Below are 288,358 nucleotides of genomic sequence, written 5' to 3'. Positions count from 1 at the left end.
TACTTCCATGTTTTTTTTTTTCAAATATTAATTGTTGCATAGCCAACCAACAACTAATATACTTAATGTTGTCTCTAACACTTAATCTTTGTTTTCTTTCTTTTATTCAAGGCTGGTTTCAAACCACCAAAACCAATCCGAGGTGGTATACAAATATGTTTTCCTCAAGTAAGCTTTTAGTTCTTATAATTTGCACTCCTCACTCTCTCTCTCTCTCTCACACACACACACATGCACGCGCGCACACACGTGTGCACGTGCAAACATTTACATAGAGGTACATGTGCACACACACAAAACTTATAAATAGCCCATTTTTCTGGAAAATCTAGGTTGGAATTCATGGCATGTCAGAGCAACAGGGATTTGCAAGGACCCATTTGTGGGTAATTGAGGAAAACGCCCCTGCTTTTCCAACCAAAACTGCAATCAAGAGTTTTGTTGACCTAATTTTGAAGCCTTCTGAAGAAGAACTGAAGAATTGGCCTCACAGGTTTTCTTCTTCTTATTTTCTTTCCTATTGCTATAGCAAGGGACAACTTGCCTTTATTATTTTCTTTGCTTGTTGTCCTGTACTATGAGGTCCATGTTGACTGGTTGATCATCGCTAGCATTTAAAAAAGCTGGTAAAAGCCCCTCCTTGGTATAAGCACTAGTATCTCCTTCTGTTTAGTGATTATCATTGTCTTACTGTTTTATTATTATTATTTTTTTGGTTATTTTTAGTCTTATAGTGTCATATTTGATTCTCTGTGTCTACAGGTGTGAATTTAGGTTAAGGATAGCTCTCTCACCTGGAGGTGAGTTGATCCTCACTTCTCGCGTAAGAAATACGAGCACTGATGGGAAAGCACTATCATTTTCTTTTGCATATCTTACTTACTTTCGAGTATCCGACATCAGGTCTGTGATTTCTTTTCCTTTGAATACTATTTTTTTTTTGTTATATTAAGTTTCATAAGAAAGAAATACCACGCTGCTGTACGGTGAGGCGTCCCCCCCCCCCCCCCCCCGGACTTCATCCCTAGTAAATTCAATTTGTTCTTTTCAGACACTTCTTTGGCTTTTAAATAAAAAATGAGCATTTTCCTTTGTAAAACCAAGCTGGAAACATTAGATTAAAATGGGAATAAAAATAAATGGCCTATAAATTATTCACTGTTGCTAGGAGAATTATTAGAATTATTAAGTTGATGTCTTTATCTCATTAGAGTTTGGCACATATATATATGAGAAGGGATCCACTTGCATCTTTTTTTTTATGACACCGGATTACACTCTACATTTCCAAAGTCCAAACAGTTGATCTAAACCGTTCAACATGATAGATATATTAAAATGTGCTTGCTAATCAAATTTTACATTTTTTTGAATATTTTTACTATTGATTAAGATGGGTAAAAAAATTCAATGGTCTGAAAACGACATTTTTGTAAAATACTTAATAAATAGTAAAAAAATTAAAAAAAATGTAAAATTTGATCTGCAAGTACATTTTAATATTTCCATCATGTTGAACATATTGGATCGACTATTTGGACTTTGAAAACTTTGAAAATATAAGGTGTAATTCAGTGTCACCCTTTTTAAAAGGGTGTAAGTGGATCCCTCCTCTCTCTCTCTCTCTCTCTCTATATATATATATATAAAGAAAATTTACCTTGTAGTGTTACTCATAACAAGAATGGCAGGTTTGTTTTGGAGAAGCAATAACTACACCCTTATCTACACTTCTTACATGCATCCCATATATGTTGATACTCCTTTCTGAAAAAGTGTTTAACTTGACTTCCTAATGATCATAAAAAAAAGACAAGTGATAAACACTTTGCATATTAGTATCAAGCACATGTGAATTGAGATATGAACAATTTGCATGTTAAGTGTAAATACTTTGGGGTGCAGATAAAGGGTGTAGAACATGAAATGGCAGAACTGTATTTCTCATCTTTATTTTTAAGGGGAACTTGATATGTATAATCTTTACATAAACCTTTATCATTTTCTCCAAGAAATGTCTTGCAACAAAAACAATAAGGGAAAAATAATTTAGGTGCCTATAATGTATGTATATGTAAATGTGTGTGTGGTGCTTGAGCAGCTTTAATTTCACTAATATTTGTCTCTCCCCTGTCTGTGTGATTTTACAGAACTAAAGGGCTTGTTGGAAGTTTTTTTTTCATTTTTGTCCCTTTTTTCTACCTTTGAAGTTTGTGTGATTTTATTTTCTCTAATACGATATTGCCAAGGAACACTTTCTTGAGCTTGTTTAATGTTTGAATGTGGTTGTATGGGCGGGTCATAATTTTCTGAAACCAAAGCTAAAGATACAATTTTGTGAAACCAAATTCGGACTATTTTAGTATTTTTTTTATATTATTTACATTCAGTGAAGGTTGCGAAGGAAACATAAAATTATCTTGTACCAAAAGGAGATATTTATTTCATAATTTGATTGAGAAAAATGGGGACAAGTTTTGAGGATTCATTGGAGATTTAAATTTGCAGTGAAGTGCGAGTAGAAGGACTTGAGACATTAGATTTCCTAGACTTTCTGAAGGGAAGAGATAATCGCTTTACTGAGCAAGGGGATGCCATTGTGTTTGAATCTGAGGTATGTTAAGGTTTTAAGTCAACGGTTTACATCATCTAGTTTCATAATAATAGAATGTACTACTATTTGAACCGGTAACAGTATTTTCTCTCTTTTTTTGGTTGATTAAGGTGGATAAGGTATATCTGGGTGCACCTCCAAAGATAGCAATCATTGACCATGAAAAGAAAAGAACATTTGTGTTAGCCAAAGATGGACTTCCAGATATTGGTACCTCTCACTTTCTCTCTAGCACACTAACACCCACAGAAACATTTGCGTTAGCCAAAGATGGACTTTCAGATATTTTTTGGCCTGACTTGTTTATGCAAGTTATTTTGTTTGTTTACATACACATACACATACACATCTAATATAGTTTTTTTAATTAACCCTTGATCACACTAATGCCTAACGACCCTGAAAATAAGTACATAAACAATAGATCCACCAAAACTGAATATTCATAGATCTGGCTCAGTAATCGCTCCTTCCCTCTTTCTATTTTTTTGGAAATTCTTGGCAGCTGTTCCCAACCCCTCCCTCCTCTCTCCTTGCTCACTTGCTCAAAAGAGATTAGAGAACTAAATGTGTCCAAACAGGATAAATTTCAAATAATAAGATTTCCTTAAATTAAATAATAAAAACCCAAGATTGTTATTGTAAGAAAATCTTGAGGCAACAATCGTGAAATTGACAATACTTGTCATGGTTTCACTCTACAAAAAAGTAAATCGACAAGAACAATGAGTAATTTCACTTTATATTGAAATTGCAGTGGTGTGGAACCCATGGGACAAGAAGGCAAAGGCAATACCAGACTTGGGAGATGAAGAATACAAGCACATGCTGTGCGTGGGGGCTGCAGCAGTGGAGAAACCAATTACTCTGAAGTCGGGAGAAGAATGGACAGGTCGACAAGAGATGTCTGCTGTCCCATCCAGTTACTGCAGCGGCCAGCTCGACCCAGCAAAGGTTATCCAAATGTCAATTGAAGCCACCAGTAGCAACAGTTGACCTTTCCCCCCCTTTTGGCAATTCTGCCATCCTGTACAGGTATAATGCAACCTCTCTCTCTCTCTCTCTCTCTCTGAAAAAATTGGCAGAGGCTCCAATGTTCTCTCTCATTGTACCTTGGCAATGGCTGCCAAGTAATGAATTTGTATTAAAACTAAAACATTAATTACATCAATCGCCATTCATAACAAACATCACATACAACATCTCATACATCCTATCTAAACATCCAACAACAACACACATCTAAATAACAACATGAACTACAAACAGCAACAATAATGATCAATATATCTATCTAGAGACACATGGTGAGCATGAAGTAACCTATCAGAAATTTCAAATCCATAATTGCCAACTAATTGCAGCTTTAAATCCCGCATAGCCTTTACTAGCAGTTTCCATGACCTGCAATAACAACAATCACAACACAACATAAGTGGCAGCACAAACCATCTTATCCACATCCACATCAACATCATCTCTTTTTTTTTAATACTTTTCTTGACTGGCAAAAACCTCTCCCGCCTATGATTTTGGTGTGGTGTGCCTAGAGGTGGAGCTGTAGCTCAAGAGCGTGGAGGGGCATAAGAAGAGGAGTGGAGAGGGGCAAATGGATGTGGTGGCGGGTTGGGGTCACTCACTCTTGCTCTCTCCCAATGAGATAACCCCCCCCCCCCCCCCCCCCCCCCCTCCCCGCCGTCTCCTCGAAGGGCACCTGGTAGTTTACAGATGTTATATGCAGGAGCAGTTTTGTATGTGCCCTTAGGAAGCCTCAAATAGGATATACCCTAGAAACCTAAAAAAATTATTGGGTGTGCTACCACATTTTAGTAATTATCGAATATATCAGCATAGGACAACAAAACTTGTGTCAATAACCCTCCAGTATATATTTTGCACAGATGTGATTCCAAAGTGCTGCCTCGTGTTCCTTGCATATGCCTTATTTTGCAGGGGTATTCATGATCTGGTCAGCCAACATATTGTCACAACTGACCCACACTTACTCGACCAACTGTTGAAATAAGGTTTAAATAAAGAAAAAGGAAACTAATTTGATTGTAACCGAGTGTTTTTTATATATTGGTTGTATGAAATGATGTGCTTAGGGGGTTAGCTGGGGTCAAGATAGGGACGTGAGAGGTATAATCTGATATTATAGGAGTAGGACAGGTACTGAGTTAAAAAAAAAAAAAATTTGTCTGTGGACTGGTACCAGCTGTTTGGTACCAAGTTTCCACATAACTCTGATTTCTAATAGAAATCGGCGGGTATACCCAATTTAAAAAAAAAATGATCACAACTGCTTAGTTGAACAAAACTGAATCGTTCCATAACTTTCTGGGTTCATAAAAACTCGGAGCCCGAGTTCTTTTCTGTCTGTTTGGCTTGACTTTGTTTCAGCTTTAGCTTAACTGGGAATAATACTAGGGTTTTAGACAAAAAGTTGTCAATATTTAGAAGACTTTTGTTTCCATCACACTAAAGTGAATTGCTTCCTGGAGAATGATTTCTGCCCTCTTTATTACGCTTCAAAATGCCTTGTTTGCTTCAGTATACCTCTAATAGAGTATTGAACTTTCTGATTAACCCTTCACCTTTCTTAGGTAAATATTTTCCTAAGTGGCTTGCTATTTCTGGCTATGATTCAGTTACAGTCATAATGAGACCAGTTTAACGAAAAAAAGAAAATTATATAATCAAAATGTGCATCAGTTTGAAGTCGCTTCCATTACAAATTTGCACCAATCCAAATTATATTAAAAGATCTGTGGCAAAGTAGTGTTTTTTTAAATTAATTAGGGTCTAGAGGGAAACTGACTTATCTGAAGTAATGCAAGATTGTTAGGCATTTAATGGATTATACAGCTTTCCATCACAACCTTATTTAACTTTTGGTTGGAATTTCAAAGACAAGTTCGCTGTTAGTTTTAAGTACGAGACATGTTGGGATATTTATCTGCAACAAACCCAAAATAGTTGCTTTAATTTTGAAAATGCCCTGGGAGTTATGGCCTATGGGGCAAATCGGTTTTTATTTTCAGAAGTTGTACCAGCTAGATATATTGTATTGGTGAAGTTGCTTTATCCCTGGATACCAGTTTTAGTTTAGTCAACTCTGGAAAATAAAATTGTTGATGTTAGCTCTTGCACATCTCTTTTGTTTGCAGGTATGGTTGAACCCAAGTGAACTCCATTAATTTGGAAATGCGGTTCTCTCCATCTTCTCTTGGCGCTATTTTTCTTCTTTTTTGAAACTTTATCCTGCTGGTTTTTTCAGAAGCAGAGCTAAACACTTGAACTTGGTAATAAGGGCACCTTGTTTTTTTGAATGGTGTAATACCAAATATGTTTTTCACCTGTGAATGTTGCTGTGTTTATGTTTCCTACTCGTAAACTTAGTACTTGAATTGGAATTGTCATACCATCTTTTTTTTTTATTTTGATTCTTGAATTTTGAAATTTCCATAACGGACTAGAGAGAGAGAGACCACTTCGATATTTTCCATTCTCTTCTCAAATTCTATTATCATGAATTCTTTTGTAATGGCCACTTCATGTCTAATCTTAAGACATTTGTTTCTTACAAGTGCTGCATTGGAATAGTTTTTTTTTTTTTTTTTAAATTTAAATTTTGTTATCACGTAGGGGAATTTGATGTACGACCAGCAGAAACCTCAAAATTACGTATATTCTAAAATTCATAAAAAAATGTCCACTTTTAATTGGTCAATTTTTGAGGGCAGATGGTTTATTTCTCTACTTATGACTTATGCATAACGGTATTAGGCACTCGTTTGTGATGCACAAACAAGCGTATATCTAAATAAACTGTGTCTTTGCAAGCTGATCAATTAGAAGATTGAATATTTTGCTCATACTATATTTTTCTTTTAATAAAGGATAAATGAGAACTTTATAAATCAAATGCGAGTTTTAATAGAAAAAAGTGATAGATCAGGTAAATTTGGGACTTTCTAAAATTTAGATGAATATAAAATATGATATTATGAATTTGAACATGAGAAATACATAATTTCGAAAACTTTGAAGGATATACATGAATTTTTTCCTAAACTTTCATTAAGAGTAAGGCATTAATTTAGATAGATTATAAGAAAATATTTGATAGAGATGTTTAAGAACAGGAAGCCGAAAAATGGTATACCAAATATTTGGGACCGGACCTATTCTGGACCCCGCGTAGTATCCGATTTTATACATACAAGTTATGGTATTTATTTGTGTATTTCAAACTATTACATCCAAAGAGTTCATCACGTAGTATACGATTCAGACCCAATTCCACTTTGAGAATAAAAAGCATACGGATCAAAATTTGAAACCGGACATTTTTAAGAGTAAAAACCTAATATAGCAGTTTTGAATTCTATCTGTTAGGATAGCACCTCTAATTAATTTAAGCATAAATTATATTTTGGATTTACCGATTTTGAATTTCACTTGTGTTCAAATGGGCGTAATTTGGCGTATAATCAACTCTGATGATGAATCTTCTTCTTCTTCAAAAAAAAAAAAAATCACATTAAAATGACAAGTGTAACAATGATTGTACACTGCCGGTTGTGAATTTATGCAAGGAGCTATTCTCCCTTTAGAGGGATTTGTAAAGTCCGAGACCAATAAATCACAAAAGGGTCGTTTGCATGAACAAACCTTAATTATGCTTCTTTATTGTGATTTGTGAAGAAATTCAGAGAATAGTTGGATTATTTCAATATAGTCTCCTCTCCTAGTCCATTTCATAAATGATAGAAATACATAACTGTTTTAAGCATTAAATCATAAAGCGACTTCATAACACTTGCACAATTAATTAGAGGTAGCACCAAAGACCTGATACCCAATGATAATCCGATCCTTCTGATTATCATCTTTGTAGTTGCAAAACCTGTTTCAGTGGGACAATAAATTCTAAGTTTCATGAAAGTGCATGTGAACATATTTGTTATGAAAATGAACAAGATCAACAATTTTGATTCGTTATTTGAGTTTCAAATTTCAAAACATAGATTGGTACTTATGCATTATGTCGTACCCACTAATATTGATCTCTAATTTCTCCTTTTCAAGTATAATTCAGATGCCGACTATATTACAAAAGAAAATATTGTGGTATTTTATTGTATAAAATAATTGAGACATTGAAACATTCTTCATGGTAGGTACGTATTTATAGTATGTGTGTGCGTTGTGTGTAAAGAAGTGGGCTTTACGCCACTTATATTCAGCAAACCAGCATCCCTTCCTAATAAAACAACATCTAAATCCACAGATCTAGTCTTAGAACTAACTATATATTCACAAATCTCAGTAATCTATACAATTCATATTAGTATCAAAATCAGCCAAACAATATCAACAATCAAAGCATCACTAACAACTCAAAATATAATCTGACGAGAACCATTTTGATCTAGTGGCAAAGACAATATATTTTCTGTATGCATACTTGAAATCTAAATGAGGAGCTACAATAGTAATTAAATAGTTGGGTGAATTGAGCCGCGAGCTTAGTGTAGTGGCAGGATTTCTCGTCTCTCTACTGGGAGACACATGTTAAATTCTTGGGAATAACGTCTAAAAGATGTTGAACTGACTAGGGCTCTTTAATTAAAAAAAATAGTTGGGTAACTTAACTACTAACATTTACTATTGTTAAAAGTCTAGTGATGTATTTAAGTAGAATGGAGGAAGGTCAATTGACCCTTGATTTTTTTTTTTTTTTATCAGTGTATGATTTTCTATATAATTTAGTGTAAAATATTATGGTACTATAAATTAACCATTATTCTCCACAAAAGAAAAAAAATTATATGATCAACCTCTAATATGTGTTTATCTCCCATTGTTTGAAAATCTAACTTTGCCCCTGAGTAAGCCACCATAAATTGTTATTTCCGAGTATATCGCTTAAGATGGTTTGCAAATTGAATTGCAAAATCCTAGGTAGCACTTTCAAATCATTGTTGGCAATTTCAATTTCACTTTCATGGAGACAGTGCAATTGCAAAATTTGAAAGCTTTCACTAAATGAAAACCTTCATCTCCACTTTCATTCTCCTGCAATCAATCAAATTTATTGTTATGATATTAAAAACAATTGCTAATCAATTGCATGAATGTAGTGTTGGTCCCAAAGGCACCTAAAGGAAAGGGGGGGGGGGGGGGGGGGGGGGGGGTTGTATAGGTCTTTTTAAATTTTAATCTAAGTTATAAAGTTCGAGTGTGTCGTAAAGTTATTCTTGGCGGAAACTTAGAATAACTTTATCCTAAACTAAAATATAAAATAAATAAAGTAAATAGTAGAGTTTAGAGACACTTGACACGAGAGTTGTTTACGGAGTTCGGCACTAACACTTACGTCTCTGGGGGCCCGTAACCTTTGAGACGGCGCGTCTTTCTTTACCTAATGAGAAAGTAATACAAGGTGGAACCGGTGAGCTCTTACAAACTTATGGGAAGTCACACGGCCCGAACAATGAGCACTAAAGGCTCAAAGACAATCCGATTTGCAAGGACTCAAGGATTGCAAGGTGACCGTGAGGCTCAATATAACATGGGTGAGCACAAAGGCTTGAAGGGTTATAAGGTGTTTGTAGTAAATAAAGATCTCTCACAAATTACTCGGATTATTGAAGTTGATTGAGTATGGTGCAGGAAATTTTCGGTTGTTGAATGAGTATTGAAGTTTAAGGTCTAGCAACCATGGTGGCTCTCTTGTGAATAGAGGAGATGAAGTTTGACGGCTGGACCGCCTATAGAAACCTAGCATTGGCTTCTATATAAAGGGAGAGAAGCAAATATAGATTTATTCTTGTTCTAAATTTGACGTCTGTCTTCCACGGCTTATACTGATTCATTAGTTCATATTCTGAATAAGATTAATACATAGAAGTTGTAGATCTCAGTCTCCTGAGAATTTCAAGCTTTGATTCACTCAAATAGGAGTTTGTATGACCAAACGGTGACCAAAATACAAAAGGTGCGCAGGCTGACAGAATTCTAGCATTGCAACAGTCCGGGTAGAGTTATAATGGTCCGTCTCTAGAAGTCTTTGTCTCATCTTGCAGCTGGAGCCACTTAACATCGATTTAATGCAGTGCGGTTGGTGTTTTTACCGTTATAATGGTCATCCACTGTCCTAGAACTTCAGCACTCTTCAAACAGGCATATCTTGGTGCTCGAGTGTCCAATTTCGGCATATGACTACTTTTCGGAAAACTTGTGAAGAGTAAATGTTGATTCTGAAGTCTTAGCCTTGATTGGAATATTTTTACATCTTATAAACCTGCACACATCTCAACTCAAGAAAACTGTTAAATATAATTTATGTATGTTTTGCAAATCTAGTCAAACAGATAAGTCGATGACTCCCAAAGCCAACATGTAAGATTTTTGAAATGAAAGAACAAAATTGATTTCAATTACTCCATGATAATTGTATTAATTTCAAAATTTATTTTATGGATGGAGATGCCCTTATTGACGAGAATATTCACAAAGATACTGACACTATTAAATATTTTTTATCATCACAAATATTCACATATCCTTGTAGTTAAGATTTAAGGAATGAAATCTCTCATAGATCTCACCTTTCCAACAAAAATAACATAAAAATAAAGATAATTAAAGAATAACTAGTATTGTGCCCGTACGTTGCAACGAAAATATATCATAAGAGGACATGAAAATATTCATACAAAATAACATTTTCATAAAATAAAAACTAAAGACTGAATAAAAAATAACATTCTTTAAATGACATCTACGTGTAAATAACATTCCTTAAATGATATATATGTTTTTTTTTTCATGTTGACATATTTTCATTAAAAAATCTCATGCAAAATGACATATTAAATGACAAATAATATTCTTTACATAATATAAACAAAATAGAAAGAAATTGAGACATGATCAATCAATTATTAATCAATTTCAAAAATTCATTAAATGATTTTAAAATAAATGGAAAGAAATCAGGACCAATCAGAAAGATAATACAATTTGCATGCGGCAAGTACATGTCTAATTAAATTTGAACTTCCACACGTAAATTATTTTTTTTGATAAAAAGCCCTTAGGCATTGAATATTATACCAGAATAAAATCCTACATAGTCTGTTACAAAACATTCAATGAATAATAAAAATAAAAATAAAAATTTTAAAAACAGTCCTAGCACTATTACAAATAAAGACTCCATTGATTTCATCATCATGTGAGAAATAATGCCGCTCTTCTCCTATTGCCTTTAACCAAACTCACCTGTGTCTCCAAATTGAAACACCTCTGGATCCAGTTCTTGTGCAATTTGGTTGTGCCATTCAGTACCCGTGGTAGCAGTGTTGGCATATGCTTCTTGCCTCCTTCTGGCTATATTTGCTAGGCCATGCGGTCCCTGTACCATCTCTCTTCCCATGTGGACTAAAGAAATCCTATCCTCCATTGAACTGTATAGCCTGATACACATGGACACTGTCTCAGTTCCATGCCATGATTGGATCCCAGTTAGACTTTTTTGCTTTGACCATTGCTATCAGGTTTTTACAATAAGAGATGACATAGAACTTCTCCCCCCCCCCCCCCCCCCCCCCCCCCCCCCCCCCCCCCCTCCCCCTCATATCTGCATGGCAACTGGCAATTCATTAGTGTGTTCTGTAATGAAATTGCTTCTGCAGTTAGAGGGTCATGTGCCCGCATTGGTTCCATTATCACATAGGTCAATCTACCAAAAGCATTATATGCCACCATACTCCATCCCGCCTTCTTGTTAGTATCCCATGATGTATCAATTAGGATTATTGAGTGCCGTGGCGGTATGATGTGTGTTGTATGTTCCTGCCTTGTCATCTGCACCATAGAATTTGGTGGGTTTATAACTAGCATTGCCATTTGGTTAACTTGCCTCATGATTTCAGGTGGTTGAGCCCTCTTTACAACAAAGATTTTCGCATTTCTCGCTTTCCAAATACACCACAGAGTGTTGCCAATTTGTGTGATGTATTGTTCTTCTAAATTCTCAATAAGATTTATTAGTGCTTGCGCGAAATCTAGGTGCACATTATCCACCCTCAAAGCCAATTGTGACAGAAACCACGTAACCCGTGAACTAGGACAGAAAAACAGTAAATGGACAAAGAACTCATTTTCCAAACCACATATGGGGGATCTTGGATTCATAGTTCTGAGTCACCTTTGCAATTCAGTCATCGTGGCTAAGCCCCCATGTACAGTTTTTCACAGGAAAAACTAAACCCGAGGTGTCAGATTTTTGAACCTGTTTCACTCTTCTTTATTGAACCCTGCAAAATGAGTATTTTTGTTAGAAACTCCATCCTTGGCGAAGGCCTCGAGTTGGTGATATAAATCCTTGGCCATTCCCATTAATCAACACTGTAACTTTGCTTGCCTTCATGCATTCCCTTATCAATGTGATAAGCTGCCTTGAGAATTGAAATGCCTCTAGTGCTCGGAATAAAAATGGCCACTTAACCGTATCAAAGGCCTTGCCAATGTCCGCCTTGAGCAAGAATGCTTTTTCCACACGTAAATAAACATAAACAAGATGCATAGAATTAGAAAAAGACATATTATTTGATTGGAGGACTCATATTAAATTTGAAATTTCATCTTTTAATCACAGTCATTGGTGGATCAGGACATCTACGTGCTTAATATAAGAATGGAGATATATTGGACAATTGGTAGAGTGGAATATTGGTCCCAAAGGCACTTAGGGGGGTGAATAGGTTTTTTTTATTTTTAATTTAAGTTATAAAGTTTTAGTGTGTCGTAAAGTTATTCTTGGCAGAAATTTAGAATAACTTTGTTCTAAACTAAAATTTAAAATAAATAAAGTAAATAGTAGAGTTTAGAGACACTTGACACAAGAGTTGTTTACGGAGTTCGGCATTAACGCCTACGTCTCCGGGGCCCGCGACCTTCGAGATGTTGTGCCTTTCTTTAGCCAATGAGAAAGAATTACAAGGTGGAATCGGTGAGCTCTTACAATCTTCTAGAAAGTCACACGGCCCAAACACGAGCACTAAAGGCTCAAAGGAAGACAATCTGATTCGTGAGGACTCAAGGATTGCTAGGTGAGCACAAGGCTCGAAGTAGTAATTGATTTGATCACACGAGATCACTCTAGGAGTTGTTGAATTGATTGAATAAGTTTGAGATTAATTGTAGGCATTCAAGTTTAAGCACACAAGCAACAATGACTTTCTCTAGATGAAAATACGAAATATTGAAGTTGAGGGCGGCTACAGTGTCAATCCAAACCTTGATATAGCTTCTATTTATAGAGAGTTGATAAAAAGGAAGTATCTGGTGCTGACCGTTGCAACGGTACAGGGACCGTCACAACGGTAGGGTAATTCGAACTGGTTTGGATTTCAATGGTAGGGATCGTGATGACGGTCACCATCACGGAAGTCTCTGTCTTTTCTACCGTTTTGTACCGGCTATTATCGATTTATTCCGGCACAGAAATTTTGCGAATTTATTTATTCAGTTGCAACAGTTCCTGTACCGTTGCAACGGTAGGCCTCACTTAGGTCAGTCTCAAGTTTATTTTACATATTAATTGTCCTTTATCTTGAGTAATGATTTTGCTATCCAATGTCTTGTGCTTCGTGACCACATCCTCATGTTATATTGCAGTTTATTAATTCATCCTCGATGTGTATTTATTGAACCTTCAGTTATCATGAACCTGCACAATGTCTCAAGAAGAAAAACTGTAAAATGCAATTATGTATGTTTTGCAAATCTACTCAAATGGACAAGTTGAGTGCTCCAAAAGCCAACATGGGAAAGACGTGCCATAACTAACATGATATGATTTTGATCCTGTGACTTGTCGTGTCGTGACCAAGTTATTTTTTCACATACTGTACCGTCACCAAAATATTGAATATGATCATGGTACATGAATGGTCATGCCACGTAAGTCACGCCATGCTCAAACATATTGTGTCCAAACACCATTGGTCACGTTTGTCACGTTTTGTCGCGTTTAACTATATTTTTCATAATTTAGGTCAGTATTTCAAGATTAACCATTTGATCAAGATCTAACATTCCTAATTACATGTGATTCTCGTGGCCACGTGTCGTGCTATATCGTGATCAATTTTTTTGTGTGTCGTGCTAAATGGTAAGAGCATTTGTATTGGAATTTTTTCTTTTAAAAGCACATGTGCTAATTCCTATTTAATTTCTAGGATGTAACATAATTTAATTTAGAAAGTTGTCTTTTAAAGAAATAATTTTCTAATTTATTTTATTAACTTTCGTTCTCTCTTCTATAATAATAATAATGGCTGACGTAACTATTAAAAGAAACTAAAAGTTAATATATTGCACAAGTGTAAATGGATACCATAAGAGCCATTTTGAATCCAATACACAAAAATACCTAAAATTTAAAATGAACTAAACTAATTATTTACCTACTGGAAAGTAAACAAAAAAAATAAAAAAAGAGAAAAAAAAACTTACAGTTCAGAAGCTAGTCGAGGATAGAGAATGAAGAGTGTGTGAAATAAAATTTTGTCTCTGAATGAGTTTATATAGGTGAATTATGGGTCGCAGACTGGCTCTGCAGTCCAGAATTGGGGCCGTAGATTGACTTCGTGGATCTATATCTGGGGTCGCAAATTGGCTATGCGGATTACTTTTATATATTTTCTAAAGAATCAGATTTCTTTTTACTATTTCACTTGATTTTAGAGAATTGCATAATATTAGCATTATTGGAGCTAAAAAGAGAAGAAAACGCATCAAGTTGGACACAAAGTCAGAGACCAGCCCAGGACGTGCGGATGCCCTTATTCGCATGCGACCCTGAGATCGACCGCATTCGATTTATGCCAGCTGTGCGACCAAAAGGTGAACCGCATACGACTCAGGCATCCGCACATAATAACTGTCAGAACAACGGTTACAGCTCTAGGTCAGGGTTAAAGGCCTTTATGCACCCAATCGAATACCATTCGGAATCTGGAAGCACAACCCACTATTTCAGATCAGAAACACCACTTTCCATGAATATTATGATAGATTAGATCTAGGATTTCTCGAAAGGAAGGCTATGTAATTTACAAATGATAGACTAGTAAAATAGCAAAGTCTTCACTAGAAGAGAAGGAAGAGGCAGGAACCGAATACGACATATATGAGAAGATAGATAGTATAGGTGTTAACATTCCATCTTTCTTCTTTATTCTCTTTCTTCGTGTCTTTTGTCTCTTTTGTTGTTGAACCCGCCATGAGCGGCTAAGTAACCATTTTCTAGGGTGAAGGCATATAATCTTGAATTCTTATGAGTTAATCTAATAGTTTTATTTATATTTATCATTTGCGCTTGATCTTAATTTTACTTGAGTTATATTCTTTATATCACTACCTATTTTGGTGCGTTTTAACCTCGACATCATGGAGATATACACTCCATGGTTGGCGTATAGAGTTGACCAATAGGAATATGGTATAATTATCATAGATCTAATAAAAGAAATAGACGTAACAGTTGATCTCTTGCGGTCTGAACTTCAAGTAGAGACCCATTGGAATATTGATCTACAGATGAATGTCGCGTTCGATAAACCAGTAGTGGGGTAATCTTAGTTAGTGCAACTACGGAAGAAATATAGGAAGGACGTAACTGTGAACTTAAAATCTTCTAGTCTTGATAATTGAGACTTATCATATATCATTTATGTTATTGTTTAGGGTGAGGCTAGGGTACCATCCCCTTACCAATCCTACTCAATTAGGATGTTGTAACGTAACAGTGATTAACACTAGGACATGATTAGCAGCCTTCAGATTGCATTTGATACCAGTATCGTGCATGTACGATTCTGGCCAAACCGTGTGCGACTATGACTGGAAGTGATAACCAACATCGTACGGTTTACACAGTAGGATGCGGATGGTGATATAACCGCATGCGATTGACTAACTTTACTTTTACAGATTTATGCAGTAGTATGCGGATGGTGACAGAATCGCATGCAATTGTACACTTAATCATAATTATATTAAACTCATTAGAATGATAGAATGTCTGATTCCTAGAAGCCCCGTCTCTTATCTACTAATCAATCAACCTTTAATCTGTTGTAACTAAACATTACAACACAACACAACTCAATCAATCAAACAAACAACCAAACCAAACCTAAAAAGACCATTAACCTAGACTTGGCTTTGCAATTAGATCTCTTAATACACCATCCATGTGGATCAACACCCTGATCTATACTATACGATAGATTTATGTGTTTGTAAATCGATTATAAAGTAGACAATTAGGGTTATAAATATTATTAGCTCTAATTTTGACCTATCATTATGCTATTAATAAAAATTCCGGTGGAGATCATGTTGAACGGTCCAGATCGATTACTTGGACATTAAAAATGAAGATATTGTATTCATAATATGGACCAATCTACACTATGCATAGAACCATATCCTCACTCTGTGTAATTAAATAAAGAGTGAGACTATAATATTGTGCATATTACGGATCAACTTGTGCTATGGATCTATATCTCTATGATCAAGACATATTTGTGTCGAAATTATGTAGGATTTTGCCTTGTTTTCTCACATTTATATTTAATTTACTATTGAATTCACTTACTATTGCTCAAATTTATGTTTTGACCCAGGAACCATGTTTTGGGGCTATTTTACATCATATGGAGCAAGAATCAGGTCGATCGAAAAAACACAGCATCTGTTCTAGGGTTCTGTTACGGACTGTATCAACAATTACAGGGTCAAGCCCATTACGGACCAAGAGAAAGCCAAATCCAACAGTAATACTATATGGATACTGTTGGTCTCAAAGTCACTTAGAGGGGGGTGAATAGGGTCTTTTTATATTTTAATCTAAGTTAAATTAATAAATGTGTCTATAAGTTATTCTTGGCGGAAACTCGAATAACTTTAATCTAAACAAATAAATATGAAAGAAAATAGTAGAGTTTAGATACACTTGATACGAGAATTGTTTACGGAGTTTGGCACTAACGCCTACGTCTCTGAGCCTGCGACCTTTGAGATGGCTTGCCTTTCTTTACCTAATGAGAAAGGAGTACAAGGTGGAACCAATGAGCCCTTACAAAGCTTCTGGGAAATCACACGGCCTGAGCACGGAATGGTTCACGAGCACTAAAGGCTCAAGGTCGAATAAGGTGAGCAACAAATGCTCTAGTGAAAAAGTGAGAATGTTGATCATGCATGATCACTCTAATAGATTGAGTATTGGTTGAATAAGCTTGAGATTGTATATAAATATTGAAGTTGGAGTGCACAAGCAACAATGGCTTTTTTTAGATCTGAAAATTTATCTTTTGAAGTTAGAGGCGGCTAGAGTGATAATCCAAACCTAGATTTTGCTTCTATTTATAGAGAGATGATCAGAATGAAGTAATTTGGTCTTAACCGTTATAACGGTTGGCCAACTTACGGCGGGTTTGGTCTGCCGTTAACCCTAACGGTAGTTAACCATTGCCACGGATGCATAGCGGTGGTTAACTGTGGTAAGGGGTCCATAACGGTTGGCCTCTAGATATTTGGGGGTGTCAACCGATTATAGCTGTTGCGCCACCATTTTCAAGGAATTATTTTGTGGAACCACGGATAAATTATCCGTTGCAACGGTTCCTGAACCATTGCAGCGATTGACCTCACTGAGGTCAATCTCAAGCTTATTTTACCAATTTTACTGATTAATATTCCTAATTTTGAGATGATGTTTTTGTTGTCCAATTCCTAGTGCTTCTTGACTTCATCCTTGATAAATATAACAATTGTTCATCTATCCTTAATGTGTATATTGCAATCTCTATAGTCATGAACCTGCACAATATCTCAAGACAAGAAAACTATAAAATTCAAGAAATATATATTTTGAAAATCTAGTCAAACATACAAGTAGATTATGGCACAATCCAACAGATACGAACCGTATCAACTAATACGGTCCATAACCAGAGGCATCCTTTGGAGAATAACTGCTCTAGCTGTATCCAGATCAAATCCATTAAACTCCAACTCATTGTCAATGCCTCTACCTCCTATAAATAGACTTCTAGACCGCCACTGTGATGGCCACACATGGAAGTTAGTCACTATTGGATTAACCTGATCGGGAAAGAGAGAATAAAAATACTAGACTATTGGGGGAGATTTTAACCGAAGAAACCAATAGTCGGATCCACAAAAGTATACATGGGAGTCTCGGCATTCGCAGACGAATGTCGCATTGTCTTGCCTTACCATGGGGACATCCTATAGCATCAATTGAGGGACCTAGTGAAGTGAATGTTGTTGGATTGGACCACACTCCACTGTCTGTTTGACTAGATTTGCAAAATATATATGAATTGAATTTTACAGTTTTCTTGTCTTGAAAAATTGTGCAGGTTCATGACTATAGATAATATGATACATGCATCAATGATGAATGAATGATAGGGTGGAAATCAATGCTAATAATATTTATAACCCTAATGTTTACTCTACTGTCAATTCACAAGCGTATGAATCTATCGTATAGTATAGATCGGGGTGTTGATCCGCAGAGTGGTGTATTAAGAGATCTAAGATGTAAACTAAGTCTAGGTTATTGGTTCCTTTAGGTTGATTGATTGTTGGTTGTTTGGTTGTAATGTTGAGTTACAACAGTGAGGTAATTAAGTGTTTAGAAGATGGGCTTCTAGGAAATCAGATATTTTATCATTCAAACTTGTTTAATCTAGGTTCTGGTTAACATAACAATTATGCACGGTCTGTCACCAACCGGATGCTACTGCTAATACCTATCAATGTAAAGTCACTCAATAGCATGCTGCTCTGTCACCATCCTCACGCGACTGGGTAAACCGTACAAAGTCTGGTTTCTACTCTAGGCAAAATCGTATACGGTTTGATCAGAACCGCACATGCCACGCACTGGTATCAATTGCAATATGAGAGCTGCTAATCCTATTCTAGTGTCGATCTCCGATCAGTCTCACAACACCCTAATTGAGTAAGTGCTGGTCAGGTACCTAGTACAATTGCATGAAGATTAATGATAAGTCCTAATTACTAATATTTCACAATACCAATAATCAAGATTACTCCACTATTAGTCATAGAATACGACGTTCGTCTGCTAAACCATATCCTAATAGGTTCTTTAATGTTGTTCGAATATAAGCAGTCAACTGGTCAGTCATATTCTACTTGTATCTAAGATACTTATACTCTTAGATTATTGGTTAACCCCACAATGGTATGGGTGGAGTGTACATCTTTATGCATACGATGTCACTTTAAGCACACAATAAGTAAGACCATAAGGCATAAATCTCAGTAAGAATTCAGATCATAGTGCAATGATAATATAAATAAGCAACTAGATTAAACTCATAATAATTCAAGATTACATGTCTTCACCCTAGAAAATGGTTGCTTAGCCGCTCATGGCGGGTTCAACAACAAAAGAGACAAAAGACATAAAGAAAGAGAACAAAAGAGAAAGATGGAAGGAGTACACATATACTATCTCTTCTCTCATGTGCACCGTCTTCAATTCCTGCCTCTTCCTCCTCTTCTAATGGAGACTTTGTTGTTTTATAGATTTATCATTTGCATAGCCTCTATAGTGAAACCCTAACTTTGTATATATTGATAGATGAGAGATTGATACAAAGGGATTGGTATTTATAGGCTTCCTGGATGTATTAGGGCAGAGAGGGGTGCATCATGCAGTTATTGGTATTTGAGAGAGCAAGTAACTTGGAGTCCAAGTTGTTCTATAACCGTCATTCCTTCTAGAAATTGCAGTATGTGCGGATCTGGCTGAACCACATGCGATTGCATGCTAAAACGCATGCTACCGAATACTGGTACGCACACTGATGTGCTGAGCCTCACAGACTCGTCGACCTTTAGTATTTTGGTTGCATAATCGTCATCCGAGCTCCGATTGAGCTAATTCAAGTTGAGTTGGAAACTAGACAACGAGATCTACAACTTTCATGAAGGCTTGGAGGTCAGATTCGGAATGTACAGGTCTCGAGAAGCGATCCAAAATAAATGTACTATGTGCATTTCTGTGCAGATGACTTCTTTAGTAGCGTGCGATTGGGCATGTGGTTTGGCTCATCCATGTGCTACCAAGAATCTTTAGATTCTTGCTCCAGTTCCTTGCTTCACTTGCATGCGGTTTGCATCCAAACCGTACAGCAAATACTTATTGTCCATAATACTTCGTTTTACCCCTGTTTTAGACCTAAAAGTAATAGAAATATGCAATTCTCCATAATTAGGGTAAAATGGCAAAAGTAATCTAATTATATAGAAAATAAGTAATTGTGATATGATAAGTAGCAATATTTTATGTTAAGTGATAGAGAAAATAACGACTTATTTCACCCCTATCAATGAACAACTTTAATACTTATCAATGATGTAGTCATGAAGCACTTGGCATTGGACAGCAGAAGCATCATCTCAAGATTAGGAATAAATATCTGTAAAATTGGTAAAATAACCTTGAGATTGACCTAAGTGAGACTTACTGTTGTAACTGTCCAGTGACCGTTACAACAGTCAATTAATCCATCGCACAACGGATAAAATAATCCCGTAACAATAAAAGTCAGTTGGCACCCCAAAAACTTCAATGGCTGACCATGATGGGACCGTTACAACTGTCTATCTATCCTTAGGGTTAACAACATCCAAACCCACCGTAAGTTGGTCAGCCATTATAACGGTCTAGACCAAATTACTTCATTATGATCAGCTCACTATAAATAGAAGTAATTTTGTAGTTTGGATTATCACTCTAGCCGCCATTAACTTCAATACACGAATTCAAAGATCTAGAAAAAGCCGTTATAGCTTATGCACTTGAACTTCAATATTTTATTCAATCTTAAGCTTATTCAATCAATACACCAATCTCAAGCTTATTCAATCAATACACCAATCTCAAGCTTATTCAACCAATACACAAACTCTTAGAATGATCCTGCGAGATCAACCATTTATACTTATTCCTTGAGCCTTTGTTACTCACCCTTTGAGCCTTTGTTGCTCGCTTTGTTATCTATAGTTTTTAGTGCTCCTTAAGCCATTTTGTGTGCTCGGGCCGTGTGACTTTTCAAAAGATTACAAAGGCTCACCAGTTCCACCTTGTACTCATTTCTCATTGGGTAAAGAAAGACGCGTCATCTCGAAGGTCGCGGGCCCCGAAGACGTAGGCGTTAGTGCTGAACTTCGTAAACAACTCTTGTGTCAAATGTCTCTAAACTCTACTATTTACATTATCATTTATTAGTTTAGATTCAAGTTATTCTAGTTTCCGACATGCTAGATAATTTAACTTAGAATAAAAGTTTAAAAAAGTCCTATTCACCCCCACCCCCCCCCCCCCCCCCTCCCCTCTTTAAGTGCCTTTGGAACAAACAAAAGTTGTTACTTTGGGCTTATCACAGATCTCCTTGCACTTTTCAAGTCAAGCCTTAACGAGAAGACTTGATTTGTAGTGTGGTTGTAACAGCAAAAGTGTTAGGATTAGAAACCCTCTTACAATAACTGAAAACCAACACCAAACCAAAATAAGAATCAAAGCGGATTGAAGTAACAATGGTGTGTCGAACCCTAGGAATCAACATCTCATGTTATATTACTCTATTTATCTTTCGAATTGAAAATACACAGTTTGCATCTTTTAATCACTCTCAAGATATGATTTTGTCTAGCCCTTCAACTGGTCGTGATTTGATTGCTCAAGACCAATAACCTTATTCCATGCGGATCGATACTCGATTATACTACTCGATAGAATCATATGCTTGTGATCTGATCAGAAGTACAAACGGATCGATCATATGCTTGTGTAAAAATATATTTGGTGATCAAATTTTATATTTGTTTATATTTTTTTAACTATTTTGTAGATAAGTAGAAGGTCACTAAAAAATAGCAATTTCTTTTAAAATGTAAAATTTAATTTCAAATATATTTTAATATGGAAATTACGTCTAACGGTTCGATCAGCTATTTGAATTGTAAAAATAGATATATGAATTTATAACACAAGTAGATCTGTAATATGTATATGCCTGTAATTATTTGAAAATTGTTCCTTTGTTTTTAAACGACTTTTACATTATATCAAAATGTATACATAATTTATTTTTAATTATAAAAAGTATATCCGCAATTTTGTTTTCTTAATTTTAATAACTCTATATTATCATTATCAGTTGTCCTAGTTATTGAACAAAAATAATAAATATACCATTTCCCATTAAAAAGGAGTTCCTAAATAGTTGTAGACGGGGTTAGAGCAAAAAAAAGGGAATAGTTAACAAGAAAACCGAAAAGAGGAAAATTAAGAGGGAAAATAAGAAAAGAAAAGAAAAGAAAAAACTTCCTCCCTCCTTGCTCTTGCTCCACCGTGATCGAGAAGAGAGAGAAGCAGCAGCAGCTCAATTCCAATCCCAATTCCCAATTCTAATTCGGTGCAAACAGAGAAGTAACAGAAAGAGAGATAAAGAGAGGAGGGAAAAGCTAGCTGAAGCAAGGAGGCAAATCGCGCGGCATCACGTGAACCAGACGGAGAAAGAGAAAGAAGAGAGAAAGAGAGAAAGAGAGAGAGTTGAGACTGATCCTCGTTTCTCTCTGGTATTCATTCGCACTGTTTCGAGCTTCTAGAAGGTTTGCATCTCTATTCCCCATCCCGACTTCTCTCCCTCTCTCCTTCCGAGCGAAATCTAGTTCGTTTTAAATTAGAAGTCAATCTGTTTGTTCTTAAAACGAATTTAACTGCTCGACCAGCAATCTCCTCTCTCCAGCAACTCAAATCTAGCGAAAATTTGAAATTTTGCGCTAGGGTTTTGATCGCTTACTTAGCCACTACTATTACAGCTTATTATCCCTTTTCTCGTACATTACTTTTTATTTTTCAACCTAATTTTTACGATTTTACCCCCAAAGAAGTGACCTTTGACATTGTATTTTTGAATTTTTTTGTGATTGTACAGCCGTGAAGAATTGTTTGGATCTCTCCCAATTGGGAATTTCAGCCCAGTTTTAATCTTGTCTGGTGAAATTACATGAATTTCACCAATTGAAAGATGCCTTCATCGTCAGCTGCACAACGCCAGCATGTCAGAATCAACCTCACTGAGATCAAGGGACGGATCTCAAAGAGGCTGGGTCCCGACCGGTCAAACCGGTACTTCACCTGGTTGAACCAGTTTTTGTCAAAAAAACTAACTAAACAAGAGTTCAATAAGCAATGCTTGTCTCTTTTTGGGCACGAGAACATCCAATTGCACAACTATTTTATTAAATCCATTTTGAAGAATTCCTTTCTCTGCAAGACCCCTCCAGTGCAAAATTATCATGACAAACCCCCAGTAAAGAATTCAGGTGTTAATATACCCACAAATTGGTGCAATGGTGGGATTTTACCGCCTTCCCCTCGAAAAGTTAGAACTGGTGGTAGAAGGGTCAGAGACTCAGGTCTTGGTGGGCCTAATGGGCTTGTGGGTTTTGATGCGAACCCAAATTTGGTCTCAGTTGATGGTTCAATAAAGGAAAATGGAGTTTTGCATAACAAAGAAGAATCTGAGAATATTCAAAATGAAACTTTCTTCTCTAAGAGGCAACCTATTGAGGCTCCACTTGGCATCCCCTTCTGCCGGGCGAGTGTTGGTGGGGCCTGCTTACCGTCCTATGCCGGTTTCAGTTCCAGTGCCAGTACAGGCGTTCCTTCATGTAGTAGTTTGGGTGAATTGTTTAACATTGATTCAATTAGAAATCGAATTGAAAGTATTGCAAAAAGAGAAGGGCTAGCAGCAGTTGGTACCAATTGTGCCGAATTGTTGCAAAAGAGTCTTGATGTATACCTTACACGGCTAATCAGCTCGGTTGCCAACATAACCGGGTCAGTCAGACGTTCCAACATGGACCAGAGAACAATAACGCTCGAGGACTTTACACTTGCCATGCAACTCAATCCACAGCAACTTGGTGAAAATGCACCTGAGCTGATTGAGAGAATGAACATGAGATTGTTTGAAAAAAGAGACGAATATGACAAGAGGATATCATGAGTGTAAGAGGAAGGGCTTTTTGTAATCTTGGAAATGTTCTTGGGGTAGAGAGAAAAGTTTATTCTTGTTGTATGTGGAGTAGATGCCTCTGAAGGGGAAAGCAGTTTTGCAGGGAGTAAACTAATGTGTAACTTGGTATAAATAGATAATTGATAGGGTTATATTTGTCATTCGTAGGTTTCAGAAGGTTCTTCTTGTAAATTTGGTGTTTTTGATAGATTATTTTTTGTTCCTTTTTGTGGTTGAGTCATTCTGTGTTATGTTGAGAGACTATAACTAATTTCTGTAATTCATTATGGGTTTTATTTGAAAGAATTGTCATTTCTGTCTTGCAACTCTAGTTTTCTTGTTTGTTTCTGTGACTTTAATTCTGTTGATATGTAACCAAGAACTTGATCATTCTACCTTCTTAACCAAAGAGAAGTCAACCCAAGTACAGTCCTTGAAGGAAGTTGCTACCGCTGTTATGGATGCTATCTTACTTGTCAAACTGTCAATGCATATTTTCAAAGGGCTTATAAGGTAGATTCCTTTTTCTTTTTTCTTTTTTTTTTTGTAATTTGTTATTGTGGAAGAAAAAGTTGTGTTTTTGTTATTTATTGCAGGTGATATTTGTGCTAGATACCAATTTATTTAATACAGGCCCAGCTGCAGAGGCACTGGAGTTAAGGTATGGAATTTAATAATTGCCATGGATTTTGCAAAGTGTCCATATAATTATAAAAAAAAAAAAAGATACAAAACACTCCTCATTGTGTGCAAAATAGTCCCTACTTTATTGGGAGATAGAAACTAAGATTCTACCACTGGTCCTTTAATACTGGCTCTTTAATTAATTAATGCAATTGCAATGAAGGCATGAAAAAACAATGCTTAAATATTGAAGAAAGAACAGAAACCTAATAATTAGGAAATTCATTTGATTTCGACATTGAATATTTTACTGAAATTAACAGTCAAACTGTTGGTTTGAGTCAATTATTGAAGAAAGAACAGAGACCTAATAATTAGGGAATTCAACATCAAGTTTATGACTTATTACATTATATCAGGTATCATCCCCTTTAACAGACTAATTTGTGGACTTAATTTGGAATATTGTTATAAAACAGGGTCTCTCTTTGTTTCTTTTCATCATACGTAAAACAATGGAAAGAGTGGGCCTTTCTGCACTTCCTAGATATGATGTGGATTTCTTCTGTGAGTTATCCTTTTCCTTTCATTACTTCTGTTTACTAGATTGTACTGATACAGACAGATCATAGTCGGCAAGATTCAGTGTGTGTGTGTGGGTTGGGGGGGGGGGGGGGGGGGGGGGGGGGGGGGGTGACGAGTATTTAGGGATAAACAGGTTGGTTTGAGAGTCCTTTGCACTGGTATGCACTCTGATCAATACAGCAAAATGGAAAACCTAGTTGTGTGATAGTCTGATGTGGCTGACCAAATAGCAACCAGAAAAACTAATGATGTCGTGTAAATTCACAATTCAATTGATTTCAAATAACTGAAATCTGATTCCAATAATTCCTGTAGTTTTGAGTACAGCAGAAAAAAGAAAATTTTCTATTATTTGACCATCATCTGTACCTGAGGGAGGAGAGAGAAAGCCACTTATAATCGGATCAGAAGTATTAAGCTTGTAAACTCTGACTGGAGGGCATGTACCAGGAACATAAAGGAAAATAAGCCAACACAAATCTCTCTGTGCATGCATTCGACTCCGTCTCTCAAATTTTGGTAGTGGTTGCCAAGGTTGCGACTCTCTCTCTATTTGGGGATAAGAGACTTTGTGTGTGTGTGTGTTGACTGTGCTGGCATGCAATTATGCCTGACTATATTTGTGCGCATGCATGACAGTGAGGGTGAGAGAGAAAGGTAGAGATCCTTGGCAGCCTCTGCCAAGTATCTCAAAACAAAATAAAAAACAAATAAAAAACAGAGAGAGAGAGAGGGAGGGAGAAGGAGATGGAGTGAGGGAACGGAAGGGAGGCACAAAGACACATACACGCCGCACAGATAATGTCACAATCTTCATAACCGAAAAATGACAAATTTGTTAAATTCTATAATAAATTTGGAATTCACCAACATTTATCTACTTATCTTAATATTAAAGCAAATCTTTGTGAATGTTATCTAATATCTTCTGGCGGTAACGCCCTATTTTCAGTTATTGTAAGAGAGTTTTGGTTATCATTGCCATTGTGTGTACCATCGTGAGGTGTGCCTTCTCAAAAAATAAACTTGAATTAAATTTTTTCCTTCTTTTATATTTTGGAAAAATAAAAAAAGTGCAAACATAGAGACATGAAGACTCTAAAGGGATAATATACTTCATATAAACTTTGTAATACAGATGAATGAATCTTCTTATAAAATAAAATTGCTAGATGACATTACTTTACCAGTAATTATTTACTTTGTCAAAAGACAATAATATTCTAGAATAGAAACATGGACATCTTGTAATACAGTTTTTATAGCAAGTTATAACTTATTATGTAAAAGGAAACATATTTTGTCTGAAAGAAAAAAATATTCACTTCTTTATAGAAAAGTTTAACTTTCTTGTGCCAGACACAAAAAAAAAAAAAAAAAAAATGAAAAATATACACTTCTTAAACCCAAATAAAAAAACTATAAAATATTAGAAAGATTCTAGCATGCAAGTACAAACTTCATGGGGTTGATTTTTGATGGTATAATCATATAGTAATGGTAGATGCATATCATTTTCCTTGCAGATTATGTTAACAACTCCGGGCCTGTGGGTTTCTGTCTTCTATAATTTTTTTGGAAGAACCATCCTGACAACGCAAAGCAAGAATTCATCTTTAGTGCCATCTGGCATAAACTTTACCAATGTATGGAGTAGCACATCAGCCCCCCACATTATACAATATAAATACACCCAGTGGTAATCAAAACCTCCTTGAGCATTTTTCATTCCCCGTAAGCTTCTTGTCCCACCATTCTTGAACCATGGAACACAAGCCCAATATGGTAAGTAATCTATGTCGTTCGTGAACTTTGAGTGTTAATTTTTTTCCTCTTTCTGCTTATTTCCATCTATTAGACACAAGCACGGTAGCATTAGACTGTTGTTTTCATTTTTTTTTTTTTTTTCTTTTTTTTGCACTGAAGTTTCGCTGACATCTGGCCTGTTTATAGCATGTCCTGCAATCAGGTACAGATAGATGGTACCCCAATAGTTATCTATTGTGGCTTTTCATTTATTTAATTGGTGCTATCTGTTTTTCCCTTTTTTTCTTTTGGTTACTAACAGATCAGGTTGATCTGTTGTCATGGCTTAAATTATGCATTGCTGGATGTATACCAGCAAGTACCAATTCGTATGAGTTGTTTTGTTGGAAGAGATCCCTTCTCCTTTTATCCTTTTTTTTAGTTCTTTATATTAGAGCTTTGAATTTTCTTGGGTTTATGAGAAGCCTCAGGTAGAACCGCGGGCTTAGTGCAGTGGCAGGCAGGTTTAATTCTCGAGAATATCATCTAAAAGACGCTGGGGTGTTCCGGGGCCCTTTAATCTAAAAGAAGCCTAGGATTGTATTTTAAAACCAATTTGTGTCAACTTCAGTTGCTGGTAGATCTGATTGATCTGTTATAACAGTTGGTATGAGATCATGCAGTCATCGCGATAACAAAAGTACATTCTCTAATTTATTTGGATTTTTTGAGTTCCTGATTCTATTTTATTAGATGAATTAGTGTCAATTTATGACTCAGTTGATAAAGAAAATTAATCTCATAAAAAAAAAGATAAAGAAAATTAACAATACTGTCAGGGTATATAAAGTTAAAGAAGATGGACCAAATTGCAAAACTGCCCTTCAGCCTCTCTTGTCATTTATTTTTCCAATTTTGATATTTTGCTCCCAGTTGTTTCTTAGAAACCAGTTTTAGCTGAAAAATATGTGAAGATAAGTTTCATACCTTTTTTTTAATAACAGAAAGTTAATGCAGTGACCGTTTTTTCCAATTATAACATAGAATAAGAGATTTTTTTATAAACCATAAATAGAAAAACAATTTTTAGGGAACCAGCATGATTGTTTTTTTTTGTGAAAAACCACAAAGACCGAGTGGAGCATTCGGTCTCCACTTTTTTTTTTCTCCAGACTGAATGCTCCACTCGGTCTCACTCTTTTTTCAACTTTTTTCAACTTTTTCATGCGGCAAACGGTGTGGCATATGTTTTATGTATATGTATAGAGAGTGACTTGAAATTTCAAAATTCAAAAAGTCGATCCGAACTGTTCATCTTGTTTTCCATATTAATATGTGCTTGGAGATCAAATTTTACATTTTTCTGAATTTTTGTAATATTTATTAAGCCACTTTGAAAATTGTTGATCCAATGGTGGCTGCTAATTTTACTGTTTTGTTAAGCCACCGTTGGATCAACAATTTTCGAAGTGACTTAATAAATAGTAAAAAAATTTAGAAAAATGTAAAATTTGGTCTCCAAGCACATATTAATATGGAAAACAAGATGAACGATTCGGATCGACTTTTTGGATTTTAAAATTTCAAGTCACTCTCTATACATATACATAAAAGGATTATTCGGATCTTATGTGGCCGAATCTGTGAAAAATTGAAAAAAATGGTGAGGAGAAAAAAAAAAAGTGGAGACCGAATGCTCCACTCGGTCTTTGTGGTTTTTAAAAAAAAAAAAACAATCATGCTTGTTCCCTAAAAATTGTTTTTCTATTTATGGTTTATAAAAAAAATTCCATAGAATAAAGTCAACACTATTACTTAACCAAATGAACAAAATAATAACTCTTTTACATGAGAGGCATGTGTTGAGGTATCTAATAATAATAAACTTTGTGATTATAGTGCAAAATTCCCTTGTTCTTGTATCTTTTACATTCTTTTATTGCAGTTAACATTTTGCTTCAGAGAATCTACATATTAGTACAAGTCTTTATTTTCAATTCAATTTAATAACTCACAGAATTAAACTATGTTGCATTCATGTATACTTATTTAATTTTCATTTTTTTTTAAAATGAAATAACATCAATTTGATGACCATAAATATTTTTCTCTTAAATGCAGGATAAAGGAAAGAAAATTGATGAGGAAATTAATGAAGAATATGAAACTTCTTTGAAGAGAGATCGGCTTGAGGTATCTAATAATGAAAAAATCTCTCTCCCTCCCTCCCTCGTTCTTTTTTCATTCTTTAATTTTTGCTTCAAAATAAGTAATTTTTTTTATTATTATTAGCAAAAAGATCATCGTTTATAATATTATATAATAACATTCTTGAATAAAAGAAAATTACAGCAATGACCCTGGGGTTCTCTTGCAATGTAGAATGATGACATTGCCGAGCCTTGTGAAGAAGAAAACGTCCTTATGAAAAAGGCACGAGTCGAGGCGCCTCTTGGCATTCCCTCCTACCATGCTAGCATGGATGGGCTTGGCATCCAGACTTGTAGTAGCCGTGGTTGGGGTTCTCATATTGATAAGGGTTCTTGTAGCAGTAGTGGCGAGTTGCCCGATACAGAAAGTTTGATGAAACAAATTGACTCTATTGCAAAATCACAAGGATTGGATGGGGTTTCTCCAGGAGTTGCCGAGGTTTTAAACAGCGGGTTAGACGAGTATATAAAACGGATTATCCGCCCATGCATAAATTTAAAACAGTCAGGTTCTTACCAGGTCACAATGCGAGATTCTGAAAGTTGCATGCAAATGAACAAACAATGGGTAGAACAATTGGGCTCTATGAGCAACCTGACCGAGGACCCCTTAAGCAAACCATTATTTCCCAGCCCGGCCATTGTCGGTACTGGTATTGATTTGAACCAGGATCCTATAAGTAGGCCATACTGTCGGAGCACGTCTTCTGGTGGTACTAATGGCAGGGGGACAAGTACTCAAACTGATATGGATATTGATTTGAACCTAAGCCCGGATGCTAGTGCAAGTGGGTTCCCCATAATGAGTTCAGCTGGAGTCTCTGTTGGTACTGGAACCCGTACAAATTTGACTCAGGGCCCAGTACCCTCATCGATTCCTCCTTGGGCCCAGAACCTGACATCTTCTGGAAGTGCTGCTAATACCAGTTTTGGCATGGATAGGGCCCGTAACCTGACATTAATTGGAAGCCGTGCTGCTGCCAGTATGAGTAGGAATATACCATGCAATCTGGCATGCACTGGAAGCGGTGCTGCTACCAGTACTGGTAAGGATGTGTCTGGGAATTTGGCATGTGCTGGACGTGATGCCGGTACTGATATCAGTACTGGTTCCATTTTCTTCATTGGTAGCCCTGAGCAAGGCAATACTGGGTCTATGGAATATCAAAAGGAGAGGGCTGAGAATGTGAATGGACTACAGCATATTGGTGTCAGCTCTGTTGATGCAGTTAGTGGGAGTGATAACCTTAACGGGTCAGATTGCATGCATCGCACAGTAACCCTTCAGGATCTTCAGATAGCCATGCTAATGGATCCCCAGTTACTTGGTGAAAATTGGCCAATGAAGATGGAGAAGCTATTGAGCCGTTCATTCGAGTGAGGAGTTCGTCTTTATCATTAGCTTATGCAATAAGGTTCTTGGTAGATTTGTTTTTTCAGTTTTTTTAAGAAAATAATAGAAGTAACTTCTGTGGTAAGTTGGAATTGATTTTGTTGTATATTGGAGAAGTCAAGAGAGGAACAGTGAACTTGTGTGTAATGCAACTGACGTAGGTTGTAATAGGATCATGCTTTGGTAGTGATATGGATATATATTCCCCCTCTAGCTATCATAAGAGATCTATTTTTATGATCTTAGCCAAGCCTTTATTTCTCTTTGTGGGCTTAGTTTAAGTACAACATGACCCATGTTTGGGCTTGAAATGCTAACTGGCCCAATTTGTGCCCCAGCTGAATTATGATACAGCGAAGGTATATATGTTGATATATTTTATTTGTTTTTGACAATAAAGGACTTTGAAGAGCTTGACTAGCAATCATTTGTTCCAATTTATGTGAAATAATGGGGTTCAAATTGGTATTGGAAGGGACTGGAAGGGCTTAATTTACAGATTTGAAGAATTATAGCTGCGCTGCAGGTTCTTAATTTAGCCGGTTTTTTTATTAATAGAAAAATAAATAAATAAATAAATATCGACAATGGGAAAGAAAATGGTGGAATTTTGACATCTAGGAAATACGTGATAGTTTATAACATCCAAAGAACTTCATAGACCATCACAGTCAAAGAATACCTAAACTTCATAGTCCATCACAGTCAGAGGATACCTGGACTTATTAATGTATTCTATGGACTTTGAAACCAGAAAGGTATGAGGTATTCTCTGGCCATGATGGACTATGAAGTCCAAATTTTTTTTTTTTTCGCTGTTTAGTTAGAGAAGATTTCGCTAAGCAGACTATAATTGTTTATAACATCTAAACTATCATGTTTTTCCTAGATATCAAATTTACGCCATTTTCTTCTACATTATCGATATTTATTTATTTTTCTATTAATAAAAATTTCGGTCAATTCAACCTACTTATGGTGCTTAATTAATATTTGAATCAAGAGGATACCTGGACTTACTAATGTATTCTATGAACTTCGAAGCCACGAAGGTATGAGGTATTCTCTGGTTATGATGGACTATGAAGTCTAGATTTTTTTTTTTTTTCGCTGTTTAGTTAGAGAGTAATTAGATTTCGCTAAGCAAGCCATGATTGTTTATAACATCTAAACTATCATGTTTTTTTCTAGATATCAAATTTACGCCATTTTCTTCTACATTATCAATATTTTTTTTTTCTATTAATAAAAATTTCGGTCAATTCAGTTGGTGCTTAATTAATATTTTGAAGAACCCAAACGGAAATTGGAACCCCTATGCTTACAAGTTGTACAATATTACGAAGTTTCTGACCACGTTAGCGATCACCATTATATAGACAGTTATTTTTGTGCGGATTTTCTATGATCGTCGATTTTACCGAACAAGGATAAATGGGTTGAAAATTTTAATCCGACCCGTGTTTCTCCTATTTCAGCCGAACTCTGCACTTTTTTTTATATATTAAAAAAAACAAATTATGAGAAACAAGATGGATAGCTTTTTTATATAAATGGATGAAACTGAAACAATAGTTTGGTCTCACTGATTTTGTCACTAAACATCACACCTCTGTAGAAAATCAACGGAATTGAACTATTGGTTTTAGTTAATTAATTTCTAACTTTCAAAAATCATTGATATAGTCCCAGTAGTAGGGCTGCAAACGAATCAAACCGAATCGAATTTATCTCACTTTGAGTTTGAATAAGATTCAAACTGAATTGGTTTGATTTGTTTCAGAATGAACTAATTTTGAATCAAATTAATTGCGAATTACAAATTTTTTGAATCGAAGTCAATCGAATTACGAACTACAATTCACACGGTTTTCTTTTACTTTTCACGAATTCACACTGATGGATTATAGGCCAGCTCAAGATTCTCTTACTTTTTACTACTGGATTGATTAAAATCACGGCATCGACCTAGTCAAATGAAACTTATTCTATTATTAATTTGTTACGTTGCTGAAATATTTTTCTATTAGAAGTTGCCATTATATTAACAATTTTGAGCTTTGATATAAGTTTGGTTCCTGCATTATTAAATCTTCATGGTTGAATCCATTCGTTGCATTATTTGAGATTCGAATTTAAATAGTTTGCGAATTAATTTCAAACGAATTATATCCAGTTTGATTTGAATAAGATTCGAACCAAACTGATTTAATTTATTTCAGAATAAATTAATTTTGAATCAAATTAATTGCAAATTTTTTTCGAATCAAGCTCAAATCGAATCACGAACTACAAACTTTTTGTGCTGTCCTACCCAGTGGATACTGATGGGACCGAACAATCATTTTGATGGAAAAGAAAAAAGCAATCCGTTCCTTTTGGAGATAATTTTATTTTTTAATTTCTAAATATAAAAAATGTTGAACTCTGCAACCCAACGCTACAAAAGACAAGCCACAGTGGCAGTGCGTTTAATTTAGTTGGGAGAATATGTGTGACTTGTGACTTGTAGGCTGTAGCTGACCTAATTCAAACTACCTTTACTATGTCTATTCAATATTCTTCAAAGATTAAGAGATACATGTATTCTACAGTTGAATTAGGCTGTTCTTAAGTTCATCAAGGGGCTCGGTGAACTCAATTCTAAAATCCATTAAATTAACGAATTCGAACTGTTGAAATCAGCTTACCTCATAAGTTATGCGTCTACATGTAAAAAAAAATTAATTTTTTATAGTCAAAAGGTCAAAAAAAACGTTCAAAAAATAAATGCATTAAAATTAATTTATTAACCTTCTAATTTTGACCGCTTAACTTTATACTAAATTCATTTGAATGTTTAAAAATTTCACATATAGACATCACTCGCAAGATAGGTGGATTTCAACAGTTCAAATTCGTCATTTGAAATTGATTTGATGGGTTTTAAACTTGAGTTCACCAAAGCCTTTGATGAACTTAAAACACCCTAGTTCTACTCCATGTATTCTTCAAAGATAATCACCAATCAACTTTTCATTGCTTTAATGAAATTGGAACTTGGCCTTTTTAATCAAAAAATCACCAATCAACCTTCTATGGGATATCCATTTGTAATACTGAATTCTATGTTTCGCTGCTTTAATAAAATTGGGCGTTTACCTTTTTTATTTTTTTTACATTGTTTGACAGTGGATGTCAAGGCGTTGGCCTTTTTAACCAAAAAATAAAAAAAATAAAAAAATCACCAATCAACTTTTCCTTTTTATTTATTTTTCTGGTGGTATATCCAATTTCAAGAGGACAATCAGCATAATAAACCGTAAAATAAGAGGCTTAAAAGATTTTTTGATGGCCTATAAAGGCACTAGTAAGATGCTGTCTTTGTGTGGATATCTTTTTCTCATTCAATGAATTTGTTAATGCATTTCCTTCGGCTATTTTTAACAAAACCCTAATGCAGGTCTTGCTTTTTGTGACTTCATTAAATTTTTTTAGTACAGAAAGAGAAAGAGAGACCGCGACATGTTTGTCCTGATCATATCACTTTATTTTGTGACCATATGTGGATTCCATGATAAATAAATTAGGTCTACACTGAAATTGCGCATAAAACCCTCATATTTGTTCAATTCGAGTGTTCTTTCATCTTTAGCTATTTTGTCTGCTGGTATGTAGGGGTGTTCATTGGGTCCGGTTTAATTGATCGGTTTGATTCAATTTTTAAAACCGGTTTAATTATTTTGAAAACCTGTTAGATCAATTAATCATGAGTATTTTCTTTCTTCTTGAATATGAAAATCACTAAAACATACTTCAATTTTGTGTTGAAATAAATAATTATTTTAAGAATATTAAAAAAATTAACAAAAAAAACTATTTATTTTTTAATTAATCTTCTTATTTAGGTTCATCTGAACAAACTACAATTTAGTTCAGTTTGTTTGGTTCGATTGACAATTTTATTTTAATCGGTTTGGTTGAATTTTTGAAATCCAAATAAAATTATAATTTACTATTTTTTTTGTTTTAACCAAACCGAACTAATGAACACCCCTACTGACAAGAGCGTTCCTAGAGTGTTCCGGGGGCAGCTATTTTGAGTTTTAGTAGAGATCGGGATGTTCCTATCGACTTTGTCCCCCTCTGCAAATTTTTTTACCCTCCTCTGAATGTTTGAATTATAATTGGGGTTTATTTTTAGAGTTAAAACTAAAATATTTTTTTTTTTGAATTATGATTGATAATTAGAACTATAGGTTAGAGAATCAGAAATTACAAGTCAGAGTATTGAAAAGTATGAGTTAAAGCAATATTTTTTTATCAAGTACCTAATTAGTTAATGAATTTAAACCCGGTTCGATATTTTTTTGCCCCCCTGACGAAAATCCTGAGTCCGCTCCAGCCTAGAGTGTGTGCTGCCTTTTTACCATTGATATTTAGTAAATACCAAAAGGTAAATCGGATCTTAATGTAATTTTGTTGGTACTGGATAACCTGTTTTATATATGTACTAGCAAAATCCATACCGACCAAGATGTAAATGCATAATTTAATTTGAGCCCTGTGAGAAACTGCACTTCAACTTCTACGATAGAATATGTCGGTCTGAAATGATGGGATATGTCTATCTTCTGAGACTAGAATAAAGGAAAGGTGTCTATTTCAAATTGTCCCTTTTCTTCATTTATCCCTCTCTTTAATTTGGTTTTAATAAATTTTGAGATATTGACTCGAGGAGCAATAGGATCCCTAGGAATTGTATCCGTTTCTGAATTTAATCCAAACCTGTAAAAACTGATACGTCTCTTACCAGAACTTTACCTGTTTAGTTCGGTCTGTACCAACCAAAACTTCACCTGTATAAATAAAAAATAAAAAATAAACATTGTGTGTCCTTTTCTTGTTGCCTCGTGCATGTTAATACTTAGTAGTGACGCTTGCTGAAATTGGGATTAGTAAATATAGATTTAGCAAATTGCATGCTAGATCTTTAAAACATACTAAACAAAAAAAAAAAAAAAAATGTTTAGTTTCTTTTTTGGGCAAGAGATGTGAAACATAACACAAAAGCATCACATTAAAGAAGTGGAGAAAAAAGTAACAGCAAATACATTGTCCCGGTTTTATTTTTGTTTCTTCTATATGCCAGAGCCACTAAGTCCATACAGCATCCATGTTCATTACATGATGAATTTTGCAAATTATGCAAATCTACAATATGTACAACTGGATTTGCATAACATTGCATAAATCACATATCATTTTTTTATAGTGAATAGTAAGTTCAGTAATTACTTATTACATCTAAAAGAAGAAAAACAGTGTCTCAGTCTCTCAGATGCCATGCCAGTCACCACCACTGTAGAGGGTGCCTACTATACTCTTCGTTGTGACTTCAGGCACTGAGAGCCACTGCTTCTCTTTTGTATCAGATACTTCACTGGTCTGTATTAGACTGACGGTGGGGCCACGCTGGCATCCTCCAAAAGGTGTGCTTTTGTTGTTGTCTGGCAACACTATTGGACACCTCCATTTCGCTTCGCAAAATCTCCCACATCACTTGCACGTCTTGGTACTCACAAGTTTGCACATCGCCATGCAGCTTCAGTATTCCGCCATCTGCACTTTGAGTAATACAACAATTTCAAATGTATTAATTCTTTTATCCCTCCAATACACCATTTATTAAATATTCAAGGTTTTCTTAAAATTTAATTATTCCCAAAAGTATCGAAATCATTCTAAACAACCTTCTTCGCAAAATCATTCTAAAATAATTTCAATATAATTCCTTAAGATTTCAAATTCCAATACGAAAATCCGTACTCTGTTTCCACATTTGAAATTACCTTCTTCAAACTTGAAAAATTTCCAGATGACCTCTAAAGATGTATATTGAAATTTTTTCTTGTAAAATGTCAAAAGTATTAGAACCACTACTTTGAACAAACTCTCTCGTGCTTTTCCAAATATTACACAGTAACTAAGAAAGCCAATTTTGATGTTGAGGTCACTGTTTCAAATCAGACAAAACCAGATCCAGTCAAAATCATAAGCTGCCAAAATGCCTGGTTTTAGTAGAAAGTAAACAACAGGTGCAATCTGAACAGTTCAATGTACCTCAATATTTAGTCTAGATCTAAATAGAACCTTCAATTGCAACAACACAGCTTGTAAGAAGCTAAACACCAAGGATATGAGAAAATATAATAAATATATGACATATTTTTTCTTATCCCAAATTAGCACCCATATAAATTGTAGATCAGTGGACCCACATCGAGAATTGACGAGGCTACATACCAGCCATGAAATTTGTTTATTTCTACAAGCTCAAGGACCACAGGTTGTGAGGATCTGCTTTTCCATAAGTATTCCTTTTTCTTTAGGGAAAGCAATAAAAAAATGATGATGTATAATTAATTCTGATGTTGATGCCAAATAAATAACTAAGAAAGCATCATAACAGATAATTAATAACAATAATAATTCAATTAATTTTATATAAATGGATGGATTCTGTTGGAACATAGGCTTTTCAAGAAAGAAATAAAGATAAGGAACATATTCTGTGTTTTTGGATGTTTCTACTAATGCTCTATGTTTACTAAAAAAAAATGATTTATTCAGGTATGATGACTACTAATAATTTGCTATGGTCCACACCAAGTCAAAACGTTTTTCATTAAATATTAAATATGAAAATTCCATCAGAATATTCTGTTTTGAGCAAACATAAGACCAATTGTCTCTTCTCTAGAAAGAAAAAGAACAACTGACCCCTTGCATGCACCATTCATGAACTATCCTTCTATGTTTGATTTCAAATTGTATAAAGCCAACTAAATTACACTTCAAAGCAAATCCAAATTTGTTGTAAAATTTCATGGACTTTAAGCAGCTTGTTTACTTAGAAATTAACTATGGCTTGAAATTGAGACAATTTCTGGCATCGTAATTTCTTATTTGCTGCCGACAAACCAATTAGAAAAGTATTACCCCGTGGAAAAGGAACATGGAAAAATTTAAGATAAATTCTAGCATATCAATTTCCACTTTTTGAAGGACCACAAACGTGACAAAAGGAATAACATGAAAAGTATAAACAACAAGAAAAAAGATAAACATGGGAATAATAATTGCTATTATTGCCAAAGTACTACCCATATGTATAGAAAACTTATTTAGCGAGGTGATTTTTATCAAAAATATAATAGGAAAAAACATGCAAGTTAAAAACATGATTGCAGAACAGAAAAGAATTCTAGCTATTTCACAAGTACGAATTTTTTTTTTTTTTGAATTACAGAAACCTACTTTTACTCATCTAACCGTTTATATTTTTTCATACACAAATCTCAATGGGCTTGTTCGGCACAAAGGAATTGTGGTGGAATAGGAAAAGAGCGAGGAATTGTGAAGGAATAGTAGCCGAACGTTAAGTAGAATTAAATGGAATAGAGAAAACGTGAAATTGGAATGGAAATATGCAGTCAAACCCTTATCTTTTACGCTTTAGCTCCTCTCTATTCCATCCCACTATTCCATAATAGAGGTGGAATTGAGGAATAGTGACTTTTTTACATGTGAAAATTACCTCAATTCCACTATTCCAAATGTACCGAACATGATTGGAATTGTATGGAATGAAGAAAATTAAGCAGGTTCATGTAATTCCAAAAGAACAATATCTGATTTCTAAGTCAAGATGGCGTGTAACCGAAAGTCAAAGTTGAAAACAAAAACAAGCAACGCTCAAAATCTTCCTCGCACTGACACGGTAGTTGTATTTATTTTATCTTGATTAAATAACTAAACCGACAAAAGGTATAATTGTGCGCAAAACGCAAAGGAAACTATCAGTATTTATCTAGAAATAAGAGAGCTAGGTTGCATTTGAGAAATTAGAACTATCAAAAAGTGTTAAACAAATTGAAGCGAATGAAAGAGAGAGAAGAAGAAGATACCATTAGCGTCGGTACGCGGCCTGACTCTAGAGGAGAGATGTAACCATGCGCGTTTAACTGGAAAGAGAATTCTCTTTTGCCACCATGCCATCACCTTCCTCTTCCACCTCTCGCTCTCTGCTCTCCTCGCCAGCTCTCCGAATAAATAAATTTTCTCAATAGCCTCTCTCTCTCTCTCAGATATCTGAGACTTTGAGATATATATCTCGGACCTCGGTCGCTCTCGCTCTCTTCTTTTATGCGGGGTTTTCTTTTCTCTTTCGGTCCGCTGGTTTTTCAGTGGGGTTACTTTTCTTTTCTTTTCTTTTCTTGCGGAGAGGGAGGTTGGATGCGATTCACCGTGCATTTTCTTTTTTTTTTCTACACCTGGCCTACCGTCAAATACTTATCATGTATCGGAAGGAACTTTTTTAACACTAGAAGTCAATCAGAACAATACCGGTGTGTGTTGAACATTATGCTCCGAGCACAGTCAAATCTATGCAACAATGCGGAATCTGTGTTGACCAATGTCTGACACGTGGCTGCGATTCCGGAGAGAGCCGTTGCGAGGTGTGTTTGCCTACTGCCTAGTGCCTTTCCTTTCTTGGGCCCACGTTGGACTCTGACCTTGTGGGGCCATGTTCCCATCGTTCAAATTTGACCTCACATCGTGCCTTTCAAACTCCGCACTGATAAGTGATAACACCATCTCCATTTCATGAAACCCAGAGAGACCTCGAAGATAGCACACGTTTTTCACGTTTTTCCCTGTGGTAATAAACAGGAAGCTCGACGGTTTTTATGAAATGGAGAGGATTTAAACCTTCGGGAACGTCGATATCAGCGCGATGCTCTGAATCCAATAAATGTTTGTCACGCGTAACGGTTAAAATGAAAAATCCTTCTTTGGCTAGTTACGATTGGAAGCTCCGATAGATATCCCAGATTCGGTTACTGTTGTACGGAGACATTTTCTTTACACGTGTCTGAATTTCCAGGTCAGATGGATGATTTAGATCGTCCCTAAAATTTGAATAAAGTTAGTTGTCATGGGTATCATTCGAGCATTAGTAAAGCTAAGTTGTGATGTATTAACTAAAGATGCGTTTGATTGCGGTGAGAATAAAGTTATTTTCAGAATAGTGGAGCTATTTCTAGAACTCTGTCATTCAAACAACATATAGGAAATAAGAATAGCAGAGAAAAAACTCTATTATGTTATTCCGTCAAAACCATAGGTTAGCGAAAAATAGAAGAAACGGGGTTAGTCATATCAATTAAAAATTAGTGCTACTCCTAATATACAATCCAAACAATATTTCTACTAATCCGAAATAGCCAAAGTTAGTGTTATTCTTGAATCCCTTGGGTTAGCACTATTCTCAATCACTAACCCAAAAATTGTTATTCTTGCACTAATCCTTGCACCATCCAAACGTTCCCTAAGAGGATTTGGTGAGCATAACTTTAAAAATATATCGGATCGATTTTTAATATCAAATTCAAATTGTTAAAATTCATGTACTTCATGAGTGATGCATGCACATTCAAAATTTTAAATGTTTCGAGTTTATTTGCTAAAAGGTCAAGAGGTCAAAGGAATTATAAAAATTGAATATATAAAACAACTTACAAATTAACTTATAAAAAACTTATTTCTTTGACCACTTGACCTTGTAGCAAATAAATTCGAAATTTTTAAATTTTGTATGTGCGTGCATCACTCATGAAATACATGGATTTTAACAGTTTGAATTTGACATTTGAAGTCGATCCAATATATTTTTAGAATTGTACTTATCAAACCCTCTTTATGAACACATCACATCCTAGCTTTGCTCTTCGAGCCTTGCATTACTTGGATTTCACGCCCTATCTCAAAATTTAAGTTGATTTGGAAAAAAAATCAAACCGTTCAGATTATAAAAGCACAAATTCTGAAAATATATTTTCTATTAATATTGTCCCGTGCATTTAAATAGGCTACATATAAATTGTTAGCCAGCTTTTATTTTATTTTTTTGCTTAGAGTTAGCCCAGTTTTGTGGTGAACTAAAAAGCTATCTCATAAAATATACACTCGTTGAAGGCATAGAATGAGAATGGGGAGGAAGCTTTATTTATAGGTCCTTTGGAGCTTATCATGTCTCTTGAGGCATTAAGATTTAAGAATAGTTTTAATTTGATCATATTAATCAGTTATTTAACTACAATGGATTATCACTATAAAAATACAGATAAATAATATTAAGTCCCCAACCTTTTTGGATATATCATTTTATTTATATTTTAATTAAGAGACCTACTAATTGTCGGATCCGTATCTTCTCAGATATCTAACTCAACACAATTGAAACGGACGACCTAGATTTACTCTCAGCTGGTACCTATTCGAGATGGGGTAGGGGACCAATATTATTTGTGCTTTGAGATTCGTGCCAAGTTTAAAGACAGATTCTGAAGGCAAATCTCCCAAACTATCAACCTTTTAGATCTTACGCTAACTATTGTATTCAATTATTTTAATTCAAGCTTTAAAATCTGTAAATCTTGTTACACATTTATGTAAAGTGTTGATTTTAAGTCTGTAAATCTAACACGTAATATATGAATTTTAATTATCTTTTTAGATCTGACGCTAGTTGGTGCATTTAATTATTTAAATCCAAGCTCTCAAGTGTATAAACCTTGTCACAAAACTTGTAAAGTGCTGATTTTCAAATCTGTAAACCTAACAAGCAATTTAGCTCCTGCATCCAACTAATAAATCAAAATTTTGAAGTCTATAAATTTTACTATACAACTATGTAAAATATTCATTTCAAGTCTAATTATGAAAAAGTATTTCAATATGAATCTCATTTGAAAAAAAAAAAAATCGAGTATAAGATGCTTGTAGTTTTAAATTTGTAAGATTATTCATATATCGTTGAAAATATTAGCGATATTGAACGGAGAAAAAGAAAAAAAAAAGTATAAAGTGAGAGATGAGTGCTAAGGAAAAGAAAATACAAACAATTCAAAAAATAAAGGTACCAAAAATCTAAAAATAAAAAGTGAGTTTGAGACACAAATTGAGGGATGGAGAACCGGAGAGCATACATTTTCTCTTTAATTAATATGTCCAATTTAATTTCTCTATTATTTTTTTAATTGAATGATTCTTATATTATGTTCCTCTTTTAATTTAAAAATTATGTGTTTGATTTAACTAATAAATCATATAATTCTTAAGATAATATAATTTTGTATTTTTGTTAAATTATCACGCAATTATCGTAATGTTATATCTTGAATTACTCCTTAATTGTTATTTTGAGATTTTTTTTTTCACTCATGACAAGAAAATGTTTCATAAACAAGGAAACGATAAAGATCCTCCGGTACGGAGACATTCCAATTCGATTATTGAGCTTCACTATAATCAGACATTGTTGTTCTAGCAATAATTTTTTTCGTTTATTTGACTAATTTGCAAAACATACAATTATTGAATTTTACGATTTCTTATATTTTAGAATTATGTAGGTTCAAACCGAATTGGAATTGCAATGTAGAATGCTTGAACTGAAGAAATCATGAAGATATTTATCAAAAATTTAATTTATAATATTTTAAAGTTGATAAAGTGTTTTTGATGTTGTTTCAACAGGATAAAAGCGTTGGTAACGTTTGTAAAACATTTTAACGATTATACCTTAAGAAAACGCTGTGAAACAACTCGATCAAAGTCAAAGAAATCGAAAACGTTGTTGTAACGTTTTAAAAAGTTATGGCTGTAACGTTTTAAAAAGTTATAACGTTTGTGGAAAAGGCTGTAATGTTTTAAAACGTTTGTAACGTTTTAAAAAGTTGGTAACGTTTTAATTAATTTCTAAACTTTAGAAATTTCTGATTTTGATCAAGATTTTTACAGTGCAAAACGTTATAGAAATGTTATACAATCGTTATAACGTTTTTGATCAATTAGCTGAGCTGTCAGAAAATTGAAACCCTAAATCGCATTTTGAACTAAAATGTTGTAACATTTTGAACTAAAATGTTGTAACATTTTAGCTCATTTAGCTCATTTTTTAGCTGTTTCTATAAATAGGACTTTGGGCTTTCTTCCCAAACCAACCCAAGCCGTCCCTAATTGCAAAAGATGTGATTTTCTGTGAGCTTGGTTCCACCATTGTTGATTGAGCTTAAAACTTCAATATCTCTCAAACAAACTCAAACCTACTTCACTAATCTCAAGTTAGATTAGGTTAGAGTGATCTATTGAGTGTTTCTCTTATTCATCTAGAATTTGAGACTTCGTTCTCATCTCAAGTAGCTCGTGCGACTTTCCTTGGTTGTAAGGGCTCGCCGGCGCTCATCTTTTGTTGGCCGTGTGACTTTTCTTGGTTGTAAGGGCTCACCAGTTCACAAGTTGTAAACATTTTTTATTGGATAATAGAAAGACGCACCAAGAAAGAGGTTGCGATGCCCCGGAGACGTAGGTCTTTGTTTTGCCGAACTCTATTATCATCTCGCGTGTCAATTTTCTCTAAACTCATATATTTACTTTCAATCACATTTATTTTCAGTTTTTGAGCTAATTAGCGGTTCCCCTTAGTAATAACAGACATAACCGAAGAAACATCATTGGAAACGTCGGAGAAGGTAAGGTCTATGCATAATTTTGGTGAAAAACTCTGAAAATGAAACAAAGTTTGTTGTCGTTAACAGGGACGAAACTAAAAAATAGAGATTGGGGGGCTAAAATTTTAAATACAGTGCAATTTCATTTTATAATGGGAGCTTCTTCTTCTTCTTTTTTGAGTGAAAATTTGGAAGTCTAGCCTCTAAGTTTTATTTATTAGACAACAGAAGTGTCATGTTTTACATTTAAACCCTTGGACTTATTGTACAGTTGGAATGTAAATTGCAGTAAAAGAAATTCAGAAACTAATGTAAAGGAAAAGGTAATAAACCTCGGTACTTTGTGATATGATTGAACCATGCCTGCAATTTCACTTTATAAGGGGAGCTAAAAGATATTAATACATATGAAAATTACAAAATTTAATGAATTAAAGTTTAAAATGTCAATTTATAAGGGATGCTTAGTCCTCTTTGTTCTCCACAGTGTCCCGCCACTTGTCATTAAAAGGATTCTTAGTGAGAGTATATATTAATTGGAACCAAAAATTTGAAGAGAAATTATATTCGGAGGTGTAAGACAGTAGGTATTGTGAAACGTCTATGTTGCAATTTAGGAACACACAATTAGAAGCTTCTTGTGCATGAATTACACGGAAAATGGGAGCTTGAAGTTGTTGCAAAAGAAACAGACGCTTCGATTCAAGAGACTTTTGTTGTAAGGTATAACATTACCTTCTATTTTTTATTCAAACAACCTACATGAGTAATAAATTAAAATTTTAAATAGTAACATTGACAACAAACTTACATATATTAATTAATTTTATAGAAAAAAATAAATGTATAAAATATGAGGCGATAACGGACGGATAAGTATGAGTTCGATTGACACTCATGTAACACAAGAAAAAGGTGTCGAGCAGAAAATTAACCTTTTGGAAATTGGAATGGTGAAGTAGGCTTTGTGCCATTAATTATTGATCACAAGGATATATAGTGCATCATGATGTCGAGTCAAATAACATTTTGATGGATTCTAATGTTAGTGCTCATTTTACAGATTTTAAATTATAATATCATCATCATTCATTATTTTACTTTTGATATTCAGATGATATATTTTAATATTACTATTTAATTTGTCAAATGAGTTTGATAAATTTATTTGTTGAAGCAACATATATAATTGTGTTACAGCAGTTAGCTAAATTAGCATGATTGTGTTAGTGCGTTTTGGTTTCACAACCACACTTGATTTGTTCTAACACAAGTCCAACTAAACTTCTCTAGTAGCCCTTTGGTTTCACATTTTTATATATGTTTTTTTTCAAAGTCTAACAGTCGATTCAAACAGCTTAACATGATCTCCATATTAAATTGTGGTTGAAGATCAAATTTTATATTTTAAAAAAAAATTTAAATAGGTACAAAATCATTATTTTGGATGGTGTAGAATCTTGTGAAAAATAGTGACTTTGTACCAATTCAAAATAATAGTAAACAATTTTTTTAAAAAAAAAAAAATTTTGGTTTCCCAACACATTTTAATATGAAGATCATATATATTGAATAGTTTAAATCGACCGTTTGAACTTTAAAAATATTGTATTAAGCCGTCCACTGTTATTTGAACTTTTATGTTTTTTAAATATGAAATGAGAGTTAAAAGATTTAAAGTCCTCAAACTAATTAATTTCAGCAACAAATAATGTGTTTCAAACCAATTTTCTGCAAAGGATTATATATAACTTAGCTGCTTGGCACCAGCTGAAATGATCAGTATGGGTGGAACTAGAAATTCATAATAGCTAATAGGAGATGCTAAAATTAAAATTAAAATGAACAATATACATGTTGTTCATGGAAATTGAATTCAAGCTCTCAACAACCACAAAGTAACCCCTCCAAAGGTCAAAGTATTTACATTTCTGCACCTCAAAAACAGATTACTGACACACGACATTATGGTGAGAAGACGAATGCACTGTCAACCGAGATGTGTAATGTGTGTAGCTTGCAGTCTAGAGACTGCACATCACCTATTTTTCAGGTGTAGATATGCAACAGCAGTGTGGCGAGAAATAGCAAGGAATAAGGGAAGAGAAGTACTCTTAGTGGGAATCTCGGTACAGCAAACATGGGAAAAATCTTTGGAAAATAACAGTGGGGCGATGCAAAGAAAAGAATGGGCAACCTTGTTCATGTGCACATTATGGAATCTGTGGAAGCAAAGGAACGACAAGGTTTTTTCGGACAAGATGAAGCACCCAAAGATACTGGTACAACTGATTTTGCAAGAAGAGAAGCTGTGGATGAGATATTGTGCAGGATCAGTTAGTCGAGAAGGAATTGGATAGATGGCATCCACATGCCTCTATGGATTGTAATTTCTATTTGAGATATTGAGTTGTTACTTAATGCTTAATGATGAATGATGTAACCAATTGGTAGCCTCTACCAATATTTTCAAAAAAAAAACAACCACAAAGTATGTTCTAACCACTAGACTACAAATTAATAAACATGTGATAGTTTATGAGACAGGCTAGGCTATATAAAAAGTCCTAAAAAAATATAATTCAATTAAATTTCGATATACATAACTAAATTTTTAATATTATAGAGTGGCTTAATTAGCACCCATATGGGTGAATGTAGATCTGCCTCCTGTCAACTTTGTTACTCATAATTAATTAATTCACCATTAAGGTAGGAATTTGATTTTCCTTTTTGTCAATTGAACATGATGCAATATTAATTATAGTTCCTGTCTGGATTAGATTGTGTTCACTGTCACAGTATAATTCAATATTCTACGCGCGGTTATATATGACTGAATATTAATTGTATATGTTTTTGTGACCGTTGTTCCTTGAACAGTTAGTGAATTTAAATTTCTTTATTAAGGCCATGCCCCTATCTAGCTACTTGACGTTATCAAGAAACTATTGCTTGACTAGAGTTAATTAATGGCGGATTGATCAGTTAGTTGGCCTAGTTGAGGCTTTAATTGACCAATTCAAGTTATTGAGTCATGATCACTTGGCTTTATTAGAGGCTTAATTTATTGAGGTGTGCATCCGTATATATACAGTTGGATAATTTATTTTATTCAGCTTCAGATATGTTTTTGTTATGGGCTTAATTAATTTCCTAGAGTAGAAAAATTAAGATTTAATTAATTTGTAAAAATATACCCTTACAGAATTTGATTACGAGGCTATACTTGAATTTGCCTCTTATAGATTGGTTGATGCTGTCTTGCTTATTTTTGGATTGACCCAATTTAATTAAGACTTGATTTGGTTGATCTAGGCAAGAAATTTAATTAAGGACCAGAATAATATAAATATAGATTTTTATTGTACATGTTTTCTTTTTCTTGCCTAACAAGCTTTTTGCCCAATTGTTGTCAAATTGATGTTATGGTTCGTATGCACTATGACATGATACTGGTATTATATAGTGGTAAGGTCATAGGTTGAGTATGTGGGGATACTTATCAATGAAGCCATGAATGTTTAATTTAATTTGATAATGACTAGATGTGCCTCTCCAAGTGTTGAATGTTTTCCATACTGAGCTGGGACCGATACAGATGTGCTTAATTAGCTTTGGATTGAGATTTGAGAGAGGAACCTTCCTTAGTTGGATATATATTTACTATTTTGAAGATAGTAATAAGATGAGTAAAGCTAGCGTGTGACATGCTCACCAAGAAAGTTTGGTGAGCATAACTCCAAAAGTATATCGGATCGACGTTAAATGCCAAATCCAAACCGTTGAAATCCATGTACTTCATGAGTGATACATATACATGCAAAATTTTGAAAGTTTCGAGTTTATTTGCTACACGGTCAAGTGGTCAAAGAAATAATAAAAATTGAATATATAAAATAACTTATAATAAAATGTTCATTTCTTTGACCACTTGACCGTGTAGCAAATAAAATCGAAACTTTCAAAATTTTGCATATATATGCATCACTCATGAAGTACATGGATTTCAACGGTTTGGATTTGACATTTGACGTCGATCCGATATGCTTTTGGAGTTATGCTCACCAAACTTTCTTGGTGAGCATGTCACACGCTAGCTTTACTCTAATAAGATTATGTATTGATAGTTTGATAACATTTTCTGTAAGGGCTTGTTTGGTTGCTATTGTGTTCTTGAGGGAAAAAAAATTCATTCAGAGTGATTTTTTTTCCCCCACACGCACAGTGTTTCAGCCATTCAAATTGTACCCGAACCCAAGTCCATTTCCGTTTTTGCCTGGTAGCCGAACATGTCCTAAGAGATAGATGTGATGATCATTTTCATTTTCTTTTTTATTTTCTTTAAAATTTCAATCTGATTATTGCTTTGCTAAAAGTTTCTTGACAAGGGTTTAAAAATAGAATTGTCATTAGTTTTGGTGTGAACTGGTTTTGCCAGCAGAAAATGAAAAAAGAGAAAGGAGAAAGGAAAACAAGGTCAGAAACTCAGGATGCATATTTTGGTCTTTTCATACCCCTCAGATAGATAATGCTATTCTTTAATAATGTTATACCTGATTCTCATTTGAAAGTTGAAACTTTATTTTACAACAAATATATAAGAAACAAGAGCAGGCATTTGGGAAATGCTACTTTCGTTCTCAACTTGTGGCGCGAATTCGGGGTGAAAAATATTTTACTTTTTCAGGCATATTAATTTAAACTATAACTTAAACTGTCAAATAAATTGTAAAAATGAAAAAGCAACTTAATCATCTTTAAATTTAAGTACCAATCAAATATGACCTTCAGACATTGATAAATTGTGACATGAAAAAATAGAGTAGGGTTCAAATGCCTTCATTTTTTGTGCCTCTATCATGCCTCCATTTTTAAAAACGTAAATAACTCAAAGTTTAAAACTTAAACGTCAAAATAAAACCGTTAGATGTTATCTATGTTATTTTCTCTATGTGTCCATAAAAAATTATCACATTTTAATTTTGTTTTTATATGAATCAATAAGTTGAAAAATCAACGTCTAGAAATTATGCACATTAGTATAAATTTTTACAAGCTCAAGATGACAACCAAAACAAAGTTGAAATGCCATAATTTTTTACATATGCATAGATAAAATGATGTAGTTCATATCCAACGGTTTTATTTTGAATTTTAAGATTTAAATTTTGAGTTATTAAAGTTTTTTAAAATGGAGGCATGATGGAGGCACAAAAAATGGAGGCATTGAACCCTCCTCTTACATATTTTGTACTCTATATATATATAGAAGTAAAAATAAGTTTGGTTAAAACAAGTTCATATTTTCGAACCATATTTTTCACATAGATTAATTGTAAACATATATTTAAAATAATTTAGAGGATAACAATATTTGATTTAGTGATGTCATTTTTGAAAAAAAAATCTCATCTTTCAAATATTATCAATGTTTTTTTATCAACTTTACAAAATTAGTCAAATATGTATTGTGTAATAGCTAAATATATGCATTTTAAGTAAAGGTAAAGCACATACATAGGTAAAGTCAAATTATCTATTTTTTTTAAGCTTTGAACTTCATTATATGAGAGAACAATTTGATTTTTTTTGTGGTTAAGAATTACTTTTTTATAATTAATCCATTTTTACGAAAACCCAATACTTAATGATTTATTATATATTTTTCTTTAAAAAAAAAATTAGATATTAGTTTAAAAAAATATTTAAAAACATCAGTATATATTTTTTTTTTCTTTTGAAAAAGCAGTGAGAAGAGGAGGATAAGACTAAAACTGGCAGTTGAGATTGGCAACTGGTGGCAAAAAGGTTGAATTGAGAGAATTGGAGTGAATAATAACCGATTTTTTTATTTATATCCAAAAATTAAATTAAATTTCAAAAAATAACCGAACCGGATGTCAAATTTGAAATCTACCCAAACCGGTTAACCGTTAACCGGACCAAATTTCCGGTTAACGGTTAACCGGACCTTTTCAAAATGGTTCGGTTAACCATTAAACCGGACCCAAACCATGGGTCCGGTTAACGGTTAACCGGATTCGTTGGTTCGCTGAACCGTTAACCGAACCCAATTTTTTTTTTTTTTTTTTTTTTTTTTAAAACAGAAAATTTTAAATGCATATGTATATGTATTTTTTTATTTTATATGTATATGTGTATGTATATTTTTCTATAATTTTAAATTTCAGATTTGATTTACAAATTTTTTTTGTGTAAATTTGATAAATCTAAATACGAATTTTATTTTATATGTATATGTAGATTATATAGAATATATAGTGTTTAGGGTTTAGGGTTAGTGTATATAGATTATATAGAATATTAATAAAATAAATATTCCGACAGAATATATATAGTTTCTGCAACATCCAATTATTAAGGTCTAAAATAATAATAATAATAATAATAATAAGGTCTAAAATTATTTATATGAAAATATATATAATAAATTTCTGCAACAGAAAATTAATTAGGCCGAAAATTATATATGAATTCATATAAAATCATAGAAAATACCAACATAATACAATTTGTGCAACATATACACACATATAGTTTTCTGTACATGCAATCCCATCTTATCCTATCATATAACATATAGTCAAGATCCAATACAACACATATAACACATAGTTCGGTCCTTCCCCTTTATTAGCCATGCAATCAACTTTTGGCCAAAATTCAGCAAGTTCGGCCCATTTTGTCAAAACGCATGGCTGTCATTGAGGTTGGACCGAATTTTTGTTCATCTTAAGTTGTATTAGATCCAATATAGCAAAAATAGAGATGCGCATGTGAGGCCTCTTGGGAGGTTAAAGGTCTCCAACTTTTGCATCTCCCATAAATTTTAATAATAGAGAATAATTATGAATTGATTCAAGAATAATAATTCTCAAAATTTATACGAACCAAAGAATTAAATAAAATTAATAATTCTCCGATTAAAATTAGTAATTAATCCCAAAAAAAAATTTACTCTCGGATTAATCCAAAATTCGTCCAAAATGAATTTCTCAGTTTAAATTCGTCGTATAAGATCCGTAATCATGAACCATCAAAATGAATTTCTCAGTTTAAATTAGTAACTGTATATTTCAAAAAAAGTAAAAAAAAAGTAAAAAAAATTGGTAACTGTATATTATTTATGTATATGTATATGTATATGTGTATGTGTATGTGTATGTGTATTTTTCTATAATTTTAAATTTCATATTTGATTTACAAAAATTTTTGGTGTAAATTTGATAAATCTAAATACGAATTTTCATGTATATTTTCAATAGAAAAAAAAATTTCAATTTTTTTTTCTATTGAAAATATACATGAAAATTCGTATTTAAAAAAGTAAAAAAAAAAAAAAAAATGGGTTCGGTTAACGGTTCAGCGAACCAACGAATCCGGTTAACCGTTAACCGAACCCAAACCCTTGGTCCGCTAAACGGTTAACCGAACCAAGGGTTCGCTAAACCCTTGGTCCGCTAAACCGTTAACCGAACCTAGGGTCCGGTTAACCGTTTAGCGGTTTGGGTACTTTTAAAATTTGAAATGCGGTTCGGTTGATTTTTGAAATTCAATTTAATTTTTGGATAAAAATAAAAAAATCGGGAATAATAATATCATTTGGATTGTATTTGAAAATGAAAGGATTTTCTTTCTTGATGTAGCCGTGCCGTGCGCCTAATGGTTCCACTGCAATTCTCTTTATGTCACATCTCATATGGATATGGATAATAAACTAAAACCTAGCTAGTCCGCTCTATTAACTTTTTTCCCTCTGAAAATTTTCAAAGGAATTTTATTACAAAAACCAAATATCAAATGGATGTCATTTAATTAATTACTTATATATCTAATTAAGCAACAAAAATTATTAATTTATATCGATTTATTAAAAGGTAAAATGTGATTGTTAACATTAAATAGTGTGCCATATATATATATATATATAGAGTTGAGCTATTATACATTGCAATGTATTGGTCAATCTGTGCATTATAATCTGTACCACACGATCCGATAAAAGATTTGCGCGGATCAAAGTCGCTGATCAGCGAAAATATTCAAAAAAATTCGCGTCCATTGGCCTGTCAATGGAGGCCTCCAGTCTCTCTTTCTCTCATGGAACCCCCTCTCTCTCTGTCAGCGCAAATTCCCCTCCCGACACCTATACGAAAGGAAAAAACCTAAACCCTCTCTCGCACCACCACTCGCCCTCTCTCGACCCCCTCCGACTAAAAAATCTCCCTTCCGAAAGAAAAACCTCAAATCCCCGTTCTCCCTTCGGACCCCTCTCCTCTTACGCCGCTAAACCGCAGTGACCCCTTTCCACCGCTCTCTCCTCTTTAGTACTGGGTTTCTCGGTCTCGTTGCACAGGATTTCTGGACTTCGCAAATGGCGCTTTCAGGCTATAATTACTGGTTTGTTCAAATTACACATCGTTTTGTCAGATTTTGTTCAATTTAGATTCAAAAAATTGAGTGATTGTTATTTGTTGTTATAAGCTTATGTGAAGTAATTAGTATAGTTATGTATACTAAATTTGGTTTCAGAAAGTTAATTGTTGGTAGTAAATTTGCATACTTGTTGACTTGTTGTTATGTATAATCAATTCACCAACTTGATACTTATTACGAAAGGAGTTTTGACATTCCAAGCTTACTTGCACCTGAAATGGTTACTATTATGTCAATCTTAATAATGGGCAAGATTCATTAATTAGCTCGTTGCAATGAAATCTATGATTTTAATTGTGCTTAGATGGAATTTAAAATCTAGGTTATTGAAAGATATATTCATCATGGCGTTGAGTGTTGTTAACTTGGAGCCAAGATGAAGCACAACTCATCAAGCACATTTTGACAAGAGGAGCCTCTGTTTCAAGTACCAATCTGCATGGTATGGTCATAAATAGCAAGAAAGAAAGAACTGTTGAGATGGTTATGCAAATATAAATTGCATTGTCTTAGGATTGTACATATTTGTAATGCACAACAAGCTATAGCAAGGGAAAATTAATTTTTTTTTGGTAAACAATGTTTGACATTTTTGCTTAGTGCAGTCGGCAATATAGTTTTTTTTTTCATCTTTACACAAAAGATGCAATAATTGAAGGATGCAATATTTTTTTTTCACATTTATGATGAAATGTTTAGTTGTTTGCTTAAGATTGTGATATTTGCTCATAATTGTTCTACTATGTATTTGCTTATGTTGTTTGTTGTTATACAATTAGAGCAGTGAGTTGTTTATGGGATCCTTATATGAGAATGTCTCTATTGGAGTAAAGTTAAATTTTATGCTTTCATTAGCTGTGTTTAGCCTATGCTTTACATTTTAAGATATGAACTCTTATGCTTACATAAGTAAAAATAAAAAAAAATTAAAAATTAAAAGAAACCATGCCAAAACTGATTTCAACAAATCAGTTCTTTCATTAGCTGTCTGTACTTAGCCTGCGCTTACATAACTAGCAAAAAATTACAATTAAATGAAACTAAAAACCTAAAACTCTATTCAACTAGCTGTACTTAAGCGGTTAAGCCTATGCGATCCATTTCTAAGCCTTCCTATGTTTTTCACTTCTATGTTCTAACCAGCCAAAGCATGGTAAAACAACCCCAAATTAGTCTCTGACGGGTAAAACAACCCCATCTTATCTTCACAAATATTATACTTATTTTGATACAACTAAACAAAAAAAATAAAAATAAACATAACCACAAAACATCCATCTTATATTCACAAGAAAATATCAGACTAAAATCTGAATTGCAACTACAGTGATTTTCTGCCCATGCTCATCCTCCTTGTGGCTGGCTATATCTTCATAACTCTACAAATCTGATGAACTTGTGCCAGAATTAATGTCTTCTCTTAGCTATTTCAAAAGAGTAACACAAATTAGAATTCATAGGTATGTTAGTCAGTACATGTCAAAATTACCAAATAGATATGCTAATTTGTCAAATATAAAATGCATTGCAGTATGTAAAAAAATATATGTAAATACTTTTTAGAAACTGAGATTTTAAGTCTCTCTAATTTAACTAACAAATTTGATTAGAAAAATACACAATAGAATTGCGCAACAGATCCTGAATTTCTAGGATTTCATGCATTTCTCAACATAAATTCTTTCAACAGACCCATATATGCCCCAGTTACACTTCTGAGTTCAAATCAAAATCAAGGAGAAGCGAAAGTGTACCAGTATAAAAATCTGACAAATTTGTGACCCAGTGCAAAATCCAGAGACCCAGTAAAGAAAGGAGCGAGTGGAAAGGGATCAGCGATAGGGAAATCGGAAGCAAAGGGTTCGGAAGGGAAGTTGAGCGGCACGAGGAGAGGACGGACGGAGAGTGGAGAGGGGAGAGGTCGGAGGAGAGAGCGGCACAGGGAGAGGACAGACAAAGAGCGGTACGGTTAAAGGTAGGTGCAGTGAGGGGCCGGCCGCCGGCGACAAGGGCGGCTTAGTTATTTTTTCCCTCAAAGAGTCGTGCAGGGGAGGAGAAAGATGTTGGGACTGGATTTCTCCAGTTAATGGAAGCGAATTTTAACAAAAAAATGTCGCTGATCAGAAAATTAATCCGCACAAATCTGAACCAAATCCGACGGTGAAAAATTACAATGCACCAACAGGTCAATACATTGCAATGTATCATAGCCCATCTCTATATATATATATATAGAGAGAGATGGGCTATGGTGCATTGCAATGCATGAACCCCCTTATGCATTGCACTATAATCATGGATTTGAAGTCCAAACGACCGATCCGAACCGTTAGATGTTTAATCCATATTGAAATGTGCTTGGAGACCAAATTTTACATTTTTTGGAATTTTTTTACTATTTATTAAGCATTTTTGAAAATTGCTGTTTTGCTGTGAACAGTAAAAAACAGTAAAATTGTCTGGACCATCAGATCAGCGACTTTCAAAATTGCTTAATAAATAGTAATAAAATTCCAAAAAATGTAAAATTTAGTCTCCAAGCACATATTAATATGAAGAACAAGATGAACGGTTCGGATTGGTCGTTTGGACTTTAAATCCATGATTTAGAGTGCAATGCATAAAAGGGTCCATGCATTGCAATGCACCATAGCCCATCTCATATATATATATATATATATATATATATAGGAGTTAGGCTGGGTGCTATGGATAGCATAGTGGCCTCTATGCTACGGCTCAATATTCGAGTTTTCAAAATCCAAACGGTCGATCCGAACCGTTCATCTTATTCTCCATATTAATATCTGCTTGGAGACCAAATTTTACATTTTTCTGAATTTTTTTACTATTTATTAAGTATTTTACAAAATTGTTGATCCAACGGTGGCTGCACAAAACAGTAAAACCGTTGGATTAGCGATTTTCAAAGTGGCTTAATAAATAGTAAAAAAATTCAGAAAATTATAAAATTTGGTCTCCAAGCAGATATTAATATGGAGAATAAGATGAACGGTTCGGATCGACCGTTTGGATTTTGAAAACTCGAATATTGAGCCGTAGCATAGAGGCCACTATGCTATCCATAGCACCCAGCCTAACTCTATATATATATATACATAACAAATTTTAATTAAAATATATTTCAGTGTCTATATATAGTTTTCATTTAAAATAAACAATAAATTGACCTCTGAAATAAATTATTAGGTCAATGAGTAGAGTTTTGAACGACCCAAATATAGCTATGCGGTTGTCACTCGTCAACAGTACAGGAGCAGGACCCATTTGTTATTCTCCTCGTTAAATAATTGAAGCACGGATGGTTACATGTGAAAGACGCATGCATTATGTAATTCATATCCTCTGAGATATCTCAAACTTTGCGTGACTTTATGGAAAATCACAACCGTTTAACTACGTTCTGCACGAATCTCAAAGCACAGATAATACTGACCCCCTACATCATCCCCGAATAGGCACCGGACACGTCGGTCACGCAAAAGTTGAGATATCTCAGAGGATACGCACTCTGCATTATGTAATGTTTATGGGAGGATTTCAAGACCATCTCCATTTCAGGGGGTGTGCGTTTCCTCTCAGCCTGAGGTATCTCAACTTTTGCGGGACCGACGTCTACTCTACGGTATCCGTTCGGGAATAACGCGCGCAGGGGCTAATGTATTTTAATGGTTGAGCTTTTTTAGAAAAACACTCAAAAGTTTGAGATATTTCAGAGGATGCGAGTTCTTTCGGGGGAGAGGGTCACCGATGCAATTCATGAATCTGTATCACTCCAGGGACCAGGGCCAGGCCATTCTCTTAACATGGCACGAATCTCAAAGCATGCACCCTACAATTTCAATGGGCACCGAATTAAATTTGATCTGATTTGTATTAATCCGGGCCGTTCATTTTTTAAAATTGTACCTCACATATCTGAAGGGACACGGACTGTGCAATTCATATCCTCTGCATTAACGCATCATTTGAGTTTAAATCCCATCTGTTCATTTCAAACTAGCACAAGTCATAATTAAAAAATCCTTGTATTACAAATGTGGATTTAATTAATTCGGATTCTGATTGAACTGTCCATAACTAAACTCAAACGGTGCGTTAATGCAGAGGATGCAGATTCGTGTTCGATGTCCATTGATCCATCGGACTATAATCTTTTTGACATAGGAGGCAGAGAACACATATATAGATAACATTTTTTTTTTAATAACGACAACTTAAACAAATAAAATGTGCTACTTACTAATTTTAAAATATAAACATATGATGTTCAGCTCATCAAACTTCGTGGAAAATCATATAAATCATTGGTTTAAAATTCAGAGAAAGATCTTTTAATTTACGAAATCATCTTTGGTATAAACGTAGACATTTCTTTCTCTAAAAAAAAGACTAATGTTGGACAACTGCCATAATTATTTGGCGAGTTGCAGTTTAAGTCAATCATAAATCCTCTTTATCCATAACGAACCTATATATATTTGATTTAAACTGCACCTCGCCAAATAATTATACTATATGTCCTATATGACATTTCCTAGAGAAATGCCGACTTTCATACCAAAAGATGATTTCATAAAATATGAACAAATATGATGCTACCTCTTTTTATTTCTCTTACTATGTGATATTTGCTTTTGAGGGTCTCTATTTATTTCAAAAGGAAGTGTGTTATACATCCGTTAAAGTACTTTCTATAATTAATATTTGTAGGCTTGTAGAGGATTAATTAGGTAAATAAAAACAAGATATTGCGCTAACGTCTTTTAAAGTATGTTATACGTCCGTTAAAATATTTTTCTATTTATATTTGTAGGATTGTAGATAATTAGTTAAATAAAAACAACAAATTCCGCTAACGTCTATTTACTTCTTAATATCTTAAGTTTCCTTTTTTTTTTGCCTTTTGAACGTCTTTTATTATACCATACAAAAGCGACTAGAACGACTTCCCATGCTTTAATTTGTGGCTTTTAAAATTTGAATTGTTTGAAGGATACAAAAGTTAGACTGAATAAATGTTCTATTAGAGCAATCCAATTAATATATATCACTTGTCATCTTCAAGTATTGCATAAAAAGTATGAACTTGTAGGTTAATTTTATTGAAACTGTTGATGAGAAGAAATAATAAAATTTATAATATCAGAAATTTAGATGGTGCAAGAGATGTGAATTCACATTTCCTCAGGTTACCTGACTGAGTACAATCAAATTAGACGGTCTAAGATTGGAATTTTAACTTGGCACGAATATCAAAGCACAAATAATAATGCCCCTCTGTTATCCCGAACAGTCACCAGCTGATATTAAATCTGGACCGTCCGTTTCAATAGAATTTGGGGCCTACTTAAGAATAACAATCAAAATAAATCGAGCACGAAAATTGAATATCTTGTTGGGCCGTAAATAGGCCTAGGGTTTCAAAAGAAAATCTAAATTGAGCAACAAACGTTTGCTTATATAAATCTAGCGATCTATTTTATCTATCCGAATGGAGCCGCCTCTCCGTTATACTACGTAAATTAGTCTCTTGCAAACATTTTTAAGATTTTTCTTTTTCGTTGTAGATTTGTTTGATTTTTATGTTTCAATTTTGAATCGTTTCGGAGGTTAATTTATAATCTCGTGGCAAATTATCTAGTTTTGATGGAATTGGACTGTTATTAATTATTTCTCTATTATATATTTCTACTTTGTTGTAAATTAAAACTATTGGGCTCTAAATAAGAGTCAACAGCGATTGCCACATTAATGGCGATTTGTCTGCCGCATAGAGCCTAAATTAATCTTTGACCAGACGAAGATTGCTTGAATATTCATCTTCGTTATTCCAATGCCACAATATCTGGTCACATTTTCTAATTTCTGACAAAAGTCTGTCTGCATTGTATAATTGCGATCTTCATTTTTTATTTTTTTTTCTGATTTTGCAAATTGAAATTTATGTTGTATTTTAACAGACAATTTTTAACTCATTTAATTTTTATTTAATTTAATGATCACAGATTCATTAATTTGGCGCTCCGAACGGGTATTTTGTTAATTATAGTAACTCTGATACCTTTTGCATTGTGCCTAAAGATTTGTTGCAGCTAACACGATTGTTAGGTGCCTTCTTTTTGTTGCGCCTTCCAAATTTATGCTGCCAAATTTTTAATCAAGCGCACCAAGCTTAAATACCAACTGAAGAAAGTTTATGGGTAAATTTGAATCTATTGATCGTATATGTTGCAAGTTGTATTAATCATAATTCTGGATGAATATGTTCAAGGAGAGAATGGAGTAGGTCCGATACCCATCGGATCGGACCTACTTTTGGGTCCACTGAGCTCCAAGACTGTTTGATCCGCTTTCAGATCTGTGCGCATGAAAATTGAAGCAGACCTGTACAAATTTTAAAGTGGAATGTATGCATCTTAAAGCAGATCGGACAATGATTGAACCCATGGAACCGGAGTAGGTCCGATTTTGACAAAGGTTTGTGGAAAGATTCTAAGAAAATTCGAGTAACTTGGCTGAGAGGATAGTGTCAGTATTATCTGTAGTATCCCACAGCGTAGAATAACTCCTGCTGTGCCAAAATAATTTCAGTGTCTGAATTATAGTATTTGGATTATAGGAATTTTGTTTTAAGATTCGTGTTAGATTTCATTCTGTATGGTAAGGTACTATAAAGATATGTAGCATTTTGACATATAAAGAATTCTCACATCTGGATGTCGCTTGATTCATGTGCATGGCATATTGGCATGGCATGGGCCATATGGAGGAGCAGAAATGATGCTGTAATGGGAAGAAAGTGGCAGAGCATGCTGATGTCTCAAATACTATGAAGAAGTGTTACTGGTATGTCATACTGGTTTTGACTGTGGTTATGTGATTCCACTGATCCTAGGGATAAAAAAAGACTCCACTGAGAGGCAAAAAACTATTTTTTCCATTGATCTCTAGAATCGGTGGAGCAAAAAACTTCACATTTATCTAAAATTAACACCATCATGGTCTGAAAATAGCTCCACCGATTCTAAGGATATTTTATAACTTTACCGCAAACATTATTTGTTTCGTTAAAAAGATTAAAACAGTTCTATTTTAAAAAAAAAAAAATTCAGGAGCCTGCTATACAAACAACACACTTACTGGCAAATTTTGGGAAAACTCAAGGGTGAGACAGGAATAGTCAGGAAAGGATTTCAAGCGGTGAAGAAATGTTTAGATTCGTTAGTGAAGGAATGTTGCAAGGCCTATGGGTCATGAAAGATACCAAAACAAAAACTGATACTGAAGTTTGAAAAATTAACATTTTGATATATTACATCAGTAGATTTTTGTTATTTTGTTTATTTTTGTCTTTCAAAATTTATTTCGTTATCCTTCAAATTTTTAGGCCAGATTTTTTTTAAAAAAAAAGCAATAAAAGAGACAATACTGCATTTCAGGATGATTTCAATAATTGTTATGAATGTTCAAAAAGATGAAGATAATAATGGTAGAGTGAGTCTATGGTACTACGCATATTACGATTTGGCGCAATGCTACGGCTTTATATTCGAGTTTTCAAATCCTAACGGTCGATCCGAAACGTTCATCTTGTTCTCTATATTAATGTGTTTGGAGACCAAATTTTACATTTTTTAAAAGAAAATTACTATTTTTTTAGATATTTAGAAAATCACTTGATCTGACAATTCTGGACCATCCAAAAACAGTGCTTTTCAATAAATTTAAAAAAATAGTAAAAACTTACAAAAATATTGATACGTACAAAATTTATTAGTTTTAAATTTAATGAATAAAATTACAAATTTTTCAATTTATAAGGAGACTCGACCCTTTTTTCCTCCACTGAGATCCAACCTGGTTATGAATTTAAAAAAAGAAAAAAAACAGAGAGATCCAGCATCGTTATAGTTGCACTGCGTTTATTCTAGCAAGTTCCATTAAGTTTCTTGTAAACTTGTTCAAAATTGAAAGCAAATGTATTACAGCGTTGACCCACAATAAAAAACTTCTGAAAGCTTCAACTATCAACACAAGTAATGCAAAATCCAAAAAAAATGAGCAGAAGCCACGCTCTTATATACAAGCTTTTTCTTTGCTTCGACTAAATACAAGCATTTCCAAACTAAATTACAATGCATGCATTATTTTATACAAAAATACTCACAATCAATTAAGCAAACAAAGAAAAAAGGTAACCTCACAAGCAAACCTCCTCTAACCTTGAGGAAGAAGGGCTGTATGAACAAACCAATCACATCTGTCGACGTTGTTGAAAGGAAAAAAAAAAAAGAGTGGGGGGGATTTTTTTTTTTTTCAAAAAAACGTAGAAAGCACGAAATTGGGAGCAGAAGCAGCTAAAAAGGCACTGATGCTGTCCCCCTTGGACTTGCACATCAACTACCAAGTAGGTCCCAGAACCAGACTCCTCCAATCCTGCCAGGACTATACCACTATTCTCTAGATTTCAAGGGGCAAAATTAAATTAAAATAGCAGAAGGGCCATCTTTAGCCTGTTTTGCTTCCATTTTGGTAGTTTTGTAAAAGCCTCCTTTGCCATCCCAAACTTCTCCCGGAACTCAGCTGAAGAGAGGTATGTCTGTATCGTACCAGGAAAAGAAATGTTATGCACCAATAAAGATCCGAATGGAAAAGAGGAGGGGGTGGGAAAGAGAGAGAGATTTGTACCTCTCGCTTGGTGGCATCAATTCCAGGTGCCGGATCAGTAGATCCTGTTATGAGGCGATGATATGGGTATAGAGTGAGCCCTTCCTCATCCTCTGGCTCTCCTTCTTTGACATCTTCTTGTATTGTAAATGCTCCTAACCTCTTGCTCATTATTGCGAGGCTATCCTTCCCATTGCTGTTGTTTTTGGATTCCGTTTGTGTTTTGTTATTTGCAACTACACTGGTTGGTTGGCTCTTGGGGCTCACTTCATAACCCATAAAATTGAAAGTCAAACAAATCAAATAAATGAACAACCTACTAAATATTGAGCTTGTTTAATAATTAATTAGATCATGAAATAACATATCCTTTGCAGGTTAATCTGAATGTTTTACCAAATTATATACGTGTCTCATGTTTGCAATTAACATCAGATATATTTTGGCTATTTAGAAATAATAGACAGCTTCAAAACCTAAATTAAATTAAAAAAGAGAGCATGCAATCCTTTTTTCTATAAACCCAATAATTCTCTATATACAATTCATCTTATAGTTGGACGCAACATTGGAATCCATTCGCTTACCACAACAGAATTTCAATTTGGCGAAAATATTGTGGGTGATTTTGAAAATAACAAATATGTATGGGAGTATTTGCAGTTTGATTTGGTTGATTTTGTCATTTGATTGCCATTTCAGTATGTAAATGTCCCATTATAAAGAATTATTCTCATACTAATAGAAAAATATCCTATTACAATCAAGACATGGATATTTACCGTTCAAAAAAGGTGACGTAATGTCCCTTAATAAAGTGTAAGCATATGTACCTTTAACCACCCTTGGGATGAGGTTTTGAGTTGGAGGCTTCTCAAAAGATGACGACAGAGCTGCAATTGCTGCTGCCTTGGGAGGCGGTTGTATTTTTGAGGGGTCAGGTGAGAGGGATCTTGGTTGCAATTTTCTGACCACTGGGGGTGGGGTTGAGAGGTTGCGGTCAGGTTTCTCAAAATTTGCAGCTAGGGCATTAAATGCTGGGGATCGGCCTCTGACACGTACCCGGTCTGGGCTGAAAGACATGCTCCTACTAGACCTGCCTTGTGCATTGTCAGGTACGCTTGAGCGGCCAGTATGTGATGTAATCTGTGTACGTCTCTTCGGCTTCTGATGAAAAAAAGTGGGAAACATTAATTTGCCAAAGTGTAATTGCTAGTTAGATCCATCCATTAGGTTAATTCTGAATACAAGAGCTAAAATACTAGCACATGCATTTTATTGAACACTTGAATATTCTGCATTAAAATAATGATGATGAAAATGAAAAGATCATTGCAGTGAAATTGGTATATCCACTTGTGAAGTACTTGAGAGAGGAAATATAAAATTTAGATTGATCTGTGTCAAACTGGCAATTCTCCATGCGTCCCTGGAAGTTTACAAGATTGCAGATAATTTTTTATTTGTATTAAAAAAACTCAAAAAAATCTCTTTTTATTTTGTGAAAGACCATGGCAAATGGGAATGCGTATCCTCTGAGATATCTCAACTTGCATGACCACCATGTACGGTTCCTATTCGGGGATAGCGCAGGGGGGCAGTATTATTTGTGCTTTGAGATTCGTGCAGAATGTATTTGAAAGGTTGAGATTTTCCAAAAAATCACTCAAAGTCTAGGATATCTTAGAGCATGCGAATTCGGGAGATGGAGGTTATAAAAAAAAAAAACCTAAATTCAGTGCACAAAAATCTTCCACATCATCCAACTTTTATGAGCCATTTCAAAAGGTGCGGTTGATATGGAAGCACAATGGAGGTTATCAAGACAATTAATTCCTTTACCAAGCATAACACAAACTAAAGATACGCAGGTACCCTATGCACGGAACCTCGTCTGTTTAAAGGCATGAATAGGTTTTAACTACTAGCATACTGGGTATAATGGCTCTTATCATTTTAGAGAAGCATATTTCTTTTTATTGTTTTTCTTCTTCTTTTCTTTAAACTATACCTATCAATTACCAAATCCAGAAATAAAATCCGTTATTAGTTTCAGAATTTTCACTGAACGGTTGTTTCCTTTGATTTTACATTGCTGACAACGTCTATTGGACCTCATTTATCTATTTAATAATGTCATGAAGGTTATCTTAGTATTTACTATTAAGATACATAAACTTACATCTAATGTTGCTGTTACACCATTTTTCAGGATAGCCAACTTCCGCTGAAACGAGTTACCGTGCATCTGCCAGGAAAGAAATAATAATTCATTTAATCTGTATTCTGTAAAATAACTCTAGATAAATACAACAGATAGTTGCATTAGTGGCAAAATATGGTAACAAGTAAATAATCTAAAAAAGCACAAGTGACATTTGAAAGGGCATGGACATGTTTGATAGTTGCCCGTCTACATACCGTGAATTTTGCAGGGTTCCATGTGAAAAACCGAGTGAAGAATGGAGGTTCACACCCTTCGTTGATAACATAAATCGGTGTTTCCCGTGAGAAATCTTCCATTAGTACATCATTTTCAACAAATTTCTGGTAAACACAAAAAGGATTAAAAGGTTAGGGACGGGGGAGGAGTGGCAGTTGAGAAATTATTATATTCACAACTTTTGGTTTTACAATTCACAAAACACTGACTGGTTACTATGGGATTCTGCACCTTACAACCAACATTAAGGAAAAGCATAAGACCAAGCTGGAACTAATATTTCGATCTTGTTTACAAATCTAGCATTCAAACAAAAGTTGTTCGCATTAATTTAAAGGTCAGTATTATTAGCTAAATCTAGAAGATTTTGGACAATCAGTAGCAAATATAAGAAAAGTAAGAACAACCTGCACATTAAAAAAAATCACGAAATAATTGGTGCAACTGCAAAAAACCCTTACCATGAATCATATCCTTGCCATATCTTTCAGTGAAAGTTTTAACATTGCAGGATGCAAAAATTTCCAATCATAGATAGTAAAAAGCAAAAAAAAATAAAGCAAAAATGAAAGAAACAAACAAAGCAAAAGCAAGAGATGATATAGAGTAGTACCTCCCCGATTCTTAAAACTTGTGAGCGGCTTTCTGGATGGACTTGTTGGCCAACCCAAACACATACATAAGTGTGGCAATCCAAAATAAATATATCTTCTGTCATTAAATCATCTTGCGTGAAGTTAAATATTTCATTGACCTGCAATTATGTGAATTGTAACAATTCCTGAATATGTTACATAAAGAAACAATAGAGACGCAACTCAGTGATTCATACCTTCAATTTGTCTTCATGTTGATCATATTATTTTGAGCAAGAAGAGAGAGAAAAATATGTCAGACAATGAAAATATAAATAAATTCATAATGTTTTTAACTTCTGAGTTTACAGAAGATTTATTTCAAGTGTAGATGCCAAACATGGAATGAACAAAGAGAAAATAAAACATATCTGATATTTACCTTGAGAGAAAGAAGAAGAGAAAAGATGGGGATCAGTTTCAGTTTCTCTGACGAGCTTTTGGCTCGGATATTCTGATTTGCCACCCAACGAGTACCAAAATTGTTCCGTTTCTGATCCTTCTCTCTGCACTCTTGATTGCATATTGGGCTGTATATACGCAAATATTCGATATCACTATACAACTAAAGTCAATCCAAACTTCACAGTTGAATTCTGGTAGTTACGATAGCTTTAGCATTAGTTACTAACACAAGTTCCACTAAATTTGTACTCGTTAACTCTCTCTCTCCCTCCCTCCCTCCCTCCCTATATAAATCCATTGTTATATTATGTACAGATATTATTAAAGGAAGCGAACAGACTTGTAGTGAAAATGATTAAATATTCCAGAACTACCAAAACCGAAATTCTAGGAAGTTTATTGCTATTAACAAAAATGGTATTTTCTCTTTTTATGACCTTAATAAGATCTAGCATCCTTTCTGCCAGCTCTTGGTCCACGGTTGTCGTGAGACTTCCAGTCCATGTAAAAACTGTGTTGCCATTATGTAATATGTAACAATAAGACGAATTAAGAGACGATGCCACCTGATAAAATAAACACATCAACATGTAAAAAGAAAAGTAGACAGTTGAGGGTCAGTTGAAGCAGAGTTAGATTCCTTTGAGATTGCTAGCAATAACCACTGTTTATTAAGAAGAAACTGGGTTATGAGCTTATGTAATGAATTTTACACTTTTATTTCTTTTGGCATTTTTTGTCTTTTCTTAGTCTTTTGGTGCTAATTGCAAGATTGATAAAATGCAACAGTTGTGATTTATTCAATGCAAGGCAAGAATTATTTTCATCATCTTCAAACTTGCTACAGGAAAATAGAAAATAACAAAAAAGAACAGAAAAGAGTTGACATAATACCGGATCAACTTGAATAGCTTGCATATTCTCTGGTCCTGTGCCTTGAACCCGAAATAGTCCTAGTCCATTTTCTGAATATATCTCATCGCGAGAGGCATTTTCAGAAATAAAACTCTTGTATCCAGAACTAAGACCTCCCTATATAAAACATACCAGACTTATTAATTGCTAGTTGGTGATTAAAAATAAATAAAAATAGAATTGAAACAAATATGTACCTTGTAAACTATAAAAGTTTGGAAGATGACAAAGAATTGAATGGGCTCCTTCCCATCATAAAGACGTGCCTGAAAATGAAACATATGTTATTGGACAAAGGGACCACAATATAGTTGTCACATTTAACATTTAACATTTTTTTACTGACCTGGGTAGCCTGAAATTTAACAGATTCCACCATCTTGTTAGCAAGTGATATTACTGCATTTCTCTCTTCCTGCAAGTTGTCAATTCTTGTTGTGTAAGATAAATTTACCAGTCTCTCAAGCCTGTTATCCCACGTTCTCTTCCTTTTTTATCTCCCGGAAAATAGTTTCAATTTGTAATTAGGAGGTTTATAATCATCCAAAGAATAAGATAGCAAAAATAACACAGAAAACAAGTTGAGGGTATAATAGGAAAAATTTAAACAAAAACAGAAATAGGTATACCTCAGTACTTCTCTTGCCAATCCATGTTCCAATGATATACTCATCTTTTTCATCACCAGAATATGTATATTGAAATATATAGCAATCACCTCTGTAAAATTTAAATTGGTCATTTGCTGATAGAAGTGACTTCTCTTTTCCATTCACTCTCCATACCTGCAATTAAATTTCAGAAAGTTTCCATTCAAGGAAGTTTTAGGTACAAATTATAACCAAGCAGAGGGAATAGGGACTAAAATGAATATCATATGGAAAAGCACCTGTAAGTTGCCAGTACAATCAATATAAGGTTGAGGTTCTTCTTTCACTGGTGTAGCCTTCAAGAGGCCTTTCACATTTAACCCTTGCCTCCTTAAAAGTGCTATCAAAGAGAAATAATCAAAGAAGTGTTAAACCATGTGAACAAAGAAACTCAATGTTAATAAATTTGCCAGATACTGCACTGATTAGGTATAGATATAGATATAATACAAAAAGAACCAATATAAGTTGACTACTATGACATAGCAACATATTTGCCTTTTTCTCTCTTTATTTATGCTCTACTAGCAATATTGAGGCATAGTTGCAGAAGTAAGACTTAATTGAGGTTGAATTAGGTCAATTGAGGCTTGATTCAGGCATGGTTGCAGAATTAAAGGTAAATGAGGTTTACCAGAGTTAAATTGACACTTGATTAGGTTAAGGCTTAATGCACCAACAGGATTAACTGGCTAAACACAAAGTTGGATAACTGGTACTGTATAGTACCAGCATTATAATGGAAGAGATGGATTGAGTACAAACCAGCAACTTTTCCTCTGCCCTCCTCGGAGACTGCCACAGTAGCAGCTTGGGGCCATCTATCGAACTTTGACTTGAAAACAGCTGTCTCAAATCCCTCTATAATTCGTATCACATTGGCTTTATGCCGGCCTGGTTCACGAAGCAATTCCTACATATATAAAATGACATATACAAATATCTTGAAAAGTTATTTTATCTGAGTCCTTTGGAGACAAAGGAGAACTAATCCTGAAAGAATGCACTAACATGTTATCAGGGTTTAATTACGTGCGGTATCATTAGGAGAGAAAATTGAGACTAATATGGATTAAACACAATTCAAAATATAAAGTTATTTAAAGTTAAACTAATGCTTAATAGCGCAACTAGAGATTAATGGGTTGAGTCAGGCTTATGACTGCGGTTGCCTAAGGGGATTCAGTTGAGGCTATTAAATTATTGGGTTATGTCCGGGAGAGGGATGAAGTTGGAGAGCTCTTATACCAAGCAAGAGCAATAATAAAGCTATTCATTAATCCTCCACTTAATCCCGCTACCCTTGAGGGATTGGGTTAAGTTGGGAATGAATTGCAACTTCTCTAGATGATATGGATTAAAAAAACAATGAATTAAAAGCTAAGAAAAAATATAAAATTACCTCAGCAGCTGCACTAGCACTCTTCCTAGCTTCCAGTGAGGTATCCCGTCCCATCCAAACATAAATTTCAGAGCCACAATCTAACAAATAACACTTGTTTGTTTCTAGCATCTCTCTTATCAAGTTTTCACCACCCAGAGGAATTGTTTGTCCTTTACTTACACTACAAGAGTAAAGGAACAATTAGAAAGAATTCAAGCTAAGAAGAAAATTATTTCTGATATCCTTATTTTGACTAGAATTCCTACTTTGGGAACACTAGCACAAGTGCACAAGCGAATAGGTTACATATCAAGAGATGGAAAAAGGAAGGAGTGTAGATTTGTTATACCGAAGCAATTTGGTGGACAAAACATTGTCAATTTTGCCATTATCGTCAGATGAGGCAGCTTTTCTGGGAAGAGGCGCGAAGCCACCAAAAAAAACCCAAAACTCACCAGCATCTGCATCTGCCATCAGTCTCCCATCCTCTTTTTTTTTCAGAACAAAAGAAACAATTAGTTAATGATTCACAGATGGAGTTGTGCAAATTGTATCAGATATCACACCACCTAACCTTTCTCTTATTTGGAACCAACAACCATTAGAGAAATATTTATAAAAAATCATTGCTCGGATGATTAATTTTTCATCGTAAGTTTACCTTTCTTATGCAGGAACCCCAACATTTACTTCAGAGTTCAGAGTTTTGATGTGTGCATGCATATGTACAGGCATTATTGCAAGAAGCATTGACTGAACAAACTTCAAAGATAATGCCAGTGCTTGTATAACTAAGTTTGGTTTATTTATGGATTAGATTTTCCAATGCCAACTTTTGATCAATTTACAATGTGGATAGGAGAAAATAACTTACCTACAGCGGCCACTCCGCACTTGCCATCATGGTATGTGTCTTTGATGTACTGAACCACCTCAAGAGCTTTAGCCCGCTCTTGAATAGATGTGTTCGACCCGTTAAACTGAAATATCTTGGACTTGGTGTCTAGAATGAATATATCATCATGATTCAAGGATGACCGTGCAAAAGGGACCTACTCCAAAAGGAAAAACTTATTTTTTGATGCACAAATGAAAATGAGAGTTATTCAGGATGAAGTCCGAGTTTGCCTAAAACCTCAAAACAATTATAACCCCCCCCCCCCCCCCCCCAAACCCTCCAAGCCAAAAAAAAACGGCGATTATAAAAATAAAGAAGTAATAAAAAGAGAAGGATAAATTTCATGCACGCCCCTAAAACTCTTTAAAGTATCTTTTCACATAATACGTTTCTATAAAAGGGGAACATCCCCCGTAAAATTTGTCGTATTTTTCCATCTTGTTTGGCAGTACTACTATGTTGCAGTAGCAGATATCCTTGTTTTGCGGGTTACAAAAGTAATTTTCACGAAAAAAAAAGGGAATTTACCTCTTTAACATGAACTACATGTTTCCCTCTGCAAACGAACAATCGTGTAACATGGTCTCGCTCACTCATCTCGCTATGCTTAGATCCAGATGTTGCACCGCCTTTCTGGGGAATAATACATGGCTTGAAATAAGAAAGAAATTTCTCCGTCTCATTTCCTTGCACTTCCCTGTACTGTACTGCTCGGCCCCCTAGTGCTGCATCTAGCTCTACAGTTATAACTGCTGCAGTCCCTGCAACTTCCTATATTAAAATTAAGAAGGAATCAGTTTCAATGGTTTTAACTCAAAGACCCTATTATGAATCAAGATCCAGTTAGATTTATTATCTTAGATCAATCCTACAGTATTCAAAAGCTGTACTTTGGCAAGTAACCATCAGTTTTCTACTTAGCCCCATTTTAGTCTTGTACTTCGATGCTATGGTTAGTGGCATCTAACTCCAATATGATCGCTTCTGTTGTCATTAGAAAAAACTAAATTGTGGGATGTTCTGTGAGTTGTGACGGGAAATTTTCAATTTCTGACATTATTACACAAGTGATTATCATACAAGTGACATGGACAAGGAAGAACATTACCTATTGTGTGAGGAACAAAACTAAACATTGTTTTGTAAAATTGTGGAATTAAGCCCAAACTTATTATAAATTAGAAGTAACTATTACCAAAACATGCAATTGGCTTGTAATTCTTTTTTTATATTGTGCTCAAGTTATCCAAAATTAGCTACACATCCAATTGTGTGAAGAACAAAACTAAACAAGTTAAACAGTTTTGATATGCACCAATTATGGTACAATAGAAGTCAGTGCATACCAATTCTTAACCTTTTGGTTTGAGATCTGACCTGAGTAGTATCTTTACCAAGCCAATAGTGAATTTCATGCCGCAAAGATCCATTTTTCAACGCGGTAGTCTATTTGACATAATAAAAATTTCAGTAAATAAAAGTTTTGTGAAGATTAAAGAATTTAACTGAAATTCAATTTCTTGAACTTTGTAGGAAGTACAGGGTTTACCTTTAGAATGATATATGCATCGCTCATGAAAAATTTTCCATGAGAAGATTTCGGCACAAGTACTGGTCGGGAATTTTCAATTCGCCAAATTTCTAACCCACTACCAGATATTAAGGATCACATGGTAATTATAGAAATTAAAATTAGATCACCTTTACTATGGGAAACTCAATAAAATGAAGATTAAAATTTTATTGTATAATGATGAAAATCTAAAGAATAGAAATAAACGGATACGCTTTTTGGCCAGCTCCCTGAAAAGCTGGGTCCAGGTCCCGCATGGAAACAGCCATATTTGCCTTTGTCTGCTTCGAATATACACCTGTTGTATTTTTTTGTAATTTTTGTTTTACGAGGGAGGAGTACGTGTGCTGAAAAAAAAAAATATATATCAATCTAGTGTCTGCTGTTACAACAATAATGAAGATGAACAAAGTTCATCAATGCCATGGAACTTGAATAGAACGGTATGCCAGATGGTACCACAGACATACCATGTTCAGGATTTCTACTCGGTATGGTAGCAGTATGCACTGCATGGTAAGGCTATAGTTGATGTGTTTTTGTTCTTCATTTTATTTTTGGGTACAATGGCAAGGCCATGGCACTAGGAGGTCTGGTACCAGTCCCAAATCTTTCATCGGTACCATAACATTATAACAAGACTCCTAATAGTTACTTTATTACAAAAGAACTTATTGAAAACCTTACAAACCACCTTCAGAAATAACCTCACAATGTGTGAAATTCAGATATAAAATGTCATATGCTAAAATATAATAAGTTACAGACACATAATTATTAGCACTCACCAATTCTAATATAATTCACATTCAATCCATTTGCATTGCGGATTTGAAAGCACATTTAACCAGCACTAGCTCTAATGTCTCAAAAAGTTTACATGGACTACCCACTTTCCCAAGCCTCTCCCTCTCTCCCTCTCTCCCTCTCTCCCTCTCTCCCTCTCTCCGGGCACAAAAAATAAATAAACAAAGAGAGAATGAAAGCATGGATTTCCCTATGGCAAGCCATAAAAACAAGCTATGCAAAAAGTACAGTATAACATTTGCATACAAAAATGTCACATTCATACCTAAAACAACAGTATCAAGAGAGGGTGTCATGTTTATACAAACAACTACCAACGTAAATAAACTCAAATTAATCTAAAAAAACCTTTCCAGAAAAGCTCAAATTCAAAAGAGCAACCAAACTAAATAGATCAAAAATTCGATGGAAGAGAAAAACATCCAACATCAGAAAAAATTTCAATTGTTTCGGAAATTCTTGTTTTGGCGTACCTTAATGGTGGCCATCTCGATCTGAGCACTTCAGATCAGGTCTCTGTCTCTCTCTCTCTCTCTCTTTCTCGAACTAAGGGACGACCAACGTATTAACTAAACTGATCTCGATTTGGTCAAATTACTAATGTATATTAATAAATTATCATTTTACCGATTAAAGAATTGCACGTCTCCATGACCAAAGCACCGTAAGAGATCACTGTAAACCATGATTTAAATTTAAATAAGAAACAGTAAGATACATTCAGTTGGTCTAACCTCAGTACTTGAAATGATGGAATCGGTGGTTAGATAAAAGTTGGAGAAGTGGTGGAGTAGATGTAATGGTAAGTTGGTAACTAGCTAGCTTCCTCATGGTTTTGGAGGACAGAGAGAGAGAGAGAGAGAGCAACCTTTCAGAGAATGTCAGGCGCTGGGATCCGTATCCTCCCAGGTACCTGACTCAACACAATTGTAACAGACGGATCAGATTTACTCTCATTTGGTCGGGATTCGGAATGACAGAGGGGTAGGATTATTTTTTGCTTTGAGATTCGTGCCAAGTTAAATAGAACAATTTGAACCGTCTGATTCAATTGTACTCAGTCCGGTTACCTGAGGGGATGTGAATTCCAGGTGCTGGTCTACTGGACTGGGAGTTGAAAAAAACTGGTTGCTCTTGGACTTGGAGTACCATTTAATGAAAAGTTCAATGGACTTTATGAGATTGTCAACACTCAACAACTATATTTTTCACATGTGATTCTAACGGAATATGCTAGCATCTTATGCATAGCATAGAGCCCCTCCGTACAACAGTTCGAATTTTGAGTTTTTAAAATTCTAACGGTCGATTCGAACCGTTCATCTTGTTCTCCATATTAATATATGTTTGGAGACCAAATTTTATATTCTTTGAAAATTTTTTACTATTTCTTTAGATTTATTGAAAATCCCTGTTTTCAGCAAATCTGAACCATAAAAAAACAGCGATTTTCAATAAATCTAAAGAAATAGTAAACAAATTCCAAAAAATATAAAATTTGGTCTCTAAACACATATTAATATGGAGAACAAGATGAACGGTTCGGATCAACCGATGGGATTTTGAAAACTCAAAATCCGAGCCGTTGCACGGAGGAGCCCTATGCTATGCATAGCATGCTAGCATATTCCTAATTCTAACTATCCAACTATGTTCGATTCAACTCCAGTTTTAACTACATTACAATAAAATATAAATATAAATAATAGATGAAAGTTAAAATTTAGTGATTGGAGTTAGATAATTAAAAGTTGAGTGACATCATGATAATAGTTTTTTATTTGAGTGAGTAATGCGCATATCAATCTGTGTATTGAATTTTTATGTTCGATGTTAAAATTTAAATAATTATTTTGAATTATTGAACATTATTATCATATGAAAATATATTTAAAAATTAAATCTTATATTTTTTTTAAATAATTACTATTTTTTAGGTAGTCGATTCTTTTCAGTAGACCCGTCCAAACCCAAACCGAACTAATCCATAAACCGTATAGACCCGAACCGAATCGTGAAGAACCCTCCTAAACCCGAACCAAACCCCCTAAACGCAAATCAAATCCCCCGGATCTAGACCAAACCCAACTGTTTTAATGAAAATAGCCAATATTTACATGAAATAACAATAATATACAAGTTTTTAAGTAGATAAAATTATAAATGAATTTTAATTTCATGTGTTTTGAATGTATATATTAAAATTTTTATTTTTATTTTCAAAATTTGTTATCTAAACAAACGTGTTCACCAAATTATTCCGGATCATGCTATTAGATAAAATAGAGATATTTTTGTATTATTTATGAAGAAGATAGACATAATATTTCTATTCCGCGGGCCCCAAAACTACATAATATTTGTACAGTGAATTTGGTGGTCACAAGCAAAAGCATATAATAACAATTCTTAGAACTAAATTGATCACGAGGAGGGTTTAAATGTTTTTATTTTTGTACCTTCATATATATATTATATTTCTATTTTTTATTTTTTTAATAGCAAAAACTTTAAATTTATATATTAAAATAAAAATATTAGGTGTGATATATATTATTTTTTTCTATACTCACATATAAAAATATCAATTTTCAATTTTATTTTTATATGAATTAATAAGTTAGAAAAATCAATGTCTATAATTTATTCATATCAATATATTTTTGTAAATTCTTGACACCAATCGAACAAATTAAAAAATGATGTAATTTTTTTTATGTACATTAAGAAAATTATATTATTCAAATATAACAATTCTACTTGAACATTAAAATTAAAAGTTATTAATATTATAACAATGAAATAACTTTGTTTAGAGAAAGTCAAATACAAGAATTTCAAAGTCAACCTATTGAATAAGAAAATATGTAACACCGTGAAAATTTTAAATGCAATTTGAATTAAAAGCCTAATTGTTAAATTAAATTGTATATAAATATGTATATGTATATGTAGAGGGGGAGATAAATGTATAATTTCCTTAATTATTGAATATTGAACTATTGGAGGGGTTTATTTGCAAAATTCCCAAAACATGACATTTGGGCCCCCTTTCCTTTTCTTTTCCTCTCCTTCCTTCTCTTTTCTCTTCTTCCTGCGCCATCCCCCCCCTCCCTTTCGTTTGTGAGCCGCCCCAAAGAAGAAAGAAAAAGAGAGAGTGAGAGAGAGAGCGCTTCCTCCTTGAACCACCCGAAAATTTGAGAAATCGAAGAGGAGGTTGATTCTCGCCCCCTCATCTGCTCCATTGGTACTTCCCTCTTCTCATTCTCTCTACATTTCCTTCTCTTGATTTTCTAGGGTTTCGGTGAAACCCGAAAGATTTGAACAAATCTCGAGTAATCCCTTTCTATTTTGCTTCTCGAGTGTTAAATTGTTGATTTCTTGTTTCAATTGCAACCAAATCCCGATTCGTGGATTGTTTCCAAAAGTTGATTAGGGTTAGAATACATTTCTTGCAAATTGACTCGAATTTAACCTTGACAGTGAGTTTGGGTAAACTGAGACTTCCGTGTTGTTCCTATTTGGTATAAAACCCTAATTGCGAGAAAGTATGCCTTAAACCCTAAAATGGTATTTTACAAGGTTAAAAGGGTAAACTTGCAAGATTTTCGAATTTAGTGAATTGACCATTTACGGGGTATTAAAATGCGATTGGATATATGAAACTATGACTTTTATTGCAAATGACTTATTATGCCCTATAATCTAGGAATAGATCCTATCGAGCACGGCTTAGCTGGATAGACAGAATTACCGAATCTAGCGAAAACGGATCCGCTCTGCGCACCCTACGTGATCAGGTGCGGGGGTTCACGGGATCTGTTTTGATTTGTATTTCTTTGAACTAAATAACTGTGCATATATATATATATATATACCTATTGGATTTCTAATTGAACCATTGTGCATACTAACATGTTGAATCTCTGCTTGAAAGCATTATTCGCCGCATTGCATGAGGAAAAGTAATAGTATAATTGAATTGATATGATTGTGATGATCTAGCATGTTGGTATGGTTTTATCGATTTCCGTTCTATCGTTTCTGATAATTGAATGGAACCACAGTACTTAATTGAATTGAATTGAATGAATGAATTGTAATTGCAAAGTCTAGAGTCGACGCTAGACTTTGATTCAGGACCCATATGCGTGTTGGGGTTTCGCGCGGTGCTAACCAAAAACCCGTTTAGGCTTAAGTTGCGGAATGACCGTAGAACAAAAATTTCTACGGCCAACTTAAGCTCAGGATTAAACGGGGTATGTCAGGAAACTTTCCAAGGAGGTCCACCTTCAGTATTCCTTTGGCATCAAAACCCAATTTAATCCTTTTACAGATCTACTCCATGATTGATTTCTAAAACTTTAATCTACTTACAAATTAAATAGATTAATATAACATATTTATACCTTGTTTCCAAATCACAGTTGGAATGCAGACCGAGCGAGTAGAGCCTCACCAGGAAAGGAATCGACTCGGAACGGAGCATCAGACGTCTGATGCCTCTATCGGTTATCAACCAAGACTAACCGGAGAGCGGTTTATTTCTTCTGCCAGAAATACCGTAAACCGCGAAATTCTGCAAAAACACTATTCACGGGGAAAAGACGAAAACCCGTAAACACGAATTTTCGGTTGCTCAGTTTCATCAATATGCAAAACTGACATACCGCTAAATTCAATAAAACACTATTCATCGATCCCGTAAATATACTCCACAACAACCCGCAAGATTATACGTCAACTACGTATAACTTTCTTTTCTCAACCGAAACACTATTTGGGAGAGAAACCGAGAAAGAGAGAAAATACCGATCCGTTTTGACACGAAACCGGTACGAATGAATTAGTTAATTTCTCTCTACCCCTCCACCCCTATTTATAGTGTTTAGGGTTGGTTGCAAAAGACCAAAATGCCCTCCAAGTTCGGCCTATTTACAAGGTATGCCATTGACACCTCATCCTTTTATATGTGAAATGACCAAAATACCCCTTCCACACCCTTCCACACTCTTCTCCATGTTTCTACACATGCAAGGTGGCATAGGTGTGAAATGACCATTTTGCCCTTGTGGATAGGATTGATGACATGTCATCTGGATAGGATCAATGACATGTCATGCGGATAAGGACGAATCTGAAAAGACCCGAATGCCCTCGGCCCGAACACAAATAATATTCGTATAATTATTCTGAACAATTATATATATATTTTTCTTGCGGTTTGTTGTTTCGGTAATTTATACAACGTGTCCTGCACATTTATAAATTAACCGGTTAACTTTTATACAACGTGTCACACACGTTTATAAATTAACCAATGTTTTTGCTTGTTATTTTTACATAACATTTATAATTTAATTATAACACGTATAATTAATTATAACCATCTTACTATTGATCATAACCAATTTATAATCAATCACAATAAGATTCTCCGATTAACTCCTATATGGTGTGACCCAATAGGATCTGTGTTATGTTGGTAAATAGAGTTAAAACTGTTTTAACTTCTATAATCATGGGTGGCATCTGGCAACACATCATGACCATCCAATTACACAGATGATGATGTACTGTACAATATCACGATCCAGTAAACAATTTACTTGTGTCTGTTCTTCTGTCTCATAGCTATCATATCAGTTTCAAGGTAGATGTGTGTCATCCTTGCTAACTGAATCTTTTCTTGATCTTGAGCAGATTATCAAATATAATTACTCTTGTAATTATACCGCTAGCAGATAATCTAACTCTACCAAGGGGCCCAGTGATGCTATAGCTCGTATAGAGATACGAGGGACAAATAGTATTCTTGGTAAACTATCACTTCCTCAGCTAAGCTATACATATGGAAAAGCTACCGTTATGACTGCTTTTTACGGACAGCGGTGGATAACAATCACACATACATATTTCTCAGTGGGAACGATAAATACCTCATACTGTAGAACGTGACACTGAATGAAAACATAAATGACACGAACACAATTCTATTTAATATTTCATTCGGGGTCTGTCAAATACTATGTTTCTAGAACATGTATCTATGTGATTAAAATGACATCTCGTGTCAGGTGGTTTGTAAAACTTAATCATCTTTTAATCCACATACTAACCTTATCGCGGTAATTAGTGTTCCTACTAATTACCTTGGTCAGTGACTATTTAAGAGTATATATCATCTATATTATGGAGTTTCACAATTTCAGTCATGAACTCGAAATGATCCATAAATTCAATAATACTCAAGGCAACAAAATGATATATAAATAAACATTCAATTCATGAACAAAGCTTTATGATAATTTATCGTATTATTGACTTCTAGATTATTACAAACTAACAATGCGCATACGGAGAATGACCCTAATTGACCCAGTACCGGTTGGGTGAGGGAATTGAATTGTGACTGTAGGAGTAGTGAAACTGTGGTAAATTGAATGTTTATTGGTCACTCTTTGATAAGAGTGATGATCCGTTGCATAATCACGAGATATGCGACCATAAATCGAAATTGATGAATTGATATGAATGTACGACTATAAACCAGAGAATAGGAATGGTTAAGCCCGATATGATAGATAGTTGATATCTATCATTTATAACCGGACTTGGTAAGTTTATCAGTTAAGCCCAGAAAATTCTAAGAATTTCTCGATTGCTTTTGAATGTGATATGTGTTGGATTTCATTTGATTCTATTCTTGGTGCATGTGCATTCATTATTATTGCATAATTGAATTGATACTCAGATGCGGTGTGTGTTTAGTTCTGGTAATGGATTTCTTACAAATCCAATAGCCCTAATTAAATTCCGCACTGAGAAAACGGATGACAAGTTTTCTCACCCCCCATCCCCCTCGGGGAATTTTATTTGATTGAATGTGTTTCAGGTAAACGCGAGTAAAAGGGACTCGAGCTCGATAAGTGAGGCATAGTCCGGATAGTTTTAGGGTATGCCAACTCAATGTGTCCATTTTGGTATTTGATTAAACCATCGCATGGTATTTTGTTGTATAGCCTCTTATCGGACCATGTCAGGTTGATTGTAACCCTAATTACGACCTAAATATACATACTTTATGATAATATAGATTATTATGTTTTAAATGTGTTTGAAATGGTATTGGAAATGGGTATTATATGTTTAATTATGCGGGAATTGATTGAATCGAAAAATGGGAATGGTATTATACATATGGAGCTAAGTACTGAAAACTGGGGATACATTGCGGGCCGCAGAGAATAGGTTGCGGGCCGCAATCAATGAATAAAAATCAAAGTACTGCGCAAATTGAAACCTGAATGGGCCTTGCGGGCCGCAACCATTTTATTGCGAGCCGCAAGATTCAAGTCAGAGACTTTGAAAGAAAGATAGACAGATTGCGGGCCGTAGCCCAACCCATTCCGGGCTGTAACCAACTCTTGCGGGCCGCAATATGGACCTTTACGGGCCGCAAGAAGAAGGAGAAATTGCTGTTTTATTTGGCTGATTTGAGTGCCGATTGCGGGCCGCAATAAACCTCATTACGGGCCGCAATAGGTCATGCAGAAATGTTTATTTAATGGTAATAGAGTCAAATTGAATTGGAATCGAATCGGATTTGTTTTAAACCTAAATTAAATAGTAATTGTATGATTTAAATTTATTTGTGAGTATATTTCAAAATTATATAAATCATATTTGTATAAATATGATTTTTGACTAATTAAATGGTAAGTTAGATTGGTTGTAAACCGTTATTATGTTAGGTTTACATCGTACTTGCCTTGTGAGTATATAGGAGACTATATATTCATGGCGGGACTGCACGACCCCATGTTTCGGGGTGTGACAAAATATATCAATAAAAACAAAACATATAACATCACGGAAATAAATATGCTGTTGTTTCAGATGAATAACACGAATCTGTTATTTCGATCTCAACCATTCAATTTTGTTTTTTATGCATATGCACGAATTTCAACAAATAATATTTTTATACGCGAATCACAAGAAAAAACAACTGTTGGAATCATAGTAACAGATTCTTCCTTTGAAATAACAGCAAATTTATTTAGACAAATTAAACATTTAACATCACGGAGATAAATCTGCTGTTATTTCAAACATTTAATTGGAAGAGTAATTTTTGGTGGTGATGACGACAAAAAGGAAAAGAATTTGAGAAGTAGGTGCGAGGGAAAGACAACAACTCAACAAGGAAGAAGAATTGGTGAGCGAGACAACAAAATAAAGGAGCTGGTCGGCCACCGTCCTTTCTATCTATCTATCCTACTCAACCATTAAAGGCGCCGTTGTTAGGCCACTTAGCAAAACAAAAATACAAAATAATAATTAATATATATACACCTAATTCTATTTTAGGAAGTTTATTTATACATCAACCTTTGATGTATACTTCTGTTGTACCATGATTTTAATAAAATCGGTACAACTTTCACTTTATTTAAACAAAACAATAAAAAAAAAAAACTAATTCGATTTTTTGCAGAGTAAAAAGTTCATGATTCAGAAAAGATTTTGCAGAGTAAAAAGTTCATGATTCGGATATAATTCGGAATTATACATTAAATTGGATATTAATATATATATATATATATATATATATATATATATATATATATATATATATATATATATATATTTTAAAATCTGAAATAATTCGCAAATAATTCGTAAAGTTCGTGAATTATTCGTGATTGATTTGGGGGGAAATCGGGAAACCGACTAGTACGTGGATTGCTTTGGAGAGAGTTCAAATCTGAATTATTTGCCAATTTTGTCACTATGATACGAGGAACGTTGAAGCTGTTTAAATAACATAAATTAAGTGTTTAATTAAAAATACCGAACTTGTTTGTCTACTCTAATTTCGTTAATTGAGTGACTTAGATCAAATCCTCTCCGGTCTTTTTTTCATCAAATAGACCGGATTTTTATTTTATACGATCTTTCAAAAAAATAATAAATTCTACAGCCTTTTTAAGAATAAACTCAACAATCACTTTCTTTAAAAAATTCAGAATTATCAGATTCGCATGCAGGTGTAGATGAGAGGCAAATTGGCGCAGCCAATAACTGCGCAACCAGCGCAAAAAAAATCCGGCCTGATCCAAGGTGCGCAAGTACGCAACCTATTTTTTAAAAATTAAAGAAATTTTTAGATTAAAAAATTATTATTAAATAATGTAATAAAATAGATGGATAATCTTTTAATTTGTATGTACTAGAAAGAGTTTGACAAATAATTCGAATTTAAAGTTTGGACCGGAATCAATAGGACATCGTAAAATACTTCATTTATTTTTGTAAAAATAAAAAATAAATGAAAACACTTTAAAATTTGAATGTATTAGAAAAACTACAACAAATGATATGGATCTAAAGTTTAGACCGAAGAATCAATAACTCGGATCTGAGCATTTTTTATCATCAAACACATCAAGCAATAATATGATGAAATTGTTGGCCACAAAAATTCAGTGAAAAAATGTTTGAATCCGGGACATTGATTTCGGTTCAAACTTTGAATCCGGATAATTTTTCACAGTTTTTTTAGTACTCATTCTAAATTCTAAGAGACTCCAATTATTTTCATATATTATTTTATAATTTCTAAAAAAGTGGATCCCAATTTTTTTTTTTTTTTTTGGGTTCTTGATCCCACACCATTTTTATTTTCATCGGCTACACAGCTACCAGCTCTACTAGCTGCGCAATTTGTTTGTTGGTTCTGCAGCTGCGGATTGATGGGAGAAATCGTATTATTGTTTTTAAATTTATAAACTCGTTTGTACTTCTAATCAGATCACAAGTGTATGATCCTATCGAGTAGTATAATTTAGTGTCAATCCGCAGGGTTTGTAGTCTTGAATTATCAAATCACGACTCGTTGAAGGGCTAGACAAAATCAGATTTTGAGAGTTGTCAGTGATTAAAGATGCAAACTTTGTATTTTCAAGTCGAAAGATAAATAGAATAGTAGAACATGAGATGTTAATTCTTAGGATTTCAGTACACTATCGTTAGTTCAATCCGCTTTGATTTTTTTTTTTTTTAAATAGTAAGGTAAAAAGAAAAATGTCAAAATAGATCGCTATTATATGATTTATCTTTACCTTATTGTGGAAAAAGAGTACTTGATATTCTCCTCAAACCAATGACTTGGACTCGGTCCATCTGCACCTTTGACTGGCAGTTAAATTTGGCTCAAAAAATGAAGAGATTTGTTCTCTTCAATGCTATAGAGAATTCAACAACGGAAGGAGCTTATTCAATTTATGTTAGTTGAATTGTTAAAATCTAGTTCAGAGTAGAAAACGATATGATAAATCACGCCATGGATTGAACATGTAAGCAAAAATAACACGGCACGATATAATTAGGGATGGACCCAGTATGTAACAGAGGAGGGGCGGCTGTCTCTCACGTGAAATTTTTTTTGTCTCACTCTGAATGTTTAATTTATAATTCGAGTTAAATTTAGTATTAAAATTAAAATAAATTTCTTTAATTATGATTGGTAATTATAATTATAAGTTAAAGTATCATAAATTACAAGTTAGAGTATTGAAAAATATAAGTAAAACTATTGTTTTTGATCGAGTATCCAATTAGTTAATGGGTTTAAATTCAATTAGCTATTAACCCGATTCGATATTTTTTTGCCCCCCACCCCCACAAAAATTCTGCATCCGCCCCTGGTATCTCCATTCTTATATTATGCACGTAGTTGTTTTGATCCTCCAACAGCTGAGATTGAAAGATTCATTTTCAAATTGAATATCAACCCTCCATCACATAATCTGTCCTCTTTTGATTAAATACATCTATTTTATGTGTAGAAGTCTAAATTTAGTTGAAAATGTACTCGCTACACAGACTGCTACATGGTTTATCACATTACAATTGAATAAATCCCTAGTGATCTGTTTCATTATTTCTCCTTAGAGCTGTCTTTGATTCTTGCAATTACAGCTATTTATAGTTTCGACAATGAAAAATAGAAACAATCATATATTTTTTGGATTTTGTTTAGGGCTACTGTATCTTTGTAAATAGATAAATATCAGATCTTGTGCTAATGTAAACAATCATATCTTTCTGATCTGGAGAAAAAATGAAGAATATCTAAAACTTTCATGTAGAGAAATGATATGTAGAGATATTTCCATGAATAATATATATGTAGAGAAAATCTTTATTTAAATCATTTAATCACATCTTTTTCAATTTTGTTTCTTTACAAATTATTTATCCTCTAAATCGTTTAATGATCTATCTTGGTTTTAGAGAAAATTAGATATTAAATCATAATGATACTTTTAAGTATTTTTTTTTATGTTACATTTGATCCGGTTTTTTTTTCATTTGTTGTTGTTTCTTTTATTGTTATTTATTATTTGAATTTTTTTTTCATTTGTCTTTTATTTTCATTTAAATATTTTTTATTTTATGCGAATATCAAACAAAAAAATATTTTCATATTCTATTAAATCTTATAATATGTCTCTGTTGGTTAACATGGGCATAATACTAGTGATATTTATGTGCATTTAGATGTTTTTTGAATAAAGAAGCAAGGTTCACTGCTATCTGTATTATGTACTAATTATGCGGTTCAAATGATAAATATTACTAAAATTAAATAATTTATTTAATGTGTCATGCAGATCATATATTTAATGTGTCATGCAGATCATATATTAACTTTCGCCAACAAAATCGTTTCGGTTATCCGATCATATATTAACATCAAAAGGTACAATCTGCGCATTTTTGGTTGTTATCGCATTTAAGGTAGTGTAGAACGTAGATGAAAATTAATGGCGGTGCTCCACGTGCATTGGAAGTATATGGACATGATGCTGGCTTTGTTTGAATAATATTAGCCACGTTGGAATGCATGCTCCAAAAATTAATTTCCTTCTTGAAGTCCTCATGATGTGCTGTCATTTATATGGGTACTTTATATATAATCTATGGACTAGATTTTTTTTAAAAAAACCATAAATTAAAAAAATAATATATTTTTTTTAAAAAATAATATTTTTTTAAAAAAAAATCATAAGAACCAAAATGTCATTTCGGTCTGAATTTTTTTTTTGGAGATCAAAATATCATTTCAGTCTGAGCCATTTTCACATATTTCGAAAACCGAAATGAGTACCCATAATCTATGGACTAGATTTTTTTTTTTAAACCATAAACAAAAAGTATTTTGTTTTTATAAAAATTATAAGAACCGAAATGTCATTTCGGTATGAACTTTTTTTTTCGGACCGAAATGTCATTTCGTTTCGAGCCATTTTCACAAATTTTGAGGACCAAAATGACATTTTGGTTCTTATGATTTCTGTAAAACAATCAAGTTAATTTGGTAAACTATTGTTTTTTATTCATGGTTTAAAAAAAAAAAAAAAAATCTATGGACTATGGTAGTAGTGTGATTATAATATTGCAAACATTAGTTATTCAGATTCACTGGCCAATGATAAATTTATAAGAGGAAGTCCATCCAAACCTGTCATATTATAGGAATTATTGCGTCACGAGAGAGCTGTGATGTTTCAATTTAATTCTTCATCGTTGTTTTTCTTCAAAAATGTTTTGTTATGTAATACATATACACATTTGTTATCTGATCTACATGACCTCACTACTACAAAAAAAGAGATTGCATACGGACATAAACAGAGGAGCTACGTGGATTTTTTACCGTGTAGAATGTGATGGTGTAGAAATTCCTAAATAATTAAATTACACACGGATATTTAACCGTGTACGATTATTGAGAGCTACACGGATTATTACATAAACAACCATGTACAAACACTTGCCAGTGTCGCTCTCAAAATAACCGAGCTACACGGATTATTACATAAACAGCCGTGTACAGTTACTCTTTCTACACAGACATTTAACTAAATGTCTGTATACGATTACTCTTTCTGCACGGATATTTAGCTAAATATCCGTGTAGCTCTCTTATTTTTTTTTTATTTTTTTATGTTTAAATACCTTTCTACACGGACTTTAGTTAAATGTCCGTGTAAAATTGTCTTTTTTTTTTTTCTTTTTTTGTGGCTAGTCTCCAGTTTTACTAGCCATTTAAAATCAGAATTCCAAAACAGAAAAACATCAAATAGAGGCCTTTTAAACTCAGAATTCCAAAACTATACAACAGTATAAATAATTCATGTATACTACATTATACAAAATTATATAAATCCATATTTAGCATTACGAAATTCTTCTTGAAACCATCGTGCCCACATACATCTGAGATCGTCGATCTGCTCCTTGGAGTAACACTTTTGCTTTGGTCCATACTACAATTATAATTTGGTATTAGTTAGTAATAAGAAAATGTAGATGCAAGACACTCGCAAATATCAATTGCTATTAATAAAATGAAAAGTATAAGTAAGATAATATGAAAACCATAGAAAATATTAACATATTACAATTCATGCAACATATATATACACACAAAGCCTTTTGTATATGCAATCCCATGTGATCAAACTTTGGCACAAAATTCGTAAAGTTGGACTCATGTTGTCAAAATGCTTGGTTATGATCTAGTTTAGACTAGAATTTTATACAAACTAAGGCGTATTAGATCCAACATATCAAAAAAGGAGCTCTCATGTGATCCATGACATGATGCCTCTTGGTTAAAGATCTCCAACATATTGCATCTCCAATAAGAATCCATTGATCAACATATATATGTGCATACATAATAGGGAATAAAAATTCTCCTTTAAAATTTTCATCCAAAATTATAAGAAAATATTTATATATAAAATTAGTTGAATTTGTATAGCTTTTATACGAACTATTGAAAATCAATTTCGTAAAAAAAAAATTATTGCATCTTATATGAATTTACAATGGCTCTGATACCAAATGATAGTCTTAATAATTCATGACGTGTTTTGCAATTTAAAAACACAAGCAATCCAGAATCCGTAAATCCAAAATAAAATAGCAAAGTAATATAAATCTTACAGTTCTGAAGTGCAGACATCTTTAGGCGGAAGCGTTAGGACTGATCTTCAACGATTTTCCTCAGATTTGATGATGGAGACTTTAGGCGTTTTCTTTACTTCTCACTTTCAAAAAATGGTCCACAATACACTAATTATTTACATTATCTTAACAAATCAAGCATGCATGCATTAATTAATAATTGGCCTAAATAAACAATAATAAGTAACATAAAATTAGAGGAAGAAAAGAGAAATATATATATACATGACTAACCTAAACAATAATAAGTAACATAAAATTAGAGGAAGAAAAGAGAAATATATATATACATGACTAACCTTAGCAAGATAGAGAGGAGAAATACAAATTAACTTCAAAGATCTCAGATCCGGCCTCCTTGTGCGCATAAATCAGACCAACATTCAATACAGAGAGAGGGAGTATTAATTGATCAAAACGGCGCTGGAAGGAGAAGTCATTTTATATAACCAAAACTCTACAATAGCCTTTCTACATGGATTTTTAAGTATAAATCCGTGTAGCTCTCTCAAGGCTTTCTACACTGTTATTTAAACAAACATCCGTGTACAATGCCTACCTTTCTACATGGTTCTTTAATAAATACCCGTATAGCTCTCTCAGGACTTTCTACGCTGTTATTTAATTAAATATCAGTGTACAATTCTAAATAAACGTCCATGTAGCTCTCTCAAGGCTTTCTACACTGATTTTTTTAATAAATATCCGTGTAGAGATCCCACAGATATTTCAGGCTTCCAAAAAAATTACAATTTCTACTTGGTTTTTATATAAAATTATCAAATCCGTGTACAATGACCATTTCTGTAGTAGTGCCTGCTGAGACGCAATTTTTTTTGTTGCCGATTTGTACACTTCGATCCCTTCGTTTTGCTAATTTTCGCTTCTGTTTTGTCTTAGTCCATTATTAGCAACTTCGCATGATCACATCAAATTTGACCACTAATTTTCAAATTAAACCACAAGCCTCGTACATTTAAAAAAAAAAATCATGGATTGGAGATCAAGTCACCCGGCCAACACGGATTTTTTTTAAATATATTGTGTATAGCAGATCATTTCAATTGAAATTTCTTAAAACCGGAAATGATAAAAGTTTTGATGTAACACTACTTAGTTTATAATGCATGAAAAAAAATTATGTATCGTAATGACATGAAAAATATCATGCATTATTCGATCGCGGTACGTAAAGTGTGACTTACGAATTAAAAAAAATTCCCTCCTGTTTATAATATCCAATTGATATTATTTTAATTAATTTTGAACATGCAATCTTATTATATTGCACAAACATAATTAATAGTGATTTTTAATGGAATTTATCATTATTTATTGTAACTAGCCATTATACTTTATTTGAGAAAACTTTAGCGAATCTTCGATATTACATTCAATTTTACTGTCTGATTTAAAATAAAATGACTTGTGATATGAATTACCATATGGTAATAATAGCTTTTGATCTTCAATCATACAAGAACAATGTAAATTGTTTTCTCGTAACACTTATTGTGTGAGTGAACTTCTTTTAAACATGAAAATAGTGTGCGATTTTAAACATGGATAATTTATGTTATATATATACATGAAGATCTAACGAGTTTTTTACCAAAAAAAAAAAATAATAGTAAATAAAGAGAAAGATTTATACTGGCGCAACATAGCCAGATAATAAAGGTAGATGGCAAATATTTATTGAACTGCTATCTTAAATTATGTCAAGAATAAGATATTGGATGAGATCAAAAAAATTCATATAAAATTTCATATATTGAAACCAAAGAAATATAATATTGTATTATATTGAGATTTGTATGTTTACGCTTTTATAGTTTGTCGGGGATCTTTTTGTAAGAAAAAGATTATAGAGAATTGTAGGGACTCGAATGTAAGATGTAACGCCTATATAGATCCAAAGAGAACAAGGAATAATACACAATTCATTTTGAACCATTTTCTATTTGGTATGAGAGCTTAGAAAACTGCAACAGTTTTTTTTTCTCTCTTTCCCACACTGTAGCAAAGATCTGCCCCCCCCCCTCCGCCAGCACTGCCTGAGCTCCTCCTGGCTACTGCTCGGGCCTGCTGAGCTCCGTCGCCACTTCTTGGGTCTGCTCAGCCCAGCCACTGCTCGGTTCCGCTGGGATGATCTGACCTAGATCCGCCACTTGATCGGACCACCGCCTAGCACAGCCGCCTGATCTAACCTAGCTTCGCCTGATCTTCCATCTCTCTCTATTGCTCTCTTTCTTTATGTCTTTTGTCTTTTTTGTTGTCGAACCCGCCATGAGTGGCTAAGTAACCATTTTCTAGGGTGAAGACATGTAATCTTGAATTCTTATGAGTTTAATATAAGGTTTATTTATATTTGTCATTTGTTTTATGATATGAATTCTTTCTAAGATTTACTCTTTGTATTCTTACTTGGTTCTTAACAAACTTCGTACACATTGAGATGCGCACTCCATGGTATGCATGAGAGGTTGACTAATAGGAAAATGATGCAATTATCATAGATCCAAGTAGAATAGACGTAACGAATGACCACTTGTGATCTGAACTTCAGTTAGAAATCTATTACGATATAGTTTAATAGATAAACATTACACTCTATAACTAATAGTGAAGTAATCTTAATTATTGTTATTATGAAAGACATATAAGAAGGATATAACTGTGAACTTGATCCTTTCTAATTTATGTTATTACGAAGAATTCAAGAACGGAAAAGGCTTATTCAATTTATGTTAGTTGAATTGTTAAAATCTAGTTAAGATTAGTGAATTTTTTTATCTAATGATAAATATTATTAAAATTAAATAACTTATTTAATGTGTCATGCAGATCATGATAATTCGTAATTGTACTGTATAAATTATTCAAATATAGTTAACTTTTGCCAACAAAATCGTTTCGGTTATCCGATCATATATATATATATATATATATAGGACTTGGCTACGGTGCTATGGGTAGCTAAGAGGCCTCCCGTGCTACGGCTCAATATTTGACTTTTCAAAATCCTAACGGTCGATTCGAACCGTTCATCTTGTTTTCCATATTAATATGTGCTTGGAGACCAAATTTTACATTTTTTGTAAATTTTTTACTATTTTTTTAGATTTATTGAATATCGCTGTTTTTTATGGTCCAGATTTGTCTGAAAAATTCAGTCAAAAATTATTCGTATTTAATTCGGTCAAAATTCAGTCAACCGAATAATTTGACGTTCTGTTAGACATTACAAAAAAAAAAAATTATTCGGATTTAATTTGCAAATCTTGTGAGTATGCGTTGGCATGCATGCTCCAAAAATTAATTTCCTTCATGAAGTGCTGATGATGTGCTGTCATCTATATTTGTACTTTATATAATCTATGGAGTATGGTAGTACTGTGATAATAATATTGCAAACATTAGTTGTTCAGATTCATTGGCCAATGATAAATTTATAAGAGGAAGCCCATCCAAACCTGTCATGTCTCCTTATTATAATCGCGCAGGAATTCTTGCGTCACGAGAGTGCTGTGACGTTCCAATTTAATTCTTCATAGTTGTTTTTCTTCAAAAATGTTTTGTTATGTAATATATATACATTTGTTATCTGATCTATATGACCTGCTGAGACGCAATTTTTTTTTTTTTTTTTTGTTGCCGATTTATACACTTCGATAGTTCGATTCCTACCCTTCGTTTTGTTAATTTTCGCTTCTTTTTTGTCTTAATCCATTGTTAGCAACTTCGCATGATCACATCAAATCTGACAACTAATTTTCAAATTAAACCACAAGCCTCATGCCTTAAATCATGTTTCCGCATCATCCCCACACTCAATTAAATTACGCCTTACAATAATTTTGAGAGAATACGACTTCCAATAATTAGTTAGAAAAATAGTATTTACATGAACCATAGTCCGCATGTTGTGACGGATTTTTTTAAAAAATATATTGTGTACAGCAGATCATTTCAATTGAAATTGCTTAAAACCCTGTAGTTTGAAGGAAATGATAAAAGTATCTTTATTTTGATGTAACACTACTTGGTTTGGGTTAGTGTTTCGAAAAAAAACCGGCCAGTTCAGGACCGGACCGAACCACTCGTGGAACCGATCCGGACTGTGGTCAAAATCCGGACTGGTTTGAACCGAGGATAAAAAAGGTCTTAGAACGGTTTTTGGTGGGTTTTCTCCATTAGACCCGGACTGACCCGAGCAATTCTAAACCTGTGGACTGGACCAGACCTTAACTGGAACGTGCCTAAATCGCGTGATAAACCAGACTAAACCCGTGATAACCTGTGCCTAAACCGTGATAGCTTAGACCAAACCGTGATAACCCTTGATAACCCGGACCGGACCGTGCCTAAACCTTGATAAACCGAACCCGGACTAGGCCGGACCCAAACTGCCAGTTTTTTAAACAATTAATAATAAAAAAATGGACCGGCCAAACCCGGACGGATCGGACAATGGACCGGACCAACCCGTGTGGGTCTGAACCATGGTCCTCGGCACGGGTTTGGGCCAATCATTCCAAATTAGACCTGCCGAACCTGGATCGTGCCAACCCATGGACTGGACCGAACCATTTGGTCAACACTAGTTTGGGTCAGTATTGTAAATAACGGTATGCATTCGTCGGACGGACGGGTATTGCTAAGCAATTAATCGGTATGCAGTCAATTTATCAGAATTATGCGGCCGATTAATCATTTTTATTAAAATTATTTGTATATATTTATAATTTATAAAAATATTTTATTTAACTCATCAAACTTACCAAATAAACATAATTTAACTTAGTTCTATTATTATAACATGACACTACGTTTATTTCTTCTTAACAACACATACACACTTCACATGTGTAAGTAATACATTTATTTAATGCAAAAATAAATTCTAAAATTAAGCCTTTTCAAATATTAATAACATATTATTTGAAAAAAAATCAGACATTCCAAAAAAAAATCACTAAATTTCATTTATAAACATGTCGTATTAATTGAAAAAAATATATTAGTAAGTAAGAAAAACATATGCTATATAAATAATAGAATAATTAATCAATTTCAAAGTAAGAAGAAAAAATATATATATAAAATATTACAATATCCAAGTACAAAAAAACTACAATAAAAAATTTATGAAACTTATTATCACCGAGTCACAGAAAAAAGGTGCAAAATAAAGATTCACTGGAATAAATAAAAATAAACGAAAATAAATGGACGATTAAACAGGAATAAATGGAATAATTAAAAATAATTGACTGATTAATTGAAAAAATCCGTTAACAGACCTTTAATTAGTGTATTCATAACAGTTTAACTGCCATTAACAATTAAACGGACGTTTAGTCGGCCGCTAAAACTGTTTTTTTTACAACACTGGTTTGGATACTTATTCAAGGTTTAACTGATTTCAATGGAAATCAGTAGATTTATCCACTACCTTCCAAAAAAATAATATATATTTATATTTTGATGCAACATTAAGTATCTGAATGTGCCCAATATTTTCATTTTCATTTTTTATTTTTGTAGCAGGAAAAGTTTTTTTTTTCTTATTATAAGTATAAGAAGAACAATACAATTAAAACAAATTTCTTTGAAAAAAACGAGGGAGGTTAAGAAAAAAAAAATATGTATCGTAATTACATGAAAAATATCATGCATTATTCGATCGTGGTACGCGAATTTTGACTTACGAATTAAAAAAAAAACTATGCCCTCCTGTTTATAATATCCAATTAATATTATTTTAATTAATTTTGAACATGCAATCTTATGAAAAGAATAACAACAGTAAAGTATTAATCCAGAGATCTTGCATTAATGCATGTAAACAATATACCTTAAAAAAATAGAGGATTCAAATGTCTCTAATTTTTGTGCCTCCACCATATCTCTATTTTTGAAAACATTGATAAATCAAAATTTAAATTATAAACGTCAAAATAAAACCATTAGATGTGATCTATGTGCTTATAAAAAAAGTTATCACATTTCAATTTTATGATTTATTTTCATGTGAATCAATTATTTGAAAAATCAATATCTAGAAATTATTCACATAAGTACGTTTTTACAAGCTCTTGATGACAATTAAAATAAAGTTGAAATGTTATAATTTTTTACACGTGCATAAATAAAATAACATAGATTATATCTAATGGTTTTATTTTGACGTTTAACATTTATGTTTAAATTTTGATTTGTTAACATTTTAAAAAATGAAGGCATGGTGGAAACACAAAAAATGAAGACATTTGAACTCTCTAAAAAAATAATTATTTTTTATGTAGAGTGAAGATATAATAACACAATATATCTTAAAATTAATTACTTTTCATGTAGAGTTAAGACTATAATAATATGCGTGTTAACTCTTACTTTTTATATTAAGCTCAAATAATTGATCCAAACCATTAAACATAATTTTGAACTTTTTTAAATAGGTAAAAAATCACTGCTAATTCAAATTTTCCCATTATAATACATGATAAGAATTTTATGATTCGATTTGATTTGATTCATTATGAGAGCAATTTATTTTCACAAATTGTGATTCACAATATCGATCGTCGGATAGACAATGTACCGTCAAACGATTAATCGGGAATAATCAATCATAATAGGAAATAATCGGTAGATTAGTCAAAAAAATCTATAATGATCTGGTTACCGCCAACGACTAATCGGCCGATTATTCGATCTAAACGGACGTTTTTTACAACACTTGTTTCATACAAGTAATTAACTAATGATTTTGTGACATGAATTATGAATGATTTGAGCTCAAATTGCATGAGTCTTACTATTATATTGCACAAACATAATTAATAGAGATTTTTTATGGAATTTATCATTATTTATTGTAGCTAGCCATTATACTTTATTTGAGAAAACTTTAGCGAATCTTCGATATTACATTCAATTTTACTGTCCGATTTAATATAAAATGACTCGTGATATGTAATAATAGCTTTTGTTCTTTAATCATACAAGAATAATGTAAATTGTTTCTCTCGTAACACTTATTGTGTGAGTGAACTTCTTTTAAACATGAAAATAGTGTGCGATTTTAAACGTTGATAATTTATGTTATATATATACATGAAGATCTAACGAGTTTTTTACCAAAAAAAATAAATAATAGTAAATAAAGAGAAAGATTTATACTGGCGCAACATAGCCAGATAATAAAGGTAGATGGCAAATATTTATTGAACTGCTATCCTAAATTATGTCAAGAATAAGATATTGGATGAGATCAAAAAAATTCATATAAAATTTCATATATTGAAACCAAAGAAATATAGTATTTAACTCTCATGCATATACAAATTTAATTATAAACTAAAACATAAATTAAAAATTTGAACACATATAATAATGATATATCAAACAATTAATTACATAAGTGCAAAAATCAATGTAAACATAATTTAAATTTAAGAAAAACTAACTTTAGTAATAAAACATAAATTCCTTACTTGTGGTTTTCAAGGGAGAAATAATTCTTTTTGTTTTTTTTTAAGATAATGTTAATTGGTCTATTTGAGAGTTTCGAAAAAGAAATACAAACTGATTGCTTTCTGAGTAACATATATTTAAAGACGATCTGTTGTAATTATCTATTCTTACATCTTTTTTAGAAAGTTGTGTTTTTTACTTTTTTGACATTTAATGTTGTGTAAATATCACTTCATTTTTTTCAATCAAGAAAATGTTTTTGTGAAATGTGAGTGTAGCTAATATTTACAAGAAATAACAATAATATATAAGTTTTTTAAGTAAATAAAAATTATATATGAGCAATATAGGAGGAACTATATGTCATTGTGAACACAGTTTTCTTAAAATTAGTGATTTTTAATGTAGAGTGAGCCCATACTAATATGCATATTACATATTAGTCCATACTATTGATTTTGATTTTTATTTTTGAAACTCAAATAGTTTATTCGAACCATTAAACACAATTTTAATATTAAATTGTATCTGCAAACCAAATTTTATATTTTTTTCACTTTTTTTAGATAGGTAAAAAATCACTGTTTTTGAATGGTTCGAAATTTTCAAATCAATTAATTTTCAATCTATTTAAAAAACCAGTAAAAGGAATATAATAATATAAAATTTGATATGCAAATACATTTTAATATAAAAATCGTGTTTAATCCTTCGAAAATATAAATCCATAATGCAAGTCGATTTGTAATATGTATATTACTATAACCTCACTCTTTCATGTAACTGCTAAGATATATATATATATATAGTTAGGCTGGGGTGCTATGGATAGCATAGAGGCCTCTATGCTACGGCTCAATATTCGAGTTTTCAAAATCCAAACGGTCGATCCGAACCGTTCATCTTATTCTCCATATTAATATCTGCTTGGAGACCAAATTTTACATTTTTCTGAATTTTTTTACTATTTATTAAGTATTTTACAAAATTGTTGATCCAACGGTGGCTGCACAAAACAGTAAAACCGTTGGATTAGCGATTTTCAAAGTGGCTTAATAAATAGTAAAAAAAATTCAGAAAATTATAAAATTTGGTCTCCAAGCAGATAATAATATGGAGAATAAGATGAACGGTTCGGATCGACCGTTTGGATTTTGAAAACTCGAATATTGAGCCGTAGCATAGAGGCCACTATGCTATCCATAGCACCCCAGCCTAACTCTATATATATATATATATATATATATATATATGTGATTTGGCTCATATGCTATGGGTTGCATAGAAGCCTCCCGTGCTACGGCTCAATATTCAAGTTTTCAAAATCCTAACGGTCGATCCAAACTGTTCATCTTGTTCTCCATATTAATATGTGTTTGGAGACCAAATTTTACATTTTTTGGAAAAATTTTACTATTTTTTTAGATTTATTGAATATCGTTGTTTTTTATGGTCCAGATTTGTCTGAAAAACAACGATTTTCAATAAATCTAAAAAAATAGTAAACAATTTCCAAAAAATGTAAAATTTGGTCTCCAAACACATATTAATATGGAGAACAAGATGAACGGTTTGGATCGACCGTTAGGATTTTGAAAAGTCGAATATTGAGCCATAGCACGGGAGGCCTCTATGCAACCCATAACACCGTAGCCAAGTCCTAATATATATATATAGGAATATGTTAATATGTTATGCATAGCATAGAGGGCCTCCGAGCAACGGCTCAATATTCGACTTTTCAAAATCCTAACGGTCGATCCGAACCGTTCATCTTGTTCTCCATATTAATATGTATTTGGAGACCAAATTTTATATTTTTTGGAATTTTTTTACTATTTTTTAGATTTATTAAAAATCGTTGTTTTCAGCAAATCTGGACCATAAAAAACAGCAGTTTTCAATAAATCTAAAAAAATTCCAAAAAATATAAAATTTGGTCTCCAAATACATATTAATATGGAGAACAAGATGAACGATTCGGATCGACCGTTAGGATTTTGAAAAGTCGAATATTGAGCCGTTGCTCGAAGGCCCTCTATGCTACGCGTAGCATGCTAGCAGGTTCCTATATATATATATATATATATAGAGGTTGGCTAAGATTAAAGTGGTAGTTCCTGAGCTTTGGTGCTACCAATTCGGTTTTCAATTTTCAAAGTTCAAAACGTCGATCCGAACCGTTCAAGTCAATCTCTATATTAAAATATGCTTGGAGACCAAATTGTACATTTTTCTGATTTTTTTTACTATTTATTAAGCCAGTTTGAAAATCGTTGATCGAACGATAGCTTAACAAAACAGTAAAATCAGAAGCCACCGTTGGATCAGCGATTTTCAAAGTGGCTTAATAAATAGTAAAAAAATTCAGAAAAATGTAAAACTTGGTCTCCAAGCACAATTTAATATGGAGAACAACTTGAACTGTTCGGATCGACGTATTGAACTTTAAAAATGAAAAATGAATTGGTAGCACCAAAGCTCAGGAACTACCACTTTGATCTTAGCCAACCTCTATATATATAGAGAGAGATGGGCTACGGTGAGTTGCGAAGTAAAACGACTATTTTACTTCACGCTCATATTTGCTATTTTAAAGTTCAAAACGTCGATCCTAACCGTTCATCTTGTTCTCCATATTGAAATGTGCTTGGAGACCAAATTTTACATTTTTTTGGAAATTTTTTACTATTTATTAAGCAATTTTGAAAGTCGCTGATCTGATGGTCCAGAAAATTTTACTGTTCACAGCAAAACAGCAATTTAAAAAAATACTTAATAAATAGTAAAAAATTTCCAAAAAATGTAAAATTTGGTCTCCAAGCACATTTCAATATGGATTAAACATCTAACGTTTGGATCGGTCGTTTGGACTTTCAAAATAAAAATACGGCATGAAGTAGAAACGTGTTTTACTTCGCAACTCACCGTAGCCCATCTTTCTCTCTCTCTCTCTCTCTCTCTATATATATATATATATATATATATATATAGAGGTTGGCTATTCTACTTCCATAAGCATATGGCCACATATGCTTATAACTCATTTTTGCGTTTTCAATGTCCAAACGACCGATCCGAACCGTTAGATGTTTAATCCATATTGAAATGTGCTTGGAGACCAAATTTTACATATTTTGGAATTTTTTTACTATTTATTAAGTATTTTTGAAAATTGCTGTTTTGCTGTGAACAGTAAAAAACAGTAAAATTTTCTGGACCATCAGATCTACGATTTTCAAAGTGGTTTAATAAATAGTAAAAAAATTCCAAAAAATGTAAAATTCGGATCGGTCGTTTGGACATTGAAAATGCAAAAATGAGTTATAAGCATATGTGGCCATATGCTTATGAAAGTAGAATAGCCAAGCAATATATATATATATATATATATATTTGTCTAGTAGTCGCCCTTTCAAATTTAATAGAGGGACCAGAGTACTCCTAACCCCGTCCCTATATGTAAAGTTGTATTTAATTCCTTTAAGCTAATCTTGCCTAGTTATTATATTCGAGTACAATTATCTTTGGATTTTGCTTGAAGAAAAAGTTTTCTATGAATATTTTTTTTTAAGTAAGACAATTTCCATAAGAAAATTCCTCGAGTTGACAATGACATTGAATAAATTTGCACGATTAAACTAATAAACACAAATCTTGATTTATTCAAAGTACAATCAGATAATCCATCCCTAAGGAATTTAATTAAAAAAATACAAATAGATAATCTCAAAAGAGTTTTGATAGACTTTGAAGCTATTTTTAAGTATGATAAGTATCAAAACCGTCTGATGCACTTTAAAATTTGTGCGTATAAATTTCAAAGTAGAGGGCACAAATTTTAAAGTTCATATAACTTTGATGACCATCGAATTCAAAGTAGATCTGACTCTCATCAAACTTACACTTTTAGGGCGTGTTCAGCGAAGCTTTTGGAAAAGGAAAAGAGAATGGGTTGTCAAAAATTTGAACTGACTTTTACTGTTTATGTGGAAAAAAAAAAATTCAATCAGATTGATTTTTTTTTTCCCACGTGAACAGTAAAATACTGAATATTTTTTCCCCCACGTGAACAGTAAAAGTTAGTTCTACTGCCGAACAGGCCCTTAGGTCATATTTAGTTGTGAAGCAATTAGTGAATTAAACCCTCTACTATACTTTTAATGAGTAAAACGATAAGTAAATTTTAAAAAATAACATGGAGTAACATTTGAGTTAATCCGAAGTAAGTTATTTCATCTCTTTAGGTGGAGTATCTTACTTCATTTGTGGATCCTGCCGTGTAACATCATATTAGAATTTTCTTTCTATTCATAAGCTTATTTCACAAAATTTCAACCAAACATAATTATTTTAATATATTTTAACTCGGAATAAACAATTTAATTCGAGATAATTTTGCTCCACAACTAACTAAACATGACTTTAGTGGCATGCCAAGGAATAAATGGACAGCTAACAATAGGCCGTGATTGGCGATGCTGATTTGATTGTCATTATGGCCTCGCCAGTTATGGCTGCAGGCTTTATATCACAGAAGAGCTGAAATGTCATAATTTATGTCTCATCCAAGTTATAGAAGAAGCATAATTGTGGGCCTATTTGCACCTAATTAAAAAGGGATTAAATGAACATTATTGACATGCATTAAATATAATCTATCTGCACCTCAACATTCATACAAGAAAACCGATTTTGTTCTAAGAACTAATTAAAAACAACATTAATAAAAGGATGGATAACGTTTGCAACTAATTTTTTTTTAATAAAAATATTAACAAAACTATTTTGACTTTACGCAACGCATTATTAATAGAGAAAATACAAAATAATATGACCAGTGAGCTGCTTAAAGTGAAAATAATTATGTCAATATCTTTACCCAAAATTTCTTCAATATTGCTTGTGTGAATTCAATTTGTGGAAAGCGTAGACATGAATTCTTTCGAAGGGTCCGTTCGGTAAATCATTGGAATAGAGGATAAGTGAGGAAAAGGGGAATTTGAAATTGACTTTAATTCCTCACTATTTTGGTTGTGTTCGGTTATTGTTGGAAGCAATGTTATCAGAACCGGACCGGATATCGATCCAGTAAACTTTCGGTTCAACGGTTTACTGGTCAGACCGATGGATCAACCGGTTCAATTGCTGGTTTTTTAAATAATTATATATGTATGAAATGTAAAAATATTGTTATAAAATAATAATATTTTTATATAGGATTCATAAAAGTTTGCACATATATATTTTTAACATCTAACTAAAATGAATATAGTGATTTTATTAAAAATAACTAAATGTTTTTTGTAATAATAATATATGATGTCTTTAATAAAAGACATAGTGCTTCAACAAAAATAACAACAAATAAAGAATAATAACATATGTTATTTTGAAATGAAACAGATATATACAAAAAAAATATAGTTTTACTTTTTATACCATGCATAATTAAGTAGTTTAACATATCTAAAACCTTAACACCATGTTTGGTTGTGGCCTAAATGGTGGAATAAGGAGTTTAGGCCTCGTTATTCCACCAAATGTGCCTTAAATGAGTCGGCCTAAGATGGCATAAGCCGATCTTTAGGCCGGCCTAAATTAAGCCACCTCACATGGTGGTTTAATTTTTATTCCACCTCGTGGCCTAACTTGAATGATTATAATAATATTTTATTTGTATATAATTAGTATATTATTGTTAATAATTATTATTAGTATATAATTATATAATTAATATCTTATATTGTTAATATATTAAATAATTATTATAATAATATTATATAATTAATATCCTTTTATTAATAATTATTATGTTATATTGTTAATATATTAATATTGTGTAATTAGTATCTTATTAACGATATATAACTATATAATTAATATGTTATATTGTTAATATATTAAATAATTATTATAATAATATTATAATATATTAATATTATATAATTAGTATCTTATTATTAATAATAATTATTAATATATAATATATTAAATAATTATTATAATAATATAATAATATAATAAGAGGTGGGCTACGGTGAGTTGCGAAGTAAAACGCGTTTCTACTTCACGCCGTATTTTTATTTTGAAAGTCCAAACGACCGATCCGAACCGTTAGATGTTTAATCCATATTGAAATGTGCTTGGAGACCAAATTTTACATTTTTTGGAATTGTTTTACTATTTATTAAGCATTTTTGAAAATTGTTGTTTTGCTGTGAACAGTAAAAAACAGTAAAATTTTATGGACCATTAGATCAGCGATTTTCAAAGTGGCTTAATAAATAGTAAAAAAATTCCAAAAAATGTAAAATTTGGTCTCCAAGCACATTTCAATATGGAGAACAAGATGAACGGTTCGGATCGACGTTTTGAACTTAAAAATCACAAAATATGAGCGTGAAGTAAAATAGTCGCTTTACTTCGCAACTCACCGTAGCCCATCTCATATAATAATATATTAATATTATATAATTAATATTTTCTTATTCATAATAATTATTAATATGTAATTATATAATTAATATGTTATACTGTTAATATATTAAATAATTATTATAATAATATTACAATGTATTATAGTTGTTATTAATATATTAATATCATATAATTAGTATCTTATTATTAATAATTATTAATAATTAATATTCTTAATATAGTAAATCATTATTATAATAATATTATAATATATTACAGTTGTTATTGATATATTAATATTATATAATTAGTATCTTATTATTAATAATTATTATTAATATATAATTATAATATTTTATATTGTTAATATATTAAATTATTATTTTAATAAGATTATATAATTAGTAATTATTATTAATTTATAATTATACAATTAATTTTTTATTATTAATAATTATTATTAATATATAATTAATATTTATATTGTTAATATATTAAATAAATTTTATAATAATATATAATATATTACAATTATTATTAATATATTAATATTATATAATTAGTATCTTATTAGAAATAATTAACCATTTTAGGCTTTTAAAACTTTAGTCCTCCATCAACTCTAACCAAATAAGGAATAGTTTAAGCTATGATTTAACTTTAGGCCTCAACCAAACATGAATAATTTAGACCGGCATAAGTTGGAATAACCAATTTAGACCTCCTTAGCTTTAGGCAACAATCAAACGTGGGGTAAGGTCTTTTGTGTAAATCCCATCTTAGTACCTACATTTGTAACTTTACATGGTGTGTGTACGGTACGGATGAGTCTAGTGCAATAGCGGTGCATTTTTTGTCTCTCACTTAATTAATGCCGAAAAGGTGTATCAAAAGTTGAGCCCGTTTAAAACCCGGTTTTTCTCAAGAACAAGTTACTGATTTTTACTAAAAACCGGTCAATTAAACCGATATTTGGCGGTTCAGTTGCAGATCCGATCATCTAAACAAATCAAACCGTAAATAGGTCCGGTTCTGGTTTTTTCCGGTCCGTCCGTCCGGTCCGGTCCGGTTTTAATAACAGTGGTTGGATGAGTGGAATAATATTAGGAAATGAGTTTAATCCATCTCTTAGAAAAATTAATTCCTTTATTCCACTTTTTCTATAATAGAGAATTGACTCATAAAAAAATAGATGAGTGACCAAAATGTAAAAAATAGAGATTTGACTATAAAAGTTCTAATCCAATTCTGCTTTTTCTAATTTCTCAATTCCTCAATTCCACTCACTTCTTTTGTTATTCGACAGAAATATAACATATTGTCTACTGTATTCTAGTCTTGCCAAACAGATTCTTTGTTATTTTCTCAAATCCTGCGATAATTACTGAAAAGTGAGAAACACCCCTTTATATTGTATGAATTTACTCTCCGTCAATGAGATGAGTCATTTTGGGTTATATAGGATAGGATCATTACATTTGACGAATTAGATTAATCTTCAATAAATTAGGCCTACTTCTGGCCTGCGTCTAGCAGATCCGACCCATTATCTCTGCTGTTTCCCGCCTTTTTCATCTGTTCGTTACTTCGTTTGGTCCAGGTGCAAGCATTTAACAAATTAAGCTGATAAGCTGAATTCCGTGGCGACTGGCAAATGAGTACAAATATAAAAATAAATACGTATTAACAAATGCATAATATGCATTGGATTTATAAAGTTTTTGCCAGCAAGTATACTACATTGAAAAAAAATGAAGAAATCTATGCAGACCGCTAGTCAGTAATGCACCACACTATGTGCATCATATTCATCGGCCACATAGAATCTGGATTTCTGCTCTCCTCGTACGGAATAGCTAGCCAAGCCAAGCCAGCCCAGCATTCATTTCCTCCTGTGATTCATTCCATCACCTTCCTCTCCTTCTTTCCAAATAATGACAATGGCCATGGCCATGGCTTCCTTTCCTTCCCCTCCCTTCGTCTCCCTTCGCTGCTCCCTCTCCCTCCTCCTTTTACTCTCACTCCCCCTCATCTTCCTCTTCTTCTTTCGTTACATTCCTTCTGAGCTCTCTCCTGTGCAAACCTCCTCCCGCTCCTCCATTTCCATCACCGCACCCAATCTCTCCATTCCGGTCCCCTCCCCTCCGCCTCCGTTTTCCTCTCCCTCTCCCTCTCCGTCTCCATCTCCATCTCTTTCTTCTCCCCCTCTCTTCACCACGAACAAAAAGTGCAACATATACGAAGGAAGATGGATCAGAGACGAGACCAATCGGACGCCTCTGTACCCGCCCAAATCCTGTCCGTACGTCGACGAGGCCTTTGCGTGCATGGAAAATGGACGGCCCGATGACGACTTCTTGAAATGGCGATGGGAGCCTTTCGATTGTGCCTTACCCAGGTAACCACGCATACAAAGATCTCAACTTTATCACTTTTATTACTCGCATATATAACTCTTAACAAATGTATTGAAAAGAAAAAATGAAAATGTCTCAACTAATTTTGCTGTGCGTGTACCATCAAAAAGAGAAAGATAAATTGTACAATGTCATTTGAACGTGGGGAAGATGGAGTAGCAGACAATCTATTATAATACTACGAAAAGAAATTGACGATTTAAATTTTTTGGGATTCTCAGTTTGCCCAAGGCATATTTAATTTGAACTCTCTTATGTCAATTTTTGGATGTAGTACTTAGATATATTCTACCGGAATGCATGAACAATTGTTTAATGTTAGAGTATTCCAAACATGGTTTAGGGAATTGAGAATTGTTTAAACTAATAAAATAATCTAGACGATAATGCACATACCCTGTGATATACATTTCTTCTCCTCCCAATATAGACATGTTTTGTTTGTGTTGGCTCTCAAGTTGGGGCAACTTGGGTGTACCTATCATTGTCATTAAAGAATTTGTTCTTGACGTAGCAAGGCAAACCTGGATTAGGGACATGACCATTTTGAAGAATAACCACACAATTCTCTTGTCTTGCATTCTTTGATAAATATTTGACTTGTCAATATATCATGCTTTAGTAGTTGATATTGCACTAGTAAAGTCAATAACTGATATGGTGATTGGTGGACGAGGGACCCTCAATACTTTAGTACGAAAGGGACAGAATTATTTCGGGTTCTTTTTAAAAAGAATTCAATGTGAGCATTAGCTTTTCTCATTCTTAAGTCTTAATTATTATTCATGAACACAGTCTCTGTCATTTAATATGGGGAATAAACTTGATGTTGTGTCCAATTGCAATTCTGTTATAATGCAGCACGAATAGTTTCATTTATAGCCCTGCAAATTGTCAAAATATAATTATAACTCACTAAATAGGTAGGTGATGCAGGAAATGTCACAAAAGATTACAAGACACAAAAGATATCCTTGCAGCCTCTCTTCCTTTATTTTAGAATGCACAATGTACCTTTATCATCACTTCTTTATCTCTGTACATGCGAGAAAAAAGAAAAAAGAAAAAAGAAAAAAGAAGAAGAAGATAATTTAAGAACTTTAACATGATTCGGAAAAGGACTTCAGTATGTGATACTTTCCATGTAGAGGAGTATATGAGATGTCTCTTGTCTAACAGCTTTGTGCATAGTATAATTGTTTCTTAGAGGCTAACATGAGTACAATCCCATATTATGATTATGTGGCACGAGCATGACTTGATTGATAGGTTGAATGCAACAGATTTTTTGGTAAGGTTAAGAGGCAAGAGATTGTTGCTGGTAGGAGATTCTATGAACAGAAATCAGTTCGAGTCGTTGCTTTGTGTTTTACGTGAGGCTTTGCCTGACAAGTCTAAGATGTATGAGACAAGAGGCTATAGGATCACAAAAGGCCGAGGATACTTCATTTTCAAGTTTGTGGTAACTTACCCAAGTTCTAATTTTGAGACATTTTCTTTTTGTATGTACCTACCTGACAAGCTTCACAATATCATCTAATATTATTTTCGCTGCATATACATTGCAAACCACCAATAGCTGACATATTATGTCTTTTCTGATGTAGTACACATTTTTGAGAGTATAGATTTTTGTGGTCACATGTCGTTACTTAATATACCTCTCTGTCACTATTTCATACCCTAAACCTTAACAAAGGAAAGTCTAAAATACTACCGCCTCTCTCTCTCTCTGAAAAGATGTTATTAGAACAGATAGTTTGGTTATTTGTTTTCTAAGACAATAGAAGGCCAGAGTTGATATTTTACAAGCATTTGCAAACTCAATGTGATAGTTTGACTCTTTGTAGGAAAACACATAAAATTTCTCATATTTTTTCATCTTTTAGTTTTATCTGTTATTTTATTATTTCTTTTGTGGATTTGAGCAGGATTATGACTGCACGGTGGAGTTTGTGCGCTCCCATTATCTCGTCAGGGAAGGAACACGAATCAATCGGCTTGGTAACTCAAATCCAACCCTCTCAATAGACCAAATTGACAAGTCAGCTAAGAGATGGAAAAGGGCTGATTTTTTAATATTTAATACTGGCCATTGGTGGACCCATGGAAAGACTGCAAAGGGGTAATTGCAATTAGATAACACCTTTTTTTTTCTAAAGAAACTTGAATTTTTGTTTTTCCAAATGCACCTTTTCAATCCTTGAACTTGTAAAGTGACATTTAGTTAAAGCACAACAAATGTCACTAAACTGTAATAGGACCAGAGATGTAGAGTACCAATTCTTCATGTTAGATCAAATACTATATTGAATATGGTTTGTCTGACCAATATTCTATTCAATTTCTCCTAAATTGAATATGGTTTGAGCATAATAACTAACAAGTAATTTATCAGGAAGAACTATTATCAGGAGGGAGGTGTGTTATATCCGAAATTTGATGCAGTGGAAGCTTATAGAAGAGCTATCAGAACTTGGGGACAGTGGATTGACAGAAACTTGGACCCCACCAAAACCACTGTCTTTTACCGTGGTTACTCTACCGCTCATTTCAGGTTTTCCTAACTTTTTTTCTATTTGTTTTTGTTTATTTTTTAAGAAAGACAAAATCTGTCTACTGCGAAATGAAAAGCCTGAAGAAAGGCTTGATACACACTGAACCTGTTACTCTTGTGTTCTTTTGTTTTCTCCTTTTTTTTTTTTGTGAATAATTATCTTTCAAATAGTTGTAATTTGCAATAGTGTTAAATTAAGCCCAGAAAAGAGTATATTTGGATGTCTTTTTGAAAATCATTATCTAGAGAAAACACTGAACTCTTCATTTGAAAACCATCAATCAAATTCCAAGTTTTTTACAGACTCTTAATTTATTTACTCAGGGGTGGTGACTGGGATTCAGGCGGCTCATGCAATGGTGAGCAAAGCCCAATTCTCTCAGGACCAATAATCAACAGTTATCCCATAAAAATGAGAATAGTTCAAGAAGCCATTCATAAAATGCGCTTTCCTGTAATCTTATTAAACGTCACTAAACTAACAAATTATAGAAAAGATGGCCATCCTTCTATTTATGGAAAGCTTCTGAAAAATGCGCAAAAGAAGGTTTCTAGGAAAAAACAGGATTGTAGTCATTGGTGCTTACCTGGCGTGCCTGATACCTGGAATGAGCTTATTTACGCGACTCTTGTTTTGCAAGGTAGAGATAAAGCAGGCGCATCATATTAGTTCAATATTACAGTTTGTTTGTAATTTGATCTTTGTTTCCACGGGGAGGGTGAAGGTTTTTTTTTCTCTCAATGGCAATTTTGGGAGCTGAATGGAACTACACCATACTAATTTTGATTTAGTTAGATTTCATGCGACATTTCGCTTCTTTTATACTAAGAAGCAAGCACTTATTTATAACATGTGAATATGCTTAGGATTTAGAGCATCTAAGTTTTTTTTATTAAGAAACTGTTTATAAACTCCATGTTGATCAAATAATTGACTCAAATTATTTCTCCTTTTAAATTTGTTGCTGATGTGGTTTAATAGAAACTCTAAAATAAGTTTCAGAAATATGAGAGTTAGAAACTTTAGAGACCTTAATTTTTAAAAAGTGATTAACAATTAAACTCAGTTGAATTTCAAGGATACAAATGCTCTTAGGGTTGTTAACATGTGATCCGACTTGGCGTGCATGCTTCATACACGTTAGAGCTTTCAATGAATATGATTTGGATCAAATTCTAACATAATAATACATTTCAAAATTATAAGATATATATATAGAGAGAGTAAGGCTACGCTACTTCGCGAATTAAATGGGCTGTTTTAATTCGCGCTCATATCTCTAATTTCGAAGTCTAAATAACCGATCCAAACCGTTAGATGTTTAATATATATTAAAATGTGCTTGGAGACCAAATTTTACATTTTTTGAAATTTTTTTACTATTTATTAAGATGGTTTGAAAATCGTTGTTTTTTAATGGTGCATAATTTCAATAAAAACAGTGATTTTCAAACCATCTTAATAAATAGTAAAAAAATTACAAAAAATGTAAAATTTGGTCTCCAAGCACATTTTAATATAGATTAAACATCTAACGGTTTTGATCGGCTATTTGGACTTCGAAACTAGAGATATGAGCGCGAATTAAAACAACCCGTTTAATTCACGAAGTAGCGTAGCCTTACTATATATATATATCTCCATTCTTATATTATGCACGTAGTTGTCCTGATCTGCCAACGGCTCAGATTGAAAGATAGATTTTCAAATTAAATATCAACCCTCCAATTACATAAGTTGTCATCTTTTGATTAAATACATCTATTTTATGTATAGAAGCCTAAATTTAATTAAAAACATAGTCGCCACACAGACTGCTACATGATTTGTCACATTAGGATTGAATGAATCCCAAGCAATATGTTTCCTTATTTCACCTTACAGCTATCTTTGATTAATGCAATCAAATTATTTCTTTATTTCTCCATTTTCTCCGTTTCATTTCTCCTCTTCCTCTGTAGTTTTGAAAATGAAAATGGAAACAATCATATATTTTTGGATTTTGTTTAGAGGTACTGTATCTTTGTGAATATATGAATAGCAATTCTTATGCTGATGGAAACAATCATACATTTTTGATTTGGAGAGAAAATAAAAAATATCTAAAACTTTCGAGTATATTATTTCCATCCTATGGTGAGCAAGTATTTTATTAAAAATTTTATGTCAGTGTCATCCTTAGAATAAAACAACTTTTACAAAAAAAATTGAGGAGAAATTAATTGCGCCTTGGTATAAATTATAGGCTATTACAACTAAAAGCACAAATTCATACACATATATTTAAGTTTAGCTTACCTCCCCGAAAGTTTCTCCTAGAACCTACCTTGCTAGTATATATATACATATCTAAGTCCTTATCACTCTATATAAGTTGGTTAAATGTACCTCCTTTTATTTATAAATTATATTTTTTTACAGATGCCTAGATATGCAAAAGCTTTTGTTTTGAGTTATAAAATATTTTTTTTAAGAAAAAGAAAAGAGAAATATCAGTGAATTGTTTGCAAAATGTTCTTCTTGTCATAGAAATCTGACAAAATGCTTTTATTTTTTTAGACCTATATATCGGAATAATGGATTTCGATATTTGGTGAAGCAATATGCAAATTCATGTATGTACTTCATGGAAAGGTTGAGATGGATATACACTTTTTGCTGCATGAGAGTATTAATAGGGTTCGTCAAAAGTTTTTGCTGCACTGAAAGGTTTGATTCCATAAAATTAAATGAATCCCTATACTCCTACATGGTTTGTCATATTAAATTGAATGAAATTCTAGCGATCTGTTTTCTCCTTACAACTATCTTTGATTGTTGCAATCAAATTAGTTTCTTATTTCTCTATTTTTTCCGTTTCATTTCTCCTCTTCCTCTATAGTTTCGAAAATGAAAATATAAACAATTATATCTTTCCAAATTTTATTTAGAGCTACTGTATCTTTGTGAATAGATGAATAACAGATCTTGTGCTGATGGAAACAATCACACCTTTCTAATTTGGAGAGAAAATGAAGAGTATCTAGAACTTTTGTGTAGAGAAATGTTATGTTGAAAAATTTCCATGTTAAAATAACTTCCATCAATAATATACATGTAGAAAAAATTCTTATTTGAATTGTTTAATTAAATCTTTTCCAATTTTGTTTCTTTACAGATCATTTATCCTCTAAATTGTTTAATGACATGTCTTGATTGTGAAAAAAATTAGATATTAAATCGCAATAATACTTCATTTTTTTTTTCATGTTATATTTTATCCTTTTTTTTCATTTGTTGTTGTTTCTTTTATTGTTATTTATTATTTGAATTTTCATTTTCTTCATTTGTGTCTTTTATTTTTATTTAAATATATATTTTATATTTTGTGTGAATGTCAAACAAAAAGATCTATTCGTATTCTATTCAATCATATAATATATCCTCGTTGCAACGCACGGACATGATACTAGTATATATATATAGAGAGGAGGGATCAAGTTACAACAAGTTACCACAACCATTTTTTACACTTTCAAAGTCCAAATCGTTGATCCAAACCATTCAACATTATCTCCACAATAAAATGTGCTTCCAAATCAAATTTTACTTTTTTTGAATTTTTTTTACTATTTATTAAGATGGGTACAAAATTCAATGGTCTGAATTTGACTAGTTTTTGTACCCATCTTAATAAATAGTAAAAAAAATTTAAAAAATGTAAAATTTGGTCTCCAAGCACATTTTATTGTGGAGATCACATCTAACGGTTTGGATCGACGATTTGGACTTTGAAAATATAAAAAATAGTTGTGGTAACTTGTTGTAACTCAAAAATTGTTGTAACTTGATCCCTCCTCATATATATATATATATATATATATATATATATATATATATATATAGGGTCCGGCTAATTTGCTGCCGGCAGCATTTCTGTCCAAGGTGTTGCCGCCCCCTTTTTTATTTTGTGATGTCCAAACAACAAATCCAAACCGTTAGATGTTTAATCTATATTATAATCTATTTGGAGACCAAATTTTATATTTTTTGGAATTTTTTTACTATTTATTAAGCTAGTTTGAAAACCGCTGTTTTCAGTAAATTTCTGCAGCATTGAAATCAGCGGTTTTCAAACCAGCTTAATAAATAGTACAAAAATTCCAAAAAATGTAAAATTTTGTATCCAAGTAGATTATAATATAGATTAAACATCTAACGGTTTGAATTTATTGTTTGGATATCACAAAATAAAAAAGGGGCGGCAGCACCTCCGGCAGAAATGCTGCCGACAACAAATTAGCCGGACCCTATATATATATATATATATATATATAAATTTATATTCAATTTATAATTTAAATATTTAAATATGAATTCGTATTTATTGTTATTTTGGTGGATTTTAAATTAGTTTCGGATTATATTTCGGAATTTATACGTAAGAGTAGTAAAATATTTGCATAAAAAAAAACTTGTTATTTTATTTTATAAAAGTACTGATTGAGGAGTTAGGCTAATATGACACTAGTGTTATATCAAACTAAATAACACCACATCTTAAACCCTTAAATCTGCTTTAAGATTCGTACAAAATGAAGTGCTTGAACAGTAAAAACGGATAGTACGAATCTTAAAGCAGATCTAAGGGTTTAAGATGTGGTGTTATTTAGTTTGATATAACACTAGTGTCATATTAGCCTCAGGAGAACACGACTTAAATTTAATTCATTGTAAGTTGCAACAATTTCTTACTATTAACTTAACTATAGACAATTTACAATTTCTTACTATTATACATGCTAGCGAATTATGATCGGTTAATTAGATTATGAATATCCATTGGCACCTTACGTATGAAGAAAAAAGGTATTCTTATTAAAACATGACGGACCCAGTTGGATAATATATATTTTATATTTGACCCGCCTCGATTAATTATGTACTTACTATGTAATCGCTGCCAAAATTATAATGGCAAAACAACTATATATATCACACGATTCTGGGGTCAATCTATCGCATGATACAGTACACCCTGCCAATGCCATGACCCCTAACAAAGAATAATTGTAAAAATGAGCTTCTGCAATTATACTTCAACTACAAAATAATTATAAGATTATTCTTTTTCTTTATTTTCAAAATAGTTAGAAAATTATATTTCATTCTGAAGTAGCAGCAGCACAAGCGGCCCAAATGAGGATTCATGAGATAACACGAGAGAGAGAGAAGGCCTAAGAAGCCCAGCCCAAATTGAATTAAGCTGTTTTAGTTCTCTTCAGTTCTTATCAGAGAAGTAGAACTTAAAAATAATAATTAATTAATAATTGGAGATCACAAACAGATGCCAATTGAATTATAAATGGCTGACAAAGGTCATCTATAATTTGAACAATATTGTCTCCTAGGACATCTCCACTTTCATAATCCCACATAAAACGTAATTTACAGAGACTTTTTTTGAATAGTTCGCAAAATCAGAATTAGAGTCGGACTCCATCACTTGACCGTGAAATCATAATTGGATTAATCAGACTGAATTGGTTCAAAAACTCGGATTTTTTTTATAGAAGCATGTGTTGTATTAAAAACATAGAAAAAATTTGGTAAATAAAAATACTTTTGATTCCAAAAAGAAACTAATTATATACAATAAAAATAAAGGAATAAAAGAAAAAAAAAATAGAAAATATGAAAAACTAATTCATTTTTAAATATGTTTTCTATATGAGGTCCTTTAGATGCTTGAATTGGGACAACCTGGAAGTATAAGCTAGTATCAAAATTAAAATGCAAATAATTAATGAAACTGAGTTGGGTCTACAGCAAATTAACTTTAATTTTTGTAGACAAGGCCGGAAAACGAAGCTCAGGGTCACATGCACTAAAACGAAAGCCCATGCTCTTTGGATTTACATTTTTACTTTATATATTCATAGCCGAGCCCAAAGTCAAAGAGTTCTTTGATTTACATTTTTCAAAGTCGAAGAGTTCAAAATTAAAATCCAAGTAGATGTGATCAATTCGTAAGGGTAAGGCCAACTCAAATTATCGCTTCTCTCAGGAATCAAATCTGCTGCTATTTTCTTTCCTTTCCGTAAACAGTAATTCTGCTATTTTTGTTTTTTTGAATCCAACCATTCAATTTTTTTTCGGGAATGAATCTCAAAGCGACTTTTTTTACATAACTTTTATGTGCACGCATCTCGAAATAATTCAATGGTTGGATTTGAAAAGGCAGGAATGTTCATGCACAAGAATAATAGTAGATGCGTATCCCTCATTTAGACCTAACCTAACCAAAATCATAGCCGTCTCTTCTCCAAATTCGATCGATCGTCTCTCCTCCGGTGCCTCTCAAGTGGCTCCTCTCCACTGTCCGAAGTCGTCTCTCTCCTTCCAGCACATCACCGTCTCTTCTTCTCCAGGTATTTCACTGAATTGAACTGGTTTAGTGATTCTGTCACTAGATTTGGATTGTTTGGTTTAGCTATTCGGTAACTGAGGCTTAATAGTTCATCTTTTTTTCCTTTTAATTTGCATTCTCGTCTGTCTGACCTTTATATGGCCGAATAGGCATTCTAAAAAGTTACCCGGCCCAATAAATAAAATTTGGGCTTGGGCCCAAATATTTTCTAAACCCTGAAAAGCTAATAAGAGGTTTGCGGCGGCTTGAAACGTTTCCGACGAAAAAAGAAAATGTCGTTGATGAGAGGAGATTTGCTGACAAGGGTGAGGAAGCTGGTGAAGGGATATGCCATGGCGACGCCACCCTGGCTCAAAGCCATGGAAAAGTAATGCCCTGCTCTGCCCTGCCCCAACTTCTCTTCTCTTCTCTTCTCTTCTCTTGTGACTTTTAATTAATTTAGGGTTTTGATCCAAATTTGGTAACAGAGCACCACCAGTGACATTTCCTAGACCTGATGCAAAGATAAAGAAGATAGAATTGGAAGAGGATGATTATGTCAGATTATTTCTCAAGCACTACAAATCTTCTGGGTATCATGATGCTATTAGGTAATTAATTTCCTCTACTCTTCCTTTCTCCTTTCTCCTTTTGTTTCATGCAACTAACTGCTAGTTAGTTTACAATTTTCAATTTTGCAATGCTCTTATCATTTCTATATTTTAACAGATTAAGTGAATTTGACCCGCCTGCTGCACGTATATTTGCATGGCGTGTATTACAACTGACAAAACAAGGTGTTGGTGAACAAGAAGCTGTGGCAGTTGCTGAGGTAATTGATCCAATTATGATTTTGCCAGATTATTCCCAACATTTTACTGTAATTGTGATGATTAGGTCATTATTTTGATTCCCAAATAATAAATACATAGATCAGTATATTAATGCAGTACTGCACACACATCATGTCTTTTGTTGCTGTATGATATTTGGTGAGAAGTTAACAAATAAAAATGGTTCAAATGAGTCTTCTGTTACCACTTACCAGTGATAGAAAAAGAGATTTTGAAGAAGACTTATTCATCTTCATTGTTCTTGCTCGACCTCTAAATTTTAGGTGTAGTTTGCCAAGATAAGAAAAGAAACATATTAATCTGTATGCAGATGGAATTCGTAGCTGAAAAGAAGGCGAAGATGAAGGCATACAAAGAGTTAAAGGCAATATGCAAATTGCGGGGCAAGAGGCCTCCTGAGAACCCGTACCCATGTCCCATCGATGAGATACAACGTGAGGAGAAGAAGTTTGTCAATGAGCGCTTCTCCAACCCAAAGATACTGCAGATTGTTCAGAAGATGAAGGAGGAGAAGAATGAACAAATATGGGAGCGCCAGGAGGCTGCCGGCATTGCTGGAGGTGGTGGCGGCGGTTTTAGTCGTGGTGGAGGTGGATATGGTGGCGGCGGTGGCTTTGGTCGTGGTGGAGGAGGATATGGTGGTGGTGGAGGAGGTGGATATGGTGGTGGTGGTGGTGGCGGCTTTGGTCGTGGTGGAGGTGGATATGGTGGTGGTGGGGCTCCTGGTGGATATCAGGGTGGTCGTGGAGGTGGATATGGTGGCATGAGTGGTGGTGGAAATGGTGGATTTGGTCAGTTTCGGTGAATTTGTTGTCAGGTATGTAAACTAAAGTGTTTTTTGTGTATTTAGTGAAATAACGATTTCAGTGTCATTCTTATTCATTTTTTGGAACGTCATTTGTGCCCTTGCAAAGAAATTCTCTTCCTAATTATTACAGTCAGAGAGGAGGAAGTAAGGATAATTGTATTTTACTAGCACATTTGTGTTGCTTCTTTTTTTAAGAAGGAAAATATATGATTTGTTGAAATTTTAGAGTACACTCAGAAATTATTATTTTAATGGAGATTTGATTTGATTTTTTTTTTTTTGTGGAACTATTTTTGTTGTTAAATGGATCCCCGTGATGAACGATTTAGTAATCTTAAGTATTAAAATTATGAATTCTCAGCGGCTCCCTCATAATATTATACTTCTGAGGTCGAGGAAGTAAGATTTCACACATGTGGAAACTAGGCTTTTCTGAGGGATCCTTGATTCTCTATCTAAATGTTATTCTTTGGCAATTTCTCATGTACAGAACAACTAAAAATCTTAAATTTCATAAGATTAGGTATACCTTTGTTTTGAGATTTTACAGCGGGATGTCAAATAGGCATACACAAATTTTGAGGTTTTGTTGGATCATTCAGAAACTGTTAAACAAAAGATTTTTTTTTTTAAGAAAATATATAATTCATGTTGTTTTGCAGCTTTTTGGTCTCTTGTGGGTGTTATAATCTCTGATACGGTGTTGTTCCTATTGTTTTTTCAGGATTTTGCCTTTAGAGACATTTGATGACTGTTGCTGTCCAATCTGATATGATCTGATCGGCTGATCGTACAAGATATTTTTACCAGCATCAGTCCTTTTCTTTTCTTTTGTTCTTCCTTTGGACAAACCGTTCCTGGTTCCTGGTAACAAGTTCCTTGGACCATATTGCAGTTTTGCTCTAATGCCTACCTCACTTTGCCGCTCCTCACCGTTACCATGTTTTCCTCAAACCCGATTTATCTTCCTGCCACAAACTCGAGTGTCAAAACAACAATTTAGAAGGTTGGAATGCGAATCTTTTTTTTTCATTAAACTGTTGAAGCTTCTATAAAGAAGCAATAAAGATTGATGACATGTATGAAGCTAAGTTTCTCATTCACAAACCAACCCTTCATGACATAAGAAAACCCTTTTTTTTTTCTTTACATAAAATTTGTTGACATTTTGAGAAGGTTTAAACATTTAGAAGGCAATAACATTATATTTGGGACCATTTGAAATTCTCTGATTCAAATAAAAGGTATATGAAACCAATATATTCCCTAAATCATGGGATCCATTGTGAATTGCAATTAGACATTCTTTTTTTCTCTATGTTGTTGGATTTGATAAATTTAAGGAACAGAAACTTGGTCAAAATCATGTCTTTTCGTAAATTTGAAGTCCAATTCACGAACATGCAATCTATTAATAATAGAGATTAAACCGCTAAGCATATATTGTTAAATACTAGTCAAGTGTCCGTGCGTTGCAACGGAATTGAAATATTATTTTAATTATTTTTTAAAATGTAATTAATTTAAAAATTGATTGCATAATCATGTAGAGTTAATAATGAAAGCAAACAAGAATGTTAGTATTTTATCCTAAAAATATTCAAGAAAAATTGAAAGTAGAGACATTGAAATTTAATATAATTAATAAAAGACAATTGAATAATATTATAATCTACATGAATAATATAATAAAACAATCTATATTAATAACAAAGAACTCAGAACATATAATAAAATGAAATAATACTAAAGCATGACATTTTTTTTAAAAAAGACCCGTAGGTATATTGCATTAAACGATATAGTTCAAACAATTACAGTGCATAAAAGAGAAACTTAGAAATTGAAAATAAGCCTCTAAATTAAAAGGAAAGATAAACTGAAATCTATAATTACATCTAACTGCCACTATCCATCATTTCGCAAATAAGAAGAAAAACAAGGAGCTCCTTGTAAGTTTGTCATTTCCCATCTGACAACATATTCATTTGCTAGAAATAAATCTGCTGTGATTCTAAAGAATCGCAGGGTCCCTGCAATTCCAGATCTTACCATTCATTTTTTGGAATCTACGAACCTTGAGAGAAGTTTACACGAATCTCAAAGCAAATGAAAGGGTAGATGTAGAATCTCAGGATCCCTGTGATTCTTTGAAATCGCAGCAGATTTGGTTCCTTGCTATTCGTTTGCTACCAGCATCCTGAATTGGCGCGTGGAAAAAGGAGAAAACGCGTGGAAAATAAAGAGAGAAAATGAGATTCAGTGATACAATTTCTGTGTGGCATTGTATGTAGCATGGATATAACTCACTAAATTTAGATTTTTACACGTTTGACAACATGAAACAGATGTATAAAATCAAAATCATTTATTAAAGGCTGAGATTGAGATCTGTTTTGATAAGTGAGTGAGATTTATAAAATGAATGGCTGAGATCTCCTCTTGACAAATAGAGGATTGGATCCAAAAAAATATGCGTAATATTTAGTAGTCCTGATATTTCATCGGCTAAGTAACTTCAGAACAGACTGTCTTTAAAAAGCAAACTGCTTATTTGAGGTATCAAAAGAAGAACTCTTTCAACGGAATTGAGGGCAGTCTGATGAACATCAGATCAAATTCAGTTCGATATTAGTTCAGAGATGTTCAATCCATTTCAAAATTCAGACAAATTAAGTACGTACGAATATTGATGCGAATAAAAAAGATGTAACCTTAAAATTTAGTCTAATATCCATTTCCACTTCCTCATGAATTGAAATATGCTATTATTATGAGAAAATTTATAATGGCAAAACGCACCCATTTCCTATGTGAACAATTCCAGCGGTTTGTATTATAAATACCAGATACTGCGAGTAAACTTTTCTTTGCAAAACATACCCATTTCCTACTATACTGGTGAATCTATCAAATTAAAATTTATTAATTTAATGTTATTTGATGTTCAATCTACAATTATTATTGTAAACTAGAAAATTATTTTAGTAAAATTTTATTTATACATTTTATCTTATTGTAAATTACAATACGAATGTGTTTTTTCTTCAATCAAAACAAGTAGTAGCAGTAAAATCAATATCGATTTTCATGAAAAAAAGGAATAAAAATAAATAAATCAATAACAACATTAATATAATATTTGGTGAAAGTAATTCTTATTTTTATAACCACTCTTTTATTTGATAGTTATGATATCTCACAATAATAGAAAAATAAAAATAAATAACATTATTGCTATTGTTGAATCAATCAATAGTTTTCGCAACATGCATTCTATATTCGATCCCTCTAATATCCCAAAGTGATAATAAAAAAATGAGATTATTGCTATCATTGAACCAATCAATAAATTTGGTATATGTTCTAATTTAATGTTTACAATATAATTTGAAAGAATATTCATCAATAAAATATATAGAAAGAATGTCACACATGTTGTGTCTACAATGACCATTAACATGTGATCTAACCCAAGAAGAAAGAGAGTCCAATGGGCATGGGCATGGGGTTACTTTACTCGATCTGAAATAACCCTTAAGTAACCCAACTTATGGATTTCAAATCGAGACCGTCCAATTCGAATTCGTCGCTCGAGATTACTTTGAGATTCAGATTCGTTGCTCGGATATGTGCGCTTCACTTTGGATGAATTATCACGGATTCAAATTGGATAGTCCCGATTTAAAACCCAACAATTGAGTTTCTTTACTGGATCTGAACTCAATGGGCATTGGAGTAAAATCGGTCCGAAACTCAATAAAAGTTGTCCGATTTACATTAATGATCCTAAATATAAGTGTAAGTAAACTGTAATATTCAATTTATTGATCATTCAAAGATACAATGCTCTCTATTCAATTTATTGATCACTAACTCCGTGTTTCATCCAAACTACAGAAGATAATATTACGTACAGCGCTGAAAAAATAATTATTATCTCCATTGCCCTTCAAAATATGGATATAGGAAATGAGGGAAGCGTGGCCACAAATATTTACCATTATTTCTAGCTTTCAGGGTGCACTTGATAATTTGAGACTTTTGTTGGGTGTACATGAAATTTTTACTTAGATCTAATCCAAATTCAGGGCAGATAACTGCAATCAAGCATTTAAGCAACCAAAGAAGGGAATGTGTACTCTTCACAGATGGTCTACAGTTCAGTTCGCTGATTGCTTGATTGCAATTAGCAACCACTAACCGAATTTGTACCAGATGGTAACCAACATAAATTAATGAACATCCAGAGAAGATATCCAAACATTTCATATATAAAATGCTAACAGAACTCAACCTTTTGAAATGCAAAAGTCACACAAAATTAATTGTTTATTTTTTTTTTCATAAATATTGTTGAAAATTGAAACTAAATGTTGATGTTCGACCATGCAAAGTCACTGATAGAAGAGCCCTAACATTCAGAGATCATCTTTCGGGTCGAGCAGTTCCTTTAGCTTGCCGCTTTCATAAGCTTCAACTGTGGCTGAAGTACATGGCAAAAACATTATTGCTTAGATTATTGTAAATAATGAAGAGAAGTTAAGCAAATATTTTATTGTCTACCTACAAAACTTCCAATTATTAATTTAATTATCCAGCCAACTGATACAAAAATAATCTCATCCATCTATCATTTTCCATCACATATACCCAAATCAGAAATGAGAAAAATCAGGGGCACACTTAAAATTTCCCACATCTCTAATTTAATTATTGGACAATCAACAAAAATGAGGAAAGAAAGAGTAATCGATTACCATCAGAGCCACCCAAGTGCTTTCCTTTAATAAATACTTGAGGTACAGTTCGCTTGCCAACAATTTCAAGGAGAGCATCTTGAATTTCACTACCATCCTCTGAATAATAATAATTTCAAACTCATTCATTGCAATAAAATAAGATATCCGTCTTAGAATGAGTTAAGTTATGCAATTGTAACCCTTCTACCATTTATCTCATGTCCTGTTTTGTGTTTAGCTCAACAAAATTTTAGGCTAATATTTTATTCAGTTGGTTGTAGTTGGAATAGCTGCAAATAGGTAAGGCAAGTTTTGGGCAGATTGAAGCTCAATCAAAGTTGATTTCAAATTTCGTAAAAAAAAGAATTCATCATACCCCTTTGATCAAGCTCAACAACAAAAGGCTCCTCATTTAAATCCTTGAAGACACCCTTTGCTCTCTTGCAATACCTACAAATATAATATGTGACAGAAGAGCATTTGCCTTAGGGGTGTAAATGGATCGGATATTATCCGATTTCATCCGGATCCGAATCCGGAAAATTATCTAAATTATCCAATCCGTATCCGTATTCGTATCCAAAAAATTATAACGGATAAGGATACAGTAAGACTTTTAACTATCCGTATCCGACCGTTTACACTTTTAAACCACAACAAATGTGTTATATGTTCTTAAATTGATTTATTAAATTGCATATTGTACCAATAGTTTATTAAATTGCATATAAATATATATTTTGATAAACAATATAACACTATGATATCCTTAGTGACTAATATTTTAATAATATAATAAATGTTTTGCAACCAACAAGTTAATTGTGAAAAATATCCGTATCCGTCCGATATCCGTATCCGTCCGATATCCGATCCGTATCCGTAACATTTAATATCCGACCCATATCCATATTTGAGACTATCCATATCCATATCCGTATCCAAAAAAATATAACGGATACCGATACAGTAAGACCACTATCTGATCCATATCCGACCGTTTACATCCCTAATTTGCCTTCAGTTTTGATCTATCTCTAAAAGTTAAATTTTAAATGACATGGACTATTAGGTAGTAAACTATGATCACATTGACGAGATTAAACATTTAATAAACCTAAATCACAAACTTAATCTATGATAAAAACGAAGATCCCTAATTTATATCGCTCAGCAGTGTGTGTGTGAGAAAGAGAGACGTACGGACAGTACGACTTGGAGAAGATAACAATGTCGTGCCCTTTGACAGTGCTTCTGATGAAGGCTCTCTTCTCCTTGGCCGCGTCGGCGGGAGCTGCGACGAAGGCGGCCGTGGCGAAGGCGATCAGAGCCACCGTGGCCATCCCTATTCGCCGTGTCAAAGCCATCTCGACGGGGGTGATCGGAGGAGTCTGGATCGGATTCAACGAGGCGAGACAAAGAGATGGATATCTGAGCTTGAATGGACGCGCGATCGAGATGGAGATCGAGGGTTTTATGGTTTGATCTGGAATTAGATCTGTGGTTTTGATTGGGATTTGGGGTTTCAGATGAAGTTTCAGTTGGTTACCGATCATTGTATTCGTTTGGGTTCGGTTAGATTAGTCCACCATAATTCGACTTGCTTTTATACAAGTCTGGATCTTCTTAACGGTATGATTGGATTGGATGAAACAAAGAATAAAATAAGAATAGAGTTAATTTTAAGTTTAAAAACAGTAGTTAATTTAATTTTTAGTTGAATTAGTAGAATAGTGAGCTAATCTACAAATAAATAATAACGAGTTAGTATTATTTTTTCTCCATTTAAAAATTAAATAACTCAAAAGAATAGTGTTATTATCGAATTAGTGCTATTTTCACTTGTTTAAGAAAAATAGGTGGAATACTAGAAATATTTTTTTATTTAATTAGAATTTATTATAATTTTATTATTCGATTCTATTAAATATTAGAAATATTTTATATATTTTTTCGAAAATAGATGAAATACTATATAATTTGATTTATTAGAAAGACTGCAATAAATAATCCGGATCAATAATTTTCAGGTCGAATTTTTTACTGCTGAAGAAAGATTAAAATATTTCTTTGTGTTATTGGAAAAAATAAAAATATTTTAAATCTGAGTTATTGATTCTAATTCAAAAGTCACTTCTAAGTAAATACAAAAAAATATTGTAATTCTTTTATTTTCGAAAAAACAAAAGAAATCTCTGACTTCTGTTATAAAACTGATTTAGTTTCAATTTTTTTTTTCAAAATAGATATAACTAGTGGGGCCCATAGGAATAATTTTTCATAGCCACTACCTCAGTAAAAAAAATAGCAAAAAAAGTGATGACAAGCCAACTCAACAAAAGTGATGCATTTTAGTATAATATTTTTCCCAAGTTTGATTTTACCTGGGATGAATTTTTTTTTGGCCTGTTCCTATTTAAAAAAGAATGATAAAAATACTTTATTTCCAAGTTTTCATCAACTAGCCAGTCAAAGAAAAATAGAGAGTTGATCAGTCAAAGAAAGTACGACTTCGTGAGAGAGAAAGAGAATAGAGGTTTATTGCTCAATTTGTCATAACATCAGTCACATCAATCACATGTAATAATGACAGTATACTTTTAATTAATTAGAAGTATGACTTCGTGTGAGAGAGAGAAAAAAATAGAGATTTATTGCTCCAACTCCTCGTAACATCAGTCACATTTAATACATTTTTTTTTTATGAGAACATGTAATAATTAATAACTATGACATCTTACAAGTTGGAAACGTCTCTGCTGCTTTTCTCTAAGATTGCATTTAGATGAAGTAAGAATAGAGCTAACTTTGGATTAGCTCCACTATTCTTAACCTTGGGTGATCCAAACAACAATTAGAAAATTGGGTTAGCTCAAGAATAGCTCTATTCTATTAACTCATAGAAATAGTGGGTTAGTAAGAATAGAGCTAGTGGAGTTAGTGATATTAATAAAAAAATAGTTTTCATTCCTCTCAATTAGATTAGTTTAAATATTAAATTAGTATTAAATAAAATATTTGATTAGTATTAAATAAATATAATATTAAATTAGCTTAGTGTTAAATAAAATATTAGTTTAAATATTAAATTTAATATAATATTAATTAAAATATTAGATTAGTATTAAATAAATATAATATCAAATTAGATTAATATTAAATAAATATTAGATTAAATATGATAAATATCTTAGAATGATCACAATATTTTCTTTATTTACTCTGAAGTGATTTTTGAACTGGGATCAATAACTCAGATCAAAATTTTTATTTCTATTTTTATTTAATAACACACAAATAAATATTTTAATTTTTCTTATAACCGCAAAAAATCCAACATGAAAAATATCGATTCAGATTATTTGTTGCAGTTCTTCTAATAAATCAAATTATATAGTATTCTATCTATTTTCAAAGAAATATATATAATATTTCTAGTATCTTAGAAAAAAAATCATAAAAATTTTCAATTAAATAAATAAATCATAAATATACAAGTTAAGTTTCGGACAGAAACCGAAGAAATCACAAAAAAATTATGTATACTGCCGCTGAAAATTTCGACAGCCCAATTTTTTTTCAGCCGCCAAAATTTTCAGCAGCCTAAGCATTTTTATATTTAATTTTGAATATTAAAAAAAAAGTGGCTATTAACTTCTCCGTTAATATTTTGAAAAAAATAATTATATTTCATTAATATTTTGAACAGAAAAATTAAGAAAAACTATAGAATGATTGAGATAAATAAAACGGTTAATAACTACAAAAGAACAAATAAAATTTGAGTAAAAAATCGTCACAAAAAACAGAAAAGTTTAGTAACCTCCAACAAAATTTCCCTTTTGTTTAATACCTAAATTATGTTCGTATTTATATTCATATTTATATAATATTCATTCGTTTACACCAGGTTGATTGCAAGTTCAAGAAAACGAATGCAAAAAGATTACCAATTATTCAGCACGCTTTTTCAAGCAATGTTAATAATTTCTTATAACTGTACAAAATCAATAAAAAAAGAAAAAAATCACACTTCTCCAACTAGACCTCCCTCAAGGAGGTACATCGACTAAAAAAATATGAAAAACATAAACTAGTTAGTTTAGCTAAATCTAGGATCCTGAAATTTATGTTGCTTCTCCAAATAATGCAAAAATCTAGAGAAACAAAGCCAGAATGTCTCTGGCAGTCTCATTCGGGATTGATTAACCATAGCCGAAGAAATATCAAAAAGAAATCGGTGCATCTCAGGCTTCACAGAGGTGCGGATGAGCATAGCAATCCACGCCTCTGGTGCCAGCCTAACCGCATCCCTCAATGATTTTATGCCATTTATTACTCTTGAAATCATTGCATTTCTCTGAAAAACAGAAATATTTTTTTTTACTAATAATTGCAAGTATACACCGGAGAGGCTTGTATAGAGATGAAAATTTTAATTCTACTCTTTTTGCTCCTGCACTTGTTTGTTTGTTTGATTGTTTACTATTGCCGACAGTTTTTGGTCTAGAAAATTTCAGCCCTAATCCAATTTGATACTAGTTTTTTTACCTAAATATAATGCTACACTTTTTGAACCCAACCATTTTATTTGTTAGTGCAAGTGGCATGTTCTTTCTCAAAGTACAAAAAAAAAAAAATAAATAACAGAGAGAAATTTAACAGATCAACAAACCTCAAGATCAGACTCTTGTAAATGTTCTTTCTCAAAGAAACAAGGAGAGGCTGCTTCTTGCAAGAAAGCATCAGAGGCCTTGATTATATCTTGTATGAGAAAAACCCTAACCCTCCAACCTTTTTCTGACAAGATAAACCGAAAAAACTCTTCAGTAGATGCGACTACTGACCTCATGTCAAACGATTTCCACCCTTGAGTTTTCCCAGAGTGTGAATTTTTCCCTTCATTGTTTTCATTTTCTTTTTCTCCTTCATCTGTTCTTGACTGTGATGATTGCTCGGAAATAGCAGCTATCTGTTATAAACAAACCACGGGAAAGTAGTAACTAAGCCAAGATTAACTTAAAAACTTCAAAAAGGTCCTTTCCTCATCAATAAGTTGAAAGGAGTCCCTAAATTCATTGCATTTTCAAAAAAGCCCCTAGTTTGTTATAAAGTTTCTAAAAATGATACATGTGCCAAATTAGTTAATAGTACTAGTAGAGTTTAGTAATAGTGATGAGCTGCTTTTTTTTTTTCCAGTGTAGATCAAATAGATTTATTTCAGAATATTGATGTCAAATGAAACCTTACAAAGCAGGAAAAACTATTTACACCAAACCTCTAGTCCAAGATACCAAATCTTTGTACTCAAGCAAATTAAATATTAAATAAATAGAGAAAAAAAGTAAAAGAAATTTATCATACCAATCTCTCCAGCCGGTTCCACCGAATGGAGCCGTCGTTACGAATAAGAAGTTCCCTCAGAATCCTTCTCATATCAGGGTTTTGGTCGGCCAAGAGCCGCCCGATAACATATGGGTATGCACTCTCCACCACCTTGAAACTCGGGTCAAGAGCCTTGGCGGTTCCTTCTAAGGAACCTAAAGCCCGTATCACCAGTGCGTAGTCCGGGGGTAGAGTGAAGTTGAATTCATACATTACATCATATAGCTCACTCATTATTCCCTGCATTAGATATACACAAAACTTATTGGCACAGCCTCTAATGAGCCTATTTTATCCTAATCCTGAATGAACCTAAAAATAAATCACAAGGATTTGAATTTCAGTCTCCGAGTACAACTAAATTAGTTCCAATGCAACTTAGAAAAAGCCAATAGCAATTCTGCCATTTTTTATCAATTGGCTTTAAAGGCTGGTCAACATTACTGTTATCAAAATTATGGGTATAGAAAGGTGTACATTGGCATTGATTCTCACAAAAGAAGTAGACCTGTGAGTTTAGATCTAAAAAGTTCTTTTTGCCAGCTGGTGGTGGTTAAGAAGCATAAATCAGGCTCTGAAGTTACCTCAGTTTTAAAACAAATTAGGAATAAGTAACAAAAAGGTCTAAAAGAAGATGCTATGAACAATACAGAATACCAGTTCCAATATTATTGGGAAAAGTGGGAACCTGGAAGTCGTTAGACTCACGGGTGGCTGCAAACGAAGCACGCAAGGCATCAGCAACTTGGTGCAAGTCAGTTCCCTCGGGTATGAATCCAAGTGAATGAAAATCATTAGCCAATCCAAAGGAGTCTCGGTTCACATAGTGTACCAGCTGAGGAAAAGGTAAACAAGCAGCTGGTAAAAATTAAACAAGCACCCAAGTAGACCAAGGAATAATAAAATGAAGCCTCAGTTCCTTAAATCTGGAATGTTAATACACAAAAAACTATTAATTAGAGCACTCCATTTAAAATTAAGGGGAAAGGCTCCAGTACTACTATCTTTTGCTCCATTAATAAGTTTAATAAGGAGGTTAGTACTGGCACAGGCTATGATTAAGTGACACTTTTCAAAACAAACATAACAGAAAGAGGGAAACGATTAGAAGGAGATAACGGATTTGAAATAAAATGCGAGCTTAACTATCTGAATGAGTCCAATGCGATAGTGGCGAGGTATATCTCCCATCATACCAAAATCAAAGTAAGCTAGACAGCCCTGCTCTGCGACCACAAGATTTCCTGGATGTGGGTCTGCATGGAAAAACCCCTCTTCTAGAAGTTGCCTCAACGAACAATATACCCCCTGCAAAATTCCACGCAAAGTAAACCAGTGTACTTGCCACATTTAGACCACATAATATGCAACATAGAGTACCTCAATTAACCCTTAATGATGCAATGAAGTCACCAAACAGGAAACACATATGCACAGATAATGGGTTAGAATCTGTTAAATCCTCAATGATGAAATGAAGCCACCAAAAAGCCAATCCACATACAAACATGAAGGGACAAGATGGACTGTTTTTGGTCAGTGTTTTTTTTTAAATCATTCAAACAGCCAGAGTGTCAAACATTGGTCCAGATTCTACAAGCTAACTTATCAGGTCGAATTAAATTGTCGAGTCAACATTGCTTAATCAACAAATGTCATCCCCATAAACTTCTCACAAGGGTCAACGATGTGTTTAGGGGCCAAGCCAGTGGCAGTATCATAAAAGAAAGCAAGTAATCTGCCCCTGAAAGCACAGCTATTTTACCTCATCAATCAACTCCTTGCGGTTGAGATGTGCTTTGCTGATTCGATCAGCATCAGTAAGCTTGATTCCATCTATCCACTCCATTGTAAGTACAGCTTTTCGGGTATAATTCCAGTATATTTTTGGCACTTTTATAAGTGGCTCCTGCTTCTCAACCGAGCCTATCAATATACACCAAACCAATTTATCACATAAGCCACTGACAAGGACTACAACTTAATTTTGTCAATTATTATGGAGCAATTGTGTACCAAATCACAACAGTTGAAAAGAAACGAAACGAAGTTTAGGGGACTTAATTCAACCAAGCGTGTTAGATTAGAACCATGTGCAGCCAATTTTTACAAAAGGAAAATATAACCCGAGACAAATGCAAAGCCAGTGTTCCTTTGCCATATTTGACATTTGGGTTATTAACTCAATCCAGTTTAGATGAACCATTGAACTAAAGACTCCATCTAGGTTCAGATTTCTCAACATATTAGTGTGCCAGCCCATGACGGGCTGTCTCAAATTATGTTATTGTTTAGAAGAGAAAAGAGAGTTGCTGACTGGAACAAAACTTGAACCAGAACTGGACCATTTCATCCTAATGGGTTGCAATGCTAGATTTAGATACAGTCAAATGTCTAGCACTTTTCTGACGTCCACTCTTATAGATATTACGGGGTATCTATATCTATCAATATGTGCTTGAAGGGTTACTGCATATAAGCAGAACTCAGTGATTTACCAGAAGAATAGAGAGAAGAAAATCTTTCACAATTTTGAGCCTCTAGAATATAATCAATCTCGTTAAACATGTGCCTGACCTGTTGAGTTCCACAAGAGTAGATAAAAAAAATACATATATTCAGAACAAAGCAGCCAATAATCAGGGATTAAAACCATTTTCACCTTTCCCATGAAAGGAGCAAAATTTATCAATTCACCTAAGATGGGAAACACAATCATCATAACACAGTTCATTGGTACATTTTTCTACTTACAAAATGAGTGTAATAACAAATATAGTTTGTTTGAGATATTCCAATTAACTAAGACATCAGATCCTTTCAGAGATTATAACCTATTTAAATCAATTTCCTCCAAATAAGTACAACAGCAGTTAGGAAGAAGGGGGTAATTTGGGCATCTTCCAGAGAAAACAAAAGGTAAAATTTTCAGATTTCTATATGGCTGGTGGCTAGAAGTAGAAAAAGAAAATGGTGCATCACCATTTCATTGACGGCAACCAACAGGTCTTTTCGGGCTTTGGCAAAACGCTTCAGCTGGCCACCAATCAATTGAAATAAGAGAGCATCTAGTGTGAGAGAAGGCATCATACCAGGCCGCTGCACCTTCACTGCCACCAGTTCTCCACTGTGCAGATGAGCTGCATCACTTCATTTATCAAAGAGAGTTGAAAGGAAAATGATAGAGCATTTACCTTTACAAAAAAAGAAGATCTGCTATTTGTAACCCTAACAATTTGAATAAAAGGAGAAGATGACCATCTATTATCTTGTTGGAAAAGGATGATAATGGTCTAATTGACTTTTCATCTCAGTAACATTTTTGTTATTTGTGCACACAATCTCGAAGGGAAGCAGCATAAGTTATCATACACTTCAGGCAATCATAACAGAACCACAATGTCAAACACCTGGATAACTCGTGGAAAACTAATATAAGCCAATGGTTTCAGCGAACAGAGCAAAGAGTCCACATAAAAATGACAAAAAGAATTCAAAAGTGATTAATCATACAAAATAGCTGAGTAAAATGTTTTAAGAATTTTAAGTTTATTTATGTGATTCATATGTAGGTAGGAATGACCGAGTTCTAATTTATCAAAAATGTTCTCCTCTATCCAGAATCCAAGATGACTCCATCCGAAGATGACCGTTTATCCTTAATAAGAACTAAATGAGTACACAAACCTTGTGAACCTTTTGTATTTTGTAATCACTTTTCCAAGTACAGCACACAATAATGATACCTTTGTAAACTTGTCCTAATGAAGCAGCTGCAACAGGCTGTGCGCTGATATCAGCAAATACATCAGAAACTCGAGACCCCAGTTGAGACTCAATAGATTTCATAGCCACATGTGTAGAAAAGGGGGGTATTTGATCCTGATTTAGAAAAAAACAACACCATAAATTAGCAAACTAGCATTTCTGATACACAGCTGTCTGGCCAAGTTAACCCACAGCTTGTACTGGTTAGAACGGTACTGTTCTAACCAATAATAATTCTGTTTTGTTTGGCCTCCTTTTTTCATGTTATCCTTGTATTTAGTTGCACAACTGAATTTAAAATCAGTATAAGTTGACTCAAGGTTGGTCAAGGAACTGGTTTAAGTTGCGGCTTAATTTGGCTCCTAACTTCCATGTATAGATATACCAGTCAAAATTTGGTCTATCAGTTGGAATAGCAATTCTCCAGTACAGTAGGAAGCTGTGACAAACCTGTAGCTTAGAAAGTTCTTTGCAATAGGCACCGGGTAAAATATCTGGCCTAGTGCTAAGTGCCTGTCCAAGCTGCAAGCAGCCAAGTGAAAAATTGTAAGAATGAGAAAAAGAAAAAAAAAAGGAAAAAGAAAAAAGAAAAAAGAAAAAAGGAAAAAAATTAAGATTCTTTGATTTAAATGGAAATCAATCAATTAGGGTTACCTTGATATAGAAAGGGCCCAATCTAATGAGTGTCTCTCGAAACTGGAACATATTAAACAACAGCAAGACTTCAATTAGAAATTGAAACGAACAATAATAACAATCATAAGAAGAAATTAGTGCAGTGCTACAAGCAACAACACACATCACAAAGATATAGCCTCCTTGATATCAAATAAAAAAATGATTTGATTTGCATCTCAATGGTCCATTTCAACTAAGCCTTCTTAAATTTTATTTTTACCTTTCCATAGGACTAGACCAAATGTTTTACCATTTTGCAAAGAACATGCATCAATTTAACACACAAACTTTTGACTTAGTTACAGTGCCTACAAATATTAAAACTAGTATAAAAATCCAATATTTGGAGACAGAGTATACTATTTTTGTATAAGACAGCTGAAAAAAATTACCTTCTCTGCACGCTTGTGTATATCCTTGAGCATAAAATGCCAGAAGGTCAACTTAGCAACCTCAAAGGAAATAATGGAGGCCCGATAGAGAGCCAAAAGGGGGCCGAACCGGGCATACACAAATAGGGCTCGAGACCGTGCACCCAAAATGTGCCTAAACTCCGTCTCTAGCGACTCTTTCCTCCGTTTTGCATACTCTGACGATGACCCCACGCCATGCACACTGGTAAACCTACCAGGCGAAGTATAATAGTACCTGAAACAAAATTCAAACTTACTACAGATATACTTCATGGAAATAATTACAGCCCATTCCACCTTACGTACTCGAAATATGTCATCAATATCTTTAGTGTGTGTTTTTTCTACATATGAGGATTCAGTTTGTGTAATTGCTATTAGGGACTATCATATCATATCCCACAACATAAACCAAACACCAAAATAAAATGCAGAAAAAGTAAAAATAAAAAGAATCACCATCGGGATTCGGGATACTGAACCTTGAACTAATTAGTTATTTTCATCAATGTACATTTTCTGAATTAAGCATGCTAATGTTTTGTTGAGACCAGGGTAAAAACATGAAGTACAAAGAGAGAATGCGCATAACAAATGGACCAAGCTAACACCGAAGATTTCAGAGAAAGAGAGAGGCGAAGAGATAAATGCACCGATGTGTAAATGGAGAGGAGAGACGATCAAAAGGAACGGAACGGAGATGGATTGAAGAGGTGAAACCAACGGAGACGCGAGAGGATCTACGGAGGAACCGAGGCAGCAGGCTCGCCATGTCTTCTCCAGTCAGCACTCATGAATGGAGGGGGGAGATAGATGCCTTTCTTTGTATGGAAGTGAGGAAAGGAAAGGGGCACCGTCTGAAGCGGTGGAGGCGACAGAGGAGCGGCGCGAGAGACGGTGCCACGGAATTCACATCCTCCCCGGTACTGTTATAGGGGATCTTTTACAATTAGTAGATCTAGACCGTTATTTTTAACTTGGCACGAATCTCAAAGCCCAATAATATTGCCCCCTGAGCTAACCCGAATCTCAATGTGGTTGGAAGTTAATCTCAAACCGTAAAGTGAGGAGAATCTTTCACATTCCCGGTGCCACATTTCCTTCTCCGCGCAGCTTAGTTTATAAAACCCGAACCCGACCCGAACCGATAAGAGAGGGACGTGGCATGACCTGACAATGTATTGTATTAAGAAACTCATGTTTAACCAATTTTATTGCAATATGACATTTATGTTAATTTCTTTTTAGAATTTAAGTTGTTCATTAAAAAGATGTAAAAAAATTTGAATTTCTTTTGTCAAAATTTCATTCAAAAATTTATAGAAACCTTTTTATTGAGCCGAAAAATTGAATTAAATTGTTTACAAAATTATGAGTTTCTGTTTTACTGAAATCTGAAATTTTGTTTTACATTATGATTTATAATATGCAATTAATCGTGAGTTTTTCTTTTCCTATTCAGAAACATTTCCGTGAAAAGCAAAATGGGCCGAAGCCCATTTCCTTTTGGGCTTCCCAGTATAACACGAACAAGAAATAAGCATTTTTATTTTTTGGAAGTAAGAAATAAGGCAACTGACATTAAGTAGAATGCGAAGAAATAGTTCTCCCTCGCGCGGAAACATTATTGTCGATAACGTTCTGCATTTTATTTTGTTAATTATCTTCGATAATATGGACCTTAACGATTTTTTTGGATTTTGAATTTTCACAGAAGCGTTCACTGTTGTCAATATATATATATCTTTTTTATTAATAAAAAAAATCGGATGGTGGCATGGTGCCAATGACTAGACTAAATATAGCCTAATTCAATTCCCCTTTTAAAAAATGGAGAAAAATGACTATCTTTTTCTTTTTCTTTTTTTAAGGAAAGTCATTGACTAATTGACTGACGAGTGGATGATTGGATGGTGTCCATGGAAGGACTTGTAATAACCAAGATTCGAGCTGTCTATATGTATTTTATAGGAAGATAAAATATAAAGATGTATATCAGTGTAATTTTAAGGATCACTCTTATAAACAGAGGTGGATCTAAGGCTTAGTTAAAGACGGCTAAGTTACCTCTATGATTTTAAAGTTTTAATTATATGTATAGAAATTTAATTGAATTTTATCTCTGTTTTTTTTTAACTTTTTATATAGTCTAGCCACTCTCAATAAATGACATATGTTTAGTTGTAGCCTAGTGGTTAAAACTTTACTTTGAGAGGTCTTGGATTCAAATTCCACTCACTACAATTATACATTTTAATTTTCAATCACTCTATCAAAAAATTTCTAGTTCAGCCCCTACTAACAAATTATATAGGGCAAAAGGATAAAGCAAATTGATAGTAAGATAATAATTTTTTCACATTTAAAGGAGTGTTAAAAACATTTCTTTCACTTTCTTCTTTTTCTAGACATCACTACAAAAATATAAGGAAAATTCTTAAGAATTAAATAAAAATATTTCTTTCACTTTCTTCTTTTTCTAGACATCACCACAGAAATATAAGGAAACTTCTTAAGAATTAAATAAAAATATTTCTTTCACTTTCTTCTTTTTCTAGATATGACCCCAAAAATATAAGGAAACTTCTTACGAGAATTCATGATGACATGACTCCACTAAAATGAAATTATTGTGCAAACACGCTTCAAATTCACTGCAGCATTGACTAGTTGATTGATGAGTGGATTTTTTTAGATTTTTTTTTTTAATTTTTCTTTTTTTTTATGGAAAGCCATTGACTAGTTGACTGATGAGTGGATGGTGTCCATGGAAGGACTCGTAATAACCAATATTCGAGCTGTATATATGTATTTTATAGGGGATCATTCTTACAAATTATATAAGGCAAAAGGATAAAGCAAATTGATAGTAAGATAATTATTTTTTCAGTAGTGATAAAAATATTTCTTTCACTTTCTTCTTTTTCTAGACATGACCACAAAAATATATATAAGGAAACTTTCGAATGGAATCTGCTCCTTTTCTTGAGAAAAGGAAGACCCTCCTATTCTCTAATCCGAACCGTTTAAAATCGATCAAACGGCTTCAATTACTTTTTTCTTTTATATCAAAATGAATCATATGTAATTGAAGCCGTTTGATCGATTTTGAACGGTTAGGATTGGAGAATAAGAGGGTTTCTACAAAGTAATAATTGCATTTTTCTCCATTTTTGAAAAAGGGAAATTGAATTAGGTTATGTTCTAGTCTAGTCTAGTGTTGTAAATAACGGTATGCGGTCGTCGGATGGATAGAGTACCGCCAATCGATTAATCGGTATGCGGCCAATTATTTGAAATTATGCAGATAATTTAACATTTTTATTAAATATATATATGAGTAAGGCTACCATTATTTGCAAATTAAAGTGAGTGTTTTAATTTACGCTCATATCTCTAGTTTCAAAGTTCAAAACGTCAATCCAAACTGTTAAATTAATATCTATATTAAATTGTGCTTGAAGACCGGTAAATTTTATATTTTTGGAAATTTTTTACTATATTTTTAGAATTTTTGAAAATCACTGTTTTTTACGGTCTAGAATTTTCTAAAAAATACTGATTTTGAAAAATTCTAAAAAAATAGTAAAACATTTCCAAAAAATATAAAATTTGGTCCCCGAGCACATTTCAATATGAATAACATGTTGAGAAGTTCAGATTGACTATTTGAACTTTGAAATTAGAGATATAAGCCCAAATTAAAACACTCACTTTAATTTGCAAAACATAAGCAGCAATTGATGTACATAACTGGGTGGTATTTAGTTAAATATAACAGGGAAAATAGAGAGCTAGACTCTATTGGGGCTTTTTTTATTTTATTGGCACAACTCTTTACCATGTGATAGTGGGGAAGGGGAGGAGGGCTTTTTACTTTACTGTTTTTTTCATTTGGTTCATGTAGTTCCATTGTACATACTTTTTTATATATCAACATATCTTAGTGGACTTTTTCACTAACCTTCAAAAAAAAAAATTTGCAAAACATGGTAGCATTTCTCTCTCTCTCTCTATATATATATATATCATAATTTATTTAACTCATTAAACTTATCAAATAAACTTAATTTAAGTTAGTTCCATTATTATAGCATGACACTACGTTTATTTTTTCTTAACGCATAAGCACTTTACATGTATAAGTAACATATTTATTTTAAATGAAAAAATAAATTCAAAAATTGAATTTTTTTAAATACTAATAATATATTATTTGAAAAAAATGGAACATTCCGACATAAAATTACTAAATTTAGTTTATGATAACAACTTAGTTTTATAAATGATATATCGTACTTATTAAAAAAATACATCATACATTAGTAAGAAAAATATAGTGTATATAAATAATAGAAGAATTAATCAAATTAAAAAAAAATTAAAAAAAAATTCATTCATCAGTCAACTATAGAGGTTGGCAAAAACCTGGGTCGGGTATACCCGCCCGTACCTGCCCGTACACGCCGCCCAGGGTACCCGTGCCCGAGCCCGGGTATGGGTCGGGTACTCGGGTACGCGGGTACGGGCAAAAACCGGACTGGACCCGTTATTTTGGACCAATACCCGACCATACCCTACCCGAGTTTACCCGTACCCGACTAAACCCGTACCCGACTACCCGAGTACCCGTACCCGTATACCCGAGTACTATTCATCCATTTCAAAATTCAAAAAATCTGAATTTTTCCCCCCAAACCAACAAAAAAAACCAGAAAAAATAGGAAAAAACCAGAAAAAAAACAAAAAAAAACCAAAAAAAACCAAAAAAACCAACAAAAAAACAAAAACAAAAAAACCAGCAAAAAAAAAATCAACAAAAAAACCAAAAAAAAAATACCCGTACCCGCCCTACCCGTACCCGTACCCGCCTTACCCGTCAAGGGTACACGGGTAAGGGTATAGGACGGGTAGGGTATGATTTTTGAAAATTATACCCGCCATACCCATACCCGTATACCCTTGAACCCGAGTATACCCGTACCCGAGATGTACCCGAACCCGTCCCGGGTATACCCGAGGTACCCGTACCCGCCCGAGTATAAATACACTAGTCAACTAGTCAATGGCTTTCCTTAAAAAAAGAAAAAAAGATAGTCACTGGCAGCGTGGCAGCTGATAAAGGAGTAGAGTTTTTTTTTTTTTTTTTTTTTTTTTTTTTTATACACAAAAGGAGTAGAGTTGCTTCCAGGAAACTTCTTAGAAAATTCATGATGACATGACTCCACTAAAATAAAGTTTCCGTCTAAACACACTTCAAAGTAGAAACTATTGTATTTAACACCTTTTGTACGACTCGTCATTATCCCACATAAGGCCATTAATTTATTTGTTATAATTTAAAATCATTTTTTGCAACTTCTGCGAAGGAGACCATTCTAGCTCCTATAAAGCACGCACTTGAGGCCTTATATATTCCTCCAATCCTAAAATCACGCATTTCTCATCATAAACCAACATTTTTGGTTTCTCACCAGTTGCCACTGCTCGTAGAATACAGAAATTAAGGGAGATGGCTGAGTGGATTGTAAATCTTGTTCTCGGCAAGTTTGCTGATGTCGCGGTCCAAGAGGTTCTCCGCTTGCACGGTGTCGATAATCAAGTGGAGACAATGAGCTGTGAACTCGGCCGGATTCAAGCTTTTCTAAAAGATTCCGACAAAAAACAAATAACAAATGAAAGGCAGAAGTATTGGATAAAGGAGGTGAGAGATCTTGCCTACTCCATAGAAGATGCTATTGACATCTTTCTCACGGAAATCCCACAAGAACCACAGAACTCCACAGGCATGATGCAGGACATTATAAGGATGATAAAGAAAGCCAAAAAATACACTCCTGTACACAAACTCGTTGATGAGATAAGTCTAATTCAGACCAAGATGAAAGAGATTCAGATGAGCAGACTTAGGTATGTAAATTTCGATTTAAACTTAAGGGTACTTGGTCATTTCTATGATTTAATTTTTTTTTAATTATGTATATTTAAATATAATTATTTTGCTTTACAGTTTTTAGAAAGTCCAATTTTTTTTATAATGCTAAATGTGTGTTAATTTGTAGCTTAGTAGTTATAATTCTACTTTGTAGTGGTGACTTGGGTTCAAGTTTCAATGCTCAAAATATTTTGCAATTTACATTTTAGCCCTCTTAATTTTTTTTTAAATTCTATTTCTGTAGCTATGGAATTAATAATCTAGGCGATGACAGTGGAGAGATCCAACTGCCCATTAGGCCACTCGTGTTGCCAGATATAGATCCTGAAATTATTGGTTTCGATAAGGATCGAGACCATATTGTCAAAGAGTTGCTTGATGAGACCAATAAAAGGCGTTCTGTGGTTTCAATTTGGGGTGCTGGTGGACTTGGAAAAATGACTCTCGCACAGAAAGTATACAATAGGTATGCACCATATGTTTTTTTTTTTTTTTAATTTTTAATTGTGGTTTACTTTTAATTTAAAATTTGATTATTTGATTCAAATTGATTGCACTCTTAGTTTACAACAATAGAAAGTAATATATATTTTTGGTCGAGAAGTGTTAATTTTCCAATTTGGTTGTAACTTCTAACTTGACCAGCATTTGTATCCAACTACAAGCCTTACAAAAATTATATATCAAATCATGTTTTATAAATTCACATAAATTATTAATCGATTTGCCAAATTATCAAACCCATTCAACTACATTATCTAACAAATTGTCTTGGGATAATCGATGATTTACGAAACAACTACCTCATGTAATTTAAAAAAAAAAGTAAATCAAGGCCATATTATTTGAAATTAATTAAGACGTTTCATTATTGTAAGACTGACAAAGATTGACTGAACAAATGGGTTAAACTAAACTTGCATAATTAGAATCCAACGGTTGGTTACAACTACCTCATGTAATGTCAAAATGAAATGGTTGTGACATATTGTTGAATATGGTACATTTTAGACGTCTCCGGCCTAGCTATTAATGGCCAAACCATAATCCTTAGATTGATAATAAAAAACCCAATTTATATTTATACATTAATTTGTCCATCAATTTACATGTATTTCTTTTTTCAGTCTATCATCTATAAATTATGGTTATACTATAATCTAATACATGTTTTATTTTATAGTAATGATGTCAAGAATCGCTTTGGACTTCGTATATGGATTGTTATTTCTCAAAAGTTCAAACTAATTGATATTTTGGGAAAATTACTGCAACAACTCGATCCTCATATCGATCCCAGCAAGCTACCAAAAGATAAAGTAGCTTTACTTTTCAAGCTTCATGAGTCTCTTAGAGGCAAAAACTATCTCGTAGTCTTTGATGATGTTTGGACAGATGACCTATGGTATGAAATTAAATCAGCGTTTCCAGATGAAAATAATGGAAGTCGAGTACTTCTAACCTCTAGGTCGTTTGATGTTGTTAAGAGTGCAGATTCCACATATGAACCATACAAACTTGAATACTTAACAGATGATTTAAGCTTAGAGCTTTTATTAAAAAAGGCTCTTCCTAATCAGGATCCAAATAATAGTGCCTTTCGTGATCTTTCTGAAATCATGAATGAATTTGTCAAAAAATGTAATGGGTTGCCTCTTGCATTGGTGGTTGTAGGAGGTTTATTATCAAAAAAACCACGCAACTATAATGCTTGGAGTAAGGTGTTAAAAACAATGAGTTGGGATAATGATGGAAAGAAATGTAGTGAGATTATAGGCACTAGTTATGAGGACCTACCATTTGCTCTTAAATCCTGTTTCATGTACTTTGCTGCATTTCCCGAAGACTATGAAGTATATGCCAAAGATTTAATTCGACTATGGGTTGCGGAGGGCTTCATACCACATGAAAATAACAGAACATTAGAAGAAACTGCAGAAAGTTTTTTGGAGGATCTTGTGCATAGGTATTACTTCTTTATCTAATGCTTTACACATTTTAGGAAATTAGCATGCTAATTTCATTGTGCAAGTGGTGGTTCCAATTTATTTATTTATTTCATGAATGCCCTTAGGAATATATTAACCCATTTGGATTCAATAAAAGTCCAATATCAGTACTACAGGAGAATCAAAGAGAAAAAAAAATACCGAAAAAAGCAAAAATCCAATCAGCCATATTAGTTATGTATATAACATGCAATTGAATTGTTTTGAAGCATACTGTTTTTCCCTCATCAAATATTTATTGCATAGAAAATTTATGAATGTTAATATTATAATACGCAATTAGTACTTTCTTTTAACTGTTTTCCTTAGAAAATGTGACCTTTAATAATTTAGTTATGGTATTTGTGAGAAATCCTAATCGGATGTGGTTGTTTACTTAAATATAATTTTGTTATTGTATAACAGGAGCATGATTCATGTCAAATCTAGATATCTTGATGGGTCTATTTGGTATTGCCGCATACACGATCTCCTACGGGATCTCGCTGTCCGAAAAGCCAAGGAAGACAATTTTCTCATGGTGTATTCAGATCCAAAGGATCAGTTGAGCATGGGTGGGGCGCGTCGTGTGGCAGTTCACCATTTAGATTGTGACGAACTAGAGATGAACCAAAACCTGCGCACTTTGTTGTACTTCGATGACAAGTACATGCCAAATTGTTCAAAGCAGAGGCTACTAAAAGTGGTAAGAACAGATAAACGGTGGGGAACCAAAATAAAATTGGAAATGTTTGAGGGATTGAGTCAGTTAAGATACCTAAAACTTTCTGGGCAGTCAACGGATGACAAGTGTGAGGAATGCTTAGAGAAAGCAATAAGTGCTATGAAGTTTCTACAAACTCTTAATTTTCGGGTTGCTTATGAGAACGGTGATGACGTAAAGGTTCCTGGTTGTGTATGGCGCATCAACACATTGAGGCATGTCGATGCAATGTCACATTCTGAAGTGACACCGTCAACAAAACTAACAAATTTGCAAACGCTTCCAAAATTTCCAGGGGTGGTTATTAATGAATCATGGGAAACAGATAAGTTTCCTCATCTACCCAATTTACGTGAGTTACGTTTATCCAATAAATCACCTTCATGGGGGACAGCTGACGCTTTCCTAGGCACTTTAGAACACCTGATCTATCTCGAGATTTCCAATTGTATTCAGTTAGACACATTTAACATGAGGAGGTTCCCATTTTATCAGGATCTACAATCTCTCGTATTATATCCACCATATGAAATCTCTCATAATGAAATGGTCGATGTTAGCATGTTCCCTCCTCACCTCACTTTTCTTTACATTAGTAATTACAAGTTCCGTCAAGATGTAATGTTAGTACTGGAGAAGCTACCATGCCTCAAGAAGCTCAGACTAAGGAAAACATCCACCCCTAATCGAAAAATTAGTTGTTCGGCTCAAGGCTTCAGCAAGCTAGAAGTCTTGGTACTCGAAAAATCTTTCTTGGAAGAGGATTGGAAGATAGAGGAGGGTGCTATGCCCATTCTTAGAGAACTCACAATTGATGGGTGTAGTCAATTGCGTGGTCTTGAGGGGCTACGACACCTAACCAACCTCAAACATTGACATGGAGGAAGTCGAGCAGTGGGGGTGATCAGGAAGATGAGATCTTGAACTTACTCAAAGATGGTGTTCCTTCAAATGTTCAATGCAGGCATTCTTAATTTCACTCCAGTTTGATATATGTAATCGTTCTCTCTTAAATTTCTTGTATGTGTGCTTTGTATTTACTTTTTAATTTAGTGACTGACATTTATATATATATTTTTTATTTGAAATAAAGAACATATATAATTCAAGATTGCAACTTGAGCTAGCTTCATAAATAGGTTGCAAACGTGGCCAATAAATCCGTGTTCAGAGTGCACTAATTAAATGATAAAGCATACATAACAGAGAAAAAATAATAATATACAAAGCACGAAATTTTTAATTCCAAAAAATTGGTCAATTTTTCTTCCCTATTTGCTAGCGGGTCCATGAATGAACCGAAATATATTTATTCAATTGCGCCCCAAATTGATTTTGACATTGATGCTATGATCAGGGACTTCTGGAGTTCAGAAAAAAAAAATTCGGAAATTTATTTGATTTTGGAGAAGTACCTCAAGCGTCTAAAATGTTTTATGATGTTTAAATTTTATTTTAGATAATTATTGTGGTTATTTATTTTTCAGTCCCAATAATCCAAATTAACAAATTGATTTTGCTAAGTTGTCTGTGGTTTTAAGAAATGTTAAAGATTCATCTTTAGATATTCTGGAAGCTTCAGAATTACGCAATGAAACCCATAAGTTTTTGTGAATTCCATAAAAAAAATTCTATGTCATGAAAAGAATGTTTGTTAATGAGGTTAAAACGTAGAATTATAAACCTCTTCTTTTTACTGAGTTTTAATTTAGCTTTAAAAATAACGGGTCGATTTCTGGGCCATAATTTTACTGGTTTCCTTTTATCGGCTACAGAACAATTTTGGGCCTGATAATGAAAGTAAGACTGACGGTTGCTATATCGGTTATTGCATCACTGTGATTTTTAGTAACTGTTTGATGCAAATTTCTTAATTTCATCTATAGATTCATTTTTGGATGAAATATTTATATATTCTTGGAAGAAATACTATATATATATATATATATATAAAGAGGAGGGATCCAATTATATCTTTTTTAGTGACACCGAATTATACTTTCAATTTTTAAAGTTTTTAAAGTTCAAATAGTCAATCCAAACTGTTCAACACAATTGATATATTAAAATGTGCTTGCAGATCAATTTTTTTTATTTTTTTAGAATTTTTTTTTACTATTTATTAAGTATTTAACAAAATTATTATATTCTGATCATTGAATTTTTGTATTCATCTTAATAAATAGTAAAAAAATTAAAAAAATATATAAAATTTGATCTGCAAACAAATTTTAACATACCCATCATATTGAATGGTTTGGATCGATTGTTTGAACTTCGAAAATATAAAGTGTAATCCGGTGTCACCAAAAAAAGATGTAATTACTTCAGATATCACTAATTTATTACTTTATTTATCCTTAAAGTTTCAAAAAATACCATTTTAATCCTTAAATTTTTCAGTTTGAACCAAATCAACCCTACATTAATTTCACATCCATTAAAAATAATTCTCATTTATCGTGCTGATTTAGTGATCAACAATACAAATATTGTGAAAACTAATATAAAAATTCACGTCATCGAATATAACCTAAATCAATACTAGCACCGATATCTGTGCCACCAAAAATTAAACTAATATATATTGACATTCATCTTTCCTTATTTCATAAATATAATTATGATATGTGAATACGGACGACGGACGTGGACCTTTATTCGTCGCAAAAAGAAAAAAGCTGAACAATGAGAGTAATCCGTCGCAAAAAGTCGTTTTTTTATCCTCGCGAAAAGTGTTTCATTCTTGTTGTGTTACAACATTTAAAAGTTATAACAATTTGTTTTTGTGAATTTTAAAATTTAAATAGTCTATCCAAATCATTAAATATGATCTCTATATTAAAATGTCCTTGAAGGTCAACTTTTATATATATTTTTTGAATTTTTTTTACTGTTTATTAAGTATTTTACAAAATTTATGTTTTTAGTAAATTTTGGACCACTGACGAACAACAGTTTTGTATAATAAATAGTAAACAAATTCAAAAAAAATATAAAATTTGATCTCCAAGTATATTTTAATATAGATATCATGTTGAACAGCTTGGATCGACTGTTTACACTTTGAAAATTATAAATCAAATTATTGTAAGATGTTATAAAAAACTTTCAAATATTGTAAGTGGATCCCTCCTCATTATAGAATTCATTTAGTTTATTTCTCCTCATTGAAAAGCAGAGCAAAGGAAAACACCCAGGTACAAGTAAACAGTAAACTCAACACTGCTTAATATACCATAAACAAAAAAAAACAACAAACTCAAATCAACAACACACTGGTAGAGGCAAACAATGAAGATCAAACATTTCTTTCATACAAAATAATTATTAAACATTTCTTTCATAGAAAATATTGAAGACCAGAAATCATAAGGCAGAGATATTTAGCAAAGCAACAATTTTTTATTGAACTTTATTTAATCACCAAATCAACCATTGACTCAATCAATTGAAGTAAGAAGGGAGAAGTGCAGACTTATCTGATTGTGCCTTAAACTAACGTCCGGAGAGAAGAGAGCTTAAAAGACTTGAGAAAAATCAAGCAATTAAAGTGTCAATGGAGTGAGAATCTCGTTGCGAACTTAATAGAACTGTTGGATTAGAGTGTTAGGCGGTTGATCGCCGTTAATCTTTGTCGAAGAGAATGGTCTCTTCTTTCCCACACCTAGGGAATTGTTCCACGCAAGAGAGAAAAAAAAATTGAAAAGAAGGAGAAAGCTTCAACTTTTGATGGCAAATTTATTTGAAATTTCATAATTTTTTGGTTCTAGAAGTGCAAAGGAGACCGATTTGTTTTTTTTTTTTTTCAAATTAAGTTGGAAGCATTACGTTCCAATGATTTGATTAACCATAAAAAAAAAAAGGTTTTACAAATTTCTAATTTTGAGCCTGCACACTCTATATATACATAAGATTTATAGAACTACAAATATTTACAAGGTGCACCTGTTCTCATGCACTGTCAAATTCTTGCTCCATTAACATTCAAATATCTTCCAATTACCGAATTTTTTATTAATATCCAAATTTAATATTAAATTTCAAAAACTAACCGCATCAGCAGTGTAATTCGAAATATACTCTTTCCGGAATTTTTTTTTCCGGAAACAGAGGTTACTTCCGGAAATTTTTTTTTCCGGAAATAGGCTATTTCCGGGAAAATTGTTTACGGAAACAGCCCCTGTTTCCGGAAATTTTTTTTCTGGAAATAGCCTGGTTCCGGAAATTTTTTTTACGGAAACAGAGCCTCACTACAAATGCGCTGGTCCTCCCCGTCCCCATCACAACCCATCCAATTTCAGCATTTTCTCCGTTTTTTAAGGTATTTTTTTAATTTAATTTATTTAATTTATTTAATTTATTTAATTTATTTAATTTATTTAATTTATTTAATTTTGAATGGTTTAAAATAATATCCAAATAATTTAGGAAATACCGAATGGTATAGAATAATTTAGAAAATACCAAAATGGTTTAGAATAATTTAGAAAATACCGAAAAAGTGTAGAATAACTTAGAAAAATACCCAAATAGTGTAGAATAATTTAGAAAATACCAAAATAGTGTAGAATAATTTAGAAAATACTGAAATAGTCTAGAATTGTTTAGAAATTACCGAAATGGTGTAGAATAATTTAAAAAATACCAACATAGTCTAGAATAATTTAGAAAATACCAAATGGTGTAGAAAATTACCTTAGTAATATAGAAAATTGTTCGATTAATTTAAATTTTTTTTAGGAATCTCTTTTCCTTTCGAGTCCCTTTCGGAGCTCTGATTGTCTGATCGATCGGATCTGCGATTCAGGTTTTTATATTTATATTTTTTGTAATTTTAATTTAAAATATAATTAATTAGTTCATTTTAATGGTTAAGAATATTGTCTGATTAATTTAGAAAATGCCAAAATGATGTACAATAATTTAGAAAAATAACAAAATGATGTAGAATAATTTGAAAAAATTTAAGGTGATTTACAATATTGTTCGAATTTTGTAGTATGGCAGACCCAGTACTTAAGCATAGATTTAGCCCCCTGTTGTGGATAGTTCACGGTAATCACAGGATATCTGAGGCGTCTAAGGAGGTAAACATTTACTTATTTCTTTTTTCATAACTCTGTAAGTAATCAAATAAATATTGTAATTAATTTTTTTCTTATTTTAGAGTAAAGAGATTTTATCCGTGAGACATTATCGGCACAAATGAGAGTATAATGAGAGGTACGCACCGTTTTTAATTCGAATGGGCTTATATCAGCTCGCGACATTGCCCGATATCGCACTCGATGCGGCCCTCATTCATGGACTTGTCGAGCGGTGGCGTCCGGAGACGCACACTTTTCATCTTCCATTCGGAGAGATGACAGGTATTAACTAATTTAAATAAATTTTTTTTTATTCGTTACTGACAAGTCAAATATATTACAGTTGGGAAAGGCCCACACAGTTGGGAAAGGCCCACACATTTGCTGACATGTGGAAAGGCCCACAAAATTGGGAAAACTCGTCCCATGGTGCAACCTCCGGTCCAGGTATCCCTCGTGACCAGATTCAGAAACTGACGGATAACATGGTCAATTGGCAGCCATATGCATCTGTTTACCACAACCTTTCGAGAACAACCCGGGCGGACCAGGTACATTGTAATAAAGTCATATTCTTTCTTTCATTTATGTCATCACATTTATAATTTGTACCTAACATTGCAACTCTAAATTTGTCAGCCGTTCTACTTGTACCGCGGTCCTCTTATTTTTTATTGGATTGTTGAGCATCACAATCCTGATCGCTGCATGCGACAGTTCGGAAGATGGCAACAGATAGAGCCACCGCTTCCCCAGGATCCAGTCGAGCACCAAGAGTTGCACAAGTAATATTCGCAAATCATATGTGGTTTACTTATTTTAAAGTACTTATTTACTTATTTACTTATTTATTCTACTAACCTTGTAAACAGGTTGAAATCGGGCTCAAAGAAAAATGCCAACTGGGCGCAAGTGCACCGTCGGCATGTAAACGATGCAACACATTATGCAGATCATGTGTACGAAGTAGGTCGTCCGTGGGATATAAATGACCTCCTAAGATATCGTAAATGGTACCAGGAGACCTGCATGGCATCCGTCTACCTGTTTGGCCAGCACGTGGTGGGGATGGATCGTAATGTTCCAGTTCCAAGAGACGAGCACTCCAAGTCTGGATACATTCCCAGCGGATCGACATTTGTTCGAAATGTAAACATTTCTAACTCTGAATTTTATGATTGGTTTATTATATATGATCTATTATACTCTGAATATACGTGCAGGCTTTGCGTGGGATAGGAGAGTTAGCACATGGCACACGGGCATTTTTCACGAAGGGTCTCCGTGCAATTGGCAAGGGCAAAATGAGACTAGGTTGGTGCCTCTGCAGAGATAATGGTTATGGAGACCGTGCTATTGCCATGCTGGAGGATGCGGGGGTTCCACGTAATTGGGAGGAAATTCCATCTGACGATTCTTATCCTTTGGGAACGAAGCCGATGCCACCAGGCCCTGTATTTGAAGGCCCAGATCCAGTGACGGGCTGGTTATATGATGACTCACAATGGAGGGATTACATCCGTCCGGGAGAGTTCGCAGGGCATACTCTATCATCACGTGCCAATGCGCGCCAGGTATGAATTCAACTTACAAGCTGATTTAAAATTTAATTTGTAGCTAAGAAAAACTATGTATGAATTGCAGGAGCAGACTCATGAGCATACTCAGGAGCAGACTGATGAGCATACTCAGGAGCAGAGTCATGAGCAGGCGTATGAGCAGACGCATGAGCAGGGGCAGGAGCAGGATATGAGTCATGTTGAATGGATGAATGTACTATTCGGCGATGAAGGAGGCCCGGTGTGTAATACTTTAATTGAGGTAATTTTGTTTTTTAATTTACAATCAACAAGTAATAAAAATTTTCTTATGAAATGCAGATGTCTCAGGATCAAGCGGGTTATTATTACTATCAAGGACTGTCTCAGGAGCAGGCGAACGAGATGGAGCAAATACAATTTGACCAGGCAAGGCACGAATCAATGATGGCTCATATGGAGGCGCCTCCGACTCCATTCTTCGACCACGCATTCGGTGATCCCGGGGTGTCGTCTTCTTATGATGCAGGTGATCCTGGGGCGTCGTCTTCTTATCCACCTCCTGCAGAGGATCCATCTCAGACACCACATGCAGTGGATCCCACTGACGCACCGCGACGTTCACAGCGTGCTAGGGTTGACGCTTCTCGCTTCTCACATTCGCAGTATCCGGACCATCATGTACATGCACAGTGTCGCCAGTAGGATTTATGGATTTTATCTTGTTATTTGCGTTATATGTTGTTATTTTTATTATCTTGTAGGACTCCTCGTATATTTTTTATTTATAGATTTGTGTTATATTTTGTTATTTTTGATTTATCTTGTCTTGTGTGTTGCATCGAAACCATATCCTATAACCTAACAAAATAAAATAGTTCTCAACACATACAAATAAAATAATTGTCGACACGTACTTAATTAAATAGTTCTCAGCACATACATAATAAAATAGTTCTCAACACATACAAATAAAATAAGTCTCAACACATACAAATGCTAGCCAGACTTTTTTATCTCCCCCAGACGACGTGCTAGCCAGGCTTTTTTATCTACAAAATCATCATTAGATATTTCAACTCGTAAATATTCCTTTATCTGCACACATCTCGGACAGTCCTTTTCATCTCTTCCACAGAATTGACAAATTTTTTTTATTTTCCTCGGTCTTTTCTCGATTGTTACTGTCCATCTTGGTGGTCTACAATTTCATAATCAGCAACATTATTACATAATAAAATAGTTCTCACCACATACAGAAAAAAAAACACACATGTTAATTTCTACGACGCAGACTGAAATGTTGTCCGAGGGTGTGCCAAACGGTTGTACTTGTTCTTGCTGGTTGCTCTGCCGCTGCTTGCGCCTGTCTTGCTGCCTCCTCTACATGTAGTGTAGAGCATGCATTAGATTGTGAATTTAGTTAAAAAAATTAACAACAGTTGGTTTCTCAGTTATACCTGCAGCATTTCGATCAATTGTCTCACGATGAGCCTGGTGTCCGAGTCTCCGACCACGCATTCTGTCCATCTCCATCGGTATGCGGTCGTGCCGTCTCCTTCCTTTTTTTATCAGTCTCGACTCAGGTTTAATTTTCGGGCCCTCATACACTGGCCATTCACATTGGTTGCCTTTCGGTTCCCAATGTCCACTCCATGTCTGTGCCACTATTGACATACGGTACAAGGGGTTGACGTATAAATTTTCATTATATCTCATTTCACGGACAACGGCCATGAAATGAGAACAAGGTATGCCGGTCAATTGAGGCTTCTGACATTCACATTCAACCTTGTTGTTGTCCTTAACAACAACCCTATACCCGAAATCTCTACGAGTATACTCAAGTCTCGGCTGATTACGCCTTGCTGGGATTTTTTCACCCTTAACTAGGACCTCAAAAAGCCCATGACTTCCACGATAAGGAATCACAGTCATGTCCCTTCCTTTTCCAATACGCTTTTGCAATAACTTAGTTACCCTGTCGGACCACACTTGACCATGCTGACATGCCATTTGAGCTTTGTTCGATCGTTCAAAAAACCATTTATTTAATTTATATAACGTATCCTCCACGACCGCTGCAACCGGTAATCGCCGACTAATTTTGAACACGGCGTTCAGTGACTCTGACCCATTTGTTGTCATTATCCCCCATCGGTGGCCTCCGTCCAAAGCTTTATACAACTTCTCTGGACATGGAAGCTCATCTTCATCGTTAGGGTCCCTCTTACTCACCTTGTTAAGGTAGTCGATAGCCTTCGGACAACTAATTTCAAAGTCTTGTAACATCTCCTGCAACCTCCTAGGTTTGCATTTGTTCACTCCAGCTATGAACCTGTCGCTGACCTCTCTCTTACGACCCACGTGCTTGTAGAGATTTTCGGCAACATGTTGGGAGCAATACCGATGCACACATTGATCGGTAGACTCATCCCATCCGAGATTTGGATCCTGAAACACGGCTTTAATTCCCAAATGTCTATCTGATATGACACAAAAGAATCGATTATCTCCAATTACTTCCAACCTTAACCATCTCATAAAAAAACCCCAGTTGTCAGCGCTTTCTTTCTCCACAATTGCAAAAGCCACTGGAAGCAATTGGTTTTCAGCATCGTACATACATGCCATTAGCAGCCTACCCTGGTACCGTCCCGACATGAAACATGCATCGATACTAATCACTGGTCTGAGGAACGGTATCGCTGCAATACACGCTCCAAATGCCCATGCCGCTCTGTGGAAGTGCCTATCAGTTTCTTTCTCAATCGGTTTCGAGATCACACAATACTTAGTTCCTGGATTGTTTCTCTTGATGGCTTCCAATAGTGGAATAAGCAAGTTGTACGAGTTCTCCCAACTCCCAAATAGATTTGCAATAGCAAGCTCACGGCCTCTCCATAATTTGTTGTACTTGGGGGTTACCTTATCATATTTCATCATGACGATATCTCGAATATGATTTATAGAAGAGCACACGTCCCTTCTAATGGTCTTATCAATCGCAAGGGCAACCATCTCTGATGTAAGCTGACAATGATCAGTACGTGTTGCCGATACTGTGCACGTATGGGGAAGTGCTTGTTTGGTAATAATCCAAGATTCTGAAAGACCGTTCTGCTTTGCGGACACCTTAAATTTACAAAAAACATCTCTGCACCCCACCTCGTAACGTCTAGGTTCGCTCCTAATAACCCTGCACTCACAATTATTTTCAAGATGAAACTCATTGATTGCTATCTTTAGAGCCGTTTTCGACTCATAAAATACACCTTTAGCCAATGGATTATCTTTCATTTTTTTTGAGCTGCCGAAAAAATCGACATCCGCAGGCCGAAAACCGGATATGTCATTGAAACTGTCAACCGGATGTGTCATATTTTCCCGACCAGTAATCGGATACTGTGATTGACGGGACTGTGGTTGTGACTGATTGGGCTGTCCGATATCATCATCGGAACCCGACGGTTCACCGGAGAGCATCTCATCTCCACTCGCCAAACTATCAGAATCAATTGCATCCACAGGTACGTGCGAATAATCGCGTACATGTCTGCGGACCGCACTGGAACTGGGTCAGGATCTCATTGGTATATCCACAGAGTGCCGACCGGTACTAGGTCGGGATCTAACTGGTATTGGGTCTTGATCCACATGATTCTGACTGCTACTGGGTCGGGATATAACTGGTTGATCCACAGAGTTGCTACCGGTACTGGGTCCGGGTCTCATTCTTACATCCACAGAGTACCGACCGGTGCTAGGTCGGGATCTAACTGGTATTGGGTCGGGTTCCACAGGATTCTGACTGGTACTGGGTCGGGATCGAGGTTCAGGAATCTGACTAGTACAGTTCGGTTCCAATTCTACATATAACTCCATAATCTTGAACCTTTGTGAAAAAGAGGACACAATTCCTAAAATCATTTCGAATGATTGTTGGTCCATTACCGGTACAAATTGATAGTCACGTTGTCCATCAGTGGACATATTAAACCTGGCTTGAATTTCCAGATTTGCTTGACTAGCATTGTACCCAACAAATTTATAAATCTCATTCTGAAGATAATCAAAATTGTGGTTCACGGTTAGCGGTAATGAGTATTTAGCTCGGGTACTGTAATAGACCCCGTCATCATTATATTGGATTTCCCCTCCAGTATAAATTTTCGCACAAATAGTTGTCATTTTTAATTTCGATTGGTCTGGCAATTTCAAAAATAACAACATATAATTAATTAAAAATTGTGTTGCCATTGGTAAAAATATTCTAGACAATTTTCAATAATTATTCTACACTATTTTGGAATTTCATAAATTAATAGGGCAACATTCTAAACTATATTGGAATTTTTTAAATTATTATAAACCATTTTGGAAGGTTGTAAACAATTCTAAATTTTCTGGACAATATTATGAAAAATAAAAAACAAATTTGGAATGAAGTAATTAATTATAAATTAAATTAAAAATAACATAAAGAAAATAAAATTACCTCAATCGAAAACCGGTCGATCTGACTGTCAGAGCTCCGTAAGGAATCCGAAAAGCAAAAAGTTCCTAAAACAATTCTAAATCATTTCAGAATTAATCAAAATTATTTCAGAATTAATAAAATTATTTTAGAATTAAAAAAACTTTCAAATTTATTCTGCACCATTTTTTATTTAAACAATTACAAATTAAATACTTCTAAATTTAAATTACAAAAAAAATAAAATTTAAAATATAAATAAATGAAATTAAAATTATAAATTAATGAAATTAAAATTATAAATTACTTAAATTTAAAATATAAATAAATGAAATTAAAATTATAAATTAATGAAATTAAAATTATAAATTACTTAAATTTAAAATATAAATAAATGAAATTAAAATTATAAATTAATGAAATTAAAATTATAAATATCTTAAATTTAAAATATAAATAAATGAAATTATAAATAATAAATTAATTAAATTAAAACTTACTGTGAGAGAGCGGATGATATGAAAGCGACGACACTCTGCGAATTTATAAACTAAATTTGATGCATTTCCGGAAAAAAAATTTCCGGAAATTCCGTCTATTTCCGAAAAAAATTTCTTCGGATTTCGCCTGTTTCCGTAAAATTTTTTTCCGGAAATGGGGCCTGTTTCCGGAAAAAAAATTTCCGGAAAGGGTATATATCGAATTACACTGCTGATGCGGTTAGTTTCTGAAATTTAATATTAAATTTGGATATTAATAAAAAATTCGGTTCCAATTATGTGTGTTGATTGTCGCTTCACCAATTAGTATGTGCACATACAGCCTTAATTAGTTAAGGAAATAAATAATCTCAACTAAAGCAAATTTGTTGGGAGATATCAAGTCTTTAAGGAGCGTTAAGAAAAACTAAATTTCACTGCCGAACAGGTACTAAGTGTTTCTTACTTTCTTTTTATAGTTAATAGCTATTTTTATATGGTACTCTTGTGACTTTAAATCCTCAAATTGCACAGCTTGATAAAAATCTTGTATATCACCTTTTTTTGGCCATATATATAAATTTTTCTATTTTTTTTATTGGTCTACGACTCTGCAATATTCCATGACATGAAAGTGGGTTAGACAATTTATATATCATATCTACCGTACTAATTCAAATCTGATTTGATTTGGTAATTGTATATTGAAATCATCAATAATTTTAGCATGAGGAATATTAGAATCTGCTACTCATTATCAAAACATTTCAGTAAAATTCTGAAGAAAATTTAGCAGAGAATAATTGCAAAATGTTGTCAGGATATTCATGATAAAATGAAGGTTCTTCTTTGGAGCCCAAAAATAAGAAAAAAATATAATAAAAAATTCAGGCATTTCCATACCAATGCTTAATTATAATCTGAACATAGAGATTTTTAAAATCATCAAAGCACATATCCGACCAATACTCTAATCATGTAGCTCAATTCAGCCAAATAAGTCTTTGTTAATTAAGCAGTTGAGTTGATTTACTTTAGAGTTCGACTAGTATGATATCGGTGTCTGACATTAATTTTTAAATTTATTAGATAGACTTCAAATAACAAATTTAAGTTGATTTATTATACGAATGATGTGTTTAAATGCAAAATTTGTATTTTTTTTCGAGTTATATGTAGCATGAGTTGTTGCTCAAATTAAAACGGCTCCCTATGATGTTTTGCTAAATACAAATCTGTTGTGATTCTTTGGAATCACAGAATTCTGTTATTTCAAATCCATTTATTTATCTATTTAGATATTTGTGCGTAAAAGATAAGTGCTGTTGAGATTCGTATATTCTAAAAAATGAAGAGGTAGATTTGAAATTACAGGGTTGCGCAATTTTTTTAGAATCACAGCAGATTTATTTCCGTTTTTGCTTTGTGCGTGTTCAGTGCTAGATCGCTAAATTAATTAATCACAAAAACCACAAGCAGAAGCAAATAGTATGTGCTCTGGTATTATGATGACTTGGGTTGCAAGTGATTAAAATTTTGCCAATTTTTGTTTTTTTGTTACCCACTTTAAAAAAAATAAAAATAAACCGAACGACTATGATTTTTAAATGAATTTCAGAATTAACCTTCTTTGACAAATTAATTGTGTATTCCGTCAAATTGGCTCATTTTGAGGCGTCCGAATATACTGAAATTTTAAACAGTATTTCAAGCCCTGCAATTCCATCCTCTATCTCTCTCCTCTCTCTTATTTCTCTCTTTGAAATCCTGTTTGGAATTTCAGTATTTCAATAAAACTTTGACTCATTTGGCTCATGTGGGATCCACCTCTGGTTTTCTCATTTGCTTTTGAACGGAAAAAAAAAATTAAAGAGAGGTGCGCAGCTGATAATACTGAAATACATTCCAAAACTATGGCCGTCCGGGTTTTTTCCAAAAAAAAAAGGGTAAATTTTGGATGCACTAGAGAATAGCTAAAATAGCTACTGTTGAGAATAGTAGGTTAAGAATAGTTAGAATAGCTAATATTTAAGAATAGCGCTAACTCAAAGCTATTCAGAATGTTGTTTGGATTGAACATTTAAAATAGCGAGAACAACGATTGAACATTTGAGAGAGTAGTTTGCTATTCCATATTTTTGTAGGAATAGCGAGAACAGCGCTATTCTCAATGTTCCTGAGTATGTTTGGATGGATCGGAATAGCATTGTTCTCGCTGTTCCCGCTATTCTTGCTATTCTCGCTGCATCTAAACATATCCTAAATCTCTAGAATAAAATATATAAAACTCACGTACAAAGAATTAAAACCTCAACAATAATATTTCAAAGCATATAAACCTCAACAATAACACTGCATTTACAAAGCATATCTCCATTCTATTATTAAGCACGTTGGGTGTCCGATCCGCCAACAGGTACGATTGAGAGATGAAACTTCGGATTTGATCTCAGCTCTCCAATTATATAATTTGTCTTCTTTTGATTAAATGCATCTCTTTTATGTATAGAAGTCTAAATTTAGTTAAAAACATACCCACCACATCTACTGCCACACGATACGTTACAATTTAAAATGAACAAATTCTGAAATTTAGCGATATATTTATTTGTTTCCTTATTCCTTTATTTCCATATTTCTCCTCTTCAATTGAGAAGACTCAACCTTCCATTTTCTTATTTATTGTTTCCTTCTTCGATTCTAAACGAATCACAATGAAAATCATATATTTTTTTAATTTCCTTATTTTTCTTTCTTTGTTTCTATACATATTGGTGTGGGCAATTTAGAATATATTTCCAATATATAATATATCAAGAGGAGGGATCAGATGACACCGTTTTTTGGTGACATCGGATGACAATGTCCATTTTCGAAGTTTCAAAGTCCAAATAGTCGATCCAAACCATTCAATATGATGGATATATTAAAATCTACTTGCAGATCAAATTTTACATTTTTTTGAATTTTTTTACTATTTATTAAGTATTTAACAAAATCGCTATATTCGGACCATTGAATTTTTGTACCCATCTGAATAAACCCAAAAAAAATTCAGAAAAATGTAAAATTTGATCTGCAAGCACATTTTAACATATCCATCAAGTTGAACGGTTTGGATTGACTGTTTGGACTTTGAAAATGGACGGTGTCATCCGATGTCACCAAAAAACGGTGTCATCCGATCCCTCCTCATATATCAATGTGTGTATGTGTGTGTGCGTGTGTGTATTCTAAATTGGAAACAAAGAAGAATATAAATTGGAACGTGTGTGTGAATATATATTTTTCTTATAATATGTGTGTGTGTGTGTGTGTATATATCTTATACATACAAACGATAACACTTTTTATTTATGTTTTTTTTATATCATATTATATGTTGATATTGAATTGTTGTATGATATTTGATATTAGATTCGAATCGAGCTATTATTTGATATCATAGATACTTAAAAATAAAGAATCATCACATCATCAAATTGTTATCAGAGATCACGATTAAAGTTAATTAAAAATACATAATCATATAAATTTTCTATTAACATGTGTTTTAATTTTTAAATAATTATTATTTTCATTGATATATTTGTTTCTTATAATATGTCCCCGTTGCAACGCACGGGTATGATACTAGTAAACCTCATGTACAAAGAATTAAAATCTCAACAATAACATTTCAAAACATATAAATCTCATATACAAAACCTTGAAAATTTTAATGGTTGAAGACTGAGATTTAAAAACTTGAAAATTTAAAGTGCTCGTGAGTTTTACTTTAAAAAAAAACAAATGATTTTAAAATTACTCAAAAGTATTTCTTCACAGGTCTTATTTGAAAGATAAAATTGAATAGAAAACGTTCGTATTTTTATATTCGTAAAATTCATCACGGATCATCAGAAAAATAAATTATAATGATCAGAGAAAAAATAAAAAAAAAAGTGGGTAAAATGAATCTTCTCGTTTTTGGCTTGAAGACAAAAATAGTTAGAAGTTAAACTATGCAGATTTAAAATTTTAATGCTTTCAGACAGATGTTTATATGCTTACGAGTAGCATTGTAAAATGTTATAAATATAGTTTCAAATGTTTTGATATCAGTGCTGGAAATGAAAGTTAGACAACATTAGAAGTTTTTTCTGTTAAAGTACTTGGGGGACGCGCTCGGGTATGATGGCTCGGGGTACCAGAACATTTCTCTGGGTAGGCATATCGACACCACACACGTTTATATTAACACAATATTTTTACAAAAATTTAATGTATGGACAATTTTGACCCTCATTAAATATTTTTCTAACTATCATATATTTTTATAATGTAATTAATATAGTGATCATTAAATTATTTGGTTTCCATAATTGATAGATTTGTTTTCCTTTTTTATATTTTGCATTCATGTTAAATCAAAAGTTACATAATTTCGTTGATCTTTCTTTTTTTTCCATGAAAATATAGTTGTATAATTTACACAAGAAAACATTCAATTCAATTAAGGTTTTAAGCCGTGAAGCCAAAATATGTATTAACTATTTTTTTTGTAAATTTAATTTTTTTAATATTAAGATACACTCGCTTTAATATGTGATATATTCCAACTCAAAAATATTTTAAATTTGTAAATATTTTTCTTGTTTTGATACTTATAATCTATTAGTCTATTTTAATTAAAATTGTTAGAAATTTTTTATTGATGTTTTCTAATTAATTTATTTTTGTTAATCGAATAGATGGATCAATTCCCTAACCTGCCAGAAGAAAACCTTGAAAATCAAGTTTTGAATTATGCAAATGAAAGCAATCAACTTCTTAATTTGAAGTTTGAATATTCTGATGATATGCTTCTTGTTATTCGTGGTTTATATAGTGCTAAAGGCTACGAATGCTAACAACTCGCAACTTGCGACCAAATAAATTTGTTATTTTGTACTGTTTTGATGTACTTTTAATTTATTATTTTAATCACAAGTTAAATGCGAAATTATTCATGATAATTTGTATTGAATATGTTTTTTTTTAATGTAAGTAATCATGTCGTTTTATTAGTGTTATTGCGTTAAAAAAATAATAGACAAAATATTTTTTTTTATAGTAGATTCTTAAAAATAATTGTGAAGTTTTACAAAATAAATCGATATATACAACGTTGATAGATTTTAATAATATAATAAAATTAATTTACTGTTGTAATCCCTTAAAAAACTTAAAGATTTGATTAAAATAAATAATGAATTCTTATTGTATGATAATATAAAGTGTATAAATAGATTTTATAGTAACTTTTAAGTAACAGATTTTAAAATAATATATGACAAAAAAATATATTTTACACAAAATAACATACTTTATAAAACGTAACTTTTAAGGAAAAACAATTAGGTGCTAATATATGATAGAAATAGTTTTTAAAGGAAACACTTAATGAAGGGTAAAATTGTCTATATAGTAAAATATTTTGATGATGTTGTGTTAATATAAAATTGAGTTGTTTTAATATCATCACCCCATTTCTCTTTACTTATTATTTCTCGTTTTGTGTAGGTGGTGCAATATGGCAGTTTTATTTCCGGACCAGCTAACTATTTTGGTGCCATGACCAAAACAACAAACAAAGAGCCTGGAACGCTGTCAATCCGAACCCAAGCATTGTCCAGTAAGAGCCTCTCTTCATTAATAACCCCTGAAATAGCGAACATCAATTTCTTCAACCGAATTATCCTTGCTTGGAAAATATTATTCCCCAAAACTATCCTTGTCCGGGGGGACTCGAATGCAAAAATTGCGAGGCAGAGGCTAAAAATGGTATTGTTCTCTGACCGGTGTTCTGTCTCTGATCTAGCAAAAAAGAAGATTCTAGAAAATGTTGTCAAAACCCTATCTGAGTTTGTGGATATCGAGTCTAAGGATAAGGTGGAATTGAATGTGAGTACTGACTCCGACATTGGTACACTTTATTCAGTCACAATACCGGTACGGAGGGTTAAGCCAGCATACCAAGAGTCAGATGAGAACTACAAAGGTCAGATTGTTGGTATTGAATATAAAGATGCTGGGGAGAAGACTGGCGCAGTTGATGCGACTTTTGATTTCTATGTACCAAATGACAAGTAATTTTTATTTCTTTGTTTTTTTATGTGCCTGTTTTCTGTGGTTTTATATATGCATGTACATAGTTGATGTCTGTAGCTTAAAGAACTTAATAGGTTAGCTGCAGAAGTAATGATCTAGGGAAGTTCTTTAATATTTCATTCAGTTCAAATAATATTTTCATAGGATTTTATATTAGGAGTTTATATAGCTCCTTTCTTTTATAACTTTCTATGAAGTCATAATGAGATCTTCATGTTTCTCTTGTGTTCGAGACATCTATTAAATTTATGATACATCAAGAAGTCTAAGCTTTCAAGTTTCTTAGACAAGTCATTTTATCTAATTTCTCATATATTCAATTTTTTTTTTAAAGTTGATCGGATGTCTCATATGTCATTCTATTATCTTTTTAGTTAAAAGGAATATGTAATTGATATAATTAAGATATCATATAATTGTTAAAATATTTAACTATTTTTGTATTTTTTTTCTGCATAAATTGTTGTGCAGTACGATTGAACATAATCTGCTTTAGCTTATCTCCTTCTAAAAATTAAACAGTTAATAATTGTTTTTTTCGGAATGAAGTTCGGAAGATAACTGTAGTTTATATATAAACTTGAAAGAAGTTTAATCTGGATCTGATACTCTGTAATTGCCGAAATTTTTATTAATACCATATTAAAAAAAAAACCATTTTTTCTCCAGAATTCGAAAAATACCAAAACCGCAGGGCTGATGGGCGGCCCATTTCTTGGGAGCCGCCATGTGACCATGCTGCCCCACCTTTTTTTTTTTGTAAACAGAAATTATAAAAACTATAAAAAAAAAAAGTAAAAAGTTTCCAAAAAAATGTTAAATGCACACAAATATAATCCGAAAAGTCCTAAACAACTTAAGAAAAGAAAATACTCCAAAAAATCAAGAAGATGAAACGAAATCAGACATTAAAATGCACACATATATATACATATGTTAAATGCACACCGGCTGATTTATCTATATAATAATGATGTATTGTTTTGATTTGTAAATGAGAAATAATAGTAATACATTTAATTGTAGCATATCTTTTTTCTAGAGGTAAATTGTAGTATATCTTTTGACATTAATGAGTTCCTAACTTTTTCGTGGCATTAATGCAACAGAAGTCCAACTAAAAATCTTTTGTCCAAAGATTGTCCAAAGAGTTGGGATAAATTCATATGTACATTGTGATATAAAAAAAAATACATACAAGCATGTTTAACAAGGACATACACGAGATTGATTATTTTATAAGTAACAGATAATATATATATTCTTGGTTTCTCGGAATTTAGGACTTTGAACTAACTCTTAGGGTCTGTTCGGCTGCCACTATGTTCGTGGGAAAAAAGATTCACTCAAACATTCTGGTTTCTGATATAGTCGAATGACTTGCATCACAAAATGAGTCAAATGAGTTAAAGTTTTATTAGCTATTAGCTGTCAAAGGCTCAAAATGAGCTAATTTGATGGAATGCACAACCAATTTGTCAACGAAGGTTAATTCTGAAATTCATTTCAAAATCATAGTCGTTTGGTTTATTTTATTTTTTTTAAGTGGGTAACAAAAAAAAATTGGCAAAATTTTAATCACTTGCAACCCAAGTCATCATAGTACCAGAGCAAAGACTATTTGCTTCTGCTTATGATTCTTGTGATTAATTAATTTAGATCTAGTACTGAACATGCACAAAGCAAAAACAGAAATAAATCTGCTGTGATTCTAAATCTACCTATTTATCTCTATTATTATATTATGCACGTAGATGTTCTGATCCGCCAACGGTTATAATTGAAAAATGAAATTTCGGATTTAATATCATTCATCTAGTGAAATAATCTTTCTTTTGATTAAATACATCTTTTTACTTGTAGAAGTCTAAATTTAGTTAGAAACATATTCGTCACACATACTGTCATATGATATGTTACAATTAAAATTGGAAAGAAAATCAATTTATTCATTTCTTTATTTCTTCTCTCCAACTATTTCTCATTCCTTATTTTCTTATTTAAGAATCATGATGGATTTTAAGAATATCAAATGCTGACATCTATTAAAAATATTTTATTAGCATTTGATATCTTATCAAATTATTTGATATCTTCAAATTTAATATATTACTCAAGTTAAGCTACAGTTAATTTTTTGACAATTTTACTTCTTTAATTTTGATAAGATAATTTTTTTTTGTTAGTATGTTCACGTTCATTCTTAGTTTCAATTATTAATTATATGGAGAACATGTATTGAGAAGGGATTTTAGTAACATCAACTATAATTAGTGCTACAAAATGAAGCAACTAATTTATTATTACGAATTTACTTTCACTAAATATTTTTTGTCCTTCTAGCTTTTGTCTATGGGGTGTATATTTTTCTACAAGTCACTTGCATCAAAATTTGAAATTCAAATTGTAAATCAAACTCTTTATCTTCTTCATTTTATAATATGTTTCCGTTGCAACGCACGGGTACGATACTAGTTTTTTGAAATACACGAATCTCAACAACACTTATTTTTTAAGCGAATCTCTAAACAGATAAATAGATAGATTTAGAATAACAGAATTATGTGATATCAAAAAATCACAGCAGATTTGTATCCAACAAAAACATAGTAGGGAGCCGTTTTAATTTGAGTAACAGCTCGATCATGCTACATATAACTCAAAAAAATATAAATTTTATATTTAAACACATCACTCTAATAAATCAGCTTAAATTTATCATTTGAAGTCTATATAATAAATTTTGAAATTAATGTCAGACACCGATATCATATCATACTAGTCGAACTCTAAAGTAAATTAATCAACTCAAACTGCTTAATTAACAAAGACTTATTTGGCTGAATTGAGCTGCATAATTAGAGTATTGGTCGGATATATGTGCTTTGATGATTTTAAAAATCTCTATGTTCAGATTATAATTAAGCATTGGTATGGAAATGCCTGAATTTTTTATTATATTTTTTTGTTATTTTTGGTTTCCAAAGAAGAACCTTCATATTATCATGAATATCCTGACAACATTTTGCAATTATTCTCTGCTAAATTTACTTCAGAATTTTACTGAAATGTTTTGATAATGAGTAGCAGATTCTAATATATATTCCTCTTGCTAAAATAATATATTGATGATTTCAATATACAATTACCAAATCAAATCAGATTTGAATTAGTACGGTAGATATGATATATAAATTGTCTAACCCATTTCAAATCAGATTTGAAAGAAGAGATCCTTCTCTTCGACAAAGATTAACGGCAATCAACCGCCTGACACTCTAATCCAACAGTTCTATTAAGTTCGCAATGAGATTCTCTCTCCATTGACACTTTAATTGTTCAGTTTTTCTCAATCCTTTTAAGCTCTCTTCTCTCCGGATGTTAGTTTAAGGCACAATCAGATAAGTCTTTTAAGCTCTCTTCTCTCTAATGATTAAATAAAGTTTAATGAAGAATTGTTGCTTTGCTAAATCTCTGCCTTATGATTTCTAGTTGTTCAATATTTTGTATGAAAGGAATGTTTAATAATGATTTTGTATGAAAGAAATGTTTGATCTTCATTGTTTGCCTCTACCAGTGCGTTGTTGATTTGAATTTGTTGTTTATTTTTTCTGTTTATGGTATATTAAGCAGTGTTGAGTTTACTGTTTACTTATACCAGGGCGTTTTTCTTTGCTCTGCGTTTTCAATGAGGAGAAATAAACTAAATGAATTCTATAATGAGGAGAGATCTACTTATAACATTTAAATTTTTTTTCCAACATATTATAACAATTCGATTTTATATTTTTTAAAGTCTAAACAATCGATCAAAGCCGTTCAACATGATATCTATATTAAAATATGCTTTGGACATCAAATTTTACCTTTTTTTTTTTGAATTTTTTTACTATTTATTAATTATTTTACAAAATTGTTGTTCCTTAGTGGTCCAAAATTGACTAAAAACAGAAGTTTTGTGAAGTACTTGATAAATAGTAAAAAAAATAAAAAAAATGTAAAATTTGATTTTTCAAGTATATTTTTATATAGAGATCATATTTAATGGTTTGATAGACTATTTAAATTTTAAAAATTGCAAAAACCAAATTATTGTAAGATGTTATAAGTTTCAAATGTTGTAAATTGATCCCTCCTCTTCTATAATAAAAGGTCCACGTCCGGTCCGTCGTCCGTATTCACATTATCACATATCATAATTATATTTCTGAAATAAGGAAAGATGAATGTCAATATTAGTTTAATTTATGGTGGCACAGATATCGGTGCTAGTATTGATTTAGATGATATTCGATGACGTGAATTTTTATATTAGTTTTCACATTATTTGTATTGTTGATCACTTAATCAGCACGATAAATGAGAATTATTTTTAATGGATGTGAAATGTTGGGTTGATTTGGTTCAAACTGAAAAATTTAAGGATTAAAATGGTACGTTTTGAAACTTTACGGATAAATAAAGTAATAAATGAGTGATACTTGAATTAAAGTATCATTTGTGTAATTCTTTTATGAGAAGGGTTCAAATGCCTCCATTTTTTGTGTCTTCACCATGCCTTCATTTTTTAAAACTTTAATAATTCAAAATTAAAAACTTAAAAGTCAAAATAAAACCGTTGGATGTGATCTACATCATTTTATTTATGCACGTGCAAAAAATTATAGCATGTCAATTTTATTTTGATTGTCATCAAGAGCTTGTAAAAAACACACTAATGTGGATGATTTCTAGACGTTGATTTTTGAGCTTATTGATTCACATAAAAACAAAATTGGAATGTAATGATTTTTTATAAGCACATAGAGAAAATAATATAGATCACATCTAATGGTTTTATTTTGACTTCTAAGTTTTAAATTTTGAGTTATTAAAGTTTTAAAAAATGGAGGCATGGTGGATGCACAAAAAATGGAGGCATTTGAACCCTCCTCTTCTTTTATATATATATGTGTGTTGGCTAATATCAAATCGATTGTTTCTGAGGTCACGTGTAATTAAGTCGTTTTTCAATTTTCAAAGTTCAAAACGTTAATCCAAACTGTTAGATGTGATCTCTATATAAAAATGTGCTTGGAGATCAAATTTTATATTTTTTTTGAATTTTTTTACTATTTATTAAACCACTTTGAAAATCGTTGATCCAACGGTGGCTTAACAAAACAGTAAAACCAGAAGTCACCGTTGGATCAGCGATTTTCAAAGTGATTTAATAAATAGTAAAAAGATCCAAAAAATGTAAAATTTGACCTCCAAACACATTTTTATATAAAGATCAAATCTAATGATTTGGATTGACATTCTAAACTTTGAAAATTGAAAAACAACTTAGTTGTACGGGACCTCTAGAACAATCGATTTGATATTAGCCAACCCCACCTTCTCATTCTCTATATCAAGGTTCTAAATAGTGTTTATAGCGGCATAGCGAGGAGACCAAAAAAAAAAAATCTTTAGCGAATAGCGTAGCTATAGCGAAAGCTATCATAAATAGCGTTTTTTTATCAAAATTTTTATTTTATATTTCTAATAATAGTAAACATGTCTCAAGAAAAAAAACACCAAATTAATTAAGAAGTTCTAATATTCATATTGAACCAATAGAAAGTTGAAATTATCATTCAAAATATCCCTAATTTGAAAAACTATTGATGTATTTTATATTCAAAATATACTACTACCATATATTAATGCATGATACAAAATTTAATTGATATAGTGGTATAGTCCGCACATGTTCCATTGTATTGATATAGCTTGATAAAGTAAAAAAAAACCTATCTGGACATTAATGACCATTAAAATTGCAAAATCATAAGCCCATGTAGCATAGTGGACCGCTATTGCTGCTACGCGCTATAGCGGTTGTAGCTCAATTAGCGCAGTTTTACCCTGTAGCTTAGCTTTCTAGGTCCAAAACCACTATAATTAACTATTTAGAACACTGCTATATATATAGCATTTCTTTCAAGAATATATAAATATTTTATGCAAAGATGAATCTATAGATGAAATTAAGAAATTTGCATCAAACAGTTACTAAAAATCACAGTGATGCAATAACCAATATTAGCAACCGTCACTCTTACTTTCATTATCAGGCCCAACATTGTTTTCTAGCCCATAAAAGCAAAGCAGTAAAATTATGGCCCTGAAATCGACCGTTTATTTTTGGGCCCGTCAAAGATTAAGGACAAGAGGTTAACTTTAAAGCTTTTTTTTTTTTTTTTTTGCTTTGCGGAATGACCCGTAGGTTTTGGCAGAGGTTTGCTAAAATCCGTTTGGGTTCAACCCGACCCGCAAAATCCGTACCCGTTACTCGAAGTATTCGTACCTGTGCCAGGGTATAGGCGGGTAAATGGGTAGATGGGTACGGGTTTGAGACGGACCGAACCCCCTTATTTGAAAAAAAAATCTGCCCAACTCGTACCCGCCTTACCCATGCCTGAAACCCACCTACCCGGACTTGTTGTACCCGTGCCTGCACCCATGTACCCGAACCCGCATCCCTTTACCCATTGTACCCGCACCCTTTACCCGGTTAACCTGTACCCATTAACCCATTTAAATTTGAAATTCAAATTTTTTTCAAAAAAAATAGAAAAAAAACAGAAAAAAAAAAAACCCGAACCCTACCCAAGGTACCCATTACCCGTACCCGAGGTACCCGTTACCAGTGGCGGAGCCACCTATATCCAGGGGTAGGCAGTCGCCTACCCCTGGATTTTGAAATACGGTACCAAGTTTGTATATAGTTGGTTTGGATTTGAGTTTTGTCTACTCCTGATTGAGTCAAAGCTCTCGATTAGTGAAATTGGCCGAGTCGTTACAATTTTGGTAGTCTTTCATCAATCTATTTTGAAATATTTCGACAAGAAGAAGGTTAATAAGAATTGTACGATGGTGGGACGATAATAAATGTTTTATAAAGTAATGTACTGAAATTTAATGTAATGCATTAAATTATTTTTATTATGTTTAACTATTCAAAATGAGCTGAATTTTAATAGAAGAGTCCTGTAAACTATGCTTCAAAGTAAACTTTAAAAAAAATCGAGTTTTCGATCTAATTCGGTGGATTTCTATCGATTTTCTCGATTTTAATTCATGGCTAATAACTGATTCCACTTCCAATAAAAATTATTTAATAATATTTTATAATTTAATAATTTAAATAAAATAAAATAATAATAACTAATATAATAATAATTTATTTGGCCTACCTCTGATGAAAATCTTGGCTACGCCATTGCCCGTTACCCCTACCCGAGACGGGCACGGGTATGAAATGGGTAGGGTAGAGTTTTTGAAAAAAAAATCCGCCTACCCGTACCCGTTCTACCCAACTACCCGTCCTATCCGTACCCACCCTACCTGTTACCCATCACGGGTTTACCCGAGGTACCCGTACCCTAACCGAGAGCAAATCTCTAGGTTTTGCATTAATAGAAATATAACGTTTACAGCTAAATAAGAAATAACATGAAAAAGGAAGCTAGTAAATCCTACTTGCGGTGAAAGTAAAAAACATAAAAAGAGAATAGATATTAAATCCTAGCCCTACATCTAACAGGCTATTTAAAAGCCTTGAATTCCGCCCATTCTATTTTGAGCAAAAAGGGAATAGATCAGGGGTCCCTTTGTAAACATTCCTTCTCTCCTGACAGCTTGTTTCCCTTACCAGTAACCGCGAAAATGACTGAAAAATACTGGTACGAAGCTCCTTTCTTGCTTCTCCTCTTCCTCATGCTACTATACCGTTCTACAGCCCATACTCAAAATGGAAACTACTTTTACTACTTATGCTAACTTAAAGAACATTTCATTGAGACCATGATCAATTTCTAGATGGCCTATGTTGCATTGTATTGGTGTTCTTCTTTTCTTCCTGTAGTTCTCGCTCAATTTGCCAGCATATGTGGTGTTTTCATAGCCTTCCTGTTGATGTAATGCACCAGTAATTTTTGCTGATTTGCTGCTGTTATGTTTATGCATTCTTGAACCTTCTCTGCTGCCTTCCAAGATGGAATCCCTTCTATACTCTGATTCGATATTGCCTGCACCAGAATTTTATTATCCGAGTAGCATATGAATAGCCCTTCATCTCCATGTTGCATTATGTAAATCAATGCCTTCCATACCGCCTCTACCTCCGCACCGAATGCATCTGTTGCAATTACTCCCCTCAAACTGGTATATACCAGATCCCCTCTTCGGTTGTACACAGCCATACCAGTCCCTGCTTTATTTTTCACATCCCACGATCCATCGACCATTTCATTACCAGAATAATTATACTTATTAACGGATCGGGTAAGGGTAGAAAGGATAACGGATCCGGAACAAGTCAGTGTAATACAAGGGAGTGATTTAAACTTTAAAGCTAAATTAAAACTCAGTAAAAAGAAGAGACTCATTGTAGGTTTATAATTCTACGTTTTAACCTCATTAACAAATATTCTTTTCATGACATAGAATCTTTTTATGGAATTCACAAAAACTTATGGGTTGCATTGCGTAATTCTGAAGCCTTCCAGAATATCTAAAGATGAATCTTTAACATTTCTTAAAAACACAGACAACTTAGCAAAATCAATTTATTAATTTTGATTGTTGGGGCTGAAAAGTAAATAACCAGAATAATTATCTGAAATAAAATTTACACATCATAAAACATTTAGACGCTTGAGGTACTTATCCAAAATTAAATAAATTTCTGAATTTTTTTTTTTTCTGAACTCCAGAAATCTCTGATCATAGCATCAATGTCAAAATCAATTTGGGGTATTTCGGTTCACTCATGGAACCACTTGCAAATAGGGATGAAAAATTGACCAATTTCTTCGGAAATAAAAATTTCGTGTTTTGTATATTATTATTTTTTTGTCTGTTATGTATGCTTTATCATTTAATTAGTGCACTCCGAACATGGATTTATTGGCCGTGTTTGCAATCTATTTATGAAGCTAGCTCAAGTTGCAATCATGAATTATGTTCTTTAATTCAAATAAAAAAAATATATAAATGTCAGTCACTAAATTGAAAAGTAAATACAAAGTACACATACAAGAAATTTAAGAGAGAACGATAACATATATCAAACTGGAGTGAAATTACTAATGCATGATTTGAACAGTTGAAGGAACAACATCTTTGAGTAAGTTCAAGATCTCATCTGCCTCCCCCCCACTGCTCGGCTTTACCCATGTCAATGTTTGAAGGTTGGTTAGGTGTCGTAGCCCTTCAACACCACGCAATTGACAACACCCCCCAATTGTGAGTTCTCTAAGAATGGGCATAGCACCCTCCTCTATCTTCCAATACTCTACCAAGAAAGATTCATAAAGAAACAAGACTTCTAGCTTGCTGAAGCCTTGAGCCGAACAACTAATTTTTCGATTAGTGGTGGATGTTTGCCTTAGTACGAGCTTCTTGAGGCATGGTAGCTTCTCTAGTACTAACATGACATCTTGATGGAACTGGTAATTACTAATTTGAAGCGATGTGAGGTGAGGAGGGAACATGCTAACATCGACCATTTCATTATGAGAGATTGTATATTGATATAATACGAGAGATTGTAGATTCTGATAAAATGGGAAGCTCCTCATGTCAAATGTGTCTAACGGAATACGAGGACTGAAAATCTCGAGAGAGATCAGGTGTTCTACTGTGCCTAGGAAAGCGACAGCTGTCCCCCATGAAGATGATTCATTGTATAAACTTAACTCACGTAAATTGGGTAGATGAGGTAACTCTGTTTCCCATGATTCATTAATAATCACATCTGGAAGCATTTGCAAATTTGTTAGTTTTGTTGACGGTGTCAGTCTCACTCCAGAAAATGACATTATATCGACATGCCTCAATGTGTTGATGCGCCATACACAATCAGGAACCTCTACGTGATCACCGTTCTGGTAAGCAACCTGTAAAATAAGAGTTTGTAGAAACTTCATAGCACTTATTGCTTTCTCTAAGCATTCCTCACGCTTGTCATCCCTTGACTGCCCAGTAAGATTTAGGTATCTTAACTGACTCAAGCCCTCAAACATTTTCAATTTTATTTTGGTATCCCGCGAGTCTGTTCTTACCACTTTTAGTAGCCTTTGCTTTGTACAATTTGGCATGTACTTGTTACCGAAGTACAACAAAGTGCGCAGGTTTTGGCTCATCGCGAGTTCGTCACAATCTAAATGGTGAACTGCCACACGACGCGCCCCACCCATGCTCAGCTGATCCTCTGGACCTGAATACACCATGAGAAAATTGTCTTCCTTGGCTTTCCGGATAGCGAGATCTCGTAGGAGATCGTGTATGCGGCAATACTTAATAGACCCATCATGAGATCTAGATTTGACATGAATCATGCTCCTGTTATACAATAACAAAATTATATTTAAGTAAACAACCACATCCGATTAGGATTTCTCACAAATATCATGACTAAATTATTAAATGTCACATTTTCTAAGGAAAGCAGTTAAAGAAAGTACTAATTGCGTATTAAATATTAACATTAATAAATTTTCTATGCAATAAATATTTGATGAGGGAAAAATAGTATGCTTCAAAACAATTCAGTTGCATGTTATATACATAACTAATACGGCTGATTGGATTTTTGCTTTTTTCGGTATTTTTTTTCTCTTTGATTCTCCTGTAGTACTGATATTGGACTTTTATTGTATCCAAATGGGTTAATACATTCCTAAGGGCATTTATGAAATAAATAAATAAATTGGACCCAGCACTTGCACAATGAAGCTAATTTCCTAAAATGTGTAAAGCATTACATAAAGAAGTAATACCTCTGCAAAAGATCCTCCAAAAAACTTTCTGCAGTTTCTTCTAATGTTCTGTTATTTTCTTGTGGTATGAAGCCCTCCGCAACCCATATTCGAATTAAATCTTTGACATTCACTTCATAGTCTTCGGGAAATGCCGCAAAATACATGAAGCACGATTTAAGAGCAAATGGTAGGTCCTCATAACTAGTGCTTATAATCTCACTACATTTCTTTCCATCATTATCCCAACACATTGTTTTTAACACCTTACTCCAAGCATTATAGTTGCATGGTTTTTTTGATAATAAACCTCCTACAACCACCAATGCAAGAGGCAACCCATCACATTTTTTGACAAATTTATTCATGATTTCAGAAAGATCATGAAAGGCACTATTATTTGGATCCTGATTAGGAAGAGCCTTTTTTAATAAAAGCTTTAAGCTTAAATCATCTGTTAGGTATTCAAGTTTGTATGGTTCACATGTGGGATCGGCATTCTTAACAACATCAAAAGACCTAGAGGTTAGAAGTACTCGACTTCCATTATTTTCATCTGGAAGCGCTGATTCAATTTGAATCCATAGATCATCTGTCCAAACATCGTCAAAGACTACGAGATAGTTTTTGTCTCTAAGAGACTCACGAAGCTTGGCAAGTAAAGCTACTTCATCTTTTGGTAGCTTACTGGGATCGATATGAAGATCGAGTTGTTGCAGTATATTTCCCAAAATATCAATTAGTTTGAACTTTTGAGAAATAACAATCCATATACGAAGTCGAAAACGCTCCTTGACATCATTACTATAAAATAAAATATGTATTAGATTATAGTATAACCATAATTTATAGATGATAGACTGAAAAAAGAAATACATGTAAATTGATGGACAAAGTAATGTATAAATATAAATTGGGTTTTTTTTATTATCAATCTATGGACTATGGTTTGGCCATTAATAGAAATACGTCTAAAATGTATCATATTCAACAATATGTCCCAACCATTTCATTTTGACATTACATGAGGTAGTTGTAACAACATGGATATATTGAAGGGTTAGATGAGATTATTGGACAGTAAATTGTCCGGCCTGACTAACCAACCGTTGGATTCTAACTTTGCAAGTTCAGTTTGACCCATTTGTTCAGTCAATTTTTGTCAGTCTTACAATAATGAAACGTCTTAATTAATTTCAAATAATAGGGTCTTGATTTACTATTTCTTTTTAAATTACATGAGGTAGTTGTTTTGTAAATCATCAATTATCCCAAGACAATTTGCTAGATAAATGTAGTTGAATGGGTTTGATAATTTGGCAAATCGATTAATAATTTATGTGAATTTATAAAACATGATTTGATATATAATTTTTGTAAGGCTTGTAGTTGAATACAAATGCTGGTCAAGTTAGAAGTTACAACCAAATTGGAAAATTAACACTTCTCGACCAAAAATATATATTACTCTATTAATTCTATTGTTGTAAAACAAGAATGCAATCAATTTGAATCAAATAATCAAATTGAAAATTAAAAATAAACCACAATTAAAAAGGAAAAAAAAAGAAACATATGGCACATACCTATTATATACTTTTTGAGCGAGAGTCGTCTTTCCAAGTCCACCAGTACCCCAAATTGAAACCACAGAACGTCTTTTAGTGGTCTCATCAAGCAACCCTTTGACAATATGGTCTCGATCCTTGTTGAAACCAATAATTTCAGGATCAATGTCTGGCAACACGAATGGCCTAATGGGCAGTTGGATCTCTCCACTGTCCTCGCCCAGTTTATTGATTCCATAGCTACAGAAATAGAATTAAAAAAAAATTGAGAGGGTTAAAATGTAAATTGCAAAATATTTTGAACATTGAAACATGAACCCAAATCACCACTACAAAGTAGAATTATTATTAACCACTAAGTTACAAACACACATTTAGCATTATGAAAAAAATTGGACTTTCTAAAAACTGTAAAAGCAAAATAATTATATTTAAATATACATAATAAAAAAAAATTAAATCATAGAAATGACTAAGTACCCTTAAGTTTAAATCGAAATTTACATACCTAAGTCTACTCTTCCGAATCTCTTTCATCTTGGTCTGAATTACACTTATGTCATCAACGAGTTTGTGTACATGAGTGTATTTTTTGGCTTTCTTTATCATCCTTTTCATGTCCTGCATCATGCCTGTGGAGTTCTGTGGTTCTTGTGGGATTTCTGTGAGAAAGGTGTCAATAGCATCTTCTATGGAGTAGGCAAGATCTCTCACCTCCTTTATCCAATACTTCTGCCCGTCATCTATTATTCGTTTCTTGTCAGCATCTTTTAGAAAAGCTTGAATCCGGCCGAGTTCACGGGTCATTGTCTCCACTTGCTTTTCGACACCATGCAAGCTGAGAACCTCTTGGACTGTGACATCAGCAAGCTTGCCGAGCACAGAATTTACAATCCACTCAGCCATCTCCCTTAATTTCTGTATTCTACGAGCAGTGGCAACTGGTGAGAAACCAAAAATGTTGGTTTATGATGAGAAATGCTTGATTTTAGGATTGGAATATAAGGCCTCAAATGCGTGATTTATAGGAGAATGGTCTCCTTAGCAGAAGTTGCAAAAAATGATTTTAAATTATAACAAATAAATTAATGGCCTTATATGGGATAATGACGAGGCAAAGAGTCTTTTTTCCGACAAAAGTTTAGTCCAGTGGCTTTCCTTAAAAAAAGAAAAAGAAAAAGAAAAAGAAAAAAGAAAAAGGCCAAGATTCTTTTTTCCGACATAGACACCAACACACCATCCAGTCTTCCACTCATCAGTCAACTAGTTAGTAGCTTTCCTTAAAAAATGAAAAGGAAAAGAGATAGTCACTGGCAGCGTGGCAGCTGATAAAGCGTTTCTACAAAGTAATAATTGCATTTTTCTCCATTTTTGAAAAAGGGGAATTGAATTAGGCTATGTTCTAGTCCAGTTTAGTCCAGTGTTGTAAATAACGGTATGCGGTTGTTGGACAAATGGAGTATTGCTAAGCAATTAATCAGTATGAGCTGATAATTTGGAATTATGCAGAAAATTTAATATTTTTATTAAATTTATATATATAGAGAGATGGGCTATTATACATTGCAATGCATTGAGTCCTCTGTGCATTGCAATCCAAATCGTTAGATTTGTTTCAAATAACGTGCGGATCAGTGATCAGATCAGTTCAAAATTTTCGAAACTGGATGTCTCCAGTTCTCTTTCTTTTCCCTAGCGACTCCTCCCCGATCCCACTTAGAAAGAAAGAAACCCTAAGTCCAACTCCTACTCGTCCAGCTACTCCTCCGCTGTCCCTGTGCCGACCCTTCTCCGCCAATCATCTCGTGTGACACCACGTAATGGAAATACTATATTAAGGTACGATAAAATTAAAAATAAGTTAGATATGTATTTTCTTTCCTTAATTAAATAGCTTAGTTAATAGGAACGCAAAATAGACATCTTGAATAAAATTTGTGTAGTCCGAAAAATTCAACAGGATTAGAATATCATATATATTAATTACAGGCCATCAAAAAAAAAATATAATGTCATATATGTTAACATAAATATTCGACAGCCCGCAAGAATTTGAAGCGTGGGTTTCAGATTAGTATTATATCTCTCCATAAATAAGCGTTATGATTATGAGAATAGTTGATGCGTATTATCAATATGAGTTAATGCAATATTATAATATCAACAGTCACTTGTCGTATTACAATTATAAAACGTATATTATAGATGGTATCAACAGTCACTCCATAAATAACTTAAAAAAAAAAGAATTAATTGCTAATTAGCGTAACCGTTCCTCTCAAGTAGCGACGCTTCACAGATTATATAATTATCTATTCTATTCCTTTCAATCCCTCCGCTTACTGCACATCAAATAAAATAAAACAACAAGAAGAAGAAACCTTTCATAACCCCAAGCCGCATCAAATCAAGCTCTGGAAAAATCAAGGTATTCAAATTTGATGTTTAGTTATGTTAGTAAGTAGATTAACTAATTTATGATATTAATTTAATTGCTAAGATTTCTTAAAATTTCATATATTGTTTTGTTGTGTTATTGTTAGAGTTCTGAAATTTTATAAACTTATTCAATTAGTTAAAAGTAACTTTATAATAAAAGTTTAATTGATTATCGACTAGTTAATTCTTTGGTAATATTATAAATTGAATTAATGTTTGTATAAATCTTTAGATTCACAAATGAGTTTCCAGAAACTTTCACCAAGATCAATTATTATATTTTATTTATTTAATTTAAGTAAACTATTGAATACTTCCGATCGGTAGATAAATTGAGATTCTATTGTCAAAGTTATTTCAATTTCACTTATTATTTTATTAGATGGAAAATTTTCACCGATAACCCTAGAGATTTACTCACCGATAACCCTAAAACTATTTTTATTACAAAGAACTATATTATAAACCTTGCATATATAATTTTAATCTGAAATTTTTGGTTTATTTATAATAACCTCTTTTTTATTTTAAGAACTGAAATTTTTTTCCATATATATATATATATATAACCACATATTCAATTGTGATCATATCATTGTATTTATAATCTATTACATCAAATTTATTTTCGATTATGATAATTAAGGATCAAATAACATAGACAAAGTATTATTTTTCTTTTTGGAAAACTAACCAGAGAAGATACCCAAATGAGATTTTAAGCCGAATCAATTGTCAGATTTCTAAGTAACAAAACAACATTTAAAATGAGATTTAGTCAACTTTAATATATGTATGATCTTAGAGTAAAATTATACTTCTTAATTATATCTAGTGGTATATTCGGACCATATGTACTCAATAACTATCTGTTTAGTAACAGATGGATAAAAATAAAATAAAATGTATAGATATTAAATTGGGAACCGTATTACATGGTCTAGGTCTGAGTTCTGAAGTAAAGAGTGACGAAGAAGCAGTAGCGAACTACACCACAATAGCAGGTACGGGTTTCCTGGACATTGTCAAATTGTTACTTATCGTTTTGTTTGCATTTATTTATTTATGGAATTATGCATGTTGAATCGAACGATCATTTTTGTTTTGTTTAGAATACTAGGATAAGATTATTCGATTGATCAACGGATTTTTAAGATGTGTAGTGTAGAGTACGATATATGTGTGATTAAACGAAAAAAACGTGGAAAGTAACGAATAAGTTAAAGGAAAGGGGCCAATATGCGTTGAACGCATGTTGGAATGTATACATTGGGTCTAGTGTCCGACTGGACCCCTCGTTAACGTGGCGTTGGTTGGACTTTCTGTCACGGGTCAATATCTTGCGGTGGTTCGAGTCCCCGTTGAGTGAGACAGTTGAACTAGTGGTGGTTCGAGTCCCCCTAGTGAGACGCCAATAGCTGGGGTGGTTCGAGTCCCCTTGGTGAGGCAAAGAAGATCTAGCGGTGGTTCGAGTCCCCGTCTAGTGGCACGGCCAAGATCTAGTGGGGTTTGAGTCCCCCTAGTGAGGCAGTTAAAAACTTGAAAGATAACTTTAGAAGTGTGTGTGTGTGTTTTAAATATGCATTAGTAGATAACACGTGATGATATAATTTTAATATCTAGTTTGTATTAATAAGTTAATTTGATAAAATCCGGGACTGGAACTAAATCCCGTACTGAGAGACTGTTCGATCTCTCACCCGTTTCCACTTTTACGTGGGTTCCAGGAAATGATGAGGCCAACATGGAGCACAAATAGGAGGAACGTGGATCTGGAGATCAACGAGCAGATAGCTCAACTATCTTTTCATTTTCTTTTTAGTTAAACTTTAATTTTCTCTTTAAAAGTGGATACATTGACTGATATGACAATTATCGGTTTGTTTGTCATGTTTGTCTTGATCTCATGTTGAATGTGTGTAATCTACTCAAACTATTTGTGATGTGAGAAGACTTGTTTGATTTTTAAATATTGCATGAGTATTTATTATTGATAGTGTATGTGATGTGCACACGCTTTACGTGTAAATACGTGGCGGGTTGTCTCGGGATGTGACATCTCGCGCCCAACTCTACATTCCTCCAGCGGTGCTCTCAGACCCCTTTGCCGCTCGGTCTTCTCTTGCACCCTTTCTCACTCCCACAGAATCCTCAACCTCACCCTTTCCCCTCTCAATCGGGTAAAATGTTTCTCAATTTGAATTTAAGATACATGAAATTATCTGGCACGAACTGATTTGAATTGTAGTTATGTAGCCTCTGGCTCTCCAAGGATCACAATTATGTGAGTAATTTTTTTTCCAATTTCTTATATATTAAATGTTATTATCTTGCCTGTAAGTCCCCGGAATTTCAACAATAAAATACACAGTACATCCAATTTTGCAATTAAGAAAAACACCAAATTTTGCAATTAATTTTTTTACTTTCAAATTTCTCTTCCCTTAATTCAATTAAGCCTTTACAAATATTTTTCTAACTTTAAGAAAAAAAAAAAAAAAGTGGGTCTAGGAATCAATATGATTTGGTGGTATTATTATTTTCTGATAATTATTTAACTTTATTTACAGGATCCAGTGGTTTGATGGCGAAATAACAAATGTCTTTGCCAACCTAAAGGAGCTCCAGACCTTGTTATGAGTACCTTATAACCAGCTTTTTAGATTATATTTCAGTAAAAATATTCTATCTGTCAAAAAGGGCATTATGGTATGCTCACCAATACCAAGATCCAAAATGAACTCAGAAAATACAGGGCCACTTGATTTAGGAATGGGATTGTGAATTTTGTGATATTAAGAATTGTTGTTGTTATTTAACTCTTCAAGATAAATTGTTGTTGTTAACTCTCAAAACAACCGGTACCCATGCATGGAATTCAGATGCATGTGGCAAGCTTTCTTTACAAACAATGTCAAAGCGAATCTGTTGTAAAAGATGTGGCGAGCCTTCTTTGGATTTTAACTCTCACAAGAAGCTCCTTTGCTTCCTCCTATTTCTCTTTAAGCATACTGATTATCATAAAATGACAGATTGAGCAGATAGGAGTTACGAAAGAGATACAGCAAGTACCAAATTGTATCCTGCGTTGTGTTGAATAGAAATCAATTCATTTTTTTTCCATACATTCATAGTATATATAAAAATTAAGACAGACATTGCTAACAGTATTTTAGCCATATATACTATAAGATAGGCAATTCTTCCTTACGTAACCTTACCTGTAAAGCAAATTACATTATTTTTCAAGTCAGGAATATGGAGAGTACTTAGAGAGCCAATTTATTCATGATTACATTTTCATAGAGCCAATCAAATACAAAAAAAATATGAATTTTGACAAGGCCTCTTTTCTGCTAATCGAAATAGTCTAGGGTTTACCAATTTGTTCAATTCAGCCATAAATCAAGAAAAAATAGAAAATAAAAAACTAGGGTTTTCATACCCGAAATTAGGGAGCTAGAAAGGACTCGAGGGGTTGGAGGCGAGAGGTGCGCAGGTAGGACGGTTTGGAGGCACGAGGTAGTAGGGACTGGAGGCGCGAGGTGCGACAGCAGCTGGAGGCGACTGACGTTAGCGGAGGAGGGTGAGGCCGGGGAAATGGGGTTGGTAGCAGAGAGCAGTGGGGTCGCCGAGCACAGGTTCGGAGGAGGGGGTCGGGAGGCTGAGGCCCTTGACTGGAGTTTTCTTTCGTTCTAACATTTTTCAAAGAGGTTTTAGACGGAATCATGGAAGAGAGAGTAATCGGCGGAGGACTGCAGACATCCGAAACGCTATCCTCTGCGGAGTTTTTCCATGCGATGCTGTGCGGCGCTTTTAATCTGGTCTGTTCGTTTCGGATCAGACGGACTAGATTAAGGGTTCATCAAATTTTGAGTTTTTTAAAATTCGGGCATGATCTGATCCGTCCGATTCGAAACGAACGGACCAGATTAAAAGCGCCGCACAACACCGCACAGAAAAACTCCGCAGAGGATACTTTTCCGCAGACATCCAGTTCCGAAAATCTAATCACTGATCTGCACGGTTTATGAAAACAAATAAACCATACAGAGGTGTCAATACATTGCAATGTATAATAGCTCATATATATATATATATATAGAGTTAGGCTGGGGTGCTATGGATAGCATAGTGGCCTCTATGCTACGGCTCAATATTCGAGTTTTCAAAATCCAAACGGTCGATCCGAACCGTTCATCTTATTCTCCATATTAATATTTGCTCGGAGACCAAATTTTATAATTTTCTGAATTTTTTTACTATTTATTAAGTATTTTACAAAATTGTTGATCCAACGGTGGCTGCACAAAACAGTAAAACCGTTGGATTAGCGATTTTCAAAGTGGCTTAATAAATAGTAAAAAAATTCAGAAAATTATAAAATTTGGTCTCCGAGCAAATATTAATATGGAGAATAAGATGAACGGTTCGGATCGACCGTTTGGATTTTGAAAACTCGAATATTGAGCCGTAGCATAGAGGCCACTATGCTATCCATAGCACCCCAGCCTAACTCTATATATATATATATATAGAGTCCGGCTAAATTGCTGCTGGCAGCAGTTCTGCCCAAGTGCTGCCGGGGCTATATTTAGCCGTGTGATGTCTAAACAACAAATCAAAACCATTAGATGTTTAATCTATATTATAATTTACTTGGAGACCAAATTTTAAATTTTTTGGAACTTTTTTACTATTTATTAAGCTGCTTTGAAAACCACTATTTTCAGTAAATTTCTGCCGCATTGAAAACAACTGTTTTCAAACCAGCTTAATAAATAGTAAAAAAATTTTAAAAAATGTAAAATTTGGTCTCCAAGTAAATTATAATATAGATTAAACATCTAACGGTTTGGATTTGAGGATAAAAACTTCTTTAGCAATGGAAAGTTACAAAGATGAAACATATTCAATATACTGTGTATGCGAGTGATGAATATCGTTTTTCTCCATGCAGGGTAAAACATGGCGGGTCCAATCTACAGTCATAGTTGGCACCAGTACTGGTACCGGAAGTCATTAGGATACTCAGCATCTGAGTTCAGTGATGTGGTTTTTTTAGAGGGGGTTTAAGGTCATCCGGCTGATTAAGACTCAAAGGACCCATGGTGTAATTATCATGCTATACCAGTAAATTGAACTCAAAGATGATACCCTCTTATTTAATATAGATTCTTCAATTTAAATATAGATAAAGTATACTAGGACATTTTTATATTGCATGAAGGTACAGTCAGATTTCATGTCTATTATGTGATAAGCGTAAATTATATATACATTCGATCTAGATTTTATCATAAAACAATATCAAATATCTTGTATTTTGAATATAAAATGAATAGAATACACCAAGAATCAAGTACTGCGTTTGGTTGGCTTTACAGTGCAGAAAATGAAGAAAAAAGAAGAAAAATGTCCGGACGCACTCACCTCCAGTGCGGTCCGGAGCATCCGTACTGGACCCGCAGATAGCCAGAATTACACGGTTTGACAGTTTTTCTATTTCTGGCGCATCAGAGATGCATTTTTACAGCCAAACTTGGACAAGGCATCATGAGAAATAATCCAAAAATAGCACTCACTAACTCCACTCACCCCACAATTATGCCTCTTGATTGGGCATAGTCTTTTGCTATAAAAAAGGAGGGGGGGTTCATTCCCATTCAAGAACATCCATTCTCATCTCTCTCTTCACCTTTTTGGTGCATGTCCATTTCCATAAAATACAGTGATAAATCTGCAGCCATTCGTAGAGTTCCGGAAGCTTTTCTAGGAAGGAGAAGAAGAAGATACAAACAAGATTTCGGCAAGATTGAGGTTTTTAATTTGAAAAAGGGTGTAATCATTTATTTATTCTATTTCTTTTTATTTTTGCTAATTATTGTAATGGATCTCTCCAAGAGGGAGTAAATCTCTCTCTAGAGGTTTAGGTCAATGGACGAACTTGTTTAATTCTATTTTATTTGGATTTTAGTTTTTATGTTGATTGTTTGATTTGATGTTAATTTCTGTGATTTATTCTTTATGAATTTCATTAGCACTTGAATTATAGTTCACCTGGCGAAGATTTAGTAAATTGAAGTAGCTTGAAATCATGTTATATCATGTCTTTCCGCTTTAGTTTATTAAAATTCTAGCATTGGTCTAGGTAAGGAAAGTACTAATTGAAACCATAAACATATACCTTAGGTTTGGATTAGAAGAGACCGTACTTTGATATCTAAGCCGGAACTACATAAATTAAGGTTAGGATTTGGTGAAGTATTACATTGAAGTCAAAACTTAATTAGGACACCTTAGAATAAATATTGATATGAGGAGGGTTCCAATGTCTCATCTTTTTCATACCTCATATGTTATATCTTTGTTTTTAAACTCTAAATTGTCGATCCGAACCATTCAACATAATATTTATACTAAAATATTAATGGAGATGAAATTTTATATTTTTTGAAATTTTTTTACTATTTTTTAAGATAGTTACAAAATCATTGTTTTTGAACCGTTAAAAAAACAGTGATTTTCTACCCATCTTAAAAAATAGTAAAAAAATTTCAAAAATTATAAAATTTCATCCCTAATCATATTTTAGTATGGATATCATGTTGAACGGTTCGGATCGACAATTAAAACTTTGAAAACAAAGATATAACATATGAGGTATGAAAGACATGAGGCATTGGAACCCTTCTCTATTGATATATACTTTGAATTATGTGTATTAAAAATCCCTCTAAGTAGTGATAGCCCTAGAATTTGAAGAACATTAATTCGTTCACCCAAAGTATTTGTATCATTATTTTTTCCAAAGGCTAAAAAAAATTATAAACCAATTTTTAGTTTTCTTAGAATAAATATTGATGTTTGTTTTGGAGCATGTGTATTAAATATCCCGCTAGGCAAGGTAAAACTCCTAGAGTTTGAGGAACATTAAACCATCCACCCAAGATAATGATGTCAATATTTATTCAAAGAACATCATAGGTTAGAAACCTTGTCATAATCAAACTTGAATTTAAACAATACTGAATAGATAGAATTAGCAAGAGATTGTAGACCGAATACCCCTAGATCTCCTCAACTTGAAAGCAAACCAATATTTCTTTATTTTATTTACTTTAATTGTTTAAAACTCTTTTCTTTCGAGTATTGAACCCAAACTTTGGATTATTAGAACAACCCCCACCCAAATTCTACTTTATTGCACTTTACTTTATTTTCTTTTTATGAAATTAATTGACAAAGTTTAAGCTAAGTTTTAACCTTAATCTTTGTGGTTCGACACTCTAAGTACTACATTGATCGGTTGTGCGCTTGCAACAAATCTTTCTTTGAGTATTAAGGATAATAAATTTAAAGGAAAAAAGAGTATACAATAAGCACAATTTCGCATATCTAAAATACTCAACATTATGGTCCGTGTTGGAAGTGCATGGCAAGCTCACCAGTCCATAGTACTCTTTTGAATGTCCCAAGCTCAATGTCAGCTCCGATCAAAATTTGGTCCATCTTGGCACTTGCATGGATATAAGCAATGTAATTTTTACCCCCTACATCTCAGGTTAAAATTTCTATGACAAGTTCCATGTTCTGGTTCTTTTTATTGTGATGTTGGATTGGCACAGAAGAGAGGATGGGACATTCAACTTTGACAACAATTTACTAAGGTTTCCTAGGTAGAAGCACACTAATCTTAATGAAATTTTTTTTATTGCCTCCACGGCCTTTTTTTATGCAAGTTTGCAATTAATAGTATTAAGGCTTTATCTAATTAATGTGTCATTCATGAACAATTTGGCAAAGAAAACTATGTTTTAACATTTTACCTGGTTATTATGCAGTTCTATCAACAATATATGGTGGGAGAAAAATGATGCTAGACTAAGCGAAGGTATGCGTAAATCCATTTTTCCAGAAAAAAGTATTTCTTTATCTTAATCTCCATTCCCATAGTTATGAATTGTGTATTTCAAAAAAAGATACACACTTCGACTAAAATTTCAACTAATCTATCATGTTACAAGAATAAATTGTTTGCCAGTGTTTTTTATCAGATGAAATAGCAATGATATCGATCGCAACTTTGATGGTTCTCTTTTCGATACAAAGATTTGGTACTGACAAATTTGGATATAGATTTGTACCAGCTATACTTGTCTGGATAGAAACAACGCTTTATTTCCTTTCTCTCTTACTCAATTACATAAAGTTATGCAGTATTTAAAGCAATACAATGTTCCTAAAATAAGCACCCACAACTTCCCTAAATTAAGCACCCACTACACAACATGCTAAAAATAACTAACCACTATGCCTACTAGTTCTAAAATAACTATGCTGAAAATAACCAATGCCTAAAATAACTCATGCAGTTTTTATGCGTCTAAAAACTGCTTCTAACTAAACTAAACATATGCAGATATTATCTAAATATAATTTTGAATTAACTTTCAACAGATCCTACCTGCTTCGACACGACTCCATTGTGCTCAAGGCTTTCAATCCACTATACATATAATTGTCTCTTGCTTCAATAATAACCTTTAAAAAGCTGGGATTTCTCTTGGAGGTGTTGCTCTTTGCAAGACCGGTATGTTTTTTCTTTTTACAACTGTAGGTGTCTTATGCTTTTGTATTTCTTAAAAAGAAATAAAAAACATTCTTTAGGTACCATATCAGTCTGGTGAGAGTACAACTATTGAACACCAGAAAGCGAAACAAAACTGTTAATGTTCAGTTGTTCCTTAAGGAGCAAGGGTACCTAAAGAATGTGCCTTAAGGAGCAAGGGTAGAGAATGTTCAGTAGTGCCTTAAGGAGTCTGTTTCTTAAGGCGAGAAAACATGTGCCTTAAGAAAATTGCTAAGGAGACCTTTAAGGAGTCAGGTTAATCTTGGGTAAGGAAGATCTGTTCGAGAGGATTAAGCTATATTAAACACTAAAGGACTCAGGATTTTTGTCAGGGGGAGGGCAAAAAAATATCGAATTGAGTTTAAATAGCTTATCGGATTTAAATCCATTAACTAATTGATTACTCGATAAAAAAATAATGCTTTGATTTATATTTTTTAATGCTCTTGACTTATAATTTCTGATACTTTTAACTTATAATTCTAATTACCAATCATAATTCAAGAAATTTAATTATTTTGATTTTAACATGAAATTTAACCCGAATTACAAATCAAACATTCAGAGGGCAGCAAAAAAATTTCCAGGGAGAGGCAAAGTCAATCGGTATTGATAGATCACCACTAAAACTCGAAATCATATGGACAACTTTGCTAATTGAGACAAATCAAGTGACTTTAATGTTAAAAATAATTTTGATTCAGGCCCTTTACTTCTGTGTAACCTTTCGAAAGCAGCTATTGGACTACGATGCAAATAACAAAAATCACAGTGACGGAGAAGAAAATCTCCTCAAATGCTTGGCTGATCTCTTTTTTTCAGGTATAGATGTTATGGTTTTTTATATTTATTATGATCTACAATGCCATCTAATTTTGAAATCAAACTAGCATTGAATACTCGGACTTATTAGTTTATTGTAATTTTTATACGGGCTCTCAGTACTTAGGTATTTGCTATATCATGGCACCTTCTGTCAATGTTCATATAACATTATTTACAAAAATAATTTTACAAAGTTAAAAACTAGCATGGTAATAGCTTGGTTTTATTTAAGCTCCTTTTATATACTGAAATTGAAACAAGATCAAAAATAAAGGGTATGAGCTAATTATTACTGGTGAGGTTCTTTATGTTGTTGCAAAACATAGCTTGTCGGGAGTTTATTTTGTTTTCAAGTTCTTCTTTTTATGGGATATCATACTTCAATTTTTTTTTATATTTTAGATGGCATCTTAAAATTTGTCAATATTATATGAACTTCTATAACAAGCAGCAACTCCATTCTGAGATACCTAAAAAAAAATGTCAAATTGTTAGATTATTAATGTGAGAAATGTTCAATCCATTAAGCATTTGCAATTTTGAAAAATCATCTCTATTCATATTCCTACTAAGCTCAGATCAAACTGAAATAAATTGGAGTGTTAGTTCCATGAACTTAGTCATGAATAGTGTTGTTAACTTAATACGAAAAATATTGAATTTAGCTTTGCAAATAATGTTGATTTGATAATGATAGTATAAAAGAGTTGGCTGCCAAACGAACAATGGTAATATTAGTCAAGTTGCTTAAACGTTCCGCCTAATGGCCTAATGATTGGTGCCAATGGCAAATTTCAGAATTTCGTAACTAATTTCTTGATAATCTGATTATGCAGATAAACTCTTCAATGAAAAAGACAGGTCAGGTGTAATTGTTCCAAAAAAGGTTTGTTCATAGAGTGAAGCCAAATGAGTACTTTCATAGCTACATGTACCAGTGCCTGAATCCAACTAGCTACCATTTTGTTACTTAAATCTCATAGTTAATTTATCATATACTATTGGTTGAGATGCTTTGCGGTGAATTTTGGTTTTAATTTGGTGGTTATGTTTATTTGAGAAATAATGTTAAGTTGGACTGCAAATGATATAGCCTATTCCGGATACTGGATTTTTGTCAGAGTAGATCTTTAAAATCATGTGTTAAATGGATTGTGTTGGGTGATGGTCTCTTAGTTGGCATAAAGCAGTTAGAAGAATCTCTTTTTGCATCCAATTACAACTATACTATACAATTTACGTTATATTCTTAACTTCTTAATTTCCGTTGTACAAAAGTTGTATTTATACATTTACTATACATTTTTCTCTCTGCCTCAAAAGTAATTGCTGAAGCAACGCGAGGCCTTCGTCTAGTTAAGTAGAATGTGAAGAAATAGTCCTCCCTCGTGAACGTTATTGTCGATAACATGGACGTTATAGTTCATAATGATTTTTTTAGATTTCGAATTTTCACAGAAGCGTTCACCGTTGTCAATATTTTATTTTTTTATTTTTCTATTAATACAAAAATCGGATGGGGGCATGGTGCCAATGACTAGACCAGTGTTGTAATAAAGGGTCTTAACGGCCGTTTAATCGTCAATGGCGGTCAAACTGTTACGAATACACTTAACGGATGCTTGTTTGCGGATGAAAATGATTAATTGGTTGTTTTACTGTTTAATTGTCCGTTTATTTCCGATTATTCCAATTTATTTCAATGAATATTTATTTTTCACATTAATTTTCTTTCCGTGATATATAGTGTGTGATAATAAGTTTTATAAATCATGTATTGTAACTTTATTTGTGCTTGGATATAAATTCAATATTTTTTATATATGTTTTTTTTTCTTACTTAATTTGAAATTTGATTAATTCTTCTGTTATTTATATACCATATATTTTTCGCACTAATTTATGATGTATTTTTTTTTCAATTGGTACGACATATTCATTTATAAAACTAAGTTGTTATCATAAACTAAATTTAGTAATTTTATGTCGGAATGTTCCATTTCTTTGAAATAATATATTATTAGTATTTAAAAAAGTTCAATTTTTGAATTTATTTTTTCATTAAATAAATGTGTTACTTACACATGTAAAGTGCTTATGCGTTACGAAAAAATAAACGTAGTGTCATGTTATAATAATGGAACTATGTTAAATTAAGTTTATTTGATAAGTTTAATGAATTAAATAAATTATAATATATATATATATATAGAGAGAGAGAGAGAGAGTGTGGCTAATTTGCTACCGGAAGCACTTCGACCGAGGAGTGTGGCTAATTCCATAGTAAAAAAATTCCAAAAAATGTAAAATTTGGTCTCCAAGTAGATTTTAATATAGATTAAACATCTAACGGTTTGGATTTGTTGTTTGAACATCACATATGCTAATATAGCCCCGGAAGCATCTCGGTCGAAGTGCTTCCGGAAGCAAATTAGCCACACTATATATATATATATATAGAGAGAGATAGGCTAATATCAAAACGTTTGCACCAACCCCTCCCGTGCAACCAAGTCATTTTCCGATTTGCAAAGTCCAAACGACCGATCCGAACCGTTAGATGTTTAATCCATATTGAAATGTGCTTGGAGACCAAATTTTACATTTTTTGGAATTTTTTTGCTATTTATTAAGATGGTTTGAAATAGCTGTTTTCCAGTGGTGCAGAATTTTAATAAAAACAGCAATTTTCAAACCATCTTAATAAATAGCAAAAAATTTCCAAAAAATGTAATATTTTGTCTCCAAGCACATTTCAATATGGATTAAACATCTAACGGTTCGGATCGGTCGTTTGGACTTTTCAAATCGGAAAATGACTTGGTTGCACGGGAGGGGTTGGTGCAAACGTTTTGATATTAGCCTATCTCTCTCTCTCTCTCTATATATATATATATGGAGATGGGCTATGGTGCATTGCAATGCACGGGCACCCTTATGCATTGGACTATAAATCACGGATTCAAAGTCCAAATGACCGATCCAAACTGTTCATCTTGTTCTTTATATTAATATGTACTTGGAGACCAAATTTTATATTTTTTGGAATTTTTTTACTATTTATTAAGCCACTTTGAAAATCGCCGATCCGGTGGTCCAGAAATTTTTACTGTTCACCCAGATTTTCATATTTTCTATGAAAATGTAATCATGAATAAATTGGCTCTCTAAGTACTCTCCATATTCCTGACTTGAAAAATAATGTAATTTGCTTTACAGGTAAGGTTACGTAAGGAAGAATTGCCTATCTTATAGTATATATGGCTAAAATACTGTTAGCAATGTCTGTCTTAATTTTTATATATACTATGAATGTATGGAAAAAAAATGAATTGATTTCTATTCAACACAACGTAGGATACAATTTGGTACTTGCTGTATCTCTTTCGTAACTCCTATCTGCTGCCCAATCTGTCATTTTATGATAATCAGTATGCTTAAAGAGAAATAGGAGGAAGCAAAGGAGCTTCTTGTGAGAGTTAAAATCCAAAGAAGGCTCGCCACATCTTTTACAACAGATTCGCTTTGACATTGTTTGTAAAGAAAGCTTGCCACATGCATCTGAATTCCATGCATGGGTACCGGTTGTTTTGAGAGTTAACAACAACAATTTATCTTGAAGAGTTAAATAACAACAACAATTCTTAATATCACAAAATTCACAATCCCATTCCTAAATCAAGTGGCCCTGTATTTTCTGAGTTCATTTTGGATCTTGGTATTGGTGAGCAGACCATAATGCCCTTTTTGACAGATAGAATATTTTTACTGAAATATAATCTAAAAAGCTGGTTATAAGGTACTCATAACAAGGTCTGGAGCTCCTTTAGGTTGGCAAAGACATTAATTTGTTATTTCACCATCAAACCACTGGATCCTGTAAATAAAGTTAAATAATTATCAGAAAATAATAATACCACCAAATCATATTGATTCCTAGACCCACTTTTTTTTTTATTAAAGTGAGAAAAATATTTGTAAAGGCTTAATTGAATTAAGGGAAGGGAAATTTGAAAGTAAAAAAATTAATTGCAAAATTTGGTGTTTTTCTTAATTGCAAAATTGGATGTACTGTGTATTTTATTGTTGAAATTCTGGGGACTTACAGGCAAGATAATAACATTTAATATATAAGAAATTGGAAAAAAAATTACTCACATAATTGTGATCCTTGGAGAGCCAGAGACTACATAACTACAATTCAAACCAGTTCGTGCCAGATAATTTCATGTATCTTAAATTCAAATTGAGAAACATTTTACCAGATTGAGAGGGGAAAGGGTGAGGTTGAGGATTCTGTGAGAGTGAGAAAGGGTGCAAGAGAAGACCGAGCAGCAAAGGGGTCTGAGAGCACCGTTGGAGGAATGTAGAGTTGGGCGCGAGATGATCGGCGGAGAAGGGTCGGCACAGGGACAGCGAAGGAGTAGCTGGACGAGTAGGAGTTGGACTTAGGGTTTCTTTCTTTCTGAGTGGGATCGGGGAGGAGTCGCTGGGGAAAAGAAAGAGAACTGGAGACATCCAGTTTCAAAAATTTTGAACTGATCTGATCACTGATCCGCATGTTATTTGAAACAAATCTAACTATTTGGATTGCAATGCACGGAGGACTCAATGCATTGCAATGTATAATAGCCCATCTCTCTCTCTCTCTATATATATATATATATAAATTTAATAAAAATGTTAAAGAGAAAAGGTTTTTGTTCACTAGGTTTTGTCCACCATTTGTCCACAGCACTATCCACCAACAGACTTCCAACGACGCTTTCAAACTACCTTATTTAATAATTTTCTGATCTCTTTCTTTCTCCGTTCTTTTTTCTCTTCTCAAATTTTTCCGATCAATCTCCTCTTTCATCAAATTCTCTGCTCCGATAAATCTACATCTCTTTTCTTTCGTTCATCAAAATTTATCTTCTGATCTGATAATAAGAGAAATCAAATCCAATGAACTCTCTCTCTTTTCGTTTTGTTCTCTTCTAATCTACACCTGTACCTTCGCGTGTAACAAAATTATTAAAAACTCGAATCGAATTTGGAGAATCGATTCCAGGCGCGCAGCGAAAAAGGAGCGACTGGTCTCCGCTAATCCTGTGGAAGGTGAGCGATATTACTTGCGTTCCCCTTAATCCGCTAATCCGCTAATCCTGTGGAAGGTGAGCGACTGGTCTCCGCTAATCTTCTAATCCGCTAATCCTGTGGAAGGTGCGCAAAATTGCAGTATTTCCTGTTGATAAAAGGAAAATTTTGGAGTCTAGTAGTTGGTGACAACGTGAGGGGATTTGTTCTTCAGGTCAACAGTAAAAATAATGCATTTAGATTGAAAAAATATATATAGTTTGCTGAATTTATGTTAGATTACTATATATTGAATATGGTTTTGTATTTGAATCATGCATCAAGCAGTGAAACGGCTGTTTCCAAATGCAAGAACATGTACTATTTTTTTTTACAGTATTTTACAGTATTTCCTTGTTAATTTTACAATATTTATCTTGTCATTTTACAGTATTCATCTTGTGGAAATCTGGAAGAAAGAGATGATAGAGAGGCGATATGGAGTATTGATCTATTAATTTTATAGTATTGCCTCGTTAATTTTACAGTATTCATCTTGTCATTTTATAGTATTCATCTTGTGGAAATCTGGAGAAAAGAGATGATAGAAAGGCGATATGGAGTATTGATTTGTTAATTTTACAGTATTTATCTTGTAATTTTACAGTATTCATATTGTAATTTTACAGTATTCATCTTGTGAAAATCTGGAAAAAAAAAGATGATAGAAAGGCTTCTTACTCATCCGAACAATATTCAATTGAAAATTCTACTGTATACAAGATTCAATTTTACAGTTCTGCTGATTTAATTTTACAGTATACAAGATTCAATTGTAAATTTTACTGTGTAGAAGATTCAATTTTACAGTATACAAGATTCAATTGAAAATTTTACTCTATACAAGATTCAATTTTACAGTATACAAGATTCAATTTTACAGTATATAATATTCAATTTTACAGTATACAATATTCAATTTTACAGTATACAAGATTCAACCCAGTGCTAATAACTGCTAATAACTAACTCTAACTGCCAATAACTTCCTATAACTGTAATTTCCGAAAGTACATTTATTTTGTCATGTTGTGCAAGTTGCAATCTTTTTCTAACTATCATGGGACCACTTCAAATAGTTGTTGGATGTTTTGTAATTAAGTGATATATTTTATGTGATATATTGTATAATTATACAGCATGTAGAAGTAATTTTACAGTATTCGCGCAAGTCAAAGCTGTGGACAAATGGTGGACAAAAGGCTGTGAACAATTAGACGCCTCCAATGTTAAATTGTCTGCATAATTCCAAATTATCAGCTGCACACCGATTAATTGCTTAGCAATACTCCATTCGCTGCCACGCTGCCAGTGACTATCTTTTTTCTTTTTCATTTTTCAAGGAAAGCTAACTAGTTGACTGATGAGTGGAAGACTGAATGGTGTGTTGGTGTCCATGTCGGAAAAAAGAATCTTGTCCTTTTTCTTTTTTCTTTTTCTTTTTCTTTTCCTTTTTTTAAGGAAAGCCACTGGACTAAACTTTTGTCGGAAAAAAGAATCTTTGCCTCGTCATTATCTCACATAAGGCCATTAATTTATTTGTTATAATTTAAAATCATTTTTTGCAACTTCTGCGAAGGAGACCATTCTCCTATAAATCACGCATTTGAGGCCTTATATATTCCTCCAATCCTAAAATCACGCATTTCTCATCATAAACCAACATTTTTGGTTTCTCACCAGTTGCCACTGCTCGTAGAATACAGAAATTAAGGGAGATGGCTGAGTGGATTGTAAATCTTGTGCTCGGCAAGCTTGCTGATGTCGCGGTCCAAGAGGTTCTCAGCTTGCACGGTGTCGATAAGCAAGTGGAGACAATGAGCCGTGAACTCGGCTGGATTCAAGCTTTTCTAAAAGATGCAGACAAGAAACAAATTACAAATGAAAGGCAGAAGTATTGGATAAAGCAGGTGAGAGATCTTGCCTACTCTATAGAAGATGCTATTGACACCTTTCTCGCGGAAATCCCACAAGAACCACAGAACTCCACAGGCATGATGCAGGACATTATAAGGGTGATAAAGAAAGCCAAAAAATACACTCCTGTAGACAAACTCGTTGATGAGATAAATCTAATTCAGACCAAGATTAAAGAGATTCAGATGAGTAGACTTAGGTATGTAAAGTTGGATTTAAACTTAATGGTACTTAGTCATTTCTATGATTTAATTTTTTTTAATTATGTATATTTAAATATAATTATTTTGCTCTTACAGTTTTTAGAAAGCCCAACTTTTTTCATAATGCTAAATGTGTGTTAATTTGTAGCGTAGTACTTATAATTCTACTTTGTAGTGGTGACTTGGGTTCAAGTTTCAATGCTCAAAATATTTTTCAATTTACATTTTAGCCCTCTTAATTTTTTTTAAAATTCTATTCCTGTAGCTATGGAATCAATAATCTAGGCGATGACAGTGGAGAGATCCAACTGCCCATTAGGCCACTCGTGTTGCCAGATATAGATCCTGAAATTATTGGTTTCGATAAGGATCGAGACCATATTGTCAAAGAGTTGCTTGATGAGACCAATAAAAGGCGTTCTGTGGTTTCAATTTGGGGTGCTGGTGGACTTGGAAAAACGACTCTCGCACAGAAAGTATACAATAGGTATGCACCATATGTTTTTTTTTTCATTTTTAATTGTGGTTTACTTTTAATTTTAAATTTGATTATTTGATACAAATTGATTGCACTCTAATTTTACAACAATAGAACTAATAGAGTAATATATAGTTTTGGTCAAGAAGTGTTAATTTTCTAATTTGGTTGTAACTTCTAACTTGACCGGCATTTGTATTCAACTACAAGCCTTACAAAAATTATATATCAAATCATGTTTTATAAATTCACATAAATTATTAATCGATTTGCCAAATTATCAAACCCATTCAACTACATTTATCTAACAAATTGTCTTGGGATAATCGATGATTTACGAAACAACTACCTCATGTAATCTTAAAAAAAAAAAAAATAGTAAATCAAGACCATATTATTTGAAATTAATTAAGACGTTTCATTATTGTAAGACTGACAAAGATTGACTGAACAAATGGGTTAAACTGAACTTGCATAATTAGAATCCAACGGTTGGTTACAACTACCTCATGTAATGTCAAAATGAAATGGTTGTGACATATTGTTGAATATGGTACATTTTAGACGTCTCCGGCCTAGCTATTAATGGCCAAACCATAAACCTTAGATTGATAATAAAAAACACAATTTATATTTATACATTAATTTGTCCATTAATTTACATGTATTTCTTTTTTCAGTCTATCATCTATAAATTATGGTTATACTATAATCTAATACATGTTTTATTTTATAGTAATGATGTCAAGAACCGCTTTGGACTTCGTCTATGGATTGTTATTTCTCAAAAGTTCAAACTAATTGATATTTTGGGAAAAATACTGCAACAACTCGATCCTCATATCGATCCCAGCAAGTTACCAAAAGATGAAGTAGCTCTACTTTCCAACCTTCATGAGTCTCTTAGAGGCAAAAACTATCTCGTAGTCTTTGATGATGTTTGGACAGATGATCTATGGATTCAAATTGAATCAGTGCTTCCAGATGAAAATAATGGAAGTCGAGTACTTATAACCTCTAGGTCTTTTGATGTTGTTAAGAATGCAGATCCCGCATGTGAACCATACAAACTTGAATACCTAACAGATGATTTAAGCTTAAAGCTTTTATTAAAAAAGGCTCTTCCTAATCAGGATTCAAATAATGGTGCCTTTCATGATCTTTCTGAAATCATGAATAAATTTGTCAAAAAATGTGATGGGTTGCCTCTTGCATTGGTGGTTGTAGGAGGTTTATTATCCAAAAAACCATGCAACTATAATGCTTGGAGTAAGGTGTTAAAAACAATGAGTTGGGATAATGATGGAAAGAAATGTAATGAGATTATTGGCACTAGTTATGAGGACCTACCATTTGCTCTTAAATCGTGCTTCATGTACTTTGCTGCATTTCCCGAAGACTATGAAGTATATGCCAAAGATTTAATTCGAATATGGGTTGCGGAGGGCTTCATACCACAGGAAAATAACAGAACATTAGAAGAAACTGGAGAAAGTTTTTTGGAGGATCTTGTGCAAAGGTATTACTTCTTTATGTAATGTTTTACACATTTTAGAAAATTAGCATGCTAATTTCATTGTGCAAGTGGTGGTTCCAATTTATTTATTTATTTCATGAATGCCCTTAGGAATATATTAACCCATTTGGATTCAATAAAAGTCCAATATCAGTACTACAGGAGAATCAAAGAGAAAAAAAATACCGAAAAAAAGCAAAAATCCATCAGCCGTATTAGTTATGTATATAACATGCAATTGAATTGTTTTGAAGCATACTATTTTTCCCTCATCAAATATTTATTGCATAGAAAATTTATGAATGCTAATATTATAATACGCAATTAGTACTTTCTTTAACTGCTTTCTTTAGAAAATGTGACCTTTAATAATTTAGTTTTGATATTTGTGTGAAATCCTAATCGGATGTGGTTGTTTACTGAAATATAATTTTGTTATTGTATAACAGGAGCATGATTCAGGTTAAATCTAGATCTCCTGATGGGTCTATTCAGTGTTGCCGCATACACGATCTCCTACGGGATCTCGCTGTCCGAAAAGCCAAGGAAGACAATTTTCTCATGGTGTATTCACATCCAAAGGATCAGCTGAGCATGGGTGGGGCGCGTCGTGTGGCAGTTCATCATTCAGATTGTGACGAACTCGCGATGAGCCAAAACCTGCGCACTTTGTTGTACTTCGGTGACAAGTACATGCCAAATTGTTCAAAGCAGAGGCTACTAAAAGTGGTAAGAACTGACTCGTTGGATACCAAAATAAAATTGGAAATGTTTGAGGGATTGAGTCAGTTAAGATACCTAAATCTTACTGGGCAGTCAAGGGATGACAAGCGTGAGGAATGCTTAGAGAAAGCAACAAGTGCTATGAAGTTTCTACAAACTCTTATTTTACCGATTCACGTAAAGCTTCCTGATTGTGTATGGCGCATCAACACATTGAGGCATGTCAATCCAAGATCATTTTCTAAAGTGCCACCGTCAACAAAACTAACAAATTTGCAAATGCTTCCAGTGGTGATTATTAATGAATCATGGGAAACAGAGTTACCTCATCTACCCAATTTACGTGAGTTAAATTTATACAATGAATCATCTTCATGGGGGACAGCTGTCGCTTTCCTAGGCACAGTAGAACACCTGATCTCTCTCTCGATTTCCAGTTCTCGTAGTCCGTTAGACACATTTGACATGAGGAACTTCCCATTTTATCAGACTCTACAATTTCTCAGATTATATCAATCTAGAATCTCTCATAATGAAATGGTCGATGTTAGCATGTTCCCTCCTCACCTCACTTATCTTCACATTTATAATTACCAGTTCCATCAAGATGTAATGTTAGTACTGGAGAAGCTACCATGCCTCAAGGAGCTCGTACTAATCCAAACATCCACCACTAATCGAAAAATTAGTTGTTCGGCTCAAGGCTTCAGGCATCTAGAAGTCTTGTATCTTGATGAATCTTTCTTGGCAGAGGATTGGAAGATAGAGGAGGGTGCTATGCCCATTCTTAGAGAACTCACAATTTGGGGGTGTAGTCAATTGCGTGGTCTTGAGGGGCTACGACACCTAACCAACCTTCAAACATTGACATGGATAAAGTCGAGAAGTGGGGGTGATCAGGAAGATGAGATCTTGAACTTACTCAAAGATGTTGTTCCTTCAAATGTTCTAATAATCAAGCGTTATTAATTTCACTCCAGTTTGATATATTTAATCGTTCTCTCTTAAATTTCTTGTATGTGTGCTTTGTATTTACTTTTTAATTTAGTGACTGACATTTATATATTTTTTATTTGAAATAAAGAACATAATTCAAGATTGCAACTTGAGCTAGCTTCGTAAATAGGTTGCAAACGCGGCCAACAAATCCATGTTTGGAGTGCACTAATTAAATAATTAAGCATACATAACAGACAAAAAAAAAAAATATACAAAGCACGAAATTTTTATTTCCGAAAAAATTGGTCAATTTTTCTTCCCTATTTGCAAGCGGGTCCATGAGTGAACCGAAATACCCCAAATTGATTTTGACATTGATTCTATGATCAGAATTACGCAATGCAACCCATAAATTTATGTGGATTCCATAAAAAGATTCTATGTCATGAAAAGAATATTTGTTAATGAGGTTAAAACGTAGAATTATAAACCTACGATGAGTCTCTTCTTTTTACTGAGTTTTAATTTAGCTTTAAAGTTTAACCTCGTGTCCTTGATCTTTCACGGGCCCAAAAATAACGGGTCGATTTCAGGGCCATAATTTATTAATTTTACTGCTTTGCTTTTATGGGCTAGAAAACAATTTCGGGCCTGATAATGAAAGTAAGAGTGACGGTAAAAGATCTCTGTTTTATAGCCAATAAAAGCAAATTAGAATCTGCTACTCATTATCAAAACATTTCAGTAAAATTCTGAAGAAAATTTAGCAGAGAATAATTGCAAAATGATGTCAGGATATTCATGATAAAATGAAGGTTCTTCTTTGGAGCCCAAAAATAAGAAAAAAATATAATAAAAAATTCAGGCATTTCCATACCAATGCTTAATTATAATCTGAACATAGAGATTTTTAAAATCATCAAAGCACATATCCGACCAATACTCTAATGATGCCCTGCGGCCTTGGTATTTTTTTGAATTCTCGAGAAAAAATGGTTTTTTTTTAATATGGTATTAATAAAAATTTCGGCAATTACAGAGTATCAGATCCAGATTAAACTTCTTTCAACTTGATATATAAATATCTTCCGAACTACATTCCCAAAAAAAAAAAATTATTAAAAAATGTTAAATTTTTAGAAGGAGATGAGCTTACAAAGCAGACTGTGTTCAATCGTACTGCACAACAATTTATGCAGAAAAAAAATATACAAAAATAGTTAAATTTTTTAACAATTATGTGATATCTTAAGTAGAGCAATTATGTGATATAAAGCAGAATTTCTCTTTTTAGTTCTCACCTATTTGCTTAGTAGTTGTTTTGTAATATCTCCTAAACTGGTATGAAGTCTGTTTGTCTATGTTTTGCATAATGAGGTATACCTCATGGATTTTTGTAAGAATTGAAATTCTATGTTTCTATAAGAAACTGGTGGGGGATACCACTTTTGTCAAAAAAAAAAAACTAAAAAGAGAAAACAATGACATATGAGACATCCGATCAACTTAAAAACAAAATAAACAATTTGAATAGATGAGAAATTAGATAAAATGACTTGTCTAAGAACCTTGAAAGCTTAGACTTCTTGATGTATCATAAATTTAATAGATGTCTCGAACACAAGAGAAACATGAAGATCTCATTATGACTTCATAGAAAGTTTAAAAAGAAAGGAGCTAGATAAACTCCTAAAATAAAAATCCTATGAAAATATTATTTGAACTGAATGAAAAATTAAAGAACTTCCCTAGATCATTACTTCTGCAGCTAACCTATTAAGTTCTCTAAGGACCTGTTCGGATGTAATCCCGAAAATACTGTTCATGTGGGAAAAAAAAATTCACTCCGACTGAATTTTTTTTTTCCCACGTGAACAATTCAAATTTTTTCTATTCCCATTCCCACTGTGCAGCCGAACAGGGCCTAAGCTACAAACATCAACTATGTACACATAAAACCACAGAAGACAGGCACATTAAAAACAAAGAAATAAAAATTACTTGTCATTTGGTACATAGAAATCGAAAGTCACATCAACTGCCCCAGTCTTCTCCCCAGCATCTTTATATTCAATACCAACAATCTGACCTTTGTAGTTCTCATCTGACTCTTGGTATGCTGGCTTAACCCTCCGTACCGGTATTGTGACTGAATAAAGCGTACCAATGTCGGAGTCAGTACTCACATTCAATTCCACCTTATCCTTAGACTCGATATCCACAAACTCAGATAGGGTTTTGACAACATTTTCTAGAATCTTCTTTTTTGCTAGATCAGAGACAGAACACTGGTCAGAGAACAATACCATTTTTAGCCTCTGCCTCGCAATTTTTGCATTCGAATCCCCCCGGACAAGGATAGTTTTGGGGAATAATATTTTCCAAGCAAGGAGAATTCGGTTGAAAAAATTAATGTTCGCTATTTCAGGGGTTATTGTTGAGAATGAATGATAAGTCTGACCCGTTAAGCTTTAGACCCGTTTAGAATTAAATAGAACTACTAGTGATAAAAAGTTATCGTTAGTACTGTAGCTTACTGTATAGGATAGGCATATTACCGTTATATTTATTTTTCTCCAACTATATAAGAAACTCACTGTACAAATTAGATTAAGTATGAAATATACAATTTTCTCATTCATCTCTCTGTCTAAAACTCAGAAAATCAACATGGTATCAGAGCGGGATTAAAATCCTGACTCAAGACAGAAAATCAAACAATTAAAATCACAGACAAGGACTGTGATTTGAAGAAAAAGAAAAAAAACTGAACATCTGTTCAGCAAATCTGCAACAACACTAGCAACTGAAAACCGGAAAAATCACGAATACAAAAATCTGCAAAACCAACTTGGGTAAACTGATTCAAGGAAAAATCATACCACCAAAGAGCAGTACAGCTAACAAAGAACTGTACCAGTCACCCAAACTGACAAATCCCCTCGTACCAGTAAATTGGTACAACAACAAAAGGGGAAGGGGTAAAATCAGCAAAACCAAGAAAGACATACCAGTAGTGCCACCAAAGGCTGATTCAACAAAACAAGTGCAAAGCACTTTAGCAGCCACACAGAAATCAGCGAAAAATCCCAGCACTATTTTCCTGCACTTACCAGTAAAATCAGAACCGGAAATCCCAAGAAAATGGGATCACACCCGTCAAGAAACCCAGAGGCCAAAGCCTTCTCCATGACTCAACCGAACCTTAATCCTAACCCTAGGGTGGAAGTGCGGAGAGATCAAATAACCATCCGATGCAAACATTGTAAGAAGGAGGGTCATATAAAGGATGGCTGTTGGTTTCTCCACCCACACCTCCGACCGAAGGGACCAAGGCGAGGTGGAGATCGGACGCAGGGGGAGCATGGCGGCTATGGCAATGAAAAACAAAAGGGTTATTTGGAGGAGATGAAAGGGTCAGAAAGCGTAGAAAAGAGAACAGAAAGTTCTGATTTGGTGAGGTTAGAGTTCAAGGATCTAATGTGGCAAATGCTACAACAACTCACAATGATGCTGCATCAAAAACAAGAAAATCAAAAGACCTCTGGTATGGCAGCCTATTTTACTCATAATTTTCAAAATAAGAAATGGATTCTAGATTCTGGTGCTACGAACCATATGACTAGAAATAAAAATTTGTTAGATAATTTTGAAAAATACGAAACCAAACAATTTGTTACAGTTGCAAATGGTGACAAAATGGAAATTCTTGGAGAGGGTTCAATAACTATTTTTTCAAAAATAATTCCAAATGTCTTGTTTATAAAGAATTGTACATCCAATTTATTATCCATTGGTAAAATCGCAAAAGAATTAAATTGTGAGATTATTTTTCATCAAAAAAGGTAATTTTTCAACAATGGTTAACCAAAAATATGATTGGTGAGGGATATTTCGAAAATGGACTCTATTTTTTGAATGAAGAAAAATTTAATTTTAATGCTAAAAAGGAAGAAATGAGCATTATTTGGCATAAAAGAATTGGACATCCTTCCGATAAAATCTTAAAAAGTCTTTTTAATTTTTCTAGTTTAAATAATAATGATTGTGAAATATGTAAACTAGGAAAGCATACTAAATTACCTTTTAATTTATCAAGTAGTAAAAGTGAAAAACCCTTTGATTTAGTACATTCGGATGTATGGGGTCCCGCTCCAATTAACTCTTTTAATGGATACAAATATTTTGTTATATTTATAGATGACTTCTCTAAAACAACTTGGTTATATTTATTAAAAAATAAAAGTGAAGTGTTTTCACATTTTTTAGATTTTTATAACTTCATAGGAAATCAATATGAAGCAAAAATTAAAACTTTTAGATCCGATAATGGAACGGAATTTATAAACCAAAATTTCTCAAATTTTTTCAAAGAAAAAGGAATTTTGCATCAAACAACATGTGTCTATACACCCGAACAAAATGGTGTTTCCGAAAGGAAAAATAGACATTTGTTTGAAATGACTCGGGTACTTTTATTTCAAAACAATGTACCAAAATCTTATTGGTCGGATGCCGTTCTTACCGCGACATATTTGATAAATAGATTACCAAGTGCTAATTTAGATTATAAGAGTCCATTAGAAATTCTTTACAAAAGAAAACTCAACATTGAGCATTTACGAATTTTTGGTTGCACATGCTATGTACACAAAAATAAACAAGACAAGTTGGATTGTACCTCAATTAAGGCTATTTTTGTGGGTTATTCATCACAAAAAAAGGGATACAAATGTTATGACCCAATAAATAAAAAATTGTATATCTCTAGGGATGTAACTTTTTTTGAAAATGAGCCCTATTATAAACAAAATCATGAGGAAAATATTGAAGAACCCTTTAAAGAAATTGCATTACCTCAATTCACAATAGAAGAGGTAAGACCAATCGAAATTGATATTGCAACCGAAAATGAAAATGAAAATGAAAATGAAAATGAAAATGGAAGTGAAAATGAAGAGGAAATAGAAGAAATATTCTCAAATGATGGAGATCAAAACATGGAAGAAACATCATTGAGAAGGTCGGTTCGAGGAAGACAACCTTCAACAAGACTAAGGGATTTTATAACCTACAAGGTACAATACCCTATTCAAAATTTTATTACATATGGTATTATCTCTCCCAATTATAAAACATTTTTGACCTCAATTGCAAATGAACAAGAACCAAAAAATTATGAAGAAGCCATAAAAAATTCTACATGGACCAAAGCCATGAGAGAAGAATTAAAGGCTCTTGAAAAAAATGAAACTTGGATTATTGTGCAATTACCAAAAGATAAAAAACCCGTAGGTTGTAAATGAGTATATAAAATTAAGTATAATTCGGATGGTACCGTAGAACGGTACAAGGCTCGCTTAGTTGCGAAATGGTACACTCAAACTTATGGTATAGACTACCATGAAACCTTTGCACCCGTGGCCAAAATGAATACGGTGAGAATATTATTTTCTATTGCGGTTAACCAAAATTGGAAATTATACCAAATGGATGTCAAAAATGCCTTTCTTCAAGGAACACTTGAAGAAGAGGTATATATGACTTTACCACTCGGTCATGAAAAAGAAAGAAACAATGAATTAGTTTGCAAATTGAAGAAAGCAATCTATGGATTGAAGCAATCTATGGATTGAAGCAATCTCCAAGGGCATGGTATGGCAAACTAAGCTCTTATTTAAAATTTTGCAATTTTAAGATTAGTAATGTTGATCATTCATTATTTATAAAAATTGAAGGAATTAGTACCACCATCATATTGGTATACGTTGATGACATTATAATCACCGGAAATAACCAAGAAGAAATCAATAAAATAAAAGTTCACTTGAAGGAAAAATTTGACATCAAAGACCTTGGTTATTTAAAATATTTTCTAGGAATAGAAATAGCACATTCCAAAAATGGTCTCTTTATTTCTCAAAGAAAATATATCCTAGATTTGTTAAAGGAAATCGGAAAATTAGGTTGTAAACCGGCATCAACACCAATAGACGGTAGGCATAAATTGAATAGTGAAGAAGGTGAACCATTAGATGATATAAATCAATTTCAAAGACTTGTGGGAAAATTAATATACCTAACCGTAACTCGACCGGATATATCATTTTCCGTAAGTCAAATTAGTCAATTTATGCATGCTCCAAGAACACCCCATTTGGAGTCAATAAATAGAATTTTAAAATATTTAAAAGGAACACCCGGAAAAGTGATTTTTATGAAAAATAATAATTCTAATAATGTGTGTGGCTATTCCGATGCAGATTGGGCCGGAAGTTTTGATAGAAAATCGACAACCGGCTTTTGCACATATGTAGGCGGAAATTTAGTCACATGGAAAAGCAAGAAACAAAGTGTCGTGGCAAGATCAAGCGCCGAGGCGGAATATCGAGCCATGGCATCCACCGCAAGCGAGCTAACTTGGATCAAACAACTTCTTGCGGATGTTGGAATTAAAATTCAAGAACCAATAAAAATGTTTTGTGATAACCAAGCGGCACGACACATAGCAACCAATCCGGTGTTTCACGAAAGAACAAAACATATCGAAGTGGATTGTCACTTCATTAGAGAAAAAAATCAAGCAAAAGAAATTGAAACTCCATTTGTGAGAAGTGAAGAACAATTGGCGGACATATTCACAAAGGGTTTAGATCCGAAACAATTTGAAGGAAATCTAAGCAAGTTAGGGTGTATCGATATCTACATGCCTAACTTGAGGGGGAGTGTTGATAATGAATGATAAGTCTGACCCGTTAAGCTTTAGACCCGTTTAGAATTAAATAGAACTACTAGTGATAAAAAGTTATCGTTAGTACTGTAGCTTACTGTATAGGATAGGCATATTACCGTTATATTTATTTTTCTCCAACTATATAAGAAACCCACTGTACAAATTAGATTAAGTATGAAATATACAATTTTCTCATTCATCTCTCTGTCTAAAACTCAGAAAATCAACCGTTATGAATGAAGAAAGGCTCTTACTAGACAATGCTTGGGTTCGGATTGACAGCGTTCCAGGCTCTTTGTTTGTTGTTTTGGTCATGGCACCAAAATAGTTAGCTGGTCTGGAAATAAAACTGCCATATTGCACCACCTACACAAAATGAGAAATAATAAGTAAAATATTAACATAAAAAGTTGAAATACAATATACCAGTCAAATGTCATTAATTGCTTCCTTTTCTTCAATTTGGAGTTTAAATGCTTAAATGTGTCTAAACTTAGGTTTAACCTAATCTCCAACAACAACATAAAAAGGTCTAATTATTATGGTAACCTGCCAGATGGTGCTATACTGGTTAGTCATTAAAGGTCTGATTAGCGGCTTCTTTTTATTTAGTGAAACCAAAATCTAATTTGCCAACTCTATTATGGGAAATTGGAAATTTTTTAATCTGAGTACATCACACATACAAAATCTGTGAACCAAGAAAAAATTTGATTCGCTCACAATGTTTACTATCCTCGTGCATATGTTCGTCATTAATGGGAAGGAGAAGTAAACAGATCGCATTCAAATATGCAACATAAGAGTCTACTGAGTTTTTTTACATTTTCAACAAAACATGAATAGTCCGCTTTTGTCAGTTACATGAATTCTAATGGCAGCATATTAGTGATTTTCTGAATTAAGCATGCTAATGTTTTATTTCCAGGGTAAAAACAAGAAGTAAAAAGAGATAATGCGCATAACAAATGGACCAAGCTAACACCGAAGATTTCAGAGAAAGAGAGAGACGAAGAGATAAATGCACCGATGTGTAAATGGAGAGGAGAGACGATCAAAAGGAACGGAACAGAGATGGATTGAAGAGGCGAAACCAGCGGAGTCGCGAGAGGATCTACGGAGGAACCGAGGCAGCAGGGTCGCCATGTCTTCTCCAGTCGGTACTCATGAATGGAGGGGGGAGATGCGATGCCTTTCTTTGTATGGAAGTGAGGAAAGGACCACCGTCTGAAGCGGTGGAGGCAACAGAGGAGCGGCGCGAGAGACGGTGCCACGTATCCTTCTCCGTGCATCTTAGTTTGATAAAACCCGAACCCAACCCGACCCGAACCGATAAGGGAGGGACGTGCCATGACCTGACAAACGAGTGCGAATCCTCTGAGATATCTCATATTTTGCGTGACCCATGTCTCCGTTTCCTATTCAGGATAGCGCAGGGGGCCAATATTATTTGAGCTTTAAGATGCGTGCAGGATATACTTTAACGGTTGAGATTCTCCAAAAAGTCACGTTACATATGAGATATCTCAGAGGATGTGAATTCCTGACAAACGGGGCGTCATTCGGACGTGATGAAAATGTAGTGTGTCAGTTAAATACATTAAGAGAAACTCGTGTTTAACCAATTTTATTGCAATATGACAGTTATGATAATTTTCTTTTATAGAAACTTTTTTATTGAGCCGAAAATTGAATTAAATTTTTTAAAAAATATGAGTTTTTGTTTTACAATATTTTTTTAGTGAAATCTGAAATTTTGTTTTACATTAATTTTTAAATACAAAATTTTGTTTTTTAATATGCAATTATTCGTGAGTTTTTAAAAGGAATTACACAATCTCTACTGCACTTATGAATATAGTAAATAGTTGATTAATATTTTTGATACTACATTTCAATTCAAATGAAAAGCCTGGAAGGCAGTTCCACATTAGTTGATATATAGTAAATATTCAAAGAACATGGGGTGAAATTGCAAAATCACTGAGATAATTTATTTTTGAGGAAATATTCCAAGGATAATTCGGTTGAAGAAATTCATGTTCGCTATTTCAGGCTCCTTGTTTGTTGTTTTGGTTATGAATGAAGAGAGGATCTTACTAGACAATGCTTTGGTTCGGATTGACAGCGTTCCAGGCTCTTTGTTTGTTGTTTTGGTCATGGCAGCAAAATAGTTAGCTGGTCCGGAAATAAAACTGCCATATTGTACCACCTACACAAAACGAGAAATAATAAGTAAAAGAGAGATGTTCTGGTACCCCGAGCCATCATACTCCAGCGCGTCCCTCAAGTAGTTTAATAGAAAAAACTTTCATTTCCAGCGCTGATATCAAAATATTTAAAACTATATTTATAACATTTTACAATGCTACTCGTAAGCATATAAACCTCTGTCTGAAATCATTAAAATTTTAAATCTGCATAGTTTTGACTCCTAACTGTTGTTTTCAAGCCAAAAACGGAAATATTCATTTCATTCACTTTTTTTTTTTTTTTTTTTTCTGATCATTATAATTTTTTCCGATGATCCGTGATGAATTTTACGAATCTAAAAATACTAACATTTTCTGTTCGATTTTATCTTTCAAATAAGACCTATAAAGAAATACTTTTGAGTAATTTTAAAATCAATTATTTTTTTTAAAGTAAAACTCACGAGCACTTAAATTTTCATGTTTTTAAATCTTAGTCTTCAACCATTAAAATTTTTAAGGTTTTGTACATGAGGTTTATATACTTTGAAATATTATTGTTGAGGTTTTAATTCTTTGTACATGAAGGTTATATGCTTTGTAAATGCAGGGTTATTGTTAAGGTTTATATGCTTTGAAATGCTATTGTTGAGGTTTTAATTCTTTCTACGTGAGTTTTATATGTTTTATTCTAGAGATTTAAAGTACTATTAATGAGGTTTATATGCTTGTGAAGAGAGGTTTAAATTATTTTGAAGCCAAATTAAAAAAAAATTGAAAGTCACAAAAATTTAAAGTAGTAAAAAAAATTACGACAAAAATATAACTTGAAAGTTATTCTTCATGGATCTCATTTGAAAGAGAAAATCGGATAAAAAAACGTTCATAATTTTAGATTGGCAAAATTCATCATAGATCGTCGAGAAAATGGATGAGAATGATCAGAGAAAAAATAAAAAAAAGTTGGTGAAAGGAATCTGTCTGTTTTTAGCTTGAAAATAAAAGTAGTTAGGAGTTAAAACTATAAAGATTTATAATTTTAATGCTTGCAGATAGATATTTAAATGCTTATGAGTAGTATTGTAAAATGTTATAACTTATAAATAGAGCTTAAATGTTTGGATATTAGTGCTAAAAATAAAAATTAGATAACATTGAAAGTTTTTTCTGTTGAACTACTTGGATGACACGCTCAGAAATTTTACCTGAAGTACAATTATCAGGCTCCTAAATAAAATATTAACATAAAAAGATGAAATACAATATACCAGCCAAATGTCATTAATTGCTTCCTTTTCTTCGATTTGAAGTTCAAATGCTTAAATATGGCTAAACTTAGGTTTAACCTTAGCTCCAACAACAACAAAAAAAGGTCTGATTATTATGGTAACCTGCCAGATGGTGCTATACTGGTTAGTCATTAAAGGTCTGATTAGCGGCTTCTTTTTATTTAGTAAAACCAAAATCTAATTTGCCAACTCTATTATGGGAAATCGGAAATTTTTTAATCTGAGTATATCACATACAAAATCTGTGAACCAAGAAAAAATTTGATTCGCTCACAATGTTTACTATCCTCGTGCATATGTCCATCATTAATGGGAAGGAGAAGTAAACAGATCGCATTCAAATATGTAACATAAGCAGTGTTTTAAAATGCGGTTTTGTTCATGCATGCGGAAGGCTGCATACCGCATATGCGGATTTTAAAATAAAAATTCACGTATATATATATATATATATATATATATATATATATATATAGAGATGGGCTATGGTGCATTGCAATGCATAGGCCATGGTGTGCATTGGACCATAAATCACCGATTCAAAGTCCAAATGACCGATCCAAACCGTTCATCTTGTTCTCCATATTAATATGTGCTTGGAGACCAAATTTTACATTTTTTGGAATTTTTTTACTATTTATTAAGCCACTTTGAAAATCGCTGATCCAACGGTGGCTTCTGATTTTACTGTTCCAAACAGTCACCGTTGGATCAGCGATTTTCAAAGTGGCTTAATAAATAGTAAAAAAATTCCAAAAAATGTAAAATTTGGTCTCCAAGCACATATTAATATGGAGAACAAGATGAACGGTTTGGATCGGTCATTTGGACTTTGAATCGGTGATTTATGATCCAATGCACAATATGGCCTATGCATTGCAATGCACCATAGCCCATCTCTATATATATATATATATATATATATATATATATATATATATTCATATTCATATATTTGAATTTATTTTCACATAATAACATAACCAACAATACTTTTTTGATTTTTTTAATATAAATTTTAATTAAAATACAATCAAATTATTAAAACCGCATGGAAAAACTGTATGGCCGCATATTTCAGTCCGCATGGCCGCATATTCGGACCGCATGGCCGCATTTTTAATCCGCATGACCGCATATGCGGCCGCATGAAAAAATCGCATGGGCATTCTGAACACGGCTGCCGACCGCATACGCATATGCGGCCGCATTTTAAAACACTGAACATAAGAGTCTACTGAGTTTTTTCACATTTTCAGCAAAATATGAATAGTCCTCTTTGGTCAGTTACATGAATTCTAATGGCAGCATATGAGTGATTTTCTGAATTAAGCATGCTAATGTTTTATCCAGGGTAAAAACAAGAAGTAAAAAGAGATAATGCGCATAACAAATGGACCAAGCTAACACCGAAGATTTCAGAGAAAGAGAGAGGCGAAGAGATAAATGCACCGATGTGTAAATGGATAAGAGAGACGATCAAAAGGAACGGAACGGAGATGGAGATGGATTGAAGAGGCGAAATCAGCGGAGACACGAGAGGATCTACGGAGGAACCGAGGCAGCAGGCTCGCCATGTCTTCTCCAGTCAGCACTCATGAATGGAGGGGGGAGAATGAGAGTGAGATACCTTTCTTTGTATGGAAGTGAGGAAAGGAAAGGGGCACCGTCTGAAGCAGTGGAGGTGACAGAGGTGCGGCGCGAGGGACGTGCCACGTATCCTTCTCCGTGCATCCTAGTTTGATAAAATCCGAACCCAACCCGACCCGAACCGATAAGGGAGGGACGAGGCATGACCTGACAAACGAGCCGATTTTTTTATTAATAGAAAATAAAATAATAAAATATCGAAAAAGGGGATAAATTTTGGTTTCTATCGAGAAATAGATAGAACTGGTCGTATTATCCCGTCTGGCTTAAGGTCCTATATAACCCATCGTTAACCAATTCAATGGAGAAAAATAAAACAAAGCCGGACGGCAAAGTAAGACCTATCCGAGAAAAAAAAAAAGAAAAAAAAAAAAAGAGAGACGGGAAAGTAAGACCCGTCCGGGCTAAACAAGCCTGTACATATCACCTATTTTTTCAAAAAAAAAAAAAAATCAACATAAGTGTAAGGTGAAGTCAAACTTTTGCCCATATATACATTTGACTTTGAATATGTGATTATGGCTAGTATATTGAAAATAAAATGCAATAATTATATATTGAAAATACTTTGCTATATATGTACTGTGTACAACTCATAGAAACACACAAAAATCTGTAAAAATAATAATTGGATTGCTAATGATGTATTTGACGTAGGGGTGTCAACGGGTATGGTACGGGTCGGGTGATGATATTTTCATACTCTTACTCGTTATGATAATGAAAAAAAATATTTACCCTTATCCGTATTTTCAAATACAGTACGGGTTGAGTAAACGGATAAAAAAATGTCATTAACATTTCGATTTGTGTTTTTGATAAAATATTTTTCAAAATAAGAAAAAAATAATAATGAATATTATGAAAATTTAATAAAATACAAAAAATTTATTGTATCATGCACTACAGCAGAAAAGACTATCAGATACCGGTTTTTCGATCGCTGATAGTCACGTCGCCGGTCGCTGAAAGCTGATTTCGGTCGCTAATAGTCCGATTGCTGAAAGCATTGTCGCAGATACTCAACCGATGACGTCACCGGTCGCTGATATTTTTTCTGCGACCAATTTTTTTTGTCGCTGTTGTTTTTTTGCTGATGTCATAAAAGGGTATCTGTGACCAAAAAAAATAGTCGTTGATACCCTTCTGACAGGTTTTTGGAATATTTTTTATTATTTAAATTTGCACCATTTAATAATTGGTACCACACGTACCAAACATTCACATCGATCAAACAATAATATCAAATAATAGCTCAATTCGAATATAATATCAAATAATCATAACATACATAATAGCTCGATTCGAATTTAATATCAAATATCATACAACAATTCAATATTGACATACAACATGATATCATATAACATAAATAAAAAACCAACACATATATATACACACATTGATATTTTTCTACAATGTTACAAGCTTACAAGCTTATAAAAGACATTTCCATATCCAATTGTGTGAACTCAGGATGTCTGTCAGCTCTCAGATTCTCATCTCTAAAGCATCTGTTTTACAGAGGTCACTTTGTTTAAAGATGAACAATAATAGAAATTAAAATATTAGATTGAGAATTTTAAAAGACAGAAGGGTGCTCCATATAACATTATATATAAGTATAATATTTTTCATCCACTGATAATATATTAAGAATTTTAAAAGACAGAAAGGTGCCCCAAATAACATTATAAGTTACAAAATTTGTATAAACAAGAGAAATGATGAATATTACCTTGCAATATGGTAATATTTCTCGAAACCAGATACCATAAGCATTTGCTTGAAAAGTTGAGGGCTTTGGGGCAATGCCAGATTACTCGAAACCAGATTACTCCAAAGTTGACTTCAACTGGATAAATAAAACCAAACAGACCTGAATTTCACCAAATCCTCAATTTATAACACTCCAATCAACTCCAGACAGTACATAATAGAAACCAAAGAAATAAATGTTAGAAAGGCAGAGAAAAAAAAAAGCTCGGACCTGATTGAGCATCCCAAGGAGGGAAGGAGTGGTGCGGTGGACGACGGTACGATGGCAGCGGCGGAGGCGCATCGCTTCCAGCGTTCGGCCATGGAGCTGCCGCGTCCCAGGCAGCCCTCTGACCAGCATCGAGAGAAAGAGAGAGAGAGATGGTGCGTCAAGAGAGGCGAGAGAGCGAGAGAGAGACAAGCCGAGGGCCGTTGGTCTGAGGCGAGAGAGAAATGGTGGAGAGGGTTTAGGGCTGAGCGGGATTTGGCGCAGGAGATGGTTTTGGGGAAGGGTTTTGATTTTCGCGGAGGACTGTGCGCGAAGATGGTTCTGGCGCCTTATTTTTTTTACCCCAAAAATATTTTAGCGATCAAATAAAAAAAAAACACTTTCAGCGATCGGTGCGGTCGCCGGTCGCTGATATTATTGGTCGCCTGAATTTGAGTGAAAATCTTTATTTTTGGGGAAAAAATTAGCATCAGCGACCGGCGTTATCACCGGTCGCTAAAGCTCTGTTTTGCTGTAGTGATGTATCATCTTCATACAAATATATATCTATATATATAATTTTATTTTTAAAAGCTAACTTATACGAAAACGGGTAAGATAACGAAAATAAATCATCATCCTTACTCGTACCCGATTAGTTGGCGGAAAAAAAAAATCTTATCCTTACTCGAAGTTTTCAGATATGATACAAGTCGGATAAACGGGTAAAAGGGTGTCATTGACACCCCTCATTTGACGGGGCAAAATTGGGGCACCTTAACAAATTGATTATTTAATTAATCGGTGGTATGACAACCTTTTTATTATAAACCTAAAAGAGGCTCAATTACAACCAATTTAACTTTAAACTAAACCCCAGTGTAGCCCCACTACCTTATTCCTTGAATTATTAACTGAAATTATGGAAGCAACTTTGCTAATTTTAAAGGTAGTTATAGATAAAAATCAATTCATTACCTTATGGATTATTGCCTTGAAGGTAGGGAGATGAGCAGAGAAGGAGAAGGGAAGGAAAAAGCGTTGAAGGGTCGAAGGAAGTTAGCAGAGGAGGAGAAGGTCAGTGGAGAGGAGAGAATGAGAGAAATAATGGGAAGAAAAAAGAGAGGTACGCTTGAGAGAGAAAAATTAAGCAAGAGATAGATACGAAGAAACCGCACTATGCGCTTGAGAGATAGAATCAACAGAAACAATCAGACTTGAGGGAAGTAGAGAAGGGTTTAGAGTGGAAGTCGCAAGCTAAGTTGACGGAGAAGAATAGCAAATTTGAGCTTGGTCGGAAGCTTCGGGGAAACCGTAGAGAACTTGGAGTGGAGAGCTTGTTGGTAGAGGTGGAGTGGAGAGCTTGTTGTTGGTAGAGGAGGAGAGTTCCAGATTGAAGGAGAGAGTAAGAGATGAGTTGGACCGCTTAAGAGCCTTATAGAGAAAGGAAGACAAAATATCGGCACCTATAGAGATGTACTGTAGAGCCTTCAAAAGAAGATCTCAAGCATGAAATCTGCATCAGACGGATCAAAACAGAGATGTACTGTAGCAGTACAAAAATTATATATATAATAGATGGGCCCTATCTGTCGGTCTTACTGTAGCTATCACTGTTTCCGTATTGTAGCGGACTCCATCAGGATTATATCTCCATTCTTATATATGCACATAAACGTCTTGATTCACCAATGGCTATGATTAAAAGATGAAATTTTAGATTTAATATTAGCCCTCCAATCAAATAATTTGTTTTTCTTTTGATTAAATGCATTTTTTTTTATGTGTAGAAATCTAAATTTAGTTAGAAATATACTCGCCACACATACTGTTGCCAATTAAAATTGAATAGAGAACAAAATTGGGGAGAAAAATCAATTTATTAATTTCCTTACTTCTCCTCTCCAGCTGTATCCCATTCCTTATTTCCTTATTTAAGAATCATGATGAATGATCATTTTATTTTTAGGAATATCAAATGATGACATCTTTGAAAAATATTTTATTAGCATTTGACATCTTATCAAATTATTTGATATCTTCAAATTTAATACATTACTTAATTTGAGCTATATGAATCTTTTTACAATTTTACTTCAATTTTGATAAGATAAAATATTCTTTTTTATTAGTATGTTCAGGTTCGTTCATAGTTTCAGTTGTTAATTATTTAGATAACAAATGTTGAGGAGGGATTTTAGTAATATTAACTATAATTTGTGCCACAAAAAGGGTGTAATCGGATCCCTCATATATATATATATACAGAGAGAGAGAGAGAGAGAGATGGGCTATGGTGCATTGCAATGCATGGAGGGGTTTGTGCATTGGACCATAAATCTAAAATTCAAAATTCAAATGGCCTATCCAAACCGTTCATATTGTTCTCCATATTAATATGTGCTTGGAGACCAAATTTTACATTTTTCTGAATTTTTTTTACTATTTATTAAGTATTTTACAAAATTGTTGATCCAACGGTGGCTTAACAAAACAGTAAAATCAGCAGCCACTGTTGGATCAACAATTTTGTAAAATACTTAATAAATAGTAAAAAAATTCAGAAAAATGTAAAATTTGGTCTCCAAGCACATATTAATATGGAGAACAAGATGAACAGTTTGGATCGGCCATTTGGATTTTGAATTTTAGATTTATGGTCCAATGCACAAACCCCTCCATGCATTGCATGCACCATAGCCCATCTACATATATATATATATATATATATATATATATATATATATATATATTATTAATAAAAAAAATCGGATGGTGGCATGGTGCCAATGACTAGACTAAAACATAGCCTAATTCAATTCCCCTTTTAAAAAATGGAGAAAAATGACTATCTTTGTTCTTTTTCTTTTTTTAAGGAAAGTCATTGACTAGTTGACTGATGAGTGGATGATTGGATGGTGTCCATGGAAGGGCTTGTAATAACTAAGATTCGAGCTGTCTATATGTATTTTATAGGAAGATAAAATATAAAGATGTATATCAGTGTAATTTTAAGGATCACTCTTATAAACAGAGGTGGATCTAAGGCTTAGTTAAAGACGGCTAAGTCACCTCTATGATTTTAAAGTTTTAATTATAGATATTGAATTGAATTTTTTTTTTTACTTTTTATATAGTTTAGCCATCCTCAATAAATGACATATGTTTAGTTGTAGCTAGTGTATTTATACTCGGGCGGGTACGGGTACCCCGGGTATACCCGGGACGGGTACGGGTATGGCGGGTATAATTTTCAAAAACCATACCCTACCCGTCCTATACCCTTACCCGTGTACCCTTGACGGGTAAGGCGGGTACGGGTACGAGTATTTTTTTTTTTTTTTTTTTGTTGGTTTTTTTTTTTTGCTGGTTTTTTGTTGGTTTTTTTTTTTTTTTTTTTGCTTTTTTTTTCTGGTTTGGGGGGGAAAATCAGATTTTTTGAATTTTGAAATGAGATAAACAGTGGTCGGGTATACGGGTACGGGTACGGGTAGTTGGGTACGGGTAGTCGGGTACGGGTTTAGTCGGGTACGGGTAAACTCGGGTAGGGTATGGTTGGGTATTGGTCCAAAATAACGGGTCCGGTCCGGTTTTTGCCCGTATCCGCGTACCCGAGTACCCGACCCATATCCGGGCTCGGGCACGGATACCCCGGGCGACGGGTACGGGTGGGTATGATCGGGTATACCCGACCCGGGTTTTATTCAAACTCTAGTTGTAGCCTAGTGGTTAAAACTTTATTTTATAGTTGAGAGGTCTTGAATTTAAATCTCAATCACTACAATTATATATTTTAATTTTCAATCACTCTATAAAAAAAATGAGGAGGGTTCCACTGCACCCTCCTTTCCTGCTCCTAACCTGCTCCTAAATCCGCATAAAAAGTTGTGCAAATCAGAGTGTTGATTATAGCAAAAAGTCATCATCCTGTACTGGACGCCTCCTGTGCCTCCTTTCTCTCTCAATGATTAGAGATCTCCAGCGTGAAAGAAAAACTCTCCTTCGCGTTCTGTTCTCTCTCAAACGCTCTCTCACACAACTCTTTTTCTCACTCTCACCCTCTTGATCTCGCACACAACCCCTTCGTAAAAAATGAGGAGAATTTGTGCGCCCTTTCCACGCAACTGAGGACAACCTAAACTGCTCACCTTTGCTCTCCATTTTCACCCTATGAACTCTCTGAAACTTGAGGCATCAATGATTAAGAGGAAAAAGTTCTGATACGTTACCCTTTTATCATTTTTTTTTTCAGATTTTGAAATATGTGGTCTACCACCAACTTTTAATTACAGTAATGGATTACAGAAAGGAAGAAAATAAAAAAAAATCATACATTATATCACTTTATCATTTTACAGGAAATTCAAATGTGTTAATTTCAACTGAAAAATTGTAGATTTTATAGGATATTCTACTGCTAATATATATTGAGTGAGTCTATGGTACTATGCATATTACGATTTGTTACCGTGCTATGGCTCTATTCGAGTTTTCAAATCCTAACGGTCGATCCGAACTGTTCATCTTGTTCTCCATATTAATATGTATTTGGAGACCAAATTTTACGTTTTTTGAATTTTTTTTTACTATTTTTTTCGATTTATTGAAAATCACTGTTTTTGGATGGTCCAGAATTTTCAGATCAAGTGATTTTCTAAATCTCTAAAAAAAAGTAAAATTTAAAAAAAAAAATGTGAAATTTGGTCTCCAAACACATATTAATATGGAGAACAAGATGAATGGTTCGGATTGACCGTTAGAATTTGAAAACTCGAATATAGAGCCGTAGCACGGTAACAACCCGTGAGATGCATATTACCATAGACTCACTCATATATATTTTACAATATTGTCATTATTAGAAGCGGATTTAGATTTTCCAGTTGAAAATTCATCACATGTCTAAAACTTTAATTAAGCATACCAAATTTACATTTTTGGTTAGGTGATAACTGATACTTCTCTGGATGCAGAATTATTGAGTGACCAAATCTAAAACATTTTCTAATGAAAAGTTGTTTTTCATTCAGAGTTTTGTTGGAAAACTAAAGTTAAGAATTAGGTTTCATACTAGAACTTGACAGGCAGAAAGCGGCTTAAAGTGATACGTGCTGCTAGATGAAGAAAAGACTCCTTGATTTTGTTCTTCATTTTGAAGTGTGTAGTTAAGGTTTTTGGGGACATGTTATAAGTTTTTAGAGATGGAAACATTCATATGTATTTTTTATTATCCATATATCTATTCAATTTTGTTTTGGGATGTTGTTATTATCTTTTACTGGTACTTGCCAATTAAGATGTCTTAATTTGGGTATTTACATGATGTGAGATCCTGATGCTACAATTCATCAATTGCCCATTTCAAAATTATACTAGAACAGATTATGATAAGTTTTGATTTATTGTAAGCTAACAAGAGTCTCATAGTATGATGTACTAGTACATAACAAGAGATGATGTACCAGTACATACAAATTATGCTTAGCACATTACAACACATGCCAGTACATAACAAGAGTACCATAGAAAATGGTACTGTTTCACAAGAACAACTACTTTGATAATAAAGTGAGAAAATAGTAAATATTATCCAAACTAACATCAATTTTAATTTATCAAAAGCTAACAAGAGTATCATAGTATGATGACTACAAGGGTAAATATGGAACAATTGTCAAATTAAGCATCACTACATCCAAAATAACAAGTGTTGTACTTTTTTCATAAGCACAACTACATTTAGAAAACTCAAATCAAGGCTTTCAAGTACTGTACGTTTTTCTCTACATTATTTTATAACTCAGAAAGACAAAATGAAATCTGAAACAAAAGAATCAGACAAAAATATAATAGTTAGGATCATTCTTAAATGAAAATCATTATCACTCTTCTTGAATGTAGAATCATTCTTATTTGTATTATGTTCGCAAGAATTATCTATCTCCATTTCATCCTCAATAGAAGCATCTTCTGAAATACAAACAAATATTTAATGACAACAAGTATGACATAAGCTTACATAAAGGAAGACTAATATGAAAATTATGCAAGCTGAATTTTACCAAATCTAAACTAGAAAGCTAAGACATGCACTCTGTACTCACAACAGGTATTCACAAAAATATTCCTGGAACTACTTGCCAATACTTTTGGTTATATGACCATCAAAAGTCAAATATTGGCTCATTTGAATTAATTTTTATATTTGCAGATAAGCACACAAAAAAAATGTTGCTTTGCAATAGTAATCTAGCTTGCTGTGGAGTATAGTTGGAATGCTATTATCCTTGAATTGGTGAAATAATATTTGTTTCTTGCTCAATTCAAGCATATAGATGAAATAGCTTTATTTGCAAAAAAGAAATATGCTTTTTTGTGCAACAAATTGAGAAAAATATTTTGATATTTGAACAGATTTTAGATACAGACCATAAACCTTATGTATTTGATCATGTCTAATTTTTTATAAAGGGTATTGAGAGGAATTTGAAACATAAAAAAACAAAGTAAACTAAAAACAGAGATTGCGTCTCAGTACTGTCTAGATTCTAATTTGGAGATTTCATCTCAGTACCTCCAGTATGCAATTTAATACCTCATGTAAATACTGGATGGTTCTAAAATCAGAGACAGCTTGTAATTTCATTATTTTTTAAATCAAAGCAAGCTGACTGTTACTAAACTAACAAAAATTTATAGAGAATTTCTGAAGTTTTGCACACCATCTTATGAGGAGTACTTCAGAGTTGAATTTCATTATTACTCTATGCAAATTTAAAGAAATTTAATATAAATTTAGAAAGTAGATTATGTCAGAGAATAGAGACTGATGATGGCGGCGACCAGGGTTCGACGGAACATGAAAGTGCATCGCAAGGAGGAGGAGGCGATCATCTGATTATCCATAATCAGATGGCAATTTCAATCACAGGAGAGAAACAGTAATATGTGGTCACTGGAGAGCAAAAGAAGAAGTTGAGGAGTGCTTTTTCGGAAATGAAACGTCGTGATTAAAAACAATCTGATTCATTGATCAAAATAAGATGGTTGGCCCAGATTTAGGATCAGGTTAGGAGCATGAAAAGGAGGTGCAGTGGAACCCTCCTCCAAAAAAATTTCTAGTTCAGCCCCTGCTAACAAATTATATAGGGCAAAAGGATAAAGCAAATTGATAGTAAGATAATAATTTTTTCACATTTAAAGCAGTGTTAAAAATATTTCTTTCAATTTCTTCTTTTTCTAGACATGACCACAAAATTATAAGAAAACTTCTTAAGAAATTAATAAATCTTCTTTTTCTAGACATCACCACAAAAATATAAGGAAACTTCTTAAGAATTAAATAAAAACATTTCTTTCACTTTCTTTTTTTTCTAGACATCACCACAAAAATATAAGGAAACTTCTTAAGAATTAAATAAAAACATTTCTTCCACTTTCTTCTTTTTCTAGATATGACCCCAAAAATATAAGGAAACTTCTTAAGAAAATTCATGATGACATGACTCCACTAAAATGAAATTATTGTGCAAACACGCTTCAAATTCACTGCAGTGTTGACTAGTTGACTGATGAGTGGATTTTTTTAGATTTTTTTTTTCTTTTTTTTATGGAAAGCCATTGACTAGTTGACTGATGAGTGGATGGTGTCCATGGAAGGACTCGTAATAAGTAAGATTCGAGCTGTCTATATGTATTTGATAGGAAGATAAAATATGAAGATATATATGAGTGTAATTTTAAGGATCACTCTTACAAATTATATAGGGCAAAAGGATAAAACAAATTGATAGTAAGATAATTATTTTTTCACATTTAAAGTAGTGATAAAAATGTTTCTTTCACTTTCTTGTTTTTCTAGACATGACCACAAAAATATATATAAGGAAACTTCGGAATGGAATCTGCTCATTTTCTTGAGAAAAAGGAGGATCATCCTATTCTCCAATCCGATCCGTTCAAAATCAATCAAACGGCTTCAATTATATCTGATTCATTTTAATAGATTATATTGATATAAAAGAAAAAAAAATTGAAGCCGTTTGGTCGATTTTGAATGGTTCGGATTAGAGAATAGGAGGGTCCTCCTTTTCTCAAGAAAAGGAACAGATTCCATTCCGAAGTTTCCTTATATATATTTTTGTGATCATGTTTAGAAAAAGAAGAAAGTGAAAGAAATATTTTTATCACAACTTCAAATGTGAAAAAATAATTATCTTACTATCAATTTGCTTTATCTTTTTGCCTTATATAATTTGTAAGAATGATCCTTAAAATTACACTGATTTATATCTTCCTATAAAATACATATACACAGCTCGAATCTTAGTTATTACGAGTCCTTCCATGGACACCAATACACCATCCAGTCTTCCACTCATCAGTCAATTAGTCAATGAATTTTCTTAAAAAAAGAAAAAGAAAAAGAAAAAAAAAGATATTTGTTTTAATTATGATTTATTAAAAATAATTCACAGAATGTGGGCTCCTAGGTTCTTTTCGGATTCACAAAATAGTCACTGTTACTGAAGAGTCACATGCATTGGTACTGTAGCCTGACACTACTAACTATTCATTCATGTATGGGTACATAAATGAACTAGGATGGTTGTAAGAAGTTGCAATAATTGGAGATTTTGTTTAGGAAATTACTTTAGCTGCAATAATATCCATTGTAATTTGTTACCATTAGTGATAAATTTGCCGAGATTTTTATATTTACCCAAAAAACAATATTTTTTATTAAAAATAATCACGATTTGGCGAAATTTTTAAAAATACCCAACCTGCGGAAAAAATCCACGGCCCGGGATTTTTTATTCCGCCCTGTGGAAAAAATCCGCGGCCCGGGAATTTTAATAATTTTTTTTTTTTTTGGAGATTATGCTTTTGAGCCCAACTTTGCACCTCTGGTTAACATAGCAAATCATTTTCAAAAATCATGAAAATTGACCGAAATGCAGACTTGACATCGTAAAACAAGACTGTCAAGTTTCACACAAAATCTCAAAACAGATCACGAGATATCATCTCTCAAAAATTGCCCGAACTGCTGAAGGAGTGCTTCTGAGCCCAACTTTGCACCTCTAGTTAACATACCAAAGCATCTTCCAAAATTATGAAAATTGACCGACATGCAGTATTGACATCGTAGAACATAACTGTTAAGTTTCACAAAAAGTCTCAAAACAAATCGCGAGATATCATATCTCAAAAATTGTCCGAACTGCTGAAGGAGTGCTTCTGAGCCCAACTTTGCATCTCTGGTTAACATAGCAAAGCATCTTCCAAAATCATGAAAATTGACCGACATGCAGTATTAACATCATAGAATATGACTGTGAAGTTTCACAAAAAATCTCAAAACAGATCGCGAGATATCATATCTCAAAAATTGCCCGAACTGCTTAAGGAGTGCTTCTGAGCCCAACTTTGCACCTTTGGTTAACATAGCTAAACATCTTCAAAAATTATGAAAATTGACCGACATTCAGTTTTGACATCGTAGAGCAAGAATCTGAAGTTTCACACAAAATCACAAAATAGATCGCGAGATATCATCTCTCAAAAATTGCCCGAACTGCTGAAGAAATGCTTCTGAGCCCAACTTTGCACCTCTGGTTAACAAACGAAAGCATCTTCAAAAATCATGAAAATTGACCAACATGCAGTCTTGACATCGTAGAACAAGACTGCATGTCGGTCAATTTTCATGACTTTTGAATATGCTTTGCTATGTTAACCAAAGATGCAAAGTTGGGCTCAGAAGCAGTCCTTCAGCAGTTCGGGCAATTTTTGAGATATGATATCTCCCGATCTGTTTTGAGATTTTTTGTGAAACTACACAGTCATGTTCTACGATGTTAAGACTATATGTCGGTCAAGTTTCATGATTTTTGAAGATGCTTTTCTATGTTAACCAAATGTGCAAAGTTGGGCTCAGAAGCACTCCTTCAGCAGTTCGGGCAATTTTTGAGATATGATATCTCGTGATCTGTTTTGAGATATTTTGTGAAACTTCACAGTCATGTTCTATGATGTTAAGAATGAATGTTGGTAAATTTTCATGATTTTTGAAGATGCTTTGCTATGTTAACCAGAGGTGCAAAGTTGGGCTCAGAAGCAGTCCTTCAGCAGTTCGGGCAATTTTTGAGATATGATATCTCCCGATCTGTTCAGAGATTTTAAATAAAACTTCACAGTCATGTTTTAGGATGTCAAGACTGCATGTTGGTCAATTTTCATGATTTTTGAAGATGGTTTGCTATGTTAATCAGAGGTGCAAAGTTGGGCTCAGAAGCACTCCTTCAGCAGTTCGGGCAATTTTTGAGAGATGATATCTCGTGATCTGTTTTGAGATTTTGTGTGAAACTACACAGTCATGTTTTACGATGTCAAGATTGCATGTCGGTCAATTTTCATGATTTTTGAAGATGGTTTGCTATGTTAATCAGAGGTGCAAAGTTGGGTTCAAAAGCATAATCTCAAAAAAAAAAAAAAAATTATTAAAATTCCCGGGCCGCGGATTTTTTCAACGGGGCGGAATAAAAAATCCCGGGCCGCGGATTTTTTCCGCGGGTTGGGTATTTTTAAAAATTTCGCTAAATCGTGGTTATTTTTAATAAAAAATATTGTTTTTTAGGTAAATATAAAAATCTCGGATAAATTTGACTTGAAGAGGGCACATTAGCATTTCAAACCCTATAGATTATAAACCCTGACTTCACAAATTCTGACACATTAATTCTGAGCAGAACCATTCAAAAGGACTGCAAAAAAATTTAAATAAAGAAAACAGAGGACCAAGCAAGTAGTACAAAAGATAAAGGTCGCACCTACATAGAAGATATTAAATAGAGGAGGGTTCAAATGCCTCCATGTTTTTGTGCCTCCATCATGCCTCCATCTCTCTCCATCATTTTCAAAGTTCAAACAGTCGATCCGAACCGCTCAACCTAACCTCCATACTAAAATATGTTTGGAGACCAAATTTTATATTTTTAGGAATTTTTTTACTATTTTTTTAGATAGGTACAAAAATATTGTTTTTAGATGGTTCAGATTTACTGATTTTGTACCTATCTAAAAAAATAGTAAAAAAAATCCTAAAAATATAAAATTTGGTCTCCAAACATATTTTAGTATGAAGGTTAGATTGAGCGGTTCGGATCGACTATTTGAACTTTGAAAATGATAGATAGAGATGGAGGCATGATGGAGGCACAAAAACATGGAGGCATTTGAACCCTCCTCTATTAAATAAAGCATGAATATAATGAAGCGTTTTTTTCTTATATATGAGTTGAACTAACGTACTCTTAAGCTTACTAAGCTTTTTGTGAGCTTAACTAAAAAACTAATTAAAATAAATTTAAATGATGAATCTAAATTATTGAAACTGATCTACTTCACTAGTATATATATAATAAATGTGAAGAAATAGTTCTCCCTCGTGAACGTTATTGTCGATAACATGGATGTTATGATTAATAATGATTTTTTTAGATTTTGAATTTTCACAGAAGCGTTCACTGTTGTCAATATTTTATTTTTCTATTAATAAAAAAAATCAGATAGGGGCATGGTGCCAATGACTAGACCAGTGTTGTAAAAAAGGGTCTTAACGGCAGTTTAATCGTTAACGGCGGTTAAACCGTTACGAATACACTTAACAGATACTTGTTTGCAGATGAAAACGATTAATTCACCGTTTTACTGTTTAATCATCCGTTTATTTCCGATTATTCCCATTTATTCCAATGAATATTTATTTTTCACATTGATTTTTTTTTTCTGTGATAGTGTGTAATAATAAGTTTTATTTGTGCTTGGATATAAATTTAATATTTTATATATATGTTTTTTCTTCTTACTTAATTTGAATTTGATTAATTCTTCTGTTATTCATATACCATATATTTTTCTTACTAATTTATGATGTATTTTTTTTCAATTAGTACGACATATTCATTTATAAAACTGAGTTGTTATCATAAATTAAATTTAGTAATTTTATGTCAGAATGTTCCATTTTTTTCAAATAATATGTTATTAGTATTTAAAAAATTTATTTTTTGAATTTATTTTTTCATTAAATAAATGTGTTACTTACACATGTAAAGTGCTTATGCGTTCAAAAAAATAAACGTAGTGTCATGTTATAATAATGGAACTATGTTAAATTAAGTTTATTTGATAAGTTTAATGAGTTAAATAAATTATGATATATATATCATGAGTAGGAGGGTTCAAATGCACCCAAATTTTTGTGCACCCAAATGTACCATATCTTTCAAATCCTTTTTCTCCGTTTTTAAAGTCCGAATAATCAATCCGAACTGTTAAATGCGATCTATATATTAAGATGTTCTTGGAGACCAAATTTTACATTTTTTGGAAATTTTTTACTATTTATTAAACCATTTTGAAAATCGCTGATCCAATGGTCCAGAAAATGTAAAATCAGCGATTTTCAAAGTGGCTTAATAAATAGTAAAAAATTTCAAAAAATGTAAAATTTGGTCTCCAAGCACATCTTAATATATATATCGCATCTAACGATTCAGATTGACTATTCGGACTTTGAAAATAGAGAAAATTGATTTGAAAAATAAAGTATATTTGAGTGCACAAAAATTTAGATGCATTTGAACCCTCCTCATATATCATATAAGTTTATTTGTTATATATGATATATATAGCAACTGACATTAAGTAGAATGTGAAGAAATAGTTCTCCCTCGTGGACGTTATTGTTGATAACGTTCTGCATTTTATTTTGTTAATTAGTTTGTTAATTATCTTCAATAATATGGAGGTTATGTTTCATAACAATTTTTTGAGATTTTGAATTTTCACACCAATACACCATCCAGTCTTTCCATGGACACCATTACACCATCCAGTCTTCCTCGAGTCCTTCCATGGACGCCATCCAGTTTTTTTTTTGAGATTTTGTTAATTAGTTTGTTATCATCTCTCTCGAGTCCTTTCATGGACACCAATACTAGTGTTTGGTAAACGGGTCGGGCTGGGCCGGGCGGTCCGGCCAAAACCCGGGCACGGATACGAATAGCCATGGTTACGGGCGTTATGGGCACACGGGTACAACGGGCCGGGTATTACGGGTTTTTTTTTCAAAAATTCTGCCCTGCTCGTTTAATACCCGTGCTCGTCACGGGTTCGGGGGCAGGACTGTCAGAGTACGGGGGGCCAGGCGATCTGGTCCGGTCTGGGTCCGGATGCGGTTTTTTTTTCTATTTTTTTTCTTTGAAAACCAATAAATTATAAATCCAAATTCATACCAATTAAAATTCATTTGACATGATTATGGTTGTATATTTGAACTCAATAATTTTTGTTATAATAAAATATAAATCAAAAATTTCTTAAATCAATTACTTTAAAAATAATGAATTTAAAAAACAGAAATAAGAAATAAAAAAAACAGAAATAAAAAACAGAAATAAGAAAAACAGAAACAAAAAACAGAAATAAGAAAAACAAAATTTAAAAAACATAAATTAAAAAACAGTATTTAAAAAACAGAAATAAATCTAACCTATTTCAAAAATATAATTACTTCACATATTCAAAATATATTCAAAACAAATCAAATTACTTCACATATTAAAATAAATAAATCTAACATCTTTTATTAACCTATTAAAAATAAATCCAACATTTTGAAAAATAAATCTAACATATTCAAAACAAATCAAATTACTTAACATATTCAAAAAAATAGATCTAACATCTTTTATTAACCTATTAAAAAATAAATCCAACATTTTAAAAAATAAATCTAACCTATTCAAAACAAATCAAATTACTTCACATATTGAAAAAAAAAAAAATCTAACATCTTTTATTAACCTATTAAAAAAATTCAACATTTTGAAAATTGAATCTAACCTATTCAAAACAAATATAATTACTTCACGTATTTAAAAAATAAATCTAACATCTTTTATTAACCTATTAAAAAAATCAAACATTTTGAAAAATAAATCTAACCTATTCAAAACAAATCAAATTACTTTACATATTCAAAAAAATAAATCTAACATCTTTTATTAACCTATTAAAAAATAAATCCAACATTTTGAAAAATAAATCTAACCTATTCAAAACAAATCTAATCACTTCACATATTCAAAAAAAATAAATCAAACATCTTTTATTAACCTATTAAAAAATAAATCCAACATTTTGAAAAATAAATCTAACCTATTCAAAACAAATATAATTACTACACATATTCAAAAAAATAAATCTAACATCTTTTATTAACCTAGTAAAAAATAAATCCAACATTTTGAAAAATAAATCTAACCTATTCAAAACAAATATAATTACTTCACATATTCAAAAAAAAAACTAATCTATTTTTTTAATCTATTAAAAATAAATTTGAATTTCAAAAATAAAATCTAACCTATTCAAAATAAATCTAATTACTTCACATATTCAAAAAAAAAAATTCTAACATCTTTATTTAACCTACTAAAAATAAATCAGAATTTCAAAAATAAAATCCAACATATTCAAAACAAATCTAATTACTTCACATATTCAAAAAGAAAAATCTAACATCTTTTATTAACCTATTAAAAATAAATCCGAATTTCAAAAATAAAATCTAACATATTCAAAACAAATCTAATTACTTCATAAATTAAAAAAAAAACTAACCTATTTTTTTAACCTATTAAAAATAAATCCGAATTTCAAAAATAAAATCTAACCTATTTAAAACAAATCAAATTACTTTACATATTCAAAAAAAAAAATCTAACCTATTTAAAACAAATCTAATTACTTCACATATTAAAAAAAAAAAATCTAACATCTTTATTTAACCTACTAAAAATAAATCCGAATTTCAAAAATAAAATCTAACCTATTCAAAACAAATCTAATTACTTCACATATAAAAAAAAATATCTAACATCTTTTATCGACCTATTAAAAATAAATCCGAATTTCAAAAATAAAATCTAACATATTCAAAACAAATCTAATTACTTCACATCTAACAAATCTAACATAAACTAAATAAATATAACAAATCTAACATAAAATAAATCTTACAAATCTAATTACTTAACAAATTTAATAAATCTAACATTCAATAAATACAACAAATCTAATTACTTAACATTTGTTTAACATTCAATAAATGGGGGGAATTTGAGTTTAAAATTTGAATTTTAAACCAAAAGTAAAAAAAAAAAAAAAACTGCCACGGGCTCACGGGCAGGGTCAGAGGCACGGGCGCACGGGTTCACAGGCATGGACTCACGGGTATGGGTTCAAGGGTATGGGGGTCCGGGTTCTCACAAGTTTTTTTTTCAAAAAACCGGATCGGACCCGTTTAATACCCGCGTACCCGTGCATATCCGTAGCACGGACACGGTCCGATCCGAGCACAAACACGGGCGGACCGTTTTGGATTGAGCCCCCAGGAACATTTACCAAGCACTAACCAATACACCATTCAGTCTTCCACTCATCGGTCAACTAGTCAATAGATTTCCTTAATAAATAAAAAAAAAAATGTCACTTACAGCGTGGTAGCTCATAAAGAAGCAGAGTTGCTTTCAGGAAACTTCTTAGAAAATTCATGATGACAGGACTCCACTAAAATAAAATTCCCGTGCAAACACGCTTCAAAGTGGAAACTATTGTCATTAACACCTTTTGTACGATTCGTCAAAGCCCCAAAAACTTTTGTCGGAAAAAATAATCTTTGCCTCGTAATTATCCCACATAAGGCCATTAATTTATTTGTTATAATTTAAAATCATTTTTTGCAACTTCTGCGAAGGAGACCATTCTAGCTCCTATAAATCACGCATTTGAGGCCTTATATTCCACCAATCCTAAAATCACGCATTTCTCATCATAAACCAACATTTTTGGTTTCTCACCAGTTGCCACTGCTCGTAGAATACAGAAATTAAGGGAGATGGCTGAGTGGATTGTAAATTTTGTGCTCGGCAAGCTTGCTGATGTCGCGGTCCAAGAGGTTCTCAGCTTGCACGGTGTCGATAAGCAAGTGGAGACAATGAGCCGTGAACTCGGCCGGATTCAAGCTTTTCTAAAAGATGCCGACAAAAAACAAATAACAAATGAAAAGCAGAAGTATTGGATAAAGGAGGTGAGAGATCTTGCCTACTCCATAGAAGATGTTATTGACATCTTTCTCATGGAAATCCCACAACAAGAACCACAAAAATCCACAGGCATGATGCATAATATGAAAAGGATGATAAGGAAAACCAAAAAATACACTGCTGTACGCAAACTTGTTGATGACATAAGTCTAATTCAGGCCAAGATGAAAGAGATTCAGATGAGTAGACTTAGGTATGTAAAGTTGGATTTAAACTTAATGGTACTTAGTCATCTCTATGATTTAAATTTTTCTAATTATGTATATTTAAATATAATTATTTTGCTTTTACAGTTTTTAGAAAGTCCAACTTTTTTCATAATGCTAAATGTGTGTTAATTTGTAGCGTAGTAGTTATAATTCTACTTTGTAGTAGTGACTTGGATTCAAGTTTCAATGCTCAAAATATTTTGCAATTTACATTTTAGCCCTCTCAATTTTTTTTAAATTCTATTTCTGTAGCTATGGAATCAATAATCTGGGCGAGGACAGTGGAGAGATCCAACTGCCCATTAGGCCATTCGTGTTGCCAGACATTGATCCTGAAATTATTGGATTCGATAAGGATCGAGACCATATTGTCAAAGAGTTGCTTGATGAGACCACTAAAAGACGTTCTGTGGTTTCAATTTGGGGTGCTGGTGGACTTGGAAAAACGACTCTCGCACAGAAAGTATACAATAGGTATGGACCATGTGTTTTTTTCATTTTTAATCTCATCTAACCCTTTAATATATCCATGTTGTTACAACTACCTCATGTTTTTTGGAGGATCTTCTGCAGAGGTATTGTCAAAATGAAATGGTTGTGACATATTGTTGAATATGGTACATTTTAGACGTCTCCGGCCTAGCTATTAATGGCCAAACCATAGTCCTTAGATCGATAATAAAAATTCCAATTTATATTTATACATTAATTTGTCCATCAATTTACATGTATTTCTTTTTTCAGTCTATCATCTATAAATTATGGTTATACTATAATCTAATACATGTTTTATTTTATAGTAATGATGTCAAGAATCGCTTTGGACGTCGTATATGGGTTGTTATTTCTCAAAAGTTCAAACTAATTGATATTTTGGGAAAAATACTGCAACAACTCGATCCTCAAATCGATCCCAGCAAGCTATCAAAAGATGAAGTAGTTTTACTTACCAAGCTTCATGAGTCTCTTAGAGGCAAAAACTATCTCGTAGTCTTTGATGATGTTTGGACAGATGATCTATGGATTCAAATTGAATCAGTGCTTCCAGATGAAAATAATGGAAGTCGAGTACTTATAACCTCTAGGTCTTTTGATGTTGTTAAGAATGCAGATCCCGCATGTGAACCATACAAACTTGAATACCTAACAGATGATTTAAGCTTAAAGCTTTTATTAAAAAAGGCTCTTCCTAATCAGGATTCAAATAATGGTGCCTTTCATGATCTTTCTGAAATCATGAATAAATTTGTCAAAAAATGTGATGGGTTGCCTCTTGCATTGGTGGTTGTAGGAAGTTTATTATCCAAAAAACCATGCAACTATAATGCTTGGAGTAAGGTGTTAAAAACAATGAGTTGGGATAATGATGGAAAGAAATGTAATGAGATTATTGGCACTAGTTATGAGGACCTACCATTTGCTCTTAAATCGTGCTTCATGTACTTTGCTGCATTTCCCGAAGACTATGAAGTATATGCCAAAGATTTAATTCGAATATGGGTTGCGGAGGGCTTCATACCACAGGAAAATAACAGAACATTAGAAAAAACTGGAGAAAGTTTTTTGGAGGATCTTGTGCAGAGGTATTACTTCTTTATGTAATGCTTTACACATTTTAGAAAATTAGCATGCTAATTTCATTGTGCAAGTGGTGGTTCCAATTTATTTATTTATTTCATGAATGCCCTTAGGAATATATTAACCCATTTGGATTCAATAAAAGTCCAATATCAGTACTACAGGAGAATCAAAGAGAAAAAAAATACCGAAAAAAAGCAAAAATCCATCAGCCGTATTAGTTATGTATATAACATGCAATTGAATTGTTTTGAAGCATACTATTTTTCCCTCATCAAATATTTATTGCATAGAAAATTTATGAATGCTAATATTATAATACGCAATTAGTACTTTCTTTAACTGCTTTCTTTAGAAAATGTGACCTTTAATAATTTAGTTTTGATATTTGTGTGAAATCCTAATCGGATGTGGTTGTTTACTGAAATATAATTTTGTTATTGTATAACAGGAGCATGATTCAGGTTAAATCTAGATCTCCTGATGGGTCTATTCAGTGTTGCCGCATACACGATCTCCTACGGGATCTCGCTGTCCGAAAAGCCAAGGAAGACAATTTTCTCATGGTGTATTCACATCCAAAGGATCAGCTGAGCATGGGTGGGGCGCGTCGTGTGGCAGTTCATCATTCAGATTGTGACGAACTCGCGATGAGCCAAAACCTGCGCACTTTGTTGTACTTCGGTGACAAGTACATGCCAAATTGTTCAAAGCAGAGGCTACTAAAAGTGGTAAGAACTGACTCGTTGGATACCAAAATAAAATTGGAAATGTTTGAGGGATTGAGTCAGTTAAGATACCTAAATCTTACTGGGCAGTCAAGGGATGACAAGCGTGAGGAATGCTTAGAGAAAGCAACAAGTGCTATGAAGTTTCTACAAACTCTTATTTTACCGATTCACGTAAAGCTTCCTGATTGTGTATGGCGCATCAACACATTGAGGCATGTCAATCCAAGATCATTTTCTAAAGTGCCACCGTCAACAAAACTAACAAATTTGCAAATGCTTCCAGTGGTGATTATTAATGAATCATGGGAAACAGAGTTACCTCATCTACCCAATTTACGTGAGTTAAATTTATACAATGAATCATCTTCATGGGGGACAGCTGTCGCTTTCCTAGGCACAGTAGAACACCTGATCTCTCTCTCGATTTCCAGTTCTCGTAGTCCGTTAGACACATTTGACATGAGGAACTTCCCATTTTATCAGACTCTACAATTTCTCAGATTATATCAATCTAGAATCTCTCATAATGAAATGGTCGATGTTAGCATGTTCCCTCCTCACCTCACTTATCTTCACATTTATAATTACCAGTTCCATCAAGATGTAATGTTAGTACTGGAGAAGCTACCATGCCTCAAGGAGCTCGTACTAATCCAAACATCCACCACTAATCGAAAAATTAGTTGTTCGGCTCAAGGCTTCAGGCATCTAGAAGTCTTGTATCTTGATGAATCTTTCTTGGCAGAGGATTGGAAGATAGAGGAGGGTGCTATGCCCATTCTTAGAGAACTCACAATTTGGGGGTGTAGTCAATTGCGTGGTCTTGAGGGGCTACGACACCTAACCAACCTTCAAACATTGACATGGATAAAGTCGAGAAGTGGGGGTGATCAGGAAGATGAGATCTTGAACTTACTCAAAGATGTTGTTCCTTCAAATGTTCTAATAATCAAGCGTTATTAATTTCACTCCAGTTTGATATATTTAATCGTTCTCTCTTAAATTTCTTGTATGTGTGCTTTGTATTTACTTTTTAATTTAGTGACTGACATTTATATATTTTTTATTTGAAATAAAGAACATAATTCAAGATTGCAACTTGAGCTAGCTTCGTAAATAGGTTGCAAACGCGGCCAACAAATCCATGTTTGGAGTGCACTAATTAAATAATTAAGCATACATAACAGACAAAAAAAAAAAATATACAAAGCACGAAATTTTTATTTCCGAAAAAATTGGTCAATTTTTCTTCCCTATTTGCAAGCGGGTCCATGAGTGAACCGAAATACCCCAAATTGATTTTGACATTGATTCTATGATCAGAATTACGCAATGCAACCCATAAATTTATGTGGATTCCATAAAAAGATTCTATGTCATGAAAAGAATATTTGTTAATGAGGTTAAAACGTAGAATTATAAACCTACGATGAGTCTCTTCTTTTTACTGAGTTTTAATTTAGCTTTAAAGTTTAACCTCGTGTCCTTGATCTTTCACGGGCCCAAAAATAACGGGTCGATTTCAGGGCCATAATTTATTAATTTTACTGCTTTGCTTTTATGGGCTAGAAAACAATTTCGGGCCTGATAATGAAAGTAAGAGTGACGGTAAAAGATCTCTGTTTTATAGCCAATAAAAGCAAATTAGAATCTGCTACTCATTATCAAAACATTTCAGTAAAATTCTGAAGAAAATTTAGCAGAGAATAATTGCAAAATGATGTCAGGATATTCATGATAAAATGAAGGTTCTTCTTTGGAGCCCAAAAATAAGAAAAAAATATAATAAAAAATTCAGGCATTTCCATACCAATGCTTAATTATAATCTGAACATAGAGATTTTTAAAATCATCAAAGCACATATCCGACCAATACTCTAATGATGCCCTGCGGCCTTGGTATTTTTTTGAATTCTCGAGAAAAAATGGTTTTTTTTTAATATGGTATTAATAAAAATTTCGGCAATTACAGAGTATCAGATCCAGATTAAACTTCTTTCAACTTGATATATAAATATCTTCCGAACTACATTCCCAAAAAAAAAAAATTATTAAAAAATGTTAAATTTTTAGAAGGAGATGAGCTTACAAAGCAGACTGTGTTCAATCGTACTGCACAACAATTTATGCAGAAAAAAAATATACAAAAATAGTTAAATTTTTTAACAATTATGTGATATCTTAAGTAGAGCAATTATGTGATATAAAGCAGAATTTCTCTTTTTAGTTCTCACCTATTTGCTTAGTAGTTGTTTTGTAATATCTCCTAAACTGGTATGAAGTCTGTTTGTCTATGTTTTGCATAATGAGGTATACCTCATGGATTTTTGTAAGAATTGAAATTCTATGTTTCTATAAGAAACTGGTGGGGGATACCACTTTTGTCAAAAAAAAAAAACTAAAAAGAGAAAACAATGACATATGAGACATCCGATCAACTTAAAAACAAAATAAACAATTTGAATAGATGAGAAATTAGATAAAATGACTTGTCTAAGAACCTTGAAAGCTTAGACTTCTTGATGTATCATAAATTTAATAGATGTCTCGAACACAAGAGAAACATGAAGATCTCATTATGACTTCATAGAAAGTTTAAAAAGAAAGGAGCTAGATAAACTCCTAAAATAAAAATCCTATGAAAATATTATTTGAACTGAATGAAAAATTAAAGAACTTCCCTAGATCATTACTTCTGCAGCTAACCTATTAAGTTCTCTAAGGACCTGTTCGGATGTAATCCCGAAAATACTGTTCATGTGGGAAAAAAAAATTCACTCCGACTGAATTTTTTTTTTCCCACGTGAACAATTCAAATTTTTTCTATTCCCATTCCCACTGTGCAGCCGAACAGGGCCTAAGCTACAAACATCAACTATGTACACATAAAACCACAGAAGACAGGCACATTAAAAACAAAGAAATAAAAATTACTTGTCATTTGGTACATAGAAATCGAAAGTCACATCAACTGCCCCAGTCTTCTCCCCAGCATCTTTATATTCAATACCAACAATCTGACCTTTGTAGTTCTCATCTGACTCTTGGTATGCTGGCTTAACCCTCCGTACCGGTATTGTGACTGAATAAAGCGTACCAATGTCGGAGTCAGTACTCACATTCAATTCCACCTTATCCTTAGACTCGATATCCACAAACTCAGATAGGGTTTTGACAACATTTTCTAGAATCTTCTTTTTTGCTAGATCAGAGACAGAACACTGGTCAGAGAACAATACCATTTTTAGCCTCTGCCTCGCAATTTTTGCATTCGAATCCCCCCGGACAAGGATAGTTTTGGGGAATAATATTTTCCAAGCAAGGAGAATTCGGTTGAAAAAATTAATGTTCGCTATTTCAGGGGTTATTGTTGAGAATGAATGATAAGTCTGACCCGTTAAGCTTTAGACCCGTTTAGAATTAAATAGAACTACTAGTGATAAAAAGTTATCGTTAGTACTGTAGCTTACTGTATAGGATAGGCATATTACCGTTATATTTATTTTTCTCCAACTATATAAGAAACTCACTGTACAAATTAGATTAAGTATGAAATATACAATTTTCTCATTCATCTCTCTGTCTAAAACTCAGAAAATCAACATGGTATCAGAGCGGGATTAAAATCCTGACTCAAGACAGAAAATCAAACAATTAAAATCACAGACAAGGACTGTGATTTGAAGAAAAAGAAAAAAAACTGAACATCTGTTCAGCAAATCTGCAACAACACTAGCAACTGAAAACCGGAAAAATCACGAATACAAAAATCTGCAAAACCAACTTGGGTAAACTGATTCAAGGAAAAATCATACCACCAAAGAGCAGTACAGCTAACAAAGAACTGTACCAGTCACCCAAACTGACAAATCCCCTCGTACCAGTAAATTGGTACAACAACAAAAGGGGAAGGGGTAAAATCAGCAAAACCAAGAAAGACATACCAGTAGTGCCACCAAAGGCTGATTCAACAAAACAAGTGCAAAGCACTTTAGCAGCCACACAGAAATCAGCGAAAAATCCCAGCACTATTTTCCTGCACTTACCAGTAAAATCAGAACCGGAAATCCCAAGAAAATGGGATCACACCCGTCAAGAAACCCAGAGGCCAAAGCCTTCTCCATGACTCAACCGAACCTTAATCCTAACCCTAGGGTGGAAGTGCGGAGAGATCAAATAACCATCCGATGCAAACATTGTAAGAAGGAGGGTCATATAAAGGATGGCTGTTGGTTTCTCCACCCACACCTCCGACCGAAGGGACCAAGGCGAGGTGGAGATCGGACGCAGGGGGAGCATGGCGGCTATGGCAATGAAAAACAAAAGGGTTATTTGGAGGAGATGAAAGGGTCAGAAAGCGTAGAAAAGAGAACAGAAAGTTCTGATTTGGTGAGGTTAGAGTTCAAGGATCTAATGTGGCAAATGCTACAACAACTCACAATGATGCTGCATCAAAAACAAGAAAATCAAAAGACCTCTGGTATGGCAGCCTATTTTACTCATAATTTTCAAAATAAGAAATGGATTCTAGATTCTGGTGCTACGAACCATATGACTAGAAATAAAAATTTGTTAGATAATTTTGAAAAATACGAAACCAAACAATTTGTTACAGTTGCAAATGGTGACAAAATGGAAATTCTTGGAGAGGGTTCAATAACTATTTTTTCAAAAATAATTCCAAATGTCTTGTTTATAAAGAATTGTACATCCAATTTATTATCCATTGGTAAAATCGCAAAAGAATTAAATTGTGAGATTATTTTTCATCAAAAAAGGTAATTTTTCAACAATGGTTAACCAAAAATATGATTGGTGAGGGATATTTCGAAAATGGACTCTATTTTTTGAATGAAGAAAAATTTAATTTTAATGCTAAAAAGGAAGAAATGAGCATTATTTGGCATAAAAGAATTGGACATCCTTCCGATAAAATCTTAAAAAGTCTTTTTAATTTTTCTAGTTTAAATAATAATGATTGTGAAATATGTAAACTAGGAAAGCATACTAAATTACCTTTTAATTTATCAAGTAGTAAAAGTGAAAAACCCTTTGATTTAGTACATTCGGATGTATGGGGTCCCGCTCCAATTAACTCTTTTAATGGATACAAATATTTTGTTATATTTATAGATGACTTCTCTAAAACAACTTGGTTATATTTATTAAAAAATAAAAGTGAAGTGTTTTCACATTTTTTAGATTTTTATAACTTCATAGGAAATCAATATGAAGCAAAAATTAAAACTTTTAGATCCGATAATGGAACGGAATTTATAAACCAAAATTTCTCAAATTTTTTCAAAGAAAAAGGAATTTTGCATCAAACAACATGTGTCTATACACCCGAACAAAATGGTGTTTCCGAAAGGAAAAATAGACATTTGTTTGAAATGACTCGGGTACTTTTATTTCAAAACAATGTACCAAAATCTTATTGGTCGGATGCCGTTCTTACCGCGACATATTTGATAAATAGATTACCAAGTGCTAATTTAGATTATAAGAGTCCATTAGAAATTCTTTACAAAAGAAAACTCAACATTGAGCATTTACGAATTTTTGGTTGCACATGCTATGTACACAAAAATAAACAAGACAAGTTGGATTGTACCTCAATTAAGGCTATTTTTGTGGGTTATTCATCACAAAAAAAGGGATACAAATGTTATGACCCAATAAATAAAAAATTGTATATCTCTAGGGATGTAACTTTTTTTGAAAATGAGCCCTATTATAAACAAAATCATGAGGAAAATATTGAAGAACCCTTTAAAGAAATTGCATTACCTCAATTCACAATAGAAGAGGTAAGACCAATCGAAATTGATATTGCAACCGAAAATGAAAATGAAAATGAAAATGAAAATGAAAATGAAAATGGAAGTGAAAATGAAGAGGAAATAGAAGAAATATTCTCAAATGATGGAGATCAAAACATGGAAGAAACATCATTGAGAAGGTCGGTTCGAGGAAGACAACCTTCAACAAGACTAAGGGATTTTATAACCTACAAGGTACAATACCCTATTCAAAATTTTATTACATATGGTATTATCTCTCCCAATTATAAAACATTTTTGACCTCAATTGCAAATGAACAAGAACCAAAAAATTATGAAGAAGCCATAAAAAATTCTACATGGACCAAAGCCATGAGAGAAGAATTAAAGGCTCTTGAAAAAAATGAAACTTGGATTATTGTGCAATTACCAAAAGATAAAAAACCCGTAGGTTGTAAATGAGTATATAAAATTAAGTATAATTCGGATGGTACTGTAGAACGGTACAAGGCTCGCTTAGTTGCGAAATGGTACACTCAAACTTATGGTATAGACTACCATGAAACCTTTGCACCCGTGGCCAAAATGAATACGGTGAGAATATTATTTTCTATTGCGGTTAACCAAAATTGGAAATTATACCAAATGGATGTCAAAAATGCCTTTCTTCAAGGAACACTTGAAGAAGAGGTATATATGACTTTACCACTCGGTCATGAAAAAGAAAGAAACAATGAATTAGTTTGCAAATTGAAGAAAGCAATCTATGGATTGAAGCAATCTCCAAGGGCATGGTATGGCAAACTAAGCTCTTATTTAAAATTTTGCAATTTTAAGATTAGTAATGTTGATCATTCATTATTTATAAAAATTGAAGGAATTAGTACCACCATCATATTGGTATACGTTGATGACATTATAATCACCGGAAATAACCAAGAAGAAATCAATAAAATAAAAGTTCACTTGAAGGAAAAATTTGACATCAAAGACCTTGGTTATTTAAAATATTTTCTAGGAATAGAAATAGCACATTCCAAAAATGGTCTCTTTATTTCTCAAAGAAAATATATCCTAGATTTGTTAAAGGAAATCGGAAAATTAGGTTGTAAACCGGCATCAACACCAATAGACGGTAGGCATAAATTGAATAGTGAAGAAGGTGAACCATTAGATGATATAAATCAATTTCAAAGACTTGTGGGAAAATTAATATACCTAACCGTAACTCGACCGGATATATCATTTTCCGTAAGTCAAATTAGTCAATTTATGCATGCTCCAAGAACACCCCATTTGGAGTCAATAAATAGAATTTTAAAATATTTAAAAGGAACACCCGGAAAAGTGATTTTTATGAAAAATAATAATTCTAATAATGTGTGTGGCTATTCCGATGCAGATTGGGCCGGAAGTTTTGATAGAAAATCGACAACCGGTTTTTGCACATATGTAGGCGGAAATTTAGTCACATGGAAAAGCAAGAAACAAAGTGTCGTGGCAAGATCAAGCGCCGAGGCGGAATATCGAGCCATGGCATCCACCGCAAGCGAGCTAACTTGGATCAAACAACTTCTTGCGGATGTTGGAATTAAAATTCAAGAACCAATAAAAATGTTTTGTGATAACCAAGCGGCACGACACATAGCAACCAATCCGGTGTTTCACGAAAGAACAAAACATATCGAAGTGGATTGTCACTTCATTAGAGAAAAAAATCAAGCAAAAGAAATTGAAACTCCATTTGTGAGAAGTGAAGAACAATTGGCGGACATATTCACAAAGGGTTTAGATCCGAAACAATTTGAAGGAAATCTAAGCAAGTTAGGGTGTATCGATATCTACATGCCTAACTTGAGGGGGAGTGTTGATAATGAATGATAAGTCTGACCCGTTAAGCTTTAGACCCGTTTAGAATTAAATAGAACTACTAGTGATAAAAAGTTATCGTTAGTACTGTAGCTTACTGTATAGGATAGGCATATTACCGTTATATTTATTTTTCTCCAACTATATAAGAAACCCACTGTACAAATTAGATTAAGTATGAAATATACAATTTTCTCATTCATCTCTCTGTCTAAAACTCAGAAAATCAACCGTTATGAATGAAGAAAGGCTCTTACTAGACAATGCTTGGGTTCGGATTGACAGCGTTCCAGGCTCTTTGTTTGTTGTTTTGGTCATGGCACCAAAATAGTTAGCTGGTCTGGAAATAAAACTGCCATATTGCACCACCTACACAAAATGAGAAATAATAAGTAAAATATTAACATAAAAAGTTGAAATACAATATACCAGTCAAATGTCATTAATTGCTTCCTTTTCTTCAATTTGGAGTTTAAATGCTTAAATGTGTCTAAACTTAGGTTTAACCTAATCTCCAACAACAACATAAAAAGGTCTAATTATTATGGTAACCTGCCAGATGGTGCTATACTGGTTAGTCATTAAAGGTCTGATTAGCGGCTTCTTTTTATTTAGTGAAACCAAAATCTAATTTGCCAACTCTATTATGGGAAATTGGAAATTTTTTAATCTGAGTACATCACACATACAAAATCTGTGAACCAAGAAAAAATTTGATTCGCTCACAATGTTTACTATCCTCGTGCATATGTTCGTCATTAATGGGAAGGAGAAGTAAACAGATCGCATTCAAATATGCAACATAAGAGTCTACTGAGTTTTTTTACATTTTCAACAAAACATGAATAGTCCGCTTTTGTCAGTTACATGAATTCTAATGGCAGCATATTAGTGATTTTCTGAATTAAGCATGCTAATGTTTTATTTCCAGGGTAAAAACAAGAAGTAAAAAGAGATAATGCGCATAACAAATGGACCAAGCTAACACCGAAGATTTCAGAGAAAGAGAGAGACGAAGAGATAAATGCACCGATGTGTAAATGGAGAGGAGAGACGATCAAAAGGAACGGAACAGAGATGGATTGAAGAGGCGAAACCAGCGGAGTCGCGAGAGGATCTACGGAGGAACCGAGGCAGCAGGGTCGCCATGTCTTCTCCAGTCGGTACTCATGAATGGAGGGGGGAGATGCGATGCCTTTCTTTGTATGGAAGTGAGGAAAGGACCACCGTCTGAAGCGGTGGAGGCAACAGAGGAGCGGCGCGAGAGACGGTGCCACGTATCCTTCTCCGTGCATCTTAGTTTGATAAAACCCGAACCCAACCCGACCCGAACCGATAAGGGAGGGACGTGCCATGACCTGACAAACGAGTGCGAATCCTCTGAGATATCTCATATTTTGCGTGACCCATGTCTCCGTTTCCTATTCAGGATAGCGCAGGGGGCCAATATTATTTGAGCTTTAAGATGCGTGCAGGATATACTTTAACGGTTGAGATTCTCCAAAAAGTCACGTTACATATGAGATATCTCAGAGGATGTGAATTCCTGACAAACGGGGCGTCATTCGGACGTGATGAAAATGTAGTGTGTCAGTTAAATACATTAAGAGAAACTCGTGTTTAACCAATTTTATTGCAATATGACAGTTATGATAATTTTCTTTTATAGAAACTTTTTTATTGAGCCGAAAATTGAATTAAATTTTTTAAAAAATATGAGTTTTTGTTTTACAATATTTTTTTAGTGAAATCTGAAATTTTGTTTTACATTAATTTTTAAATACAAAATTTTGTTTTTTAATATGCAATTATTCGTGAGTTTTTAAAAGGAATTACACAATCTCTACTGCACTTATGAATATAGTAAATAGTTGATTAATATTTTTGATACTACATTTCAATTCAAATGAAAAGCCTGGAAGGCAGTTCCACATTAGTTGATATATAGTAAATATTCAAAGAACATGGGGTGAAATTGCAAAATCACTGAGATAATTTATTTTTGAGGAAATATTCCAAGGATAATTCGGTTGAAGAAATTCATGTTCGCTATTTCAGGCTCCTTGTTTGTTGTTTTGGTTATGAATGAAGAGAGGATCTTACTAGACAATGCTTTGGTTCGGATTGACAGCGTTCCAGGCTCTTTGTTTGTTGTTTTGGTCATGGCAGCAAAATAGTTAGCTGGTCCGGAAATAAAACTGCCATATTGTACCACCTACACAAAACGAGAAATAATAAGTAAAAGAGAGATGTTCTGGTACCCCGAGCCATCATACTCCAGCGCGTCCCTCAAGTAGTTTAATAGAAAAAACTTTCATTTCCAGCGCTGATATCAAAATATTTAAAACTATATTTATAACATTTTACAATGCTACTCGTAAGCATATAAACCTCTGTCTGAAATCATTAAAATTTTAAATCTGCATAGTTTTGACTCCTAACTGTTGTTTTCAAGCCAAAAACGGAAATATTCATTTCATTCACTTTTTTTTTTTTTTTTTTTCTGATCATTATAATTTTTTCCGATGATCCGTGATGAATTTTACGAATCTAAAAATACTAACATTTTCTGTTCGATTTTATCTTTCAAATAAGACCTATAAAGAAATACTTTTGAGTAATTTTAAAATCAATTATTTTTTTTAAAGTAAAACTCACGAGCACTTAAATTTTCATGTTTTTAAATCTTAGTCTTCAACCATTAAAATTTTTAAGGTTTTGTACATGAGGTTTATATACTTTGAAATATTATTGTTGAGGTTTTAATTCTTTGTACATGAAGGTTATATGCTTTGTAAATGCAGGGTTATTGTTAAGGTTTATATGCTTTGAAATGCTATTGTTGAGGTTTTAATTCTTTCTACGTGAGTTTTATATGTTTTATTCTAGAGATTTAAAGTACTATTAATGAGGTTTATATGCTTGTGAAGAGAGGTTTAAATTATTTTGAAGCCAAATTAAAAAAAAATTGAAAGTCACAAAAATTTAAAGTAGTAAAAAAAATTACGACAAAAATATAACTTGAAAGTTATTCTTCATGGATCTCATTTGAAAGAGAAAATCGGATAAAAAAACGTTCATAATTTTAGATTGGCAAAATTCATCATAGATCGTCGAGAAAATGGATGAGAATGATCAGAGAAAAAATAAAAAAAAGTTGGTGAAAGGAATCTGTCTGTTTTTAGCTTGAAAATAAAAGTAGTTAGGAGTTAAAACTATAAAGATTTATAATTTTAATGCTTGCAGATAGATATTTAAATGCTTATGAGTAGTATTGTAAAATGTTATAACTTATAAATAGAGCTTAAATGTTTGGATATTAGTGCTAAAAATAAAAATTAGATAACATTGAAAGTTTTTTCTGTTGAACTACTTGGATGACACGCTCAGAAATTTTACCTGAAGTACAATTATCAGGCTCCTAAATAAAATATTAACATAAAAAGATGAAATACAATATACCAGCCAAATGTCATTAATTGCTTCCTTTTCTTCGATTTGAAGTTCAAATGCTTAAATATGGCTAAACTTAGGTTTAACCTTAGCTCCAACAACAACAAAAAAAGGTCTGATTATTATGGTAACCTGCCAGATGGTGCTATACTGGTTAGTCATTAAAGGTCTGATTAGCGGCTTCTTTTTATTTAGTAAAACCAAAATCTAATTTGCCAACTCTATTATGGGAAATCGGAAATTTTTTAATCTGAGTATATCACATACAAAATCTGTGAACCAAGAAAAAATTTGATTCGCTCACAATGTTTACTATCCTCGTGCATATGTCCATCATTAATGGGAAGGAGAAGTAAACAGATCGCATTCAAATATGTAACATAAGCAGTGTTTTAAAATGCGGTTTTGTTCATGCATGCGGAAGGCTGCATACCGCATATGCGGATTTTAAAATAAAAATTCACGTGTATATATATATATTCATATTCATATATTTGAATTTATTTTCACATAATAACATAACCAACAATACTTTTTTGATTTTTTTAATATAAATTTTAATTAAAATACAATCAAATTATTAAAACCGCATGGAAAAACTGTATGGCCGCATATTTCAGTCCGCATGGCCGCATATTCGGACCGCATGGCCGCATTTTTAATCCGCATGACCGCATATGCGGCCGCATGAAAAAATCGCATGGGCATTCTGAACACGGCTGCCGACCGCATACGCATATGCGGCCGCATTTTAAAACACTGAACATAAGAGTCTACTGAGTTTTTTCACATTTTCAGCAAAATATGAATAGTCCTCTTTGGTCAGTTACATGAATTCTAATGGCAGCATATTAGTGATTTTCTGAATTAAGCATGCTAATGTTTTATCCAGGGTAAAAACAAGAAGTAAAAAGAGATAATGCGCATAACAAATGGACCAAGCTAACACCGAAGATTTCAGAGAAAGAGAGAGGCGAAGAGATAAATGCACCGATGTGTAAATGGATAAGAGAGACGATCAAAAGGAACGGAACGGAGATGGAGATGGATTGAAGAGGCGAAATCAGCGGAGACACGAGAGGATCTACGGAGGAACCGAGGCAGCAGGCTCGCCATGTCTTCTCCAGTCAGCACTCATGAATGGAGGGGGGAGAATGAGAATGAGATACCTTTCTTTGTATGGAAGTGAGGAAAGGAAAGGGGCACCGTCTGAAGCAGTGGAGGTGACAGAGGTGCGGCGCGAGGGACGTGCCACGTATCCTTCTCCGTGCATCCTAGTTTGATAAAATCCGAACCCAACCCGACCCGAACCGATAAGGGAGGGACGAGGCATGACCTGACAAACGAGCCGATTTTTTTATTAATAGAAAATAAAATAATAAAATATCGAAAAAGGGGATAAATTTTGGTTTCTATCGAGAAATAGATAGAACTGGTCGTATTATCCCGTCTGGCTTAAGGTCCTATATAACCCATCGTTAACCAATTCAATGGAGAAAAATAAAACAAAGCCGGACGGCAAAGTAAGACCTATCCGAGAAAAAAAAAAAGAAAAAAAAAAAAAGAGAGACGGGAAAGTAAGACCCGTCCGGGCTAAACAAGCCTGTACATATCACCTATTTTTTCAAAAAAAAAAAAAAATCAACATAAGTGTAAGGTGAAGTCAAACTTTTGCCCATATATACATTTGACTTTGAATATGTGATTATGGCTAGTATATTGAAAATAAAATGCAATAATTATATATTGAAAATACTTTGCTATATATGTACTGTGTACAACTCATAGAAACACACAAAAATCTGTAAAAATAATAATTGGATTGCTAATGATGTATTTGACGTAGGGGTGTCAACGGGTATGGTACGGGTCGGGTGATGATATTTTCATACTCTTACTCGTTATGATAATGAAAAAAAATATTTACCCTTATCCGTATTTTCAAATACAGTACGGGTTGAGTAAACGGATAAAAAAATGTCATTAACATTTCGATTTGTGTTTTTGATAAAATATTTTTCAAAATAAGAAAAAAATAATAATGAATATTATGAAAATTTAATAAAATACAAAAAATTTATTGTATCATGCACTACAGCAGAAAAGACTATCAGATACCGGTTTTTCGGTCGCTGATAGTCACGTCGCCGGTCGCTGAAAGCTGATTTCGGTCGCTAATAGTCCGATTGCTGAAAGCATTGTCGCAGATACTCAACCGATGACGTCACCGGTCGCTGATATTTTTTCTGCGACCAATTTTTTTTGTCGCTGTTGTTTTTTTGCTGATGTCATAAAAGGGTATCTGTGACCAAAAAAAATAGTCGTTGATACCCTTCTGACAGGTTTTTGGAATATTTTTTATTATTTAAATTTGCACCATTTAATAATTGGTACCACACGTACCAAACATTCACATCGATCAAACAATAATATCAAATAATAGCTCAATTCGAATATAATATCAAATAATCATAACATACATAATAGCTCGATTCGAATTTAATATCAAATATCATACAACAATTCAATATTGACATACAACATGATATCATATAACATAAATAAAAAACCAACACATATATATACACACATTGATATTTTTCTACAATGTTACAAGCTTACAAGCTTATAAAAGACATTTCCATATCCAATTGTGTGAACTCAGGATGTCTGTCAGCTCTCAGATTCTCATCTCTAAAGCATCTGTTTTACAGAGGTCACTTTGTTTAAAGATGAACAATAATAGAAATTAAAATATTAGATTGAGAATTTTAAAAGACAGAAGGGTGCTCCATATAACATTATATATAAGTATAATATTTTTCATCCACTGATAATATATTAAGAATTTTAAAAGACAGAAAGGTGCCCCAAATAACATTATAAGTTACAAAATTTGTATAAACAAGAGAAATGATGAATATTACCTTGCAATATGGTAATATTTCTCGAAACCAGATACCATAAGCATTTGCTTGAAAAGTTGAGGGCTTTGGGGCAATGCCAGATTACTCGAAACCAGATTACTCCAAAGTTGACTTCAACTGGATAAATAAAACCAAACAGACCTGAATTTCACCAAATCCTCAATTTATAACACTCCAATCAACTCCAGACAGTACATAATAGAAACCAAAGAAATAAATGTTAGAAAGGCAGAGAAAAAAAAAAGCTCGGACCTGATTGAGCATCCCAAGGAGGGAAGGAGTGGTGCGGTGGACGACGGTACGATGGCAGCGGCGGAGGCGCATCGCTTCCAGCGTTCGGCCATGGAGCTGCCGCGTCCCAGGCAGCCCTCTGACCAGCATCGAGAGAAAGAGAGAGAGAGATGGTGCGTCAAGAGAGGCGAGAGAGCGAGAGAGAGACAAGCCGAGGGCCGTTGGTCTGAGGCGAGAGAGAAATGGTGGAGAGGGTTTAGGGCTGAGCGGGATTTGGCGCAGGAGATGGTTTTGGGGAAGGGTTTTGATTTTCGCGGAGGACTGTGCGCGAAGATGGTTCTGGCGCCTTATTTTTTTTACCCCAAAAATATTTTAGCGATCAAATAAAAAAAAAACACTTTCAGCGATCGGTGCGGTCGCCGGTCGCTGATATTATTGGTCGCCTGAATTTGAGTGAAAATCTTTATTTTTGGGGAAAAAATTAGCATCAGCGACCGGCGTTATCACCGGTCGCTAAAGCTCTGTTTTGCTGTAGTGATGTATCATCTTCATACAAATATATATCTATATATATAATTTTATTTTTAAAAGCTAACTTATACGAAAACGGGTAAGATAACGAAAATAAATCATCATCCTTACTCGTACCCGATTAGTTGGCGGAAAAAAAAAATCTTATCCTTACTCGAAGTTTTCAGATATGATACAAGTCGGATAAACGGGTAAAAGGGTGTCATTGACACCCCTCATTTGACGGGGCAAAATTGGGGCACCTTAACAAATTGATTATTTAATTAATCGGTGGTATGACAACCTTTTTATTATAAACCTAAAAGAGGCTCAATTACAACCAATTTAACTTTAAACTAAACCCCAGTGTAGCCCCACTACCTTATTCCTTGAATTATTAACTGAAATTATGGAAGCAACTTTGCTAATTTTAAAGGTAGTTATAGATAAAAATCAATTCATTACCTTATGGATTATTGCCTTGAAGGTAGGGAGATGAGCAGAGAAGGAGAAGGGAAGGAAAAAGCGTTGAAGGGTCGAAGGAAGTTAGCAGAGGAGGAGAAGGTCAGTGGAGAGGAGAGAATGAGAGAAATAATGGGAAGAAAAAAGAGAGGTACGCTTGAGAGAGAAAAATTAAGCAAGAGATAGATACGAAGAAACCGCACTATGCGCTTGAGAGATAGAATCAACAGAAACAATCAGACTTGAGGGAAGTAGAGAAGGGTTTAGAGTGGAAGTCGCAAGCTAAGTTGACGGAGAAGAATAGCAAATTTGAGCTTGGTCGGAAGCTTCGGGGAAACCGTAGAGAACTTGGAGTGGAGAGCTTGTTGGTAGAGGTGGAGTGGAGAGCTTGTTGTTGGTAGAGGAGGAGAGTTCCAGATTGAAGGAGAGAGTAAGAGATGAGTTGGACCGCTTAAGAGCCTTATAGAGAAAGGAAGACAAAATATCGGCACCTATAGAGATGTACTGTAGAGCCTTCAAAAGAAGATCTCAAGCATGAAATCTGCATCAGACGGATCAAAACAGAGATGTACTGTAGCAGTACAAAAATTATATATATAATAGATGGGCCCTATCTGTCGGTCTTACTGTAGCTATCACTGTTTCCGTATTGTAGCGGACTCCATCAGGATTATATCTCCATTCTTATATATGCACATAAACGTCTTGATTCACCAATGGCTATGATTAAAAGATGAAATTTTAGATTTAATATTAGCCCTCCAATCAAATAATTTGTTTTTCTTTTGATTAAATGCATTTTTTTTTATGTGTAGAAATCTAAATTTAGTTAGAAATATACTCGCCACACATACTGTTGCCAATTAAAATTGAATAGAGAACAAAATTGGGGAGAAAAATCAATTTATTAATTTCCTTACTTCTCCTCTCCAGCTGTATCCCATTCCTTATTTCCTTATTTAAGAATCATGATGAATGATCATTTTATTTTTAGGAATATCAAATGATGACATCTTTGAAAAATATTTTATTAGCATTTGACATCTTATCAAATTATTTGATATCTTCAAATTTAATACATTACTTAATTTGAGCTATATGAATCTTTTTACAATTTTACTTCAATTTTGATAAGATAAAATATTCTTTTTTATTAGTATGTTCAGGTTCGTTCATAGTTTCAGTTGTTAATTATTTAGATAACAAATGTTGAGGAGGGATTTTAGTAATATTAACTATAATTTGTGCCACAAAAAGGGTGTAATCGGATCCCTCATATATATATATATACAGAGAGAGAGAGAGAGAGAGATGGGCTATGGTGCATTGCAATGCATGGAGGGGTTTGTGCATTGGACCATAAATCTAAAATTCAAAATTCAAATGGCCTATCCAAACCGTTCATATTGTTCTCCATATTAATATGTGCTTGGAGACCAAATTTTACATTTTTCTGAATTTTTTTTACTATTTATTAAGTATTTTACAAAATTGTTGATCCAACGGTGGCTTAACAAAACAGTAAAATCAGCAGCCACTGTTGGATCAACAATTTTGTAAAATACTTAATAAATAGTAAAAAAATTCAGAAAAATGTAAAATTTGGTCTCCAAGCACATATTAATATGGAGAACAAGATGAACAGTTTGGATCGGCCATTTGGATTTTGAATTTTAGATTTATGGTCCAATGCACAAACCCCTCCATGCATTGCATGCACCATAGCCCATCTACATATATATATATATATATATATATATATATATATATATATATATATATATATATATTATTAATAAAAAAAATCGGATGGTGGCATGGTGCCAATGACTAGACTAAAACATAGCCTAATTCAATTCCCCTTTTAAAAAATGGAGAAAAATGACTATCTTTGTTCTTTTTCTTTTTTTAAGGAAAGTCATTGACTAGTTGACTGATGAGTGGATGATTGGATGGTGTCCATGGAAGGGCTTGTAATAACTAAGATTCGAGCTGTCTATATGTATTTTATAGGAAGATAAAATATAAAGATGTATATCAGTGTAATTTTAAGGATCACTCTTATAAACAGAGGTGGATCTAAGGCTTAGTTAAAGACGGCTAAGTCACCTCTATGATTTTAAAGTTTTAATTATAGATATTGAATTGAATTTTTTTTTTTACTTTTTATATAGTTTAGCCATCCTCAATAAATGACATATGTTTAGTTGTAGCTAGTGTATTTATACTCGGGCGGGTACGGGTACCCCGGGTATACCCGGGACGGGTACGGGTATGGCGGGTATAATTTTCAAAAACCATACCCTACCCGTCCTATACCCTTACCCGTGTACCCTTGACGGGTAAGGCGGGTACGGGTACGAGTATTTTTTTTTTTTTTTTTTTGTTGGTTTTTTTTTTTTGCTGGTTTTTTGTTGGTTTTTTTTTTTTTTTTTTTGCTTTTTTTTTCTGGTTTGGGGGGGAAAATCAGATTTTTTGAATTTTGAAATGGGATAAACAGTGGTCGGGTATACGGGTACGGGTAGTTGGGTACGGGTAGTCGGGTACGGGTTTAGTCGGGTACGGGTAAACTCGGGTAGGGTATGGTTGGGTATTGGTCCAAAATAACGGGTCCGGTCCGGTTTTTGCCCGTATCCGCGTACCCGAGTACCCGACCCATACCCGGGCTCGGGCACGGATACCCCGGGCGACGGGTACGGGTGGGTATGATCGGGTATACCCGACCCGGGTTTTATTCAAACTCTAGTTGTAGCCTAGTGGTTAAAACTTTATTTTATAGTTGAGAGGTCTTGAATTTAAATCTCAATCACTACAATTATATATTTTAATTTTCAATCACTCTATAAAAAAAATGAGGAGGGTTCCACTGCACCCTCCTTTCCTGCTCCTAACCTGCTCCTAAATCCGCATAAAAAGTTGTGCAAATCAGAGTGTTGATTATAGCAAAAAGTCATCATCCTGTACTGGACGCCTCCTGTGCCTCCTTTCTCTCTCAATGATTAGAGATCTCCAGCGTGAAAGAAAAACTCTCCTTCGCGTTCTGTTCTCTCTCAAACGCTCTCTCACACAACTCTTTTTCTCACTCTCACCCTCTTGATCTCGCACACAACCCCTTCGTAAAAAATGAGGAGAATTTGTGCGCCCTTTCCACGCAACTGAGGACAACCTAAACTGCTCACCTTTGCTCTCCATTTTCACCCTATGAACTCTCTGAAACTTGAGGCATCAATGATTAAGAGGAAAAAGTTCTGATACGTTACCCTTTTATCATTTTTTTTTTCAGATTTTGAAATATGTGGTCTACCACCAACTTTTAATTACAGTAATGGATTACAGAAAGGAAGAAAATAAAAAAAAATCATACATTATATCACTTTATCATTTTACAGGAAATTCAAATGTGTTAATTTCAACTGAAAAATTGTAGATTTTATAGGATATTCTACTGCTAATATATATTGAGTGAGTCTATGGTACTATGCATATTACGATTTGTTACCGTGCTATGGCTCTATTCGAGTTTTCAAATCCTAACGGTCGATCCGAACTGTTCATCTTGTTCTCCATATTAATATGTATTTGGAGACCAAATTTTACGTTTTTTGAATTTTTTTTTACTATTTTTTTCGATTTATTGAAAATCACTGTTTTTGGATGGTCCAGAATTTTCAGATCAAGTGATTTTCTAAATCTCTAAAAAAAAGTAAAATTTAAAAAAAAAAATGTGAAATTTGGTCTCCAAACACATATTAATATGGAGAACAAGATGAATGGTTCGGATTGACCGTTAGAATTTGAAAACTCGAATATAGAGCCGTAGCACGGTAACAACCCGTGAGATGCATATTACCATAGACTCACTCATATATATTTTACAATATTGTCATTATTAGAAGCGGATTTAGATTTTCCAGTTGAAAATTCATCACATGTCTAAAACTTTAATTAAGCATACCAAATTTACATTTTTGGTTAGGTGATAACTGATACTTCTCTGGATGCAGAATTATTGAGTGACCAAATCTAAAACATTTTCTAATGAAAAGTTGTTTTTCATTCAGAGTTTTGTTGGAAAACTAAAGTTAAGAATTAGGTTTCATACTAGAACTTGACAGGCAGAAAGCGGCTTAAAGTGATACGTGCTGCTAGATGAAGAAAAGACTCCTTGATTTTGTTCTTCATTTTGAAGTGTGTAGTTAAGGTTTTTGGGGACATGTTATAAGTTTTTAGAGATGGAAACATTCATATGTATTTTTTATTATCCATATATCTATTCAATTTTGTTTTGGGATGTTGTTATTATCTTTTACTGGTACTTGCCAATTAAGATGTCTTAATTTGGGTATTTACATGATGTGAGATCCTGATGCTACAATTCATCAATTGCCCATTTCAAAATTATACTAGAACAGATTATGATAAGTTTTGATTTATTGTAAGCTAACAAGAGTCTCATAGTATGATGTACTAGTACATAACAAGAGATGATGTACCAGTACATACAAATTATGCTTAGCACATTACAACACATGCCAGTACATAACAAGAGTACCATAGAAAATGGTACTGTTTCACAAGAACAACTACTTTGATAATAAAGTGAGAAAATAGTAAATATTATCCAAACTAACATCAATTTTAATTTATCAAAAGCTAACAAGAGTATCATAGTATGATGACTACAAGGGTAAATATGGAACAATTGTCAAATTAAGCATCACTACATCCAAAATAACAAGTGTTGTACTTTTTTCATAAGCACAACTACATTTAGAAAACTCAAATCAAGGCTTTCAAGTACTGTACGTTTTTCTCTACATTATTTTATAACTCAGAAAGACAAAATGAAATCTGAAACAAAAGAATCAGACAAAAATATAATAGTTAGGATCATTCTTAAATGAAAATCATTATCACTCTTCTTGAATGTAGAATCATTCTTATTTGTATTATGTTCGCAAGAATTATCTATCTCCATTTCATCCTCAATAGAAGCATCTTCTGAAATACAAACAAATATTTAATGACAACAAGTATGACATAAGCTTACATAAAGGAAGACTAATATGAAAATTATGCAAGCTGAATTTTACCAAATCTAAACTAGAAAGCTAAGACATGCACTCTGTACTCACAACAGGTATTCACAAAAATATTCCTGGAACTACTTGCCAATACTTTTGGTTATATGACCATCAAAAGTCAAATATTGGCTCATTTGAATTAATTTTTATATTTGCAGATAAGCACACAAAAAAAATGTTGCTTTGCAATAGTAATCTAGCTTGCTGTGGAGTATAGTTGGAATGCTATTATCCTTGAATTGGTGAAATAATATTTGTTTCTTGCTCAATTCAAGCATATAGATGAAATAGCTTTATTTGCAAAAAAGAAATATGCTTTTTTGTGCAACAAATTGAGAAAAATATTTTGATATTTGAACAGATTTTAGATACAGACCATAAACCTTATGTATTTGATCATGTCTAATTTTTTATAAAGGGTATTGAGAGGAATTTGAAACATAAAAAAACAAAGTAAACTAAAAACAGAGATTGCGTCTCAGTACTGTCTAGATTCTAATTTGGAGATTTCATCTCAGTACCTCCAGTATGCAATTTAATACCTCATGTAAATACTGGATGGTTCTAAAATCAGAGACAGCTTGTAATTTCATTATTTTTTAAATCAAAGCAAGCTGACTGTTACTAAACTAACAAAAATTTATAGAGAATTTCTGAAGTTTTGCACACCATCTTATGAGGAGTACTTCAGAGTTGAATTTCATTATTACTCTATGCAAATTTAAAGAAATTTAATATAAATTTAGAAAGTAGATTATGTCAGAGAATAGAGACTGATGATGGCGGCGACCAGGGTTCGACGGAACATGAAAGTGCATCGCAAGGAGGAGGAGGCGATCATCTGATTATCCATAATCAGATGGCAATTTCAATCACAGGAGAGAAACAGTAATATGTGGTCACTGGAGAGCAAAAGAAGAAGTTGAGGAGTGCTTTTTCGGAAATGAAACGTCGTGATTAAAAACAATCTGATTCATTGATCAAAATAAGATGGTTGGCCCAGATTTAGGATCAGGTTAGGAGCATGAAAAGGAGGTGCAGTGGAACCCTCCTCCAAAAAAATTTCTAGTTCAGCCCCTGCTAACAAATTATATAGGGCAAAAGGATAAAGCAAATTGATAGTAAGATAATAATTTTTTCACATTTAAAGCAGTGTTAAAAATATTTCTTTCAATTTCTTCTTTTTCTAGACATGACCACAAAATTATAAGAAAACTTCTTAAGAAATTAATAAATCTTCTTTTTCTAGACATCACCACAAAAATATAAGGAAACTTCTTAAGAATTAAATAAAAACATTTCTTTCACTTTCTTTTTTTTCTAGACATCACCACAAAAATATAAGGAAACTTCTTAAGAATTAAATAAAAACATTTCTTCCACTTTCTTCTTTTTCTAGATATGACCCCAAAAATATAAGGAAACTTCTTAAGAAAATTCATGATGACATGACTCCACTAAAATGAAATTATTGTGCAAACACGCTTCAAATTCACTGCAGTGTTGACTAGTTGACTGATGAGTGGATTTTTTTAGATTTTTTTTTTCTTTTTTTTATGGAAAGCCATTGACTAGTTGACTGATGAGTGGATGGTGTCCATGGAAGGACTCGTAATAAGTAAGATTCGAGCTGTCTATATGTATTTGATAGGAAGATAAAATATGAAGATATATATGAGTGTAATTTTAAGGATCACTCTTACAAATTATATAGGGCAAAAGGATAAAACAAATTGATAGTAAGATAATTATTTTTTCACATTTAAAGTAGTGATAAAAATGTTTCTTTCACTTTCTTGTTTTTCTAGACATGACCACAAAAATATATATAAGGAAACTTCGGAATGGAATCTGCTCATTTTCTTGAGAAAAAGGAGGATCATCCTATTCTCCAATCCGATCCGTTCAAAATCAATCAAACGGCTTCAATTATATCTGATTCATTTTAATAGATTATATTGATATAAAAGAAAAAAAAATTGAAGCCGTTTGGTCGATTTTGAATGGTTCGGATTAGAGAATAGGAGGGTCCTCCTTTTCTCAAGAAAAGGAACAGATTCCATTCCGAAGTTTCCTTATATATATTTTTGTGATCATGTTTAGAAAAAGAAGAAAGTGAAAGAAATATTTTTATCACAACTTCAAATGTGAAAAAATAATTATCTTACTATCAATTTGCTTTATCTTTTTGCCTTATATAATTTGTAAGAATGATCCTTAAAATTACACTGATTTATATCTTCCTATAAAATACATATACACAGCTCGAATCTTAGTTATTACGAGTCCTTCCATGGACACCAATACACCATCCAGTCTTCCACTCATCAGTCAATTAGTCAATGAATTTTCTTAAAAAAAGAAAAAGAAAAAGAAAAAAAAAGATATTTGTTTTAATTATGATTTATTAAAAATAATTCACAGAATGTGGGCTCCTAGGTTCTTTTCGGATTCACAAAATAGTCACTGTTACTGAAGAGTCACATGCATTGGTACTGTAGCCTGACACTACTAACTATTCATTCATGTATGGGTACATAAATGAACTAGGATGGTTGTAAGAAGTTGCAATAATTGGAGATTTTGTTTAGGAAATTACTTTAGCTGCAATAATATCCATTGTAATTTGTTACCATTAGTGATAAATTTGCCGAGATTTTTATATTTACCCAAAAAACAATATTTTTTATTAAAAATAATCACGATTTGGCGAAATTTTTAAAAATACCCAACCTGCGGAAAAAATCCACGGCCCGGGATTTTTTATTCCGCCCTGTGGAAAAAATCCGCGGCCCGGGAATTTTAATAATTTTTTTTTTTTTTGGAGATTATGCTTTTGAGCCCAACTTTGCACCTCTGGTTAACATAGCAAATCATTTTCAAAAATCATGAAAATTGACCGAAATGCAGACTTGACATCGTAAAACAAGACTGTCAAGTTTCACACAAAATCTCAAAACAGATCACGAGATATCATCTCTCAAAAATTGCCCGAACTGCTGAAGGAGTGCTTCTGAGCCCAACTTTGCACCTCTAGTTAACATACCAAAGCATCTTCCAAAATTATGAAAATTGACCGACATGCAGTATTGACATCGTAGAACATAACTGTTAAGTTTCACAAAAAGTCTCAAAACAAATCGCGAGATATCATATCTCAAAAATTGTCCGAACTGCTGAAGGAGTGCTTCTGAGCCCAACTTTGCATCTCTGGTTAACATAGCAAAGCATCTTCCAAAATCATGAAAATTGACCGACATGCAGTATTAACATCATAGAATATGACTGTGAAGTTTCACAAAAAATCTCAAAACAGATCGCGAGATATCATATCTCAAAAATTGCCCGAACTGCTTAAGGAGTGCTTCTGAGCCCAACTTTGCACCTTTGGTTAACATAGCTAAACATCTTCAAAAATTATGAAAATTGACCGACATTCAGTTTTGACATCGTAGAGCAAGAATCTGAAGTTTCACACAAAATCACAAAATAGATCGCGAGATATCATCTCTCAAAAATTGCCCGAACTGCTGAAGAAATGCTTCTGAGCCCAACTTTGCACCTCTGGTTAACAAACGAAAGCATCTTCAAAAATCATGAAAATTGACCAACATGCAGTCTTGACATCGTAGAACAAGACTGCATGTCGGTCAATTTTCATGACTTTTGAATATGCTTTGCTATGTTAACCAAAGATGCAAAGTTGGGCTCAGAAGCAGTCCTTCAGCAGTTCGGGCAATTTTTGAGATATGATATCTCCCGATCTGTTTTGAGATTTTTTGTGAAACTACACAGTCATGTTCTACGATGTTAAGACTATATGTCGGTCAAGTTTCATGATTTTTGAAGATGCTTTTCTATGTTAACCAAATGTGCAAAGTTGGGCTCAGAAGCACTCCTTCAGCAGTTCGGGCAATTTTTGAGATATGATATCTCGTGATCTGTTTTGAGATATTTTGTGAAACTTCACAGTCATGTTCTATGATGTTAAGAATGAATGTTGGTAAATTTTCATGATTTTTGAAGATGCTTTGCTATGTTAACCAGAGGTGCAAAGTTGGGCTCAGAAGCAGTCCTTCAGCAGTTCGGGCAATTTTTGAGATATGATATCTCCCGATCTGTTCAGAGATTTTAAATAAAACTTCACAGTCATGTTTTAGGATGTCAAGACTGCATGTTGGTCAATTTTCATGATTTTTGAAGATGGTTTGCTATGTTAATCAGAGGTGCAAAGTTGGGCTCAGAAGCACTCCTTCAGCAGTTCGGGCAATTTTTGAGAGATGATATCTCGTGATCTGTTTTGAGATTTTGTGTGAAACTACACAGTCATGTTTTACGATGTCAAGATTGCATGTCGGTCAATTTTCATGATTTTTGAAGATGGTTTGCTATGTTAATCAGAGGTGCAAAGTTGGGTTCAAAAGCATAATCTCAAAAAAAAAAAAAAAATTATTAAAATTCCCGGGCCGCGGATTTTTTCAACGGGGCGGAATAAAAAATCCCGGGCCGCGGATTTTTTCCGCGGGTTGGGTATTTTTAAAAATTTCGCTAAATCGTGGTTATTTTTAATAAAAAATATTGTTTTTTAGGTAAATATAAAAATCTCGGATAAATTTGACTTGAAGAGGGCACATTAGCATTTCAAACCCTATAGATTATAAACCCTGACTTCACAAATTCTGACACATTAATTCTGAGCAGAACCATTCAAAAGGACTGCAAAAAAATTTAAATAAAGAAAACAGAGGACCAAGCAAGTAGTACAAAAGATAAAGGTCGCACCTACATAGAAGATATTAAATAGAGGAGGGTTCAAATGCCTCCATGTTTTTGTGCCTCCATCATGCCTCCATCTCTCTCCATCATTTTCAAAGTTCAAACAGTCGATCCGAACCGCTCAACCTAACCTCCATACTAAAATATGTTTGGAGACCAAATTTTATATTTTTAGGAATTTTTTTACTATTTTTTTAGATAGGTACAAAAATATTGTTTTTAGATGGTTCAGATTTACTGATTTTGTACCTATCTAAAAAAATAGTAAAAAAAATCCTAAAAATATAAAATTTGGTCTCCAAACATATTTTAGTATGAAGGTTAGATTGAGCGGTTCGGATCGACTATTTGAACTTTGAAAATGATAGATAGAGATGGAGGCATGATGGAGGCACAAAAACATGGAGGCATTTGAACCCTCCTCTATTAAATAAAGCATGAATATAATGAAGCGTTTTTTTCTTATATATGAGTTGAACTAACGTACTCTTAAGCTTACTAAGCTTTTTGTGAGCTTAACTAAAAAACTAATTAAAATAAATTTAAATGATGAATCTAAATTATTGAAACTGATCTACTTCACTAGTATATATATAATAAATGTGAAGAAATAGTTCTCCCTCGTGAACGTTATTGTCGATAACATGGATGTTATGATTAATAATGATTTTTTTAGATTTTGAATTTTCACAGAAGCGTTCACTGTTGTCAATATTTTATTTTTCTATTAATAAAAAAAATCAGATAGGGGCATGGTGCCAATGACTAGACCAGTGTTGTAAAAAAGGGTCTTAACGGCAGTTTAATCGTTAACGGCGGTTAAACCGTTACGAATACACTTAACAGATACTTGTTTGCAGATGAAAACGATTAATTCACCGTTTTACTGTTTAATCATCCGTTTATTTCCGATTATTCCCATTTATTCCAATGAATATTTATTTTTCACATTGATTTTTTTTTTCTGTGATAGTGTGTAATAATAAGTTTTATTTGTGCTTGGATATAAATTTAATATTTTATATATATGTTTTTTCTTCTTACTTAATTTGAATTTGATTAATTCTTCTGTTATTCATATACCATATATTTTTCTTACTAATTTATGATGTATTTTTTTTCAATTAGTACGACATATTCATTTATAAAACTGAGTTGTTATCATAAATTAAATTTAGTAATTTTATGTCAGAATGTTCCATTTTTTTCAAATAATATGTTATTAGTATTTAAAAAATTTATTTTTTGAATTTATTTTTTCATTAAATAAATGTGTTACTTACACATGTAAAGTGCTTATGCGTTCAAAAAAATAAACGTAGTGTCATGTTATAATAATGGAACTATGTTAAATTAAGTTTATTTGATAAGTTTAATGAGTTAAATAAATTATGATATATATATCATGAGTAGGAGGGTTCAAATGCACCCAAATTTTTGTGCACCCAAATGTACCATATCTTTCAAATCCTTTTTCTCCGTTTTTAAAGTCCGAATAATCAATCCGAACTGTTAAATGCGATCTATATATTAAGATGTTCTTGGAGACCAAATTTTACATTTTTTGGAAATTTTTTACTATTTATTAAACCATTTTGAAAATCGCTGATCCAATGGTCCAGAAAATGTAAAATCAGCGATTTTCAAAGTGGCTTAATAAATAGTAAAAAATTTCAAAAAATGTAAAATTTGGTCTCCAAGCACATCTTAATATATATATCGCATCTAACGATTCAGATTGACTATTCGGACTTTGAAAATAGAGAAAATTGATTTGAAAAATAAAGTATATTTGAGTGCACAAAAATTTAGATGCATTTGAACCCTCCTCATATATCATATAAGTTTATTTGTTATATATGATATATATAGCAACTGACATTAAGTAGAATGTGAAGAAATAGTTCTCCCTCGTGGACGTTATTGTTGATAACGTTCTGCATTTTATTTTGTTAATTAGTTTGTTAATTATCTTCAATAATATGGAGGTTATGTTTCATAACAATTTTTTGAGATTTTGAATTTTCACACCAATACACCATCCAGTCTTTCCATGGACACCATTACACCATCCAGTCTTCCTCGAGTCCTTCCATGGACGCCATCCAGTTTTTTTTTTGAGATTTTGTTAATTAGTTTGTTATCATCTCTCTCGAGTCCTTTCATGGACACCAATACTAGTGTTTGGTAAACGGGTCGGGCTGGGCCGGGCGGTCCGGCCAAAACCCGGGCACGGATACGAATAGCCATGGTTACGGGCGTTATGGGCACACGGGTACAACGGGCCGGGTATTACGGGTTTTTTTTTCAAAAATTCTGCCCTGCTCGTTTAATACCCGTGCTCGTCACGGGTTCGGGGGCAGGACTGTCAGAGTACGGGGGGCCAGGCGATCTGGTCCGGTCTGGGTCCGGATGCGGTTTTTTTTTCTATTTTTTTTCTTTGAAAACCAATAAATTATAAATCCAAATTCATACCAATTAAAATTCATTTGACATGATTATGGTTGTATATTTGAACTCAATAATTTTTGTTATAATAAAATATAAATCAAAAATTTCTTAAATCAATTACTTTAAAAATAATGAATTTAAAAAACAGAAATAAGAAATAAAAAAAACAGAAATAAAAAACAGAAATAAGAAAAACAGAAACAAAAAACAGAAATAAGAAAAACAAAATTTAAAAAACATAAATTAAAAAACAGTATTTAAAAAACAGAAATAAATCTAACCTATTTCAAAAATATAATTACTTCACATATTCAAAATATATTCAAAACAAATCAAATTACTTCACATATTAAAATAAATAAATCTAACATCTTTTATTAACCTATTAAAAATAAATCCAACATTTTGAAAAATAAATCTAACATATTCAAAACAAATCAAATTACTTAACATATTCAAAAAAATAGATCTAACATCTTTTATTAACCTATTAAAAAATAAATCCAACATTTTAAAAAATAAATCTAACCTATTCAAAACAAATCAAATTACTTCACATATTGAAAAAAAAAAAAATCTAACATCTTTTATTAACCTATTAAAAAAATTCAACATTTTGAAAATTGAATCTAACCTATTCAAAACAAATATAATTACTTCACGTATTTAAAAAATAAATCTAACATCTTTTATTAACCTATTAAAAAAATCAAACATTTTGAAAAATAAATCTAACCTATTCAAAACAAATCAAATTACTTTACATATTCAAAAAAATAAATCTAACATCTTTTATTAACCTATTAAAAAATAAATCCAACATTTTGAAAAATAAATCTAACCTATTCAAAACAAATCTAATCACTTCACATATTCAAAAAAAATAAATCAAACATCTTTTATTAACCTATTAAAAAATAAATCCAACATTTTGAAAAATAAATCTAACCTATTCAAAACAAATATAATTACTACACATATTCAAAAAAATAAATCTAACATCTTTTATTAACCTAGTAAAAAATAAATCCAACATTTTGAAAAATAAATCTAACCTATTCAAAACAAATATAATTACTTCACATATTCAAAAAAAAAACTAATCTATTTTTTTAATCTATTAAAAATAAATTTGAATTTCAAAAATAAAATCTAACCTATTCAAAATAAATCTAATTACTTCACATATTCAAAAAAAAAAATTCTAACATCTTTATTTAACCTACTAAAAATAAATCAGAATTTCAAAAATAAAATCCAACATATTCAAAACAAATCTAATTACTTCACATATTCAAAAAGAAAAATCTAACATCTTTTATTAACCTATTAAAAATAAATCCGAATTTCAAAAATAAAATCTAACATATTCAAAACAAATCTAATTACTTCATAAATTAAAAAAAAAACTAACCTATTTTTTTAACCTATTAAAAATAAATCCGAATTTCAAAAATAAAATCTAACCTATTTAAAACAAATCAAATTACTTTACATATTCAAAAAAAAAAATCTAACCTATTTAAAACAAATCTAATTACTTCACATATTAAAAAAAAAAAATCTAACATCTTTATTTAACCTACTAAAAATAAATCCGAATTTCAAAAATAAAATCTAACCTATTCAAAACAAATCTAATTACTTCACATATAAAAAAAAATATCTAACATCTTTTATCGACCTATTAAAAATAAATCCGAATTTCAAAAATAAAATCTAACATATTCAAAACAAATCTAATTACTTCACATCTAACAAATCTAACATAAACTAAATAAATATAACAAATCTAACATAAAATAAATCTTACAAATCTAATTACTTAACAAATTTAATAAATCTAACATTCAATAAATACAACAAATCTAATTACTTAACATTTGTTTAACATTCAATAAATGGGGGGAATTTGAGTTTAAAATTTGAATTTTAAACCAAAAGTAAAAAAAAAAAAAAAACTGCCACGGGCTCACGGGCAGGGTCAGAGGCACGGGCGCACGGGTTCACAGGCATGGACTCACGGGTATGGGTTCAAGGGTATGGGGGTCCGGGTTCTCACAAGTTTTTTTTTCAAAAAACCGGATCGGACCCGTTTAATACCCGCGTACCCGTGCATATCCGTAGCACGGACACGGTCCGATCCGAGCACAAACACGGGCGGACCGTTTTGGATTGAGCCCCCAGGAACATTTACCAAGCACTAACCAATACACCATTCAGTCTTCCACTCATCGGTCAACTAGTCAATAGATTTCCTTAATAAATAAAAAAAAAAATGTCACTTACAGCGTGGTAGCTCATAAAGAAGCAGAGTTGCTTTCAGGAAACTTCTTAGAAAATTCATGATGACAGGACTCCACTAAAATAAAATTCCCGTGCAAACACGCTTCAAAGTGGAAACTATTGTCATTAACACCTTTTGTACGATTCGTCAAAGCCCCAAAAACTTTTGTCGGAAAAAATAATCTTTGCCTCGTAATTATCCCACATAAGGCCATTAATTTATTTGTTATAATTTAAAATCATTTTTTGCAACTTCTGCGAAGGAGACCATTCTAGCTCCTATAAATCACGCATTTGAGGCCTTATATTCCACCAATCCTAAAATCACGCATTTCTCATCATAAACCAACATTTTTGGTTTCTCACCAGTTGCCACTGCTCGTAGAATACAGAAATTAAGGGAGATGGCTGAGTGGATTGTAAATTTTGTGCTCGGCAAGCTTGCTGATGTCGCGGTCCAAGAGGTTCTCAGCTTGCACGGTGTCGATAAGCAAGTGGAGACAATGAGCCGTGAACTCGGCCGGATTCAAGCTTTTCTAAAAGATGCCGACAAAAAACAAATAACAAATGAAAAGCAGAAGTATTGGATAAAGGAGGTGAGAGATCTTGCCTACTCCATAGAAGATGTTATTGACATCTTTCTCATGGAAATCCCACAACAAGAACCACAAAAATCCACAGGCATGATGCATAATATGAAAAGGATGATAAGGAAAACCAAAAAATACACTGCTGTACGCAAACTTGTTGATGACATAAGTCTAATTCAGGCCAAGATGAAAGAGATTCAGATGAGTAGACTTAGGTATGTAAAGTTGGATTTAAACTTAATGGTACTTAGTCATCTCTATGATTTAAATTTTTCTAATTATGTATATTTAAATATAATTATTTTGCTTTTACAGTTTTTAGAAAGTCCAACTTTTTTCATAATGCTAAATGTGTGTTAATTTGTAGCGTAGTAGTTATAATTCTACTTTGTAGTAGTGACTTGGATTCAAGTTTCAATGCTCAAAATATTTTGCAATTTACATTTTAGCCCTCTCAATTTTTTTTAAATTCTATTTCTGTAGCTATGGAATCAATAATCTGGGCGAGGACAGTGGAGAGATCCAACTGCCCATTAGGCCATTCGTGTTGCCAGACATTGATCCTGAAATTATTGGATTCGATAAGGATCGAGACCATATTGTCAAAGAGTTGCTTGATGAGACCACTAAAAGACGTTCTGTGGTTTCAATTTGGGGTGCTGGTGGACTTGGAAAAACGACTCTCGCACAGAAAGTATACAATAGGTATGGACCATGTGTTTTTTTCATTTTTAATCTCATCTAACCCTTTAATATATCCATGTTGTTACAACTACCTCATGTTTTTTGGAGGATCTTCTGCAGAGGTATTGTCAAAATGAAATGGTTGTGACATATTGTTGAATATGGTACATTTTAGACGTCTCCGGCCTAGCTATTAATGGCCAAACCATAGTCCTTAGATCGATAATAAAAATTCCAATTTATATTTATACATTAATTTGTCCATCAATTTACATGTATTTCTTTTTTCAGTCTATCATCTATAAATTATGGTTATACTATAATCTAATACATGTTTTATTTTATAGTAATGATGTCAAGAATCGCTTTGGACGTCGTATATGGGTTGTTATTTCTCAAAAGTTCAAACTAATTGATATTTTGGGAAAAATACTGCAACAACTCGATCCTCAAATCGATCCCAGCAAGCTATCAAAAGATGAAGTAGTTTTACTTACCAAGCTTCATGAGTCTCTTAGAGGCAAAAACTATCTCGTAGTCTTTGATGATGTTTGGACAGATGATCTATGGATTCAAATTGAATCAGTGCTTCCAGATGAAAATAATGGAAGTCGAGTACTTATAACCTCTAGGTCTTTTGATGTTGTTAAGAATGCAGATCCCGCATGTGAACCATACAAACTTGAATACCTAACAGATGATTTAAGCTTAAAGCTTTTATTAAAAAAGGCTCTTCCTAATCAGGATTCAAATAATGGTGCCTTTCATGATCTTTCTGAAATCATGAATAAATTTGTCAAAAAATGTGATGGGTTGCCTCTTGCATTGGTGGTTGTAGGAAGTTTATTATCCAAAAAACCATGCAACTATAATGCTTGGAGTAAGGTGTTAAAAACAATGAGTTGGGATAATGATGGAAAGAAATGTAATGAGATTATTGGCACTAGTTATGAGGACCTACCATTTGCTCTTAAATCGTGCTTCATGTACTTTGCTGCATTTCCCGAAGACTATGAAGTATATGCCAAAGATTTAATTCGAATATGGGTTGCGGAGGGCTTCATACCACAGGAAAATAACAGAACATTAGAAAAAACTGGAGAAAGTTTTTTGGAGGATCTTGTGCAGAGGTATTACTTCTTTATGTAATGCTTTACACATTTTAGAAAATTAGCATGCTAATTTCATTGTGCAAGTGGTGGTTCCAATTTATTTATTTATTTCATGAATGCCCTTAGGAATATATTAACCCATTTGGATTCAATAAAAGTCCAATATCAGTACTACAGGAGAATCAAAGAGAAAAAAAATACCGAAAAAAAGCAAAAATCCATCAGCCGTATTAGTTATGTATATAACATGCAATTGAATTGTTTTGAAGCATACTATTTTTCCCTCATCAAATATTTATTGCATAGAAAATTTATGAATGCTAATATTATAATACGCAATTAGTACTTTCTTTAACTGCTTTCTTTAGAAAATGTGACCTTTAATAATTTAGTTTTGATATTTGTGTGAAATCCTAATCGGATGTGGTTGTTTACTGAAATATAATTTTGTTATTGTATAACAGGAGCATGATTCAGGTTAAATCTAGATCTCCTGATGGGTCTATTCAGTGTTGCCGCATACACGATCTCCTACGGGATCTCGCTGTCCGAAAAGCCAAGGAAGACAATTTTCTCATGGTGTATTCACATCCAAAGGATCAGCTGAGCATGGGTGGGGCGCGTCGTGTGGCAGTTCATCATTCAGATTGTGACGAACTCGCGATGAGCCAAAACCTGCGCACTTTGTTGTACTTCGGTGACAAGTACATGCCAAATTGTTCAAAGCAGAGGCTACTAAAAGTGGTAAGAACTGACTCGTTGGATACCAAAATAAAATTGGAAATGTTTGAGGGATTGAGTCAGTTAAGATACCTAAATCTTACTGGGCAGTCAAGGGATGACAAGCGTGAGGAATGCTTAGAGAAAGCAACAAGTGCTATGAAGTTTCTACAAACTCTTATTTTACCGATTCACGTAAAGCTTCCTGATTGTGTATGGCGCATCAACACATTGAGGCATGTCAATCCAAGATCATTTTCTAAAGTGCCACCGTCAACAAAACTAACAAATTTGCAAATGCTTCCAGTGGTGATTATTAATGAATCATGGGAAACAGAGTTACCTCATCTACCCAATTTACGTGAGTTAAATTTATACAATGAATCATCTTCATGGGGGACAGCTGTCGCTTTCCTAGGCACAGTAGAACACCTGATCTCTCTCTCGATTTCCAGTTCTCGTAGTCCGTTAGACACATTTGACATGAGGAACTTCCCATTTTATCAGACTCTACAATTTCTCAGATTATATCAATCTAGAATCTCTCATAATGAAATGGTCGATGTTAGCATGTTCCCTCCTCACCTCACTTATCTTCACATTTATAATTACCAGTTCCATCAAGATGTAATGTTAGTACTGGAGAAGCTACCATGCCTCAAGGAGCTCGTACTAATCCAAACATCCACCACTAATCGAAAAATTAGTTGTTCGGCTCAAGGCTTCAGGCATCTAGAAGTCTTGTATCTTGATGAATCTTTCTTGGCAGAGGATTGGAAGATAGAGGAGGGTGCTATGCCCATTCTTAGAGAACTCACAATTTGGGGGTGTAGTCAATTGCGTGGTCTTGAGGGGCTACGACACCTAACCAACCTTCAAACATTGACATGGATAAAGTCGAGAAGTGGGGGTGATCAGGAAGATGAGATCTTGAACTTACTCAAAGATGTTGTTCCTTCAAATGTTCAAATCAATCTTCTTTAATTTCACTCCAGTTTGATATATGTAATCGTTCTCTCTTAAATTTCTTGTATGTGTGCTTTGTATTTATTTTTCAATTTAGTGACTGACATTTATATTTTTTTTATTCGAAATAAAAAACATAATTCAAGATTGCAACTTGAGCTAGCTTCATAAATAGGTTGCAAACGCGGTCAATAAATCCATGTTCGGAGTGCACTAACTAAATGATAAAGCATACACAACAGACAAAAAAAAATAATAATATACAAAGCACGAAATTTTTATTTCCGAAAAAATTGGTCAATTTTTCTTCCCTATTTGCTAGCGGGTCCATGAGTGAACCGAAATACCCCAAATTGATTTTGACATTGATGCTATGATCAGAGATTAAATTCTGGAGTTCAGAAAAAAGAAAATTCAGAAATTTATTTGATTTTGGAGAAGTACCTCAAGCGTCTAAATGTTTTAGAGAAATTTATATATACACCCATCAAAACTTTGTGATTTAGATATTTTCCCATCAATATTTTAAATTTAGTTATTTCCCCATCTAAACTTACTCATTTTATTAATATCCCCATTCATTCATTTAATCACTTAAAAATACAACTTAATATTAATAAAATTTTAAATTGACAGTTTTACCCCCATCTAATTCTTCCCTCTCCTTCACTACCCTCCCTTTTCCTTTTCCTTTGTTTTATGCAATACCCTAATTTTTATTTTTTTTAGAATTTTTTTACTATTTATTAAGTATTTAACAAAATTATTATATTCTGACCATTGAATTTTTGTACCCATCTTAATAAATAGTAAAATATTTAAAAAAAATGTAAAATTTGATATCGAAACACATTTTAACATATCCATTATATTGAACGGTTTGGATCGATTGTTTGGACTTCGAAAATATAAAGTTTAATCCGGTGTCATAAAAAAAATGTAATTACTTCGGATATCATTCATTTATTACTTTATTTATCCTTAAAGTTTCAAAAAGTACCATTTTAATCCTTAAATTTTTCAGTTTGAACCAAATCAACCCTACATTTCAAATCCATTAAAAATAATTCTCATTTATCGTGGAACATCACCTAAATCAATACTAGCACCGATATCTGTGCCACCATAAATTAAACTAATATATATTGACATTCATCTTTCCTTATTTCATAAATATAATTATGATATGTGAATACGGACGACGGACGTGGACCTTTATTATAGAAGAAGAGGAATCAACTTGTAACATTTGAAAGTTATAACAATTTATTTTTGTGAATTTTAAAATTTAAATAGTTTATCCAAACCATTAAATATGATCTCTATATTAAAATGTGCTTGAATGTGAACTTTTATATATTTTTTTGAATTTTTTTACTATTTATTAAGTATTTTATAAAACTTATGTTTTTAGTCAATTTTGTACTGACGAACAACAGTTTTATAAAATAAATAGTAAAAAAAATTTAAAAAAAAATATAAAATTTGATCTCCAAGTATATTTTAATATAGATATCATGTTGAACGGCTTGGATCGACTGTATATCACAAAAAAAATAAACAACAAACTCAAATCAACAACGCACTGGTAGAGGCAAACAATGAAGATCAAACATTTCTTTCATCCAAATATTGAACAGCAGAAATCATAAGGTGGAGATTTAGCAAAGCAACAATTCTTTATTGAACTTTATTTAATCATTAAATCAACCATTGACTCAATCAATTGAAGTAAGAAGGGAGAAGTGCAGACTTATCTGATGAGCTTATTAAAAATAATTATTAAAAAATGTTAAATTTTTAGGAGGAGATGAGCTTATAAAGCAGACTGTGTTCAATCGTACTGCACAACAATTTATGCAGAAAAACAAATACAAAAATAGTTAAATTTTTTAACAATTATGTGATATCTTAAGTAGAGCAATTACATATTCCTTTTAACTAAAAAGAGAAAACAATGACATATGAGACATTCGATCAACTTAAAAACAAAATAAACAATTTGAATAGATGAGAAATTAGATAAAATGACTTGTCTAAGAAACTTGAAAGCTTAGACTTCTTTATGTATTATAAATTTAATAGACGTCTCGAACACAAGAGAAACATGAAGATCTCATTATGACTTCATAGAAAGTCAAAAAAGAAAGGAGCTATATAAACTCCTAATAGAAAAATCCTATGAAAATATTATTTGAACTGAATGAAATATTAAAGAACTTCCCTAAATCATTACTTCTCTAAGCTACAGACATCAACTATGTACATGAATAAAACCACAGAAGACAGGCACATAAAAAAACAAAGAAATAAAAATTACTTGTCATTTGGTACATAGAAATCAAAAGTCACATCAACTGCCCCAGTCTTCTCCCCAGCATCTTTATATTCAATACCAACAATCTGACCTTTGTAGTTCTCATCTGACTCTTGGTATGCTGGCTTAACCCTCCGTACCGGTATTGTGACTGAATAAAGCGTACCAATGTCGGAGTCAGTACTCACATTCAATTCCACCTTATCCTTAGACTCGATATCCACAAACTCAGATAGGGTTTTGACAACATTTTCTAGAATCTTCTTTTTTGCTAGATCAGAGACAGAACACCGGTCAGAGAACAATACCATTTTTAGCCTCTGCCTCGCAATTTTTGCATTCGAGTCCCCCCGGACAAGGATAGTTTTGGGGAATAATATTTTCCAAGCAAGGATAATTCGGTTGAAGAAATTGATGTTCGCTATTTCAGGTGTTATTAATGAAGAGAGGCTCTTACTGGACAATGCTTGGGTTCGGATTGACAGCGTTCCAGGCTCTTTGTTTGTTGTTTTGGTCATAGCACCAAAATAGTTAGCTGGTCCGGAAATAAAACTGCCATATTGCACCACCTACACAAAACGAGAAATAACAAGTAAAATATTAACATAAAAAGTTGAAATACAATATACCAGCCAAATGTCATTAACTGCTTCCTTTTCTTCGATTTGGAGTTCAAATGCTTAAATATGGCTAAACTTAGGTTTAACCTAAGCTCCAACAACAACAACAAAAAAAGGTATGATTATTATGGTAACCTGCCAGATGGTGCTATACTGGTAGTCATTAAAGGTCTGATTAGCAGCTTCTTTTTATTTAGTAAAACCAAAATCTAATTTGCCAACTCTATTAATGGGAAATCGGAATTTTTTTAATCTGAGTACATCACATACAAAATCTGTGAACCAAGAAAAAATTTGATTCGCTCACAATGTTTACTATCCTCGTGCATATGTTAGTCATTAATGGGAAGGAGAAGTAAACAGATCATATTCAATGGATGCAACATAAGTTTACTGAGTTTTTTCACATTTTCAGCAAAACATGAATAGTCCACTTTGGTCAGTCACATGAATTATAATGGCAGCATATTGGTAGTTGTACCCGTAATGTTAAAAAACCATTATCTCTCCAAATTTTTTATCGTTTGCCCCTCCTATAAATGAGTATTACATTTAAAGGACACATACCAGATTATATATTTCTTCCTACAAGTCAAACTTACTAATTTTCAATAAAAAGCGAATGTTTTTTTATATTTTATGTACTATTTTCCAAAACTTTATTTCTCTTCTTTGGCTATTTATATGCAATATTCTTATTTTTTTTCTTTTGTTCCACGTGTTTGTATGTGCAAAGTAACAAAAATAAATTATATACTAAAAGACATTAGATGAATATTTTAAATTTTCACTTGTGTTAGTTTTTTTTTTATATAGATGTTTATTGTAAAGATGTTAATAATTATAATATAAACATATTTAATACTCGGCTAATATACGTAGGAACTTGGACTTCACTGCAAAATGTTGCATTTGACAAGTCAAAAATAAATGCTAGGAGTAATATACAGCATCCAGGATCCACAATTGTTTCAGGAAATAGGCACAATGGAGCAAGCAAGACCAAGCTTGAAATTAAGAAGAAAAATAAACAAAAAGTAAGACCGGGCTCCCTCTGCCCCACATAGGACCTGTAACTGTAGAACCATAGTATATTAAACCTAGGGAGAACAAGAAAGCTAAAAAGAGAGGGATAGAACCTAGTTTGATAGACAACTAAAATGGATTGTGATTTTTATCTGAAAACCAGGGTGCTCACATCTCCCTGTTGGAGTTTAATTTCTTGCAAGATTCGAAGTCAAATATACGAATATTCTGAATATGAACTCCCTAATTTACTAATTTCATCAATTCACAGTTTTGTTCTCGGACTTCTAATTTGAAATTACTAAATTAAAAGAAAAGTGGTAGTCGTATGTGAGTAATATCGCTTGCTGCATAATTTGCAGAGTAGACACATGAAATAGAATCTGGAATACTAAAATAAATAACCGAGTCATTCTGAAATTAGTATAGCAAGTAAATAATAAAGAACAAAGTTTCTATGTGAAAGTGGTAAAGCAGGTCTAACCAAAGGGGAAATCAAAGCCTGCTGTTACCTAATTTTTCTTTTGCTTTAATTGTAACAAAGCTTTGCTTAATAAACCCTGAGCCTGTCTCAACTGAATCTCAAATCAAACCACTCAGGCATTATTTCATCCACGAACTAAACCTACATTTCCAAATCCAAAACCCTAAAATCTAAACCCAATGCCAGGACTTGTAAAACCTGTCTAGAATACTCTAACTGAACCAACAGCCTATTACGGATAAAATTTAAGAAAAAAAAAATACCTGAAAGGCGTTGCTTGAATTGTAGCGCTTGGAAAGCAATCCCCTCTTTTCTACAGCCACCTTCTGTCCAGTCACAAAAAACCTAGATCTTGAGTGGATCCGAGCTTGGTGACCGTTGTTGTTGCCATGGCTGGAGAGCTCGCCAACTGGATTACAGGGAAGAAGAGACATGGAAGCGCACCCTTATGTGAGAGAGAGAGAGAGAGAGGAGACTGGCGCAGTTGAACCCTCGATTTAGAGTTAGCCTTACAAATGGGTCGACGATTGGTTGAATCTAGGCCCAATGAGAGATTCGGCTCCCTCTCAAATTGTACGGATTAATTGGAGACCATAATCGGACGGTGCAGCTGAAAAGTTAAAAAAAAATTAAAGACCCATGTGACTCCTCCGTACAATTGGAGATTATAATCGGACGGTGAAGCTGAAAAGTAAAAAAATAAATAAAAAAATAACCCATGTGAAAAGCTCATCTACAATTTTCCCTTATTTGCGAGTGTACAATCCTCTCTCCAATAAGTTGTCCCGAGTTCAAGTTAATAATTGTTCTCGTGATGATTAATTAACTGCACAACTCGATACTAGAGGTTAATTCTTTCGACGAATTGCATCAGCTCTATACAAAAGTTCTTTATCGAGGATTAAGATCACATTCTTTAACCTCTCTTTGTCTGAATCCTATTCTCTTGTCCAATATGCACCTCTATTGCTGGATTAAGTCTCCTTAATTTTTTCCTACAGAATAAAACAACCGAATATAAACTCCTTAATACATAGTAAAATTTAACTCTACTCATGTTGGAACGGCCTCCATAAGATTATAGTGTTCAGATTCTACCCTCTTCCGGTGTTATTAGGTGCCTGGAGGATGTGAAGTTGTGAACTCGTGTGTGATAGTAGTCAAGATCAGTGTTGCAAAATGCGGTATGCGGAAGGGCACCGCATACCGCATATACGGTATGCGGCCGCATATGCGGATTTTTATGCGGACTAATATATGCGGATTTTAAAATAAGAATTCATATATAATTTGTATCATTATATGCATAATCTCACAACAAAAATAAAAATACAAACATAAATGTGAAATAATGAATAACTGTAGTCAACATATCAGTTATCACAGGCCACAACTCACAAGTCAGTTATCACAGCATAATACATAAATTTCATAGCATACAAACATAATGCGGTTCTATGCGGCCGAATATGCGAAACCGCATAGAACCGCATATGTTTTTTCCTATGCGGTTTCCAACCGCATACGCATATGCGGCCGCATATGCGCCGCATAGAACTGCATTTTGCAACACTGGTCAAGATCGAACAATTTGGATCGGAAATTCCCCCCTATTTATATGGGGTCATAAGAAACCACATTGATGTGAGATGTGCATTTACAATTGGAAAGACCAGCTGGACACCTCCAGCACCTTCTGAAATTAAACAAGAAAAACTTTCACAGTCGTTGTGACCAGTGTTATCAAAATTAGACCGGTACGCTCGGTTGGACTTAAAAATCGGATCAAAAAAAAAAAAAAAAATTCAGTTCAGTTCAGTTTATTAAGAAGACTACATATACAAAATGCTATAGAACCGATAAAGATCGGATTAACTAATCGATTTTTATAAGAAAAATTCAGTTTTTTTTTTTTTTTTGCAATCATCTTAATATTAACTTACATATAAACTTTATAATCATTTAATAATGTTGACAGTTTATTAGTTATTAAATGTTAAATTTGTTTTGTGGTACTTTTAACAAATTTCCGTTCGATATGTTGTGCCCTGTTTCAAGACTTCCCACAAATAAGAAACTTAGGGCACGCAACTGTTCCGTAGAAAAAAAAAATTCACTCAAAGTGAATTTTCTTTTTCCCACGCGCACATTGTTTCGGCCATTCAAATTGGATCCGAACCCAAACCCATTCCCGCCTGGCAGCCGAACAGGTACTTAAGCTGTATGTTAGTACTGTGTGAATCATTATTTTTCCTAGGACATTTGATCTCTCCTTTCCCAAGATTCTCAACACTCAGAATACTTTACCATGTCATTAAAAAAAAAACACAGTCACATCATAATTGTACAACTGGTACATGACTAGGATAATCATAACATCATTGATCAGAGCAGGCATCAAATTCCTAGTTTATCAGCGAAAGCGATACTAAACCAAACCCATAAGCAAAGAACCAAATAAATCTAACAACACATGCTTGGTCTCCAACAAACATACAAGTAAAGAAATTTAACAAAATAAATAAAGCTCTGTGCAAATTCAGACATCACAGTCTTATAACCACCACCATAGTTCTATAACATGTCACCTACCCTATCAAAACGGTAAGAATATTTACATTTTACACAACCATACTACTCTTTCTCATCTCATCATAGAGACGTATACACAAGAAAGAAGCCAAGGTGGTAGTATAACAAACTTAAACAGAACCAGGTATAACGAATCAACCATGAACTTGAAGTTTAATTTATTTAAACAGGAGGGATGTTAGAGAAAGAGAATCCTTTGTAGCCTTTGTATGCATAATATGCTATTCTTGTGTAGTAGAAACCAGGCAAGAACATTACGCCACCCAAAATTGCAAAGAATATCCCTACATTATCCAATCAAAACAAAGGTATGATGACAATTAAACAAAAAAAGAAATACATGTGAGAATTAAAACTTATCAAACCAAACTATGTTAAAAGATTAAAATAAAAAAAAAAAAAAAAATAAGAGTTAGATATTACCAAATGATGCAGTTGCATAACTGCATGGAGTCCAAATTGGATTTCTCTGAGGTTTAATTTATGCAGTGAATGCACAATTTAGGGTTATTTGAACCACATTAAAGTAGATTGCGCGCACTTGCATAATTGAGCTTAGACTGGGTTATTTATACAGTATTATCAAGGTTTGTATACACAACTCAGTCAGAAATTCCCTTGGTATTACAACAATAATAACTCTATCCATCCAAAAGGACATGCAGGTGACAACTACGATTTCATAAGATCTCGGTTCGAGGAATAAGATCTCAGTGCAAGGACGTTAGTTTGATCAATAAATTCAATAACAATTCACACTGAGGTGATGAATTTTGTTACCCTAAATTGGTCAGCTAAACCTCAATCAAGTCAAATCGAAATTAAAAATTACCGTGGGCACGGTCACCTCCGACCCGATTGACTGCCATGAGAGACCCAGCCACTACAGAGATGAATCCGAAAACGAGTAGAGCTATGGCGAAGGCGATCTCCTTCACCGGAGGTCGGTTCTCAATCACGCGTGCCCCACCGTCTAGAAAGTCGTCCTCGTCGGTGATCGAAAAAGCGTGGTCGACGTACGCCATAGAGAGGAAGAAAAGAGGTATCTAGCTAGGGTTTGGTGGAGGGAGAGAGAGAAAGAGTTAATGGCAAATTTTAGAGAGCGGGCAATGGAAAAGGATCGGGAAAGAGGTTTTTGCGTGATGAGTTGATTTCAAGGATTAATCTCTGTAGACTTGGTTTACTGGATACCTTGACCGGGTATGCTTCCTTCGAGAAGGAATTCACATTCCCTCAGGTTATCTGACTGAGTACAATTAAAATAAACGGTACACGATCAACATCTTAACTTTACACGAATCTCAAAATCATAAAAATATGCCATCTCCGTATAGACACCGTTTATACTTAATCTGGACCGTTCATTTCAATTTGTATGAGTCAGGTACCTGGGAGGATAAGGATCCCGATAAGTCGGTGAAGGCACGTTTTTAGATAGAAATCATAGAATATAATAGCTCCCCTGTTTATTAATGAGTGCTATCCTCTGAGATATCTCATATTTATCGTGACCTACGTTTCCGGTGCCTATTCGGTAATAGAGCGGGGACCAGTATGATTTGAGCTTTAAGAGTCGTGTAGAACGTATTTGAACGGTTGAGATTTTCCAAAGAGTCTTGCAAAATATTAGGTATCTCCGAGGATGCGAATATAAATAATTCTGGTCAACTTCACACCCGTAAAAAACCTAGTACGCCGTGGCCACGCCGTTGGATTGGATCCGTTGATTACTTGTTCTTTCCATCGCTAGCGAAAGAAAAATAGAAAACTTGGCAATTCCAATTCTGCAAACACACACACACACACACATATATATAGTAATGCTACGCTACTTCGCGAATTAAAAGAGCTGTTTTAATTCGTGCTCATATCTCTAGTTTTGACGGCCAAATAGCCGATCCAAACCGTTAGATGTTTAATCTATATTAAAATGTGCTTGGAGACCAAATTTTACATTTTTTGGAATTTTTTTACTATTTATTAAGATGGTTTGAAAATCGCTGTTTTTTAATGGTGCAGAATTTTAATAAAAATAGCAATTTTCAAACTATCTTAATAAATAGTAAAAAAATTCCAAAAAATGTAAAATTTGGTCTCCAAGCACATTTTAATATAGATCAAACATCTAACGGTTTGGATCGGTTATTTGGCCTTCAAAACTAGAGATATGGGCGCGAATTAAAACAGCTCTTTTAATTCGCGAAGTAGCGTAGCATTACTCTATATATATATATATATAGATATATAATGTTTAAAAACACGAGAAAATAGTAATTTAAAAATAATTTTGTTATTTTTATACGTTCTCAAGTTAAATGTTATATTTTTCTTAGAATAATATTATATTAATATTTTTATAAAAATAACGAATTACTACTAAAATCTCACACACCTGGAAAGTTTTGCATAATAATAATAAACACATTAATAATTCATAAAATATGGTTGGCTTGCAAGATCTCTAAAATATGTAATAAATAAACTATTAATTATTATCAAATTTAATTGTATTACCGAGTATTATAAAACTTTTTATTAACACATGTTCATTCATATATATACGGAGTATATCGAATTCAATATATAAATTAATTGCAAAAGAAAAAAAAAAAAAAAAAAGATAGTAGGAAATCAAACAACCAGATCATAAGCTCATCTTGAATAGGATGACATTGATTTTATTTTAGTCCAACTCGGGCCTATCTTAATTAATTTGAACAAGTCCGATAACTAATTTGAAACGTTGCAATTTTGAATGGATGCGGCCACATTTTGAATACTAACAAATCAAGTTTCACTGTGGCGACTCTTGTGCAGCTAAATGCATGGCTGATGAAAACAAGTCAAGTTAGACTCTTAGACAGACTATTGCACATAACAATGAAATAGAAACCAGAGGGAAGGGAATTCATAATGCACATTGCCAACTTAATAAATTTTGATTTATTATTTATATGCCGTTGTAGTCATGTGACTGACAACTGACAACTGACAAACAAACGCCATTCAATTGTCAATAAGTAGGCAACACTGAGGCCCTTTGGCAGATTATTCACTTTGGAAAAAAAACAATTTACTCAAATTGAAGTTTTTATTTTCACAGTGAAGAGTAAAATCTAGTTCAAAAATTTTAAAACCTATACTCATTCTTATTTCCTACTGCGCTGCTGAACGGGCCCTGAATGTGTATTGAGTACCAAAAAACCCCAGAGAAGTTGTGAAAAAACCTTGGAGCGAAATAACATTTTGGTTCCGAAAAAAAAAATTTAGGCTTTTATGGTTTCTGTAGAAACCAAAGTAATCAAGTTGGTTTGGTAAAATATTATTTTTTGTTTATAGTTTTTTTAAAAAAATCAAATTTATGGAAAGACGAAACTTAAAATAATTGATATTAAAAAAATATTTACAAATTTATTTACTCTTGGATTTAATGTCTATCACATTTATTAAATTTACAAATTATTTGAAAAAAAATATAAATATATTAATTATAAATCGGATATGACAGACATTAAATCCGGAGTAGAACTAGGGTGTTCTTAAGTTCAACATTTTCCTTGGTGAGCTCAAATCTAAAACCCTTTGAATCGGCTTTAAACGACGAATCTGAATCATTGAAACCCGCATACTTTACAAGTGATGCGTCTACATGTAAAAAAAAAAAAGAAATTTGAATTTAATTTTGCATAGAGTAAAGTGCTCAAAAAATGTTCAAAAAATTAATGCATTAAAATTAATTTATTTACCTTCTAATTTTGACCGCTTGACTTTATACTAAATTAATTTGAATGCTTAAAATTTTCACATGTAGAAACATCACTCGTAAGATAGGCGGATTTCAACGGTTCAGATTCATCATTTGAAGCCGATTTGATGGGTTTTAGACTTGAGTTCACCAAAAAACTTGGTGAACTTAAGATCACCCTAGTTCTACTCTTAAATCCGAGAGTCGATAAATTTAGATTTTAGTCACAATTGATATTAGTTCAGACATTATATTTTATTATATAATGAATTATAATTTGAGTAGAACTAGGGTGTTCTTAAGTTCACCAAGCTTCTTGGTGAGCTTAAGTTTAAAATTCATTAAATTTGTTTCAAATGACAAATCCGAACCGTTGAAACCCGCCTACCTTACGAGTCGATGCGCCCACATGTGAAAATTTTAAACATTCAAATAAATTTAGTATAAAGTCAAGCAGTCAAAATTAGAATGTAAATTAATTAATTTTAATGCATTCATTTTTTTTAACGTTTTTTGACCGCTTGACTTTATACTAAAATAATTCTAATGTTTAAAATTTTTACATGTAAACGCGTCACTCGTAAGGTAGGTGGTTTTCAATGGTTCGGATTCGTCATTTAAAATCGATTTGACGAGTTTTAGACTTGAGCTCACCAAGAGACTTGATGAACTTAAGAACACCCTAGTTGTACTCTTATAATTTTATAAAACTTGAAACTTTTTTTTTTTCAAAATTTACTAAATGAAGATAAACTTTAAATTTAACATTACAAATATAATTTATATAATAAATATATCACATCTATAAAAATCACAAGACCTAGTTCATATTTTGTAGTGAGTAATTTAAATATTTCTTGAAAACCTATTTTTTATGATTATTGTTGTATCACCAATTATACTCAAAAGTTTTCAATTATTTTACAGTTCAATTAATGACAAATAATATTATTGATAAATAATTTCACTTTTAATTTCATAAAAAATGTGTAATTGTTATTGGTATTAAATTCTTTTACAGTAAATGATAATTTCTACCCTGAAAATTTCCCTCAATGTTCAATCGTATATCCCTACCTGGTATTCTCATGGTTGGTGGGTCCCACAATAATTTTTTTCTTTCTTTCTTTCTTTATTGCTGCAAACGAACCGAATCAAATCAAATCTGCCCTAGTTCGAATTCGAATTCGAAATAATTTCAAACCAAATCCAATTCGAAATTGAAATAGATTTCAAACCTAAAAAGCCAGTTCGAATTTGGTTCGGTATAATTCGAATCAGTTCGATTTGATTCGAAATTAGTTCGTAATTGAGCTTGAGCTTGAGCGTAATTCAGAAAATCAGAAAATCCAAAAGAAATCTAAAAAGCCAGTTCGTAATTCAGAAAATCCAAAAGAAATCAACAAAATTTAGCTTGAGCTTGAGCGTTTGAGCTTGTTAAAATCTGAAGTTTGAACATCCTTTGACACCTCTCCTTCTATTGGTTTGTTAAAATCTGAAGAGAAAAAATTTAGTAGAAGGAGAGGAGAGAAAGAGCGAAGGAGACAGTGGAGATTTTTTTTTAGTCGGCTAGGTTTAGGACTTTAGGTTACACGCGGAGATTTTTTTCTTTTCTTTTTGTTTTTGCTCTAGCGTTAATGACACGCGGAGACTTCGAAGTTTGAACCAAATAAACTAATAATTTTCATAAGAGAGAGCGTGAGAGGAGAGACACGCAATGTTGTTCGTCAGATATTAATTGGACGGTCCAGGTTACACTCGGAATTTCGAACCAAATAAATTCGCGATTCTATTCGAATCGATTCTGATTAAGTTCGAATTCGAAATTGAATTAATTTCGAATCGAACTGGTTTGAATTAATTTCGAATCGAATCTATTTCGAATCGAATTTTTTTCGAACTTTTTCGAATCAAACTCGAATTGAATTACGAACTACAAATTTTTTGTGCACCCCTAATTGTGGGGGAGGAGGGAATGGGGATGTCAAAATACATCGGTAGAGGAGTGTTCGTTTATGAGGGAAGCAACTGCGATAAATGGGATTGACGAAGTGGAAGCAAGAATGTCGGCTTGAATAACACAAATATGGATGAGAATTCAATGTCCCGAAAGCCTAAGAGTTCTTCTTTAAGATTCATCATGGAAAATGAGTGATGGTCTAAAATCAGACCGAAAGACGTAGTCGATGAACAATAGGTGAATATTCCTATACTATCCTTTATTAGTACAGAGGGACAAAGAAGACTAAGACGTAAATATAGTTATTGGTTCAAAAGTACAAGATGACAAAGAGGTAGAGGAGAAAGGGGAGGTAGCATATTTGGTTAGGAAAATATCTTAGAGTTGTTGTACTCAAAGGTCGAGAGTTCGATTTCTCCTCACGACTTCGCAGCCTCTGCAAAGGTTTTCGACAAAGAGGTAGAGAAAATTCTCCGGCTGATGTCCGAGTAGCAAATATTTTGAATTAAAGATTAAATGATATATTAAATTATTTATTATAAATGGAATAACCTAAAGATAATAAATGTATCTAAACTTAAAATTCTTAATAAATTATCAACATCACAAACAATTGATTCTATTGTTGGGGTTGGGTTTGCTGGGGGGTAGATTTCATAAACAATTCTTTTGCTTGTAATATTCAATATAATATTTAAAATGTATGATTTAGAATTAAAATTAAAAAAATTAATATGGTGTTTTAACAGGTCAGAACAATTTTTGACCGAACATAACGAATGAATAGAAATATTGAGACAAAAAATTAGGTCGAGACTTGACGAACATAGGGTACGTTTGACAAAAAATTAGGTCGAGACATTTTTGTCTTTTATACAACAAAAATAATCGTATTATACTAATTATTTGACCTATAGTTTTAAATATATGACTTCGGCTTGATTCATTGGGGTCGCTGTTTGAAAATTTGATTCAACCAATGAATATTATTAATGGATATTTTTCTTAAAAAGTGGCTGATTGTTACGCTTGTAATTATGTTTTAGTAGGTCACACAGGAATATATATTTAATACATCAAATTTATATCCTGTGTGCTAACTATTGGCACCGTCAACTCTTATGACCATCAAAAATTTTATATAGTTGACATCCAAAACTCACACATTTTTGTTTTTGAGAAAGAGAAATCTGACACCTGCATAAGAAACTTTTATTTCCAATGAAATCATGTTACGGAAATATGGTATATATTTATCTGAGTCTGGCTAATATAACATTAGTGTCATTCCAGCTTGTATAACATCAATTTCAAAACCTATCAAATTGATTTCAAACGGTGAATCCAAACCGTTCAAACCGATCTACTTCATTAGTTATGCATTTCATGCAAAATTTATATTTTTTTGAATTTCTTTAGTGTCAAGTCAAGCGGTCAAATGTGTGAGTTTTTAAGTTAATTTTAATACATTTATTTTTAACATTTTTTATCACTTGATTTGATACTAAAATAACTCGAAAATATAAAATATTTGCATGTAAACGCATCACTTATAAAGTAAATCAGTGTGAATTAGTCGTTTGAAGTCTATTCAATTAATTTTGAAGTTAGTGTCTGATAGGCCTAAATTATATACATATTCGATCTGATTTTTATCACGAAATAACATCAAATATCTTGTATTTTGAATATAAAGTGAATAGAATACACCTAGGATTAAGTTACTGCGTTTACTTGGTTTTAACTTGCAGGAAATGAAGAAAAATGCTCACTGCGGACACACGGTTTGCGATATGGCCGCAATAAGTATTTAGATGGATTTCTGGACACGCGCCAATTTTAAAAATGTATAATAAGCTATACATCAAAATCCGTGCGGATGCACGGATATCGATGCGGACGCACGGATTTCGATGCAGCCGCACTCTGGTCGCACAGGAAAAGTCCGAGCCTAGTGCGGATCTCAATGCAGCCGCAGTGCGGGTGGTTGGTACTGTAGCAGTGCGGACGCACTGTAGCAGAACGCATAACTGGAGCATGATCTTAAAATAGCCATAACTTTTGACTCGTAACTCCGATTTAGGCTTGCGACCACTTTTTGGAAAGCTAGGAAGAAGATCTACAACATGAGAAACTAAAAAAGGAAATTTGGAGTCAGTTGGATGCAATAAACTCGCAGAAAGCCAAAATTACACGGTTTCTATTTTTGGCGCACCAAGGACACGTTTTTACAGCCAAATGTGGACAAAGCAATCCTGGAAAATAATCCAAATATAGCACCCACTAACTCCACTTTCTAGCCTCTAAATTGGACATGGTCTTTAGTTATAAAAGAGGAGGTTCATTATCCATTTAAGGCATCTCTTCGCAAAGATCATCCAATCATCATCCAATCACATTCTCATCTCTCTCTCACCCCTTGGTGCATATCCATTTCCAAGGAAACACACAATACTTAGTGATAAATTCTGAAGTAAGGAAAGCTTTCAAGCAAGAAGAAGAAGGGTTTCCTGAGCAAGATTCGGCAAGATAGAGGACTTTGATCAAATAAAGGGTGTAATCATTTCTTTATTTCATTTCTTCTTACTTTGCCAACTTTTTGTAATGGATCTCTCTCTAGGGATTTAGGTCAATGCATGAACTTGTTTAATTGTATCTTATTCGGTTATTTGTTTTTGTTATGATTGTTTTATGAGATTTGATGTTAATTTATGTGATTTATCATTTGTGTTAATTACATAGTTAATACTTGAAATCGCAGTAGTCCCGTGTTGGATTCGAAAGAACCAATATTGCTAGGATGAGAGGAGAGTACCAAATTATGAATGCAAATACCCTAGGTTTGGATTAGGATCTAACCAATTTGTAATCTAAGCCGGAACTACAGAAATTAAAGTTAGGAATTTGGTGAAGGACCTAACCGTGAAGGCAAACCCTAATTAGGACATCTCAAATCGAATCGGGTATTGGTATGAAGGACTTAATCGTGAAATATCAATATTTGAGGAGAGGAGAGACCAACAAGAGCTTAATAGGTCTAGGTAACTAGGGTGGGGGACTTAATCGAGAAGTCCGAGTTACCTAGGCATGTTATTAATTTACGAAAGTAACCCTTAATAACATATTAGGTTAGAAACCTCGTCAAATCATACATGAATTCAAATAAATACCGAATTAATAGAGTTAGCAAGAGATTGTAGACCAAAGACCCCTAGATCTCTAAATCTTGAAAGCAAACCAATTCCTTTCTTTTACTTTTATTTACAATTATTGTTTCGAACTCCTTTCTTTTGGGTATTGAACCCAACCTTAGGAATCGTTAGAACAAACCCCCCCCCCCCCAATTTACCTTTTTGCACTTTACTTTATTTTCTGAAATTTATTATTTAAAGTTTAAGCATAGTAATTAAACATATTCCCTCTGGATCGATATCCGACAATATACTACTTTGATAGGATTGTATACTTGCAATCTGAACCAAAAGCGTATTTAGGGTTTAAAAGGTACATCTAATTATACCGAAGCTTTTTACCATACCCTTTGGACGTATCAGTGTCATATGACACCAATATCATACAAGCCGGACTCTTTATTTCTTATATAATTTGTTTGTCAATGACCGAGTCAGGGAAAAGAATGCCTGTTTAAAAGACTTTCTATATCCCAAATTTGAATCTCCATTTCGGTAATTAGTTCCCAAAACTAGTTGAATAGGAAATATTAGATGGTTTTGCAAAAAAAAAAAAAAACTTAACAGCGTCAATTAAAAAATGAGAATTTGAATTTTGGTAAAATTATAAAATTCAAGTTATCCTTTCAAATTCTCACAAATCTCCATTCTTATATTAAGCATGAGGATGTCCTGATCCGCCAAATTAGGATTAAAAGATGAAATTCGGATTGAATATCAACTCTCCAATCAAAAATTATGATTCTATGAATCTTTTTAATGTTATTTTACGTGTAGAAGTCTATATTTATTTAGACATGTACTCAGATTGGTCTTGATTGGTCCTGATTTTTTTTTCTATTTTTTAAATATCATTTAAAGAATTTTTGAATTGATTGGTCATGTCTTTATCTATTTTTATTTTTTACAATTTAAGAAATATTATTTGTCATTTAATATATCATTTTGTTTGAGATTTTTTTTATGAAAATATGTAAAAAAATATCAAAAAAATATGTCATTTAATATGTTATTTAAGGAATGTTAGTTATGTGTAGATGTCATTTAATATGTTATTTAAGAAATATTATTTGTCATTTAGTCTAAATTTTTATGAAAATATATCATTTTGTATGATATTTTTTATTCTCTTATAATATGTCTCTGTTGCAATGCACGTGCTCGATATTAGTAAGTATTATGAGGTTTTATTACCTGAAGGTTCTGCTTTAGGTGCTGTTTGAAATCATATATGACAAAATTTAGCAGAAATTTTGCCAATCTGTTAAAAGAGGATTTGATTTGTATTAGTGCCAAAAATAAAAGAGGAAAAAAAAAAACAAGATTTTGTAGGTGACCGGATCTGAATTAGTCAATTAGACCGAGAATAATCCCTTTCCCAAGTAAGATTTTATTATCTTGTTTTTCAATTTGGGCCCAATTAGGCCCAAATTTAAGCCTAGGAATTCTAACTAGTAGATAGAGAATTGGATACGGGCCTATGGTTTTAAGTCAAAGTTCAACTACTCACCTTTTCAGCCCAAATAAATTAAATAAGAAATTTGGTAATAGTCGCAATATTTTGTTTAAAAAAAAAATGCAAGTTATGAAATTTGCATAAAGTTCCAGTACAAGTTAAGACATTAACAAATAAACTTATGCAATGCATGAGCGCCATAGCCAATTAGTCATAGACTTAAAACAACTGCCTTTTGTGTTCCTGTATCCAAACTAAATTAAAAGTTCAGGTTTCCTACTGTTACGTACCAATTCCAAGGTGACTGGTCGTAATTTTCGAGTTAGACTCGAGTTCGTGTGTAAAGTATTCAGACTCTAACCTCCAGTTGCCTTGTGTTTGTGTCAAATTGTGAACTCCTTTTCGAGCCTAGATTTGAGCCTTATATAAGTTGGTCTTTTACTATCACATAGCGCAACGATCTGGAGGCCTGACAGTTTTATTTGACGAGGCAGACAATATGGAGTTTGTTGCAGAGATCACTCCATATGAGTGATCTCGAATTCGAGCCGGGCCTTGCCAAGATGCTCCCTCGGCGAGAGCTCTCGTGGGCTTCGGAATTGAGCTCTTGCGGCCCAATTCTTTGGGTTGATTCAAGGATCCTCGATGGATCGGTCAAATTGGTTCGGGAGCCATCTTTATATGGACCCATGGCTCATGATCCTATCACGTACTAATTAATTCCTTTGCTTCTTTTGTTCTTTTGCCCCAGGAGAAAAATAAGCAGTAATTATCATTTCAGATTTGTAAATAGCGTATTTTTTTTTTTGTTTTTTGGTGTAAAGCCCGTAGGCAATTTTATTTATCGAAAGAGTTGCAGAGTAGTTGTTACATGGCAAGTTACATGGCCGCAACGAAATAACCAAAATTCTACAGTTGAGAACAGCAAACAGTGGTCTGAATATGAAGGAGAGAAGGCCCTATTATTCATTGCAAACCGCTACGATGCGAAAGCCTTCGTAACAGCTTACTTAGGTGTTGGGAAGACAGAGGATGTTCCTGGCCGAAACAAATTGTTCCGGGCCGTTCCTGGGTATGTACCAAAACCCCCTTGTTCTGGAAAGGCCAAAACTGATCTTCCCTGCCAGAAACAGTACCCGAAACTTGCTGATTTGCACCGAAACACAGCTGTTCTAGGCCGTACCTTGGAGTGCAGAAACGTGCATGTTCTGGAAGGGCCAAAACAGAATGGTCCTGGCCGAAATAGGGACCGGAACAATCTGTTTCTGGCCAAAACATATCCGTCCCTGGCTGCTTCTGGGAATGCTGAAAAGGGACCGGTTTGGTGTAAGCCGAAACCAGCTGTTCCTGGCCACAACAGGGGTCGAAACATCCAGTGTATTGCCCTGGGTCTGTAAATAGCGTATTTGGTACCACAGGTACGGTTACAATAGTTTTGGAACAAATAAACACGTTGTAGCAATTATCATTTCGTTTTGAAAATAGTGTATTTGGTACCACAGTTACAATAGTTTAGGAACCCACAAACAATTTTACATGATCCCTACAGCGTCGACAGGAACTGAAAATTGAAATGAGGGGGACTAAATAAGATATTGTACGTAGTGTTATTTTATTTTATAAGAGAGATTAAAGAAAATATAAATACTTATAAAAATTATAAATTATAAAAGATTATTATTTTATTTATGAGGTAGCTAAGCCATCCCTAATCACTACATCGATCCGCCCTCGACAACGCTAACAATCACAACAAAATCAGAAAAACCCTATACCTCCCTGACAAGTGACAACCTCTTGACTTCCAAAACGAGGGATCTATTAGCAAATTATAATTCGTTAGGGTTATATAGGCATATTGTTGGTACCTTCTCTGGCATATATAGACAATCTCAAGTTCATTGCTTCAAGAAACAGAATTATACACACGCATGCATTAATGGACCCAAAAGCAAAATTTGTACCTTTGGACTGGTGGTCAATACTCTTAAAAAGATGCCTCTCTATTTTCTCTTTCTCTCTTTTGCAAAGCTTGATTCAACTTTCAAATGTGTACACGCTAACCACATCAGAATTTTAAATTTTTTTATTTTTTTTTTGGGAAATTTTAAAGTGGCTGTCAAATGGATAAAATTTCTGCTTTTCATAGAATAATATACCGGTTGATTGGAAAAATGCAGCATTTTCATGGACAAGTATCATTTTGTTAGCAAATCAAACTAAATTAAAGGGTTAGCTACTAAAAGTTAATTACTTCTTTCAAAAAAATAAATAAAAAAGAGGCACCTGCTAGTTACAAAAAATATTATCTATAAAACTTAATAGTCATCATTTCATGGGAATTTGCCAAATTACTGCCTATACATGCATATACTTATTTCTCATTAATTCCAGGACACCAATTACTACAATGCTACAAATCTCAACAAAAAAAAAAAAAAGATTTATGGATGAATCAACATTACAATTTTGGATTCTCAGCCAACACGAATCCTCTTTGTCGGTTGACGTGGCACGAAAATGGAGGCAAGATCGGTCGGGACACAGAAAAACAACTCTTGTGGAATTTTCCTTTTCACCGTCTCGGGCCGCCTTTTCCTAGGGGTAGGAGGGCAGATTAATGCCGGTTTTACGGCATCATCTTCCAATTTTGGTGTAGTACATTGGTCTTCATGATCTCCGACAGAATTTTCTTGTGCGGGTTTATCCGTCAAGGTTCTTATGGGGGGTAGAGACGGCAATTCGATGGCGGAAATGGCGAACTCCGTTCCCATAATTCAAATAGTTTCTTTCTTTTTTGTTTAATATGTATGAAGGTAGTTTATTGTGATGTAGGACAGTATGGAAGGATATATATGGAGAGGGACAGAGAGATAGAGAAGAAATGAAGGTGTTTAATTCTTTTTTCTTTTTTTTTTGCTTCTTTCTTTTTTGGAGTTGGCGTGGAGAAGCAAGAGATGGAGGTGATGATGGAAATGAGCAAGCGTTGAGAGGGAAAAAGGTGAACAGAATTATATCATATGGTGAGGCAGTGCAAGTATATATGTTAAATAGTCGTATGAGAGAGAAGAACATGGATCTTCTGTGGCATACATGATGATGTTTAAGTGTCATGAGTCGCTTTCAAGGAGACCTATTGACTCGCTTCAAATGGGTAACATGCCTTAATTAAATGCTTTAACTAAATATAGCTTTAATAAGGCTTAGCTGTTGCATGTGCTGTGTCAAGGTAATCTCATCTTTGTTCGGATCTACTCTTTTCCTTGCATTTGCTGATACTTTTAATTAAAAACTTGTTTTTATTTTTTCAAGATCTTGTTTCTCATATTGCAATTATGATATTGTATTTATGTGAATTTCATGCTTTCTTCTATAGGCAAAGTTCGTAAATTAAATCATCTCATTTTTTTTAATATTAACTTATTTAAAATTACTAGCATGAATATATATTGGTTATATATGTAATAGATTTGCCAGAGAAGATATAGTTACTAAATAGCGTGATTCGACTTATATTATCGTAAAATATTCATTGAAGATAGCGCCTCATTCATGTATAATTTACTAAGTAAATAAAAAATAACAAAATTTATTATAAAATTTATCGAACATTATTTGACAAACATATTAAAATTTCGAGCGAAGGAGAGGTTAACACGTCATAATGGATAATTAACTATTTGTGAGATTACGTGCCACTATTTTAATTATACCCTAAGAAAAATCAAATATAATTCAATTATAAGACAATTAAAAATAATTATAAAATGATGCCACTCAGAATCACAGTGCTCTTTTATAAATTATTATAGAACTTCCAAATTGACAACATATAATTAAGAAGTTGACACGAGAGCACAGCAAGGGAGATTGTGAAATCACCACATGAGATCCACTCGTCATTGGGACCCACTTAATAACCCAATTTCATTGGGAGGCCTAGTGGTATGCATAATTTCTTAATAACCCAATTTCATTGGGACCCAATAATGCGGTAAATCCATGAGATAATCTTGGCCATCTATTTCTTCATTTGATCTTATTCAACGGTTGGGATTAGTCTATACTTGCTCTCTATTTTTTTTATGAGCATCCAAAACAAAGTTATGATGTCCTTTATGATCTTCTTTTCTCTCCATCTTAATTTTACCATAATTATATTGTTGGAATTAAGAACATTATATGAAAGGTACAAAAAAAGCACAGCCACATGGCATTGCAACTACACAAAAACTAGCATTAATTTTATGAATAACTGTCTAGCTAGCTATAGTACTATGATTAGTCTTGATATAATTGTTGTTTGGAGGCTATCTTAATTTTTTTAGGTAGTAGGCAACCTCCTACAAATAATTCGTAGAACAAATAAAACAAAACTATATATAATTTTCACAATTTCAGGCAATCATGACATTATATGCATGCAATAGTAAACTTTTAACATTGATATATAGTATAGGCTTTTCGCTTACTAAGTCAAAATAGAAAATATATATATTGAATGCAATGACATGACATAACATTCTTCAATTAATATTGGTTTTATGATTTAAAACTAGCTAGACAGCACTATTGTCCTTTTTGGTGAATTTGCTGCCATCTTATGTCTTATGTAACACAGATGTACTATAAAATGGACATGCATATTAATTACTGGAATTTTTGTACTGAAAGATTTACTGACCTTGACATGGATGTAACTTTTCTTTATAACACAGCTACGTACCTATCTACACCCATGCAAAGATTTGGTGTCATTTTCTTGCTGGGATACAGAATTAATGTTGTTTGTCGACTAATGATTTAGTGCAAATAATTGTATAATGGCATTAAATATGAAACGGGACAGCATTAAATGACGCATTACTATGGTTACCCACGATTGTTCCTCTACTCATCTTGTAAACTCATAAAATATATATGAGAACAAGAGAAAATCTAGAAGATTTTCTTTAATTTATAAGAAATGTTTGTGGATATGAATCATGCATATATGATGCCACTAAAATATTGTAGAATTGGTAACAAACATGCATTAAAATTAACCAGGCGTCAATTAATGCTTCAATGCCATTTATATATATATATATATATATATATATATATGCACAGCAATAATTAATTATCCCTTTCATGCATGGTCATAATATGAAAATTTCTCTCTGTGGGAAGAGTTGATTTAAAATTCAAACTTCATGGGTGGTTTATTATTCCTTACAAAGTAAGGGACCTATATGCAAAATCTCAAAGATCCCAGTTTTCATCTTAGACAAAAGCTGTTTGGGATCACATGGCTTTGTTGGGTTAATAGGGTTTAACTTTTCATTTTAAAAGGCATCATTCTTAATCATGCCAACCAATCTATTCAAGCTAGAAAGTCTTTAGGCAATATATATAGTAATATATATATAACTGCCAAAAATAATAATACACAAATTGATCTATTTTGAAATTAAGTCTTCATGCATGTCATTACACAATGTACAATTATTTTTCCTTAATGTTGTAATTAAGTAAAACTTCCAGCTAAAAATGGTAATAATCTGTACTTTTTACCAACAATTTTTTTTCTCTGGTAGATTAATTGGGCTGGTAATTAATATGTGTACATAAATCAGCTGAATATTATCATTTATTGCAATACATATACCATATGACCATATAATTATATCTTGATTAGATTATTTACTTCTGCCTTTTGTTCAATATTTTGCTACATTAATTAATTTCCCTGTGCTGGCTGTGTTGCTGCTCCATGCTCTTGTACTGTTGATTATAATATGAGTTTACCTAGGAATCTATGATATATGCTGCCTCATGCATGTTAACTGTTTACTATTACGGAATTACATTACTGGTACATATAGGGAGGGGTATCTTACCGCACACTAATAAGTAATAACAAACACCAATTATACCAACTGGATCCAGAATAAATAGCATACCTAACATACTAAATGTTGCATGTTCTCCCACCAGATTTGGATTTATCTGAGGACCACCTTTTCTCTAATTATCATGAGAAGTTTCATCTCTAACTACTTAGCAGCAGGGGAGTACTATATGTTACAAATTACAGGATAAATACAAAAACAGGGAAGATTTGGAAATCAAAGTTCTTATACATGCATGGTCATATACCTTCTGTTTTGTATAGTTTGCATTTTTTTTTTGCTGATGTATCATGCAAAATCATGTATAATATAATTACTAAAATGTGAACTTGAATATAAATTTTGGCTTTATAAAGGAAATCACATTTTATACCCATAGTTCTATTTTTTAACCTTGTAAAAAAAGTGATGCATTATATAGTGGCAACCAATTGATGGATCTGAATTGGGTGTCATCACTGAAGTGCTTTTTTTTTCACTCATATCTTTATTTAATTATTATTATTATTTTGTTTTTTGCTATGGAAAAAGAGCATCATAAGGTGTTCCACCACCAATCCAATAGAATTGAGTAGAGATGAAGAAATAGAACATGGCTTGATGGTGTGCCAAAAGGAATTTAAGCTTTCATCATGGGTTGTCTTGTCTGTTACTTGGCATTTAATTTACTACCAGTTGACTTATTACCTTAGATATCAAAATCCAAGATAGATTGCTCACAAGTTATAAGAGTTTGCACTTCCAGAGATGGCAGTGAAGTCAAGGGTACATCGGGATTGCACAAGCTACTGCGCTGCCAAAATATTGCAAACAAATTTTTAATTATTTATCACTTCCAGCTTTTATTTTCTCATTGACGTTAGTGTTTAAAATAGGTGATATGCCATGACTTGATGGGACATATATTGTGATTGAAACATGTGATGTGAAATTAATTTTTCTTTTTCACATTTTATGACTGATACGATAATTTTTTTTTTTTACATGACATAACATGATGTGTATAATATAATAGATAAAAGACATATCACGTCCGTACCACGTTACATTTTATTAGTCACACCATATGATAATGACGTAACGCGTTGGTTCAAATATGACAGTCACATTTAACTTATTTTTGGCAGATTTTAAATTGTTAGTTGAAGAAAAAAAAACTAAGAAAAATACCTAAAATTGAAAAGTTGCAAAAAAAGTTATTAAAAGAATCCTACTCCACAATTGTGTTGCAGGTTTTTCATATCTGTTTTATGAGAATTGCAGGTGAGTTTGAGAAAATGCGTATCCTCTGAATTAACTCGAAAGGAAATTTTTTGAGTTAACCGATATTAACCGGTTGATTTTAAATAGAGTTAATATGACTTCTATTTATAACATATGATGCTCTTCAATATTAACACGGATCTAATCCGTAAGAATCTTAAAACAGATTAGATGATCGAGATGCATTTAACTCAAAGATTGTCTTTTGAGCAAATACATAGAATACAAATTCGAGTTTGAGGGACTTTGTATTGAAAAAAAAGGAAATATAAGAAATCATTTGTTAAATTCACGTACGGATCACTGACGTTAGGACTTCATCCGGCATGGCGTGTCATTTTAAATTGGAACCGAATCGTCTGCCCCCCTGGGGACAGAAAATTCCTGCCCCTAGAGTCACTGCAAAGTGGGCCCTCATTTAACCCTAAACCCAAAACCATTTTAACCCTAAACCATTTAACAGTAACCGGGCCCATCCGCAGTGACTCTGGGGACAGGAGATCTGATTCCTTTTAAATTCTTTCGTTTGGATTTACTCCGAGTTATAATGGGCTTTTCTACTAAAGTTTTTTAACTTTTGTAAATATTAATCCAGATAATGTTCTCTTAAGAAATTTTTTTACCGATCATGATATGCGACATTTCAAAAACGAGATCGCTCTCAATTTTTGTTTTGAATAGGAAGATTTTTATACTGTAATTTTATGCGGTGCATGTACCTAGTCACTAATTTGAAATTATGTTATTTTTTTTATATTTTCAAAAATTGATTGAAAATGAAAATAACTATATTTTGTAAATTATAATTTAATTCTACTACTAAAAAAACATTAATCATACACGATATGCATGATATATGGATGACAAAAAATTCCATTAAATTTATATGTAAAGTAAGAAGGCCCGTGTTAAAAAATAAGCTCCAACATTCATATACGGTTAATTAAAATAGAATTATGTATAAATGTGCTCCAACATTCATACACAGTTGTTTATTAAGCAATCATATATGGTTGGAAATAATTATATATAGTTCTGGTTAACTTAACCATATATAAATGAGCTCCAATTATTGTACATGGTTTATTTATACCTACCGTGGATGAATGCTTCATAGGGTTTTTCGAAAAAGAAAAATCATGCTTCATAAGCTTTCATCATGCATGGGTTGTCTTGTCTGTTACTTGGCATTTAATTTACTGCCAGTTGACTTACCTTAGATATCAAAATCCAAGATAGATTGCTCACAAGTTATAAGAGTTTGCACTTCCAGAGATGGCAGTGAAATCAAGGCTACATCGGGATTGCACAAGCTGCTGCGCTGCCAAAATTAATATTGCAAACAAATTTTTAATTAATCACTTCCGGCTTTTGTATTTTGTATTATTTATATTTATTTTATTTATATAGTTGACATTTTAATTAATCACTTCATTGACGTTAGTGTTTAAAATAGGTGATATGCCGTGACTTGATGGGACATATATTGTGATTGAAACATGTGATGTGAAATTAATTTTTCTTTTTCACATTTTATGACTGATACGATAATTTTTTTTTTTTACATGACATAACATGATGTGTATAATATAATAGATAAAAGACATCACGTCCGTAACACGTTACATTTTACTAGTCACACCATATGATAATGACGTAACGCGTTGGTTCAAATATGACAGTCACATTTAACTTATTTTTGACAGATTAACTGGGTACGTTTGGATGCACTCTAGAATAGTTAGAATAGTTACTATTTGAGAATAGCAGATGAGAATAGTAATTTTTGGAAGAGTGTAAGAATAGTGTTGATGTGGTGTTATTCGGAATAGCGAAAATGTTGTTTGAATTGAATATTTAGAATAGCGATGGAGGGATTGAACATTTGAGAGAGCACCAATTGCTATTTCAACTTTTTGTAAGAATAGCGAGAACAATGCTATTCTCGCTGTTCCGAATAGCAATTGAGTATGTTTGAATGGATCGGAACAGCGCTATGCTTACTATTCTTGTTATTCTTGCTATTCGCGCTACATCCAAAAGTACCTTATTGTTAGTTGAAGAAAAAAACTAAGAAAAATACCTAAAATTGAAAAGTTGCAAAAAAAGTTGTTAAAAGAATCCTACTCCACAATTGTGTTGCAGGTTTCGCATCTGTTTTATGAGAATTGCAGGTGAGTTTGAGAAAATGCGTATCCTCTGCATTAACTCAAAAGAAATTTTTTTGAGTTAACGGATATTAATTAGTTGATTTTAAACAGAGTTAATATGACTTCAACTTGTAACATAGGAGGCTCTTCAATATTAATACGGATCTAATCCATACGAATCATAAAACAGATCAGATAATTAAGATACATTAACTCAAAAAAAATTCTCTTGAGTTAATGCAGAGGATACAAATTCGAGCTAGAGGGCTCGTATTGAAAAAAATAAAATATAAGAAATCATCTGTTAAATTCACCTACGGATCACTGACGTCATGACTTCATCCGGCATGGCGTGTCATTTTAAATTCTTTTGTTTGGATTTATTCCGAGTCATAATTGGCTTTTCATTCTACTAAAGTTTTTTAACTTTTGTAAATATGAATCCAGACAGTGTTCTCTTAAGAAAAATTTGAACCGATTATGATATGCGACATTTCAAAAACGAGATCGCTCTCAATTTTTGTTTTGAATAGGAAGATTTTTATACTGTAATTTTATGCGGTGCATGTACCTAGTCACTAATTTGAAATGATGTTATTTTTTTTATATTTTCACAAATTGATTGAAAATGAAAATAACTATATTTTGTAAATTATAATTTAATTCTACTACTAAAAAAACATTAATCATACACGATATACATGATATATGGATGACAAAAAATTCCATTAAATTTATATGTAAAGTATGAAGGCGCGTGTTCAAAAATAAGCTCCAACATTCATATACGGTTAATTAAAATAAAATTATGTATAAATGTGCTCCAACATTCATACACAGTTGTTTATTAAGCAATCATATATGGTTGGAAACAATTGTATATAGTTGTGGTTAACTTAACCATATATAAATGCTTCATAGGGTTTTTCGAAAAAAAAATCATGCTTGTAAACGTTTTTTTTTTCTACCGATGGTGTATAAATTTTCAGCAAGATGAATAAATCCTGCTTGCAATCATATACGGTTTTTAATTTGTATGATCTGCACGTGGTGAAAGAAACACAAATTTTCACGCCATCAATCCGCGTCTTCATGTTATAGTGCATCTCTACCTACCTTTTTTATGTTAGCAGATAGCACTATTATTTCAAAAGCGCAACTTCCATGTTTATATATTTCTCTGAGGCGCGCACCTCTTCTAAACATGTGAAGCTAGGGTGAATGTTAAGACAAGAGAGATGATATCTTCACTGGAAAGACGATCAGATACGAAGATACTTCAAACGGGTATAACTTTCCACTTGAGTGTCAGATTTCAACGTCTGAACCCAATTTAGAAAGCCTACGACGAGAACTACATGACTTCATGGTTTAACTAGAATTGCTTTTTCAGGATTAAAAAAACAAAGAGAAGGACCTCAAAATTTGAGTTGAAATTTCCAATTAAGTTTATTTTTTCTTTCTAACTTCCGATTTTGTACTCATTTACTATACTTTTTCTCAGACATTGTTCATGTAAATGTATAAAGTCTCATATCTAGGTTCTTTTTGTTGCATTTTCATTTTATAGTTAGTAAAATTGTTGTAATCAATGAGTTCATACTCGTGTAATGTAATTGTAAATGTTGTTTATATTGGTAAATACAAGTATTGTTTTTGATATATGTGTTGTCTTTGGATCAATAGTTTTTTGAAATGTTGTGCTTTTGGTATCAATTTAGATCTAAGGTAACCATTTTAAATTAAAACCTTTTGAAAGGCATTTTTATACATGATTTTAACATTAAAAAAAACCGTGCATGAATATTTTGCAAAAAAAGTAGGCCTTTTTTTTGGAAAAATGTACAGTTCTACAACCGTGTACAATTTACCGATACTTTCATACACACTACACGTAAATACAGTTGTAAAACCGTGTACAATCAAGATTTGTGTAGTAGTGCTCTATCAGGTTTAATTTTGGGATTATTTTCTTCGCAACCTTACTCTAATGTGGCTAATGATGAGGTTCGAAAATGGGTTAATTATTTTGCACCATATTTTCTCAAAACTAAATACAAGATAATGTTTTTTTTTTTTGAAAGGCAGCTGGCCAGCAACCGGGCTGACAATATATTAATAAAAGAGAATATTTACATAATATTTTTTACCCACTCTTATTACTAAATACCAGATAATGCATGATAGCGCTCGTCTGCATCTTTGTTAATTATATCTGTTTTAATCATCAAATTAATATGTTTTGCATAGAATTAAAATCGAATTTTCTTGGGCAGTAATTTTGTTGTAATTTCGAGATCTGTGCACGGTAAGTTGTGAATTAATTTATTGTAATGTGTACTTATTACGTGCAAAAAAAAATTACTCGGCCACGTGGATGCTATAGAAGCATATATACTTGAGTAGTGTAATGGAAGAAAATGCATGTGGAGGTTGATATCAAATTTAAACAAATGTCACACTAGCGCGCTTGTACCCAGAAAATTCCAAAAAGATAAATATCTTGGCTTAAAAATAGTCTGTAGTGGTTGGTTTAGTTAGAAAGCTTGATAACTTCACTTCGAGCAAAGCTAGGGTGTGATGTGCTCATCAAGAGAGTTTGGTGAGTACAATTCTAAAAGTATATTAGATCGACTTCAAACGTTGAATCTAAATTGTTGAAATCCATGTACTTCGTGTGTGATGCATGCACATGCAAAATTTTGATAGTTTTGAGTTTATTTGCTACAAGGTCAAGCGGTCAAAGAAATGAATATTTTATAAGTTAATTTATAACTTGTTTTATATATTCAATTTTTATCATTTATTTGACTGCTTGACCCTGTAGCAAATAAACTCAAAACTTCTAAAATTTTGCATGTATATGCATCACTCATAAAATACATGGATTTCAACAATTTGGATTCAGCGTTTGAAGTCGATCTGATATACTTTTGGAGTTGAGCTCACCAAACCCTCCTGGTGAGCACATCACACCCTAGCTTTGCTCACTTCATAATTTCAATATTATCGTAGTTTTAAATTATGTGGCCTATATTATTATTGTGCACCAATTTTATTTAAAAAAAATAATGAAAAGGCATAATGGAAGAAAAATGCATGTGGAGGTTGATATCAAATTTAAACAAATGTCACACTAGCGCGCTTGTACCCATAAAATTCCAAAAAGATAAATATCTTGGCTTAAAAACAGTATGTAGTGATTGGTTTAGTTAGAAATTAAGCTTGATAACTTCGTAATTTCAAGATTATCGTAGTTTTAAACTAGTTGATCGATATGTTAGTTTTTATATTATTATGTAGTTTATGTTATATGTTATTACTGTTCATCAATTTTATTTAAAGAATTAATGAAAAGATATATGAATTTTTGATGGAAAAAATTCAGATTGCTATATATAAGATATATTGGTCTCAAATGTTGCATCAAAGTTATAAAAATATCTCTTCTCTTATTTGGACGCACTCTATTCTGAAAAACTCGGTTTACTTAATTATTTTACTGAAAAAGAGAAGTAAAAGAAAACGCCTAAGTTCTCCATCATCACGACTGAGAAAAACCATTGATAATCAGTATTTACGATTCTGCCTAACGATGTTGTCACTTCAGAACTGTAATATTTAAATTCGTTTGTTATTTTATTTTGGATTTATAGATTCTGGATTGCTTGTGTTCTAATTACAAAACATGTTATAATTTTATTAATTTCTATCACGATACTGACTATTAGCGAGTGTCAATTTTTTTTTGTCTCCATCATGCCTCCATTTTTTAAACATTAATAAATAAAAAATTAATTAAAACTTCAAAATAAAATAATTAGATTTGATCTATATCATTTTCTCTATATACGTATAAAAGTTTATGATACTTTGACTTTGTTTTGATCGGTATCAAGAGTTTACAAAAATACATTATTATGGATAAATTATGAATGTTGATTTTTCAACTTATTGATTCATATAAAGCAAAATTGAAAAATAATAAGTTTGTTATGTGCATGTAAAAAAAATAATATAGATAAAATCTAACAGTTTTATTTTAACATATAAGTTTAAAATTTATGCTTTTAGAAAATTAAAAATTAAAGACATGATCATGGAGACACAAAAAATAGAGACATTTGAACCCTCCTTATTTTAAAAATTGCCTTCATTTTTATTATTATTTACGATCCGAAATGGAGACCTGATTTTCTATTTAGATCATTATATCTAAAATAAACAACACTAAATTTTTATTATGACATGACATGATGTGTTTGAAAAGTTGTCAAAAAAAGTTGTTAAAAGAATCCTGCTCCACAAATGTGTCACAGGAATCACATCTATTTTATGAGAATTGCTGGTGACCAGGGGCGGATTTAGAATTTTTGTCGGGGGGGCAAAAAAATATCAAACTGGATTTAAATAGCTAATCGGATTTAAATCTATTAACTAATTAGGTACTCGATAAAAATATTGCTTTAACTTATACTTTTCAATACTCTGACTTGTAATTTCTAATTCTCTAATCTATAATTCTAATTATCAATCATAATTAAATAAATATATTTTAATTGTAACTCTAAATTTAACTCGAATTACAATTCAAACATCTAGAGGCGAGGCAAAAAACTTTCCAGGGGAGCAAAGTCAATTAGAACATCCCGATCTTAACTCAAAAGGAAATATTTTGAGTTAATGAATATCAACCGTTTGATTTTAAACAAAGTTATATAATCCGGCTTCTACCTATAACATATGATGCTCTTCAATATTGATGCGGATCTAATCCGTACGAATCTTAAAACATATCAAATGATCGAGATGCATTTAACTCAAAAGATTGTCTTTTGAGCAAATACATAGAATACGAATTCGAGTTTGAGGGACTTTGTATTATAAGAAATCATTTGTTAAATTCACGTACGGATCAGTGATGTCAGGACTTCATCCGGCTTCATTTTAAATTCTTTTGTTTGGATTTATTCCGAGTCATAATTGGCTTTTCATTCTACTAAAGTTTTTTTAACTTTTGTAAATATTAATCCGGATAATGTTCTCATAAGAAAAATTTGGACCGATTATGATATGCGACATTTCAAAAACGAGATCGCTCTCAATTTTTGTTTTGAATAGGAAAATTTTTATACTGTAATTTTATGCGGTGCATGTACCTAGTCACTAATTTGAAATGATGTTAGTTTTCATATTTTCATAAATTGATAGAAAATGAAAATAATTGCTTTTTGTAAATTATAATTTAATTCTACTACTAAAAAAACCGTTAATCATACACGTACGGTACATCATATATAGATGGAAGAAATTTCCATTAAATTTGTTTGTAAAGTAAGAAGGCGTGCGTCCGAAAATAAGTTTCAATATTCATTTACAGTTAATTAAAATAGAATCATGTATAAATATGTTCCAATATTCATACATATTTATTTATTAAGCAATTATGTACGGCTGAAAATAATTGTATATAATTGTGGTTTACTTAACCGTATATAAATGGACTTCAATTATTATACATGATTGCTTTATACCAACTGTGTATGAATGCTTCGCTATTGTTTCGAAAAAAAAAATTCATGCTTCTAAAGTTTTTTTTTCTACCAACAGTGTATACGTTTTTTGCAAGATTTTTCAGAATAAATTATGCTTGCAATCATATACGGTCGTTTTGTATGATCTGTGCGTGGTGTAAGAAACACAAAAATTTTCACGTCATTGATCCATGCCTTCATGTTATAAACTTATTATGCATCTCTACCTACCTTTTCTATATTATCACTATCATTTCAAAAGCACACCTATGTTTATATATCTCTTTGAGGCATCTCTTCTAAACATGCGAGGCTAAAGTAAGTAATAAGACAAGAGAGTCGATATGTTCACCAAAAATGCGATTGAATATGAAGAATCTTCAAACGGGTATAACTTTCCACTCAAATGTTAGATTTCAGTGTCTGAACCTAATTCAAAAAGCTCGCGATGAGATCTACATGACTTCCTGATTTAACTAGAATTGCTTTTTCAGGATTAAAAAAAACAAAGGGAAGAGCTTCAAAACTTGAGTTGAAGTTTCCAATTAAGTTTTTTTTTTTTCTAACTTCCGATTTTGTACTCCTTTACCATACTTTTTCTTAGACATTATTCATGTAAATATATAAAGTCTCATATCTAGTTTCTTTTTGTTGTATTTTTTATTTTTCAATTAGTAACTGTTATAATGGATGAGTTCATGCTTGTAATAGTAAATGTTGTTTATATTGGTAAATATAACTATATAACTATTGTTTTTGGTATATGTGTTATCTTTGAATTAATAGTTTTTTGAAATGTTGTGCTTTTGGTATCAATTCAGATCTAGGGTAACCATATTTTAAAAAAAATTAAGAATCATACACAGATTTTAGAGTGAGTCTATGGTACTATGCATATCACGGGTTGTTACCGTGCTACAGCTCTATATTCGAGTTTTCAAATCCTAACGGTCGATCCGAACCGTTCATCTTGTTCTCCATATTAATATGTGTTTGGAGACCAAATTTTACATATTTTGAAAATTTTTTACTATTTTTTTAGATATTTAGAAAATCACTTGATCTGAAAATTCTGGACCATCCAAAAACAGTGATTTTCAATAAATCTAAAAACATAGTAAAAGAATTTCAAAAAATGTAAAATTTGGTCTCCAAACACATATTAATATGGAGAACAAGATGAACGGTTCGGATCGACCGTTAGGATTTGAAAACTCGAATATAGAGCCGTAGCACAGTAACAAATCATAATATGCATAGTACCATAGACTCACTCCAGATTTTATATTAAAACTTTGTTTGAAAGGTATTTTTAATATGTTTTTAGAGGTTGGCTACTCTACTTCTATAAGCATATGAGGGTATATGCTTATAAGTCATGATTTTTTCGTTTTCAAAATCCAAAAAGTCAACCTGAACTGTTAGATGTGATTTCTATATTGAAATGTGCTTGGAGACCAAATTTTACATTTTTCTGATTTGTTTTTACAATTTATTAAGCCACTTTGAAAATCGCTGATCCAACGGTGGCTTCTGACTTTACTATTTTATTAAGCCACCGTTGGATTAGCGATTTTCAAAGTGGCTTAATAAATAGTAAAAAAAAAATTTAAAAATGTAAAATTTGGTCCCTAAGCACATTTCAATATAGAGATCACGTGTTTTCAATATTAAAACTCCGTGTATGAATGTTTCACAAAAAAATAGACATTATTTTTGAAAAAAAACGTACATGGTTCTACAACCGTGTACAATTTACTGATACTTTCATACACACTATGCGTAAATACGGTTGCAAAATAGTGCACAATCAAGATTTGTGTAGTAGTGTTCTATTAGGCTTAATTTTGGGATTATTTTCTTCTTAAACCTATTCTAATGTGGCTTATGATGAGGTTCAAAAATGGGTTAATTATTTTGCACCACATTTTCTCAAAACTTAAGATCTGAATGGTATTCAGAATTTTATAGTGTAAAAATTATTTTAAAGTATTTAAAATTTGTTACTAAATACCAGATAATGATAGCGCGCGTCTGCATCTTTGTTAATTATATCTGTTTCAATCATCAAATTAATATGTTTTGCACAGAATTAAAATCGAATTTGGGTAGTAATATTCTTGTATCTTCGAGATCTGTGCACGGTAGGTTGTGAATTTATTAATTGTAATGTACGTACGTGCAAAAAAATAATTACTCGGCCAAAGTGGATGCTACAGAAGCATACTTGAGTAGTGTATAATGGAAGAAAAATGCATGTGGAGGTTGATATCAAATTTAAACAAATGTCACACTAGCGCGCTTGTACCCAGAAAATTCCAAAAAGATAAATATCTTGGCTTAAAAATAGTCTGTAGTGGTTGGTTTAGTTAGAAAGCTTGATAACTTTATTTCAAGCAAAGTTAGAGTGTGATGTGTTCACCAAGAGGGTTTGGTGAGTATAATTCTAAAAGT

At 33.0% G+C, this 288,358-nt stretch overlaps 16 protein-coding genes and 1 long non-coding RNA gene across 26 annotated transcripts in view; 8 read left to right on the top strand and 9 right to left on the bottom strand.

Moving 5' to 3' along the window:
* The window catches only part of LOC144557861 (putative glucose-6-phosphate 1-epimerase), an 8,826-nt gene extending 2,776 nt beyond the window's left edge, over nucleotides 1-6,050 (top strand). Inside the window, exons 3-9 of the mRNA XM_078306483.1 lie at nucleotides 112-168; nucleotides 333-493; nucleotides 763-903; nucleotides 2,509-2,614; nucleotides 2,725-2,824; nucleotides 3,372-3,649; nucleotides 5,785-6,050. Of these exons, the coding sequence (XP_078162609.1) occupies nucleotides 112-168; nucleotides 333-493; nucleotides 763-903; nucleotides 2,509-2,614; nucleotides 2,725-2,824; nucleotides 3,372-3,610 (804 nt within the window). The 3' untranslated portion in view covers nucleotides 3,611-3,649; nucleotides 5,785-6,050. The remainder of the gene's footprint in view (nucleotides 1-111; nucleotides 169-332; nucleotides 494-762; nucleotides 904-2,508; nucleotides 2,615-2,724; nucleotides 2,825-3,371; nucleotides 3,650-5,784) is intronic.
* A 15,935-nt stretch (nucleotides 6,051-21,985) lies between these two features.
* On the top strand, nucleotides 21,986-30,498 carry LOC144558556 (uncharacterized). Its single transcript, XM_078307399.1, has 6 exons — nucleotides 21,986-22,384; nucleotides 22,711-23,781; nucleotides 24,393-24,457; nucleotides 24,900-24,987; nucleotides 28,873-28,944; nucleotides 29,134-30,498. The coding sequence occupies exons 2-6, from the start codon at nucleotides 22,804-22,806 to the stop codon at nucleotides 30,340-30,342; spliced, it is 2,412 nt and encodes an 803-aa protein (XP_078163525.1). The 5' UTR covers nucleotides 21,986-22,384; nucleotides 22,711-22,803; the 3' UTR covers nucleotides 30,343-30,498.
* Nucleotides 30,499-35,457: 4,959 nt separating this feature from the next.
* LOC144558315 (uncharacterized) lies at nucleotides 35,458-38,519 on the bottom strand. Its single transcript, XM_078307130.1, has 2 exons — nucleotides 38,304-38,519; nucleotides 35,458-35,955 (listed from the first exon to the last, which is right to left on the bottom strand). Exons 1-2 carry the CDS (start codon nucleotides 38,392-38,394, stop codon nucleotides 35,774-35,776), a joined length of 273 nt encoding a protein of 90 aa, XP_078163256.1. The 5' UTR covers nucleotides 38,395-38,519; the 3' UTR covers nucleotides 35,458-35,773.
* Nucleotides 38,520-59,483: 20,964 nt separating this feature from the next.
* On the bottom strand, nucleotides 59,484-70,359 carry LOC144558284 (villin-3-like). Its single transcript, XM_078307094.1, has 23 exons — nucleotides 70,246-70,359; nucleotides 69,179-69,312; nucleotides 68,942-69,041; nucleotides 68,770-68,838; nucleotides 67,921-68,163; nucleotides 67,369-67,546; nucleotides 66,844-66,982; nucleotides 66,513-66,675; nucleotides 65,876-66,023; nucleotides 65,350-65,450; nucleotides 65,090-65,245; nucleotides 64,807-64,875; nucleotides 64,658-64,726; nucleotides 64,440-64,577; nucleotides 63,983-64,111; nucleotides 63,523-63,670; nucleotides 63,338-63,348; nucleotides 63,119-63,259; nucleotides 62,484-62,609; nucleotides 62,245-62,310; nucleotides 60,896-61,229; nucleotides 60,084-60,328; nucleotides 59,484-59,994 (listed from the first exon to the last, which is right to left on the bottom strand). Exons 1-23 carry the CDS (start codon nucleotides 70,258-70,260, stop codon nucleotides 59,881-59,883), a joined length of 3,036 nt encoding a protein of 1,011 aa, XP_078163220.1. The 5' UTR covers nucleotides 70,261-70,359; the 3' UTR covers nucleotides 59,484-59,880.
* A 29,260-nt stretch (nucleotides 70,360-99,619) lies between these two features.
* On the top strand, nucleotides 99,620-103,544 carry LOC144558782 (protein trichome birefringence-like 5). 2 transcript variants are annotated; one of them, XM_078307663.1, is made up of 6 exons: nucleotides 99,625-100,118; nucleotides 101,407-101,599; nucleotides 102,069-102,262; nucleotides 102,536-102,694; nucleotides 103,019-103,053; nucleotides 103,187-103,356. In XM_078307663.1, exons 1-6 carry the CDS (start codon nucleotides 99,655-99,657, stop codon nucleotides 103,222-103,224), a joined length of 1,083 nt encoding a protein of 360 aa, XP_078163789.1. In that variant the 5' UTR covers nucleotides 99,625-99,654; the 3' UTR covers nucleotides 103,225-103,356. The 2 variants fall into 2 exon arrangements, with proteins under 2 accessions (XP_078163788.1, XP_078163789.1); XM_078307662.1 differs by having other exon boundaries at nucleotides 99,620-100,118; nucleotides 103,019-103,544.
* Nucleotides 103,545-109,309: 5,765 nt separating this feature from the next.
* On the top strand, nucleotides 109,310-111,918 carry LOC144558747 (uncharacterized). Of its 5 annotated transcripts, none has more exons than XM_078307607.1 (6): nucleotides 109,310-109,471; nucleotides 109,572-109,694; nucleotides 109,813-109,915; nucleotides 110,248-110,527; nucleotides 110,591-110,754; nucleotides 111,470-111,918. In XM_078307607.1, exons 1-5 carry the CDS (start codon nucleotides 109,377-109,379, stop codon nucleotides 110,740-110,742), a joined length of 753 nt encoding a protein of 250 aa, XP_078163733.1. In that variant the 5' UTR covers nucleotides 109,310-109,376; the 3' UTR covers nucleotides 110,743-110,754; nucleotides 111,470-111,918. The 5 variants fall into 5 exon arrangements, with proteins under 5 accessions (XP_078163733.1, XP_078163731.1, XP_078163734.1 ...); XM_078307605.1 differs by having other exon boundaries at nucleotides 110,248-110,545; nucleotides 110,588-110,754; nucleotides 111,470-111,916; XM_078307608.1 differs by having other exon boundaries at nucleotides 110,248-110,545; nucleotides 110,636-110,754; nucleotides 111,470-111,914.
* A 3,078-nt stretch (nucleotides 111,919-114,996) lies between these two features.
* LOC144558373 (glutaredoxin-C8-like) lies at nucleotides 114,997-117,074 on the bottom strand. The gene is made up of 4 exons (XM_078307210.1): nucleotides 116,691-117,074; nucleotides 115,864-115,937; nucleotides 115,506-115,604; nucleotides 114,997-115,231 (listed from the first exon to the last, which is right to left on the bottom strand). Exons 1-4 carry the CDS (start codon nucleotides 117,041-117,043, stop codon nucleotides 115,167-115,169), a joined length of 591 nt encoding a protein of 196 aa, XP_078163336.1. The 5' UTR covers nucleotides 117,044-117,074; the 3' UTR covers nucleotides 114,997-115,166.
* A 2,341-nt stretch (nucleotides 117,075-119,415) lies between these two features.
* LOC144557935 (Protein kinase superfamily protein) lies at nucleotides 119,416-199,087 on the bottom strand. Of its 4 annotated transcripts, XM_078306607.1 has the most exons (14): nucleotides 198,909-199,087; nucleotides 125,711-125,966; nucleotides 125,295-125,336; nucleotides 125,091-125,162; nucleotides 124,619-124,754; nucleotides 123,965-124,012; nucleotides 123,535-123,569; nucleotides 123,371-123,449; nucleotides 122,638-122,798; nucleotides 122,019-122,180; nucleotides 121,561-121,707; nucleotides 120,852-121,112; nucleotides 120,163-120,459; nucleotides 119,416-119,847 (listed from the first exon to the last, which is right to left on the bottom strand). In XM_078306607.1, exons 1-14 carry the CDS (start codon nucleotides 199,031-199,033, stop codon nucleotides 119,590-119,592), a joined length of 2,079 nt encoding a protein of 692 aa, XP_078162733.1. In that variant the 5' UTR covers nucleotides 199,034-199,087; the 3' UTR covers nucleotides 119,416-119,589. The 4 variants fall into 4 exon arrangements, with proteins under 4 accessions (XP_078162733.1, XP_078162730.1, XP_078162732.1 ...); XM_078306604.1 differs by lacking the exon at nucleotides 123,535-123,569 and having other exon boundaries at nucleotides 123,855-124,012; nucleotides 198,909-199,086; XM_078306606.1 differs by lacking the exons at nucleotides 123,535-123,569; nucleotides 198,909-199,087 and adding an exon at nucleotides 195,003-195,285 and having other exon boundaries at nucleotides 123,855-124,012.
* On the top strand, nucleotides 131,173-135,489 carry LOC144557934 (putative disease resistance RPP13-like protein 3). The gene is made up of 4 exons (XM_078306603.1): nucleotides 131,173-131,641; nucleotides 131,911-132,132; nucleotides 132,850-133,632; nucleotides 134,081-135,489. Exons 1-4 carry the CDS (start codon nucleotides 131,244-131,246, stop codon nucleotides 135,252-135,254), a joined length of 2,577 nt encoding a protein of 858 aa, XP_078162729.1. The 5' UTR covers nucleotides 131,173-131,243; the 3' UTR covers nucleotides 135,255-135,489.
* Nucleotides 161,084-165,428, bottom strand: LOC144557705 (putative disease resistance RPP13-like protein 3). The gene is made up of 4 exons (XM_078306259.1): nucleotides 164,961-165,428; nucleotides 164,471-164,692; nucleotides 162,906-163,688; nucleotides 161,084-162,468 (listed from the first exon to the last, which is right to left on the bottom strand). Exons 1-4 carry the CDS (start codon nucleotides 165,356-165,358, stop codon nucleotides 161,211-161,213), a joined length of 2,661 nt encoding a protein of 886 aa, XP_078162385.1. The 5' UTR covers nucleotides 165,359-165,428; the 3' UTR covers nucleotides 161,084-161,210.
* LOC144557731 (putative disease resistance RPP13-like protein 3) lies at nucleotides 183,112-187,416 on the top strand. Its single transcript, XM_078306299.1, has 4 exons — nucleotides 183,112-183,582; nucleotides 183,852-184,073; nucleotides 184,801-185,583; nucleotides 186,030-187,416. Exons 1-4 carry the CDS (start codon nucleotides 183,185-183,187, stop codon nucleotides 187,270-187,272), a joined length of 2,646 nt encoding a protein of 881 aa, XP_078162425.1. The 5' UTR covers nucleotides 183,112-183,184; the 3' UTR covers nucleotides 187,273-187,416.
* A 1,262-nt stretch (nucleotides 199,088-200,349) lies between the features above and the next one.
* LOC144558519 (uncharacterized) lies at nucleotides 200,350-202,468 on the bottom strand. Its single transcript, XR_013512934.1, has 3 exons — nucleotides 201,097-202,468; nucleotides 200,845-200,961; nucleotides 200,350-200,620 (listed from the first exon to the last, which is right to left on the bottom strand). It is a non-coding gene; the product is annotated as an uncharacterized LOC144558519 (long non-coding RNA).
* Nucleotides 202,469-216,922: 14,454 nt separating this feature from the next.
* On the top strand, nucleotides 216,923-220,875 carry LOC144557933 (putative disease resistance RPP13-like protein 3). The gene is made up of 4 exons (XM_078306602.1): nucleotides 216,923-217,443; nucleotides 217,712-217,933; nucleotides 218,260-219,042; nucleotides 219,489-220,875. The coding sequence occupies exons 1-4, from the start codon at nucleotides 217,043-217,045 to the stop codon at nucleotides 220,729-220,731; spliced, it is 2,649 nt and encodes an 882-aa protein (XP_078162728.1). The 5' UTR covers nucleotides 216,923-217,042; the 3' UTR covers nucleotides 220,732-220,875.
* A 1,442-nt stretch (nucleotides 220,876-222,317) lies between these two features.
* LOC144558404 (cell division topological specificity factor homolog, chloroplastic-like) lies at nucleotides 222,318-258,655 on the bottom strand. Of its 2 annotated transcripts, XR_013512892.1 has the most exons (3): nucleotides 258,383-258,655; nucleotides 255,922-256,558; nucleotides 222,318-222,494 (listed from the first exon to the last, which is right to left on the bottom strand). XR_013512892.1 is itself a non-coding variant. In XM_078307252.1 (2 exons), the coding sequence occupies exons 1-2, from the start codon at nucleotides 258,551-258,553 to the stop codon at nucleotides 255,989-255,991; spliced, it is 741 nt and encodes a 246-aa protein (XP_078163378.1). In that variant the 5' UTR covers nucleotides 258,554-258,654; the 3' UTR covers nucleotides 255,856-255,988. The 2 variants fall into 2 exon arrangements, 1 of the variants encoding a protein (XP_078163378.1); XM_078307252.1 differs by lacking the exon at nucleotides 222,318-222,494 and having other exon boundaries at nucleotides 255,856-256,558; nucleotides 258,383-258,654.
* On the bottom strand, nucleotides 222,699-223,010 carry LOC144558554 (cell division topological specificity factor homolog, chloroplastic-like). Its single transcript, XM_078307398.1, has one exon. The coding sequence runs from the start codon at nucleotides 223,008-223,010 to the stop codon at nucleotides 222,699-222,701; it is 312 nt and encodes a 103-aa protein (XP_078163524.1).
* On the top strand, nucleotides 249,886-253,868 carry LOC144558855 (putative disease resistance RPP13-like protein 3). Its single transcript, XM_078307760.1, has 4 exons — nucleotides 249,886-250,405; nucleotides 250,674-250,895; nucleotides 251,222-252,004; nucleotides 252,451-253,868. The coding sequence occupies exons 1-4, from the start codon at nucleotides 250,005-250,007 to the stop codon at nucleotides 253,688-253,690; spliced, it is 2,646 nt and encodes an 881-aa protein (XP_078163886.1). The 5' UTR covers nucleotides 249,886-250,004; the 3' UTR covers nucleotides 253,691-253,868.
* A 1,964-nt stretch (nucleotides 258,656-260,619) lies between the features above and the next one.
* Nucleotides 260,620-261,861, bottom strand: LOC144558429 (uncharacterized). The gene is made up of 2 exons (XM_078307280.1): nucleotides 261,544-261,861; nucleotides 260,620-260,995 (listed from the first exon to the last, which is right to left on the bottom strand). The coding sequence occupies exons 1-2, from the start codon at nucleotides 261,734-261,736 to the stop codon at nucleotides 260,874-260,876; spliced, it is 315 nt and encodes a 104-aa protein (XP_078163406.1). The 5' UTR covers nucleotides 261,737-261,861; the 3' UTR covers nucleotides 260,620-260,873.
* Nucleotides 261,862-288,358: the final 26,497 nt, after the last annotated feature.

The sequence above is a fragment of the Carex rostrata genome, chromosome 8, assembly GCF_964058835.1.
Source record: "Carex rostrata chromosome 8, lpCarRost1.2, whole genome shotgun sequence".
In the NCBI taxonomy this organism is placed as follows: Eukaryota; Viridiplantae; Streptophyta; class Magnoliopsida; order Poales; family Cyperaceae; genus Carex; species Carex rostrata.
Note: the sequence above shows the minus strand (reverse complement) of the source record. Positions and strands in the feature narration are given on the sequence as shown.

What these genes read in the sequence shown, in the direction of transcription:
- LOC144558556 (XM_078307399.1), top strand. Translation starts at nt 22,804, where the DNA reads ATGCCTTCATCGTCAGCTGCACAACGCCAGCATGTCAGAATCAACCTC. An exon ending in ACGAATATGACAAGAGGATA is followed by an intron (nt 23,782 to 24,392) that starts TCATGAGTGTAA and finishes TATTTATTGCAG; the next exon opens with GTGATATTTGTGCTAGATAC. An exon ending in GCAGAGGCACTGGAGTTAAG is followed by an intron (nt 24,458 to 24,899) that starts GTATGGAATTTA and finishes GTTATAAAACAG; the next exon opens with GGTCTCTCTTTGTTTCTTTT.
- LOC144558315 (XM_078307130.1), bottom strand. Translation starts at nt 38,394, where the DNA reads ATGGCATGGTGGCAAAAGAGAATTCTCTTTCCAGTTAAACGCGCATGG. An exon ending in GCCGCGTACCGACGCTAATG is followed by an intron (nt 35,956 to 38,303) that starts GTATCTTCTTCT and finishes CTCAAAGTGCAG; the next exon opens with ATGGCGGAATACTGAAGCTG.
- LOC144558284 (XM_078307094.1), bottom strand. An exon ending in TTGGTAAAGATACTACTCAG is followed by an intron (nt 68,164 to 68,769) that starts GTCAGATCTCAA and finishes ATTTTAATATAG; the next exon opens with GAAGTTGCAGGGACTGCAGC. An exon ending in GGAACCCTGCAAAATTCACG is followed by an intron (nt 62,311 to 62,483) that starts GTATGTAGACGG and finishes CTTTCCTGGCAG; the next exon opens with ATGCACGGTAACTCGTTTCA.
- LOC144558782 (XM_078307662.1), top strand. Translation starts at nt 99,655, where the DNA reads ATGACAATGGCCATGGCCATGGCTTCCTTTCCTTCCCCTCCCTTCGTC. An exon ending in TTCGATTGTGCCTTACCCAG is followed by an intron (nt 100,119 to 101,406) that starts GTAACCACGCAT and finishes CTTGATTGATAG; the next exon opens with GTTGAATGCAACAGATTTTT. An exon ending in ACTTCATTTTCAAGTTTGTG is followed by an intron (nt 101,600 to 102,068) that starts GTAACTTACCCA and finishes GGATTTGAGCAG; the next exon opens with GATTATGACTGCACGGTGGA.
- LOC144558747 (XM_078307605.1), top strand. Translation starts at nt 109,377, where the DNA reads ATGTCGTTGATGAGAGGAGATTTGCTGACAAGGGTGAGGAAGCTGGTG. An exon ending in TGGCTCAAAGCCATGGAAAA is followed by an intron (nt 109,472 to 109,571) that starts GTAATGCCCTGC and finishes ATTTGGTAACAG; the next exon opens with AGCACCACCAGTGACATTTC. An exon ending in AAGCTGTGGCAGTTGCTGAG is followed by an intron (nt 109,916 to 110,247) that starts GTAATTGATCCA and finishes ATCTGTATGCAG; the next exon opens with ATGGAATTCGTAGCTGAAAA.
- LOC144558373 (XM_078307210.1), bottom strand. Translation starts at nt 117,043, where the DNA reads ATGATCGGTAACCAACTGAAACTTCATCTGAAACCCCAAATCCCAATC. An exon ending in TTCTCCAAGTCGTACTGTCC is followed by an intron (nt 115,938 to 116,690) that starts GTACGTCTCTCT and finishes TTATATTTGTAG; the next exon opens with GTATTGCAAGAGAGCAAAGG. An exon ending in TGTTGAGCTTGATCAAAGGG is followed by an intron (nt 115,605 to 115,863) that starts GTATGATGAATT and finishes ATTATTATTCAG; the next exon opens with AGGATGGTAGTGAAATTCAA.
- LOC144557934 (XM_078306603.1), top strand. Translation starts at nt 131,244, where the DNA reads ATGGCTGAGTGGATTGTAAATCTTGTTCTCGGCAAGTTTGCTGATGTC. An exon ending in ATTCAGATGAGCAGACTTAG is followed by an intron (nt 131,642 to 131,910) that starts GTATGTAAATTT and finishes CTATTTCTGTAG; the next exon opens with CTATGGAATTAATAATCTAG. An exon ending in GCACAGAAAGTATACAATAG is followed by an intron (nt 132,133 to 132,849) that starts GTATGCACCATA and finishes TTTATTTTATAG; the next exon opens with TAATGATGTCAAGAATCGCT.
- LOC144557705 (XM_078306259.1), bottom strand. Translation starts at nt 165,358, where the DNA reads ATGGCTGAGTGGATTGTAAATTCTGTGCTCGGCAAGCTTGCTGATGTC. An exon ending in GCTCAAAAAGTATATAATAG is followed by an intron (nt 163,689 to 164,470) that starts GTATGTGCCATA and finishes TTTATTTTATAG; the next exon opens with TAATGATGTCAAGGAGCGTT. An exon ending in TTGGAGGATCTTTTGCAGAG is followed by an intron (nt 162,469 to 162,905) that starts GTATTACTTCTT and finishes ATTGTATAACAG; the next exon opens with GAGCATGATTCATGTCAAAT.
- LOC144557731 (XM_078306299.1), top strand. Translation starts at nt 183,185, where the DNA reads ATGGCTGAGTGGATTGTAAATCTTGTGCTCGGCAAGCTTGCTGATGTC. An exon ending in ATTCAGATGAGTAGACTTAG is followed by an intron (nt 183,583 to 183,851) that starts GTATGTAAAGTT and finishes CTATTCCTGTAG; the next exon opens with CTATGGAATCAATAATCTAG. An exon ending in TTGGAGGATCTTGTGCAAAG is followed by an intron (nt 185,584 to 186,029) that starts GTATTACTTCTT and finishes ATTGTATAACAG; the next exon opens with GAGCATGATTCAGGTTAAAT.
- LOC144557935 (XM_078306604.1), bottom strand. Translation starts at nt 199,033, where the DNA reads ATGGCGAGCCTGCTGCCTCGGTTCCTCCGTAGATCCTCTCGTGTCTCC. An exon ending in GCATTGGACTCATTCAGATA is followed by an intron (nt 121,708 to 122,018) that starts GTTAAGCTCGCA and finishes CCTTTTCCTCAG; the next exon opens with CTGGTACACTATGTGAACCG. An exon ending in TACAAGAGTCTGATCTTGAG is followed by an intron (nt 119,848 to 120,162) that starts GTTTGTTGATCT and finishes TCTGTTTTTCAG; the next exon opens with AGAAATGCAATGATTTCAAG.
- LOC144557933 (XM_078306602.1), top strand. Translation starts at nt 217,043, where the DNA reads ATGGCTGAGTGGATTGTAAATTTTGTGCTCGGCAAGCTTGCTGATGTC. An exon ending in ATTCAGATGAGTAGACTTAG is followed by an intron (nt 217,444 to 217,711) that starts GTATGTAAAGTT and finishes CTATTTCTGTAG; the next exon opens with CTATGGAATCAATAATCTGG. An exon ending in TTGGAGGATCTTGTGCAGAG is followed by an intron (nt 219,043 to 219,488) that starts GTATTACTTCTT and finishes ATTGTATAACAG; the next exon opens with GAGCATGATTCAGGTTAAAT.
- LOC144558554 (XM_078307398.1), bottom strand. Translation starts at nt 223,010, where the DNA reads ATGGTATTGTTCTCTGACCAGTGTTCTGTCTCTGATCTAGCAAAAAAG.
- LOC144558855 (XM_078307760.1), top strand. Translation starts at nt 250,005, where the DNA reads ATGGCTGAGTGGATTGTAAATTTTGTGCTCGGCAAGCTTGCTGATGTC. An exon ending in ATTCAGATGAGTAGACTTAG is followed by an intron (nt 250,406 to 250,673) that starts GTATGTAAAGTT and finishes CTATTTCTGTAG; the next exon opens with CTATGGAATCAATAATCTGG. An exon ending in GCACAGAAAGTATACAATAG is followed by an intron (nt 250,896 to 251,221) that starts GTATGGACCATG and finishes TTTATTTTATAG; the next exon opens with TAATGATGTCAAGAATCGCT.
- LOC144558404 (XM_078307252.1), bottom strand. Translation starts at nt 258,553, where the DNA reads ATGTCTCTTCTTCCCTGTAATCCAGTTGGCGAGCTCTCCAGCCATGGC. An exon ending in ATTCAAGCAACGCCTTTCAG is followed by an intron (nt 256,559 to 258,382) that starts GTATTTTTTTTT and finishes CGTTTTGTGTAG; the next exon opens with GTGGTGCAATATGGCAGTTT.
- LOC144558429 (XM_078307280.1), bottom strand. Translation starts at nt 261,736, where the DNA reads ATGGCGTACGTCGACCACGCTTTTTCGATCACCGACGAGGACGACTTT. An exon ending in CGGAGGTGACCGTGCCCACG is followed by an intron (nt 260,996 to 261,543) that starts GTAATTTTTAAT and finishes TGGATAATGTAG; the next exon opens with GGATATTCTTTGCAATTTTG.